This window comes from Hyaena hyaena, unplaced genomic scaffold (assembly GCF_003009895.1).
Source record: "Hyaena hyaena isolate Hyena2069 unplaced genomic scaffold, ASM300989v1 scaffold_783, whole genome shotgun sequence".
Classification (NCBI taxonomy): domain Eukaryota; kingdom Metazoa; phylum Chordata; class Mammalia; order Carnivora; family Hyaenidae; genus Hyaena; species Hyaena hyaena.
Genome location: NW_024081416.1, coordinates 147,303 through 373,133, shown reverse-complemented (window position 1 = coordinate 373,133; position 225,831 = coordinate 147,303). Strand labels below are relative to the sequence as shown.

General features: G+C 52.0%; 15 protein-coding genes, 2 non-coding genes and 2 pseudogenes across 45 annotated transcripts; 10 read left to right on the top strand and 9 right to left on the bottom strand.

Annotated features, from left to right (window-relative positions):
* Positions 1-14,465: 14,465 nt before the first annotated feature.
* On the bottom strand, positions 14,466-19,075 carry SLC27A3 (solute carrier family 27 member 3). The gene is made up of 10 exons (XM_039218981.1): positions 18,404-19,075; positions 17,917-18,126; positions 17,460-17,618; positions 16,768-16,892; positions 16,410-16,604; positions 16,014-16,104; positions 15,701-15,899; positions 15,316-15,413; positions 15,064-15,194; positions 14,466-14,782 (listed from the first exon to the last, which is right to left on the bottom strand). Exons 1-10 carry the CDS (start codon positions 18,993-18,995, stop codon positions 14,606-14,608), a joined length of 1,977 nt encoding a protein of 658 aa, XP_039074912.1. The 5' UTR covers positions 18,996-19,075; the 3' UTR covers positions 14,466-14,605.
* Positions 19,076-19,741: 666 nt separating this feature from the next.
* Positions 19,742-58,514, bottom strand: INTS3 (integrator complex subunit 3). Its single transcript, XM_039218929.1, is given in 30 exon segments — positions 19,742-20,963; positions 21,064-21,220; positions 21,351-21,423; positions 21,534-21,634; positions 21,860-22,027; positions 22,812-22,860; positions 23,176-23,289; positions 23,701-23,776; positions 24,577-24,645; positions 25,634-25,787; positions 27,563-27,682; positions 27,886-27,930; positions 28,708-28,811; positions 29,021-29,075; positions 29,700-29,829; positions 30,088-30,207; positions 30,884-30,990; positions 31,308-31,399; positions 31,792-31,871; positions 32,340-32,427; positions 33,349-33,540; positions 35,029-35,126; positions 36,451-36,580; positions 37,492-37,636; positions 39,956-40,022; positions 41,822-41,906; positions 42,099-42,212; positions 46,977-47,060; positions 48,733-48,816; positions 57,836-58,514. Coding segments are annotated over 30 exon segments (3,123 nt in total). The 5' UTR covers positions 57,980-58,514; the 3' UTR covers positions 19,742-20,885.
* LOC120221541 lies at positions 48,325-48,426 on the bottom strand. Its single transcript, XR_005525826.1, has one exon. It is a non-coding gene; the product is annotated as a U6 spliceosomal RNA (small nuclear RNA).
* Positions 58,515-61,839: 3,325 nt separating the features above from the next.
* Positions 61,840-62,067, top strand: LOC120221494 (annotated as a pseudogene).
* Positions 62,068-77,905: 15,838 nt separating this feature from the next.
* NPR1 (natriuretic peptide receptor 1) lies at positions 77,906-90,019 on the bottom strand. Of its 3 annotated transcripts, none has more exons than XM_039218979.1 (22): positions 89,193-90,019; positions 88,569-88,768; positions 88,075-88,188; positions 87,556-87,691; positions 87,081-87,172; positions 86,221-86,356; positions 85,923-86,007; positions 85,059-85,179; positions 84,450-84,524; positions 84,231-84,308; positions 83,755-83,859; positions 83,458-83,532; positions 83,188-83,344; positions 82,757-82,912; positions 82,403-82,571; positions 81,721-81,867; positions 81,520-81,643; positions 81,305-81,373; positions 80,916-81,090; positions 80,692-80,790; positions 78,956-79,047; positions 77,906-78,786 (listed from the first exon to the last, which is right to left on the bottom strand). In XM_039218979.1, the coding sequence occupies exons 1-22, from the start codon at positions 89,905-89,907 to the stop codon at positions 78,724-78,726; spliced, it is 3,183 nt and encodes a 1,060-aa protein (XP_039074910.1). In that variant the 5' UTR covers positions 89,908-90,019; the 3' UTR covers positions 77,906-78,723. The 3 variants fall into 3 exon arrangements, with proteins under 3 accessions (XP_039074910.1, XP_039074911.1, XP_039074909.1); XM_039218980.1 differs by having other exon boundaries at positions 83,458-83,529; XM_039218978.1 differs by having other exon boundaries at positions 83,458-83,859.
* A 5,964-nt stretch (positions 90,020-95,983) lies between these two features.
* Positions 95,984-96,055, bottom strand: TRNAM-CAU. Its single transcript has one exon. It is a non-coding gene; the product is annotated as a tRNA-Met (tRNA).
* A 234-nt stretch (positions 96,056-96,289) lies between these two features.
* Positions 96,290-103,141, top strand: ILF2 (interleukin enhancer binding factor 2). 2 transcript variants are annotated; one of them, XM_039218898.1, is made up of 15 exons: positions 96,307-96,383; positions 96,679-96,741; positions 96,842-96,901; positions 97,084-97,126; positions 97,559-97,663; positions 98,044-98,121; positions 98,717-98,819; positions 99,408-99,473; positions 100,331-100,447; positions 100,868-100,946; positions 101,447-101,534; positions 101,936-101,997; positions 102,074-102,188; positions 102,396-102,486; positions 102,631-103,141. In XM_039218898.1, the coding sequence occupies exons 1-15, from the start codon at positions 96,379-96,381 to the stop codon at positions 102,789-102,791; spliced, it is 1,236 nt and encodes a 411-aa protein (XP_039074829.1). In that variant the 5' UTR covers positions 96,307-96,378; the 3' UTR covers positions 102,792-103,141. The 2 variants fall into 2 exon arrangements, with proteins under 2 accessions (XP_039074830.1, XP_039074829.1); XM_039218899.1 differs by lacking the exon at positions 96,679-96,741 and having other exon boundaries at positions 96,290-96,383.
* Positions 103,142-103,344: 203 nt separating this feature from the next.
* Positions 103,345-105,341, bottom strand: SNAPIN (SNAP associated protein). 3 transcript variants are annotated; one of them, XM_039218906.1, is made up of 4 exons: positions 105,021-105,335; positions 104,763-104,809; positions 104,414-104,550; positions 103,345-103,900 (listed from the first exon to the last, which is right to left on the bottom strand). In XM_039218906.1, the coding sequence occupies exons 1-4, from the start codon at positions 105,161-105,163 to the stop codon at positions 103,799-103,801; spliced, it is 429 nt and encodes a 142-aa protein (XP_039074837.1). In that variant the 5' UTR covers positions 105,164-105,335; the 3' UTR covers positions 103,345-103,798. The 3 variants fall into 3 exon arrangements, with proteins under 3 accessions (XP_039074837.1, XP_039074838.1, XP_039074839.1); XM_039218907.1 differs by having other exon boundaries at positions 104,414-104,532; positions 105,021-105,331; XM_039218908.1 differs by having other exon boundaries at positions 103,818-103,900; positions 104,418-104,550; positions 105,021-105,341.
* Positions 105,342-111,421: 6,080 nt separating this feature from the next.
* LOC120221490 (chromatin target of PRMT1) lies at positions 111,422-121,173 on the bottom strand. 5 transcript variants are annotated; one of them, XM_039218900.1, is made up of 6 exons: positions 120,879-121,168; positions 120,183-120,264; positions 118,528-118,681; positions 115,257-115,443; positions 114,302-114,439; positions 111,422-112,644 (listed from the first exon to the last, which is right to left on the bottom strand). In XM_039218900.1, the coding sequence occupies exons 2-6, from the start codon at positions 120,245-120,247 to the stop codon at positions 112,439-112,441; spliced, it is 750 nt and encodes a 249-aa protein (XP_039074831.1). In that variant the 5' UTR covers positions 120,248-120,264; positions 120,879-121,168; the 3' UTR covers positions 111,422-112,438. The 5 variants fall into 5 exon arrangements, with proteins under 5 accessions (XP_039074831.1, XP_039074833.1, XP_039074832.1 ...); XM_039218902.1 differs by having other exon boundaries at positions 115,257-115,440; XM_039218901.1 differs by lacking the exon at positions 120,879-121,168 and adding an exon at positions 120,484-120,766.
* A 1,153-nt stretch (positions 121,174-122,326) lies between these two features.
* Positions 122,327-127,092, bottom strand: S100A1 (S100 calcium binding protein A1). Its single transcript, XM_039218909.1, has 4 exons — positions 126,708-127,092; positions 125,858-125,927; positions 123,751-123,903; positions 122,327-122,646 (listed from the first exon to the last, which is right to left on the bottom strand). Exons 3-4 carry the CDS (start codon positions 123,889-123,891, stop codon positions 122,503-122,505), a joined length of 285 nt encoding a protein of 94 aa, XP_039074840.1. The 5' UTR covers positions 123,892-123,903; positions 125,858-125,927; positions 126,708-127,092; the 3' UTR covers positions 122,327-122,502.
* S100A13 (S100 calcium binding protein A13) lies at positions 126,537-134,087 on the top strand. The gene is made up of 3 exons (XM_039218910.1): positions 126,537-126,688; positions 127,278-127,437; positions 133,664-134,087. Exons 2-3 carry the CDS (start codon positions 127,285-127,287, stop codon positions 133,805-133,807), a joined length of 297 nt encoding a protein of 98 aa, XP_039074841.1. The 5' UTR covers positions 126,537-126,688; positions 127,278-127,284; the 3' UTR covers positions 133,808-134,087.
* Positions 134,088-134,242: 155 nt separating this feature from the next.
* Positions 134,243-138,226, top strand: S100A14 (S100 calcium binding protein A14). 5 transcript variants are annotated; one of them, XM_039218892.1, is made up of 5 exons: positions 134,243-135,399; positions 136,205-136,265; positions 136,615-136,721; positions 137,151-137,297; positions 137,433-138,226. In XM_039218892.1, exons 3-5 carry the CDS (start codon positions 136,692-136,694, stop codon positions 137,568-137,570), a joined length of 315 nt encoding a protein of 104 aa, XP_039074823.1. In that variant the 5' UTR covers positions 134,243-135,399; positions 136,205-136,265; positions 136,615-136,691; the 3' UTR covers positions 137,571-138,226. The 5 variants fall into 5 exon arrangements, with proteins under 5 accessions (XP_039074823.1, XP_039074824.1, XP_039074822.1 ...); XM_039218893.1 differs by lacking the exon at positions 136,205-136,265; XM_039218891.1 differs by having other exon boundaries at positions 134,243-136,265; positions 136,619-136,721.
* A 1,113-nt stretch (positions 138,227-139,339) lies between these two features.
* On the top strand, positions 139,340-144,254 carry S100A16 (S100 calcium binding protein A16). 2 transcript variants are annotated; one of them, XM_039218920.1, is made up of 3 exons: positions 139,340-139,455; positions 143,242-143,419; positions 143,649-144,254. In XM_039218920.1, the coding sequence occupies exons 2-3, from the start codon at positions 143,267-143,269 to the stop codon at positions 143,805-143,807; spliced, it is 312 nt and encodes a 103-aa protein (XP_039074851.1). In that variant the 5' UTR covers positions 139,340-139,455; positions 143,242-143,266; the 3' UTR covers positions 143,808-144,254. The 2 variants fall into 2 exon arrangements, with proteins under 2 accessions (XP_039074851.1, XP_039074850.1); XM_039218919.1 differs by lacking the exon at positions 139,340-139,455 and adding an exon at positions 142,604-142,708.
* An 18,171-nt stretch (positions 144,255-162,425) lies between these two features.
* S100A2 (S100 calcium binding protein A2) lies at positions 162,426-169,613 on the top strand. 8 transcript variants are annotated; one of them, XM_039218912.1, is made up of 4 exons: positions 163,793-163,877; positions 164,322-164,411; positions 168,387-168,534; positions 169,373-169,613. In XM_039218912.1, exons 3-4 carry the CDS (start codon positions 168,391-168,393, stop codon positions 169,523-169,525), a joined length of 297 nt encoding a protein of 98 aa, XP_039074843.1. In that variant the 5' UTR covers positions 163,793-163,877; positions 164,322-164,411; positions 168,387-168,390; the 3' UTR covers positions 169,526-169,613. The 8 variants fall into 8 exon arrangements, with proteins under 8 accessions (XP_039074847.1, XP_039074843.1, XP_039074844.1 ...); XM_039218914.1 differs by lacking the exons at positions 163,793-163,877; positions 164,322-164,411 and adding exons at positions 165,398-165,488; positions 166,499-166,587; XM_039218916.1 differs by lacking the exons at positions 163,793-163,877; positions 164,322-164,411 and adding an exon at positions 162,426-162,465.
* A 13,363-nt stretch (positions 169,614-182,976) lies between these two features.
* On the top strand, positions 182,977-184,576 carry S100A3 (S100 calcium binding protein A3). Of its 4 annotated transcripts, none has more exons than XM_039218989.1 (3): positions 182,977-183,014; positions 183,888-184,033; positions 184,314-184,576. In XM_039218989.1, exons 2-3 carry the CDS (start codon positions 183,893-183,895, stop codon positions 184,476-184,478), a joined length of 306 nt encoding a protein of 101 aa, XP_039074920.1. In that variant the 5' UTR covers positions 182,977-183,014; positions 183,888-183,892; the 3' UTR covers positions 184,479-184,576. The 4 variants fall into 4 exon arrangements, with proteins under 4 accessions (XP_039074920.1, XP_039074921.1, XP_039074918.1 ...); XM_039218990.1 differs by lacking the exon at positions 182,977-183,014 and adding an exon at positions 183,033-183,194; XM_039218987.1 differs by lacking the exon at positions 182,977-183,014 and adding an exon at positions 183,033-183,214.
* A 1,292-nt stretch (positions 184,577-185,868) lies between these two features.
* On the top strand, positions 185,869-188,076 carry S100A4 (S100 calcium binding protein A4). The gene is made up of 3 exons (XM_039218951.1): positions 185,869-185,979; positions 186,862-187,017; positions 187,779-188,076. The coding sequence occupies exons 2-3, from the start codon at positions 186,877-186,879 to the stop codon at positions 187,941-187,943; spliced, it is 306 nt and encodes a 101-aa protein (XP_039074882.1). The 5' UTR covers positions 185,869-185,979; positions 186,862-186,876; the 3' UTR covers positions 187,944-188,076.
* Positions 188,077-190,659: 2,583 nt separating this feature from the next.
* S100A5 (S100 calcium binding protein A5) lies at positions 190,660-193,715 on the top strand. Of its 4 annotated transcripts, none has more exons than XM_039218963.1 (3): positions 190,660-190,739; positions 191,875-192,024; positions 193,431-193,715. In XM_039218963.1, the coding sequence occupies exons 2-3, from the start codon at positions 191,887-191,889 to the stop codon at positions 193,572-193,574; spliced, it is 282 nt and encodes a 93-aa protein (XP_039074894.1). In that variant the 5' UTR covers positions 190,660-190,739; positions 191,875-191,886; the 3' UTR covers positions 193,575-193,715. The 4 variants fall into 4 exon arrangements, with proteins under 4 accessions (XP_039074894.1, XP_039074896.1, XP_039074897.1 ...); XM_039218965.1 differs by lacking the exon at positions 190,660-190,739 and adding an exon at positions 190,797-191,040; XM_039218966.1 differs by lacking the exon at positions 190,660-190,739 and adding an exon at positions 190,797-191,047.
* Positions 193,716-194,725: 1,010 nt separating this feature from the next.
* Positions 194,726-195,893, top strand: S100A6 (S100 calcium binding protein A6). Of its 2 annotated transcripts, none has more exons than XM_039218952.1 (3): positions 194,726-194,829; positions 195,193-195,351; positions 195,672-195,893. In XM_039218952.1, the coding sequence occupies exons 2-3, from the start codon at positions 195,214-195,216 to the stop codon at positions 195,804-195,806; spliced, it is 273 nt and encodes a 90-aa protein (XP_039074883.1). In that variant the 5' UTR covers positions 194,726-194,829; positions 195,193-195,213; the 3' UTR covers positions 195,807-195,893. The 2 variants fall into 2 exon arrangements, with proteins under 2 accessions (XP_039074883.1, XP_039074884.1); XM_039218953.1 differs by having other exon boundaries at positions 194,766-194,859.
* A 22,226-nt stretch (positions 195,894-218,119) lies between these two features.
* Positions 218,120-225,831, bottom strand: part of LOC120221521 — a 25,035-nt pseudogene continuing 17,323 nt past the window's right edge.

Below are 225,831 nucleotides of genomic sequence, written 5' to 3'. Positions count from 1 at the left end.
CCCCCCCTCCCCCTCCCCCCTCCGTCAATCCCACATATACTGCGGACCTATCTCGGCCGGCACCCCTCGAATCAAGTCCTTTTACCCCTCCAGGCGGACGCAGGAGAGAACGAAGCCAGAGGGGATGCAGCTTGGGTCGCGTCGGAGGACCGAGCAGGAAAGGGGCGGAGACGACGGTGGACGCGCAGACCGCATGCTCTGAGGTTCGGGAAGGCCCCCTGGTGCCCTCGGGGCGTCCACACGGACCCCGGCCCCTTTCCCGCACTTGCCAGCAGGTGCCCCTCCTCCCGATGTCCCGGAAGCTCTGGGCCTCCGGCCCCAACGTCTGGAAGAAGGCGCTGCCCTCCCGCCCCAGATGCTTGACCAGCAGGGAAGGATAGGCGGGAGGGGCCCCACACAGGTCTCCCTCCAACCCGGGGGGCCCCGACCACCGCCCTTTGCTCGCAGTTCCTCGGTCAGCCCCGGAGCAGGGGCCACAGCAGCCCCCCGCCCCTCCGCCCTGCACTTGAAAACCGGGTCCCCTTCGGAGAAGCGTGGGAAGTGGACACAAAGGCGCCCCCGCCGCCGCAGGGCCTGCTGGTTGCCCTCTGGGGCCCCCTAGTGGGCGCACCAGCCACGGACACCCGCGCCCGGGCCCGGCCTCTGGGCTGCTCTCATTCCCGAAGCCCTGGGCACCCTGTCCCCGCTCCCACACCCATCTCGCTGCGCGGACCGCTCGGTGTCGCCGGCGTCGATGCCACGAAGCGGCAGGTGTCGGCATCTGCCCGCCTCACTCTGGCGACGGGGAGGGCGCTGCCAGGCAGCAGTGTGGCCCTGAGGGTGGCCGAGGTCAGGGGCCCCCAGCACCGTGGCTGGTGCTCCCCCTGGGGGGCGGGGGGCAGCCCAGCTCCCAGCAGATGGAGGGCTCTGGGCCCCCCCCCCCGGATCAGGCACTGGAAGCGCGAAACCCCATCCGGGCTCTGCCTCCAGGATTCCGGGTGCTGGTGGAAGTGGGACAGACCTAGGGCCCAGGACCACCTACCTCAGCACCCACAGAAGCAGCCCGGGGCTGTGCCCCAGCACCCACTCTGCGGGCTCTTCACGGGCAGTGCCCTATCTGTGACTGCGAGAGCCGTGACTCCTGATCTCAGGGTCGTGAGTTCAAGCTGCACATTAGGCAGAAAGCTCACTTAAATAAATATATATCTAGGCGCCTGGGTGGCTGAGTCAGTTAAGCCTAGGACTTAGGCTCAGGTCATGGGCTCAGGGCTGGTGAGCTAGAGCCTCACATCGGACCCTGTGCTCAGAGCCTGGAGCTGCTTCTGATTCTGTGTCTCCCTGTCTCTGTGCCCCTCCCCTGTTCGCTTTCCGTCTCTCAAAAATAAATAAATACATATATACATATGTATATATATCTTTTTTAATGTTTATTTATTTATTTTGAGAGAGAGAGAGAGAGCACAAGTCAGGGAGGGGCAGAGAGAGAGAATCCCAAGCAGGCTGTTTGCACAAAGCCTGACTCAGGGCTTGAACTCATGAAATATTGAGATCGTTACCTGAGCCGAGATCAGGACTCAGATGCCTAACTGACTGAGCCACCTAGTTGTGTTGGTATAAAGACAAATATAATCCATTTTTATATGTTCAATATTATATTCATTAATGTGACATATTCATGATTATGTTCATGGTTTTCTTTCGGCTTTAGAAGAGAACATTGTTGTGGGCTGTGCCCAGCGGGGTCCTGGGCACACAGTGGTCCTGATGGACTCGGCCAGGTGCGGGGCGCCCGGAGTCCCCCACCCGGAGAGGGACACGGGTGGCTCCCGTCACCCGGGGGGGGCAGCGGTGCCCCGGCTCCGGCTCCGAGCCTGCCCTGTGGCCTGCGGCAACAGTGGGAGAGGCCTGGAAGTGGGGGCCTCCTGAGGCCCACCGCCCCCGGCCAGGGAGGGGAGGGAGGCCGGACTTCATGTCGGGGGCCTCCTCGGGGGCAGCACAGGAGGGCCGGGCCAGATGGGGGCCACGGCGATCGATGCTCTCAGCAACCGAGAGGGGCTGCGGCGGCCGCAGTGCTGAGGTCAGGGCCCCGGGCGTGGGCACTGTGCTCCCCCTGCCCCCACCACCCCATCCCCCCGTCTGCCCGCGGAGTCAGCTTCCCGGGACCCCCAGCTCTCCCAGACCCTGGCCCCCAGACAGAAGAAACACACACTCGCACACATTCACAGACACACACGCTTGGACTCAAGGTCCCAACCTCACAGACCACTCCGTGTTCTAGACGCAGGTAGGTTCTATCCCAGGTGCACGGACACAGGTCACATACAGATAGATGTCCCTACAGACTCACAGTCACAGGGGCTCAGAACATGAGCAGAGTCATGCATAGACACCCCCCCAACATATGCATGAGCGGAATCCACATGCATAGACCCCCTGGCCCCACACGCCTGCAAATGTAACGACCCACACGGCTGGGCTGACACTTGCCTGGCGCGGCGCATGGGGGTGGGTGGGCAGGCAGGCCCAGGGGTCAGCCAGTCTCATAGCCTCAGGGACCTGTGCGGGGAAGGCGGGGGGCTCCTGGTCCCTGACTCGCCAAGATCCTCTGCCTGAGAGCCGCTCCGAACCCCTCCCCTGTCCGACCCCCAGCCCCCCTTCCACCAGCAGCCCCAGGACTGGGGCTCAAGTCCCTGTTCCCCAGAGGCCCTCCCTGCACATAACTGTCCTTGCAGCCTGCCCCCCTGCACTGACCCCTGCTGTCCCTCTGCCCCCCCATCACCCCCCCCCCCCTACTGCCTTTCCCGGCCTTGGGGCATCAGTAGGAGCAGTGGGAGGACCATGGCCTCTCCGGCCGCTCGGCAGGCAGCCCTTGTCTTCTGTCTTCAGCCTGGAGTGTGGCCAAAGCTTGGCCTCCCACCGCATCCTGGGAGGCACCTTGTGGGGCCTCTGGCCTTGTTTTGGAAGCCTGGGATCTGGGGGGTCTGGGGAGCCTGAGGTCAGGCCGGGTGGGGGGGTGGGGGCGAGGCTACGGGCTGGAGTCTACTGTCCTTGGTAGATCAGCCCTAGAGCTGAGTCTCTGTTCTTTCGGCCTGGCTCCCTCCCCTCTCCTGTCCACAATGTCCCCTCCTCCCTGGGCCAGGACCTAGACACTGGAGACAATGGGGGTGGGTGGAGGAAAGGGGGCAGAGGCCAATGACAGAAGGGCGAAGTTAGGGATCAAGCCCGCCCCTTTCCCTGGCCTCCAGAATTCCTCTGCCCTTAGACCCACCCCCTTTCTCTCTCTCCAACTTCACTGAATGGCCCTCAAGTTCCAGGAAGTTGGGGCCTCTGCCCCAATAAGCCATCTCTGGGGACCCAATGCCCAAACAGCGGTGTCTAGGAGTCTGATTTGGGGTTCCAGGGAGGGGTGCAAGGCCCCTCGCTTCCGGCAGAGTGCTTCCCAGGTGTTGAGCCAGGGCCAAGCATGGGGGGGCTCGCCCCATTAGTGTGGTCTCGCCCCTGCCCCTTCTGGTCACCGTGTCACTTTCCAAAGCTGTTCTCTCTATTCTTGCTGGAACAAAGGGTTGAGGCCATCAGGGGCCAGGAGGCAGCCAGCCCGGCCTCCACCGCCCGCCCCATTCTAAAGCTATGAGAGGCTCGGGCTCCCTCTCTTTGCCCAGCTGACCATCTAAGCCATGCAAAACGGAGGCTGCCCTTCTGCCAAAGGACTCAGGAAGGGGCTTTGGGACTTGCTGTTTCTACAGGACCTCCCACCCCAAACTGCAGCCTCCCCCCAGAAAGCAGAGTTTCTGGCAGGGTGGGAGAGGGAGAGGGGAGGCTCTGTGAGGGGAGGAGGGAGGGAGAGGGGTGGGGGGTCAGGTTGGGGCAGAACTCAGCCCCAGAAGCTCAGCCAGTCTGGCCCTGGGACCCCTGCCCTCACTGTCTCCCTCCCCTCCGGCATCTGGTGTGGGCCTAGGCTGGTCCCCTCTCCTGCACGAGCCCCCCATCCACAGACTTCAAGGGCCAAGTAACCACGTCTTCCTCCCCTCCTCCCCCTTCTCCTGTCTTTCTGTTTGTCTATCAGGTAATCTCAACACCCAGCGTGGGCCTTGAGCTCACAGCCCTGAGTGGGAGAGTCACAGCTCCGCTGATGAGCGGGCCGGGGGCCCCTCCCCTTCTTCTGTTTAAGAATCCCTTGACTCGGGGGCGCCTGGGTGGCTCAGTCGGTTAAGCGTCCGACTTCGGTTCAGGTCATGGTCTCGTGGTTCGTGGGTTCGAGCCCCGCGTCGGGCTCTGTGCTGACTGCCAGCTTAGAGCCTGGAGCCTGTTTCAGATTCTGTGTCTCCCTCTCTCTCTGACCCTTCCCTGCTCAACCTGTCTCTCTCAGAAATAAATAAAAAACATTAAAAAAAAAAAAAAAAGAATCCCTTGACTCGGGGGCGCCTGGGTGGCTCAGTCGGTTAAGCGTCCGACTTCGGTTCAGGTCATGGTCTCGCGGTTCGTGGGTTCGTGCCCCGCGTCGGGCTCTGTGCTGACTGCCAGCTCAGAGCCTGGAGCCTGTTTCAGAGTCTGTGACTCCCTCTCTCTCTGACCCTCCCCTGCTCATGCTGTCTCTCTCTCAGAAATAAATAAAACATGAAAAAAAAATCGGTTGACTGAGAGGTGATCGCATGCGTGGCTCAGGGGCACAACCCACTCATCTACTTGAACTATTTTCTACCTGAGAAACATACCCATTAACATTCATGCCCTGTCTGCACCCCTTGCCCCAGGCAACCGCCAGTCTACTTTCTGGTTCCTCCTATTCTGGAACCTTCTGGTAAACAGTGATACAGCCTGGTCCTGTGACTCGGGCTGCTTTCGCTCAGCCCAGTGTTTTCCAGGCTCCGGGACGGAGTACTGTGCACCAGCACTGCCCTCCGTTTCCTGGCTGAGCGTGAGTCCAGGGGGGCCCACTGGCCCTGCCTGTCCAGTCCCCGGAGGGCACCGGCGTGTCCCCTGTCTGGCTGCTGTGGACACTCGTGGGCACGTGTCTGTGTGGAGACGTGTTTCCGCTTCTCCTGGGCGCGAACCTAGGGATGGAATTTCGGGGTCATAAAGTGACTCTGCATTTTGAGGAATTGACAAACCACTTTCCAAAGTGGCCGCAGCGCTGCAGCAAGTCACATGGGTCCCAGGCCCCTTTGGGGACCCGAGGGACCCTCCCTCCAACCCCACCGAGGAGGTCGCTTGCCTTCCCGCCCATGTGGGCGACTTCTGCACGGCCGGGCCTGGCGGAGGCTCGGGGCAGCAGCTCCGCCTTCAGGAAGAGCTGGCAGGACCGCCTGGCCCCAAACTGCCTCCTCCTGCCCCTCCCCTGCAGTCGCCCCTGGCCCAACCCTGACGGCCCTTGGCTTTTCTGAGGCAACTTCCCTGGCATGTCCCCTAGCAGGTGGCCCTCCTCCTTCCTCAGGCCTCTCCTCTCAGCCAGGACCTCGGCCTCTCCGGGCCGTAGCCCGGCCTTTATTTCTCAGCCTCCGCGTCTGCGGCCGGTGCAATAGCAGACCCTGAAGAGATCCGTGTCCTGATCCCCGGAACCGATGGATTGGTGAGGTGACGTGGCAAGGGCAAGTTCAGGTTGTAGGCGAAGTGAAAGGACGATCATCTGACCGAAAAGTGACCGATTCTCCTGGATGATGCAGGTGGGCGCCGGTAACTGCCCGGGTCCTGAGGGGCGGGCGGGGCTGGCAGAGGCCCGAGGGCGACGCCTGAGGTCTGAGGGGAGTGAAAGTCGGAGTGATGCCGACCTGATGTGGCTTTGAAGGGCACGGAGAGCCAGAGAACCCCGGGGACTTCCAGGAGCTGGAAAGGACCAGAACAGATCCTCCCCTGGAGCCTCCAGAAGGAACACAGCCCTGGTACCACCTCGACTTTAGCCCAGGAGACCTGTGTGTGACGTCCGTCCTACACAATAAACCTTTGTGGGAATTTGTTTCTTCAGCACAGAGCCCGACGCGGGTCTCGAACCCACGAACCGTGGGATCATGACCTGAGCTGAAGTCGGACGCTCAACCGACTGAGCCACCCAGGTGCCTCCCAAAATTTTATTTTTAAATAGTCTCTACACCCATCATGGGGTTTGCACTCAGGAACCCGAGGTCAAGTCATGTGTTCCGCTGGGCTAGCAGGTGCCCCTTGGTTGTGGTTGTTGTTGTTTTAACATTTATTTATTATTGAGAGACAGAGAGAGACAAAGCGTGAGCTGGGGAGGGGCAGAGAGGGGGGAGACACAGAATCCGAAGCAGCTCCAGGCTCTGTCAGCACAGAGCCCGACGCGGGGCCCGAACTCACAAACCGTGAGATCATGACCCGAGCCGAAGCCGGACTGAGTCACGCAGGTGCCCCTCTGCCACATTTGTTAAGCTGGAGAGAGAAGCAGAGCCAAGCAGCCTTGACAGCCCAAGCCCAGCACTTCCTCAGGCCTGAGGGCCCCTCCGAGACCTCGCTGCCGCTGGCCAGCCCAGCCGCCTTCCCACAGGCCCCAGAGCTGCCCCGGAAAGTGCTGGGCTCCCAGTGCCGTGAGGGGAATGTCCCAACACTGGGAATTCCTTCCAGGGGTCTGTAGGGCCCAGTCCGGCCATTCCCACTACTCCCCGGGGACTCACATCTCCCTGGGCTTCACCAACCACTGGGGCTTCGCAGGCTCTGTTCCCTCTGCTGGACGCATCTCACCTGCTCTTCCTTTTTGCTTTGCTGAAGCGTATTCAACTTTATTTATTTATTTATTTATTTATTTATTTATTTATTTATTTTTTATTTATTTACCGATATATATATTTTTTATAAATGTTTTATTTATTTCTAGGAGAGAGAGAGAGAGAGACAGCGTGTGCAGGGGAGGGTCAGAGAGAGAGGGAGTCACAGACTCTGAAACAGGCTCCAGGCTCTGAGCTGGCAGTCAGCACAGAGCCCGACGCGGGGCTCGAACCCACGAACCGCGAGATCATGACCTAAGCGAAAGTCGGACGCTTAACCGACTAAGCCACCCAGGCGCCCCTCTAGTACAGTTTTTAGAGGGCCTCAGTTCTTTTTTTTAAATTTTTTAATGTTTTATTTATTTCTAGGAGAGAGAGAGAGAGAGACAGCGTGTGCAGGGGAGGGTCAGAGAGAGAGGGAGACACAGACTCTGAAACAGGCTCCAGGCTCTGAGCTGGCAGTCAGCACAGAGCCCGACGCGGGGCTCGAACCCACGAACCGCGAGATCATGACCCGAGCGAAAGTCGGATGCTTAACCAACTACGCCACCCGGGTGCCCCTATTTACCGATATTTCTTGAGAGAGAGAGAGAATGAGCAGGGGAGGGGCAGAGAGAGGGGGAGACACAGAATCCGAAACAGGCTCCAGGCTCTGACCTGTCAGCACAGAGCCCGATGCAGGGGCTCAAACAGACAAACCATGAGATCATGACCTGAGCCGAAGTCGGACTCTCAAACGACCAAGCCACCCAGGTGCGCCTCACCAATAAAGGTAATAATTTCTTTTTTTTAATTTTATTTTTTCAAAGTAAACTCTACCCCAACGTGGAGCTTGGACTCACAGACCTGAGATCGAGAGTCTCATGGTTCTGACCGAGCCAGCCAGTCTGTGAAGGATCTAATGGAAATCACACCACATTCCCAACCCCCTGCCATATATGATGGGTTCTTTGTTTTCCAGTCGAATTATCCATAGTCTGGCTCTGTTTGATTTCTTTGGTGTCATTGACTATATTCCTCTGTAAGTGAATGTTAACCCTAGACGCTGATTAGATTCAGTCTCCACTTTTAGGGAAGAAAGTGAACAGGTGGCGCTGTGTGTGACATACTGCATCTCTTCAGGAGGTTTGCGATGCTTGGTGGTCCCACTTCTAGTGATCCTGAGATTGACTAGGAGCCTCACATGGTGACAAGCTGACCCCCGCCCCCAGTAAATTCCCCAGCAACCTTCTGTCCTGACTCAGTTATTTTGTTGAGAGTTGCAAGATGATTTTCCAATTCTATCATTCCTTCCTCATTTATTTTTTTTTATTTTAGAGAGAGAGTGGAGGAGAGTGTGCGCGCGAGTGGGGGAAGGGCAAGGAGGGAGAGAGATGCTTAAGCAGGCTCCTTGCTTACACACTAACAGTCGCAGCAGCAGCAGGAGGAGGGAGAGGGGCTCTGTCCCAAGACCCCGGCGTTATGGCCTGAGCTGAACTCAAGAGAGTGATGTTCAGTTCGCTGAGCCACCCAGGCGCCCCCCTTTCTCATTTATTAACTGGAAATTCTTTGTAAAGAAGACCTTTCCGTCGCCAACAGTAACAATTTGGTAACTCTGAGATACAATCCACACGGGAAAGAGTCACACAGAATTCTCACGGGACAAATGCCTAGTTAGTTGCCAGTTTTCACAGTGAGTTGTATCCAATGTGTTTCTCTCTCCCTTTATCCACCTCACACCGTTTCCTGTCAGTCTGAAGGGATACATTTTGGATATTCAAGGTTTCAAGTGCATTCAGCCGTCTTTGTGGCATTCAGATTGCCCTGTCATAGACGACGGTGGGAGCTCTGTGCCCTTTGGCTGTTCTCTTGTTCTCTGATACCTTTGCTTCCCAGCACAAGATGCGCCAAGGCCCGTTCTGGGCATTTCCTGCCCCAGCCTGGCCTCCGCCTTTCCCACCAGGAGCCGAGCGCCAGGTCTTGTAGCTGTCGGATTGTGCATTGTCCGTTTTCAGTGACGTTACAAGATTTTTACTTCACTTATTTTATTTTACACTCACATTTTTTCCCTCTTGCTCTGGAAACAGTGAGTCCTAGTATGTGTATTATTATATGATATGCCATAAAATAGTTCTAAATAGTAACACCAATACTACTATTAACTAGTACACTACCACATGAAATGTAACACATCTTTATAACTTTATCCTTAGGAAAAAATTAACTCTTGCAATATTATCCCTGTACAAAAAAATAAACTGTACTTCACCAAAATTTAAAACCTTTGTGTTTTAAAGGACAGTATCAAGGAAGCAAAAAAAAAAAAAAAAAAAAAAAAAAAAAAAAAAAAAAAAAAAAAAAAAAAAAAAAAAAAAAAAAAAAAAAAAAAAAAAAACAATCCACACAATGAGATAAAATATTTGCAAATTGTATATCTGACAGGAAACTTGAGTCCAAAACATATACCAAAACATATCACAATTTATTTACTTATTTAAAAAAAAATTTTAATGTTTTTTAATGTTTTATTCATTTTTAAGAGAGAGAGAGATAGAGACAGCATGAGCAGAGGAGGGCCAGAGACAGAGATACAGAATCCCAAGACAGGCCCCAGGATCTGAGCTAGCTGTCAGCATAGAGCCCAACGCGGGCCTCGAACCCACGAACCGTGAGATCATGACCTGATCCGAAGTTGGACGCTTAACCAACTGAGCCACCAAGGCGCCCCAACACATCACAACTTAAAAAGAAAATAAACAGCTCAGTTATAAAATAAGGAAAGACTTTGAATAGGCATTTCTTGATAGAAAATATACAAACAGTATGCATGTGAAAAGAGGCTCACCAACGACAGCCGTCAGGGAAGTGCAAATCAAAACCACAGTAAGCACATCACACGTATTAGGATTGCTAGAGTCAAAAGACAAAATAATAACAAGCGTTATGAGGAAGGAGAAAAACTGAAACCCTCAGACATCGCTGGTGGGAATGAAAATGGTGCAGCCACTGTGGAAAAGTTTGGGGGTTCCTCACAAAGTGAAACATAGAGTTTCTATGAGACCCAGCAATACCATTCAAAATACACACAAGAGAATTGAAAATACAAGTGCACTCAAAAACTTGTACACAAATGCTTAGTGTTACGCAAATAGCTTAGAAATCGGAGCTGTCCAAATTGCATAAACTGATGAATGGATAAACAAATTGTGTGTGTTTGTGTGTAGCTTATTTATTTTGAGAGAGAGACAGAGAGCACGCATGAATGTGAGCGGGGTTGTGGGCAGAGAGAGAGAGGGAGAGAGAGAATCCCAAGCAGGTTCCACGCTGTCAGCACAGAGCCTGTCTCAGGGCTCAATCTCACGAACCAACAGATCATGACCTCAGCTGGAATCAAGAGTCAGTCACTTAACTGAGCCACTCAGATACTCCTTTTTAAACTGGGAGATTTTTTTTCTTTCCAAGTTTTTATTTAAATTCCAGTTAGTTAACATACAGTGTAATATTAGTTTCAGTTGTAGTTTGAAAAAAATTTTTTTTGAGTTGGTTTATCTATCCATCTATTTATTTATTCATTTATAATCTCTACACCTAACGTGAGGCTCAAGCCCGAGAATAAGAGTTGCATGCTGTGTTGAATGATCCAGTCAGGTGACCCCTAGATGTGGAATTTAGTGATCATCACTTACATATAACACCTGGTGCTCGTCACAAGTGCCCTTCTTAATACTCGTCACCCATCATACATCCAGTAGAATATTAATTGGCCATAAAAAAGGATTAAGTACTGATAGATACCACAATGGCCATGAGCCACAAAAAACTTATGCTAAGTCAAAGTCACCATACACAAAAGGTCACATATTGTTTGATTCCATTCATATGAAATATCCAGAATAGGTAAATCTACAGAGACAGAATGCAGATTGGTGGTTGCGGAGGGTTGAGGGGCAGGTAGTACTAGAAACTGCTTAATGGATGAGGGCTTCCGTTGTGGAATAATGGAAGGGACGGTGGTGCACAGCACCGCGAATGTACTAAATGTCACTGCATTGTTCACTTCAAAATGGCTCATTTTATGTTATGTGAATTTTACCTCAATAAATGATTAAATTATTTAAAAAGTAGTAATGAAGGGTACCTGGGTGGCTCAGTCGGTTAAGCGTCCGCATCCGGCTTTGGCTCAGGTCATGATCCCACAGTTTTGGGTTCAAGCCCCCCTTCCGGCTGCTGTCAGCGTGGAGCCCCCTTCACACCCTCTGCCTCTCTATGCCCCTCCCCTGCTCCAGCTCTGTCTCTCTCAAAAATAAACATTCTTTAAAGGCAATAAAGTATCAATACATGCTACAGCATGGATGAAGTTTGAGCACTTTATGCCAAGTGGAAGAAGCCACATGAAAAAAGGCCACATACTGTGTGAGTGCACTAATATGGTGTCTGAAGAGGCAAATCCAGAGACACAAAGTATTTTCGTGGCTGCAAGGGACCGGGGTGAGAGAAATGGAGAGAGACTGCCAATGAGATTTCTTTCGGGGGTGATGAAAATGTTCTAAATTATCTAAATTATCAGTTATGGCTGCTCAAATTTATGAATATAGTAAAAAACCCTGAACTTCACACTTGAAAAAGGTGAATTTCATGGCATGTGAATTGTATCTTAACTAAAATGTTCTCCTCATAGAGCGCTAACTGCCGGTTACGCGAGGGGAGCGGGAAGGCGGCGCGAAGGGGCGCACCTGCGAGCAGCGGCTGATGCCTGCAAGCGGTGACGCCTGCCTTGTACACCTGAAACTGATGTTACACTCATTGTATAACTAACTGGAATTAAAGCAAAAAAAATGCGGCAGATAATAAAGACAATTTATCTATTAGAAACAACTTCTCCCAGTCCTGCCCCCTGGAGGCCGTAAGATGCGAACTGAAGGTACACTCGCCGTTTCACGCGGAGCGCAGGCGCCACTCTCCGTCCGAAGGCGCGGAGCGCTCGCCCCGCCCACCCGGAAACCCCTCCCACGCGCCGGGCTTGCTCCGCCCCCGTCCGCGCGCGCGCCGCGAGGCCGCGCAGTCGCAGGCAGCCCGCGGCCGGGCGCCCGGAAGTGCCGCGTCCGCGTCCTTCCGGCCACCCTCGGCCGGGTGGTGGGAGGCTGCCCTGCCCCGGGACCTCGGCGCCGACGTTCGCGGGGAGGGGCGCCCCGAAGCCAGCGCCGCCTGGTGAGCCTCCTGCCGGGTGCGCCCCGCTGCCGACGTGGTGCCGGGGTCGCAGGAGTAGGTCTTAGGCCGTCGGGCCTCGCGGTCTGTCAGGACGGCTCGCCTCGCCTCCGTGGACCCCGGGATCCCACGTAGTCTTCCCGCGTCGTGAAATCTTGAGTCTCTTCGGTCACGTGAATGCAGAGTCCATGGTGATCCCGCTGGTTGTACAACCCCAGGGACCGCGGTTTGCCGCCGCCTGGCCAGTGCCGGGCCTGCCTTCGTGGGACCGCGGCCGGGGCCCCGGGCACCTGGGCGCACAGCCGGGCCAGCGCTGGAGCCGGGGCGGGTGCCCAGCTCGGGCCGGAGCCGGGGCTGCACACAGCCGGGGGCGGGGGGGGGCCGGGGCGGGCCGGGGGCGAGCTCACAGCCGGGGCGGGGGTGGGGCCGGGGGCTGCACGCAGCCGGGGCGGGGCCGGGGGGTGGGCTCGCAGCCGGGGCGGGGGTGGAGTCGGGGGGGGAGGCTGTACACAGCAGGGGCAGGGGTGAGGCCGGGGCGGGCTCAAGCCGGGGCGGGGGTGGGGCCGGGGACTGCACCTCCGCCACCGCCGCCTTCCCCTCCTGCAGCTCAGAGAGGGAAATACTGGAGGATTAGCTCAGTTCCTTTTTACACACTTATAATCCCATTTCATTTTATTTTAATGGATTTTTTAAGGAAAACCAAATTCTTTTAAGATTTATTTTCAATTGTGCTAAGTGGGAAACCTCTTTTGGATCTAAAGCGGGGCTTTTCGCAGCTGTCACTTTCTACTACCAGTGATCACCTTTGTACTGAGGCTGCATGTTGAAGACAAATGCCAGCCCTGCTCGCCTGTTGTGAGCCTCGGGGCAGAACTCCCCTCCAGCGGTCTTTGCTAAAGTGCTTTGGCTCGAGAGCATGCACCCCCACTGACATGTGACACTCGGTGTTTGTGGGACTGCAGAGTGAGGGTTGGGGACAGGACTCAGACCGGCTACTGTGCGTTGGCAATATTGCCTGGCTCGTACGTAATTTAAAATTTGCTAGTAGCCACATTTACAAAAGTAAAAATAAAGAAGTTAAATTGATTTTTATAGTTTATTTAACCCAATACATCCAACAGTACTATTTCAACATATAAGCAATATACAATGTAATAAAAATGCGGGTTTTTTTAGTGCTAAGTCTTTGAAACCTGGTGTGTATCTTATAGCTATATCACATCTCAGAGCAGCCTCATTCAAGCCCTCAGTAGACACTTGTGGCTGGCGGCCACCATGTTGGACAGCGCAGATTTAGGCCAAATGAAACAGGGTTGGGGGGGGATGTGTGGGATTCCATGGTGGAGACAGACAGCTGCTTAGCTCATCGTCCTGGAAACGGGCTGAGTTAAGGGTCTTAAAGGGAGTAGCTGCAGGAATGCTCCCCCCCCCCCCGCACACCCGTCAGCCAAAAGACACCCCTGCCCACTCCCCATGCCCCCACCCCAGGCATACACTAACTGTTGCACTTTCTGGGTTGAATTACGGGTGAGTAGAATGAGCTAAATTCGTCGATTATTGGTCGGTGCAAGAAGTCACCCATACCTGAGTGTGCACCTCAATTAGTCTGTTGGTGATGCTGAACTGGGTTTGCTGGTAGAGGGTGGGGGTACATTTTGGAACAGGAATTAGCTGAGGTTGTTGGCGAGGCCCATCCCCTGACCTCTCATGTTAGGAAGAGGAGTTGGAACATGAAAGATAATCGAAGGGAAAGTAGCAGAAAGACCCGAGGACCCACAACTCAAACCAGGGGGCTTTATTTTTTATTTATTTTAAAGTAAATTTTACACACAGTGCAGGGCTTGAACGCACAGCCCCAAGATCAAAAGTTGCATACTCTACCGATACTCGCCTCGACTGGGGCGAGGGGTGGGGGGCTGACAGGTGGGACTTTAGTTCTAGTAGAAGTGCGAGTCCCATCATTTCAAGTTTTTAATCATGAACTTTTTTGATGCTTCATTTGGGGGCCTTTCTCCTTTCGCTTCCCTAAGTGCTCCTGCCGCCGCACGCGCACATGCGCTCCGAGCGCTGCTCCAAGGCTTCCGAGGCTCCTCAGAACCCGAGGGGCCCCAGCTCGGGCCGCTCCTTCTAGGAGCATTCGGCTGAGATGTGACAAAATTAGACACACCTGAGCTAGGGCGCTGAGTGCCCCGCCTTCCCCATCGCTGACTGGCCTTAGCAGAGTGTGAGGGAAGCGAAGTGTCCAGAGCATCCTTTCCCACCAAATCAAACCTGTTTTCCCTGGTTGACTCTTCAGCCCAGCCGCACCTGTGCTGGGGGGGGTTCTCTGCGCACCCCTGCCGTTCGGCTCCCCCCACCCCCAGATGGGAGTGCAGCTGGAAGGCACAGCACGGGCCATCAGCCACCAGGGGCTCTCCGAGGACAAAGATCATGTGGGGTCGCCTGAGAGGAAAACGCCCAGGTCCAGACCCGGAGCTCGGCCCCCCCCCCCCCCCCGGGCAGTCAGGGCAGAGATGTGCGCGCTCTGTGCCAGGGGAAACCGTCAGGGCGAAAAGCAGTTCCACCGACAGGGAAGACGGACGCCACAGATCAGAGGTTGGCCCTGGCGCCATTTATTACAAAACAATGATTACAAACCTGTATAAAGAAAGACCCGGGGGAACTCCGCGCGCCTACGACGCCCCCACCCCACAAAGTCGTTCCCTCAGGCACCTCGGCAGGGAGGGCTCTCAGATGCGAAGGTCCCCAGCCAGGAGGGCACTGTACCGGGCAGGTGTGAGGGGCAGGTAGGCGCCCCCAGCCCGGTCCAGAACGTAGAGGGGGTCAGGCAGCGCACTCGGGTCAAAACCCTCCTTTGTCATCCGAACCTTCTGCTGCTTGAAGGTTTCCGTGGTGGCCAGGGACTCCTGGGAGGGGGTCAGAAGGAACTGAAGGGGGAGGAACTTGGCCTGAATTCCGTCAAGGGGTGGGTCCAGGGAGACGGGGGATGAGGTCAGAGTTTGGGATGGGGGGTGCAGGGAAGAGGAGCACAGCCCGCAGGGGGCACGAAGGAGGGGCCAAGGCGCGCGTGCAGGAAGGAGCTGTTCTCTCCCTCAGGGGCCGTGTTGCACGAGAACCCGCGTGCGGCTTGGGGCCGCGACCGCCGCGGGTGCAGGGCCTGGAGGCTGGAGCAGAAGCGGCCGGTTACCTGGAGCCTTAGGAAGCGAGGCCACGCGTAAGGCGGCAGGTTCTCAGAAACGTGGCAGTAGAGCTGCGCAAGGTCCAGAGAGTGGGGGGGACGCAGAACGAGGGCCGCCATCCCAGCCCGGCCTTCGTGCCCTGGCGGCGTTGGGGGAACGGCCGTCGCCGTGAGTCGCCCTCAGGCTTCACGTTCCCTGTGCCCAGGTAATGCCAGGCAGGGTGGCGGGCTGGCCGCCCCCCGCCCCCCGCGTTCCGGTACCTGGCACAGTGACTCCATAGACGTTCACCTCCTGCAGAAAATCCAGGGACTCCAAGGCCCCCGCGACCTCGGTCGTGGACACGTTCTCCCCTTTCCACCTACAGGAGGGCAGAGCTTCAGAGCCTGGGGGCGGGGCGGGGCCTGGCGGGCGGGGGCGGGCCGGCGTGGGGGCGGGCGGAGGTGGGGCGGGGGCGGGGCCTGGCCGGCGTGGGGGCGGGGCCGGGCGTGGGGGCGGGGCGCGGGCCGGGGCGCGGGCGGTGCCAGACGGTCACAGGGAACGAGCGTTTAGCGGGTCTGAGAGGAGGGCTCGGGGGAGGGGCTGGGTTTGGGGGGCTGCGTCACGGAGGTCAGATGTCCAGGACGGGAGCCAGTCACGGACAGATACCGGAAGGTGTCTCCGGTCCGGTCATGGAAGCGAAGGAAGCCCTGGTCGTCGCAGACCAGCAGGTCTCCAGTGTTGAAGAAAACATCTCCAGGCCGGAAGACGTCCTTCAGCAGCTTCCCCCGGCCCAGCTCGGGCCCCCCAGCGTAGCCCAGGAAGGGGGACTGTGGGCTCACTGGGGCCACCAGCAGCCCGGGCTCACCTGCAGAGTCACTGGGGTCAGGGGGAGCTGTGCACCTCGCCCAGAGCTTCCTGGCCCCTCACCCGCTCTCCGATTCCAACCTTTCGCCAGCCTCACCCCCACCGGAGCACCAACCTGGAGATGCGGCCACACAGTGCCCCCGGGTGTCCCGCATCGGCTCCCCTGTGGTGACATCATAGCGAATCAAAGAGAAAGGGAAGACATGCTGGGGGAAGGGAGCCCCCGGCACCGGGTCATTTCAGTTGCAGGAGCCTCTCCCTGCCAGCCCCGCCCTCCACCCCTCCACCCCTCCACCCCTCCACCCCTCCGCGGGTCTCCAGCTCCTTCCCAGCCCCCTTACCTTGTAGACCCAGGAAGCTCGCCCCACGGCACCCGGCTGTCCCGTGTAGTTGAAAGTCGCAACGTTGCCCTCCGTTAGGCCATACGTCTCCAGCCCCTGCCAGCCCCGCCCTCCACCCCTCCACCCCTCCACCCCTCCGCGGGTCTCCAGCTCCTTCCCAGCCCCCTTACCTTGTAGACCCAGGAAGCTCGCCCCACGGCACCCGGCTGTCCCGTGTAGTTGAAAGTCGCAACGTTGCCCTCCGTTAGGCCATACGTCTCCAGCACCTGCACCGGCCCGAAGCGCCGCACAAAACGCTCCCAGGTGTCCGGGCGCAGCCCGCTGCCCACCACCAGTCGGACCTTATGTCCCCGTTCTGCCTGGCACTGAGATGAGGGGGGATGGGCACCAGGTTCAACAGCAAGATGCCAGCTCCCAAAAGTGAAGCCCCCACATCCCAGGGCCTTCTCCCCACCCTGCCTGCCCTTCTCGTCCTGCCCCGTCTCCCTGCCCTGCGGTGGCAGCTCTGCCCAGGACGTGCCCACGCACCGGGGGCTGGTTGACAAGGTATCGGCATAACTCCCCGATGTACTGGAACACGGTCACCCCGTGCTGCTGGCAGTCGTCCCAGAAATGGCCAGCTGAGAACTTGGACTTGAGCACCACTGTGGCCCCTGCCAGAAGCGGGGAGGGAAGGGGGAAGGAAGGGAGACTGAGGGCTGTGGGGGGAAGACCTGACCCCGTCCCTCCCTTCGCTGCAGTGTCATTCTGACGCCCCCTTCGCGGCTTTCACTGCAGTGTCTGTCATTCTGGGAAGGCCCTGCTGGGACCGTCAACTGCAGGCCGAGGTGGCCCTCTTGCTTTCTCTCCAGTGTCTTAGAGGTTAACGCCCTTTCCCTACTTCCTGTCCCCAAACAGTGCATCGTGTATGCCCGGCCCCCAGGTCCCAACCTTCTTCTCCATTTGCTTCCCCCCAACCCCGGGCTGCCACGCACGCCCTCCGCGCCCGCCCGTGGAGTCTGGAGGCCCCCCCCCAGCTGCGCAGCCTCTAGGCTGAGCGGGTGGCGCTTCTCGCTGTAGCAGGAGTTCTTGGAGAGGAGACCTCGGCCTCCCCCCTCCTCGGGAAGCATCCCCGGGTGAGCGTACCACCGGATGTCCTTAATAAATGTTTGCTAGGAAACAAGTTTGCTGGAGGACTAAAGCGGGTGGGGAGGGTCGAGGCGGGCGTGGGAGAGACTGACCAATGCCCAGGCAGCCCACAATGCCCAACAGGGAGCCAGACATGTGGTAGAGCGGGAGGGCAAGGTAGATGACATCCTCGGGGTGGACGCCGCACAGCTGGTGGAATCCCTGGCACTGCAGGAGCTTCAGGTGGCTAATCCGCGCCGCCTTGGGGAGGCCTGTGGGTGGGAGGGGAGGGCGTGTCGGAGCTCCTGGCCCTGCCTCCCTCTGCCCCTGCTGCGTTTCCGCAGAAAAAGCCAAGGCTGAGGCTGATGCCAAGCTGTCCTGGACATGGCGGGAAGCTCTGGGAGGTGGAGAAGTGAGGAAGAGCGGCAGAAATGAATAGTCTGGTTGGGACCAGCCCTGGTCGGAGGCGGAGGAGCGGCCTAGGAGCGGCGACTACGGCTCCGGCCCCCAGTGCTTTGCCTTCCTCTTAGTTCCGTGGAGGGTGGGGGGAGTCTGGTGTCCAGTGCTCACCCGTGGTGCCAGAGGTGAAGATGTACAGGCACGTGTCCATTACGTTCTGGGGGGCGGACAGGTACCCCGGCACAGGCTCATCGGCTTCAGCCGAGGCCTCGGCCAGCACATCGCGGATTCCGGCAAGACGGGCTCCGGGGCCTGCAGCCCAAAGGCGGAGCCCCATGGCGCTCAGGGCCGGCAGGTCAGGCTCCAGGGACTCCAGGAGCTCTGGACGGGGTGGGAAGAGGTAGCGCGGTGGCCCAGAATGCGTCCCCACCCCACAGCCCACCCGCGCCTCCCCCGCCCCTCCACGCCGCCTCACTCCTCTCGGGGGAGGGCGAAGGGTGCGAGTCTCCCGTCACCGTTCTGGGAAGCGAAGACCTAGCTCCGTCCCCTCGCAAACCCGGACTCAACCCCCCAAGCAAGCACCTTTCCAGCCCCTGTGAGCGGCTCGGCCTCCTCCCGGGCCGCGCCCCGCCCCGCCGGCCCGCAGCCTGGGCCTCACCTGGCGCCAGCACCAGCGCGCGCGCGCCGCAGCTGCGGAGGCAGTGCAGCAGGGGACCCCGGCGCAGGGCGGCGGGCACAAAGGCCGCGCGCAGGCCGGCCTTGGCCAGCCCGAACCAGAGCCACAGGAACTCCGGGCAAGCGGGGAGGAGCAGCGCCACGGTGGCCCCGGGGGCCAGAGGGGCCGCGGCGCCGGCCGCCCCGGCGGCCCGCTCGTCCCCCGCGCCGCCGCCCGGCCCCGCGTCCCAGCCCCGCGCGCGCAAGAAAGCGCGCGCAGCCCGGTTGCTCTGACGCTCGGCCTCCGCGTAGCTAAAGCGCCGCGCGCCGTGAATGAGGAAGATGTGCGCGGGGCGCTGCCGGGCCAGTTGCGCGAGGCGCCAGGCCAGGCTGCAGCCCCCCTCGGGGCCCCTCGGGTCGGCGGCGGCCGCGGCCAGGGCGCGCGCTCGGAGAGCCCGTTTGCAGCGCAGGACGCGCACCGCGAAGGCCAAGTCCGCCGCGAGCCAGCGCAGCCGCGGCCAGACGTGCAGCCTCCGCAGCAGCAGCAGCAGCGGCGGCAGCAGCAGCAGCGGCGGCAGCAGCAGGAGCGCGGCCATGGTGCCCTCGTCCTCCGCTCGGCCCCGCCGCTCCCTTCCGAAAACTAGGGCCGCTCGCTTTTGCGCTGCGGGCTCTCCTTCCCGGGAGCGCGCGTGCGCAGGCACACGCCCCTTTCCCACCCGCTCGCCCCCCTCCCCCGCAAAAGCGCGCAGCCGAGGCCAGGAGAGCGTGGGGGGGCGGCCCCGGGCTCCCCGCCCTCCCCAGCGTCGCGGCCCGCCCTGTGCGCGCTCGCTCCCCGATAGCCGGGAACCCACACCCTCCCGGGACCGGGTTTTCTCCCCCAGGGCGGCTCGGGCATCTGGCCGGCCGGCGGAGTCCCGGCCCGAGGACGCCCCCGGCTCTCCCCAGACACTCCGAGGAACTTGGGCCCCCGGGCCCGACGCGCCCTCCCCCGGCGCCAGCAGCTGCGCCTGGGGAAGGCTGGGGGCCCGGGGGGGGGGGGGGGCCCGCCCTGGAGGGACGACGGCGGAGGCCCCTCCCTTCGGGCGAGGGCGCCAACAACTCGGGGCCGGCGAACGCTTTCCATCCTGGGTTTAACTGGGGAGGAGGAAACGGGAAGGAGAGAGGGGGTGGGGGTGGGGGTGGGAGAGGCCTGAGCAGTGGCTCCGAGGGAGAGGAGACTGGATTCTGTAAAAGACCAATTTGAAGGCGGGGTCTGTCCGCCACCCAGACGTCACTCGTCCCGCCTCAGTCGGCCTCCAGGCCAGCCGAGGGGCTCTCTTCTGCGGGGACGCGAGGGGGGGCGAGCGGGCCGACCGCGGAACACAGAGGGTCCCTTCTCGCTGGGAGCTGAGCACCGCCCCCAGGTGCACGTCGGTCCTCCAGAATCCGAGTTGGGCAGCCTCCCGCTGAAGCAGCCTCCGGTACTGGGTACCGCGTGGACCTACTCGGCGGGACAGGTAACTTCCGCCGAGGAGAGAGGAGCAGGGAGATGGCGCCCGGACAGGTTAGGGCCTGGCCCTCGGCCCTTGTCAGCAGGGAGGCTAGGCAGGTGGGGGCGCTGCAGCCAAAGCCCCCCTCCCTGCAGACAAGGGTGGGCAGGAAGCCGGGGCCTTTCAGGGCCACAAAGGAGGCGCCGGCCCCGTAGGTGGCTCCAGGGTAGGCAGGGGCAGCGAAGGCACAAATGAGGTTCTGGCTTGTTTTATTGTCATTTAAAAACTTTTAAAACGCGATTATCTCTGCCAAAACAAAACAAAACAGAGCCAAGGAGATAGGACTATTTGACGTTCTGCGGCCGAGGCTCCCTCTGGGAGTCCAGGGCTCCGGCCCAGCCTGGAGTGCCGACGCCAGGCCAACACCAGCGTGCAGGCCCGTGGGTGCGGCCTACCCCCCCCCCGCCCCGCGTCCCTGCCCGAGCCGCGGCACCTGCCCCATGTTGCCAGCCGGCAGGTGGACCACGACGTCACTGATGAAATGCCCGCTGCACGCAGGACAGAGGGCAACTAATGAAATGGCCGTTCGGAGCAAGTCAGGGCCTGACGGGTGACGCGGGAAGGGGCATCCGCACCGTCTCCACTCCCATGCCTGGCCTCTCTGGCCAGCAGCCCCAGTAGCCATTTCTCTTCTCTTTGGGAGGCTGGGGAGGGGCAGGGTCGGAGGACCTGCGAGGGCCAGGTTTCCCGCAGCCTCTGGCTTCCGTGGGAGGGGAGTGGGGAGGAGCAGCAGTGTGGTGGGGCCGGGCCTCCCCCGAGAGAGGAGGGGCAGGAGCAGGGGCTGCGGGGCAGCTTCTCAGGCCGAGCCACAGGAGGCAGCGCATCCTCCCCGGCAGGCAGGCGAGCTCTGGGCTGGGGGAGAGAGGGCTCCCCACGGTCTCCCCAGCCCTTATTAACCTCTGATTCACCAAGGAGGGGAGGGCAGTCCAACCAGGGCGGGTCGGGGAACACGGGGCCTCAGTCACTGTCAGACCCCACTGCAGAGGACCCTTTCCGTTTCCGCTTGGTGGGCTTCGGTTTTGTGTCTTCTTCCTCCTGGAAGAGATTTCGGGAGTGGGGGGGGTCACTAGCCTGGGCAGCTGCTGGCCCCACACCCGCTCCCACTGCTGCTCTGCGCGGCGGCGGGGGCGCTCACGGAGGCACTGCTGGAGCCGGACTCCTCCTCGGCGTTGGGCGGCTGGGCGGCGTTCTTGCGACTACGCGGGCTGGACAGAGCTGCTTTCCTCCGGCTCTTGGGCGGCTTGGTGGACGAGTCCTCGTACTCCTCAGCCAGGGAGAAGAGATCGCTGAACCTGAGCGCGAGAAGGCGGAGCCCTGGAGCACACCCCTGCCTGCCTCCTCCGGCCCCTGGAGCCTCACTCCCAGCAGGCGTCCGCCCCGGGGGGCCTCCCACCTTCCCAAGGCCCAAAGCGGGAGCCTTACTTCATCTTGTGCGCCTCGTCACAGCTCGCCTGCACGTGCTGCAGGGCCTGCAGAATCGGGGTCTGGCTAAAAACTAGAGGGAGGAGGGGGGCCGGGGAAGAAGGGGCAGTGAGAGGCGCAGCCGCCCCTCCAGCTCTCGGGGCCGCCCCCACCCGCCCTGGGCCGGGGGTCTGGGATGCGTACAGTTCTGCTTGGTGTTGGTCAGGTTGAGACGAAGGTTGTCTAAGTGCTCCAGGATCTGCTCCAGGGTCAGCTGCGCCAGCTTGCTGCTGGAGCTCCTCAGGCTGCAGGAGGCTCACAGCCCGAGTCTGAGCTCGAGGGGAGGGCTCGAGGAGCGTGGGGACCCCCCCACTCCCACCAGGGGGCAGCCCCTGTGGGGAAGGGTGGAGTAGAGCAGGGGCCAGCCGCAGGGCACTAGGCAAAGAGGGGAAAGGGCCACCCCGGACACCATGCAGCTTTGGGCCACTAGATGTCACCCCCTGACCAGCGGACGAGGGCCCAAGTCCCACCTCTGCCTCTTGCGAGGGAGGCTGTTGTTCTTGATGAGCAGGGACTTGATGTGCTCAGCAAGCAGCTCGTCGTGCTTCATGCACCAGTGCCGCAGGATGCTGGTGGTGAACTGGTCGTCGGGATGGCACGGCCTGCTCAGCACCATCTTCACCATCTCCTCGCTGGGCCTGGGGGCGTGAGGGAGGGCCCTCAGGAACCCCTGCTCTCTCCCACCTACTTATTTCCCAAACCTCAGCCATCGACGCCCCACCCGAGTCTGCAGCTTCCTGCTCTCACACCCTCTCCCTCTTCTCTCTGGGCCCAGGAAAGCTGGTTTCACGGCCGGGACACAGAACCGATTCTTCGGGTTCTGTGGTGGTAGCTGGCACGTGCTGGGGAAGTGGCTCACCGAATCTCCCCCACCTTGCCCAGAACAGTCAGGAAGTGGGGCCAGGGAGGCGCAGTGTCCAGCCCGAGGAGGCGCTGGGGAGGGACTGGCAGGCCACAGCCCCCAACCTGCCCACTTCCCGAAGGACACGCAGCTGTACCGCCTCTGATGTCTCAGGTGAGAGTAAACAAGGTGGAAGGCAGGAAAGAGGTAGGAAGGAGACAATACCCAGCTGCTGGGAAAGCGCCAGCGCTGGAGGGCAGAGGGGCCTCCTCCATGTTAGCCCTGTGGCCTCAGGAGAGGGGGGGTGGGGAGCAGGAAACAGGGATGTCCGGTCCCCACCCCACCCCCTCCTCCCAGGGCAGCTCCTGGTGGGCAGGGGTGCGAAGCTGAGAGGAAGCCAAGCCCGGATCCCAGGGGAGCTGCCTGTTGGTAAATCATGGTGGGGGAAGGGCACAACAGCAGATGTGCACAACAGGAGGGAGTGTGGCCAGCCTCCTGAAGGAGGACAGGAGCCCTTCTCAGGGGGCTTATCTTTTGGAGCACGATCACTGGGAGCTCGACTCCCTGCACGTAGAACTTACTTCTCCCTTCGGAGCTGAAGCAACAGGCAAGACAGGGCCTCTGGGTGCTCTGTAAGGGGTCGGGGGGATGGGCAGGTAGAAGCTGTTGAGAGGGCAGAATTCCGGGGGGAATCCTAGCACGTCTCCCGTCCCCCAATCCACAGCCACTCGAAGCAGCAAGCACGGTCTTCCAGGGGAGGACAACCCGCCGCTGCTCCTGAGCCCCTGCTCCTGCCTGGCGCGGCGTGGCCGGCCTGCAGCACGTCTCCAAAGAGCCGGAGTGGCTGACGGGCACTTCAGCACTCTGCCTCCGGGAGGGGCAGCAGTGGGGCCTCGGCCTTCCCCTGTCCCTCCCCCTATTCTCGCTGCCTGCGACCGTACTCACCTTTGTACTTGAGGTGCTGCAGGATGGGGATGATGGTCTCCAAGGGGATGTTGTGGGCCAGGAAGAGCTGCCACGCACAGTACTGCTCAAAAGTCTCCCAGTCCAGGCTCTGGACTGCAGGGGACAGAGAAGGGGTGCGTTCTCTCTCTCTCTCTCTCTCTCTCACACACACACACACACACACACACACACAGGGCTAATCCACGGACTACACGCACACACAGGGCTAATCCACGGACTACCAGCATCCCAAGCAGGGCTGGTATACAGGTGGGGACAGTGACCGACACTACAGATCCTCTCCCTTTCCACACAAAGGGTTATTTCCGAAGGGTTCGTATCGCTTCTGTATTCCCACAGCCTAAGCAAGAAACAGATCCAGAGACACTGCCCAGGCCCACACCGCATGGCACAGCGGCGGCCTATCCCATTTGCAGCCCCATAGCCAGCTCCGCTATCCCTAGAAAATACCCAGGGATGCCACTCCTTTCTCCCCCAGGTGTCTGAAGGGGTCTGCTCACTTACTGAGTATGTTGAGGACGGAGTCCTTTCGAAACATAACCAGGTTTCCCATCATCACATGGCAGACCAGCTCCTGGAGCTAAGGAGGGGGAGGAAGAAGGCAAAACCCATTGGTTCTAAAAGAGGCAGAGCAGCTAGTATGGAAGGAGGGGCAGGAGGGCGCACAGGGGGAAAAGCCAGAGGAAATGAGAACCTAGTTTAAAGGGCTGGGGAGGAAATGATGGATGCTGGATTTCTGAAGGGTCAAGGGGCTGGTGAAGAGCACCAGGCCTGTTTGGGGGCAAAACAGGTTTTAAAAAAACACAAAAAAAACAAAAACCATTAAAGTGGTTTCCATGCCGTGCCAGCAGAGGGAGAAGCCAACTTGTCTACCCGGCCCAAGTCTGCCAGGTCCCATCCCCGTCCTGTGCCTGAGGAGGGGTGAAGGGCCGTGGGAGGCTCTGCTCTGGGAAAGAAGTATGGGCAGGAGAAAAGCCAAGAAAGAACAGCTTCTCTGTCATAAATGGGGCACAGGAGTGGCCCCGAGGAACAGAAATGGACCCCAGTTCAGTAGGAGAATGCATTAGCAAAGCTGGTCTCCTGGGGGCCCTGTGCACAGTGGAAAGGTCAATGGCCTGATCATTTTCATCCTGAGCCAAGGGGAAGGCCAGTTGAGAGCTAAAACAAAACACCCCATCCACCCACCCACCCACCACCACCACCACCACCTCCTCACTTTCCTTGTGGAACTGGAGGGCCCAGATAACGCAGAGAATGAGCCCAGCCTGCCTCCCAGGGGATCCACTTCCCTTCCAGCCCCCAGGCCTGAGGCCACACAGGCGCAGTGAGGTCCTGGCCCCCCTCAGCCGGCTTTTCCCTTGATGAGAGCTCCTCGTGCACCTGTGCAGAGTCAATAACAGCCACGATCATGTTCAGCAGCTCGCCGCTCCGCAAGGTCTCATCTGGAAACTGGCCAGAAAATGACAGAAGCTGGAGTAGGGGTCCAGGGTGCCCCCTCGGCTTGCACCTCCTAACTCAACCCTCTTCCTTCTGGCACGCTCAGGGGACAGCAGGGCTGGGCAGGCGTGGGGCCCTAACGCAAGTCCCTAAACAAAGATCCGACAGTTGTGAAGCCGGGACTCTAATCTTTCAATAACTGAGATTTGTTCTCTTTGTGTCCACACTGCGAGGAGGGTGTGTGTGTCAGGAAAGGAACTGGGAGCGGTCTAGAGATGGAAGTAGAATCAAGGATTGGATGTGATGGGGAGTGCCGTGCGGCAGCGGTAGCAAAATAAGGCTTTGTGTCTCTGGCAATAAAAGTAAATCCAGTCCATATAAACCCTCAGGCAAAGAAGAGAAGGTGCAGAGTGTTTAGGGTGCATGCGGGGCAGGCAGGTTCTCTTCCTGGGAGGGAGCAGGGGAGGAAACTGCCACATGCTGGGCACGCCCCCGCCCCCGCCCCCACCCCCGCAGGTTCTGGGGAGATCGCAGTTCCTCCTATTATGCTCACACCCTATGCCCTGATGTCCCTGTTCCTGGGGACTTTCACCGAGAGGAGGAAGGGGTGGTGCCTCCTCTGGTGTCCCAGTCCCTAGAGAAGATGGAGAGTGAACAGGGGATGAGAGTCTCCACCACAAAGGCTGTGGTCTTTGGGAGCCACTGGAGAGAAACTGAGGGCGACCATCAGAGGGCAGGAGGGCCTGCAGTGTGTGAGTGTGGATGTGGCCGGGGCCTGTCCTGGGTCCACACGGTCTGGCCAGAGCTAAGAAGCCAAGTGTATAGGTCCAGCCCCCACTCACAGCACAAAGCACAGAATAAAAGACATTTTTTCACTTTTAATGGGGGGGAGGGGTCCACTGAGGCCAGCAGGGGTGGGTAAAGGAGGGTCAGGGCCGTATGCAGTGAGCCCGCCCCGCACAGCCGCCCCCCTCCCTGGCAGTCCAGCACAGACACTGACCTCTGTGTAGATGGAGGGGGTGAGGTGACACAGAAGCCGCACGTCATCCTCCTGACAGGCCTTCATGTCCATCATCAAGCAGGTGTGCAGGTCGCCCAGCTGGGTGGCCTGGGCGAAGGACTCATACAGGTTCATCTTCCCGGCAGCGGCTTTGCTGCAAGACCAGTGAGGCCTGAGCCAGCAGCCCGTCCCCGGGCTTCCGGCTGCCCCCGACGCTCTGGGCTAATCTGTCTCGTGGCCCTCCCCTGCCTTCCTCAGGGCTCCGGACAGGGTGCTGCCCACAATCAACGAAGCTGCCAACTGGTGACAGTCCAACACAGGAGAGGGGCAGGGACACAGGGGACCCCACCGCACATCACACAAGAGACACTCAGGAGAAGGTAAGGCCTGAACATAAAGACTAAAAACCACAGACTTGAGAAAACACAGGAGTAAATCTGCATGATGCCACAAGCCCAAGTGACAGAAGAAAAGGTAAACTGGACTCAATAACATGTAAAACTTCTGTGTCTCAAAGGAGCCATCAAGGGAATGAAAAGACAACCTGCAGAATGAGAAAATATTTGTAAACCAGATGTTTCATAAGGGACTTGTATCCAGAATACTAAAACAAATACAAAACAAAACAAAAACCTTCTTAAAAATCAACAATAGGGGCGCCTGGGTGGCTTAGTTGGTTACGCGTCCGACTTTCGCTTAGGTCATGATCTCGCGGTTCGTGGGTTCGAGCCCCGCGTCGGGCTCTGTGCTGACTGCCAGCTCAGAGCCTGGAGCCTGTTTCAGAGTCTGTGTCTCCCTCTCTCTCTGACCCTCCCCTGCTCACGCTGTCTCTCTCTCTCTCTCTCTCTCCTAGAAATAAATAAAACATAAAAAAAAAAAAAAAAAAAATTTAAATAAAAAAAAAATCAACAATAAAGAGGGGCGCCTGGGTGGCTGAGTTGGTTAAGCAACCGACTTTGGCTCAGACCATGATCTCACGGTTCGTGGGTTCGAGCCCCGCGTCGGGCTCTCTTGGTTGCGCACGCGCTCTTTCTCTCTCTCTCTCTCTCTCTCTCAAAAATAAACATTAAAAAAACAGGAGAGGATCTGAAAAGACATTTCTCCAAAGAAAATATGCAAATAGCCACTAATAAGCACGTGAAAAGATGCTCAACATCATAACCATCAGGAAAACACAAATCAAAACCACCAGGAGACATCACTTCGCACCCATCAGGATGGCTGTAACCAAAAAGCCAGATGACGACTGGCGCCGTTGGGGAGCACCTCAAACACTGGCGCCCTCCCACGCTGCCGGCAGGGAGGTAATACGGCTGCTGTCCGGCAGTTTCTCACAAATTTAAAATGAGAGTTAGTGCTGACCCACAGTTCCACTCTTGGGCACATGTACCGCAGGAAACTGAAAACACATGTCCAGGTAAAAACTTGTATGTGAATGCTCAGAGCAGCTGTATTCACAACAGACAAAAAAGCAGAAACAAACCAATGTCTGCGGATGCGTGAGTGGTGCCGAAGGACAATATCTGGCCACACACAGGAATGAAGTACCAATTCGTGCTACAATGGGGATAAAACTCTAAAACGTTACACTAAGTGAAAAAAGCTGGTCACGAAAAACACACATCGTAGGATTCCATTTATATGAAGTAAACAGAAAAAGTAAATCTATAAAGACAGAGAGCAAATCAGTGGTTAAGAGGGGTGAGGTGAAAGGGACAATGGAAAAGTGACTACTAACTGGGACCCACGGGTTCTCCTGGGGTGGATGAAAATGTTCTAAAGTAGCCAGCAGCAATGGTTTGAACAACTGAAAACCACGGAATTATATACTTTAAAGCTGTTATTTAAAAAACCCAAACACACAGAAGGCCCTGGTGATGACAGCCACGGGCGGGGGAGTCAGCGTACCCAGGGGAGGCTCCTACCCACCTGGCCCTCAGGTAGTACAGCAGGTGGTAGCCGATCTTGGGCTGTTTCTGATACAGCTCAGAGAGAAGGTCCAGAAGCAGAGAGAAGCTGCTGTTGTCCTCTTGCATCTGGCACAGGTTTCTGGACGAGGGAGATGGGAGGAAAGAACAGAGCTCAACGCAGGGCAGACTCTCCTGGGCAGCTTCTGGGGAGGTGTGGGCTGTCTGTGCCCCCTGCACACCCCTTCCTTCTGGAAAGGAGTCCCATGACCCGAGGACAGAGGCATATGCCTGCTGACAGGAGGGAAGATGGAACGGCAGTGCCTCCGACGGCTGGGTCCTTACCTGAATATCAGGTAGAGAGGCTTTCCCACAGACTCCTCCAGGGACCTGCGGGGGGCGGGGGGGGGGACACCGAAGAGCCCACGTGAGTGGGGAAGGTGGGCTGCAGGAAGACGCTATGGAGGCCAGACGCCAGCCTGCTCCTGTCCTAACCAAAGGTAAACTTGCCGGTGCCGCAGAGGCTCGGTCACAATCTAGGTTGTGACTGTCATTGAAAATGTGATTTCCGGGGCACCTGGGTGCCTCAGTCAGTTAAACGTCCGACTTCGGCTCAGGTTGTGATCTCACAGTTCATGGGTTCAAGCCCCACATGGGGCTCGCTGATGACAGCATGGAGCCTGCTTGGGATTTTCTGTCTCCCTCTCTCTGCCCCTCCCCGGCTCGTGCTCTCTCAAATATAAATGAACAGAAGAAGAAAAAAAAAATGAGACTCCTGCTCTTCAGGGAGGATACAGGCAAGGGTCCAATGCCACCTAGAGCAGCAAGGGCTGGGGCCCCTGGGCACAGGGGCAGGGCTCACAGGAAAGGACGCACGTCCACTGCCCAGTACTCCAAATTCAGTAGGCAAAAATAAACCCTTAAATGAATGGGCACACGTTGAGACTAAAAACAAGTGAAGAGAGGGGTGCCTGGCTTACTCAGTTGGTAGAGCATGCAACTCTTGAGCTCAGGTTTTTAAGTTTGAGTCCCACATAGGGGTATAGAGATTACTTGAAAATAAAATTTAAAAACCAGTGAAGAACTATTTCTCTCAAGTCTACAGCAAGATGCCCCCTGGATTGGGGCTCCTGTGGGTGGGTGGAGGGTCAGGGAGAGAAGCCTTACTCTTCAGTGATCTCCTCAGGCAACACCTCCCCTCGAAAGTGAGCTTTGAAGAGCTCCTGCAGGCAGGAAGCAAGGACAGACAGCTGCTCGGAGTCGAAGTCTTCCTGGGAGGGGACACTAGGAGTGGGTTCTCACCACCTGACCCAAGCCTCACTGGCCCCACCACCCGGAGCCACCTCCAGGACCAAGAGGCCCTGCCCGCCAGAGGGGACCCATCTGGGACACGGGAAGGAAGGAGTCAGCCGCTTGGATGGGGAGTCCTATGCGGGGCGGGCTGCGCTGCTTCCTTCTTAAGGGGGATTGTTTCCCTCACCTCCAGGACCTGGTCCACGATTTCCTGCATGACCTCACATTGGGCCTCGGTGTCACTGCAGTGTAGAATGGAGAGGAAATCGCAGGGACATACATGACAGCAGAGGGCAGGACACATACCCAGCAAAGCACATTCACGCACGGACAAAGCAAAGGAGGCCTGGGTGAATCCTGGCTTGGGTGGGGGACGCTTTAGGGCAGAATTTGCTGCTCTCCATGCAGAAGGGAAATCCCCACCATCCTGCTTTGGTGCTGAGAGGCTCTTTTCCTCATAATCTATGAGTTAGGGCACCTGGGTGGCTCAGTCAGTTAAGCACCCAACTTCGGCTCAGGTCATGATCTCACACAATTCGTGAGTTCGAGCCCCGTGTCAGGCTCTGTGCTCACAGCTCGGAGCCTGGAGTCCGCTTTGGATTCTGTGTCTCCTTCTGTCTCTGCCCCTCCCCGGTCCCTGCTCTCTCTCTCTCAAAAGTAAACGTTAAAAAAAATTAAAAATAAATAAAAAAAAGAAACTATGGGGTGAGAAGCAGGTGTTGGGCAATGAGGAACCTCACAATCTAAAGGCAGAAGGCACAGCCCGGAGCTTCCACTGCCTCTCCACGCCCCCAGCACCCCCGCTCGGTACCAGGGAGGAAGCTGGTGCTCGGCCTCCTGAGGCCTAGGACAGGACGCGCACGCACCTCCCCTTCTGGAGCTGGAGCACTTTGTCCCTTAGGGACTCGTCCAATTGGTCAAGATATGGGGTGATATCCACTGGCTCCTCCACAACCGTCTCCTTGATAGGGTGGAAGCGGAATTCTCTCTTCTTTCCTGAAGGGAAAGCAGTCATTTGCCCAGACGCCAGCCACAGGGACAGCCACCGGGTGTGCAGGGGGCCCTCGGCGTCGCCCCTGCGTGTGGGCGCGCCCAGCCTAGGGAGCAGACAAGGGTGGGGCTCTGTGCCCTGGAGTCCCACCTAGTGACCCTGCTACGAAAACTAACTTGGGGGCCCAGGCAACACAGAGGCCGCTCCTGCCACCTGGTCCCCTCAGGGTGACGCCACCCGAGCCCCTTTGATGCCGCACGTACCTCTGCTGCTGAGGTCCTCCTCGTCGTCGCTGAAGGCTGCCTCCGCACTGTCGTAGCAACCCTCGTCCCTGTCTGACATGTGGTTGTCCGTCTCCACGGAAACCGGCTCCTCAAGTTTGACTTGGGAGGAAAGAGACAAGGCACCCGATGGCCTCCTGTGACCTAACATGGCCGACACCCTGGAAAGGGGAGGCTGGGGAGCAGGGGGCTTACAGGCAGCTCATGACCCAAGGGCACCACAGAGCCTGAAGGACACCCTCCTGTCCTCACAACCTCCCACAGGGGCAGGCGGTTCTGCCAGGAGCAAGAAAGGAAGGGAGGTGCCCGCTGTGCTGAGCGCGTGTCATCCAGCAGGTGAGACCAGGGACGGTCCCAAGTGCTCTTCACTTCAAAACCGAGTTGGGAAGCTCTGCTTGGTTTGTCTTACCCCAAAACACAAAAGGGTGCACGTGTGTGTAACCGGGAGCAAGACCCGAGACCCAGCACGACCACCTCGCATCAGGGGCCAGGGGCCGGGAAGGCAGACACACGTCCCAGAAAAGCCTTCCCTGTGGAGGGGAGACTTTTTCATGAGAGAAGAAACAGGTGCTGAGGAGCAAGAGAGGGCAGCACAAGTCAGGTAAGATCAGACTGAAAAAGAACCAGAGAAGACAACACATAAATGCATCAGAAAAGGAAGTGGGGAAGGAAAACCGGAACCAGACAGTCAGAGGTGGAGACCCGCACGGGGGAGACCCCCTACATGGCTAAGAGCCCTGGGTGTCCCACACAGGTGACGGGAGGGAGGGTCCCATACCTTCCACAGGTGGGCTGGGTGAGCTGCAGAACTCAGGGAACTTCTCCCTGAGCATTGCCCGCAGCTCCTTATCCAACTTGGGGTTGTCGAACAGGGGAGCCAGATGCCTGTGGGGGGAACACGAATGAAGGTTCACTTCGCAGCTCCTCACCTCTAATGCGGCGTGCACTTAGGGAGACGGGTCTACGGCTGACCAGCACAGCCGGGCTGCACTCAAAGCCTCGGGATATGACGGCAAGACAGAAATCTCTTTAAGAGTCAAGAGGACATATTCCCAGCCGTCTGCGATGGGGCCAGTACTTTCTATACTAGTCAAGAAAAAAGGGTCTGCAGTGGTCTGACAGTATCTGAATGTGCCTCGCCTAGTGATACAAGAAAAAACAACCCATCCCCCAACCTGCCTACAGGCACATGAAGTTCTTACGCCAAGACCCGTTTCTCCACAATGTGGTTGAGGGAGGAGAAGACACCCTGTCGCACGTGGCCCTCCAAAGGTGGATAGAAATTGGGAATGATCTGGAAGGGAAGAAAGGGAGGGGAGAATGAGCACATGACTTTCCATCCAGAGTGTTCTGTACTAGATCTAAGAGGCTGCTTCAGTTTTGATTAGGAGACACTGGGGAAATATGACTGTAGAAAGGTCTGGAATGATCCTGAGCATTCCAAGCTGCTAAAATGGCTAATTCTTACTAGACCCGGCTGTTCCTCAGAGAGACCAGATTCTATCTTTAAGTCATTATCCCTCAAGTCGAGAAAGCCCATGGAGACATGGCGAGATCCCATGGGAGATGGCGGGAATAGGGGAAGGGTACTGCTCACTAACTTGGGGGCCAGGACCTAGGATTACAGGTGCTCCCACAATGAAGGGCACTGGGAAGACCTAGAAGGTGAAGGGGACACACACTTACGCGGCACATGAAGTCCAGGAGTGTGGCAGTGATGGCTGGGTGTGGCTTCATGGAGTGGTGCATGACCAGGATGGCTGGTTCTGGAGAAGGAGGAATTAAAGGGCCCCCACATCAGGCAGTTTGTTCCCAGTTCCATGAAACAAGGCATCAAAACAGACGAATGGTTCCAGAGAGAGCTGTATCCCTTCTCCCTATTCTCACTGAGCAGACCCAAAAGCAGACAACCCCAAACAGCTCCTAGCTCTCATCTCCCTTGTCCAGCATCTGGCTTAGAGGAGGGTGGTGGTGGGAGAGAAAACGCAGGACTCGGCACAGCTGCCCCACCGGCGTGTGAGCATAAGGCTCTAGGGCAAGAGAAGGGGAGTGCGTGCCTGGCCTCATGAAAGCAGTCTTCCTTCCTCGTCAAGGGTGCCCTCGTGAGGAACAACGGAACTGCTCCCAGATAAGCGGTCTCCCCCAATGCTGCCCTGAGGGTTATGACCACTGTCACCGAGACTAGGCAGCAGCCTGGCAAATGGCGGTGGTGTTACCTGCTCCCAGTCACATACCTATGTTCATAATGCTATCCTTGTCTGGGCTAAAGAACAGCCAGTCATAAAACAAAGCCAGCTTGGCATTGGAGGCAGCGACATTTGACTGGAAGAGAGAGGTGAGAAAAGATGGTTGGTTTCATCACACAGCAACCTTCCCTGCACAAGCCCAAGACAGACTCCAGGGTCCATGTGGCTGCCTGTCTATGAAGAGAATTGAGTTCCGAGTGAGACAGACCACAGCCTCCAGGGGGGAGGGCACCCATGTCTGCGTGTCAGTGAGACTGGCCTCAGTCTCACCAATCAAGCGGCCAGGGACTGGCCTCGGTTCTCGTTCGTCCAGAACACAGCCCTGCTCCTAGAGAAGGAGACTGGGGCCTAGCCAACACAGAACTCAGACTAGGGCTTAGGCTGCCCTTCCTGGGCTCCTGGGGCGCATTCCCGGCTGAAAGCCCCCTAGGAACAGGAGTCAGCACATTCCAAGGACCCAGTCAGCCGGGGGAGGGAACTCTGCTGGAAGAAGTCAGAAGGCAGCAAGAGGCCAGAGAGCAGACAGTTTGGAGTTTCCCCACCTAAGGGACAGAGAGGAAAATGAAACGGCTGAAAGAAACGGCTCCCCTGTGGAGTTTGCACAAGTAACCAAAGCTGATGCCAAAAGGCTGTGAAGTGAGGGTTTAAGACAAGCCCAGAATGTGAGGAAGGAGCCATTCAGAGGAGTAACTACATATGGTTCTGGGAGCTAAAGGTAACGACAGGGAGGCCTCAGAAATCGAGGCTTGGAGGTCAGCAGTGAAAGCAGAGATGAACCTGTCCAACTCCAAACCCAGATGGGAAATACTGAGTGTAGTCAACTCCCAGAGAGACGGACAGAGGCAGGAGGAAGGCTGACATTCAGCGGCAAGAAAGTGAAGGAAGGGTCTGTAGGGGTCAGGAGGTCCAGAGTCACGAAGCCTGGAAATATGGCAAACTCGAGGGACAAGGGCCTTTCACCACCCAAGAGCGTCCACCCCACAGCTCAGCCCCTCACCGTGCACGTTGTCAGGAGCCAGCCGATGATGGCCCATCGGGGCAAGATATCTGAGCTCAGCACTTCATTTGAAGGGTGGACAACCCCACAGATTTAGCGGATGAGGTCACAGCGCAGGGACTGACTGTCTGGGGTTGACAGGTACTGGCGCTGGAACCAATCCTGGTAGCGCTTCTGCTGACCAAACCGCACCTGGAGAAAGGGGGCGCCGGGGGGGCTCAGGAGGGAGGGTGGGGTCTCGGGCTGAGGAGCGGCAGCGCCACTCAACGCTAGGCGACGCCTACCCTCCATCTTCAACTCATTCACTAACTCAAGCTTTCTTCTCAGGCCTCTCCTCCTTTGGGAAGACTCCCTGTTTTAAATCTTCCTTGACTGAAAAAAGTTGCCAAGAACCTTCCTCGCTCACGTCTTGTGCCAGGGGTGCCTTCGTTCCTGCCACCAACCTAATGTCCCAATTACCCCCAACTGTGACTGCAGCCGGGTTTTTGATTCCTTCCTCCTGTTCCGGTCACTGACTGTCCAGTAGTAAGCACTTTTCTTACCCCTTCTTGTTTTCTCAAGCCCCTTGTGGACAGCAAGAAATGTTCCTCAAGAACGAGAGCTGACCCTGACAAAGCTGGCCGAGTGACTGAAGGGTCATTATCCCAGGTACACAGACTCTCCAAACGTTCTTGCAGCAATTCCTTCCCCCGATCAGACTCTAATGTGATTACAAATGGCAACCCTGAGTAAGAGGGGAAATCTGGTTTTCCTCTTCTATTCCCAAAATTCAACCAAACTAGAGAGAGAGCAGAAAGGTTAAAATGAAAGATACATCTAGAACCAACGCCGTTCAATAGAAGTTTCAGTAATGGTGATTACTGAGCATTTAAAGTGTAGCTACCACAACCAAGGTACTGAATCTTTTATTTTACCTAGCTTTAACTAATTTACTTATTAAATTATTTTTAGTAACTTCTACATTCAACATGGGGCTTGAATTCACGACCCTACCTGGAGATCAAAAGACACATGTTCTACCAAATAAGCCAGCCAGGTGTCCCTAGCTTTAACTAATTTAAATGGCAACCCATGGCTAGTGGCTACCATACGGGGTAGCACAGATCTGTCCGGTTCCCCTGGATGACCAGGAAACCAAAAGTAGATGAGGCCAGAGGCTCCCCAACTCCAGACTGGCTGGAGAGGAGCTGTTGCCTGGAAACTCTGTTAAACAAACACAGATTCCTCAGTCAGAGTATCTGGGAGACTGTGATCCCGGAAGATGTATATTTAACACGCTGCTCAACCAATTCTGCTAGAATTCAGCCATGTTTGGAAACCAACAGGCCAGAGCTCTTCCTGAGAATTCACATTCAGCCAGAGGAATGGTGGGTTTCTCAGAATGAACACTTCTCTATACCCTTTTACACACGTTTCACACTTGTAAATTACATAATTTGTGTATAATTTTTGGTTTAGCAACTATTTTAGACAGACTGAAAGCTTCACAAGCACTCTAACCGTACCTCTTTAACTGAACACTGTCTCCCCAGCTCACAGCACCTGCCCCATGCCAGGCAGACCGGGTACCCACTGGACCACCACTCTGCCAGCAGCACTCAGTGGTGACGCGTCTGCAGGACAGAGGGGGAAGCGCAGCCAACCTGCAGCTTCTGCTCCTGCTGCGAGAGATGAGCTCACCCGGGAGGTCATGAAGAGGAGCTTAGTCTCCATGTCGGGGGTTAGACGACACGCCAGGAATTTTCGTGATGTTCTGGACTGAAGAAGCTGCAGGATGCCTGGGCCAGGTGTGTAAGGGAAGAGAAAAGAGAGAACCCTGAGGACCTTCTAGAGGGACAGAAGGCAGGTGGGGAACCTGGGCCAGGTATTTACGGCCAGCGGTCTTGCTCACGGGGAAATTCTGAGACCAGACCAACAGGGGTCAAGCACAGATACAAGTGGGGGCTCAACTCAGCATCTGAATGTTCTGCTCCAACCAACCACCATCCCCAGGACCCAGATATATTACTTCTTTTCTGCTCCTGGTCGTCCAGAGCCCCCCACTCACATTCCAGTTGGCAACATGTGGGAAAGTCAGGGGGAAACATGGGCAACCCTAGCCTCTCTTTCTTCTCCTGATGGTCCCATCTCTGGGTCCTGGGATCAATGTGGTTGTGGTATAGGCACGGGCTCTGGAGTCAGACAGACCTGGATCCAAATCCTGCCTCTGACACTCACTAGCTGTGTGGCCTTGGGCAAATTACTTAATCTCCTTGAACCTCATTTTCTTTATCTGTAAACATGGAAAGTAAAATATCCATCTTACAGCGTTGTCCTGAGAATTAAATGAATTAACACACATGTGCCTAGCACACATAAACACTCAAAACAACTCAACACATGTTCAATGTAAGAGCAAAACAATACAATAGAGGGACTAGGACCTCCCTCTCCTTTCCGGACTCTCCGGGGCCCAGACAACTGTTCCCATGTGTGCACACAGGTACGCACGCGCGCGCGCACACACTCTCTCTCTCTCTCTGTCTCTCTCATGCATGTTGCAGGTGGGCAGGGACCCTGAAAAGGGGAAAGGGTTATCAAAAGGACCTTGTCCAGGGGAGGCACACTAGACTCCCTCCCCTGAACAGAATTTCGGCTTAGCTGGATCTCTGGAATTCAGAGGCAAGACTGCTAGCAGGGAGAAGCGCTCTCTTACAGGGCGAATTCCAGCCCCTCTGCTGACTCAGTCTCACGAGCTGACCTCTGACTCCTCTGCTGGACCCAGTAAGCCTGGAAACTGGTCATCAGCTCACCTCCCAAGCCAAAGAGGAGGAGGGAGCTGGAGGAGGAGGGGGAGGATCATGCTTCTACCTCAGTTTTTCTTGGGAGCAATGGCAGCAGCAGCCTGCCAAGCAGGGGCTGTCTGGGAACCATAAGAATTGCTCTGAACTCGTGCCACCCCCACACCCAGCTATACTGGGCACAGCCTGCCCCGTCCCAAGCTTCCTATTTCTGGCCACCAAGCCTCTCTCCTACCCTCCAGCCTCCGCCCTCTTGACTCACTCAGCACACACACACTGAACTCCCACCTCTCAAGAGCAGGATGCCCTGGCCCTTACTTACCTGTGAACTGGGGACTTAAGGCCTGAGGGTTATGGATAATATCTTTCCAAAGCAGTTCAAATTCTGGTATCCTGGCAACATTCTGAAGTAGTCGTACGAGGTCCCGGCCAATCATCAAACATTCCATGAACTTGATGAGGGGACGGGGGACAGGAGAGAGAATGAAAACACGGATGATTTACCTGCTGCAGGGAGACCAAGGAGCGGCTCGTTCTCGGGAAGGAAGGAAAGAGGGCCGACGGGACCAGAGGGTTTCTTCTGGCACCGAAGGACCAGCTCCCAGCTGCTTGGGGGAGAGAGCTGGAAGCCGGGGACGGACATACGGACGATAGGCTGCTGGAAACTGCTGAAGCCCTGCTGACTTTCACACCAATCTATTCCTTTCTGCCCAGAATGGTCTTGACCCAGGTCGAGAGACCACACTTCCAAAAGGACAGGACCGGCAAGCTTAGCCCCAGACACCTTCCCAGACCCCCTTTGGTCCAACAGAGCCGCCTGTGCTAAGGGAAATGATCTCCATCCGTGCTGTCCAAAAGGGTCACCACCAGCCACATGAGGCTAACGAGCACTTAAAATGTGTGTGGATAATTCAACTAAGGAACTCAACTTTTAAATTTTATTTTGATTAACTTTAAATTGCCACACGTGGGGAGTGGGACTGCATTAAAGATCAGAGCTCTGGGATCGCTCTTGGGAGATCTCACAGTGGACAGTTCATAATCCCACTTGACCACAGCCGTCACCCAGGTGGGTGTGGGAGGTGGCCTAACAGTGGGCAGCTGGTGTCTGTGGTGTGCAAATGCCCATGAAGAGGGCCTGAAAACCCCTAGCGTGCCAGTCTAACAGACAGCATTTCCTGGAGCCAGAGCTGTTCCACATGGATTGCCCACCTTCTCCCTTCCTCGGTTTCAGAATGATGAAAACACACCAGGCCTTGAGCCACCCCCATCTCTCCAAAACGACATCTCTAGCCTAGGTCACCTCAAAAGGTGTACACAGATGTCCACCCTAGGTTCATCTGCCCACTGTCTTCGTCCTCACCCGTTCCCGAAGCAGCGACATGCAAAAGTCCACCTCCTTCTGCCGCAGGGCCTGGAGCTGGGCGGTTCCGTGGTGGTCGACGATGAGGCGGAGGTACGTGTACACAGCCATGGCAATGAGGATGCTGCTCTTCAACACCCATTCCCTGCAGAAGGTGGGGGGACAGCTGGCATCTGCGCGCTGTGTAGACTCGTTCCCCCTCCCGGTTCACGCCCACACTTGCTTCTGGGGCCTCAGAAATGTCCGATGATTGGCACTGGGAGGAGGATCATTGATTCCCTGATGGTTTGCTCATGACCTATCTTGGACTACCAACTGGCTCAGGTAGGGACAACCTCCTACCACTCCACCAGGTGCCCAATGGAGATAAGCGCCGAATGAAAGCAACCTCCCTCTTTCACGTAACTGTTTGGCTTCCAATCAAATACTTGTTCATTGATTTGCTCGTTCAAACATTTACTGAGCACCTGTCATGTATGTGTCAAGCACCATGTGAGGCACTAGGGACAGAGATTAAACTCTAGCTTCTATCCAGCCCAGAGAATGGGGGAAAGAGATTCTTGAAGTGTCCCAAAGCCAGCAGTTCTTACAGTGTGGAAAGAGGACCTCCAGGGGCTAAGACACCTTGGGGACCCTGGAGGTTTCAGGATGCACTGTGTCAGCCCTTGCCATGGTGCCTGCCGTTGGCCACCCGCCATGCTATACAGGGTTCCCTGGCTCTCTGGCCACTCCTCCCACTCCCAGACAGTAATCTGAAATCACGATCTGAAAAGAACATGATTTTGGATGGCAAAGCTTGTTTTCCCAGTAGTTGTTAAATTTCTCTGGGGGAGAAGGTAATGAGTTGTGTGCTCCCTGCTGCTTTAAAAAGGGTAGGGAGACAGTGGGGAGAGAACAAAACTCCAAAGCGGTCTCAAGTGCCAAAACTGGGGAGCCATCTCCCTGAAGCAAGTACTTGTAAGGGCTTTGGTACCCCTGCTGGAAGCCAGGGAACCAGAGAAAGAAATTTAATTAAGCTAACCAGGCAACATCCTGATTCCGGAAAAGTAATCAAGACACCTAATTAAAAGACTCTAGTCTTTTCCTTTCACAGAATGAACACAGAAGCTAAGGACAATGGGGAGGCTCTCCCCGACATGCTACCTGTTAATTCCATGGCCTTAGAGACCCTTAGGAAGGAAGGAGAAGGGGGGATGTGGAAGAAGACTTTGTTTTGTCTGGTTTTTGAGAGAGCAAGCGAGTGAGCAAGCATGCGAGTAGGGAATGGGCAGAGGTAGGAAGAGAATCCCAAGCAGGCTCTGCGCTCTGAGCCCAACACCTAGCTCGATCTCACAACCATGAGATCATGACCAGAGCTGAAATCAAGAGTTGGACACTTGAAACCGACTGTGTCACCCAGGCATCCCAAGAAGATGGTTTTAAACATCTAGGGATTCATTTACACCAAAGGATTTGAGTTTTTATTGGACAGGAGCAGAGGGAGGGCGGTTATCTACCCAAGTGAGGGAACTGCAGCTTTACCACGGAGGAGCAGAAACAAAATGAAAACGACCATCTAGGAAGACTGTGAGCAGGGGGTGAATGCATCTGAGTCCTGGGATGGGGTAATAAAGAGAAGAAGAAAGTGAGACCATCGGACCCAGGACACCAGAAGGCACAGAGACCCTGCAAGAACGTGCTAGGATCTCCGGGGCTGTGCAGTGGCCCCAAGCCAAGTGCCCAAGGCCAAGCCGCAGCAGAGAGTAGAGCCCAGGGCACCAGGTGGCGCCCAGCTCTCTGCTGGGGCCGTGCCCGGAATATGTGTGAATAAGGGAGGAAGTCTGTTCTTCTGAAGCACAGGAAATATGGACATTCGACTACTGTGCTGGCCTCGCAGATAACAGACTCAGAAGACAAGCAACAGGAGACCAAGAGGAGGCCTCCCCCCCAACAAGTTCAAATATGGAACAGCCCTTATAAAATTTCTGGTCCTTTGACGGGAAAGGGAAAGAACTGGCCAGAAGCCCAGTGTATCCCCCTTAGGCCCTCTACCACTGCAGCCCCCCAGGCCTGTGTGCTAACTTGAGCAGAGTTCCCAGGCCCGTTACCTCCTCGTTCCCACCGCTCCGCCTGCCACTTCAAGAGAGCAGGGGTTGTTGGGTGGAGAGCCTCGGAAGGGAGAAAAGGGGTACCTGCCAGGCCTGAGTGGTTGGCTGGCCCCACTCTGCTGAGCTCATTCTCCCATGTCTCCCCCCAAAAGATAAACATTCCAAGGAGGTCTGGATCAAAAATAAACCTTTATCAGATGAAACTAGTTTTTCCTGGGCTCTGAGATATTTTGGCAAAGACCTCTGTCCCACCCCTCATCCCCTGGACCATGCCATGGCCTTGATTCTTCCACTTGCCCTCCCTCCCCCGCCTCACCTTCTCTAACCTTAGGTGTTCTCAGGCCACCCACACCTGTACCCGTCATGGTGGACTCTACCTCTGCTCTGTCAGGATATCCAGGACACTCTCTGCCAACCAGATATTTTTTGCAGTAACATCTCCACCTGATTTCAAAGGGGGAGAAAACAGAACAAGAATGGCTTTGATTAGCAGGTCCACTAATCCAACACAGTTTACCCATCCTGCTTCTCCATCCCTAACTGGAGGTTCTGAGCATTGGAAAATCTTTCTGTTCAGTCACACTTTGAAGTTTCCCTTTTGCCTCCACAGAGAAAAGAAGGGAAAGTTCTAGAATTTTCCAGAAACCAGAGCTGTTACTTTTCCATAGATTGGGGGTTGAAGTGGGATACTCTGACCCTGGAAATGGAATGTCTGGGACACAGACATGAAGAGCCCCTGGTTAGAAAAAAGGGTGACATCTCAAATAGTGCCTGAGATACAGGCAGCCAGTGACAATGGCCATCCAGCATCAGGATGTCCCAAATCCCAAGTCAGGCACATGACAGGCCAAGGGTTTCTTGTTTCCAGGTATCACGGTCTTCTGTGCTTGCTATGGAACTTCCTAGGGCAGAATTACATGTGGCAATGCCAGACCAAAGCCCAAGGATGAGAAGTGGAGACTGGAAAGACCAAACAGGGAAGGAAACACGAGGAGGTAAAAGAGCCAGTACAACACCATGCTTGCTCCTTCCGAGTTTAAAAAGTCCACGTCAGGGTGCCTGAGTAGCTCAGTCAGCTGAGCATCCAACTTCAACTCAGGTCGTGATCTCTCACTTCATGGGTTCAAGCCCCGCGTCAGGCTCTGTGCTGTTAGCTTTGGGCCTGGAGCCTGCTTCAGGTTCTGTGTCTCCCTCTCTCTCTCTGCCCTTCCCTGGCTCACACTCTGTCTCTCTCCGCCTCCCCTGCTCGTGCTCTGTCTCTCTCAAAAATAAACAGTAAAAAGAAAAAAATTAAAAAAAAAAAAGGTCACATATCACACAGGGTAAGGTTTATGCTCATCGAAACAGGAGTACCGGGTTACAGACAATCCTAAAGGGGACGTGAGGAACCAACGGGAACGAGGAGATAGCGGAGCAGGTGATTTTTAAACAAACACGTGATTTGGGGAGAAGAGGCAGCATGGGCAGGCCTCTTGGATATTCAGTGGCTCGGACTGATGTCACTGATGCCAACAAGATAATAAAACCAAAATGTCAGGGTCCCTTCTGTGACACAGTTCTTCCCTCAAACTGGTCCCCAACAGATGCCATAAATATTTGGAAGCAAGAGCTGAAACATGGGAGTGGAGCCAAGGAAGACACTTGGGTTTCTGAAGGCATAATTCATGGGAACAAATGATCTGCCCTCCCCTCTCTTCCCATTCCCTCCAGATCTTTCCTTTTTTTTTTTTTAATGTCTTTATTTTGAGAGACAGAGACAGAGAGCAACCAGGGGAGGGGCAAAGAGAGGGAGACACAGAATCTGAAGCAGCTCCAGGCTCTGAGCCGTCAGCACAGAGCCCAACGCGGGGCTCGAACCCACGAACTGTGAGATCATGACCTGAGCTGAGGTCAGACGCTTAACTGACTGAGCCACCCAGGCGCCCCCTCTCCAGATCCCTCCTTGTCCAACTTGCCATGAAACCCCAGAGTAAGGACTGGCTAAACCAGGCCAACTATTCTACACTGTGCACTGAGTTTGGCAGGAAGGAAAACAAGGCAGGACATACTGCTTCAAGAGACCCCTCCCCCTATGACTTTTCCATTTCTGCCTGCAGCATGTGTGGCCAGAAGAGGCCTGTCTCAGAAGGAAAGAATCCAGGCAACCCAGGAACTGAAACCCCCAGGCCCTTCACTGTCCTCCACAGCCTGCACCCAGCCTCTGGGCTCCTCTCTCTCCTTTGCACTCCTGCCATCCGACTCACCGGCAATCTGCTTCATGAACGTCATGCAGACACCGTCGGCGCCCAGAACCGCACTCTTCACTAGCTCCCGCACCAGCCACACCAACTAAAGGAGAGAGGAGACGGATGAAGGGAAGGGCCTGTAAATCTGAGGAAGGGGTAAATCCGACCATGTTACAGTTTAGGTGTACGAAGGTGGGGCATGTCACCCGATTCCGCTTTCCCTTTCCTCTGAGAGAGAGGGTCCGTCCTCTCTTGTGTCTTCGAGCTGGCTCTCCCTCTCCGTTCCCAGCCTTACCTGAGTGCGGCAGGTATCCTGCAGCTTCAGGTACTTCTCCATAAGTATCTGGTTGATCTTGTTCAGGACAATATTCATGCCGTCACGACTCACCAGAGCCAAGTCCCGGTAACACTGTGAGAAGCAAGGTTGTAAGCAGCTGGTAGACTGAGGACAGGTTCCCCCCTTCACCTTAAATACCGCTCGTGGGATTCAAGTGGCCACTGTGGATGCTTCTGCCCTTCCACCCCAACCCATCCCTGGTGCGGTCACGCAGGGCGGGAAAAAGGCACGGAGCTCCTCTCCGAGAAGGCAGGAAAGCCTCCTGAGAAGAGCTCCTCGTCCCCCCACGTCTCTTCTTAGAAACTGTCCCACTGTTTCCTGCCACAAGCCGGGCAAAACCAGGTGGAGGCCATCTGCTCTTCATCTGCCAGTGAAAGGTCGCTGCAGGATGGGTTTGGTTGAACAGACCAGAAAGGATCTCAAAGAGGGTTTTGGCCTTGCAATGACTCAACCAGATGAAGCAAAGGGCTAGGGGCATTAGGGTAAAGGATCCAGGGACCAGGGCCCCAGAGAGAAAGGGCAGAAACAAACTGAACTTCCGTAACTAAATATTGTTCTTTGCTCTGCCAAGCACTGAACAAGGATGGGTCCTCAGGCGCACCCAGCCCTGGGACAGGGGAGGGAAGGTACACCCGTCTTCGAGTGCGCTTGCTCCCCTTCCCGAGAGCATTCTCACCCTGGCTGCCTGGAGAGCAGATTCCCAGAGGAGGGAGGCCTCAGTAGCCCCCTGAGCTGCAGGCTGTCAGGGTCTCAGCACAAAGGGTAAAATTAGGTGGGTGGCACCCCACCACCTTCAGAAAGCAAGCGGCGTCAACCCCGAGAGCAGTGGTGCTGAGCTAACGTGCGCTGGCAGCGCGCACCAGCTCCGTACCGTGCGTGCGCTGCATCGGAACCCTGTAACCACCCTGTCAAACAGCCACCACCAGTTACTATCTCCGTTCTTACTGATGAAGAAATAGGTACAAGGAAGTAAAGTAATTTGCCCCAGGTCACTGAAGAGACGGAAGAAAAGCCAGAATCAAGTCCAGGCAGTCCCGTTCTAGATTCCATGCTCTTAACACCTCTGCCGGTGCTAGAAATAGCTGCGAGAGGAGGCTACTGGGGAGGGAGGGAAGGAACTAAGGTGGCTGTGAGACAACTGCATCCCTAAGCTCTTTCACCATCAGCGTCCGGAAGGGAAGTGCTCCCCCTGTGCTCCGGCCTCGCTGTGAGGAGCGACTCCTGAGACCTCAGGTACTGTTACTTCCTCCGGCTTCTCCTGACCATAAGTCAAACAACCGATCTGATAAAAACACCAACACTGAGAGATCCCTCATGTGCCACAACTTTGCATACCCAAAGCAGAATTTAATTATCTTCTGTGTCTGAGATCAAAAAGTACAAGCAAACTGGGGGCGGGGGAGGGGGGCGCACCTGGGTGGCTCAGTTAAGCGTCCAACTCTTGATTTTGGCTCAGGTCACGATCTCATGGTTCTTGGGATGGAGCCCCGTGGTGGGCTCTGCACCTCCCTCAGTCTCTGCCCCTCCCCCACCCGTGTGCGTGCGCTCTCTCAAAAATAACCGCTAGAAGTAAAAAACCAAAAAAATACAAGCAAAGGAATAATTAATGGATCCGGGAACCTAGTCAGCTACAGCTAACAGCGTAGGGTGGTCACTTAATTAAAGGTGCTTCAGCCCTGGAGCCTCCCCTGGAGGTGTGACTTACAGGGCGGGCAGGGGGAGGAGGGAGCCGGAGGCAGGGGAAGAGCCACGTCAGGACAAAGACAGAGACCAGACTCACCAGAGAGAAGCCCTGTGTCTGTTCCACAAAGAGCAGAAATGCAGAACGGACCCAGGACGGGGAAGGAGGACAAGTCTCTCAGGAGGCACATGGACAGAGAAGACAGACGATCCCGTCTGCCCGATCCTGTGTGCCACGCGGGCCTTACCAACCACACTGCTGCTGACACATGCAGCCAAGCACCAGGGCACCCCTCCGGATGCTGCCAGTGGCCTCACCAACCCCTGTGCTAGTTTTCTGACTGGCTTTGAAGAGAAGTAGATGTAAAAAAAAAAAAAAAAAAAATTCAGAGGAGAGAAGCAGAGGAAGAAAGGAAAGGTGACAGGAGGCCATGGAGGCAGCGCTTCTGCCCCAGAACCTCCAGGCTGAGCCCAGGCAGCCTCCAACCTACCTTCTTAACCGAGAACTGCCAAGGCCTGGGTCCTTGACTCTGAGGAAACGAAACTGCCAGACCCTCCGACATCACCTTCACCTCCTAACTGCTAGAGCCTGCCCCTCCCCAGCTTCCTCCTCCCCCAGCCCCTGAGCCAGGCCTGCTCCCAGCTGCTCAGTTCAGACATCAAACAGGAAACAGACAAACTCAAAGACTACAAACGTAAGGGCTGCCAGGAGGGCAGACGAAAGTGAAGAAGGTACAACAAAACCCACCCCAGGCATATTCCAAAGCCAGCCTGCTCTGTCCTTAATGGAGCGCTCTTGTTCGGCCGCCCTTGCCACGCCCGCCAAGACGTCCCAGACGGCTGGCCCCGTGTGCGCACCTGCCCGCCACCTGCCAGCGCGGTCTCCTGCTCTTCCAGAACAGGTGTCTAATGTGCTCAAGGCTCAGTTTCTACTACCACCCTCTCCACCACCCCTGACTCCAATCTCTCAGCCTGTGAAGATCCAGAAGCCAAATCTCCAGTCCATCCTGAGGCTTCTGGTCCAGAGACAGAATTAATCCCAAATAAACCCTTAGAAAACATCCCCCTTCTTTTAAGCTGATGCCTAAAACAATGCATCGGAATCAGTCCTCACCAGTAGCTCCTACCTGAAACTTCTTCAGGACAGGAAGATTTCACAAGGTAATCACCCTTTCAGGGAGAAGGACCAAAGTACCTCAGAGACATGCCACACGTTCTTCCCACACTATGACCTGGTTCAAGGTCTCTCAATGAATCACTACCTGCTAGCTCATTTCCCTAAAACCAAGTCTTCTGACCCCCCAGCCCCACCTGCTTTGTCTGAAGAGCCTTGACCCAGGGGCCTGTCAGCCTCAGATGCTCCAGGGAGGGGATTTACTTGGAAACAGCTGGCACGTGACCACAATCCCGGTGCAGCCGTCAGCAACTTGAGACCCAGGGCAGGAGGGGCCTGGGCTCCCCCCGGGGTTGTCCCAGGGCAAAAAAAAGACAAAGTGCTCTAGCTCTTGGCCATGTCTGAATGGCCAAATCCATGACACAATGAGCATTATGATGCAGAGGCCTATGGCCTTTCACTGCCAGGCTAGGCAAAGAGCTAGAAATCCCCCCCACACACCCTGCCCCCATCACTGAGGTTTACTCATTTACCCCAGCAGATTCCCGTCCCACCGGGAACAAACGAAGCCAGCAGACTGGACCAATCTGCACTGAGGTGACCGCACGACATTTAACTGTATTTATAAACGCCCACGTAAACGGAAACAAAACCTTAACCCTCAACCGCTTCGCCCCCATCTCTGCCATAATTTCTTTAAAACAGAGCAGCTAGACTGGGTCATGTTACTGTTTAACACCACCAAATTGGAGACACTCATTTGTCTTCCATGATCTTGATGATAAATCCAGTATGAAAATGAAATGTCAATTTAATTCAACAAGGTTCCAGCCCAGAAATGGCCTGGGACACCAAGGACCTGTGAGTACACGCTGTTCTTCCATGTTACACACACCCTGGACGCTCCTCCCAGCGGCACCAGGGGACGACAAACAGGTCGGGCTGTCCTGCTCACACGCCCTCCCCTGAGTTAATTCAAGCCGCTATGCCAGAGGGCCATGGCACCCTGTCCTTGTCCCTGATGGGGATTTTCTTTGGTACTCCTTGAACAAATGACAATGTCTCTGACCTCTAATTACCTTACAGGAAACCTGGGAGCGGTTTGGCAAGAAGGGACAGAGCCACCAACCTCATATGGCTTTTGAGAAGATTAAATGAGATCCTGTCTGGATCGAGCCCAATATAGTGCTGGCCACAGAGGACGTACGTTCCCCTTGTTCAAGGAAGGGCCAATAAGAATACTGAATGTCCCCACTCCAAGCTCCTGTTGGCGTCACAGTGTTAATGCCAAACACCAGACATATCTTTCTAAACCATGGCCCCAAAGCTCAAAGGACACGGAACTGCTACATGGGGGAAACCTGTAGAGGCAAAAGGCAGAATTTTGCTTTTTTTTTTTTAATGAAAGAATGGAATCCAAAGAGATCGTCCTGTCTAATCCCTCACCCCAAAGAAGGATCCACGTAAAGCATTCCAAATAAAGGAGATTCTTCTGTCTGTGAAGATCCCAGACTAGCTCCCACACAGCACTCATGAAACAGTCTGGCCCCCATGGGCTCCTGGTTCTCCTGGTCACTACGCGACTGCTGCATCAATCATCAGCATGAAGCTGTTAGATCCTACTCACGGCAGTGTTAAGCCTGCGTCCCGTTCAGCTACCAGTGACAGACCCTGCAAACTACAACTCACAAGCTTCCGGGTAAAGACTCTCAATGGACCTGGTTGCACTTGCTCACTTTTCTTCTCCGGATTAAACCCCGACTCTCATAGCCTTGACCATCAATCTACAACGTACAACTCTTCAAATGCTCTTCCATTGCCACAAATGCCTTTTTTTCCCCTTTAGCTTCAAAATCTAGAAAGGATTGGAGTCAGAGAATGACTAATTCACTGGGAGTAAAACGGGAGCTGGAAGCGTACCTGGAGAACAAGGTGACCCAGCTCCAGCCAACAGGACTGGCACTATGTCAGCTAACCATAAGTTCCACCACATCCCCAGATTCTATGAGGAGAGCCCGTGAGCTCAGAGCAGGGAGACTTACCTTCTGGGCTTGGGCAGGTTCAGTGAGGACAAGGGTGAAGAGGCCCAGGCAGATTTCCTCATGCTGGGGGGGGCCTTTGCACACCTGGGATATGAGGAAGGAAAATAGCTGGTTGTCACTCACAGGACAAAAGTTCCTGAACACAGTTTCTCCCAGAAAACTCGGATAACCTGCAAAGGAGAATCAACTCTTCTATCTGATGATTTCCTTCTCCTAAAAGTGATGAAGCATCTATTTCAGGAGAGAGGCAGAAGGAAAGGACAGACCCTTATTGCTTTCTTCAAGAGTTAACGCAGGCCAGCATTTAAAATGGGAACAAAGGGGCGCCTGGCTGGCTCAGTCAGTGGAGTATGCAACACTTGGTCCTGGGGTTGTAGGTTCAAGCTCCATGTTGGGTGGAGAGGTAACTGAAAAAAAAAATCTTTCGGGGGCGCCTGGGTGGCTCAGTCAGTTGAGATCCGGTTTCCACTCAGGTCATGGTTCATGAGTTTAATCCCCATGGCAAGCCCTGTGCTGACAGCTCAGAGCCTGGAGCCTACTCTGAATTCTGTGTCTCCTTCTCTCTCTGCCCCTCCCCAGCTCACACTGTCTGTCTGTCTCTCAAAAATAAACATTTTTAGGGGCGCCTGGGTGGCTTAGTCGGTTAAGCGTCCGACTTTCGCTTAGGTCATGATCTCGCGGTTCGTGGGTTCGAGCCCCGCGTCGGGCTCTGTGCTGACTGCCAGCTCAGAGCCTGGAGCCTGTTTCTGATTCTGTGTCTCCCTCTCTCTCTGACCCTCCCCTGCTCACGCTGTCTCTCTCTCTCTCCTAGAAATAAATAAAACATTAAAAAAATAAAATAAAATAAAATAAACATTTTTAAAAATTTAATAATAAAAGATTTCAAAAACTAATAAATAAAATGGAAAAAAATCCTACTCTATACTCTATCATCTTTACCAGACCTTAACAGCCTCCAGGAGGGAAGGAGGCAGCTGCAAAGTCAGTCGGGGAGTAATAGGCATACCTATCAAGTCAAGACCTTGGGCAGATCGTTGAACCTCTGGTATTTATAAGGAGAAAACTTAATAAAAATAATATACTATTGGGGTGCCTGGGTGGCTCAGTCAGTTAAGCGTCCGACTTCAGCTCAGGTCATGATCTCACGGTTCATGGGTTCAAGCTCTGCGTCGGGCTCTGTGCTGACGGCCAGCTCAGAGCCTGGAGCCTGTTTCTGATTCTGTGTCTCCCTCTCTCTCTGACCCTCCCCTGCTCACGCTGTCTCTCTCTCTCTCAAAAATAAATAAAAAACATTAAAAAAATAATATACTACTAATAAAAAGGAAATACTAAGCACCCACTATGTGCCAGGAATTACTTTAAGATCTTTACGTGTCATCCTTGCGCAGGGGCCATGCTAATCTTCTCTGTATCATTCCAATTTTAGGATATGTGCTGCCGAAGCGAGCACTACTTTAAGATCATTACATATACTATTTAAAATGCTTTCAACTTCACAGATTAGGAAATGTAAAGGATCAAATATGAGAATGATTTGCAAAGACAAAAAGTCACTACAGAACTAGGAGTTATTTTTAAAAGCTATTTAAAGACACCTAAGTTCCAAGAGACATATCCCCAGGGTGAGACCGAGAAGAGAGGAGCTGAGACATTCATTTTGGTCCCTCATTCCCAGGTGCGAAGTGCTTCTATCTTCTGGATCATGTCTCTGAATGTCCGAAGCAGTGGAAACAGCTGGGGGAGAGCACATACTCACGTGGGCATTGAGGGCATCGTTGGCCTCCCTCTCGGACACACCAGTAGTCATCGATGTCACAATGCCCATACATCTCTCCAGCCTCTGTGAAGGGGTGAGAGAAAGTTCAGAGTGTCATACCACCACCTGCAAAGTATTTCTGGCCCCAACGAGTTTTCAAGAAATGTAAACCTCATCATACCTCTAGATCTAACTACCAGTTTACAAGTAAAGCTACACAGGGTATAATCAGCAGAATCCGGAGTGTAGAAATGATGACAGTAATCTGGTTCTTTAACACAGAAACTGCAAGGGAAAAAAGCAGGGAGGGAGAAACCCATGTACTAAAAGAGACTTAAGACTGTAGCCCATTGAGAGGTACCTGGCTGGCTCAGTCAGCATGTGACTCTTGATCCTCACTGGGTATCTTAAAAAACAGGGGCACCTGGATGGCTCAGTCGGTTGAGCATCCACCTTCGGCTTGGGTCATAATCTTGGAGTTCGTGGGTTCAAGCCCCACGTCGGTCTCTGTGTTGACAGCTAGCTCGGAGCCTGGAGCCTGCTTCCGATTCTGTGTCTCCCTCTCTCTCTGACCCTCCCTTGCTCATGCGTGCTCTCTCACTCTCAGAAATGAATAAAAACACTAAAAAATTGGGGCGCCTGGGTGGCTTAGTCGGTTGAGCGTCCGACTTTCGCTTAGGTCATGATCTCGCGGTTCGTGGGTTCGAGCCCCGCGTCGGGCTCTGTGCTGACTGCCAGCTCAGAGCCTGGAGCCTGTTTCAGATTCTGTGTCTCCCTCTCTCTCTGACCCTCCCCTGCTCATGCTGTCTCTCTCTCTCTCAGAAATGAATAAAAACACTAAAAAATTGGGGCGCCTGGGTGGCTTAGTCGGTTGAGCGTCCGACTTTCGCTTAGGTCATGATCTCGCGGTTCGTGGGTTCGAGCCCCGCGTCGGGCTCTGTGCTGACTGCCAGCTCAGAGCCTGGAGCCTATTTCAGAGTCTGTGTCTCCCTCTCTCTCTCTGACCCTCCCCTGCTCATGCTGTCTCTCTCTCTCTCTCTCTCTCCTAGAAATAAAATATTAAAAAAAAAAAAACACTAAAAAATTAAAAAAAAAAATTCTAGCCCATTGAATAAAATAAGAATCCTCTAATAGATATGCACATAATAAACAGAAGAAAAGGGACGGCTCTTCCGTACGGCAGAGTGCCAGCTGATAAACGCAGATGGAATGACTGAGTCAGGCAAATATCATCAACGGCTCCTAAAACCAGAGATGAAACTTGGGCAAGACAATATTTACTTGGGTTCAAAAATACCTGACAACAAAAGGAAAATAGTAACTGCAGGAAATTCTGGAAGATACTACCTTAACAAAGTGATCAAAGCTAACATCCCCAGTAAGGACACACTGACCCGACACCGCATGCCCCAACAGGGTGCATGGAAAAGGCTAGAACAGCACCCGTACAGTTTTCTGTCCCAAAATGAATTCTCTCAATCAAATCACAAAGAAATTTCAGACAACCCAGTTTGAGAGATATCTTACAAAATAACTGACCTGTCAAAAAGCATTTAAGGTCATGAAAGACAAAGACAGACTAAGAATTCTGCTTCAGATTGAAGAATTAGAGAGGGCACCTAAATGCCACTTGTGTGTGTCCTGGATTGCTATAATGGACATTGTTGGACAACTGGGAAAGTCAGAGTATGTTCTAGAACAGTAACATATCGACATTAAATGTTCTGATCTTGACAACAGAGCAATGGTTATGTAACTGAAGATCTTTGTTCTTAGGAAATACACAATGAAGTATTTAAACCCTAAGTGGTGTCATGGCTGCAATTTACTCTCAAAAGGTTAAAACAGTAATAGATACACAGACAGATGTTAATAACCACTGAATAACCTGGATGAAGAGTACACGGGAATTCTATGTATTATAATATTTCTCTAAGCTCTAAATTTTAAAATAAAAAACTTAAAAAATTAAAGAAAAACGGACCTGAGTGTTTCAGTTGGTTAAACGACCAACTGCTGATTTTGGTTCAGGTCATATCTCACAGTTCATGGGCTAGACTCCCACATTGGGCTCTGTGCTGACAGCATAGAACCTGCTTAGGATTCTTTCACTCTCTCCCTCCCCCCCCATCAAAATAAACAAACAAACTTGGGACACACACTCCGTTGAGTGTGTGCCCCAACTCTCGGCTTAGGTCATGATCTCAAGGTATCACGAACCCGAGCCCCACCCACATCAGGCTCTGTGCTGACAGTGCCGAGCTGACTTGGGATCCTCTCTCTTTCTGCCCCTCCCCTACTCATGCTGTCTCTGTCTCTCTCAAAATAAATAAACATTTAAAAAATTAAACTTAAAAATTAAACATATCAAGCAAGGGGCACCTGGGTGGTTCAGTCGGTTAAGCGTCTGACTTCAGTTCAGGTCATGATCTCATGGTTTGTGGGTTTGAGCTCCGCATCGGGCTCTGTGCTAAGAGCTTGGAGCCTGGAGCTGCTTCAGATTCTGTGTCTCCCTCTCTCTCTGACCCTCCCCTGCTCACACTGTCTCTCTCTCAGAAATAAATTTAAAAATTTTTAAAAAGATTAAAAAAACAAACATATCAATCAAATGTAACATGTGGTCCTTGTTGGGAATACTGACTTGAACATACCAATTAGAAAAAGAAGTTATGAGTCAACCAATTTGAACAATGAATGTTTTATTACATTAAAAAATTACTATTAACATTTTTAGGTGTGACACTGAGGCTATATTAAAAAAAAAAAAAACACCTTCCCTCACAGACATACACTGAAGTATCTACAGATGTAATGATTTATCTTGGATTTGTTTCAAAATAATCCAGAGATGGGGGAGATAAAACAAGATTACCAGGGACTGATAAGTATGGAAGCAGCAATGGCTCCAGGGGAAGTATTCTATTCTACTTTTTAAAGTCTGAAATGTCTCCCCAAAAAGTTAAAAACACTTTATTATTTTTATTTTTTTAAATCTTTTTAACATCTGTTTAATTTTGGGAGAGAGAGAGAGATAGACCATGAGCGGGAGAGGGGCAGAGAGAGACAGAGACACAGAGACACAGAATCCAAAGCAGGCTCCAGGCTCTGAGCTGTCAGCCCAGAGCCTGACAGAGGGCTCGAACCCTCGAACCATGAGATCATGACCTGAACCAAAGTCGGACGTTTAACCAACTGAGCCATCCAGGTGCCCCAAAACAAATTTTAAGAAATGAGTGTGAGGAAAGAAAAGGACTAATGGAGAAAAGGCCAAGCTGCCTGAGCCTCTGGTCAAACAAAGGTGGGGGCAGCTGCATCAAAGTCCACCCAAGAGCCACTCTAGTTTCAAAGGCCAAATCTAACATGGTACGGGCTTGACATTATAAGACCTTAGTCACTGCTTCCTATTCCAAAGAAGCATTTAATACTAAATATTGAGAAGATATTGATAAACATATCTCATATTAAATCAGTGAAACACAGGGGCGCCTGGGTGGCTCAGTCGGTTGAGCGTCTGACTTCAGCTCAGGTCATGATCTCACAACGCGTGGGTTTGAGCCCCGCGTCAGGCTCTGTGCTGACAGCTAACTCAGAGGCTGGAGCCTGCTTCAGATTCTGTATCTCCCTCTCTCTGACCCTCCCCTGCTCACGCTGTCTCTTTCTCTCCCTCTCAGAAATAAACATTTAAAAAAAAAAATCAGTGAAACACATCTCATATTAAATCAGTGAGCCTCTCCATTAATACCACCTAACTTACTTCCTTAGTTTTTTAAAACTTTATCTTGAGGAGCACCTGGTGGCTCAGTCGGTTAAGTGTCCAACGTAGGCTCAGGTCATGATCTCGAGGTTCATGGGTTTGAGCCCTGTGTCCAGCCCTGTGCTGACAGCTAAGAGCCTGCTTCAGATTCTATGTCTCCCTCTCTCTCTGCCCCTCCCCCACTCATGCCGTGTTGTCTCTCTCTCTCTCTCTAATATATATAAACATTAAAAAAATAAAAAACAAAGAAACCTTTTATCTTGAGGACTAACCCAAAAACTATTTAAGGAAAACCAATTCCCCATGATGGTGATGCTGGCAAAATGGACAAAGGCAGGCAACTGACTTCCCCCTGATCCCAGAGGTCATTAGAAAACATCTTGCGGGCAGTGCTGTGAGGACCCCATGAATAAGGACAATGGGAAAGAGGTGTAGGAATGAAAGATAATCATGTGTCTCCCTTGACCAACATCCTAAATTTGCCTCCATGCATCCCTGACTAAAAGCATACAGACTGGCACAGAGCAGAACTGTGTTAAGGCAAGGAGCTCCCACAGCCACAAAACTTCAACCTAAATTAGGCCTAAGGCCACTCAGATCTGAAGGTATGGCAACTTCACTGCCCATCAGGTCTGACTAGCCTCCAAATTAGGTCAGATCAGCAGGCTCAGCCTTAACAGACAGCACCTATGTACCTGTGAAAAGGAGCCGTGAGATCACATGAAAACTGAGCTGTGAGATCACATGCCAGCCCGGCTGTGAGATCCATCGTTACTCAGTCCAGCTTCCACATGATAAAGAGAAGGAAGGAAAAACATCAGGTGGGATTTTCCCTTTTTAAATCATATCCCTCTGTAACTCAAGACAGTTATCAATGACTGGAGAATCAGTTCCTCCAGCTGCTAAAGCCTGTGTACCCTGCCCAGGTCAACAAGCGGCTGCACAGCACCCTAAAATTCCAGATGTTACTTCCTACTCAAAGGAAGAAGACCTGCTGAATCAACAGCGCTGCGAGAGAAGTCAAACAGCATCTAGCTAACGAGCAAACGAATAAGCATGGTAGGGAAGGAACCCCCTCACCACCTGCCAGCCTTAAGCTAATCTTGGCTGAGTTCCTTAGCTTCTCTAAACCCTGGTTTTTTATCCGAAAAATAGAAAAAGCCCTGTATCACAAGGTTGCTCTGAGGATCACACAAGACAACATATGTGAAGACACCTAGCACACAGCCTCGGTTAAAGTATAATCTTCCATCTGTGAAAAAGCTGAACAACTACACAACTACGTCTAAGAGGACTAGACCACGTCCATATCTCCTGCTACTACTTCTAAGGGCAGGTACTTAAAGATTCCTGAAAACTGAAGGGTGCCTCAGGGGGCTGACCCTTGATTTTGGATCAGGCCATGACATCATGGTTCTGCAGACTGAGCCCTGTGTCAGCACAGAGCCAGCTTGGGATTCTCTCTCTCTCCCTCTCTTTCAAAATAAACAAGCAATAAAAAACAAAACAAAACAAAACACCACTGCTGAAAACTGAGCCCTCCTACTATAGGACATGGGTAAGTCCCTAACAAGGCTGTACAGGGTCCTCTCCTAACCACCCTCTGTAAACTTGGGCCTTCTAGGAGAGAAGAGTAAAGGGTAGAGGAGGCTGGAGGAGGCCTGACTGATGGGCCCAGCACCAGGACCCTCATGCAAAGCTGGATACACAGCCCTATGGGCTGGCCGAGTTTCTGGCTATGATGTAACCACAGAGACCTTGGACAGAACCAGGTTTCTCTAGGCCCCTCCCTGATATTCTAAGCTCCACTCAGAGGCTTGAGTCAGTGCTATGGGTCACTGCCCGGTCAAGAACAAAAGTGGCCTCTTGGAATAGGGAGGCCCAGCTAAGGATGTAGGAAGTGAGAGAGTCCAGAATCTGGATGCATGGATAAAAGCAATGAGGAAAGAAATGTGGGGCCCAGGCCTTCCCAGGCAACAGAAATATAAAAGATGCTGCTCTTCCCCAAACTACAGAAATTACTTCGTACAACAGAGATGGGAGAATTACTTACAAATCACTGGGAGTGACAGAAGGATGACATCCCCTCAAAGACGGCCACAGAAGTCAGATCCCTACCGTCAAGTAGCAGCACCCTGTCACCCCAGTCTCCAAAGGTCCCCGGGAAAGACGGAATCATACACGCGGCCGCCAACAACTGCTGGCAGCGTGGCTATTCCGAGCAAGCCCCCATGGTGGCACCTGATTGCTGAGTGAGTACCTACCATCTCGAGGAGCTTCTGAAATGATGTTTCTAGCACTAAAACGGCCTGACCGTATTCTCCACAACAGCAGCGGCAGATGGAGTGGGGCCGGAGGGGAGGGCCACCCCCCTGTGTACACCTGAAGCTTGAGACTGAAGTCAGAGAGATTCCTCTAACCTCCCTGTTTCCCTTCCCCCCAGAAAGGTGGACATACAGTCTGGTCAAAAAAGTATATATTGAATACCGCTCTCTCTTATGGCAAGTCTGTGGCCCTGAGAGACCAAATTCCACTGCCTTCAGGAAAAGAAAATATGGTCCAACCTACCATATCCCCGAGGGCCCACGTTAATAAAGAGTTACTGAGTAACCTGGGTTCCAAGTAGTCTACAGCCAAGAGTCACTCCTAAGTGAAATGAGGGTTTTAGGAGAAAAAACGAGATGACTCAAAGCCAGTTCCCTGGAGATTCTTCATAGACAGGGTTATGAATTGTTCCCTGGAGACAACCTGCAAGGGATGCATCCCCACCTAACGCAACCCAAAGGCCTGTCCGCTGCTAAGAGGGAGTCCCGGCTTGTCTGACCTACAGCCCCTGCTCCCAGCCTGACTTCAAAGGAGACCGGGTCCTTCCTGGCGAGGGATGACGAGGGGCTACATGTCCTAAACGCCTCCAAATTTTGGCACTATTTTTATCTCCTTCCCCAAATTGGGATGGGATGGGCAAGAATTTCCCCTTCCAAGAGAGGAACAGAGCCAAAGAGAAGAAAGGAGACAGCAATGTTCCCTTGGGGAAGAGTCCTAGCTCCTGCCTGGGACGCCCTTCAGCAGCATTTCAATCTCCTGGACTCTGGAGGCCGCTCCCCATCACACGCCAGCCTCTTCACCGCCTTCACCAGGCTTTTGTGAATTTGTTGTTCTTGTTTTTCACCTTGCTGCGGGTGTGCTATCTCGGTCTTCAGATGATAAACTGTGTAAGGTACGTATAGGACTCCCTCAGCCTGTTCTATCAGAATCGGCACACAGGGGACATATACAGTAAGGAAACTACCTCTGTGTTCCTGGGAGACAGGTGGGCCTGAGACGGAAAACCAGCACACCCAACAGAGCCCAGTCCCTCACCACCAGAGATCCGTGGGGAGGCCCAGAGGAAGAAGCCAGTAAGTCTTGCCCTTGGAAACCCTCTTATCTAGTGAGAACCACACACGTGGGTTAAAAACAGTGGTAAGGCTCGATGGAAAATTCAAATGTAAAGGGCAAAGGCCAAAAAAGGAAAAGGGGGAGCCAAGCCCTGCTGGGAAACATCTACACCACAAAGGATAGGAGGAGGAGGAGAGACCCTCCCCTCCCTCCCCCTTCTCTCTGGAAACAGTTGAAAGTTCACTCTCCGTCCAAAACAGCAGAAATAAATAAATAAATACGTGCGTACTTCCTCTCTTTTACGGCCCCCTCCTGCCACATCACCGAGCCTACAGCAAACGCATCACTGTGCAGAACACGACGCTGCACTACTCTCAAGTACAGACTGGCAGAGGCAGGACGAGCCCTCTGGCAATCAGGGCTGGGAAAAAACAGATTTTCATCCTTGAGGTCCTTTCCCCTCCACCCAAACTGCTGGGGGAATCAAAGGCAGTCACCTCTTCTCCTCCGACAGGTCTAGAGCTGCAGTGCCTCAACACAGATCTCAATACTCTGACAATGACTGGCTATTTCTAAAAAAGTGGATAATTCAAAGTGCCAGACAACCCTAAAGTCATTTCTGTTTTGAGACTGCGTTATTCTTGGAAGCACCGTTTATGTTCCTAATTATATCTACCTTAGCTCAGAAAAGCGAGGGCAGAAAAGTTTGATTGATCTAAATGCACTCAGAATCATGGGGGAGAAGCACCATGGGAAATCAGCCTGCGTGCAGACACGGGCTGATGAGAGCCCGTTATATCCAGCCACCTGGATGTGCAAAGTTCATTTTTGCGTGTATGTTCTCCCATTTTGTACCTAAACCAACATTTTTTTTTCAGATCTAAACTATGAATTCCACTTATCTGCCCGCTCACCCTCTAGTATCTGATCAAGGGCAGTGACAAACTTTGAAGCAGGGAACTGGCCACTGCAGCCCCAGGCCCTGCTGACACACTCATCCTACCCGTGGACGGCCCCCGGGCTGAGCGTACGGGGTCTTACACAAAGTGCACAGCACACACGTCTCAGTTCTGGGTCTCGTTCTCCTAAGCACGTCTCCACCTATCAGTGGAAAGGGATACGTGATGAACTCTGGGTTGTCAGGGACAAGGCAAGGGGAACAAGGGGTAGGGGGGGTAGCTGGTAGTCTCGAATCCCCATTCAGGTCCACAGCGTCACCGCACCGTACCCTCTTTCTCAGCACCCTCGTATGCTTGCTATCTGGTCCTGTTCTGTTTTTTTTTTTTAAGATTTTATTTTTAAGTCATGTCTACACCCAACATGAGGCTCCAACTCACCACCCAGAGATCAGGAGCCTCATCCTACACCATCTGAGCCAGCTAGCCGCCCCAATCTGGCTCTAAAGGACAGTCTCCTAAGTCCCATGCACCCCCTCATTGCACTGCTGTAGCTGATGGTTCCTAACTCAACATTACTCTCTATTCCTTAGGTCTGCCCTCATTCTAAATGCCTGGTTAACGTCACCCTCAAGTGTGTCTACATTAAGCATTACCTAACAGGAGGCTCCAAAGCCTGCTGCAAACTCCTAGCAGCCCCCAAACACCTACACACACACACACACACATTACTTCCTACTCAATATATGGCTTACGTCGGAAGCAGGGTAAACATTAAGAATAACTGTGGTCTGTGCGTGGAAAGGAACGTCAAAATTAAACTCGGTAGATCAGGATGGCTTTTCCCTTCCTCAACACCCCCCACCCATTTTCATCCTAGCGACTGCTGTTGCTATGACTACCTGTCCAGGAAGCTGGCCCACGCTCCCTCCTTCGGGAGCAGGAACTCTGGAGCAGCGTTTGTGCAGCCTTAGAAAACCCCTGAAGGCCTCCTCCCCGACCCCCCACCCCGTATGCGCTCCAGCACCCCTCCTCAACCCAGTTTCTTAACTCCCTTCCCCACCCCCACACCTACCTCCTCTAACTCATCCTTGGCATCCAAACTGGTTGAAAGTAGCAGCCTCCCCCCTCCTGGGGCTCCTGCTCCCGCTCCTCCTCCACCTCCCGCTGCTCCCGAAGCAGCTGCTGCTGCTGCCCCCTTTCCCTTCGGGATCTCCATGGCTGCTGCCCGGAGACGGGAGGAGGCCAGGGGGTGGACGGGACGCAAGTCCTAAAGACGAGGAAACCTGGGTTGCCAGGGCCTGGGGGCGGGAGGGGAGTGCGGCAGGGGAGGGAAGGGCCCCTGTCCTGTCCACCCCGGCCTCCTCTCCCAAAGGCCGCTCCTGCGGAGGCGGCCGGCGCTCTGGGTGCGGCCTCCCGGGCGGCAGCGCCGGGGAGGGGTCTGCACCCACGGAAGGGCTGGAAAGGGAGCCCTGACTTCCGACCCTAAGAGAAACAGGGCAAACCCTAAGTTCCTGCCTCAGGAGGTGGGGGAGAACGGAGTGCTGCCCCTGCAGTAGGGGTAGGAAACCTTCCTGGCTGGTGCCCCAAGGGTGGCGGAGGGAGGCTTCTTGGGATCCGGCCCCCAGGGGGGAGGGGGAGGCAGTGCGCGCTATAGGAGGACACGCAGGACCAGCTTCTCCCCACACCACACGGAGGAGGCCATGGTGGAAGGGCGGGGGGCGGGGAGGCTGAGGGCGGCGGCGGCTGCGGCGGCGGCGGCTCGCGGAGACCGGAAGTGAGGGGCAGCGGCCCAGACCTCGGCCAATCCCGGCTTCCGCGGTGGCGCAGGGTCTCGCAGGAGCTGGTCGACGACTGCCGGCCCGGCTGCCAATGGCAGTGAGACTGACCTGATGGACAACCAGAGCGACCAATCGCCTCCTAGGTTTCCCTCGTAGAGGTGGGAGCGGGGGGGTCGGACGGGACGACTTCCCGGAGGTGGGTGGGCGAGCGAAGCCAGCCGATCAGGAAGGGGTAGCTGCGTCTGCGCGCGCTGCCGGGCGTGCCGTGACGCGCGTGCGCGGCGCCGGCCCCGGCCCTCCTGGCCCGGGCTCCGGCGGCGCGGGCGTGCGCCGGGCCCGCCGCGGTCCCCGCGGGGCGCGCGAAGCCCGGGGTCGGGCGCGCGCCGGCCGAGCGGGGCGCTCACCCCGAAGCAGAGCCAAAGCTGACGTTGTCAGGGTGCGCCGGGCCGCCCCGAGGCGTCTGCGCCCTCGAGTGCCGTCGCTCCCCAGAGGCTGCGGAACAAGCGCCCGGCGCGCGTCAGCAGGCCCGCGCCGGCCCCGCCGACGTGGCTGAGGGACGGGAGCGGCTTCGTGTCCGTCCTGAGGTGCGCGGTCCGGGTCGCCGGGGGCTGTGCTACCCGGTTCCGCCCTGCGCCCCAGCAGCCTTTCCTGTTTCCCCAGGAACGCATTAGCGGTGCCTTCCCGACCCACACGGGAAAACCCATACTCCGCTGGTCGTGCTCTCTACAGTGTAGACAGGGTTACCTTTGAGAGGAAATTACCTTTAAAATTTTTTTTACTTCCTGGGGCGCCTGGGTGGCTCAGGTCACGATCTCGCGGTCCGTTAGTTCGAGCCCGGGCCCCGCGTCGGGCTCTGTGCTGACAGCTCGGAGCCTGGAGCTGCTTCGGATTCTGTGTCTCCCTCCGTCTCTGCTCCACCCCCGCTCATGCTGTGTCTCTCTCGCAATTATTCTCGAAAATGAATAAACGTTAAAAAATTTTTTAATTTTATTTCTTTATTTTGGGAGAGAGAATCCACCTGGAACTTGGCATCATGACATGAGGCCATGACCTCAGATGAGATCAAGAGTCCAAGGCTTAACTGAGTGAGACCTCCAGGTGCCACAACTTTTTTTTCAATGTTTTATTTCCGAGAGAGAGAGAAACAGCGTGAGCCGGGGAGGGTCAGAGAGAGAGAGGGAGGGAGATACAGAATCTGAAGCAGCTCCAGGCTCTAAGCTGTCAGCACGGAGCCCGACGCGGGGCTCGGCTCGAACCCACGAACTGCGAGGTCATGACCTGAGCCGAAGTCGGATGCTTAACCGACTGAGCCACCCAGGCGCCCCGCGCCCCAACTTTTTAAACTGAAAATCATTGTACAGATTAGCTATTGATGTGGAAAACAAATGCAGAGGGAAATGGCAGAATTAAATTTCCTCATAACCTGCGGCCCATTGACCACTACTTGAGGCAGGCAGAGTAAAAAGTTTCTTCAGGACTCCCTACTCTCTTAATGCTAATACTATGCTAGAGCGAAAACCTTAGCTTGACAATAGCTAGGCCTCCAATAATCTGTCATCTTTAGCATATGAAAATCCTTTTGGGAACTCCCTCTTGACTTTACCTCCCCCAAATCCATAGTATAAAAGCAGTCACTCTTCACACCCCAGTGCAGTTCTTCCTGCCCTGAGCTTTAATAAAATCACTTTTTCGCACCAAAGCCGTCTAAGAATTCTTTCTTGTCAGTCGATTCCAGTCCCCATCATCACCCCAAAACTTCATCAGTTATCACTACAGGGGATCCTATTAATTTCTATACTTGCTAGGGCTTAACATTTTAACCCTAAACACACTTGTGTTGAAATGATGTGGGTCATCCCTTGAGTTGGCTCTCATCCATTCCTTTACTGTATATATTACTGTAAGACGTCGGGAAGTTATTTTGACTTTCTGTAAATTATCCTATCTGTAAAATATAGAAGCAGACTACCTCATCTCTGAATACACTTCCAGCTCAGGAAGTCTAGTTCTATTTGCGAATGCTTTGGATTCCTTCTAGGTGCAAAGCACTGACTGCATTCTCCACTGAAGAAGTCATTACCGTAACATTACTATGGGTCACTGGAAACACGAAGGTAGATTAGGCAAAAAAAGAGAAGCTAGGTTTAAAACACTATGTTCACGCTTCTCTTTGTATGTGGGTTTTTAAAAGCGGGAACTAGGGAAATAGACACCCTATTTCCCTGACATTCCCTATATTTGTAAATACGGAGACTATCTCTGGAAGTATACACAAAACCTCTGTAATATTTGTTGTCTTTCTGTAGGAGACTGGCTGCCTGGGAGACAGAGTGGGAGTGAAACATTTTACTGTATGTCCTTTGGTGTTTTTTATTTATTTATTTTTTTAAATATTTTTATTTATTTCTAGGAGAGAGACAGAGAGAGACAGCTGAGCAGGGGAGGGTCAGAGAGAGAGGGAGTCACAGACTGAAACAGGCTCCAGGCTCTGAGCTGGCAATCAGCACAGAGCCTGACGCGGGGCTCGAACCCACGAACCGCGAGATCATGGCCTAAGCGAAAGTCGGACGCTTAACCGACTAAGCCACCCAGGCGCCCCCTTTGGTGTTTTTTAAATTAAGCACCAAATAAATGTAGTGCTTCTTTAAAAGCACCATGCTGGGGTGACTGGGTGGCTCAGTCGGTTAAGCATCTGACTTCGGCTCAGGTCATGATCTCACCATTGGTGGGTTTGAGCCCTGCGTCAAGCTCTGAGCTGGCTGTCAGCACAGCCTGTTTCAGATTCTGTGTCTCCCTCTCTCTCTAACCGCCCCCCACCCTTGCTCACATTGTCTCTCTCTCTCTCTCACAGAAATAAATTTTAAAAATTTAAAAATAAAGAAATAAATAAAAGCCCTGTACTTAGGGATGCCTGGCTGGCTCTGTCAGAAGAACATGCAACTCATGATCTTTGGGTTTTGAGTTCCAGCCACATGCTGGGTGTGTGGCGATTACTTAAAATTATAATCTTTAACAAAAAATTAAAATACCTTACTTAAAAAATATTTTGGAATTTTTCTTATTAAAAATTTTTTAATAGTTTATTTATTTTTGAGACAGAACATGAGCGGGGGAGGGGCAGAGAGAGAGGGAGACACAGAATCTGAAACAGGCTCCAGGCTCTGAGCTGCCAGCACAGAAGCCGACGTGGGGCTTGAACCCACAAACCGTAAGATCATGACCTGAGCTGAAGTTGGATACTTAGCTGACTGAGCCACCCAGGTGCCCCTGGAATCTTTGAGCTCACTGAGTAGTCACCATGAGCAAAGCTCACACTCTGGAGTTGAAAATATTTATGGACAATAAATTATTTAAATTAGATGGTGGCAGATATGTCCAAGGAATACTCTAGGGGTTTGAGCTCTTTATGAATCTTGTAAGAGATGAATGTGTGGAGATGGCAACTAGTAGGCAACAGAACAATACTTGAATGGTGGTAATTTGAGGAAATAGTATCATCATGTTAGAAGCCTTGAAACAAGTATAAACAGTGGATGTGTTCACGAGAAGAAATGAACTGCTTCTACAAGACCCATCTCTCCATAGAACCTGTTTTACTACAATATAAAAATCAGGTCGTGTGCATTTTCATATTGAACTTTTTTGTGAAATAAGCTTTTGTAATAGTCAAAAATATATTTTGGGGGGGTGTCTGGCTGGCTCAGTCAATGGAGCATATGATTCTTGATCCCAGGGTCCTAAACTCAAACCCACATTGGATGGAAAGATGACTTAAAATCTCGGGCACCTGGTGGCTCATTTGGTTGAGCGTCAGACTCTTCATTTTAGCTCAGGTCATGATGAGAGACCATAAGGCAAGCTGAGGGCCAAGCACAAGCTAGCACACTACCCGCCCCCCCTGCCCCGTGGTGGGATCTGTGTGATATTCCTCAGGCGCTCCTGCTGCCCAAGAACAAAGGAAAGGAAAGAAAACAAATGGCTAACTGTAGAGATCACACTCACTGAGTCTCCATCAGTTCACAAATATCTTAGTAAATTACAAGCAAAAGGCAATCCCATCAATGGCCTAAAATCCTGGAACTCCCTGTCTTAATATTAATGCTATGCTAGAAGAAAAAACAGCCTTAGCTTGACAATAGCTAGGCCTCCAATAATCTGTGATCTTTAGCATATGAAAATCCTTTTAGGAACTCCCTCTTGACTTTATCTCTTCCTCTCCCACCAATTCCATAAAACAGTCCCCACCCCCACACTTAGAGTACAGTTCTTTCTGCCCAAGGGTTCTGTCCTCAAGCTTTAATAAAATCACGTTTTTGCACCAAAGACAGTCTTCAAGAATTCTTTCTTGGCTGTCAGATCCAACCCCCCCCATCACCCCAAAACCTCATCAATGATTCCACTGTTCGTGAGTTCAGTTTGTGAGTTCGAGCCCCACAACGGGCTCTGAGTTGCTGGAGTTTTTAAGGCTGTTTTTAACTAAAAAAAAAAAATCACATGCTCTACTGACTGAGCCAGCTAGGGTCCCTTTGCTTTTTTCTTTTCTTTTTTTTTTTTTAATGTTTTATTTTATATTTTAGAGAGGGAGAGTGAGCAGGGGAGGGGCAGAGAGCCAGAGACAGAATCCGAAGCAGGCTCTAGGCTCTGAGCTGTCAGCACAGAGCTCAACACAGGGCTCAAACCCCTGAACTGTGAGATTGTGACCTGAGGCTAGGTCGGAGGCTTAACTGACTAAGCCACCCAAGCACCCCTGCTTTTTGCTTTTAAAAATTAATATATCCCGGACAATTTTTCCAAATCAAAACATGGATTTAATGGCCTCGTAAAATTCTTCTTTTCCTCTGTAAAGAACTTTAGCTCTTCCCTGATCCTGTCCCCACCTAGTTGATTTCCAGAGCAAAGGACCTTCCACCTGTCAAAATCCACTCTGCCTAGAAGGCAACTGATGCTACAAATAGCCAGTTTTGTTGGGGGCGGGGGGGGGGGGGACTAAACTTACCATTAATAAGACTCAAATAATTAGGCCTTAGATCCATGTAAACAATAAAAGACTCACAATGCTGCAGAAAGTTCCTCCATCAATGAAGAAACAACCCAATGTCCAATGATCCCGAGTGTGTTTGGAGTTGTGTCCATGAAGGGATCCTTACCTTAGGCAAGATGATGACTTAAAGAAAGGACTTGAGCGAGGGGTGCCCGGCCAGCTTAGCTGGAAGAGCATGAGACTCTTGATCTCTGGGTTGTGAGTCTGAGTCCCATGTTGGGTGTAGGGATTACTTTAAAAAAGGAGGGGAGACTAGGGTGAAGACTAGGAAGGCATGCTTGTGAAATCACAGAAATCATAAGACTGAGACTCCTGACTAATAGACTGGATTAACAGGTGGCATTGAATAGGTTCTTGCTGAGATGAAGGAATGAACTAAATATGATCAGGTTTTGGAATGGTGGTGGGGTTCGGAGCCCACAGCCAAGAAATAATTCATTAAAGCCCGGGGACAGGACCTTGGGCAGGAAGATCAGCTCTGGGGGGTGTGAAGAATGGCTGGTTATATACCATGAACTTGAAGGAGATAAAGTCAAAAGGGAAGTTTCCAAAAGGATTTTCAAGTGCTAAAGAAAGATCGTGGAGGCCTAGCTTTTGTCAAGCTACGGTTGTTTTTCCCTCTAGCAAAGTATTAACATGAAGACAGTAGAGAGTTCCTGGAGAAACACTCTGTATTTGCCTCAAGTATTTGTAAATGGGCTGCAGGTTATAAGGAAATATAATTTTACCTGCCATTTTCTTCTGCCTTTGTTCCCCACATCCCTGTGGAGGGGAGGGGGAGGTGCGGGGTCGGGAAGCTGAGTCTGTAGGTTTCTGGAGATTAGGTTATCGATAAGATTGCCTTTTTCTTATAATTTACTAAGATATTTGTAAACTGATGGAGACGCTACCCGTTTAACCATTTGTTTTCTGTCCATTCCTTTCCCTTGGGTAGCCAGGAGAGCCTGATGAATGTCACACGTGTCCTCGACAGTGTGTGTGGGGGTAATGCTAGCTTGTGCTTGGCCCTCACCTTGCCTTATGGTCACTCATCATATATAACAATAAGATATTTAATAATGATAAATGTGCTTATTTATATGCCTATCTAGAAAGTATTTAAAGCAAACAGGCTTTATCTAGAAAGTATTTAAAGCATACAGGGATAGGGGCACCCGGCTGGCTCAGTCCTTAGAAAATGCAACTCTTGATCTTGGGGTCCTTGAGTTTGAACCCCACATTAGGGATAGAGTTTAAAAAAAAAAAAAAAAGCAGGGGCATGTGGGTGGCTCAGTTGGTTAAGTGTCGTACTCTTGATTTCCATTCAGGTCATAATCCCAGGGAATGAAATTGAGCCCCATGTAGGCTCTGTGCTGAACATGGAGCCTACTAAGATTCTTAAGCCCCACCCCGCTCCTCTCTCTCTACAATAATAATAATAAATATAATGATAATAACAATAGTAAAAAGCAAACAGGGATAAATATGAATTCCTGAAATTAATTAAAAAATTGTTTAACTTTTATTTATTTATTAGCGGGGGGGGGGGGGAGTGGAGACACAGAGAGGGAGAGAGAGAATCCCAAGCAGGCTCTGTACTGTCAGTGCAGATCTCACAAATCAACCTACCTCACAAACCATGAGACCATGACCCAAGCCAAAATCAAGAGTCAGACACTTAACCAACTGAGCCACCCCCTGAAGTTAATTTTTAAAAAGTTGTGAAGTTGATAGGCAATGATTTCTTAAATAGATATAAAATCATAATGGAATGATAGAATTGACTTCATTAAAATTAAGAATTGTCCATTAAAAAACCATTAAGGGTAAAAAACAAGCCATAGACTAGGAGAAAATATTTGTAATGCATATATCTGACAAAAGACAAATGCGTCTAGGGGCGCCTGGGTGGCTTAGTCGGTTAAGCATCCGACTTTTGCTTAGGTCATGATCTCGCGGTTCGTGGGTTCGAGCCCCGCGTCAGGCTCTGTGCTGACTGCCAGCTCAGAGCCTGGAGCCTTCTTCAGATTCTGTGTCTCCCTCTCTCTGACCCTCCCCTGCTCATGCTGTCTCTCTCTCCCTCTCTCTCCTAGAAATAAATAAAACATTTAAAAAAAAAAAAAAGACAAATGCATCTATCAGAAAATAAATGTATATCTAGCATCAGACAGATATAGATACGTAAAAGACAACTCATTTGATAAAATTGACAAAAGACTTGAGGTGGCATTTCACAGAAGATGATATCCACATGGTTAATAAACATGAAAAGGCTGCCAACATTATCAATTATTAGGGCAATTAAAACTATAATGAGATACTGGAAATTCTAGAGCAATTAAAAAGAAAGTGAAATAAAAGGCATCCATATTGGAAAAGAAGTTATATTTATTCATAGGTGACATGATCCTATATACAGAAAACTGCAAAGAATCTGCAAGAAAGCTCCTAGAGCTAGTCAGAGGATTCAGCAAAGTTTTAGGGTACAAGATCAACACACAAAACCCTGCTGTGTTTCTGTAACCAGCAATGAACAATATGAAAAGGAGATTAAGAAGGCAATTCTGGGGGGCGCCTGGGTGGCTTAGTCGGTTAAGCGTCCGACTTTCGCTTTGGTCATGATCTCGCGGTTCGTGGGTTCGAGCCCCGCGTCGGGCTCTGTGCTGACTGCCAGCTCAGAGCCTGGAGCCTGTTTCAGTCTGTGACTCCCTCTCTCTCTGACCCTCCCCTGCTCACGCTGTCTCTCTCTCTCTCCTAGAAATAAATAAAAAAACATTAAAAAAAAAAAAAGAAGGCAATTCTGGAATTTCTGAGTTGGTGCACATGCGGAGATTTGGGAGAGTGACTGGTCTGAAGAGGGCAGGGAAGCTGCATGCCCTTTCCCCATACCTAGCCCTATGTAACTCTTCCATCTGATTGTTCCTAAATTACATCCTTTTATAATCAACCAGTGATCTAGGGTAGTCCAAAATAGCAGTTTAGGAGGATCCTGAACTCACCTCCTATGGACACAATGAATCTACAACTACATATGGAACAATTCCCTCTGAAAAAGACATGAAAATTAGCTGAACAGCTCCTTCACAACAAACAATAAAAGGACCACATGAAAGCAGTTAGAAAGACCCCTAGGAAAGACAAACTAATGGCTGCAATTGGGTCTATAAACAGATCTTACTTGCAAGACAGGACCGTGAACAAACCAAGAGCAAGGAACCTCTTTTCTTCACCTTTTTATAGTTAGGTACAATGCTGTGCCTAATTAAAAGTAAAAGCAAAAGATGAATGAATGAATAAAATATAATAAAAATAAGTAGCTGTGGAATTCAAATGAGGGAACAAATGGTGATTCCATTTATAATATCACATAGGGATTCCTGAGTGGCTCAGTCAGTTAAGTGTCTGATTTCAGCTCAGGTCATGATCTCACAGTTTGTGGGTTTGAGCCCTGCATTGGGCTCTGTGCTGACAGCTAGCTCAGAGCCTGAAGCCTGTTTCAGATTCTGTGTCTCCCTCTCTCTCTGTCCCTCCCCTGCTCATGCTTCTCTCTCTCTCTCTCTCAGAAATTTAAAAAAAAAAAATTAAAAAATTATAATATCATCTAAAAGAATAAAATACCTAGGAATAAATTAAAATGAGGTGAAAGTCCTATACACTGAAAACTACAAATTATTGCTGAGAGGAATTAAAGAAGACTGAACAAATGAAAGGCATCCCATGTTCATGGACAGGAAGACTTAATATAATTAAGATGCAAGTAAAATGAAAAGTGAGCAGTCCACAGATTTGATACAATCCAATCAAAATTCCAATACCCTTGGGCTCCTGGCTGGCTCAGTGGGAAGAGCATAGGACTCTTGATCCCAGGGTGGTGAGTTCTAGCCCCATGTTAGGGGTAGAGATTACTAAAAATAAATAAATACTTTCAGGCTTCCCTCCAGCAGGCAGCAGCACTCTGTCTCACTTTTTCTTATTTCCCCCACTTTCCCCTTCCTTTGTTTCCTTCCCCCCACCTTCACTGTTTCCCCTTGGAGGTGATTCCCTGGGCAGAGGTGAGTGCCTCTCACCCCTACCTCCCAGTCACCCCTCCCTGCAGCCTCAGGTCAGGGGCCTCATGGAGCTAATTTGCTGACTCACCCATCCACCATACCCCTGCATCCAGCTGGATTGCCAAGCACACACCTTCAGCCTGGATCCCCTCTTCTCCCTCTAAAGTCAGTCCAGTCCCCTTCCTGCATGGTGTGCTGAAGACAGTGGGGTGCTAAAGGCCCTGGACCACCCCAGGTCACCGCTGTGAGGCCAATATTTGGGCAGCAGAGGGTGAGGGGGAGTGGGGAGGAGGAAGAGGAAGGAGGGGAAGGCAGAAGGGGTAACTCCATCAAGCTGGGAGGCAGGCAGAATCAAAGGATATCATGAAGTTTCCAGGGCTATTCGGAAACCAGAGATTGTCAAAAGGAAGAAAAAAAGAAAGGCAGAGATTGTCACTCTTGCTGGAAAAGGCAATTTCTAGGGAAGCCCAAGCGTAGGAGGTGAGCGTGCTGAAGAAAATGCCTATGATTCAGAATAATTCTCTTCTTTTCTTCCTTTATTTTTTAAAGTTTATTTATTTATCTTGAGAAAGAGAGAGCGCAGAGGAGGGCAGAGAAAAAAAAGACAGAGAGAGAATCCCAAGCGAGCGCCAAGCCTCCAACGCAGAGTCTGACGCAGGGCTGGAACCCACAAACTTGTGAGATCGTGACCTGAGCCCAAATCAAGAGTCAGAAGCTCAACTGACTGAGCCCCCGAGGTGGCTGGATGCCTGGCAGTCCTTATCAAGCAAGTCCTTCACTGTGTGATCAGCTTCTACAATTCAAGGGGCGCATGCTTGCTCTGGCCATGGTTAGTTTGGAAATGGAAACACTCATTCTTGACTGACTTCCTCTTACACCTGAACTGCTTCAGAAATTACTGATGGATGGCTCCCAGTTGATCCACTGTTGGGAGATTGTGACACACCACCTTTCCACTTTCTACTCTGCAGTCTTCCCTGTTTCCTGGCTTCCTTAAAATCCCTTTATGTCTAGCATGCCCTCGAGCACACCCTGGTGACCTGGGACAAAGGAGTATTTGGGGTACATCCCGGTCTGTCCTGGGCCCAGGTTTAGATTTCTCCAAGGACAACAACAAACCAGAAGTGTCAGCCAGAGTCTCCCATCAGCTCCCAGCTGTCAGGGGCACAAGCAAACCTCTACTAAATGCACAATAAAGGAAATGGAAGGGGTGACTTTTTTTTTTTTTTTTTTAAAGAGCGATAGAGAGCAGGGCACTGGGTGGCTCATTTGGTTGAGCATCCAACTTTGGGTCACTTTGGATCCTCTGTCCCCCCTCACCCTGCCCTTTGCCCACTTGCACACAAGCTCTCTCTCTCTCTCAAAAATAAATAAACACTAAAAAAAAGCTGAAGTCGGACACTCAACTGACCAAGCCACCCAGGCACCCCAATAAATTAACATTTTAAAATAATTTAAAGAGGGGCGCCTGGGTGGCTTAGTCGGTTAAGCGTCCGACTTTCGCTTAGGTCATGATCTCGCGGTTTGTGGGTTCGAGCCCCGCGTCGGGCTCTGTGCTGACTGCCAGCTCAGAGCCTGGAGCCTGCTTCAGTCTGTGACTCCCTCTCTCTCTGACCCTCCGCTGCTCACGCTGTTTCTCTCTCCTAGAAATAAATAAAAATATAAAAAAAAATAAAATAAAATAAAATAAAATAATTTAAAGAAAGGGAAGACTTGCAGGAAACTTAAATGCACATCACTAAGTGAAAGATGCCATCTAAAAAGGCTCCACACTGGATGATTCCAACTTTATGACATTCTGGAAAAGGCAAAACTGGAGAGAATGAAAAGATCAGTGATTGCAAGGGGTTGGGAGACAGGGTAGAGGTAGGAATAGGCAAAACAGAGAGGATTTTTAAAGCAGTAAAGACTGTATGACATTATCATGATAGAGACATGTCATTATACATTTGTCCAAACCCATAGAAGACACAATGGCAAGATGAGCAGTATTGTAAACTATGGACTTTGTGTGGTTGTGATGTCAGTGTAGGCTTGTCAACTGTAATAAATGTACCGCTCTGATGGAGGGTGTTGATAATGGGGGGTTCCATGTAAACGTGGGGGCAGAGGGTATGTGGAAATCTCTGTACCTTCCCCTTCCTCTCACTTTTGCTAGGAGCCTTAAATTGCTCTAAAAAAGTATTGTTCTTTTTTTTTTTTTAAGGTTATTTATTTATTTTGAGAGAGCTAGAGAGAGCATGAGTAGGGGAGGGGCAGAAAGCGAGAGAGAGAGACAGAGAGACAGAGACAGAGACAGAGACAGAGAGAATCCTAAGTAGGCCTGGTGCTGACAGCACAGAGCCCTACATGGGCCTCGATCTCACAACTGTGAGATCATGACCCGAGCTCGAATCAAAAGTTGGACGCTCAACCGACTGAACCCCCTAGGCACCCCATTCTTTTAAAAAAATTTAAGACTTTAAAAAAAAAAATAAAAAAAAATTAAAAAAAATTTAAGACTTTTTTTTTAAGGGGAGCCTGGGTGGCTCAGTCAGTTAAGCATCTGACTCTTGATTTTGACTCAGGTCACAATCCCAGGGTTGAGAGACTGAGGCCCATGTTGGGCTCTGAGTTGAATATGGAACTTCCTTGGGATTTTCTCTCTCCCTCTCCCTCTGTTCCTTCCCTGAAAGTGCACATGTGCTCTCTCTCTTTCTCTCTCTCTTAAAATAAACTTAAAATGAATAAATTTAAAAAGGACAAATGAAACTAAACTGTGACACCACTTTTCATCTGTCAAGTTGACAAAATTCCCAAAGTTTGAAAACAGTTGCCAAAGTTCTAGGGAATTAGTGACACTCATGCATTCCTGGTGGGTGTGCAAGATGGTAACTCTCCTGTGGGGGCAAGTGGACTGCATATAGAAACTATAACGCATGTACCCTTTGGCTCAGCAACCCCACTTGCAGGGGTCTATCTTTAGGTATACCACCTAGACTGTGATATAGATCTGAGATTACACATTAGGTATGAGATTAACACGCTAACACTGTATGTAATAGCAAAAAATTGAAAACACATAAGTATCTATCAATTCAGTTAATAGATTATGATATACCCATACAGTTAATATTATACAGTTACAGAAAGAATATGGAGGCTCTTTCCAAACTGATATGGAAATAATTCCAAGATATATTATTAAGTGAGCTAAACAAGTGCTACCTTTTGTGTAAGAAAGGGGAAAATGTAGGGGTGCCTGACTGCTCAGTCAGTAGAGCATATGACTCTTGATCTTGTGGCTGTGGGTTTGAGCCACACATTGAGTATAGAGATTTTTCTTTTTTTATTACAAAATTTTTTAATGTTTATTTATTTTTGAGAGAGAGTGTGTGCAAGCAGGGGAAGGGCAGAGAAAGAAGGACACACAGAATCTGAAGCAGGCTCCAGGCTCTGACCTCTCAGCACAGAGCCCAGTGTGGGGCTTGAACCTATGAACCATGAAATCATGACCTGAGCTGAAGTCAGATGCTTAATCGACTGAGCCACCCAGGCGCCCCTGGGTATAGAGATTTCTTTTTTTTTCTTTCTTTTTTTTTTTTTTTTTTTACAAATAGTTTATTGTCAAATTAGTTTCCATATAGAGATTTCTTAAAAATAAAATCTTAAGATCTGAGCTGCAATCAAGAGTCTGATGCTTAAGTGACAGCCACTTAGGTGTCCCTATTTTGTTTTTATTATTATTTTTTCTGCCCTAGAGAAAGAGATACTTATTCTGCTCTGTAAACACCTAAACTGGTTTATTTTATTTATTCTTTTAAGTTTATTTTTATTTATTTTTGAGGGAGGAGGCAGAGAGGGAGAGAGAGAATCCCAAGCAGGCTCTGCACTATGAGTGCAAAGCCCAATATGGGACTTGATCTCGGGAACCATGAGATCACGACCTGAACTTAAATCAAGAGTCAGACGCTTAACTGACTGAGACACCCAGATGCACCTAATTTAAAAGTTTTTAAGTAATTTCTATGCCCAATGTGGGACTCAAGCTTATAACTCTGAGATCCAGAGTCACATGATTTACCGACTGAGTTAGCTGGGCATCCCAAGACCACCTTTTTTCTACTCTGACCCCTCTGCAAACTTCCCTTTCTGTTGTCTAGTCCTGCAGCAGCCACAGGAATTTTGGTGCTCTAGCTAGGGTCATGTTCAGTTGCAAGTGCATTTCATTTGAGGTCAGTGGGATGTATTTATGCAGCTCACTGCCAACCATCCCGCTGCCAGAACAGCTTACAGGAATACGCTCATGTTGGCTACGCAGACACATCCAGCGTTATGACAGGCACTGGGTCAGAGACTGTGAACACATCCAAAATTCTGAGCCCTGGAAGCATGTAGTTGGTAGAGAAATAAGGTTTGAAATACACAGAGCCCAAAACTAGTTTACAGAAAATCCTTCCAACCATCAGGTTTGTGGAATTGCAAAGGGAGGATTTGACTTTCAGTGAAGCCCTCTCCTGTCAGGATATCCTCAGTTATGTGACATATGTAATCATGCAATTGTTTTTTGATGAAAATTGTGCAAAATATAATTTATTAATTAAAACTCCTAGTGTAGGGCATAAACCTATATCAGTGCTACAAATAGCAAGTTTGTGTTTGAAGTTGCGTGCTTTATACATCCCACTTATTGGTAACAACAACAAAAAAATTCACTTAAGTTTGCTATAGGAAAGACAATTATTTTTCTATTCCTTCCAAAGAAAATGATATTGCAAACTCATTGTCATATGAAAAGGTAATCAAAGAATATGCAATAAGGAAAGCAGGAAGTAACACAGACAAGTTAATTCATAAAGATACTATTATTCATAAGGCTCTGATATATTTGGATCTTTGCCAGTTTTTTGACATTTGTAATTTGTTGTCATTTATTTTCACATTCTATTTATTTCATACTTAATTTTGTATTTTTAATTTTTTAGAAGTAATCTCTACCCCCCAACGTGAGGTAATGCATATCAAACTCATGACCCCAAGATCAAGAATTGCACACTCCTCTGACTGAGCCAGCCAGGTGCCCCCATATTCTTAAGGCCAAGCTCATTTTGAACTTCAGTCCCCTCAAAACCTGGACCCACCCTAGGTGGAAGCCAGCTGGAGAGGGATGTTGAGGAGGTAGTAACTCTGTCCAGTTGTGTTTTTATTTTTTATTTTTATTTTTAGAGAGAGAGTGAGTGTGTAATCAGGGGAGGGGGCAGAGGGAGAGAGAGAAAGAGAGAGAGAAAGAGAGAAAGAAAGAGAGAACCCCAAGCAGACTCCACACTCATCTTGAAGCATGACTTGGGACTTGATCCCATGACTCTGGGATCATGGCCTGAGCTGAAACCAAGAGTTAGACATTCATGGGCACCTGGGTGGCTCAGTTGGTTACACATCTGACTTCAGCTCAGGTCATGATCTCATGGTTTGTGGGCTTGAGCCCTACATTGGGCTCTGTGTTGACAGCTCAGATCCTGGAGCCTGTTTCAGATTCTGTCTCCTCTCTCTGCTCCTCCCTCACTTGCACTCTGTCTCTCTCTCCAAAAATAAACATTAAAAAAAAGAGTTGGACATTTCAGCTGACTGAGCCATCCAGTGGTGTTTTTAAGTAGAAATACTGTGCTTTGTGTGACATAACCCTCTTCTCCATTTCCTATATGAAATTTTTAGTAAAATGGGTATTTTTCACTTTAAAACTTTACACAAAACAGAGTGAGAGAGATTTGGGCTAACAGCAGCAATGTGTGAAAGACTGCAGGTGGGAGGGGTTGTGTGTGTGGCCAGTTACCTGCCTTCTGCGCTCAGGGACTGCACCTGAATGGTGCTGCTCCAGACGGAGAGACAGGTTGTCAAAGGGACATTGACAAATTAGGGTGAACCCATAGAAGCTCATCCAGAATGTTAGAGTCAGATCTTGGAGAAGTCTCTAAAGAAAACTAGTGGAGTTATGTTGCTGAGACTCCAGCATGGGTGGGTGGGCCGCTGTTGTGCGAGGACCCCTGGAAGAGGTGAGAGGCAGACCGCCTTTTCGATAAATGTAAGAGAGTTTATATTAAATTCCTCTATCAAACAACTTAAAATTCACATTGAAATGATATTCATCAAAATGATGACTCCTTCAGTGGCAGAATGTTAGGTGATTTTTGTTGTTGTTGTTATTTATTTATTTTGAGAGACAGAGAGACCTGGTGGAGGAGGGGCAGAGCGCGAGAGAGAATTCGAAGCAGGTTCTATGCCGCCAACACAGAGCCTGAGGCGGGGCTCAACCTCACAAACCGTGATATCATGACCTGAGCTGCGATCAAGAGTCCAATGCTTAACTGACTGCGCCACCCAGGCATGTCTTAGTGATTTTAATTTCTTCTCTGTACTTCTTTGTGTAAATGTGTGTCACTTCTAGTAAACAAGCTTTTCTTAAGTCTCTATTAGATATACCCCATCTCCAAAGTCCCAGTTCAGTTACCTGAAAACTTCCACCATTGCTGCTTCTCTCAGCTACCACACAGGTGGATTTAGTTCATCCTGAACCTCACAATTTGTATAAATAAAAACTCAGCTCTGAGCTTAGGAAAGCAGAGGACTCCCCAGTCCCACAAGATGTGCCTTCCTGATATGGCAGTTGAAGGGCCAAACCCTTTGTCCATTAAAAAAAAAAAAAGTTTCCTTCAAAAGAAATTCTGACAATTGAAATATCTCCATATTCTTATTTCAGTAAGATTATTCTGACAGTTGTGCAAAAATAGAATGGTCTTAGTTCCAAGTCCCTGAAAGTTTTATAATAGAACATGAAAGAAAACCCAGATATTGTAAGGATGTTGGCCCAAGATCGGAGGTTGGACCACATAGCCTTTACTTTTTCTTCTAACCCTCACATTTGTAGATCTCAGTAGGACCTCTCATCAAGGGGCCTAATTATGTCCTGCATTTCACTTCCAAATCCTCTCCGGACACCACAGACCCCTTACATCCTAGCACTATGGTTCACACGATGTAGACTCCGCATAACACTAGCAAACACTTAACTGGTTTCTATCGCCTGCCAGTCAGTGTTCTAAGCATGTAACGGGAGGAATTGACTCGTAATCCTCAAAGCAGCCCACGTGAGGTGGGTCTTCTAATCTTTCCATGTTGAGGATCTTGCCTGAGGTCCCATGGATTACGAGGGGCAGAGCTGGGATTTGAACCCAGGCAGGCTGTCTCTAGAGGGAGCCTCTCAACCAACATCACGCGGCATCTCACTTGATAGAGGTTTGAAGTTGCTCCAGTTCTGAATCCTGAGATCTATGTGGCCTTTTGGCTTGGTTCTGGCTGGCTGGGACAGGGAGGCGGACCTGTGGTTGGACACATCAGCAGCAGGGAGTGCCACATACAGTCCATGTTTGAAAGCCAAACGCAGGGGCGCCTCTGTGGCTCAATGGGGTGAGCGTCCGACTTCAGCTCAGATGGTGATCTCAGGGTTCATGAGATCACGCCCTGAGTCGGGCTCTGTGCTGACAGTGCAGAGGCTGTTTCAGAGCCTCTGTCCCTTGCTCTCTACTCCTCCCCTCCCAAAAATAAATAAACATTAAAAAAAAAAAACACCCACTAGGGGCGCCTGGGTGGCTTAGTTGGTTGAGCGTCCGACTTTCGCTTAGGTCATGATCTCACAGTTCGTGGGTTCGAGCCCCGCGTCGGGCTCTGTGCTGACTGCCAGCTCAGAGCCTGGAGCCTGTTTCAGTCTGTGACTCCCTCTCTCTCTGACCCTCCCCTGCTCACGCTCTCTCTCTCTCTCTCTCCTAGAAATAAATACAAATATTAAAAAAAAAACCCACAAAACCCTAAAAAAAAAAAAAAAAGTCAAAGGCAGAGAGTAATAGTGGGATAGTTGCATCAAACCCAGAATGGGAGTCAGAGTGATTGACAGGAACTCAGGAATTTTTGCTGTGGGAAGGTGTTTTTATTTTTATTTTTTACAAATAGTTTATTGTCAAATTAGTTTCCACATAACACCCAGTGCTCATCCCCACAAGTGCCCTCCTCCATGCCCATCCCCCTCCCCCCCACATCCATCGGTCCTCAGTTTTTGGTCGGAAGGTGTTTAAAAAAAAATTTTTTTTTTGAGAGTGTGCTTGAGTGCACACACGAGCGGGGGGAGGGTCAGAGAGAGAGAGAGAGAGAGAGAGAGAGAGAGAGACTCTCAAGCAGCCTCCACGCTTGCCGAGCTTGACCCAGGGCTGGATCCCAAGTCCCTCGGATCTTGACCTGAGACAAAATCAGGAGTCCCACAATCAACCGATTGAGCCACCCAGGGCCCCTGGGAAGTCTTAAAGGGCAACCAGCCCACCCACTCCTTGGTGCAACGTGCTGTCGTGACAGGGAACTGGGTGGTGGGGCTTCTTCCTGCCTGGGCCATCTGACTAAACCCTGGGTTTGCACTACGAGTCAAGCGGGTTCCTGACTCCACCTCCCCGCTTCCGTAGCCTCATTCTCCCCCTCCTGGCCCCTGCCTTGCGCAACACCGGATTCATCAGCATCCCAACCCTCCGTTCTCGCTGGCAAACACCTCGCGTGGAATCTTGCTTTTGTTCCAACTCAAATGAGATTAAACCTCCGTGGACAGAATTAGGTATTTTTTATGGTTATTTTTATATTCTTACAACTCCTACATTTACTTAAATAATGACTTAAAAAAAAAAGACTTTCAGGTTGCAAACCTGGCCTCCGCTGCTAATTAGACTCCAGAGATCTGTCCGGAAAGGTATAAATCGTGAAAAATAATTACTGCTGAAAGTATTGCTATGACAAATGCATTGACCAAACTCTGACACAGAAGAGAGGGGGTGGAGAGAAGCGTCTTTGCGGGCTCCGCTCGGGCTGGGGCTCCCTCCTGCCGCACAGCGGGCGGGCCCCCCACCCCCCACCCCTTCCCAGGCGTCACGTGGCCGCTGAGCTCACGCGCGTGCGAGCCTTTGTCACCCGCCTGGCGCCGCGGAGCCAACGGTGACGGCTGTTTTCTCCCTTAACGCACTCGGGGGAACGCCTGCAGCCCCCACCCCTGCGGGCCGGCTCCGCGGGGCAGCCCAGGAAACCGCCCCTCCTGCGGGCGGAGGTCCGGCGCCTTGAGGACCCTCCCCTCGGCAATGGCTTTCCCAGGTCTTCCGGCGGCAGGGCCTTCCTCCGCAAGGAAATCTCCTCGGTCGCAGGGAAAGTTCTCGAGCTGCAGGAGGCACCGGCGGTCTGGACCCCTCCCCACGCCCCCCCTCCCCCGGCTGCCGCAGCCCCCTCCCCTCGAGCGCCCGCGGTGGAGCCAGGCTGCCCCGGAAGGATCTGACCGGCCACTTCCTGCAATTGTGTCTCTGGACAGAGTCCTCGGGCGTCCAGCGTTCCCAGTCCCCCCTCCGGAGCCCGGGTCTCCCACGTCCCCGCCCCCACCCCTGCTCGCCGCCCGCGGCCTCCCCTCCGTCCCCTCCCGGCCCCGCCGCTGGGGTCGGGGTGGGGGGGAGCCGGGCGCGCGTGGCTACCGGCCGTGCGGGCGCGGGGCGCGGGGACGCCGAGAACGCGCCCGGACGCACGGCGGGCGGGGGGCGCGGAACCGCGAGAGGCGTCGCCGCCGCGGGGGGAGGACGAGGGCCTCGGGGCGCCGCCGCCTGAGCTCGGCCCGCCCGCCCTCCGGGTCCCGCGGGCGTGGGCTCCGGGAAGAGGCTCGGGGAGCCCGGGGGCGGGGCCTGTCTGCGCCTGATGGATGGCCCCGGAGAAATGTCTGGCACGTTCCTTCCCGGCGGGGGAGGGGAAGCTGCAGCCGCCTCTCCCCCGCATTCGTTCGCATTCCCGCCCGCCTGTCCGGAAGGGCTGGGGGTGGGCGGCTGGAGCAGGGCCAGGGAGACTCGTTTTGCACACTATCACTCACATTTGTCTACACTGGTGTGGGGGTGGAGGGGCAGGTGGACAGTCCCCAAATCTCAGTTGAGGTCGGAGAGGGTCCATCCCGGCGCCCAGGCCTCTCCCTCGAGCCCCCACGCTCGCCGCACACTGGGTCGTGAGCCGTCCCCACCTGCTGTGGCCCCGCGGCCCTGTCGGGATGGATGGGGCCCGAACAGGCCTCGGGGACTGGACGGGGGTGTCGAGGGCGGGGGGCAATGAGGGAAAACTGCCGGCGTCTTTCCACGAACCGAGGCAGTGGCACCGAATGAGGCCCCGTACTCTTCATTCCCACACGCTGGCAGTAAAAAATGAAAAATGAAAAAGCCAGTTTCTCTTAAGGCTGTCCTCGATAAGACAGTAAAAATTTATAAACATGTGATTGGTTTATTATTTAAATGAGTTAATAAGGACTTGTTTTCATTTCTAATATAGTATATATGGATGGATTGAATCCACATAAAACCTCTTTGGAGCCCTCAGTAATTCTTAAGGGTGTAAACAGGTCCTTAGACCAAAAGTGTCAGCACTGCTGGGGTAATTTACAGGCTGGCATGAAGATACCAGTCCCCAGCCCAGGAAGCATCTTATGCGGAGCAGAGGGCGGGAGCATGGTATGTTTTCTGGCCACCCACTGGCTGCCCTTCCAGAGACATTCACTGGAATAAAGATGTTAATGGTCTCTGCTCATAGGAGAAACAAGGCATGCCGCTCCCCCCTCCACTGTGCACGGTACCCAATGCTGGGGAGGGTGTGGGGGGGGTGTTTGTGGCCCACGTGGGCTGGACCTAGATGTGGACTCCCCTCACCCCCTAGATTCACCTATAGTCCCTTTTCCTGTTACCTCTAAGGTGGCTCTTCCCCGTCCCCATAGAAGTCACAGTGTCTCAAGGTGGAGTCCACCCCCTGGCCTGGCTCGAGTCCGGGTGGAGAGTGGGTACACTTGTCTGTGTGTGCCACTGGGTATGACCGTGTGCTTTGGTCCAGTCCCACGAACTCCCAGGTTCTCCCCGACACCACTCCTCCATCAGAGGTCACGTCTGGTGTCTCCACTGGGGTTAGCAAGCTTGGGTTGGTCAAACAACTACTCCGATCCTTTGGCAGTGGGGCTGCTGTGAGTGAAGCCGGGACCTGGCCCCTCTCTGTTACCTCTGGCGCAGGGAAGGGGGCGTGGAAGGCCAAGGTGGGGGGCAGTTCAGCCTCGAGTGCTACCACTCCGCTCCCCCAGGAGCCAGTAGGTCCTCACTTTGCCTTTGCCCTGGAGGGAGAGAGAAGAGGAGGTAGGGATAGGGAGTCGTACACTGACCCACCTTCCCAAATCAGAGGCAAGGCTTCGGGATGGGAGTGGGGTTGGCTGCTTGAGAAGGGGTGAGGGGAGCCACCCTCTGGTCCACAAGGGATGGCGAGGGTAGGGCCTTTCTCTCTACCTTCATTTCTACGTCCCCTCGAAGCTCGAGCTCGAAACCACCGAACTCTTCCAGGACAGCCTTGGTCTCAGAAGACAAGTGGATCTTCAGGGCTGGGAAGGACAGGGAGGGTGAGGGAAGGTGGGGGATGGAAGAAATGGCGGGGAGATTGGCACCTGCAGCTCGCCCTCTGGTCGTTCTTAGGAAGCTTCCTCCTTCAGAGCCCCAGGCCCACGTGGTGTCTGGCGTACTGGCCTTTCCCTTAGAATTCGAGAGCTGTGCTGTCCAACACCGTAGCCGCTAGTCACTGGGGGCTATTTAAATTTAAACTAGGGGCGCCTGGGTGGCTCAGTCAGTTAAGCGTCCGACTTCGGCTCAGGTCATGCTCTCACAGTTCGTGGGTTCGACCCCGCGTTGGGCTCTGTGCTGGCAGCTCAGAGCCTGGAGCCTGTTTCGGATTCTGTGTCTCCCTCTCTCTCTGACCCTCCCCTGCTCACGCTGCCTCTCTCTCTCTCTCAGAAATAAAACATTAAAATTTTTTTAAATAAAAAAATGAAACTAATTAAAACTAAATACAGTTAAAAATCCAGTGCTTCATTTGCACAAGCACATTTCAAGTGATCGATAGGGTCCCGTGACAGAGACTGCTGGGATGGACAACACGAATTATAGAAAGAAAATCCTAGGAGATAGCATTCCAAAGTGTCATCAGGCTCCAGACGGACAGTGTAGCATGGCGATCAGCGGCTCAGAGTTTGGGTCCTGTTCTGTCTAGTGAATCCCAGGTGGGACAGTTGCTTGGAGAAATAATATAACTCTCTGTGCCTCATTTTCTTAGTCTGTAAAATTCTGATGGAGACAGTATCCATCTCAAGGCCTCCTCATGAGGATCAAACAAACTGCCAACCAGGTACTTCAGCCGAGTCGGCCACGCAGGAAGCACTCTGCAAGTGCTTGTAATACTCACGCTCATTTTGTGGCTGAGGGAACTGAGGCCTGGGGGGCAGGCATCTGCCCAAACTGCTGGGGTCAGAGCCAGGCTCTAACTCCTGACCTGGTACCTGCCCCCCCCCCCCCGGCTAAACTCACTCCCAGCACTCCTGGGGGCTGCGTCAGAGCGGCCTCGTTTTTGTTGTTGAAACATTTCTGAGAATGTGCTCCTTGAAGACTGGACCTTAGTGAGAGGCTTTCCCCTGCTCTCACTGCCCCAGACGCAGTCACCAGGGAGCGCCTGCTGAGTACAGAAGTAGCCCTTCTCCCGGGAGACCGCCCCCCCCCCCAGCTGATTACCCGTCTGGGTGATCTTCGTACCCCAGAGCCTGGCGCTCAGTAGTTATTCAGCGCCTGTTTCCTGAATTGAATTGTGCTGGACGCAGCAGGAGCGTGCTGTGTCAGGTACTAGGTACCTGCTGCGCGCCCAGGCCTGTGCTGGGGTCCCAGGGGCCTGGGGCAGGTGTCCTTTTAGAGATAAACAGTTGAAGCTCAGAAAAGCTGAAGGACAGTTGTGTCTTAGTCATGTCATATGGCCTTCGTTCGGAACTCTTCTAAGGTACACATTTTATCCTCTTACAGATGAGGAAAACCGAGGCTCAGGAGGCGTGACAAATTGACCCACAGCTGTGTGGGCCGCGAGCAGAGATTCACACCCAGCCCTCTGCCACACGCAAGAGCCAGCGGAGGGGCCCTGTGGGTGGGGTGAGCCGCCTGCCACTGACGCGCTGAAGCCTGTCAGGCCCTCCCGCCAGCAGCCGCCTTACCTTCCCCATTAGACTCCATCCTGGAGGCGGTGTTGACTGTATCTCCGAAGAGGCAGTAGCGGGGCATCTTCAGCCCGACCACGCCTGCGCACACGGGTCCTGGCGGGGTGGAGGCAACGTGGGGAGGGGCGTTCAAGGGGTGGGATCTGAAGCCCCGGGGAGTCCGTGTGTGTGTGTGTGTGTGTGTGTGTGTGTGTGTGTGTCTGTCTGTCTGTCTCCCTCACCTGTGTGGATGCCGATTCGCAAGCGCAGCTCCTCCTGCGGCCGGTGGCGGATGCGGAAGGAGCGTACCGCGTCCAGCAGCGCCAGGGCCATGCGGGCCACCTCGCGGGCGTGCAGCAGCCCATTCCGCACCGGGAGCCCGGACACGACCATGTAGGCGTCGCCAATGGTCTCCACCTGCCGGGCCGCCAGAGGATGCAGGACCCAAGCGCTGGAAATTTCTCTTCCCCGCGCCACCCCCACACGGGTTCGGTGACCCCATCCGTTGCGTCCTTTCCCTGCCTGTCCCTGGGTCTTCTCTCCTGAGGCTCTGTCATTCTGCCCTTCACCTTTCTCTGACCCTGTCCATCACCATCTTTCTGTCCCTCTCCATCCCTGTTCCCACCCTCACCTTGTACACATCGAAGTTGTCTATGACGGCATCAAAGCACGTGTACAGGTCATTGAGCAGGGTCACCACCTGCAAGGGAAGAGAAGCCAAGACGGGTGTGGAGTAAGGGCTCAAGTGGGAACAGCGAAGGCAGGCCCGAAGGCAGGCCTGATGCGACGGAAAGGCTGGCCAAGCACGCGCGCCCGGCCCCCACCCGCGGTCACGCCCGCACTGACCTGCATGGGTGTGCTCTCTGCCGACAGGGCCGTGAAGCCCACGATGTCGCTGAAGTAGATGGTGACACTGTCAAAGGCCTCAGCCTGGACCGTCTCCCCCCGCTTGAGCTGCTCGGCCACTGAGCTGTGGGGGCGGGGCAGGGTCAGTGCAGGCAGTGGGGCCGGGACGCGAGGCCGAGGGCCGGCGCGCGGGGCACTCACTGGGGCAGGATCTGGCAGAGCAGGGCCTCGGCCTTGCGCTTCTCCTCCAGGTAGGCCTGGGTCCTGTCCTCCACCAGCCCCTCCAGGTTGTTGGCGTACTGCTCCATGCGGGACAGCAGGTTGTCCAGGATGTTGCTGCTGTGCTCCCTGAGGCCCGGAAGCGGTGAGGGGCCGTGAGAGAGCCGCTGGAGCGGCCCCCCCCACGCTCACCCAACCCAGGCTGCATGTCAGCCCGGTGTGGGGTCCCTGGAGTGGCCAGGCCTGGGGAGCATGGCATGGGGTGGGGGCGGGGGGGGACAGGGAAAGGGCAGGAGGAAAGTTCCATTCGTCTCCGAGACCCCAGAGCCAGGGAGCTGCAGTGAAACTGGCTACTTCCTGCGCCTTTGTTGAACAGAAACAAGTTAGAAGGAGGTGGACAGGGATCAGTCAGGACCGAGTGTGGGCACACGGGCTGGCAGAGGGGTGTGCGGGAATCGGTGGGGCACAGAGCAACAGACAGCCCCCGAGGCTGGGTGGGAGGCCAGGGGTGTGTGCTCCCCTCTGCTCTGCACCCCTGAGGAGGAGGGCCCGGTGCGCCAGAGTGGGCTCCCTTGCCACTGCTGGGAAAAGACTTAAGTGTGGGGCACAGGGTGGCTGTTGGGGGCGGGGGCGGGGGGCTGAGAGATGCACGAACACCAGCAACCTGTTGAACTTGCGCAGCATCAGGCGAATCTGCTGGAAGGGCGGCCGCTCCTGGGGCTCCTCGGCCCAGCACCGCTGCATCAGCTGGCCCAGCCCCTCCAGGTGACTCTGCAGGGCCAGGGAGGGCCGGAAGGGGGGCTGCTCGCCCCGACTCACACGCTCCACGATCTCTGTGGTGGGGCAAGAGGCACTGAGGGCCGCGGCCAGCCCAGGGCTAGTGAGACACAGTGGGGAGGTCCAGGCCAGGCCAGGGCGCTGGGGCAGGCAGCCACGGAACATTTCAGGAGGCAGGTATGGTGGTGTTTCCAGGGTCCCTCACCCTGTGGCAGGGCTAGGGGACACGTGGGTCTCTCACCTTTGGGGCTGAGGTCTAAACCCTCCACGTGGAATACCCCGCTCCTCAGGGCAATCTCTTGAAGGATGATCCCAAAGCTGTACACATCACCCGCCTGGGAGCCCCGGGCAGGCGGCGAGGCCATTCGCAGGAGCTCCGGGGCCGTCCACAGCTTTTCTGCAGGTCAGAGGGCGGGAGTCACCAGGCCAAGGGCCCTAAGCCAAGGGGTGGGGGGAAACAAGGCCCTGGAGGACATGGCTGGTCAATCGGCAGCCGTCACACGGAGTGCTACGGAAGCCACAGCCTCGGGCCACTGTGTTGGGCTCTCCTCTCCACTGGCAAATGAACCCAACCAGGAATCCAGAAAGGCATGCCAAGCCCTTCAGAGGCCAGGCATCCTTCGGGCTGTGCTTGGAGTGGGGCAGGTCTTGGGGACCAGAGTGGGGGCTCACTGGCATAGAGGATGTGGCCTTGCTCTGGTTCTGGGTCCCTGAAGCTCTCCAGCCCAAAGTCGGTGATCTTGAGCACGAAGCGCCCGTCCACCACACAGTTGGAGGACTTGAGGTTGCCGTGAGAGCAAATGGCCCCGTTGTGCAGGAACAGCATGCCCTGGCGGTTTGGGGAGGCAGAGGTCTTGGTGTGAGTGAGACCCACAGTCAGGGCCAGGGCAGAAGTACGGCTGGCCGCTGCCCCACGCATCCCCTGGGGGATCCCGGCCCCACCTTGACGATGTCATTGGTAAGAGAGTACCGGAACATCCAGTCCAAGGTGATGCTCTCGTTCTCCAGAATGTCCTGCTGGGCGACAAGAGTCAGACAGGCACCCAGCAGACCCCAGGAGGTATGCAGGGGCCGAGTCACACAAACCGGCACAAAAAGACAAAAACTTGGATTTGCTCTCGTGCCCCCCTTTACAGACGGGGCAGATAAAGTCAGAAAGGAGTTTGCCGGGGGCCATATGGCAGTAGGCAACAGAACCAGGGCGAGGCCCATGTCCCCTGACCCCGCGGGTCCCCTCACCTGCAAGCTCCCACGGGGACAGTACTCTGTGAGGATACAGATGTTGGGGGGGTCAGTGCAGGCACCCACAAACCTGGTCAGGTGTTCGTTCTGCACGTCCCGCATCTGCAGGTGGAAGGAGCATCAGGAGCCTGGCAGAGACCTCCCTCCTCACCAAGTGGCCCTCCCACCCCCAGGGGCCCTAGTGTCCTCAGTGCCTGTTCACTCCCTGCGGACACCCCGGGACTCTGGCGACTCCCTCCGCAGCTCCTGCTCCCCACTCACTCTGCCTCCTAATCCCGCACCCACCAGGGGCATCGAGTGCAGCCCCTCAAGGAACCCCCTCCAGGCTTCCTCTGCTAGTCTCTTCTCCCCTCTGGGACTCTCTTCCTCCAATATGCAGGGTCCATCCCTTTCGTAGGGTACCCCAGAGTCCCCCCACCTCCTGTGTCCCCGGGGACCTCCCCTAGGCCACTGCCTCACTCGCCCGACGTTACATGCTTCAGTTCAAACAGCACTTTTCGAGTCAGCTCGATGCGCTTACGATTCACACGCTTCACAGCCACGAGGTTGCCCTGGACAAGGAATGGAGGTTGTCACTGTGAGATGGCCCAGTGGTGGTGATGCCAATTGCTGGCCCCGGGACCCACCCCGAGCCGGAGGACTGCAGCGCTGCCCGCCCCGAGGACCCACACTCTTCCTTTCCCCTGGCCCACCTTATAGTACGCCGTCTTGGCAAACACCTGGAACTGGCCCTCTGTGGTCAGCAGGGAGCCGTAATTGGAGCCTCTCTGGAGGGACAGAGCAGGAGGGACGGGCAGCCCGGGAGCCCCGCCACCAGCTCGGCTCTCTGTCCTGACGGCCTGAGCTCCGCGCCCTCCTGCTTCTCATTCCACATTAGGAGATCCTTTCCTCATTTTTAAATGTTTTCAATGTATATTTTTGAGAGAGAGAGAGAGAGAGAGAATCCCAAGCAGGCTCTGCATTGTCAGCACATAGCCCGACGTGGGGCACGAACCGTGAGATCATGACCTGAGCCGAAATCAGGAGTCAGCCGCTTAACTGACTGCGCCACTCAGGCGCCCCTGTTTTATTTTTTTAAATGTATTTTCACATCCACTATGTTTGATCTTTGAAAGCCTCTGGTGCAGGAAGCTCTGCGCACGTGACCATCACCTGAGGTAGTCTCTGAGGGGAACAGGACTTGTCCAAGGTCACACAGCAAGCAGAGGCAAGGCTGGGATTAGAACCTGGCTGCCCGCCCTGCCCAGCAGGCACTGCCCGGCCCCGGCTCCCCTCTGTCCGCCCCCACAAGTGCTTCTCACCCCGCTGAGGGTCAGCCGGCTGCCTGCGCTCCGGAGGTGCCTGTCCAGGCTGCTGGGCTGCACATCCTCCCAGCGGACCCGCCACAGCTCTGAGGCCAGTTCCTTCTCCAGCTGCATCTTCCTGGGGCATGAAACCTCCATGGGACCCATGTCTGAACCCCGGACCCCGGCCTCAGAGCCCAGGGCCACTGTGTGTGCTCAGAGACGGCCAGGGGCATCAGCCCGGCGGCCGACAGCCGGGCCGGGCCGGGAGGTGTGGCCCAAGCTTTGCCTGCCTCGTGGGGACCTTGGGCAGTCAGTTCATGTCTCTGAGTCTCATGTCCTCATGTCCAAATGTCCTGATTTGGGGATGGGCGACCTCGACATTTATTTCAAAGCATTGTTATATGCACAAAAAGAAATATTGGGCGTGGAGGTGCCTGCTCACCCAGCCTGGACTTTCCTGTCTCCCTCCTCCGGTGCCTGTTAATGTCTGCATTTCACGCCAGCCTCCTGCTGGGAGGTGGCGGGGGGGGGGGGGGGGGGGGGGGGGGGGGGGGGGTCGACCTCCCCTCTCCAGTCTGTGCTCGGCACCCTTGCTCAGCTCACTGGGCCCAGTCCCACAGGGGTTGAACCCTTGTTCCCCGTCAGGTCTGCATGAGCAGGAAGGGAGGGCGGACCAGCCCACAGGCCAGAACTCATGCGCCTGTGATGCCAGGCTGCTCTGCCCTTCTCAGATCTCCCAGACCCTTCGGGCCCCTGTACCCTCCTCCCTGTCTCCCCTGGCCTTCCTCCTGTCCCGCCCCCGCCCCCAGGGCCCCGCCACCTCGCCTGCTAGGTCTCCAGGCCCCCCGGCCTCACTCCCCACCCTCTTCCAAGTCTCACCTGTATATGAAGAAGGAGATGGTCAGGATGCTGAGCAGGGAGAGGCTGCCCACCAAAGCCAGCACTTCCAGGGTGGAAAAGTGGTCTGCGGAGGAGTCCAAGTGGTAGCAAGAGAGATTTTGGTTAAGAGGGCACGAGGAGGAACCTTCTGACAGTCAGTCAGTGGACTAGGAAGGTGGATGGAGGGAGGTAAAGGCAGAAGGCTCTCCAGAAAACCCTGTGTGGGAGAGGAGCACCCGTCTGACTCCTGCAGCAGGAGCGTCTCCAGCTGGAGGCCCGGAAGGCAAGAGGCAGTCACCTTGGTTGCACGCTGGGTCCTCGTTGTCAAAGCCACACTTGGGGATATCAGGAGGTGGGTGGCCCAGGGGCCAGTTCAGTTCGTGCCCTGGCACGGCCACCAGCTCTCGAGAGGTCCCGTTGTAGTTCAGAACCACCTACAGGAGGGCGGGAGTGGTAGGCGGGCAAGGCCTGGGGTGACGCCTCCCGTCCAGGGAACTGAGCTGCCTCCCACCTGCCCGGTCTCTGCTCCCCCGGCCTCTGCTCCCCAGGCCTGTGTCTGGGCTGTGAACAGTTTACCAAGCCCCTCATACCCCGGTCATCAGAGTGGGAAGGGCTGAAAACTACTCAAGGGCTTTGTAAAGAAAACTCCATGTCGCACCCCTACTCAGCATCAGGGAGTTTATAATTTTGGGCTGAAGCACATCGGAAACAGGAAAAGACAGTGTTCTCAGTCCACATTCCCAGACCTAATCCATGTATCCCTCCTCCAGGAAGTCTTCCCCGAATGATCTGCTCCTTAGCGTTTGTGGCCTCAATTCCTTCCTGTTCCTGACTGAATTTAAAGAGCCGTGTGTGCCCCCCCCTCCCCCTCATGAGCCTCTCTCTGCTGGGAGAGGGGTCTGCCTGTCTTAGGAGATGTGGGACTTCCTGAAGGTAGGGCTGTGCCCCCTCCTCAGACATGGGGTTCCTCAAGGGGAGTGCCTGTGAGTCCCTGTCATTCTGGTTGCTCCCCTAGACCAGAGCTGGGTCTCTTCTATCCAGGGCTCTCCAAAGGTGAGCAAGCACGGTAGGGTGACTACGGAGCCAGGGCCACGGGGGAAGGGGGGGGGGCAAGACATCATTCCCAGATGGCACTGTCTTGTGGGGGTACAATCTTACCTGGAAAGTGCCAGTCTCAGGATGCATATCCCAGAGAGAGAAGTCTGTCTCCCGATCGCCATTGCCATCCATCTTCCAGTAGCCTGTCACCCCTGGGGCACGAAGGAACATGGCTGTTTTGAGAAAGTGGGAGTTCGGGAGGGTACCCACCACCCACCCCTACCTGATCTCCATCCCTTGATCTCCTTTGCCTTCCCTTCCAAACACATCATAGGATACGTATTACATACAATAACAATAACGAGAGGGACATACATTTCAGCAGAAGGAATGAGTGAAGTTGGGCACTTAGGAGGACTTCCTGCTGGAGGTGGGGATGGGGAAGGAGGCCCGCGGGGAGCTGTGGAGCTTCCTTACAGGAGAGGGAAGGGCTGGCGTGGGTAGGTGACCCCTGAGCCGCAGGCCAGAGGCTTCCCGTGGCCTCCTGCTCGGGGCGCCCCTAGCTGGACTCTCCCTGCCGCCTCCAGCCCCTGACCTTGGAAGCTTCGGTTCCACATCCGCTGAGTGACAGCCTCGCCATCAGTGAAAGTTCCCCCACGTGCCAGAGTCTCCGTCACCGCCTGGACGTAGAGCAGAAGCCCATCGTGGAAGGATGCTGGGATGGTGTTCACCTGCAGAGGAAGCGGGGTTGGCGGGGCAGGGGTGCGATGGGCGGAGGGCGCGGGGGGTGTGTGTGTGCGAGGGGCGTGGGCGCGAGGGGAGGGCCGTGGGGAAAGGGTTGGGGGCAACACCCCTGCGGACAGAGATGTGGCTATTTGTGAGACGCCTCCACACAGGCCTCTGCCTGGGACCCTGCTCGCAGACAGCAGGACGCTGGTGGGGACCTGACTTCCAGAGGCTGGACAGCTTGTCCGTGTCCCTCCAGTTGTCAGGAGAAGGTGGGAGCGGTGGGGAGGGGAGGGGAGGCCTGGGAATATGCAGGTGGCTGAGAGAACAGGCTGGACACCAGCAGGACCGAGGCGTCCGTGCTGGAGGGTCCCTGGACCCCTCCTACCAGGCCGTCCTCCAGGGTGAAGTTGAACTGCTCCTGGGCCAAGTGCTTTAGCTGCTGCAGGAATTCCAAGTACTCGGGATTGTCCGGCTCTTTATACGTAATGATTTTGGCGGCCTGAGGAGGGTCAGCCGAGAGGGGAGAGCTGGGAGACCACGCAGGCCTCCCCCCCCGCCCCCCCCCCCGTGCATCTCAGCTTAGCTCAAGGTGCAAGTGGACCCACTCGGTGCCACGTGTGAGGTGCTCCCTGCTCCAGTGCGACCACTTCCCAAGTCCTGTTAGTCTGTGGGGCTGGGACCCTCTCCCGCCGGAAGACCATCCGGCCGTCTTTGTGGCCCCCCAGCTCTGAAGCCTCCTGGCCCCTCCTGCCCTCCCTCACCAACCCCCGAGCAGTCAAGGACCCCTTTTCTGGAGCCCTTCGACCCCGAGGCAGCCAGCGCCCGGAGCTATGTGCCACCAGCACAGAGCCCCGCGGCCTGGGCTCCGCCGGGACTCACCTGGAAGGCGCGGCGGGCGCGCGCGTCCTGCCCGTCCCCTCTCTCCCAGGGCCTGGGGGGCGCGCGGCCGCGGGCACCGCGCAGGCTGAGTCCGAACAGGTCCAGGTGGAAGAACACATACTCCTCGCCCCCCAGGCCCGCTTCCAGGGCCAACAGCATCAGGGTTCTGAAGGCGTCCGGGGAGCTGCATATGTAGATAACTGGGGGGCGGGGGTGGTCAGAGAGACGAGAGGGAAGCCCGACCCGGAGAGCGCGACACGGACTCCGGACCGGGCTCGGCCCCGCGGGGGGGGGGGGGGGGGGGGGGGGGGGGGGGGGGGGGGGGGGGGGGGGGGCAGGGGAGGGGAAGGAGCAGACTCCGGAGAGTCGGAATCGCGGAGCCAAAGGTGGAGAAGGTGGGGTCAGCTCGGGAGGGAGGGGGGAGGCGGGCCGGCCGCAGGGGAGAGGGCGTGTGGGAGGGAAGATGGGGGGGGAGAGGCTGCTGGGAGCTGACCAAACACGGAGGGGGAAAGCAGAGGTGGGCGCTAAGCCGGGGGCCGACGGGCTGTGCCCCCCACCCCCGTGGCCCGGGGGAGGCGGTGGGAAGCCGGTGGCGGAGCCCGCAGGGGAGGGCCGCCCCCTCACCTCGGCCTTTGCGCCTCACGGTCCGCAGCAGCAGGGAGTAGTGGTGGAGGTCGCCCTCGGCGAACTCCAGGTGGTCCACCTTGATGTCGAGGCGCTCGCGCAGGCGCACGTACAGCCCCTCGACCACGAAGAAGCAGGGCTGGTCGTCGCCGGGCCGGTAGGCGTAGAGCACCAGCGCCTGGCGCCCCCAGCCCAGCCGTCGGTGCAGCGCCGCCACGAAGTCGCCCAGCTTGGCGTGGCTGGGCCCCGCGCGGGTGGTCAGCGCGTACTCGTCCTTGGCCCCGAAGCCCAGCGCCGGCGCGCCGGCCGTCAGCAGCGGCACCCGCCAGTGCGCCGTGAAGCGCCCCACCGGGGCCGCGGCGTACACGCAGCCGGGGCCCAGGAACACCGCGGGGCTGTGCTCCCACTTGAGGTCCACGGCGGCCAGCGGCGCGGCGGTGTCGGAGCAGACGCCCAGCGCGTTCTCGCTGCTGCCCAGCACCGTGCGCACCGTCCAGCCGGGCAGCCAGTCGGGCCGCGCCCTCACCCGGGCCAGGGCCAGCTCCACGGCCGGCCCCACGCGCGCCCACGACCACGGGTACGAGGTGTTGGCCAGCGGCAGCACCACGGCCACCGTCAGGTTTCCCGCGTGGCCGCCGGGGAGCAGCAGCAGCAGCAGCAGCAGCGGCGGCGGCAGGAGCAGGCGGGCGCCCGCGGGGCGCCCGGGGCGCAGCATGACCTCAGCGGGCAGCGCGGCGCGCGGGCGCTCCCACCAGGGCCTCCTGGGCCCCCTCCGGCTCAGCGGCCGGTCGCGGGCACCGGGCGCGCCCACCGCGGGGCACGCTGCCCGTCCGGCTGCGGCGTGAGGGGCGCCTGGGGGGCGCCGCGGGGCAGGTGGGCGCGAGCCGCGGGGCGCCGTGGCCTGGAGGACGCGCGTGGGGGAGCGCGCCGGTGCCCGTGTGTTAGAAGGCGCTGGAGCGCTCGGGGGAGGGGGTGGGGGGGGGCGCGGGCGAGGGAAGGGGAGCCGAGGGTGTGCGTGCGCGCCTGAGCGCTGCCCGGGGAAGGTGCCCGCGGGGGCGTCCGGCCGGCTCAAGTCCCCGGCTGTCCGGGGGGGACAGGGGAGGACCGGAGCCAGGCTCCGAGCCCTTCCTCCCGCCGCTTCCCCTCCCAGACTCGGCGACTGGATCTTTAACCCCTTCGTCCCCGCCCCGAAGTCGCGGACCTGTCCGCGCCCAGCCCGCGCGCTTTCCCCGAAGACCCTCAGCGCCTTCCTCCCTCGAGAGCCGCGGCGCGGAAGGGGCTCGCTCGCCGGGGTCGCGAGCAGGCCCGAAGAGCATCTGGTGTGGGGGCAGCCGGGGCCCTTTTGCGCCCCCCACCCCCGCCTCCTCCCTCCCTCCCTGGTTCCGTTTGGGGAAGAGAGCTGTGCTGGTTTGGGATCTTGGCAAGAAAAGGTGTGAGTGTGCGAGTCTGGGGGTGGGCGGGAGGGTGGCGGGTTTCTGGAAAGGGCGTTAAAGCAGGTGAGCCCAGGTCCCCATGACCCAGTCCACCGAGGACCGTCCCCTCCCCCCAGCTTCCAGATTGAGCGGGTTAGTGCAGAAAAGGGACCCAGAGGAAGGGCAGAGTTAACCTTTTAGTTCCCAAAAGGCTGTAGGAAGGGGGAGCAGAGCGCGCGGTGGCTGGGGTGGGGAGAAGGAAGAAGTGACTCGGGGCCGCTCCCGGAATGTGAGTGTGGGTTCGCGGCGGCGGCGGCGGGAGACGGTGTTGGAAGTGACCCGGAGGGGACGCCCGCGGAGGCGAGGGTTTGGGGGCCCCGGCCGCCGGGCGCGTTCTCCGCGCCGCGGAGTCGGTGTGCCCTCTCGCGGCCAGCCTGAGCCACCGACGCCGCGGCGCCGCCGCCCTTGCGGCGCCGGACCCTCCAGCCATCCGTGCGCCTGTGCCGAGTCCGCGCCTGGGGGGCGCTCGGCTTGGGACCAACTGCAGTAATGTGACCTGAGCGACTGCTGCAACAGAGGGACGGATAAGTTGCTAGAGCCCCAGATGAGGACTTAAGCTTGCTTTGGGGCCAGGAAAATCTCCAAAGAAATAATTCATCAAGGATGGAATGATGAGCAAGGGATTCTGCGCAGAGAGCAGTATATTCCCTATATCTGGCATTTTTGGAGAATTTTCGGACCATTTTTTTCTGATGGTCTTAGAGCGAACGGCAGCCCACGGACCAACTTCAGGAGGCAGGATGTTTTGTTCCGCTTGCATTCTCTCTATAGTTGACGTAATTGCCTACACTTAAAAATCAGCAGATGGGGTGCACCGGACTGACTCGCTCGGTAGAGCGGTACTCTTGATCTGAGTGTCCTGAGTTCAAGCCCCATGTTGGACACAGAGCTTTATTTAAAAAAAAAATCCAACCAAAAAATCGGCAGATGGCATTTCTCACTTGTCCTGAAAATACCAGAGAGTTGGCAATAGGTAAGTCCTGCATCCCTTCTTTGAGATGCTAGTCCATGATCGTTCCTCCCCACTCCCTTCACTCATTTACATTACCAGCCTGGCTGCTGTAGGAGTTCATGTTTTCAATCCTGGTGCATAATGTAAAGTGTGTGCATTTAGGAATGACTGAGGAGAGGCAAGAAAGGGGAGCAGAGGGCAGGTCATGAAAGCTTTTGCTTAATAGGCATAATGTGTTTGTCCTTTATGGGGTGCTCCAGAGCCTACAGAGGTAGATTGGAGACTGGGAAACTGTTTTTGGGGGTGGAGTGGGGACTTTTTTTTTTTTTTTTAAAGTAGGCTTCATGCCCAGTGTAGAGCCCAATGCAGGCTTGAAGTCATGACCTGAAATCAAGAGTCAGATGCTTAGAGCCTCTCTAAGGCTTAGAGATGCTAAGGCTTCTAAGACGCTTAGAGCCTCTCTCCCTGGGTGGGGGTAGAGGAGGAACTTAAAAAAACAAAACAAAACAGTTTTATTGAGGTATAATTGATATGGCATAAACTGGACATATTTAATATATACAGTTGATGAATTTGGACATGTATATACCTGTGAAACCATCACAATATCAAGGTAAAAATACCCATCACCTCCAAATGTTTCGCTGTGTTCTTGTGTGTGTGTGTGTGTGTGTGTGTGTGTATGTGAAGAACACATGAGATCCACCCTCTTAAAAACCTAAAATAGGGGCGCCTGGGTGGCTTAGTCGGTTGAGCGTCGGACTTTCGCTTAGGTCATGATCTTGCGGTTCGTGGGTTTGAGCCCCGCGTCAGGCTCTGTGCTGACTGCCAGCTCAGAGCCTGGAGCCTGCTTCAGTCTGTGACTCCTTCCCTCTCTGGCCCTCCCCTGCTCACGCTGTGTCTCTCTCTCTCTCTCTCCTAGAAATAAATAAAACATTTAAAAAAAAAAAAAAACCTAAAATAGGGGCGCCTGGGTGGTTCAGTCTGTTGAGCGACCCACTTCGGCTCAGAATCTCACATTTCGTAGGTTCAATCCCCGCGTCGGGCTCTGTGCTAACAGCTAGCTCAGAGCCTGGAGCCTACTTCCGATTCTGTATCTCCCTCTCTCTCTGACCCTCCCCTGCTCATGCTGTCTCTCTCTCTCAGAAATAAATAAAACAAGGGGTGCCTGGGTGGCTTAGTCGGTTAAGCGTCCGACTTTCACTTAGGTCATGATCTCACGGTTCGTGGGTTCGAGCCCCGCATCGGGCTCTGTGCTGACTGCCAGCTCAGAGCCTGGAGCCTGTTTCAGAGTCTGTCTCCCTCTCTCTCTGACCCTCCCCTGCTCACGCTGTCTCTCTCTCTCTCCTAGAAATAAATAAAACATTAAAAAAAAAAAAAAGAAATAAATAAAACATAAAAAAAAAACCCTAAAATAATGCCCCCTTTATTTTTTAAAGTAAACTAATCCCAACGTGGGGCTCAAATTCATGTCCCCAAGAGGAAGAGTCGCATGTACTACCATGAGCCAGCCAGGCATCCCTCTTAATGACTTTTTAAGCGGATAATATAGTATGTTGACTGTAGAGAATTGTTTTATAAGTAGAATCAATTGGGCTTCAGTATACAAATAACTGAAGTTTAGGTGATATTCATCTATTTGCTGAGGAGCTATAGAAGCAGGTATTTGAGGGGTGATGACAATTTTATTATATGTGCTACCTAAGCAAGCACACGGGAGTGATGATAACCATTTTAGTTTATTAGGTATGAGGTGCTTGTAGTCCCCAAGTGGAGGTGTCCAGTGGGGCCATTGAATTAGTGGAGTGGAGCTCAGGAGAAATGACTATGCTCAAAACTGAATTTAGTAATTAGAGCCCCTCTTTCAACAATGGTGGATTAAACAGATACCCGATCCCTGAGCTGAAGACAACTAAAAATTTTGGATGAAATTCTTTAAAAACTCAAAACACTAATAAAACAGTGAAGAAATATTGGTGTTGAGGGCATGAAAGACAGGAAATCTAAGAGGTAAGACAATGATAAGACTGATTTTGTCCTGCAGTCATTTGCTGATTGGAACTGCTAACGGAAAATGGGTTGTGTGGGGGCAAGTGAGACAAAAATTGTAGTCCAAACGTCCCTGATGGTGAGAAACCTGGCAAACCACCTTCCTATTTTGGGTAAAAATCCTGAAAGCTGCAGTCCTTGGGGGAAATCTTGGACTTGGGTAAACCAGAAGTAGATAGAAAATGCACACCCATGATATTAAAAAAACAAAATTAAGAATTAATCAATGCGTTTAACAGACTTGACTGAGAGGCAAGTAATGCATTGGAAGAAAGAACAGAGAAACCACCCACAATGAAGCACAGATTAAACAGAAATGAGAAACATAAAAGAGTGTTAGAAAGAAAGGATACTGTGAAAAAATCTGACACATCTTTATTTGGAGCCCCGGAAGCAGGGAAAAAACAGGGTAGAAGCAATATTTGAAGAAACTATGGTGGAGAAACTTAAAATATAGATGGAATACACTGAGCCACAGATTCAAGAAGTTCAACAGACCTCAAGTAAGATTAAAAACACCCATATTGGGACACATCAGGGTGAAATAGTGGGAAATTAAATGAAAGGCTAAATGTTTAAAATAGGAAAGGGTGACTGGGAGGCTCAGTGGGTTAAGCATCCAGCTCTTGGTTTCAGCTCAGGTCATGATCTCTCAGTTTGTAAATTCAAGTCCCACATCAGACTCTACACCAGCAACCTGCTTGGTCTTTCTCCCTCTCTGCCTTTCCCTTGCTCATCTGCTCTGTTTCTCTCTCTTCAAATAAATAAATAAATAAATAAATAAATAAATAAACTTAAAATTTTTTTAAATAAAATAGGAAAAAAGAAGACTGATTACCTTGAAAAGAGCAACCATTAGGTCGGCAATTTCTTCCCCCACAGCAAAAATGGAAGCCAAAGATAGTAAAATAATATCGTAAATGTGCTGAAAGAAAATAATCTCCAAGCTAGAGTTCCCTATGCGGAGAACACGTCCTTCAGAAACAGAGGTGAAAGGGGTACCTGGCTGGCTCAGTCTGTGGGGCCATGGGACGCTTGATCAGGTGTTGGGGGTAGGTGTCCTGAATTTGAGACCCAGGTGGGGGGTAGAGCTTACTTAAAAAAATAAAGAAGAAACATATACAGAAATTAAATTCTGTACACATGTATACTTACCAACAGAAACAGATACGTCTGGCCACACAGATCTTGCACAGAAACGTTCGTAGCAGCTTTATTCATAATGGCTCCAAAGTGGAAACCACCAAAACGTGTTCCTGTGGGGAGCCAGGTGGAGGACGGCTCCGCCGAGAAGGGGTGTACTTGCTCAGCGGAACGCTACTCATAAATAAAAATAAAACACTGCTGATAAACGCAAAAACGTGGAGGATCTTGAAACGTGTCAAGCAAGAGCAACTAGTTTAGAAGAAAAATAACTACATCAGTACGAGTCCGTGGATATGAAGTTCAAGGACAGACAAGCCTAATCCACGCTCACAGGAACAGGAAACCGCGATTCTCTCCAGCGGCGGGATAACGGGGTGAGAGAACTTTCTGAGGCGATAAAAATGTTCTTTATCTTAACCTGGGGGACGGTTGCGTGGACGGAATACATTACTCAAAACTAACCTAGAGGAAAGCTTGAAATCTGTGCATTTAGCCGCCGCAAACTATGCATCAGTAAAGTAACAGAACTGCACAACGGCACGTAACGCTGCGCGGAGTGATGGTGGTAAATGTAATTACACGATCCCTGCACTTTTAACGAGGAAGGTAAAAAGTACTGCGTAAAACCAGACCTTGCTAAATCAAGGCTGTGTGTTGTAATTTTTAGAGTAACCGCCAAGAGTGCGTAAGTTCCAACCGGCGCAGGCGGGGAGGAAGCCGGCGGCGACCAGGGCAAGAGAAGCCGCAACTCGCGGAGCGACGCGGGCAGCGCAGGGCGCGGCGGCCGCGGGGACTGCGCCTGCGCGGGGGCGCGCGGGCCGCGGCCGGAGTGAGGGCGGGGCTCCTCCCTTCGCTTCCCCCGCCCGCCTTTCCTGAGCCCTCTTTCCGAGGCTGCCTCGGTTTCACTTCGAGTCCCTCTGGTTCCGTCAGTACATCCCCTCTTCTCAAATCCGCTTCCCCCCGTAAGTTACCAGCCTTCGGTGGACTCCACCCGGGCGTGGTGTGGCCCGAAGTCCTTCCTTTACCGTTTCACTTGCTGATGGCACAAACGGGTTCTAACGGCTGCACTTTGAGGAAGGAAAACGTAACAAAAGGGCAAGTATAATACAGGTACTGAAGAAGTTTGAACTACGAATAGTGTGCGGGAGAAAAGAAAAGGAGAAAACCACCTGTAGCAGAGGATGGTTTCGATCCATCGACCTCTGGGTTATGGGCCCAGCACGCTTCCGCTGCGCCACTCTGCTACGCCCGGGCGCTTTCCTTCTGGAACTCTATAGAAAGGTTTCTCCTTGTTTCTTCACACCGCGCCACCTACCGTCTAGTTACAAAAGTAGGCGCTACTGGCAAGTCTGTTCTTATTGGCTAATTTCTGACGCAGCAGGCGTTTTTTATTGGTCTGTAGGCCGGTCGGCCAAAGTAAACCAATAGGCATGAGCGGCGGGGTGCGGCGCGGGCCAATCGGCGCGGAATTTGTTGGGACGCGCCGGCCGGCCGCGTCTCAGGTCGTCCGCTTCTCCGCGGAGAGGGGCGGTTGGCGTGGACTCCATTGTTCGGGCTCGAGGGCGCCATGAGGTGAGGGTTTGGGGGTGCTCTGCGAAAGCTCAGGGTGCTGCCCCGGAAAATTTGGGAGGGTGGGCCGGGGCGCCCGACGGGACCGCGCGTCCGGGGGTGCCTGAAGCCCGAGAGCGCCCGGCCGTGGCGGTGGCGGTGGTCGGGGGCCGCGGAGGCGTGGGACCCGGCGCGCCACGTCCGGGGAGTGGAGGGTGTGTGGGTAAAGGTTCCGCTGCGTCGGCGGTAAAGGGGCAGCCGCCTTAGTCCCTGGAATTCCGGGGGCCGTGTCCCGGGGATTATAGGGTGTTTCTCGCAGGGACCCGCTGTTGGAGCCCGGTGTTGTTCGCTGTGGGTTGGGATTGAGTCGTCCAGTGAGGAGGTGAGGTGGGGTGAGGCCGGGCGCTCGGAGCCAGAGGCGCAAGCGGGAGTTCGAGCGGCCTCCTTCGGTGGGGTCACCAGTGAAATCTCTGCCCTTGCAGGGGTGACCGAGGCCGTGGCCGTGGCGGGCGCTTCGGTTCCAGAGGAGGCCCCGGAGGAGGGTGAGTGCCGGTTCCTAGCACCCCCGCACGGCCTGGCCCGCGCTTCCGTCCTCGCGGCTGCAGGCTGGAGGGCACTGGGTTTCCCCGCTTTCTGAGGTTCGGCTCTCAGGCACCCCGATGAGGGAGTGCGGCCCCGCTTGACTTCATGTGATGTATGATCTGGATTGTTGTTCTTATTTTAGGTTCAGGCCCTTTGTGCCGCATATTCCATTTGATTTCTATTTGGTGAGTACCTTGGCTCCTGTTCACCGTAGACAGGGCCGTGGAGTGTGGCCACTATTCACTTGTTCCTGAACCCAGCATCTGGTGGTGAAGTCAAGTAGTGGTTGGATAAGAGAAAGTGAATGGAGCGGCGTGTTGCATTCCTTACAAGACAGCGAGAGCTCCGCGAGAGTTCCCTGGCTACTGTTGACAATAACAGGATTGTAGTCTTTGTTGTAAATAAAGATCTCTGGTTCTATCTGCTCTTGGAAAAGCAGTGAGAGCTGAGATTATGGCCAGTCCGTGTAGCGGGTATCCTTGTGTGGAATATCTCATGGAGTAAAAAGAAGTGTAGAATTTTCTATTTTCAGTTTTTTTTCTGTTGTGGCAACAGAGAAAACGATCTCCCCTATGTATTGTTTTTGGTAAATGTTATGTGGTTTCTTAATGCTTTAGTGTGAAATGGCCTTTCCCCGGGTCAAGCCGGCACCGGATGAAACTTCCTTCAGCGAGGCCTTGCTGAAGAGGAATCAGGACCTTGCTCCTAATTCTGCTGAACAGGTATATTCTTTTGGCTTTCCTCCTCAGGTTTCTCTAAGAAAGCCAGAGAAGTGAATAACTGCTGGTGTTAACAGAGCCGAAACTTTACAGAGGGTTTAATTGTTCGCCGCATTTCTCATTGTGGGTAGAGGGAGAGTGCCAGGTGGATTATATAAACAGATTACAATATGCTTTCATATTTTCATTGGGGACTCTGTCTTTGGGTCAAAAAGTTATTTTCCTGGCATAGTCAAGGCCAGAAGGGTCAGAGTGTTTTCAGAGCCCTCTGTAGGTATTAATTCAGCTTGTATGTAGAAGGGATTAGGGGAAAATACTCAAACTCTGAAAAATTGCCTATAATTTTTCACTTTAGGGCATTTTTATTTCCTGATGTTTTTTAGGCCTCCATCCTTTCCTTGGTGACGAAAATAAATAATGTGATTGACAATTTGATTGTGGCTCCAGGGACATTTGAAGTGGTGAGTTTTTAGTGATTTAGTCATAGAAGAGGGCAGCCTTGGTTGTGTGGAAGTTTTCTTGATTCCTGTCTCTTAATTCTTCAGTTGTTTCTTCTGCAAAGCCAGGTCTAAAATGGAAAGGAGGGGCGCCTGGGTGGCTCAGTTGGTTAAGTGTCCGACTTCGGCTCAGGTCATGATCTCACGGTCTAAGCCCCACATCGCGCTCTGTGCTGACAGCTCAGAGCCTGGAGCCTGCTTCACATTCTGTATCTCCCTCTCTCTCTGACCCTCCCCTGCTCACACGGTCTCTCTCTCTCTCTCTCTCTCTCTCTCTCTCTCTCTCTCTCTCAAATAAATAAAACATTAAAAAAAAAATGTTTACTAAAAAAGTAAATAAAATGGAAAGGATAGCGGAATTCCTCTGTAGTGGTGACCTTGGGGATAAAACTTGCACTGTGCTATCAGCTACCCATAATGTATCAGGCTTTTCATGTGGTGGTTTTGGGATCTCATTTGACCTCTGCTACTTCTAAATCTGGGTAATAATTGTGTTGTCATTGATTTCTGAGAGGAATTAGACCATCTTTCACTTCTGCATCCCCCCCTCTTCCAACAGCAAATTGAAGAAGTCCGACAGGTGGGATCATATAAAAAGGGAACAATGACGACAGGACACAACGTGGCTGACCTGGTGGTAATCCTAAAGATTCTGCCAACGTGTGAGTGCACCTCTTTCTGGCATTTGAGGTATAGGGATCTTTAAAGCCCAGATCTCTTGCAAGAAAGGTTGTTTGGGAAACAAATGGAGAATTAATTTATTTAATGTGTGTTGGGGTGATACGGGACAAAGTCTGGATTGTGTGTCTGAAAGAATGTATGTCTGAAGGGCAGTATTTCTCAACTAGGGGTGGTTTTGTCCCCCATGGGACATTTGGAAGTGTCTGGAGACATCTGGGGCTACTGGCATCAAAGGAGTCGGGGTCGGGGACGCTGCTGACCCTGCAGTGCACAGGGTGCGCCGTGCTGCCCAGCCCCCAACAGAGTCATCCAACCTCAGATGGCATTAGTGCCACTGACGGGAAAGTCCACTCTGAAAGGATGTGGGCATAGGAAGTGTCCTATTCCCTGAGACTTCCTGTTTCTCTGTTCAAGTGTTAGCTTCCCTTGTAAAAGAGTTTATTCTGTTGCTTGCTGTTGCTCCAGCCTTACACATGGGGCAGAAATCAGAGTGTGGGATGGCATAGAGATGTACAGAAAGTCTATGTAAATAATTACAGTGTTCATGGTCTCCTTTTTTCTCAATCTAGTGGAAGCTGTTGCTGCCCTGGGGAACAAAGTTGTGGAAAGCCTTAGAGCACAAGATCCTTCTGAAGGTTTGCGTTTGTTGCTGGTCATGTATTTAGTGGTCATCAGGAGCCGGGTCTATAATTAACAAGTACATTAAAAAAAATTTTTTTATAATGTTTATTCATTTTTGAAGGAGAGAGAGAGACATTGCGAGCAGGGGAGGAACAGAGAGAGGGGGAGACAGAATCCGAAGCAGGCTCCAGGCTCTGTGCTTGGAGCACAGAGCCTGATGTGGGTCTCAGACTCACAAGCTGTGATATCACGACCTGAGCTGAAGCCAGACACCCAACTGGCTGAGCCACCCAGGTGCCCACAAGTACATTTTTAACAAAGGTCAGGCTAGAAGGGAGAATGAATGCAGTTTTTTTGTTGTTGATTTTTTGAGGGGTGGGACAGAGAGAAAGGGAGCCACAGGATCCAAAGCAAGCTCTGCACTGACAGCAGAGAACTTGAACTCCTGAACGGCAAGATCTTTACCTCAGCTAAAGCTGGTGCTCGACTGACTGAGCCACCCATTCTGAGCCAGGCGCCTCTTGAATGCAGAGTTTTAAGTTGGGGAAGTTTTTGCAGTGATTTCCAATTTCTAGTGTTCAAAATCCAGTTGATCTCTGTTAACTTTAATTTTTTTCTAAAGTTTATATACTTATTTAAGTAATCTCTGCACCCAGTGTGGGGGTCAGACTCATGCCCCAGAGATCAAGAGTCTCATGCTCTTCCAACTGAGTCAGCCAGGTGCCCCATCTCTTACTTTTAAAACTATTTTGAATCCTCATTCTGGACCCCTGCTGTTTTTAGAAACCTGTCTGTTCTCCTACTTCAACTCTGTTTTTACCTCTGGTCATCTAAGGGAGATGGGGGGTTACAGCTTTTGATTTTCTTTCAGTTTTGACCATGCTGACCAATGAAACTGGCTTTGAGATTAGTTCCTCTGATGCTACAGTGAAGATTCTCATTACAACAGTGCCACCAAATCTCCGAAAACTGGACCCAGAACTCCATTGTTAGTCCTTTTTTTCTATTTCTGGGATATTGGGGGGTGGGGGAAATTCAAAATCCGGTATAAGGTTACTGTTGAGTTTTTACCTTGTTGATATTCCACATAAAACCTTCCGGACCTAAGGTGACCCCCAAACTTCGCTATCTCCCTCTGTAATTTAGAGAGAGTTTTCCTAGCTTGCTAGTGAAATTGTCAGACTGGATGGCCAAGAAAGCAACTGGATTGGAGGACAATATTTGTGGAGCGGATAGGCTCTTGGAGAAAGTTGTGGACCTTGCACGCTTACAGATTTGGTATAGGGGAGGAATAGTGATTTCTGGACATGATCAGAGGAACATGGGGTGTTAAGAAATTACAAGGAGGCTGAATTGCTTGCTTAGTAACAGGAGTGTTTCACCGTGGCCTGTTCTGCTGGTCTTGTAGTGGATATCAAGGTGTTGCAGAGTGCCTTAGCAGCCATCAGACACGCCCGCTGGTTTGAAGAAAATGCTTCTCAGTCCACGTGAGTTCCTCGCTATTTGAGTTTAAATAATTTAATTATTCTAATTACACGGAGTAGCAGGATACCCCCATACTTCCTCTCTTAGAAGTTTTTTGGCTATGTTTTGTCAGGACCTTTTTTTTTTTTTTTTTTTTTAAATACACCTTAGGTAAGCAAGTTAATATTTTTTCATTTAATGTTCATTAGTTTTTGGGAGAACGTGCGAGTGAGTGGGGGAGAGGCAGAGAGAGAGGGAGACACAGAATTTGAAGCAGGCTCTAGGCTCTGAGCTGTCAGCAAAGAGCATGATGTGGGGTGTGAACCCATGAACTGTGAACAGATCATGACCTGAGCTGAAGTTGGACACTTTACCGAATGAGCCACCCAGGTGCCCCTAAGTAAGCAAATTTAGATTGAGAGAAACAGAATGTCTGGTTTTGGAAATAACAACAGCTCTGTACCTCAGCGATAGAAGTACATGATGTTACTACTTTTAATCTCTGGGTTCCTCTTACTGTCAGAGTTAAAGTTCTCATCAGACTGCTGAAGGACCTGAGAATTCGTTTTCCTGGCTTTGAGCCCCTCACTCCCTGGATCCTTGACTTACTGGTAAGTACAGAAGAGCAACTGAAGTCCCTTACCATCCCTATTTAACAGTAGTTACTCTGAAACCTACCAGGATCTGAAATTTGGTGAAGCTGAAAATAAATCTCATGGTGGACAAGCAATCCAGTAAATACATGGTGTTTATTACTTCATTGGGTTTTTGGAGTATTCAGTTGAATGAGTGATTATTGCTCATATTCCTTTCTGTTACTGATGTCATGTCAGTACTGGGATCAACGGGAAGAAATCAGTGGACGAGCAGCCAGTTCAGGATTGCTTCTTGAATATGAACATTTTAGTTAGACCTTAATTTAGTAACCAGTTTTCTGTGTGATGGTTTGAGGTTTCAGTTTGGCCAGAATTGCCAAGTTTATGGCACACCTACCAGGTTGGTTATTTTCCAGGGGCACTATGCTGTGATGAACAATCCTACCAGACAGCCTTTGGCCCTAAACGTGGCATACAGGTATAGCACGTTTCTTTGGGGTTTGGGCTGGATGTAAGCCGTGTTTTGTGTTTTTTAATGATCCTGTGTGCTTCAGGCGTTGCTTACAGATCCTGGCCGCAGGACTGTTCCTTCCAGGGTCAGTGGGGATCACAGACCCCTGTGAGAGTGGCAACTTCAGGGTACACACAGTCATGACTCTGGAACAGCAGGTATGGGACACCCTACTCTTGCATAGTCCAGGTCCGAAGGCAAAGGGAATGTGGTCTTTAGGAGTCAGGGATTTGGGAGTTCTCACAAACTTCGGTCTTGAAATTAAAGTTGTCTTCATCTGTTTTCGTGAGGATATTCATGAAAGAATATTTTCAGATAAGTTACTGTGACTCAGCTTTCTAGTTTATCCTCACTTTGCTCTCCAGGACATGGTGTGCTACACAGCTCAGACTCTGGTCCGAATCCTCTCACATGGTGGTTTTCGGAAGATTCTTGGCCAGGAGGGGGACGCCAGCTGTGAGTGGTCACTGTGGGTCAGGGGATCTTTATGGTACTCTGCTCTCCAAGGCTCTGTACTACTCAGATGTCTTACTATTTCCTCTGTGTAGATTATGACTTGTATGCTGGGTTACTTGCCTGAAGTCCTGTTTTCTGTTTTAGATCTTGCTTCTGAAATCTCTACCTGGGATGGAGTGATAGTGACACCTTCAGAAAAGGCTTATGAGAAGCCACCAGAGAAGAAGGAAGGAGAAGAGGAGGAGGAGAATACAGAAGAACCACCTCAAGGAGAGGAAGAGGAAAGCATGGAGACTCAGGAGTGACCTTCCTTTCTATTTTCACCCCCTTGTCCAAGGTGAAGACTGGAGCCTAAGCTAACTGCTCCTGGGATTTACGTGGTGGCATTTCTGAGGGAAAGGGGAGACCGGAAGGAAAGGAAACTAGAAAAGTGTCATTCCACTGGGTTCCGGTTAGCTTAATAGCCTGAAGTCTCCCATTTATGACCTATGCCACCATCTGCAGTGACGCAGGAGACCAGCTGTTCTTCCTAAGACTTCAGAGTCCCTAGGTCCTGGAAGCCTCTCCAACAGTACATTGTTGAAATATTGTGAACTGTTAGTGTCTGGATTTTTTTTTTCCCCTAAGAAAAATGATTAAAGTACTTTCTCTGAGGGTTCTTGGTCTTGTTTTTCTTGGCATCTGGGAACCTTCTTTGCTTTCTGTACTTTTCAATGAAAGTGAGTCTTTTCATTGTAAGCACTAGATCACAGTTTGAAGCTGTATCTGAATTAAAGTTTCTACAAAGACTCTTGGAACCTTTCCATATACCAAAGTAAACTAGAACACTGTTTATGCATTTATTGAATCAAATGGCTCTAGCAATACTGCTACTATATTCAAGCCCAGTGCAATCAACAGAAGAGGGTTGACAGTCATTACGAGACTTCGCCTACCCTCTTGAAATCCTCAGTGTAAACAAAGGAAAACAGGTCACAGGTAGAGGACATGCAACAGAGGAAGCCCCTCATTAACTCGGCTTGAAGGTACAGGAGCTGGGCCTGGAGTATGTAGGTTTAAGAAAAAAAGTAGAGTCCAGCCCATTCTTGGAAGCAAGAGTCATAATAAATCCTTTGGGATCAAGAGTCCTGCTGTACACCGGTTTCTTTGGGCCCCCATATAAATGGGTGAGACTTAAGTGCTTCAGACAAAAACAACTGGGCTGCCTGTTTGATGTCCCAAGGTCTACAGGGCGTCCTGGAGGAAACCAGGCAGCTGGGGAATAGTACTTGTGCTATTACGGGGCCAGCCATGCGCTCCATCTTCTGCCCGGTTACTTGCTTGGGGAACCAGGAGGGTAAACTCCTGAATCCAGCATTGCTCTCCTGCGGGCCGTCTCCTTGGCAACACTGTGGTTTAGTCGCCTCAGCCGTTCCTACAAGGCAGGATTGGGAATTATAAATGCTCCATGAAAGACTTTAGAACACGCTGTCGGGGCGCTTGGATGGCTCAGTCGGGTAAGTGCCCGACTTCAGCTCAGGTCTCATCTCCTGGTTCGTGGGTTTGAGCCCCCGTGCCGGCAGCTAGCTCAGAGCCTGGAGCTGCTTCGGATTCTGTATCTCTCTGACCCTCCCCTGCTCATGCTGCCTCTCTCAGAAATAAATAAAACGTTAAAAAGAAAAAAAAAAAAAACCCAAACACCGTGTCAGCTACCTGCGGAAAATACCGCGGGGCTTGCTCCGTCTTGATGTAAGTCCGCTGCAGTATGGAAGAACATAAAAGAGGGCAGCTGGCTAGGAGTACGGAGAATGAGGAGATCTATTATGGCTGACACTGGTTGACAACTCTCTTTCCCCACGACTAAAATTAGTGACTCATAGTCACCCCTTGAAAAGGAGAATGCCCTGAGCACTTCTAAAGGATCCCTGTTAGCAGGGAACTCCTTTACCTGCGCATTCTGCAGAATGTTGTTGACCAAGACAACTCGTCGCCGGGCATTAAGCAGCTTCTTGACATAGGGGTCGAGATCCAGGGCCACTTTCTGATCCTCATTGATTCGGCACAGCTCTGGGGGATGGAAGTAAGCTACAAACTAACACCTAATGGCTCCTCGTTCTTGGGGAAGGCAGGCTGGTAAGTGGGATGAAGACGCGCCTGCACCCACATGGGCCGATCACTAGAAACTTAGGGAGGCAGGAGTCATTGGCGCCCTGATGTCCTGGAAGCACACGACACAAACCCACCCAGAGGTGGGCTAGACACGAGCTGCAGGATCGCGGGAACGCAGGGATGCTTACCAGTAGCCAGGTTGTCAATTTGCTCCCGAAGCTCTACCTGGCTCTCTCTGCAAAGAGTTATGTGGCCTTCGCAGTCACTTAAACAGGACTCGAAAAGCCGATTCCCCCAAGAGGTTCTCAAGCTCTGAGCGAAGCCACTTCGGCCCGCTGCCTCCCCCGCCCCGCCCCTTCCGGGCCTGGCCCCGCCCCTTCCTGGCACCTCCCCCGCCCCCCCAGCCAAACCGAGAGGAGGCCCCGCCCCACCCTTCCCTCTCGGACCTGACGGCGTGGACGTGAGAGTCCAGCTGCTGCACAGCAGGTCGCAGGAACTCGAGGAGCCCCTCGGCGAAGAGGTCGCGGCCTGCGGGACCCGCCACTGGGGTCCCTGCCCCGGACACAGCGGCAGAACCAGCCCCAGCCATCACGAGCAGCCCTTCCGCCGAGGACGTGCCGCGCGGGCCGCCGGGAACTGGAGCCGAGCTGAAGCGCGCCGCCAGGGGGCGCCCGGCAGAGCTGTGGGCGGGACCCAGCCCGGGAGCTTCTGGGAAACCGAGTCTCCTCCACTGCTAGCGGTTAGGCCGAGCGGCAGGTCCTTGGAGGCCTCAGGGGGGTGCTGTTGCGGAGTGGGTCTCCAGACTTCGGGGGGCTGGGAGGAGCCATTTTGGGGGCGCAAAGGTGGAAAGTAAATGCTCATCTTCTCAGTTGTGCATAGCCCTTTCCTGTTAACTTGGTGAGAAAACCAGATTGTATTCCTAGTATAGGTTCATATTTTTAAATTTGAGTTTTTTTTTTTAAGGGCACTGCAGTATGTATAAAACTGTAGGAATGGGGCGCCTGCCTGGCTCTATCGGGCTTCGTGCTGACAGCATGGAGCCTGCTTGGGATCCTCTCTCTCTGCCCCTTCCCTGCTCACTCTCTTAAATAAACATTTAAAAAAAACCCAAAACTTCATAGAACATTATCAAATCTTAAAGAGAATAAAGCCACCCCCCCCTTTTAAAAGTTATTTATTTATTTTGAGAATGAATCCCAAGCAGGCCCCACAGTGTCAGCAAAGAGCTTGACCTGGGATTGAACTCAACAGTGAGGTTATGACCATAGTCGAAATCAAGAGTCCCATGCTTAACCAACTGAACCACCCTGCTGCCTGGGAAAGGGAATGAAGTTGTGGCGCATCTATCAGAGGGTAGATGAGCCTCAGAGACATGACGCTGGGAAAATTAAGCCAGAAATGAGGCCGCATACTCTCAGGTTATTACAGAAAGTCCCCAGAGCAGTCCAATTCATGGACATAAAATGTGGTTTCTTCTCTATCAACACAGTGTTGCAGGAGCCAGAAGGAAAGGTGAATGAGGAGTTACCGATTCATGGGTACAGTCTCGGTACGGGATAATAAAAAAGTTCTAAAGAAGAGTAATGATGATGACACATTAGTGTGAACTTATTTAATGCCACTGACATGTACACTTAAAAATGGTGAAAGTGAGGGCTTCTGGGTGCCTCTGTGTGTCTTGACTTCAGCTTAGGTCACGATTTCATGGTTCGTGAGACCGAACTCCAACTCGGGCTCTGCGTGGACAGTGCAGAGCCTACTTGGGATTCTTGCCTTTCTCTCTCTCTCTCCCCCTTCCCCACTCGCTCTCTCAAAAAACCATGGTGAAAGTCGTAAATTTTATGTGTATTTTGCCACAGTAAAGCAAAATTTAAAATCTACACGTGTTTTCATATGAAGAAAAAGAATTTTAATGTTTATTTTTGGCAGAGAGGCAGAGTGCGAGCAGGGGAGGAGCGGAGAGAGAGGGAGACACAGAGTCTGAGCAGGCTCCAGGCTCTGGGGTGTCAGCACAGAGCCCGACGTGGGGCTCAAGCTCACAAATTATGAGAGCATGACCTGAGCTGAAGTCGGACACTTGACACCGACTGAGCCACCCGGGCACCTGTATTTTTTTTCTTCCCTCAAAAAGTTTTCTTAGTTTTGTTGTGTTTTTCATGGCTTTCCAGAAAGTTTAAATGTCTTGTTGAATTCTCAACTTGAGGCCCAGTCTCTTAAGCTCGCGGTCCTGTGGGCTGCAGGTGAGGTGAGTGCCGAAGTGCTCTTGGACAGCAAAGGAGTCCCCAGACATGAAGGGCACCAGAATGTTCAGCCTTGGGCTTCCTCCTCAGGAACCAGAGAGAAGGTGTTTAAGTCGCTGCGGGAGAGTGGTGGTCCGCAGCTGGAAACCTGAGGCCCCAAGTGTGATCCCTTGAACACTTTTTGTTGTTTGTTTATTGTCTTTGTTTCCCTGTATCTTTCCCTCTAGTGATTAGAGCTGAACGTCTCACGAGAGGCACTGACTCACGGGAGGAACTAGGGTACTCGCCGCCGGCCTCCCTCGCAGGCCTTGCGAGGAGGAAAGCCCGGAGGGAGGAGGAGGTGAGGAAAGAGGGCCGAGCCCTTGAGGCCTGCCCTGGAGAGGGAGAGACAGAGAGAACAGGGGCTGGCCAGGGCTGGGCAGGGAGGTTGGTGGCTCAGTTTCTATGCAAGAAGCCCCCATGTTAGGCCGCAGTCCCTTCAGCTACATTTTTGAAGTAGGGTTGTGAAATTTGGAAAACAGAAGGATGAAAAAGCCCTGCCTGGGACACTAAGTAAATTTGAATTTCAGATAAAAAACAAACAATTTTTGAGTGCAGTTATTTTATCTGGTAATCCTACTTCAAAGGCTGGTTCTCGGAGAAAAGTCACTCAGTGTTTTGTTTTTATGCTTTCCTCGCCTCCAGTTAGCACGTCTGTCCCCTGCGGGCTCCGCCACAGCCTCCTGCTGATCTTGCCTGGAGTCTCACTCCTGCAGCTCAGTCCGCACCCTGCTCCGAGACAAATGCTGAAAGGGACTTTGTTGTATTCATTCCTTCATTTTCTTAAGAAAACAATTTTTTTTAACATTTATTCATTTTTGAGAGACAGAACATGAGTGGGAGAGGGGCAGAGAGAGAGAGAAGGAGACCCAGAATCCGAAGCAGGCTCCAGGCTCTAAGCTGTCAGCACAGAGCCTGACAGGGGACTCAAACCCACGGACAATGAGCTCATGATCTGAGTTGAAGTTGGACGCTTCACCAACTGAGCCACCCAGGCGCCCCTCATTTATTCATTTTCAAAGTGATTTCTGCCCCCAGTGTGGGGTTTGAACTCACCACCCCGAGATCAAGAGTCACAGGCTCTACTGACTGAGCCAGCCAGGCGCCCCTGAAAGGGACTTTAGAATCCATCTTTCTCCCGTTTCTTGGACATGTCCGATGAGGTTTTGGGGGTGATAGTGGGGTTTGTGGGGTCTGGAGCCAACAGTCAAGAAAGAATTCTTGAAGATGTCTTTGGTGCAAAAAGCTGATTGTATTAAAGCCCGGGGACAGGACCTGCGGGCGGGAAGAGCTGCCGTGGGGCCATGAAGAGACACACTAGTTATACACTCTGGAGCTGGGGGAGGTAAAGTCCAGGGGAAGTTTCCAGTGAGATTTTCACGTGCTAAACAAGATTCACAGGATGCTGAAGGCCTAGTTATTGTCAAGCTAAGGTTGTTTTCCTTCTGGCAGAGCATTAGCATTCAGACAGTAGGGAGTCCTGGGGAAACGTTTTACTCTGCCTGGCTCAAGTAGTGGTCAATGGGCTGCAGGTTATTAGGAAATTTAATTAAAAAAAATTTTTTTTTAATGTTTATTTGTTTTTGAGAGAGAGCCAAAGCACGAGCAATGGAGGGGTATAGAGAGAGGGAGACACAGACTCCAAAGCGGCCCTAGGCTCTGAGCAGTCAGCGCAGAGCCCAATGTGGGGCTCGAACCAATGAACTGTGAGATCATGACCTGAGCCAACCGACTGAGCCACCCAGACACCCCTAGGAAATTTAATTTTATCTGCCATTTCCTTTTGCCTTTATTTCCATACATCAAAATCTGTAAGGGAGACCAGGCAAGGGTCTGTTGAAAAGAAAACCCAGGCCCAAGATGGGGTTACTTTTGTCAGGCCAAGTCACCAAACCTGGGCTTCATACATAACCTAATTGCAGTTTCAGCTTCCCCTAGAAATGTAGTCTTAACTGGTCAGTCGGGAATTTTCTGGTCAGCCCCCAAAGGGCAATCTGTCACGAGGTCCCTCTCCCTCCTACAAAGGAGGGTGAGGTAATCTGCAGAAGACACCCTCTGGCCTCCCTCGGGGGGAGTTTCTTTGGGTCAGCCAACAGAGCGAGGAGATGGGGGAAAACTAGAAAGATAAAGACCTGCCCCTGTGGCCTTCTCACGCTCCTCAGTGCCTCGGAGGCCAGGGCCCCACCTTCAGCTTATGAGCCCTTTGTAACCAGCAGCAGTCCTGGAGTCTAACCGGAGCCTGGTCTGGCCAGGGAACCCTCTCATGGGGCATGTGGGGACGGCAGTCTTCCAGAAGCAGCAGGTGGGGAAAAAAAGCTGGAACCTTTTGGGGCCTCACGGGGGATGGATGGGACAGCCCACGGGGGGAGGAACAGGGATGCACAGGCCAGGCCCTCGCCCCAGGTCCCGGCCTCTCTGGGCCCCACTTAACTTGCTGGTCTGGGCACAGCTCTGCTGCTCGGGGCTGTGTACTGGCTGGAGCTACCTGATGAGGCCCCAGGAAGCCCGTAAGGGCCGGGGGCGGGGGGGGGGGGACAGGGCAGGTGCTACAGTTTGGGCTCCTGGAGGCTGGAGCCCTGTCCTCAGCCAGACCCTCTTGCCTGGAAGCCTGGCTCCTTCTAGAGCACGGGGCCATGGGGAGCGGCCGGCAGTGCTGCCACTGGTTTCAGACCAGGTCATGGGACAGCTGCACGGTGCCGCTGCCGGGGGTGGGGCGTGGGGACAGGGAGCCGCAGATGCCCTGCTTCCCGTCAGGTCCTCGCTCAGGCCAACAGACTACCCTCTCCTGCCGACACCCAGATGTTAGACAGCGAGGAAAGTGTCGAGATTGTGGGCTTTGCCCCAGATTCAGGCCGCTCCAGGTGCTGCACAAGCCCAGTAGCTCTGACCGTCTCCCAGCCCCCACCCTTGCTCCCTCGAACCCATCTACACCTCCCACCAGCATCGTGTAAGTCACCCCCCAATCCACGCAGCTGCCCAAGCTCTTTATTGACGAGACTATGGGCTGCCTGATCTCAGCGGTGTCTCCCAACCCACCTCGGAGGCCCACCGTACACACACGAGTGCCACACACTCTTAGGCCTCTGTACCTTTGTATTGTTCCCTGTACTTGGAATATTCTTCCCCCTTCTAACAAACCACACTTTTCTGGTGTCCACTGGGGGAGTCCTTGGTAGATGGGTGGCCGGATGAGGAGCGGGGCCGAACCTCTTTGTCCCTCTACCCTGGACGCTCACCTCTCACCTGGGACTGAGGGTCGCACAAGTGGGCACGGGGCTGAGGAGACGCTGGGAACCACGTGAGCAGCAGGGAGGCCTCGAGGGCCCGAGCCCAGCAGAGTTCCTTTTGCCCACTGCTGGGCACGAGCTCCTTCATGAGGTGGGAGGACCCTCAGAGCGGTGCCCGGTACCAGGACGCCTCAGGCGGGGCCAGGGCACTTGCACAGGGAAGGCTCACACAGATGCTGGTCTTAGCTCACTGCACCGCAAGCTGGGCCAGTGCAAGGCTTGAGTGTAGAGGACATGGGGCAGGTCCTGACAGCCACCTGTCGGGGGCAGTCAGCAGGGTCGTAGGGCTGAAAGGGCCCTGGGAGGGTGGGGGGTCCCAAACACCAGATTAACATCCTGAGGGTTTAAGTGGCAGGTCAACAAAAAAGGCTGGGGAATAATCCCAGAGAGAGAGGCCACCTAGCGTTGTGTGGAGTGGAAGGAACCCACTCACCCGAGTTCCCTTGCCTCCTTCCCTAAGGTGTCCTAGAGGCGTGGGAGGCGTCCGTTGTAACCAGTGGATGTGTTTGCAAAGGGTACCCTGCCCACCACCAACCAGCACCTCCCTCACAGAAGCCCCGAGCTGACCAGAGGCCGGGCTCCACCTGAGGGGCTACAACTGGCCTCGCACACGTAAAGTGCTTTCTAGCCGTTCCAATGGCAGGTTAGGAACACCTGTCCGAGCTAAAGACCTCCAGCCTCACAGTGCATTCTTTGACACGAAGGGACTATAGTACACTCAGGAGCCGCACCCGGTGGGATTTTGTAAGCGTGCTTCTGTTCTCTTACACCGCATGGCTTTCTCATGCTAACACTTCTGTAGGACTAATGAAACCCCTTCCTTCACAACCCAGAGGCTAAGAAGCCCAAGTCATACAGACAGGACTCAAGTCCAGGCTGTCTTGACCAAAATTTCCTTCCCAGCTTGCCACACACATAACCTCCCCCGTTTTGGGAGCCAGGCACCTCAATGGCAGCAGGTTTGGTAGGAGGTGGCTAGGTTCTTCTTTCCCAAGAGGACAGAGTCTTGCCAAAGGTCATTATGCTGGACCTTCTTCTGGGCCAGAAAGGCTAGTATATTATGTTGTCTGGTTAATCATTTTTTTCTGTAAGGCTTACTCAGAGGGCAAAATCTTTACTTTCTGCCCCAAAGTCCTATCAGTATCTGCCCCCCATCTTGATTTTAAGACAACTGTGAAGAAAAGGACTCAAGTCCACAGGGGGGCGGTGGTGGTGGTGAGAATATTGGTATAGTGGCCACAGCATTTCAAAGAGCCCAACAAAAGAAGTAGTAATCCTGGCTAGATTTGAGAACAATTTCTTGTTATGATGAACCAGAAATACAAGATCCACTGAAAACTGCAACAGTTGACAAAATATAGTTGAACTTAATTAAACCTTCAAGGGAAATTAAAGAGAGGGTCAAACAAAGCCACTGAACGGAGAAGCCCAAGACTAGTTTGGGATAAACTTAAGGATAACAGCCTTTCAGCGTGGGTACCTTCTGAGGCCTCCCAGAAGGGATCTGCCAGCATTTGATCCCCTTTTCTGAAGCACCTATCAAATCCTCTCCATTGCAGGTGTAAGCCAACCCAGAAGTATCTCTTTGGACGTGACACAAACCTGAGAGGAAAGTTTATACACCTAATTCCAGGGCAGAAAGGGCACACACCCAACCCAGCACGCTTGTTAAATGCTGTCAATGCCCACAGAAGTAACTTTAATCAAAATCAGAGGTGCTACCATGTGTAACCTACGTGGCCCTGTGGCTATGTCGGTGCTCCTAATTAACTCCAATAAAATATAAATGTGGTAGAATGCATTTTTGAGCTCCAGATTTTCTAAACACTTTTAAGAGGCTATTTAAAGATGTAGAACAGAATTGTTTTTCAGAAACCTGGGTATTAGGAACACTGATGGGCTCTTTCTAGGGCTTTTTTATGGGAACACGGAGATGAAATGTTAGAACGTCAGAGCACAGGACAGGTGAAGGGAGGCAGAGGAGGGAAGAGAGTGTTCTAGCCACAAGGCCACCACATTTATGTTCAAAGAGAAGTCAGAGTGATGGGGATGGAGGAACAACCCAAACAGAACCAAACAAAATCCAAGTCAGAGGAAAAAAGGGTTTCATACAACACAGTATCAAAAAAAGTAAAAGGAACACACTGAAATGCACAAACTGGTGGCAAGTAAGTCCACGGCCTATTGTGATAGGTCCTTCCAGCATCAATCAGGTATCTTCTCCATCTGTTATCTCAAGGCTATTTACAGATGTGGTGACTTTTGAACAAGAGTCTCTCCCAGGAGGGCGGGCAGGTTTCAATCATTGGTTTCTGGATCTGTCTGTGCCATATAGGCATCCAACTCGGCATCCAGGTGTCCTTTTGTTTTCGACATGTATGCATCCAACTGGTTGTCCAGCTGCTCCTTGGTCAGCACAGGGCGAGTGAGGGCACCTCTCCCTCGTCCACGGCCTCGGCCTCGGCCTCCAAAGCCCCCTCTTCCCCGACCTATCATACCCCGACCTGGCCCAAGGGGAAAAAAAGAAAACAAGTTACAAGTAGGTTTAATGGGTGGTATGGCAAATGCCCCTTAGAGCAGCGGGGCCTAGCTGAGCAAGGCTGAAAGGGCAGGGCAAAGAGGAGAAATCTGGAAAAACAGGAAACACATTGGGCAGAAAGCAACACATGGAAAGCACACATAATGAATCCCTGTTTACATGCTCATCTCTAAAGGCTATTTAAAGACTTTTTATTCTATCGACAAAGGTAAAATAACTGACAAAAAAATCTTAATCTCTCCTAAAACAAAGAAATTCTCTAAAGTTTGAGACCTACTAGAAATTAATTAAAATACATTATAGATAATCCCATTTAGTAAAGCAGGGAAGAAGTAACAAGGGCACAGAGAAATGGGGGTGTAAGGCTAGACAATTTTTAAGGTAAGCCTTATGGGAGAGCTTTCTGGAAAATTAGCTCATCTCTCCTCAAACTTATTAAGACTAATGAGCTGACCCCGTATCAGGAGACTGAGGAGTTATTCTGACCTAGGAACAATGTGAGAAGATGAGGAAAAATATTCAGAATAGTCCCAATCACTTCTATCTCAGATTCTAGCTGCCTCTAACAATTATGGTTATCTGAGAGGTGGTTTCAATCCACTTAACAAAACATATGCAGCTTTCTGAAAAGCTACTTTAGACTCCCCCACACTTGATGTCTCTCTCAGAAACCAGGTCAAGATAATTTAAAAACATGCTATTTCATCCTGAAACCCAAACTAATTTATACTTCACTCAGTGAGCCAAACATTAACAGGAGAGAAGAAAGTAAGCCCTTGGCTATCAAATTTCCTTTCCTGTTAGTTATTATCCTTTGGCAACTTCAAGGTCATAAATAATGGAAGACCCACCACACACTATAAAGGGACCGCAGCAGATATACACAGGGTCTACAGGAATAGATTTGTTCTCACCCTAGAAAGGTGTTGTTGAGAGTTTTCCACTAAACTCTAAATCAGAAAACTCCCACGGGGTTTGGATTAACAACAGCAACACCATTAAATGCTTTTCCAATCTGGGTCATGAGGTCACAATTCAAGTATCACTAAGTCTCAAAGGTAAGATTATCAACAAGAGTCAGTTAACTGACATGGTACCTTCTTGGTTTCTACCTTGATCAAAAAAAGGCATCTCGATTTCCCATAGACACAAACTTTACCTTGAATTTACTTGGCTTCAACATCAATACTCAGCTCCAATCTCACCATCCTTTTTAACGCTTTCATTTTTGTACATCTCCCTCTTCTTTATTCTTAGTCTCAAAGTGGGGTTTTGAGCTATGGGATGGGGTGTGTGGTGGCGGGGCAAGGACAGAGAAGGGTAAAACCTCAAACTGACCACCTTGTCATTTTTTTTAACAATACAATTTAAATTTGCAAGAACCTGGAAAAAGACTGCATATGATCTGGCTCGGACATGTACCTGACTGGTTCTTAGACAACCCATGACAGACTTTGGCACTACCAGCATGTGAATTTAGAAAATAAGCCAGTTTCAAAAAAACAAAACAAGACAAACAAATAAGCCTGCCTATGACTTGAAGCTGTGCAGAAAAGTGCCTCTGAGTTTTGAAGGGAGAGAAGTAAGGGGAAGCTATTCTCTGAAGTTGGTAGCTGACTAACCTCTACCACCGATTCCGCCACGACCCATAGCTCCACGCCCTAGGCCCCCTCTCCCAGGACCTCCACGACCTCGAACACCACCTCTTCTTAAGCCCATTCGGGGAGCTACGGCTCGTCCACCTCGGAGCAGGTTTTGACCTTGGAGAGGAGGCATACAATGTATATGCAGGTAAATCCAAGAGAGACAAAGTAGACTCTAACCAAAGGAAGGCGGTGAGGGTTAAATGAGAGTTAATTCAGTTAATTTTTAGGTTGGGGGGAGGGGCAAGCTGCACACCAAGTGTGAACAGATCAAGCTGCTCTTTATTCAATCAATTCAAAGTCTGACCACAAACCCATTTTTGGAAGAAGCTGGGAGTTAAGTTAATTAGTAAGTACATATAATAAATATCTACTGAATAATCAGACAAGTGTCTAGCATTCAGGTAGATTTAAAAATCAATGATATGGCTCCTGCTCTCAATACATTCTCACAAGGGACAAGAACAACATAGGGAACAGTGTAACGTGCCCAAAACATAACATGTAGCTAAGTGCTATGGGGTGACTTATCCTCTCTTCTTCCAAATAGAACAGTGTGTTTCACTAGTACTGGGAACAGAGATGGTTAGTTAAGATACAGGCCAAGAGACCAAAAATTTCTTAGATTTAACTTATTTCTAGAACTTGAATGTGCTTTTGATTCAAGCAGCAGCAGGGTGTTTCAAAATGGAATGGAGATGACATGAATTACCTGTTGTTACGCAGGTCATAGCCTCTCACCATTGCACATTATCAGAAAAGGAATGGTATCGATAAAAGACATGCAGCACTATTAAAAATACGTGATTTCAAAAGTTATTAATTATATTAATACAAATTCAGGCTTAAAGATGTTAAACAAATGTGTCCATAAGCAGCCCAAGAGAAAAGGGAAGGGGTAGGGCCCGACAACGTTCAAGTACACAGCACTGACCTCGGAGCGACATCCCGCCCCTCAGCAGGGTTCTGGTGGCACGTCCCCCTCGAAGTCCTCCTCTGGGCAAGCCTCTCTGGATTATGGGCAGGCCTCGTCCGCCGATTGCTCCCCTGGCCAGGGTCCCTATGGGTCGGCCTAACCGTGCCTGGATGTTACTCTTACCCAGGCGCTGCTTTAAGCTCTTCTGGAAGAAAAGGTGTTGGGGGATTGAGATCAAAAAAGCATTCCGATGGGATTCGGCAACTCGAAGTGCAGAGAAAAAGAAGCAGTGAGATGGCTGTGTGCAGGGAGATAAACTTGCCGTAGGCGTCACATAAAGAACCTAATGCAGAAACTAGCCTTTGCCTCAGAACGTGATAGAAAAGAAGCAGAATTCTGATCCAGAGCCTTTACAAAAGTTTGAGTATGGTCCCATGAAATTGGCATCAACACAAATTACCTCACTAGTTTGGCTACAAAAGCCAGACACCACTACATGAAACTTTAAGTTTTAAGAAAGAACTCTTGTATTTCAAATCCTGGATTCTGTTTTTGAACCACAGGTTGACAACGATATGACTGGATTCATACTTGCCCAAGGACTACCACTGTCTTCAAAGGCTTACTCAAACACCAAATGAAGTTCATCACACTCTGGGAAAAATTTAAATTACAAGTTCATCTGAATTCTTGTCACTTAAAAACAAGATTTGATCTTTCAGTCAAAGAGGCCAGTGTGTTCCATTTTTCCTCTGAGTTATCTATCTCCAGACGATCCATTTTTACCTTAAGATGTAAATAAACACAAAAAAGTCAAACCTTTCCTTACATTTCTTAAACAGCCATTAATTCCATGTCTACCCTTGCAAACAGCTCCATTAGGCCAATACAATAACCTTTAATTCCAAATAAACATGTAACTCAACTGTATCTCCAGAGAGCTAGCCAAACTTTCATTGGAATTAAGACAGGGACGTTATAATCACAAAACTCAGGGCCATGTTTGAGGACCTAGAGATTTTCAATAATCTATCCCTCAAAGAGAAACTAAAGACCACATCTCAGGAAGTTAAATATCCTTCAAAGGAAAAGGTAACTGTGTAACCTTGAACACATCCAAAGCCCCAGCAAATCTGTTTCCCCATAAAACCATTAGCCAGTAGGAATGAAAATAAATTCTGTCCTCTTGCTTCACCCATAAATGACTACCAATGATTTTTTGTTTTTGCAACCAAATGCTATGTGTTATGAGTTTTCTAGCACAATATAATAAACTAATCAAAGGGACAGTTTCTGAACAGTATGCACTTAGGCATAAATGACATTATAAGAGCCTGTCGTGTCACCCTGACAGCACACAATTAGGATGTCAGGACTTCATTCTCCAAATCTCTTATATTCAGTGATACTGAATATATTCCCCCCAAAATCTGTACTTTAGTGGGGAATGCACAGTGCTTAGAAGTCCTCCCTTCTTAGTCCTTAGCTGCCAGCAACACTGGTGTCTACAACAAATGGAAAGCTTAAGGATGTCAACTACACCACCTAGTTTTCACTCTAGAGCTGTGCTGTATGCTAAGGTGGCCACTAGCCACATGTGGCTATTTCAGTTGCAAGTAAATAAAAATTTAAAAGCTCCCCAGTCACATTAGCCACATTCTGAGTGCTCAATAGTCACACACGGCTAGAGACTACCATACTGGAGAGGAGATAAAGAATATTTCCAGGGGCGCCTGGGTGGCTTAGTCGGTTGGGCGTCCGACTTTCGCTTGGGTCATGATATCACGGTTCGTGGGTTTGAGCCCCGTGTCAGGCTCTGTGCTGACTGCCAGCTCGGAGCCTGGAGCCTATTTCAGAGTCTGTGACTCCCTCTCTCTCTGACCCTCCCCTGCTCACACTGTCTCTCTCTCTCTCCCCTAGAAATAAATAAAACATTAAAAAAAAAAAAAAAGAATATTTCCATCACTGTGTAAAGTTCTATTCGACAGCTCTGCTCCAGAAGCCGCTTTGTGCACAGCCTACATTTAAAGCTTCTTCTTGGGGCAACCAGGTGGCTCAGTCAGTTGAGCGACTGACTTGATTTTGGCTCAGGTCATGATCTCGCAGACTCTGCGCAGAGCCTGCTTAAGAGCTCTTTCCCTCTGCTGCCTTTCTCCCCTGTCCATGCACACTCTCTTTAAACACACACACACACACACACACACACACACACACCCCAAACAAAACAAAACACCAAAAAACAAAAACTTCTTGAAAGGTCTTTTGGAATGATCTGTCAGAGGCTTATCGTCAGCAATTTATAATACCTACTCTTGGAAAATGGTGGGGCCTTTTTATGGCTTTCCTAAGTCAGGGACAAAATATAGGAAATCCAAGGCTTAAGGTAGCTGAAGCAGAAGGCCTTGTTTATTTTTGGTCAGTGAGCCCAACAGTTCAGGGTGGGGGTGGGGGTGGGAGGGTGTTATATTTAACTGCTGAATTTATGCACAGCCATGCAGTGCTACCAGTTAAAGTCCTTACAGTTGCATGGCATCGCCCTCCAGACGCCCAGCCACAGCTTGGACATATCCTTCCACAGCCACTGTCCGGACTCGCATATAAAGTCTATGAATAATAAAGAGCAGGTTTTATTTCAGATCTGAACAGAATTATCTCTTACCGGAAATTTGAAAGAGAACCCACTAATTCTTTAATTACTCCGTGCTCTCACTATTTACTGACAAAACTTTAGGTGCTGTGGAGATGAAGGCCATCCTATTCTTTCTATATTTTAGCACTGAAAATCTCTGACTAAGGCTGTTCAGATTTCCTGTGCTAGGAGAAATAGAATAAAGTTATCTTCGTAATTTGTAACTCATTTAACAGGGAATAAAGGATTTTCTGAGATCATGTAAAACAAACCAAAATTTCTTTCTTTCATTTCTTGGCTTCAAACAAAAGACATTTATTCTCTCACAGTTCTGGAGACTAGAAAACCCAAAATTTCTTTGTGGTAAAATCCAGCAAATCTACTTTAAGGCCAAAGGATCAGAAAAAAAGAAATTAAAACTCATTGATAACACAGAAACAGGCCATACTGATGGCAAACTACCTAAAAGAGAAAGACAACAAGAAGTTACTTATTGGTACCTGCTACAATGGGAATTCTCTGAATTTCTCTTTCCTCCAGAGAAGTTTCTGCTTTTGCCCTGAGCCACCTTGTAATCATCCATCACATCCTGACAGCCTCAGTGGACTGTCTGACAGAGATCACCAGCTGCTTCTGGAGCATTAAGACCCATCCTCTCACCTGCTTAAGTTTTAATGCTGCCTGGACAGAGGGTCTATTCTCCATCTGCTGGGCCAGTCTTCTGTTTCTGGCACTGGCTAGCTGCTGTTGTTGCTGCATCGAAGCCCGAATATTCACTGGCATCGGCTGTTTGTTCTTCAGCATATTAGTAAAGCTTCAAGGTCGAACAAAATGGATGTTTAAATAAAAGCTTTATTACAAAACATTTACTGGCATTTTCATGGCTTGCTAGACCAGGAGCTCCAGATCCCACGAACTTTTAAGTAAAGTGGTACACTTAGATCAAGGTTGATGTGGGTTCTTTAAAGACTCCTCTGCTTCCACAAACTTGCAAGAATCAGAAACTTAGAAATGCAGCTAAGTGCAGCACATTCAATCAGAAGTGATAACAAGGGCTCAGGTAACGGCTTTTAGAGAGGTCGAAGATATGAAAAACACGCAATAAGCAGATATGATGACAACAAAAGACAGAAAATGTGGTTTCAGAGACAAACAAAGAAAGCCAAAATCTTGGGGGAGCCTGAAGATGCACTGTCAGGGCAAATATAAGGAAGGACTTGAGGACCTCACAGACCACAGAAATAGCACATCCATGTAAGTCACAGCAGTGTATCATATTTTCGTATTTTTTCACCTAATAACATGTAAATATGGAGAAATCAGTGTAACATAACCTAAGATATAAGAAGCACATATGCTCTGGAAAAGGCAAAAATAAACATCAATTAAATCTTTTAGTGGTCTCACATCAACTTAATAAAATCAGCTTCGGCTCAGGTCATGAGCTCACGGTTTGTGGGTTCGAGCGCTGCATTGGGCTCTGTGCTGACAGCTCAGAGCCTTCAGATTGTGTCTCCCTTTCTCTCTGGTCCTCCCCCACTTGCACTCTGTGTCTCTCCCTTTCAAAAATAAACAAACATTAAAAAATTTTTTTAAAAAATAAACTCATTTGTCAAAGGCAGTAAATAAAGAGCTCTCAGAGATGTACCTTAACTTGTCTTAGGCTCAAATGATTACTTTTCCTGATTCCAAGTGAGTATTTCTGAGAAAATCAAGATTAATTTAGTCACTGAACAGCTTGTGAAGACACTTCTATTATTCCTGTCAAAGTAAGTTTAATAGAACAAAAAAGAACACTTAACTGTAAAAGAATCTAACACAAAAACAAATTAAAAGCAGTATCGAAAGAAAGAGAAATGGAGCAAAGCACGTGCCTCTTACAAGGCCCAAGAATGACATTCGAGGGCCTTCGGACATTCCACAGCTTGCTACCTGCCTCTTACAGACCAGACGCAACACGGCCGGCCTCGGACTGGGCAGCAAGCCTAGTGCAGCCAAGGTACCATGCTACCGAGCTGCAACCACCCCTGTATCGATGTAAAAAATATGAAAAGAGGGAGGGTGTGAGGAGTCTTTTTAAAATACATCCCACCAGATAAATATTTGAGACAGCTTAACATAAAAATCTACTGATAAGGGGTTTTGAAACAACCGCCCAATTTGTTTTGTGTACCACATAAGATGAAACTAAACACAGAGGTCTGTAGCCTTCTGTTGGTATTTAGTTTAAAACTGGTTTTTGTGCATTGGACCCCAGGGCCAATTTAAGTAATGTTTTCTTATGAACGCGCTGAAGTTGCTGTTGGCTGCCTCACCGCTCATTTAGAGACATCTTGGTGGTGCTTTTTAGCACAACTTTCGGCGCTGACTGTGCAGCCATCTTCAAATCCCGAGAATCTACAAAGGACAATGGGCAGAATGAGCAAGTCAGAAAAGGGACCACCTCGTATCTACAAGCATCAAGGGTTTCCCAACAGCAAATGAAAAGATAAGGCCTGTATCAACGGCCATGGAAGAATCCACCGAAACGCATTTTGGGTGTTGCTTAAGTCGACACCACGGTTACCGCGAACTGCGAAATTTCGAGGCCACCGGACAGAAACTATCTTCCCAGACCTTCAAGATGGCAGACGCACACCGGGCTAGCCGAGCCGAGAGGGGCTACGTGAATCCGGGGCGGTCCTTCTCAACCTCGGCCGCGGGGCGCTGCGAACCCTCCCACGCAAAGCCCGATCTCCCGCGGCCAGGTCCGCGGCCCCGGCTAGGCGCTTCTCGCGGGCGGCCGCCGCCGAGAACCAGGACGCAGGGACACGGCGCAGGCAAACCCGTTTGGAAACGGGCTTTCGACTCCCCACTCCGGAAGGAGCCTTCGCTAGCGCCCGGCGGAGGCAGCACGGAAGGTGTCCCGAACCGGCATCCGCCCGCGGCCGCCTCGACGCTCCAACGCCCCCTCACGGCCCAGCCAGGCCCCGCCCCCCGGCCACCCGGGCCGCCCCGCCGCGGAAACGCACCGAAGGAAACGGACGCCAGTGCGCCTCCCGGGGCTGCCACCACGGCTGCGGCGCGCGGGCCGGGGGCCGGCCGAACCTGAGTTGACCTGGTGGGCGGATGGTTAGAGGTGTAAGCGGTCGGTTGCTAGGTTATCTCGTTGTAGCCAGGCGGCTGTCTGGTCGGCCGGCCCGCCTGCTCGCCCGGCCTGCCCTTTCCTGCCTTGCGTCTGTGCCGCCACAGCCGCCGCCGCCGCCGCCTCCCGCTCGGTGCCCGAAACAAAATGGCCGCCACGCCCAGAGCCGAGTGGGTCCGGCTAAAATGGCGTCGACGCAATTACGTCGGACGCCGGATCCGCGCACAGCCAGGGGGCGAGAAGGTTAGCGCTACGCCTGCGTGCGGATGGGGGCGGAGCCCTAGGGAGAAGGCGGGCCCTTAGCCAAGGCGGTGTCCGAGGAGTTTTCTGCTCCGCCCACCGAGGGGCGTGGCCCGTGGTTGCTGGCAGGGCTTGTCGCGGCGTCACGCCCCGGCCGCGCGGCTGGGTTGCGGCCCTCTGACGGCGCTTCGGCCTCCGGGCCGCGGCGGTCGTGCTTCCCCGCGGCGCTCCGGCCCTGGCCGAGGCGGACCCTGTAAAACCGTTCAGTGGGATCTGCACCATCTCCCGCCCTGTTGGGGGCCTGCCGCGAGCCGCAGAGCGGGGGGCCACCAGTGCCTGGAGCACCTGTTTCTTTCTAACGGTCGTCGGTCCTCACGGGGGTGTCCGCGTCGGGCTCCGCTCCCGCGCCCTCCCCACCTGCCAGTCATCTGCATTTTGATGCAGACCTGCCTGCACGGAAATTTTCTTATGCTCAGACACATAATAAAAAATACCCAGATGTTTGGGGCACCTGGGTGGCTCAGTGGTTTCCCACTCTTGATACCAGCTCAGGTCATGATCCCGTGGCCGCGTGGTCCCGCCGGCGGCCGGCTCCCGGCTCGGGGTTCTCTCGCTCTCCGCCCCTCTCCCCAGATGGCCGCGCGCTCTCAGGTGTTTGAAGAATGAGTGAATGAACACGCCTTCAACCCTCTTCCACATACGCGCCTCAGGATGCTTTCGTTTTCATTCCTAGCATTTCCTGCGTGTGTTTAGTGGTCTGGCATCTTGATCTACGCGAGGGTTAGGTCGTGTTTGTTTGGTTCACTACTACGTCCCCGGTGCCTACACAGTGTCTAGTTCATGGTAGGTCCACGGTAGATATTCTTTGCAGATTGAAGGGAAATTCTTCCGGCTGAGAAGCCAGAAAGTCTCCTGTGTCTGCAGCTGGAACCCTGAATGCCTGCCTTCCTAGGCCTCGAGCATTCCTCAGCTAGGAAGATGTACTGTTTCTTGATCTCTCTCCGAATAAGATCCCTTCCCAAATAAGGTGAATTGCGAGTGAGGGACCTTGACTTTCTTACTCACTTCCAGACCGCAAAGGAGACACACAGCCGCTGGCGAGAGAAGAGCCTTTAATGAAAGAGGAGGTGCAGGCCTGGCCCGCTCCTGTCGCGCCCTTGGTGGAGGATGGTCGAGGGCAGGAGAACAGGGAGGGCGCATTGGGGTCAGGGGGAGCAGGGGGAAGGGGCAGGTGCGGCAGGGGAAGGGCGCTGCCCACTGGGGCTGTCTGCTCAGCTGTTCTCCCAGAAGAAGTTGTTACAGGCCACTGTGAGGGCAGCCACCAGCACCACGTACTCCTGGAAGTCCACCTCCCCATCTCCATTCTCGTCGAGCTCTTTCATCACCTTGTCCACAGCGTCTGCATCCTTCTGGGCCTGTGGAGGGCGAGCCGGAGAGTAGATACATAGGGAAGTGACTAGTACTGAATCAGGGGCAAGAGGGGAGGTTGATTGGGAAGAAGGAGGCAGAGATGAACAAGAGGAAGAAAAACATCTCGTTATAGGATTCCTCTGACTCACTCTTCAAAACTAACACTTGTGGCCTCCTGTTGCCTACAGAATAAGCCCCTTAATGAGGCAGAGTAATAACAACAACATCAATTACCATAGGTGGGGTGCCTAGGATGCAACGAGCTTTACAAGCATTGTCTAATTTAATTCTAACACAAATAGTATGAGGCAGGTTTCATTATTCTCATACTAGAGAGAAGACACAAATTAACAGTTGGTGGTTAAAGAATGTTCCCAAGTCACACAGCCAGCAGCTGCCAGAGTCAGAATTGGAACCCAGGCCTGATAAAACCTCAAAGCTGGCACACTTTCTACTGGCTTCTTTAGTATATAAGCCCCTGTTAGCACCTGCCGCCTACTTTTCTGCATCCTTCACTCTGGTCAGAACTACTGAGTGTGCTCCATATTCTTCTTTCTTCCATGCTTTTGTCATGCAGATACCTCCTAAAATGTCTACATTTGCCCTAATAATATTCCAACAGAAACCCGTGGCTCAAGGACCACCTCTTTGGAGGAGCCCACTTCTGTCAGGTTACTAGTTCCCATAATCCTTTGTGGCAATTCTGTTAAAGCTCCGAGTACTTCCTGAGTGGTTGTCCCAAGACTTCATGGGGAGGGGATTTCATTGCCTCATGTCAGCGGACTGGGGCCTCTTTTGGTCCCCCATCTATGCTCACTCCTGAGCATTTCACTTCCCGGTGTTCATGGTTTACTGTCACGTGTCAGTCTTTCCCGTCTAGACTGTGAGTCTTCTTATTGATGCATCTGCACAGGTCTTAGCACTTCACAGGTGATTAATAAATTAGTGTTTGGGTTTTTTTTGTCTTGAGCCAGGAGGGGTAGGGAAGCATGGAAAAACTCAGGAAAGAGGTCTGGGAGAGGAAGGAGACGACTGGGCTGCATTGGGAAGATGGAAGGGAGGTGTCCCTCCGCCCCTCACCCGCTCCACCTGTACCCCACTCTGCTCACGTCCAGGAAGCCAGAGAGCTCAGTCTGCAGCAGTTCTTTTAGCTCCTTCTTGCTCAACTTGTACTTGTCTCCCTCCTTGCCCGAGTGGGCATGGAACACATTGATGAGCGTCTCCATCGCGGTCTCCAACTCCGAGCCCATTGTGCAGCTCACCTACCCACACCCGCCATGGGAGGAAGTTAGGGATCATGCTTCAGGCTATCTGGGGTCAGGGTGAGGGGAGCCCTCAGCCTGGCCCTGGTCCCACAGCTGAAATAGCCATGAGATCAGCGCCACACCACAGTTTATCTCTCACCGAGATTTTATGATGTGGGAACCTAACAGGCCTAAATCCGGACTTGCTCTCTGTGTCCCTCAGTCCGTATCCCGGCCAGAGGCAGTCAGTGTTTGGGGCGTGAAGGCAGAGCGGCCGTGGCTAGCTCTAGAGGCCCGCAGTGGACTCTGTAGTGGCTCCTGGCTGCCTGGGCAGACACTGAGGAGGGTGGCGCGGGCAGGCGGGGATGGTCACAGGGCCCTGCCAAGCTGCCTCTGGCTCTATTTTTACCCTGCTGTGTGCCTGCTTAGCACAGCCAAGCTCTGCTGTTGAGGGTGGTGGGCTGTGCCCCCCTCCACAGCCTTGACTCTCTGCCCATGCCTAGCAAGGAGTCAGTCTGGAGCTCTCAGTCAGTCTGAAGGAGAGAGTGTAGCCAGAGGGGCTGGCCCAAGGCTTCACGGGGAAGGGGATCTAACTGCCTCTGAGTTTCCTGTCAGCAGACGGGGGCCTCTTTCGGGCCTTCGACTCTGCTCTCTCCTGAACATGTCACTTTAGCTTCCCTGGGGTGCATCTCCGTGATCTCTAGTTGGGTTTCTCTTCCTTCTCTGCAGACTCAGGCCTCCCGTTGGGTGATGGTAGGAAGGGAGGAAGGGGTGTGGAAGCCTTTCCCCAGAGCCGGGGTCCCCGGCAGGGAGAGAGGACGCCTCTGCGGCCTTGTCCCAGCCATGGCCTACTCCTACCCCACGCCCAGCCTGGATGCGGTGAGGACAGTGGCAGCTGGCTGAGTGGGGCTGCTGGATGCTGGGGGAGGTAGAAGGCTGAGCGCGTCCTCTGGATTCAAGGGGCTCGAGACAGGAAGAGAAAAATGGAGGGGTTTGTGCAGGAGAGGGGCCAACCCGGGAGGCCTCTTTCTTTTGGCCTTAGGATGGTCAGCCCCTCCACAGCCTCAGGGGGCAGCTCAGGTGTCCCAGCTCAGGTGTCCTTACCCTTCCTCAGTCCTAAGGGGCTGAACAATGGGCCCTGATCGAATGACATTCCAACTTTACAATGGGGACCTTGTGAGTGTCACCTGAACTCGGCATGAGAAGCAGTTGTCACAGAGACACAGGGGAGAGATGGAACCCAAGCCGGGCTGGCGGAGGGGATAGGGTGCGTGTGGGGGGGGACTGTCCGTGGCTCGGTTATGGACCCATCCAGGATGGGCACTCGGAGGTTGCCTGGAGCCCTCGAGGAGGCTGGGATGTTATGCAGGGGCCATCTGGAGAGGACTTCAGCAGGGAGCGGGGAGACAGCAAAACAAAGGGAAAGACTTGAAGGAAAGAGGAGTCTGGGAGTCTGGGCCAAGGGAGGAGGAGGAGAGAGAGGAGGTCATGTGAAAGGAGAGTTGGGAGTGGGTCCCGCACCCTAATGCCCTCTCCTCCTGACACCCCACGGCCCATGCTCTCCTACCCCCACACTTCTCTGGGACCTAAGCTTTTGGCAAGGCTGGGTGGGGGTGGGGGCAGAAATCGCAGTCCCATTTGCTTTCTGAGCCTCCTGGAAGCAAAGTGGGAGCCGAGTCCCCTCCCCAGCATCTGGGAGATCCAGGGAGCCTTGGGAGAGCACTCAGGGCGCTGCGGTAGGAGGGCTTCATCTCTTGGAAGCTTCCTCGTTCCCTGAGGAACACCACCGACCTCTCTCTGAACTTGGCTGGCTTCCCTGTAGTACTCTCCGAACCCTGTCTCCCCCAAATCCCAAACTGCTGTCACCCGAACTCCTCCCACACCCTCAGTGCACCCCAATGCTGTTGTCCCCAGACTTCTGGAGCTCTGCTGAAGTCCCCTTCCCCTAGGCTGGCCGCAGCAGGGTACTCACCGTCAGCCTGGACCTGAGGTGGGAGCAGGTTCTGGACAGACAGACGAGTCTGCAGATGTGGCCACCAGAGCTGTGTGGGGAGACCTGTCTCCAGTCCTGCCCCCCGCGGCCCCCCTCCCCGTCAGCTCCACCCCTTCACAGAGACCCAGCTGGGGCGAGCCGCCAGGAGCGGACAGAGGCGCCCTCTGTCTCCTGGGCTGGAACAGGCCGCCCTGTGTCCTCTTCTCCAGCCTCGAGCGCCTCCCCCGACTGCTGGGCCCCCGGGAGGTGGGCAAGGGCCTGGGAGGGGCACCGAGAGGCCTCTGCCACTCCGTGCAGCACGGGCAGCAAAGGGGAGGACCCAGCTGAGGGGTCTCAGTGAGGGGACCTCCCGGTGGATCATTTAATGCTGGGCGTCTCCCGGAGTGCTGGCTGGGAGACTTCAGTCCGGGGCCTCCTCTACCGAGGTCTCTGCCGGACCCCCAGCCCTCAGCCCAGGTCCTCCCGTCCGTGGGAGCCTCTTGGGGGTCTGGGGCTGCAGGGTCCTTTTCAGGATCCCCTCCGGAGGGGCTCTCTGTGGTGTCTCTCAGCTCCAGAGTGGAAGGGGGGGGCGGGGAAGGCGGTGGGACGGCAGGGCTCCCCGCGTGCGCGCGTGGGCCAGGTGGGCGGGGGACCGCGGCACCCCGGCACCCGCCGCCCCCGAGTGCAGGGGGCCGGTGTTGGGAGGCGGGCCTGGGCGGTCTCCTCCCTCCGGGATCCGGGCAGTAGCCAGACACCTCCGGGCTGGGCTGGGGCTCTGCCGCCTCCTGCCCGGCGGCCCCGGCGCGCACCCCCGCCCACCTCCTTGCCGCGGTGAGTCCAGTGTCCTCACCCGGGGGGGGGGGGGGCGGGCGCCTCTCCGTCGCGGGGCTCGCGGGCCCCTCCCCGAGCCAGCTCGGACCGGGGTGCGGGAGGGTTTGGGGGCGCCAGGAGGCCGTCCTCGCTGGGGAGGGCGGCGGGCTCGGCCCTGCGCCCCCTGCGCCCGCCTGCCCGGCGGGGTCTCCGCGGCCTGACCTTAGGCTGACCGCCGGCCGACCGCAGCCGGGCGTGCTCCCGACCGCGGCTTTTTGCCCGGGCCGTGTGGGCGGGCCGGGTCCCTGCACAAACAAGCTTTGGAGACGGACGGCCTCGTGACCCCTGGGGTGAACCTCCAAGAGAGCGCCCTGGGGACCAAAGTGCCTCCTCGCAGACAGAGGGGTCTCCGGATCCACCCGGCTCCAACCTGGAGAGGACGGAGTTTCTGGAAGCACACACCCCTTCCTCCACCCACTTTGAGCTGTTTCCTGGCCCCCTCCCCCAGGCTCCATCCCTGTCCCCTCCGCCCTTCCCGGGGAAGTCTCCCTGCGGGCTGGGGCAGGCTGGCCTACTCTGGCTCTCCCTTTGTCTGCCTCCCGCCCTACAGGGTCCTGATGGCGGCGGAGCCACTGACCGAGCTGGAGGCAGCCATCGAGACAGTGGTCACTACCTTTTTCACCTTTGCAGCGCAGGAGGGCCGCAGGGGCAGCCTCAGCATCAATGAGTTTAAGGAACTGGTCACTCAGCTGTTGCCCCACTTGCTCAAGGTAGGTGGGGGTCTCTGGGCCTGAGACTCTGGAAGACAGTGGCTGCCAGACCGTGTATGTGAGGTGGGCTAGGTGATATTTCTGGACACGATCGTGTGACCTCAGGTACTTGGTGGACAAGGGTGTGGGTGACTACGTGTGTAAAGGATTCTGGTGTGTGTGTGTAACTAGGTAACGCTGTGTCAGTGTGAGTGCAAGTCTGTTATTTGGGCTTTGTGTTCCCATCAGACAATGCTGTTGGGCTCTTGGGTCTGCTCTGTGCCTCTCTGGTCTCATTTACCCAACATAGGAGTGGACCCAGAGGTGGCTTCCGGGAGACTGACAAACCATCAGAGCTGGAAGGAGGCCAAGACAAAACAGTCCAAACTCCTAACTTCGCTCAGGTGGAAATTGAGGCTCAGCTGTAGAAAGGGGTTTGTCAACAATAAAAACACAGTCAAATTCATGCAGAGATAGAATCTCAGAGTAGGAGAGACCTGTAAGTCGTCCATGACTGCTCCTCTCCCGCTCTGGGAATCCGCTCAATAATGTGCCTGGTAAGGTCATTCCTTCTCTCCTACTCACTGGAGAGAATTTAAATTTCATCCACTCTGAGTTGCCCAATCATCCCAGCCTGTTAACAGTTTGTTTCATCCTTTCTGAGAATTCACAGGCACATAACAGTGTGTGAATATGGATTTAAAAAAAAACACCCCAAAACACAAGCAAATCTTGGAAACTCAGTCCATCATCTGCAAAATCCCCTACATTCTTAAGAGACTTCTCGGCCCTTCCCTTTCTCTTCTCTCAGGAAACCTGAGACTCACGGAAGGCCGAGTGTTCCCTGGAGCCTTGTCAAATAGTGACTGGTTTTTCCTCGAACCCAGCTGCCCCTGGGCCTGCTTCCAGATCTTAGTTTCTTCTCCCTGAGACGCGCAGCTCCTCCCCCCCACCCTTCCTGCACCCTTACAGCTCTTCAGTTCCTGCCTTGCTCTTTGTTCTTCCCATCGCTGCACAGACAGTTCACCCAACACCTGGACCTTCCAGCGACGTCAACCCCTTGCTTCCTGCTTCTGAGCAGCTCACTCCTCTGTCGTTGCTTCAGATCTTGTCTTTACCAGAATGGTGCCCCACCTCCACAGGCTCCTCTCCGAGCGCCAGAGCACCACCTCCTGCTGTCCCAGTTCTGTCCCTCCGCTCCAGCATTTCCTGGGCCCCAACGGGACCTAGTCCTGCGCCCTTGTTCCCCGTGCCCGTCATGTCCTCAGTCCCTCCTCGTTCAGCTGGGCTGTAAGGCTCAGCATGGAAATCCGTCCCTCAGTCACGTCCCATCCTCGATTCTGTTCCTCTCCGTCCTGGTTGTTTGGCAGAATCACAACCCAGGTTAAGTCCAATATATCATCTCCATTAACTTGATGGTCACATCTACCATTCTTTCTCAGATCCAAAAGAAAGCGAAAATTTCCGTTCTCAGAGGGAAAAAACAGTCAGTCAATCCACCAGTCTACCTGTTCTTCTGTGTCTGCACTTGTGTAGCTGAATCTGGCTGGAGAAAGGTGCTGCCACGTTACTTGTCAGGCTTTGTCGTTTTTATTTTCTTAAAAGAAACTTTTTTTAAACATTTATTTATTATTATTGAGAAACAGAGAGACATAGCATGAACAGGGGAGGGACAGAGAGAAGGGGAGACACAGAATCCGAAGCAGACTCCAGGCTCTGAGCTGTCAGCACAGAGCCCGACGCGGGGCCCGAACCCACAAACTGCAAGATCAAGACCTGAGCTGAAGTCAGACGCTTAACCGACTGAGCCACCCAGGCGCCCCTGTCATTTTTATTAATATTATTTTAAAAATTAAAATTGTTTTAATGTTTATTTTTGAGAGAGAGAGACAGAGTGAGAGACAGAGACAGAGCACGAGTGGGACAGGGCAGAGAGAGGGAGACACAGAATCTGAAGTGGGCTCCAGGCTCTGAGCTGTCAGCACAGGGCCCGACACGGGGCTCGAACTCACAAACTGCAAGATCATGACCTGAGCTGAAGTCAGATGCTCAACTGAGTGAACCACCCAGGCGCCCCTATTCATATTATTTTTTAAATGGAAGTATAGTTGATACAGAATGTTGACTCATCTCTTTTGAAATCTATGACCATGAACTCCAAGGGGACCCTTGGCACAGCCTGCCAATTCTGCTACATTTCCCCTGTCGGTTCATTTACCAGCTCTTTCAGATGCTAATTTCACAACTTCTCCTCCCTCCTCAAACTCCAGTCCCTCTTTCCACATTCTCCATCTCACTGAGAAATGTTCTCAGAGAAAACAACGGCAATCAGGAAACTTCTGTACACTGTGCCCTGAGTCTACCAAAGGTCAGCAGATACCTTGCCTCCCTTCCTGCTCCCAGAAGCACCTGTGTCTGCCCCTGAGGCCAGCCCTCCTCTGTTGCCCGACCCCACTCCTTCTCACCGCCTAAAATCTCTACCCTTTTGGGGCGCCTGGGTGCCTTAGTCAGTTGGGCGTCCGACTTTCGCTTAGGTCGTGGTCTCGCGGTTCATGGGTTCGGGCCCCGTGTCGGGCTCTGTGCTGGCTGCAGGCGCGGAGCCTGGAGCCCATTTCAGAGTCTGTGTTTCCCTCTCTCTCTGACCCTCCCCTGCTCACGCTGTCTCTCTCTTCCTCTCTCTCCTAGTAATAGATAAAAATATTAAAAAAATAAATAAATAAAATCTCTACCCTTTCAGTTCCTCCTCCTCTCTCTTGCACCATCAATTCTTCCTCTCTATTAGATTGTTGTGATCAGTTTTCCAATATATTGTAATATCTCCCATCTTAAAAAAAAAACAAACACCCTTTCTTGACTCTGTAACCCCCTCCAGCTATGCCTTCTATCTCTGCAAAACTCAAAATTCTTATTTGCTCTCCTGGCCCTGAATGCTCATCCCTCAGGCATTTGCCAAGCTTATTCTTCACTGAACTCAGATTTCTTCTCAAATGGCAAATCCCCACCATGGCCTTCCTTCACCTCTGAGGGCAAAGATCGCCTACCTTGTGCTCTATTCCTTTAACCTCTTTTATTTTCTTCCAGAATACACCTATCACAACCTGACTTCCATCACATACTTATATTTCCCAAGAATGTACGTCCCATGAAGGAAAGGAATCTGCTTACTATTTTATCTCCAGCACTTAGAGCAGTGCCTGACTTCTAGTAGGTGCTCAGCAAAATATTGAGTGAAATTGTTGGGGCGCCTGGGTGGCTTAGTCGGTTAAGCGTCCGACTTTCGCTTGGGTCATGATCTCACGGTTCGTGGGTTCAAGCCCCGCGTCGGGCTCTGTGCTGACTGCCAGCTCAGAGCCTGGAGCCTGTTTCAGTCTGTGACTCCCTCTCTCTCTGACCCTCCCCTGCTCACGCTGTCTCTCTCTCTCTCTCCTAGAAATAAAAAAAAAAAAAAAAAAAAAATGTTAAAAAAAAAAAAAAAAAAAAAAAAGAAATTGTAAAAAAGTGTTTAAAAAATTAAGAATTTGGGGCACCTGAGTGGCTTAGTCAGTTAGCCGCCAGCCGACTTCGGCTCAGGTCCTGATCTCGAAGTTTGTGAGTTCGAGCTTCTCGTTGGGCTCTGTGCTGGCAGCTCAGAGCCTGGAGCTGCTTCGGCTTCTGTGTCTCCTTCTCTCTCTGCCCCTCCCCCTCTCATACTCTGTCCTTCTCAAAAATAAATAAACATTAAAAAAAAAGTAAGAATTTTTGTTGAGTGAGTAAATGAATAAATGCATCTTACCTACAGTTCTACAAATACCTTTTAAAATGTAACAGTGCATAAAGGATATTTCCATTTGAAGAAAATGATGCACTCTCCATAATGGTATGTAGGTTAACACAAATTTGTGTAGCTAATTTTCTACCGATGGACATTTCTTGTGTCCATTTTTTCCCTTTTGCAAACATCCTTGTTTATATATCTTTACAAATATCTATACAGGGTAACCGTCTGTCAGTAGAAATACTAGGTCAAAAGGCATGTTTGTTTTTCATTTTTATAGATATTGCCTGTTTGCCTTCCGGCAGGGTTCTTATCAGGCTTCAAGGCCACCAGTGCATGCGAATGCCCGTTTCGCCACGTCCTTGCCTAAATTGTGTCTTGTCAGACTTTTAATTTTTGCTAAACTGTGAAGATGATGGCTTGTTCTGACTTACACTTTTTAAACTATGAGTGAAATGGAATATTAAGTACCATTTTTGACGGACACATATAATCCTTTTTCTATGAATTGCTTGTTTGTTTCTTTTATTAAGTAGATTTTCTTTTTCTAAATTCATTTATTTGTTTGTTTGTTTATTAATGCTTATTTATTTTTGAGAGAGAGAGAGACAGAGTGCAAGCATGGGAGGTGCAGAGAGGAAGGGAGACAGATAATCTAAAGCAGGCTTTGTGCTGACAGCAGAGAGCCCGACATAGGGCTTGAACTCATGAGCAATGAGATCATGACCTGAGCCAAAGATGGACACTCAACTGACTGAACCACCCAGGTGCCCCTCTGATAGTTTTTTAAAAAGGGGGAAGAAATAGAAAGTAGTGGATAAAAGCACAAGCTTTAAGTCAGACAATCTAGGTTCAAATGCAGATTCTAGCTTGTCATCCTTGGTTATTTAATCTTTCTGAGCCTTAATTTCTTTTTTTTTTTTAAAAATTTTTATTTTAATGTTTAATTATTTTTGAGAGTGAGAGAGAGACAGAGCATCAGCAGGGGAGGGGCAGAGAGAGAGGGAAACACAGAATCAAGAGCAGGCTCCTGGCTCTGAGCTGTCAGCACAGAGCGCTACATGAGGCTTGAATCCACAAACTCTAAGATCATGATCCAAGTTGAAGTCAGACACTTAATTGACTGAGCCACTTAGGCGTCCCATGAACCTTAATTTCTTATCTGTGAAATGGACTCATAGTAATACCTTCCTCATTGCATTGGTCTTGCTTTATTTGGTCAGTATTTATTGAGCACCTCCTATGTCCTGCCCTGATTCTGTCTTAGGCTTTGGGTTACAATGGCGAACAAGATGAACAAGGTCCCTTTCATTCTAGCAGATCATGAAGATTAAATGGAGTAAGGCATATAATGCGTTTAGCATAAGGCTTGGGACAGTCAGCACTATTATTAAGTGGTTACAATTGTTGAAATGTTAGCTGTTATCACTCTTTTGGTTTTTTCTAGGTATGCAATTATATAATTGCTAATATAATAGAAGGTGAATTTTCCTCTTCTTTCCTAATACTTATACCTTTTATTCCTTTCTCTTGATTAATTGTATATTTTTTCCCCTCCCAATGTAATGTTACCCTGGGCATCTTTGCCTTCCACTGGCAATGCTTATAGTATTTTACAATTAAGCATGAGTGTGGCTTTTTAAAGGGTCTTTCTTAGCTTTTCTGTGAATGAGCTTTAGCTTCGTGCTTCTGTAGATTTGGCAAGTCTTCTCTGCCTTCATTCACATGTTGATTCAGATGTTGAGTATTGGGCTCTGCCTGTGGCGCCCTTCTCTAGTTTGACATTGATCCATTGTTCAACAGCTGTTTTGGTTGTGATTGTTCATCTAGCAACAGATCCTTCTATCATGGGTCCAGTTTACAGCACCTTTCGATTTCACAGGCTTGTCATGAGAGACTTTGTCAAGGACCCTGTAGAAAACCAGATACCCCGTGTCTCTGCCATTCCCCTGATCCACCAGGCTAATAACCAAAGTGGAAAGAAGGAGACTGCGTTAGGGTTATACAAATGCGTGGGTTAGGGCTGTGGATTCTCTAGCTTTCTGTGAAGGAAGAAGGTGGCCTGAGAAGGCTCTGAGGATGGTCAGGGTGGGTCCATGCCTGCACGGGTTCCCTGAGCGCCCTGGAGCACATGCCAAGTGTGCTGGAGCCCATCTGACCCGTAAGCAAGAGTTCACTGTGCGCACCTCTTCCCCGCTCTGTGCTCAGTGACTCCATGGTTGCCACAGTCAGCCACGGTGGGAGGGTTTACACGCCAGCAGACACTACAAGTCAGGTCCCCTACCTCCCTCTGCTGCTGCCCTTGTAGCCTACGCAGTTTGGAGAGGTTAGTAACCGGCAGGCACCGTGGCAACGCTGTTCTGGGGCCGCAGCCTCGCCCTGAACGTGGAGGCAGGTCCCATATGAAGAAAGGGACATCAGCAGTTGGGTCCTCTCTCCCTGTCTCAAGAACTCTCTTTTCTAACCCCACCTTTTCTGCTGATGTCGCCTCAGGATGTGGACTCTTTAGATGAGAAGATGAAGAGCTTGGATGTGAATCAGGACTCCGAGATCAAATTCAACGAGTACTGGAGACTGATAGGGGAGCTGGCCAAGGAGATCCGGAAGGAGAAGGCCCTGGAGATCCGGAAGAAGTAAAGCCCCTGGCCAGGATAGGGCCGGGCTGGCCAGGCAAAACCCCCTCCCCCATATAGCTTCCTCCTTGAAACACAGGTGTTTCTTGTTCCCACCCTACCCTGCTTTCTTCTCTTGAGAGTACGGGCTTTGAGAGCTTCCCTGGACTTGAGAGTGGGTCCAAACATTTTGAGCTCTTTAAGGACCAGGAATGTTACTCATCTTTGAACATCATTCTGCAGCATTGAACACTGGGTCTTGTATTGATTACTAGGGAGGTGCTCAGTAAATAAATGGCTGATGAGGGGTGCCTGCGTGGCTTGGTCAGTTGAGCATCTGACCCTTGACTTCGGCTCAGGTGGTGATGCTATGGTTCGTGTATTTGAGCCCCGCGTCAGGGTCTTTGCTGACAGTGTGGAGTCTGCTCGGGATTCTCTTTCTTCCTGTCTCCCTCTTTCCCTTCCTCAAAATAAATAAATAAAATAGATAAATGGTTGATGAATGAGTATATGAAAGGAAGAGAACAGATCTCTGGGGCAGGTGAAGTGACTCTTATTCCACAGGCGCCTCCTGGAGCCCAGGGGCATGGTCTCTGCTCACACCTTTCTCATACCTGGGGTTTGTGTCACTGGACGATAATGGCAGCAGTGAACTTGTGTTGAGGGCTTGCTATGTGCCAGGCACAGTACTAAACACTTTTCCTTCGGTATCCTGGTTGATTCTCACAGCCTTTTGAGGGAAGGTACTATTTTTAAGTTCTGTATTAAAGATGAGGAAACAGGTTTTAGAGACATTCACAAAGACAAGAGTAGGTGGAACTGGGTTGAAATTCCAGAGCCTCTGTGATGAACTGGGATCCTCTCTGGATGGGCAGTGTGGGAACACTCGGCCTTCTTCTCCTTCCTCCTTCATAGCAGGGGTGAAGCAGAAGAATGGACATAAGATTCTGGTATGAAGACTGTGCGATGGGTTCCCCTCTCCCCACCCTTCTTGGCTTGAAGGGCTTGTGGTCTGCACTGCCCGCCACCAGAGGGGGCAGGGGTGGGGCAGCCCAGTGGGCGCTGCCTCCCCGCAGCTGTCACTGCGGTGCCTGGTGTCCATCTGGGGCAGCCATTACTCCAGAGGAACATTGAGGCTGAGACAACCTCCCCACCACACACCAACGAACGTTCCCAGATTGAGACCTTCCATCTAAGTGCCCTCAGACTGAGAGACCTCTGAGGAAGCCCCAGCCTGGGATTCCTTGAGGCACCATTTGGCCGAGACATTCCAGAGTGGATCTCACGGGGGCTTCCTCCAAACCAGAGACCCTAGGAGAGACTCTTGACGAGAGACTCCTCAGAGGGACCCCAGGTTGAGTCACTCCTGGAGAAGCCCTCAGATTGGGAGACCCTCAGAGAGGTCCTCAGAGCAACACAGAGTGAGACACTCTTGGGAGGGCCTTTTCATGGAAGGACACTTCTAGATGCACTCGACTGAGGCCAGAAGTACAGCGGGGCCCGAGGAGGAGACGCAAGGGGCCGTGTTGGGAGGCACACTTCAGCTTCCGGGCCCGCCTCATCCTTGCCTTTACCTGCACTGACTCCCCTGCCGCTCTCCCTTCCCTGTCCCGGCAGGTGAGGGGCCCCTTGGGTTGTGCAGAGGCTTCCTGGGATGTCCTCCACACTGGACTGGAGGAGTTGGGATCGGGAAGGCATGGGGTTCTGGGGGAGGGAGGAGCAGGCAGCCCAACCAGTTTGGAGAGGTTGTTAACAGCCAGGTAATCCGCTTGGGCCTCACACGTGGCTGTGCACGCTGGCAGAGGGGAGCCCCAGGGGGGTCAGGGCCGCACTCGGTGAGGCCCCTCTGCCTGGCTGCCCTACTCCGGCTCCTTCCTCACCTGTTGACCGTGGGGACTGCAGGCTCGAGTGTCACCACCCAAACTGGCCCTGGTGCGAGCAGTATGAGTGTGTGTGTGTGTGTGTGTGTGTAAAAGAGAGAGAGACATCAAAGTACAGAGAGGTCCCTGGGGACCTCTCTCAGCTCACATGTCCCTCACTCCCTGTGGACCACAGCCCTGTGTTATCAGCCTCTGCTTCTCCTTCGTTCCTGGTATTGATTCAAAGCCCCTCCACTCCCCTGCCCTGCAATTCCTCCGGGACTTTCCTCCCAGGCTCGCCCCCACAGTGTCGCCAAGGCCCCCTTCTGCCCTCCCAACCTCCCCTTCCCCTTCCCTTGCCTTGATTCTGCTTGCTGGTCTGGGGCCAGGGCCCCCAGCCCCATCCCTCCAGGGTTCCCTCCGGTGGCACAGTGGGCAGGCTCTCAGAACTCTGGCCAATAGAGGGTGGGGCCCACACTGCTGGCCTACAGCCCAGGCTGCTGCAATAACAGGGGTGGCTTAGGGATGAGGCCCAGCCCCCTGCCTTCCCTCCCTGCCCCCAGGTATAAGAGCTGAGCTCAGGTGAGCTGACTCCCAACATCCGGTCCCAGCAGCTGCTAGCAGGTAAGGAGACCCAGGGCTTTTCACCCAAATGGCTGCCCCTGTCCAGAGGACACACTTAGCTTATTCTGCCCTGGCCTGCCCGGAGAAGGGCAGGGGGCCAGGGCCCGGATGCTGGTGTGTGTGTGTGTGTGTGTGTGTGTGTAGCAGAGGTGAATGGTGGGAAGAAGTGGGGAGATTGATCTAAAGTGAGACCCAAGGGGTTCCCTCTGGATGGGGAGCCTGGGGTCTGTGATCTTAGCTCCTGGATCCTTCACAGGGACCAAGCCTCGTGTGGAGTTGGCTCTGACCCCCTGAGCGAGGCACCAAATACTGAGGGTACAGCCTGGCCTCAGTCTTCCTCTTTCTCTAGGTAGATCATGAGCCATCGGCTCCTCTGAGGCTGCTGTAGGACGACACGGCTCTCACCAGGACAAGACACGAGTCACCATGGGGCAGTGTCGGTCAGCCAATGCTGAGGTGGGCCCATCCATGCCTGGCCTTTCTGTTCCCACACTCCACGCCTCCGCCCTGTGGGTCTGCGTCCTCGGTCACGGCTGCCCCTCGCCTTGGTCTTGCCCTGCACTCTAGACCTTGCTCGAGAGACCCAGACTCCTCTCTTGTGCCCACACGGAGCGATGCACACGGAGCCCTCCTGGGAAGAGAGTGTGCTGCGCGCTGGGACCTGCCCTGCGTGGGGGCTGGGGGGGACAGGGAGGAGGCCTTGCCCAACTTGTGGCTCAGGCTGGGCAGGGGCCAGTGGGGGAAGGGGCTTGGATGCTGGGCGTGGGTGGGAGCCTCTTGCCTTCCAGCTGTCTTCTGCCCTATTGGCCGTGGGGGCCTCGGGGAGGTAGGGTGTCCTAGGGTGGTTGGAGCTTTCCTGACATGCGTGATGCCCCCCGCCCTCAGGATGCCCAGGAATTCAGTGACGTGGAGAGGGCCATTGAGACCCTCATCAAGAACTTCCACCAGTACTCTGTGGAGGGTGGCAAGGAGTCGCTGACCCCTTCCGAGCTACAGGACCTGGTCACCCAGCAGCTGCCCCACCTCATGCCGGTACTGAGGGAGTGGGCCCCACCCCAGGCAGCGCCCTGACTTCCCAGGCCAGGTCTCCAAGGCCCCACCCCCGCTGCCACGGCCCCTGGGCGGGAGGTGCTGCCTTGCTGACGGTGGTGTCTTCTGTCCCCTCAGAGCAACTGTGGCCTGGAAGAGAAAATCGCCAACTTGGGCAGCTGTAATGACTCCAAACTGGAGTTTGGGAGTTTCTGGGAGCTGATTGGAGAAGCAGCCAGGAGTGTGAAGCTGGAGAGCCCTGTCCGAGGGAGCTGAGAACCTTCTTCTGGAATTCTTGGGGGGATGTTGGGGAAAGGGGACCTTAGAGACCATGGGCCTAGAAACTCCTCTCCTCCACCACACGGTTCCACAGTCTGCACCTGCCTCCCCTCTGCAAGGTTCAAGCCCTTAGTGATCCTTCTCAGGGGTCTCTGTGTACTTCTGGACACAGAGTTCACACTCTGTGAACTCCTGGGAGCTCCGTGGGACTAATGGGCCCAGGAGTCCCCACCAGCGGGAGGCTCGGGGGCAGGCTGGGCCCAGGGGCGGGTGTGACAAGATGCTGGAGGGCTAAGGGTGGGCTAAGGCCACGTGATCTGGTGTGGGGAAGGGCAGAGAGGAGGCGGGCTACTGGGTCTGATATGAAGAGGAGGGCTGGGAATGGGGCTGTATATTTGGTACTAACAAGGGTCTCTGGGAGCCTACCCTTCCTAATCTCTTCTCCAACCCAAACAGAAACTGTCTGTCCAGTGTCTGGCTCTGCCCCAGCCTCCTCCCAGGACCCTGTCCCTGGGCTAGGGGAGGGGAAGAGAGAAAGCAGGCTGGGGGAGAGGCCGAGGAGGGTGTCACTTTGGGAGAGGGCCCGCTGGGTGCCTGGGCATTTAAAGAATGATGGTTGTTTTGTATCACGTGATTAATAAAAAAAATGGAAAAAGCGACTGATGTCATCTTGACTGGATACCTCCCTCCCTCGGGCCACGGATGAGGGACGGGCGAGGGGCGGGTGGGCGAACGGCAGAGTCCTTGGTGGCCAGGACATGTGGGGTTGCAGTGGCTTCAGTGGGAGTGAATGGGGACTCACTTTTCCCCATGGATTTGGGGGGAGGATGGGCACCAGGCCCCAAGCCTGGAGGCCTGGTCCTCTCTGAAGCACAGGCTCTTCTTTGCCAAGGGGCTGGCCCTCTGCCAGGAGAGGAGGACATGTGTGCTCACCTGGGGAAAGGGTTACGACCAGGTGTACTAGAGCCTGGGGGACTCGCCTGGTTCTGAGAAACAGGCTGATGGGCCTGGGTTTGAACGCAGCCCTGCCACTCCTTATCTCTGGAGCACTGGGCATGCTCTCAGAGTATCAGTTTGCTCATCTGTCAAATGGGGATTACCGTCTCTCACAGATTTGTTAGGAGGATAATGGACACATCACGGGAAGTACTCAGCATAGAGCTTGACACAGAGTGAGTGCCCCCAGCTGGAGCCACCCTTGTCGGAGTGGATGGGTGGGTCCCCTCTACTTTCAGCTATCGTCTCCACAAGTTGACTAGCCAGTTTCCTTGGGTGTCCTGGGGAAGGGCTGGAGGGTGTTTCTGGAAGAATCCTCTGCTGCACATGGCAGGTCCTAGGAGTGGGCATCAGCTCATGGTGGTCTGAACGTACCAAAGCCCAGGGGCCAGGCTCTGTGGCTGCCTTCCGACTGGGCCCACAGAAACGAGGCTCTGCTCTTGAGACCCTCGCTGGCCAGGAGGTTTCTGTGCTCAGCCAGGCTGGCCTGGAATACTAACTGCACTGCCGGAAACTGGGCTCCCAGTGACCCAGGTGAGCAGGGCAGGTGACACCCCTTTCTCTCTCCACTGACGGGGCTCTGCGCAGGCCCTGCAGGGCGAGCGGGGTGAGGTTGTGGGGCTGCCAGCTTCCACCACTCCCTCTGGGGTGGGGGCGGAGGGGCGTTAAAAAAGGTGTGTATCCCTTTAACAAGGGCCCAACCCCAGGGCCAAGTCAGAGGGAGCTCAGTCGCTACCTCCCCACTGAGCCAGCTCCCAGGCACAGCCCGAGTGGGACAGAGTCTGGGAGCGGGAGGGAGCGGGGAGGAGTCCTGGCCCAGCTGAGTGGGGAGCTGCCTGGCAGTGCCCGAGAGCCCTGCTGGAGAGGCCGCAGTCCCAGGAAGCAGGTGAGCACCGCAGGCCGGTCCTGGGAGGCCTGGGGCTGCCAGAGAGGCCCTGCAGGCGTGGGGGGCCTGGGGAGGGGGCGGTGAGGAGGGCCTGGGGAGGGGGCGGTGAGGAGGGCCTGGGGAGGGGGGCCCTGCTAGAGACTGGGCAGGAAGGGTCCGTTAATCTTTAACTTTCCCGCAGGCTGGTTTGGGAAGGGAGACTTCTGTGGGGTTGGGAGTTGGAGAGGCCTTCAGAGGGGTGGCCGGGCGGCAGGACCCCCCTCCCCAACCCAGCTGCTGCCTGGGCTCTTCTCCAGGGCCTGGGCCGCAGGGCAGAGAGCTCAGGAGCTCTGTCGCAGCTGCTCCGACCCTCCTTTAACAGAAAAAGGGCAAACGCATGTTTGTTGTGGGGGAGAGTTGGGGGCTGGTCAGACCTGGACACTGCCTCGCGGGTGCCTCGCGGGCGTCTCTGGGATCTGTGCCTGGGAGAGGTGATGGGGTCCATGAGGAACCGGGAAGGGCCCAGGGAGCCCAGGAGGCAGGCGCGGGGCGGGGTGCGGCTCGTTTCCACTTCAGGACCCAGGCAGGTTGTGGCTTGACTGGCTTTGCCTGGCAGGGCCACCTGCGCCAGTTGCGGCCGCGTGTGCCCAGCCTTGTGGGGACAGGGGTGAGGGCAGGGGTGCTTCGGGGTGGGGGGAGCCCCGGAGGTGTGGGCCAGTGGGACTCAGCCTTCTTCACGGCTGGTGAAGAGTGGTGTGGCTGTTGGTGAGGCCAGGGCTGGTGGTGTGTGTGAGTGTCCACACCTCAGGCCAAGCCTGGCTAGAAAATGCTCCAGAAGTGGGTGGGTGTGAAGAGGGCTCTGTGTGAAATCCACGCAGTGAGTTCTGTGAGGCTGGGGAGGGTGAGGCAGGGCCACTTGTGTGAGACATCAGTTTGAAATAGCCCTGCAAACAGGGTGACAGGTTATGGGCCCAGTTTGGATGCCACCTTCCCTGCAGACTGAGGACGGTTGGGGCCAGTGAGTGGATTAAGGGAGTGAATGAGTGAGTGAGCGAGAAAACCAGTTAGGTGAATGAACGAGTCGGTGAATGAACGATTCAGTGAATGAATAAGGAAACGAATGATGAGTGAGGGAACGAGTTTGAGGTCGATGGAGGGGACACAGAGAAGGCCAAATGTGTGCTTGAGGGCAGGCCAGGCTCCAGAGAGGACGGAGACCCAAGTTCAGAGATGTCTCCCAACACCTGGAATCGGCCCGGGCCTCCAGCAGAGCGTGTGTGGTGGGAAGAGAAGGCGGACTGGGGGGCTGTGCTGGCTGTTCAGGGCTCCAGACTGAAGGCACTGGGCGTGGGGCAGGGGGCTGCAGGGGCCAAGACCCAGGGGCAAGGGTCGGAGCCAGGGAGGCTCTGGGAGAAGTCAGCAAGCTGGGCCGAGGTGGGCGGGTGGGGGCGGGGCCTCTCGGTTGCTCCAGGGTGAGTCAGCCAAGGAAGGGACCAGGAAGGCGCTAGGGGAGGGCTGGGGGCCCCAGGCGAGAGCGCCCTTTGGAGGACAAGTGGTCCCCCCACTCCCACTTTAGGGACGGCTCCAATATGCGCGCCCACCTCCGCTTCCAGCTCTCGGGCCGGCCCGCCTCCCGCCAGCCCTTCCCCGGCCAGCCCCTCCTAGAGACGCCAGGCTGAGGCAGGCGGGAGGAGCAGATGCCTTGGGTGGGTGTGGTGGCAGAGCCTGCCACCTGGCCCCCAGGGGAGGGAGGGAGGGGAGGCTGATGACACCCGACTAGCTCCGTCTGACATCTTTCCTTCAGAAAAAGCTGTGGAAAAGCACTTATCCAGACGGTTATCTCCCCGAGGGTGGGGGGCGGGAGGTGGACTGGTGGGGGCGGGGGAGGCAGGCAGCTCCCTGCCCTGGGTGCTCAGCGGCCCGGTAAGGGCTGGGACGGGGTATCCAGGGAGGGCAGGAGGGGGCTGCCTGGAGAGAAACAAGACTCCAAGAAGACTCGTGGTGAGGAGGGTGGGGGGGCAAGGGGGGGGCATTTTTCTCTTTCCTCTTCCGGACTATTTCCCACAGGGTTGCTCCCTTAGGGAACAAGGACTGGGTTGGGTTAGGGTGGGGGGGGTCTCTGAACCCCTCTTCCCGCTCCCAGAGCTTGGTTGGCAGTAGGCTTGGCGGAGTCCTTGCTGAAGAGGGTGCAGCTTTGGGGATGCCCAAGAATGCGGGCCCTGGGCCTTAAGCACTCGCCACTTCAGGGCAGCAGAGAAGTTTCATGCATTGACACTTTCCTTCCTCACTTCTCACTTGTGAGTATTAGGGTGTTTGTGGAAACATCGAGCCTCACAGTCACGCACTTAATGAACAAAGAGCACAGGGGGCGAATGTGGCTTCCTGCTGACCTGCTCCATACTTCACCCTTCCAGACCAGAGTGGTGAGGCGGGCGAGGCCGGGAGAGAAGGGCAGGTGCCCCGCTGGAGATGTCCCTGCCCGCTCGTCTCTCTCCACCCTTCTTCCTTCCCACATTAGGGCCTAGTCCCTCCAGGTCACACCTTTCCTTCAGAAAGAGCCTCGTAAAAGAAATAGGTAAAAGGAATAGCGTAGAGGGTGGTCGGGGTCATCACATACCTGGCGCCAGGGCTGGAAGGAGGTGGAATGTTTATAGAACATCTGTGTTGAGTAAGCCGTTGGACCAGGCAGTGCAGGCGAGGGGAGGTGCAGAAATTAAGAGCAGGGGCTTGTGTACCTAAGACTGTAAGAAAATGGTCCCAAAGCCAATGAGTCGTGCCCTTTGGTTCAGAACACACAATGGTTACATGGAAGAAACACTGCCCTTGCCCCACAGAATGTCTATCTTCTGGGGACACCAGACCCCAGAAGAGACAGCAGCCACTGCCGTCATGGGCCCCGTGCACGTGGGCCGGGAGTCTGGGAGCCGGGCAGCAGGGTGCTCAGGGCAGGCGGGGGCCGTGGCAAGGCCTGGATGTCAGCTGCGTCCACCTTCCCTTGCCAGGACCGAAGGGGCAGGGAGGCTGTAGCTCATCCTGGGCTTGGGGGCGGGAGGGGAGGCTCAGTTCTCCGGGGTTCACTTGGGGGGGCTCTGGGCATGGGCGGCGACTCACAGAATAGACCCGCCTGCTCCCCTCATATCCTGTTATTCAGAAGGCTGCATCCGCCTGGACTGTGAGTGCCTTTTGTCCTGGGGTGAGGGGGTGACGTGTGTGGCCTCTGACTGGCTGCAGCTCTGTCTCCAGCTGGCGCAGAACCAGCCTCACTCCTCTTTAGGTAATGGGGTGGAGGGTCTTGGGGTCCTGCTAGGTATTTAGGGGTGGGTCTGAGGGAGGGCGGGCCAGCAGGGTGTGGCGGGCGCAGAAGGCCTGGCTCCGCGGGGGAGGGCCTAGGTCCCTGCCACCTGCCTCCTTGCCTGGGGCAGGGGGTGGGTGTGGGGGGGGTACGTGGCTGCTGGCCCCCCCTGCCCCGTGGCTCATCCTGGCAGTTTCAAGCTGTGCTTGCTCTCCGGGCAGGGGCCCGGGGTGGGTCAGCTGTGGAGACAGCAGACACGTGGGCCCCCCTCTGCCCCCTTCCCACCGGAGCTCCTGCTCTCACCCCGGCTCTGACAGGCCCAGGGCCTGCGGCTGGGGCGGCGCCCAGAGAACCTGCCGGGGCGGTCGGGCTGCTGAGCACCTGCGTTCGAGCAGCCACTCTGTTCTGGCTCCAGGCTTACCCTGGTGCCGCCTTTCCCCTGAGGACCTGCCCGCCTGGAGGCCAAGGGGTTTGGCCTGAGGGGTCTCCTCACCTGCCTTCTTCACGCCGCCCAGGCCCCGCGAGGCGTGAGGCAGTGAGATGGCGGACAGCTACACGGAGCTGGAGAAGGCCGTCGTGGTGCTGGTGGAGAACTTCTACAAATACGTGTCTAAACACAGCCTGGTCAAGAACAAGATCAGCAAGAGCAGCTTCCGGAAGATGCTTCAGAAAGAGCTTAACCACATGCTGACGGTGAGGCCCCCCCTCACGTAAGGGCCCTGCCCGCCCCCAGCCTCCCAAGCCTGTGTCCTCGCCCGGCACCCTTCCCCACCGTGGCCTTCGTCCGTTCCGAGTGACCCCCGAACCGGGGCCCCACCACCGCCCAGGCCCTGGTCCTCTTCGGGTGCCCAGGCCTGACCAGGGAGGTCCCGGGACTCGAGGGCTGCCGCCCTCCTCCCCGCTGACCCCCGTTTGTCTCCAGGATACGGGTAACCGGAAGGCTGCTGACAAGCTCATCCAGAACCTGGACGCCAACCACGACGGGCGCATCAGCTTCGACGAGTACTGGACCTTGATAGGCGGCATCACCGGCCCCATCGCCAACCTCGTCCGCCAGCAGGAGCAGCAGAGCGGCAGCTAGGCCCCCCCGCCCCCCCCCCCCACACCCTGGCGCTCTTCCCAGGCTCCCCGCGGCCGCCCCGTCCTCACTCCTCCCTGCACACCTCCTGCCGGACAGGGCAAGGGCCCCTCTGCGAGTGTCGTGGTCTGGGGGTGTCTCCCAAAGGGCCTTAGTCCCTGGAGCCAGCAGGCCCCGGGGGCCCCTCTGTGCGGCTTCATCGCTGGTTGGGTCCCCACGAGTCCCCTGCTCAGTCCACACCCCTCGGCGTCTGGGGCCCTGCCCGACTCTGGCCCCTCCTGAGCTCCGCAGCAGAGGCCTCGCCTCTTTCTCTCAGCCCGTTTGCCGGGTAGAGAAGCTGTCCAGGGACTGTGGGTCAGGGAACAGTTGGGCAGGGCTGCCCCCCACCCCCCTGCTGGTCACCACTGAAGTGATGGTAATAAAGGCTGGATTTGGAGTCCGTACCCTTCACCCCACCGCTCTGTGACACTCATTGCAACCTTTCCATCCCGTGGAACCTCCTCATTCCTTGGTGGTCTTTGCCCTGGAGCCCTGAGGTAAGGAGGGGTCTCACCAAGAGACCCCAAGGGCAGAGAGAGCGCCCGGACCCCCCGCCTACCCCCAGCGGCTGTCAGCCCTGGGCCAGCGGCGACCTTCCTCTCCCGTCCCGAAGCCCTGTGTCGCCACCTCTGGGCCCGCATCCCTGCCACTCGGACTCGTATTCCACCTCCAGGCACCCAGTGGGTCCCATTAGGCCTCTGTGCTTCCACCAGAGAGAGGCTGTGGCCCTCGGCGCCGCCACCAACAGGTTTCCCAACACCCGGGAAGCTTGTGGGGCGGGAAGCGGGCACGGAGGGCGAGGCCAGAGCCGGGCTGCGGGGGCGAAAGGGAGAGACGGCCTGTTGCTGCTGGAGGGGGCAGCTCTTGCCCTGGGTGAGCCCCCCAGGGCATCTTGACCCCAGTAATTATAAAGGGCAAGAGTGCCCCTCTGTGTTGGCTGTGGTTGCTTCATTCATTCATTCATTCATTCATTCAGAACATAGTATCTTGTATGTGCCAGACATGGGAGACACTGCAATAGAGACAGGAGCATCAGATGTGTTTCCTGATTTTACACGACTTTGAGTTTAGAGGGAAGGAGAACAAATAAACACACGATCACACTAACAAATGGGTAATTACAGATGGGGGTAACTTCTGGGGGATCACGCTTGTGGTAATTTTGAACAAAGAAATATGGCTTAGCCTGGGGTGGGGAGCACCCTTGTGGAAGCCATGCTTGAGCTGAGATGTGCAAGATGAGCAGGACAGACAAAGGGCAGAACTGAGGGGAGAAGGGCTCCCCAGACAGAGGGACCATCACATACAAAGGCCCTGTGGCAGGAAGGAGCATGATGGGCCTGAGTTTCTGAGGGAAAGTGAGCCAAACAGACAGAGATACAAAGCAAGGCTGGAGAGGTGTACAGGACTTGGGGAGCATGTTAACGATTGGTAGCCATTGAATGGTTTTTTTTTTTTTAGCAATGTGAGTGTGAGTGTGTGTGTGTGTGTGTGTGTGTGTGTGTGTGCGCGTGCGCTTGTGCATGTGATGTGATTGGAGTTGCATTTTGAATTATTTCAGTCTGCAATATGGAAAAGATTAAGAGAGAAGGGTAGGGAGACCAATGAGGAGGTGATTTTTAACAAATAATAGCAAATAATAGCTAATTTTTACCAAGTACTTATTCTATACCAGGCCCTGTTCTGAGTATTTGCATGTGTTAACTCCCTAATCCCCACAGCCCAGTGCAGTAAGCACTTGTTTTCTCTGTTTAGTAGCCGAGGAAGCCAAGGCACAGAGAAAGGACCTAACTTGCTGGAGACCCTGGAGGAGTGAGCAGGGCACCCAGGCATTGATTCCAGGCTGCTGCTCTCAACTACACCTGTCTTCTGAACGAGGGTGGCGACAGTGGAGACTCATTCGTGAGGTCAACGTGGCCTTACTGGGTGCTCCCTGCAGGCCAGGCGCTCCTCTGTCTCTGCTCCCAGGGGGTCTGTAGTCTCCCTGGCTCGACAGACACCAGCAGCAAGCAAGCAGGAAGCCACTGGTGCAGAAACACAGGGGGATAGTGAGCTCCCGCGGGTGCCCAGGAGCTTGTCGAGGGCAGGAGCCCAGGGAGAAGAGAAGTCCTGTCTAAAGGGCAGCTCAAGCTTCAGATGTCGGAGGACACACCCCTGCTGGCCTCCCTGCCCCCCGCCCCCCCACTTCTCAGGACAGAAGTGAGGAGGGTCCCAGGTCCCGTCTCTGTGTCACGCCCACATCTAGTTTGTCCTCATTCTGTGCCACTTCTACCTTCAAAAAGCATCCAGAACATTCGTGTCTCTCCCTTGACTGCTGACACATCCATTGGAGTCCCGTCATCTCTTGCTTCAATTTTTGGAATAGGTTTCCGATTATTTCCCAGCGTCGCCTCCTGTCCCTGTATTTTATTTTTTTAAAAGTTTTTATTTATTTATTTTTGAGAGAGAGAGAGAGAGAGAGAGACAGACAGGCAGAGAGAGCATGAGCAGGGGAGGGACAGAGAGAGAGGCGGACAGAGGATCTGAAGCAGGCTCTGTGCTGACAGCAGCGAGCTTGACGCGAGACTGGACCCCACGACCTGCGCGATCATGACCTGAGCCAAAGTCAGACGCTTAACCCACTGAGCCCCCAGGCGCCCCCTCCCCGCCCCTGTAGAGGGACATATACAGCAGTCTCCCTTTTCTGTGACTTTGCTTTCCTCAGTGTCAGTTACCTGTCATCAACCAGTGCTCAGAAGGTGTGAGGTCAGAAGGTCAGAGTAACCTCACGGCGGGTCCCGGGTCCACGCCGCCACCCGCCTCCTCAGGTCATCACATTCATCTCTTATTGAACCTGGTTCGTGACTTCGACTTTATCCTGGGTTACGCACGTGTGGGAACAAACAGCATGTGCAGTGTTGGGCACTACAAGCAGTGTCAGGTTTCGGCCATGCCCTGGGGACCTTGAAACATTCCCCATGGTGGGGGCAGGGGGTGACGACTATATTACATACTCATATACTCATACAGCAGCCAGAGTGATTCTTTCCTTTTTTTTTTTTAATGTTTATTTTTGAGAGACAGAGAGAGACAGAGTGTGAGTGAGGGAGGAATAGAGGGAGAGGGAGACACAGGATCTGAAGCAGGTTCCAAGCTCCGAGCTGTCAGCACAGAGCCCGGCGCAGGGCTTGAACTCACGGAACCGTGAGATCGTGACCTGAGTCAGATGCTTCTGGGTCACCCAGGCGCCCAGTGATTCTTGCCAAATGTAAATCAGATCGTGTCCCTCCTTTGCCAGGAGCTCCCCATTTCCCTGATTGAAAGTGAAAGTCTTTCCAGGGCTGTGAGTGCCCCGCCCCCTCACTCTTCCCCAAGATCCACGTCTCCTCCTTGAGGCCTTTGCTGAAGGTGGCTGTTCCTGCGAGCCTCCCGTGGCCACTTTCCTTAAAATTGAACCTCCCCAACGGCGCTTCCTCCCTCCGGCTTCATTGCTCAGCATCGCACCTGTAACTTCTGAAATACTGTGCATTTCGCTCACTGTTGGCGGGCTTTCCTCGAGGCAAGCTCCCAGAGGGAGGGTCGCCTCGCTGCTCCCGTCCCCCGGGGCGTCCTCTCGCAGCACGGGCCAGAGACGGCTGTCCGCCCCCGCGGGGCCGGCACTCTCCCCGCCCTTCCCTCCAGCGCCCCACCGACGCGGTCCGGCGGCCGGCGCACCCCCTCCCGTCTCCCTCCGCTGCCTCGCCGCGTCCGCTCCGCGCGCGAGTTCTGCCAGTTCTGCCTCAGACGTCAGCCCCGAACGGCGCACGTTTTCCCCTCTGAGGCTCCTGCCAGCGTGTGCGACCCCCCTGCCCCAGCCCGCACGGGGTCTCCTGTTCCCGGCTTGCCCTGCCGCAACCTTTTCTTATTTTTTTTAATTAAATTTAAAAAAAAATGTTTACTTCTGTTAGAGAGAGAGAGAGAGAGAGAGACAGACAGACAGAGACAGAGACAGAGACAGAGTGCGGGCAGGGGAGGGCAGAGGCGGAGGGAGACACAGAACCCCAAGCAGGCTCCAGGCTCTGAGCTGTCGGCGCTGAGCCCTCAGCCTCTTTCTAGAAACAACTGCTTGGCTCATCTTGTCTCCTTTTTTTTTTTTTTTTAAAGTTTATTTATTTATTTTGAGAGAGAATCCCAAGCAGGCCCCGTGTTCGCTCCCTGCCCTGTTAGCGCGGAGCCCCACACCGGGCTCCGTCTCAGGGTGGCGAGGTCCTGACCTGAGCCGGAATCGGAGTCAGACGCTTAGCTGGCTGAGGCCCCCGGGACCCCCTGCTTCTCTTTAAGAATGTCCATGACCCGCTTCCTGCAGGAGGAGGAGGAGGCTCGGTGGTCCTTGCCCCTCAGAGCTGAAGAACGGGTCTCTCTCCCGGACAACAGAGGGAGCAAAGCGCCAGTTTGCTGAGCGGAAGTACGAAGCTCTCGGGACTGAGAGGGGCCCCGGCCGGGTAGCCGCCAGGGTTTCTGTCCCTGACTTTTCATTGGACCTTATCGGAGAGTTTGTGATTCCGGGCAGGTCTGGAATAGTTTATCATTTCCCCCCACTCCCCACCACTGGGTTCCGGGTCAGCCTCCCTCTTGCAGCAGCAGCCTCCCTGCCTCCCCTCATCTCCCCCTGCCTAAGCTTAACGCTTTCCCCATCAGCAGTAGCAGCAATAACAAAAAATTGAGCAATGCGGCAAAATAATTGATGCCACAAAGTAATCGCTATCCCACTGCCCGGAAGTAGGCACTAACATTGGATGAACACCACATGTATCTCTTGCAGTATAGACAACTAGAAAGACTGAGAGATAGACTTACAGGAAAAGGTCACAAAAATGGACCATAATATATGTTATCTATAATAAAAAGTATAATTTAAGTTTTACTTGCATATAACAAAAGAGGAAAATGTCAAACGGAGAATAAACGAATTACTAAACGAACTTCAGGTAAATATTTTTCATTATGAGAAACATTAATTTGTAAAAGATTCTAGAGATTATAAAACAACTCCTAACCACATTTTCATCATAGATAACATCTTTGAACTGTGCTGCAAAGATGAGGAAAATAGTACATTTACACTTCCCTTCTCCCTGTCCCCATCTACCAATTTCTGATGGTTCTATTAGTTAATTTTAAAATGTCGACGTTTCTGGCATTCAGATTCTGTTCTGTAACCATGATCTCCAAGGCAATGTGAGTCTTAGCTCCAAGAATCCAGTGTTCACAGACCGAGTTTTCAGCCTGGCTTCTTCATTCCTGCAGCCTTTATCTGATTCATTTGGTTTGTGGGATTTCAAAGGGCTCTGGGCTTCTGTGTTCCCAGAGTCCGGGAGCTGCCTGACAGCAGAGGCCTCGGGCCGCACATTTCTCTCTGAGCTCCACTGTCTGCTGCCCTTACGAGGCTCAGGGGAGAATCTCAGGCTAGCACGGTTTTCCTACCTTATATGCGGCTTGCTTTTTCTTCATGGATGCTCTCTCTTTTTCTTTTCCTACTATTTTAATGATGAAATATTTCAAATGTATAGAAAAGTATAGAAAATAGCACAATATCTACCTATAAGCTTTGTTGAATTTGACCACTTAAAAAATATTTGCTTTACTGCTTTGGATTCCGTGCCCCTCCCCTGCTCACACTTTCTCTCTCAAAAATAAATAAACATTAAAGAAATTAAAAATGTTCGCTTTAGATCACTTAAAATAAAACAAAACTTACAGATCTAATTAAAGCCTCCATGTGCAGCCTTATATTGCCTGGCCCCTTGACGGCCACATCTACCATCTTGAATTGTGCGTTTATGATTCCCTCAGTTTGCAAAAAAATAATTTTGATCACATATGTACATATTCCTAAGCAATATATTATTTAGTATTGTATGTTTTTGCTTTTCACATGATATCATAATGTACAGCTTCTTCTGCAAATTCTTTTTTTCTTTTCTTCTTTAGTTTTTCTTAAGTAGGCTCCACATCCAATGTGGGGCTCGCACTAACAACCCCAAGTTCAAGAGTTGTGTGCTCTACTGAGTGAACCAGCCAGGTGCTCCTGAAAATTCTTTTTTTAAAAAAAGTTTTTAAATGTTTATTTATTTTTGAAAGAGAGAGAGAGAGAGAGAGAGAGAGAGAGAATGCAAGTGGAACAGGGGCAGAGATAGAGGGAGACACGGAATCCGAAGCAGAATCCAAAGCAGGGCTTGAGCCCACAGACCGAGAAATCATGACTTGAGCTGAAGTCAGATGCTTAACTGGCTGAGCCACCCAGCTGCCTCTGAAAATTCTTTTCTTGCTTAAATTAAGAGATTTATCCATGTTGATGGAGTTCATTCATTTTCACTATTGTGTTATATATCAGTGCTTGAAAATGCTGTAATTTATTTGTCCACACACCTGTTGACATTAGGACTGTTTTAGTTTTTTTCTCTTTCTTTTAAAATGATTTCATTATCTGTTAATTAGAAACTTTGATAAGAGCAAGAAATCGTGATTATAATTAGCATCCATATAATAATGATTCTTTGGAATTTATTGAGGTTTAATAAATTCCTCAATTTATTAAATTGTGTCCTAGAGCATATTCAATATTATACGAGCTACATGTGTTAGAAAAGGATGTGTATTTTCTCTTTGTCGGGTGAAGAAGTCTAAATTTGCCAATAATTTGAATTTATCGATAAGACTATTCAGCTATTTTATATCTCTGCTTATTTTTATCTCCTCGATTAATCAGTTTCTGAGAAGAGTGTGTTAAAATCTCTAACCATAATTTATCTGTTTATTTTTTCCAAATGGTTTGTTAGTTGTTGTTTTTTATATTTTGAGGCTATATTATCGGTGCTTTTATTTTTATTTTTTTTTAATGTTTTATTTATTTCTAGGAGAGAGAGAGAGAGAGACAGCGTGAGCAGGGGAGGGTCAGAGAGAGAGGGAGTCACAGACTGAAACAGGCTCCAGGCTCTGAGCTGGCAGTCAGCACAGATCCCGACGCGGGGCTCGAACCCACGAACTGCGAGATCATGACCTAAGCGAAAGTCGGACGCTTAACCGACTAAGCCACCCAGGCGCCCCTATCGGTGCTTTTATATTTATGATATTTGTATTTTACTGTATTATGTTTCTCTTTGTCTCTTTTTTTCATCTTTTTTTCTTTTTTAAAAACACATTTATTCAGCGTCATGATCAGACTATTACATTTAGCAATCAATAGCATGGGTGCAAAAAAAATCTGCATTAAAACCCTTTGTTGGAATGCTTTCCACTTTCCAAAGAACAGAAAACTAAAATAACCTGTTGTACAATTAGTCACAAGTACAGTCCTGGAGCTTTTTGCCCGCACACAGGAGTGTGGTCCGCAACACGCCTTCCCGGAGCCGCTGGTCTGGCCTCCGCCATGCTCAGCTGGGCCCACAGATCTGCTGTGAGCTGCGGCTTCCCCATCACATCCCTGGCTCTCCTCTCCTGTGAAGCTCTGTCCCGGCAGTAATTAAAGTAGCTACTGCTGCTGCTGGAACTGCCATTGCCACTTTGCTTTCGTGGTTGGGTGAAGTATTGGCCTCCACTGCGACAGGGGCTGGAGCTTCTGCTTCCAAAATCTCCTCCTTTCATGGGTCCAAAATTTGAAGATTGATTGCTGTAATTGCCAAAACCATTATAGCTTCCACCACCTCCAAAACTGCTCTGTCATTACCAAATCTGCTATAGCCATCCCCCCGCCACCCTATCTACCACCACGTTGACTCCCACCAAAGCCACCTCACCCTCTGAAGTTTCCTCCACCACCAAAGTTGTCATTCCCACCAAAAGCACCTCCACGACCACCACCGGAGTTTCCAGAACCGCTCTGACCTCTGGCTGGAGGAAGCACCAGCCATCTCCTGCTTAGACAGGCCTCTCCTTACTTCACAGCTGTGGCCACTCACAGCATGGTGTTTCTGAATGACAATCTTGTCTACAGAGTCATGGTCATCAAATGTTACAAAAGCATAGCCTCTTTTTTTTTTTTTTTTTTTTTCCTTGCTGCTGCCTCAGTCATGATTTCAATCACTTCAGTTTTCCCATATTGTTCAAAATAACCTCGTAGAGGGATGCCTGGGCGGCTCAGTCAGTTGAGAGTCTGACTGTTGATTTTGGCTCAGGTCATGATCTCATGGTTCATGAGTTCCAGCCCCAAATCAGGGTCTGCACTGCCAGGAGTGTGCTTTGAATTCTCTCTGCCCCTCCCTTGCTCTCTCTCTCTCTCTCTCTCTCTCTCTCTCAAAAATACATAAATAAACTTAAAAAAATAATAATCTCTTGGATGATGTTCTTTAGTATCTTTTTAATGCCACTGATAAAAATCTTTTTCACCATTAAGTGGGCACCAGGGTCTTAGAGAATCTTCTCTCAAGACAGCCCTCCTTCCACAACTCTTCCCTCCACCTCGCGTGGCCTTGCGTTCATGGCTGCATCCACCTCCTCTACACGGATGCGGCGAAGCCAAAGCTTCTCGAGCACTCGGTATTTGGATCTTATTACCACGCAGTCCGTGAGCGTTCCCCATTGCTCAGAATGGCTCCTCAGACTCTCATCCATTGTCTCAAAGCTCCACGCCCGATGCAAAGCTTTCGCAGCTGTCCAGGCTCTTGGGGAGACTCTGACTTAGACAGGACAGCGGCGGGAGGGGAGACTGTAATGGTGCTTACTTGGTGGCGTCCATGGGCAGAAAGGTCATTTTTTTCATCTTGAAATCTCCTCCATCAAATATCAAAATGACTTCCCTGATATTTCTTATGTTTCATATTTGCCTGGTATATTTCTTCCTATTCTTTTAAGTATTTTTTATTTTAAATTTAACTTTACTTTTACGTTTGTTTGTTTTTGAGAGAGAGAGACAGAGCGTGAGTGGGATAGGGGCAGGGAGAGAGGGAGACACAGATCCAAAGCAGGCTCCAGGCTCTGAGATGTTAGCACAGAGCCTGATGTGCGGCTCGAACTCACAAACTGTGAGATCATGACCTGAGCTGAAGTCGGACGCTTAACCTACTGAGCCACCCCAGCACCCTGTCTTATTTTAATATTTTTTTAAAAAAATTTTTAACGTTTATTTATTTTTGAGAGACAGAGTGTGAGCAGGAGAGGTGCAGAGAGAGAAGGAGACACAGAATCGGAAGCAAGTTCCAGGCTCTGAGCTGTCAGCACAGAGCCCGAAGCAGGGCTAGAAGCCACGAACTGTAAGATCATGACCTGAGCCGAAGTCAGATGCCTAACCAACTGAGCCCCCTAGGTGCTCCTTATTTTATTATTTTTAAGTAGGCTCCATGCTGGGCATGGGGCCTAATGTGGGGCTTGAACTTACAATCCTGAGATCTATACCTGAGCTGAGATCAATAGTCAGACATTTGACCAACCGAGCCACCCAGGTGCCCCTTATTTTAAACATTAAAGGGGCGCCTTGGTGGCTCAGTCGGTTGAGCATCGACTTCGGCTCAGGTCATGATCTCACGGTTTGTGAGTTTGAGCCCCGCGTCGGGCTCTGTGCTGATGAACAGCTAAGAGCCTGGAGCCTGCTTCAGATTCTCTGCCCCTCCCCTGCTCATGCTCTGACTCTCTCAGTCTCTCAAAGATAAATAAATGTTCAAATAATTTAAAAAATACATACATTTATTTATTTTGGGGAGAGCTCAAGCTGGAGAGAAGCAGAAGGAGGGACAGAGGATCTGAAGTGAGCATTGTGCTGACGGGCTGACAGCAGCGAGCCCAGTGCGGGCCTGGCACTGAGGGTCCGCGAGATCAGACCTGAGCCTGAATCAGACACTCAACCCACTGAGCCAGCCAGGTGTCCCTATTTTAAACATCTTTAAAAGCTTTTTTGTTTTAAGTGTTTCTCTTATATGCAACATAAGGTGAAAAATGTTCTGGGAATGTTCCCTGATCTAGGAATCTTTGCCTTTTAAGACGTATGTTTATTTTATTCATCCTTATATTAGGACTTGTTCTGCCATTTTATTTAAATTTTCCTTACACTATTTCCTTTCCACTGCTTGTTTTCCCCTTGCTATTCACTGGATAGAGCTAACTTTCTCCTTATAGGTTTTTGTTTTGTTTTTTTTTTACCATTTTATTTTTGAGAGAGAGAGAGAGAGACCATGAGCAGGGGAGGGTCAGAGAGAGGGAGACACAGAATCTGAAGCAGCTCCAGGCTCTGAGCTGTCAGCACAGAGCCCGACGCGAGGCTCGAACCCACGAACCGTGAGATCGTGACCTGAGCCGAAGTCGGACGCTTAAGCGACTGAGCCCCCCAGGCGCCCCTCTGAATTATTTCCAAGTGTGCCTTTCATTTGATGATACTTCCCTTAGCAGGAAAATTACTTCCATTCCCTTAGTCTCACCCTTTCCTCCGTCCTATCTCATCGTGCCGCCAGCTCCTAATATTTGGTTAGTTAGTTCTGCTTTGGTGTCGGCCTCCAAGCCGAAGGCCGGCTGTTGCTCCTTCACGTGCTGCTCCTCGGGCTGGTGACACACCCTGCGCCAGGGCCCCTTTGACCGTCTGCCCAGCAGCCTCCACTCTCCCACCAGACACTCTTCTCTCTCCCTTGCCTCCCCCTGGGACCTTTTCAGATGATCCGTTTAGCCAGTTTGACTCTGCATATCTCAGGCATCATCCTGATTTGTTTCTCTTGGGTTTATTTCTCTCCTTATTTGACTGCCTTCTCTCAGTGTGGTTTTAATGTAGGTCCCTGTGTCGCAGACCCGCTGAGGCCTAGAAACCAGGCTGAGGCCTCCTGTATCTGAGGATTTTTTTTAGTGACAGAGGAGGACGTTAGTATTCCATAGGCATTTTTAAAAATGTTTATTTATTTATTTAGAGAGAGAGAGAGTGTGCAAGCTGGGGAGTGGTAGAGAGAGAGAACCCCAAGCAGGCCCCACGTCGTCAGTGCAGAGCCCAGTGCAGGGCTCAGATGCACGAACCGTGAGATCATGACCTGAGCAGAAATCAAGAGTCGGACACTTAACTGACGGAGCTGTCCAGGCATCCCGAGGATATTTTTATTATATTTGTGTGACTCTGACTAAGCAAGATTTCTTTCAGTAAAACGTTTGCTAGTTTGTCTTCTTGTGTCTACTGTTTCTACTGAGAAGCCTGATGTCAGCGTGATGCCTGGCCCTGCGCATGGCGTTTGGAGGCGTCCAGAATGGTCTCTGGCTCTGACGGTCTTCCCTCCCGTGTGATGGGTCTGGGCGTGTTTCCCCTCAGCTACCCAGCTGCACGCTCTGAGCCCTTTCAGTGCGAAATTCTCAAAGATGCTGCCACCACAGCTTCTCCACCATTTTCTCCTCTCTCCCATCCCCCATCTCTTTGGGGAACCCCATCCTGACACCAGCGTACTATTCTCTCTATCATTTGGCTCCTTTTATTTTTTTTTTTAATGTTTTATTTATTTCTAGGAGAGAGAGAGAGAGAGAGAGACAGCGTGAGCAGGGGAGGGTCAGAGAGAGAGGGAGTCACAGACTGAAACAGGCTCCAGGCTCTGAGCTGGCAGTCAGCACAGAGCCCGATGCGGGGCCCGAACCCACGAACTGCGAGGTCATGACCTAAGCGAAAGTCGGATGCTTAACCGACTAAGCCACCCAGGCACCCCTTTAAAATGACTTCTTTCTTTATTTCTTAGATTTACTTTTAAGTAATCTTTACACCGAATGTGGGGCTCGAACTCATAACCCTGAGGTTGAGGTCACAAGCCCCATCAGCTCAGTCAGCGCCCCAACTTGCTTTTGTAGTTTCTATCACCAACGTTCTTTTATTTTTATTTTTAAAAAAAGTTTATTTCTTTATTTTTGAGAGAGAGAGAGTGAGCATGAGCAACGAGGGGCAGAGAGAGAGGGAGACGCAGAATCTGAAGTAGCTCCAGGCTCCGAGCTGTCAGCACAGAGCCCGATGTGAGGCTTGGACCCACCAACCGTGAGATCATGACCTGAGCCGAAGTCAGTTGATGCTTAACTGACCGAGCCCCGCAGGCGCCCCTAATAAGAGTGCTTTAAAGCATTTACTGTTCCTTCATTTACTGTTAAGAGTGAAATTGCACTAGGTTTTTTTTTTTTTTTTTTAATATTTTTAATTTATTTCCAGGAGAGAGAGAGAGACAGCGTGAGCAGGGGAGGGTCAGAGAGAGAGGGAGACACAGACTCTGAAATTGGCTCCAGGCTCTGAGCTGGCAGTCAGCACAGAGCCCGACGCGGGGGCTCGAACCCACGAACCGCGAGATTGTGACCTAAGTGAAAGTCGGATGCTTAACCAATAAGCCACCCAGGCGCCCCTGCACTAGGTTTTTGATAGGTGCTCCTGTTGGCTGAAATATTTCTATTTCTAGATTACCAAGAGTTTTTATTGTGAATGGACATTGAATTTACTGTAGTATCTAACAAGATAATCATATGGTTTTAATTTTTAATCTGTTGACTTACATCAATATATATATATTTATAAATTTTTAGTGTTTATTTATTTATTGCTTTTGAATGAGAGAGAGACAGTGTGAGTGTGGGGGGGGGGTGAAGAGAGAGGGAGACAAAGAATCTGAAGCAGCTCCAGGCTTTGAGCCATCCACACAGAGCCCGATGTGGGGCTCAAACTCATGAACTGTGAGATCATGCCCTGAGCTGAAGTCGGATGCTCAACCGACTGAGCCACCCAGGTGCCCCAGGATGTACTTTTTTTTTTTAAAGTTTAATGCCAGATTCCATTTGCTAATATTTGATTTTTCATCTTTAAGCGTAATTGAGATGGCCTTCCAATCTTCCTTTCTTATATGGCACGTTTCTGGTATCTGGTGTCTAGTACATAGATTTGGTCACGTATAACAGATACCAAAAATACCAGTGGCTTGAAGAATGGGGAAGTTTATTTCTTTGTCATGTGCTGCCTGGAGGTTGGTGGTCTAGGGCTGGTTTGGTGGTTCTGCTGGGCTGTCCCTAGTTAGTATGGTCAGAATTGCTCATCTGTTTTCTAAGCAGTAGCATGAAAGGATGGCATGTTCTTTGCCATTAAGGGCATGAATCAGAAGTTGCATACATCTGCGGTCTTCTTCTCTTGGCCAGAGCAGAGTCATGGGCTATACCTAGCTGCGGGAGGGCGTGGCCTTTGTTTGAATTTCAAAGCAAGAAAGCAAGGGCTCCCTAGCTCTGGGAAGCAAGGGGGGAGCGCGTAGTAGGACAACTAGCAGTCTTTACCACAGAGCTTCTTCACACCGGGCAGCATGTCCTCTTCTTCTGTTCTGGAAATGTAAGTCTGTGTGAATCTTTTTCCTCTTGATTATTTGATAAGCTTACCCATAAAAAATCATCTTTGTTTTATTTTTAATTTTTATCTTTGTTTTTTAGATTTATACTGATCAATTTCTCTCATTCTTTTTTTTTTTTTTTTTTATGAGCAGGGGAGGGTCAGAGAGAGAGGAAGATACAGAATCTGAAACCGGCTCCAGGCTCTGAGCCGTCAGCACAGAGTCTGACATGGGGTCGAACCCACGAACCACAAGATCATGACCTGAGCCGAAGTTGGACGCTTAACCGACTGAGCCACCCAGGCGTCCCTGATCAATTTATTTAATGGTTATAGATCTTCAGATTTTTTTTCTCTTAGTGTTGATAAATTACACACACACACATTTTCTTGCAGAGCTGTGCATTTTATGTAATTTTTGAAATTTCGATCTCAGCTTTATCTAGGGGAATTGGTTAGTCTGGTTCAAGGATGTGATCCTTTAAGTCCATTTTCCTTTCTTTCCCTAAGTGCCCTAAGGCCATTACCAGTTTAGCACCACTTTTTATGTTAATTTCTCGCTTTGGGATTTTCTGTACCATTCTGTTCCTATAAACTAAAATCCCAAATTTGCACGACAGCAGGCCCATGGTTAACACTTCTGTAGGAAAATCAGTGCTCCCATGTAGAGCCCAGATCAAGAAATACAAGCTTCTTTGTAATCTCATTTTGCTGGTGGGAGATTTTCTTTCAGGCCATTTTTTCACTTAGGGAGTAGTCTTCTAAGGCTCTTTGCTTCATGTAGGGGACTTTCCATTTCCCAGCTACTTGAAGATATAAAAATTCATCTTTTCTCAGTAGATACTTAAGAACTGGGGTTCTTCGTTTTCTGAGACCAGAAACCACGCCTTTCCAGGGACAGCTGTGGTGTGAGTTCATATGTACTTGGTTTTTCATTCTTTTGCTTTGGGCCTCCAAGGATTGCCTTTACTTTATTGTGAGCTTAGCTTTTTAAAAAGTGTGACTGTCATGTTTTGACTAGATAGAAATGGAAGTAAGTCTAAGTCCTTTTTTTAAACACAATAACTTTAGTATATGTCTTGGTTTTGATAATTCAGGGTCATTTTTTCTCTTGGAATATGGTATGCTCATTAGATCTAGAGTCAAAATTTATTTTAGATTATTTTGTTCTATTTGCTTTGCTGTCTTTAGGGTTACCAGTCCTATGTTGGTTAGACTTTGAGTTTGCCACATCTCTCCTCTCCAAAACGACATTTTCATTCTTGTGCTTTCCAGTCCCCATTTCTGATTTTCTTAAACCTATTCATTATGCTCCTGATTTTGTTTCCCATTGTGTTTATTTATTTATTTTTTTAAAATGTTTTATTTATTTCTAGGAGAGAGAGAGAGAGAGAGAGAGCGTGAGCAGGGGAGGGCCAGAGAGAGAGGGAGTCACAGACTGAAACAGGCTCCAGGCTCTGAGCTGGCAGTCAGCACAGGGCCCGATGCGGGGCTCGAACCCAGGAACCGTGAGATCATGACCTAAGTGAAAGTCGGACGCCTAACCGACTAAGCCACCCAGGCGCCCCATGTATCTCTTTTTAAAACTTATTTTTAGAAAGGACGTTGTGTTAGATGAATTTTCTTTATAAAGATGATCCTTTCTGGGGTGCCTGGCTGGCTCAGTAGGCGGGTCACGTGACTCTTGATCTCAGGGTGGTGAGTTTAAACCCTATGCTAAGTGTAGAGATTACTTAAAAATAAAATCTTAAAAAAAAAAAAAAAAAGAAGCCTTGGGGCACCTGGATGACGCAGTCAGTTGAGTGTTCAACTTTGGCTCAGTTCACCCTAACCTTAACCCCGTATGGGCCTCTGTGGAGCCGGGAACCTGCTTCAGATTCTGTGTCTCCCTCTCTCTCTGCCCCTTCCTGACTTGCACGTGTGTGCGAGCACTCTCTCTCTCTCTGTCAAAAATAAACATTACAAAAAAAAAGATTCTTTCAGGTAATTATTTACTTTGAACGGAGCCAGTTATCACCTGGAGGTGGTGTGCTGTAGGGGAGGTGGGGGTGTAGTGTCTCGGGTGTGCAGAGGGGCATATCTCCTCTCAGTTTTTGGAGAGAGGGAGGTTTGGGAGATAGGGTCATGTCACAGTAACACTTGGTGGCAGGTGGTGTGACATTCTCTGCCTCTTGTTCTGCTCCGCCCGGTTCATCCTTGACCAGGAGGCCATGTGACAAAGCGGTGGGAACGTCATACGAGCATAGTGTCTTCTGAAGCTACCCCTTCCCTGCTGTGTCCTGTCGAACAAGGCCTCCAAGGGAGCCTCTCCTCAGCCTGTTCTCAGCCTCAGTGTCACTGCTTCAAGCAAAGGGACATTGGCTATCCCTGTAAGGGGGCGTTCTATCCAAGGGCTCTGCTTTCGTGGAATGCCCTTGCTTAGACCCATACATAAGTACACTTGGCAGGTGGTCTTCAGGACGTGCAGCTTGCAGCCGTACAAGTTTCATTAAACATGGTCTTTCCTTCCCTTTACATTTTGTTTTGTTTGGCTGTTCTTAGTGAGGCTCCGAAGTGGGGAAATTGAAAACACCTCTACTTTGTCATCCTTCTTTGAGAGTTCCCCAGAATCTCCTCTTTTACTTTATTTTAATTAAATAATTAATTAGTTAAGTTTTAAAAGTTTATTTATTTTTGAAAGAGAGAGAGAGAGTGAATGGGGCAGAGGATCTAAGGCAGCCGCTGCACTGACAGCCAGATGCAGGTCTCGGACCCACAAGCTGTGAGATCACTGCCTGAGTCAAAGTCAGACACTCAAGCGACTGAACCACCCAGACTCCTGGGAATCATTATTTTTAAAAAATTGTTGTTATTATTATTTTTTAAGTAGGCGCTGTGCCCAGTGTGGGGATTGAACTCATGACCCTGAGATCAAGAGTCACATCATGCTCTACCACAACCAGCCAGGTACACTCATCCCCCAGAATCATCTTTAAGATGTAAATTAGATTATGCCATTCTTTTTTTTTAATGTTTGTTTATTTTTGAGAGAGAGAGAGAGAGAGATGAATTGTGAGTGAGCAGGGGAGGGGCAGAGAGAGAGGGAGACACAGAATCCGAAATAGGCTCCAGGCTCTGAGCTAGCTGTCAGCACAGAGCCCAATGTGGGGCTCAAACCCATGAACTGTGAGATCATGACCTGAGCCAAAGCTGGACATTTAACTGACTGAGCCACCCAGGTGCCCCTGGAAAGTCATTTTTTATCACTTCACTTAGTGATGATCTTGTTCTAAGGGATTAATTCTTCTTCATTCTTACAACGGCATGGCAAATCCAAACATTCCAGAAGTCAGTTCAGTTTCTTCCCAGGAGGAAAGTCTCATTGAGAATCCAAATGCAAGCCAGAGGCTGGTTGGTGAACGGAGAGGCAGGGTAACTGCAGATGGATGGTCTTCATGGGTTGTGTGAACAAGGGGGCATGCCGGTGTGAGTGGCTGCCCTTAGGAGGGGAATCCATTTCCTCGTCTATGAAACACAGTGTAGGGAGGCATTGAACTAGATTGGCCAGGTTGTCACAGTTTCCACCGTTTTTGCAGCTGGACCTGTGTGTTTTGTCAATTATAACGGGAAAAGTATGATAATTTCAAAGCTAGGCGAAAGAATCAAGCAAATGAACAGATTTTTCTCAATTTTAAGATTTACTTTACTATTATTATTATTTTAAAGTTTATTTACTTACTTTGAGAGAGGGCCAGAGAGTGAGTGGGGAGGGGCAGAGAGACAGGGTGAGAGAGAATCCCAAGCAGAGGTTAGGTCAGTGTGGATCCCGATGTGGGGCTCAAATCCATGACCCTGGGATCATGACCTGAGCTGAAATCAAGAGCTAGACACTTAACTAAGTCACCCAGGTGCCCTAATTTACTTTATTATTTTTTCCTAAACTGTTAACATCTGATATTAGCAGATGACCAAATGAAGTTTCAAAGGACAAATACATAAAACAAGGAAAACAGGGATAAATTATTGTTCTTTAAAAAAAATTTTTAATGTTTATTCATTTTTGAGAGACAGAGAGACAGAACATGAGCAGGGGAGGGGCAGAAAGAGAGAGAGAGGGAGACACAGAATCAGAAGCAGGCACCAGGCTCTGAGCTGTTAGCACGGAGCCTGACGTGGGGCTCGATCCAATTTTAGTATATGTGCTGCCGAAGCGAGCACTGACGTGGGGCTCGAATTCATGAACCACGAGATCGTGACCTGAGCCTAAGTTGGATGCTCAACCAACTGAGCCATGCAGGCACCCCTAAATTATTGCCCTTATGTTTTAGGGAATGTATAGACTTTGATTGTACTTTCATGTTGTTGAGACGTCAGACAACCCCATCTTGGCAATGACTGTGGTTCTAACTCTAGGTCATGATTTCCTCTACTGCTATATCTGAAACACTCATTGAGTACTCACTGTATGTTCTATATGTGTCATCGCATTCGATCTGTGAGGGGTGTGATAGCATCCTCACAATACAGGAGAGGAAACTGATGTTTAGAGGGAGGTTAAGGACAGTCTGTAAGGTCAAATGGCTAGTGTAGTGACTGTGGTAACTTGCACCCTTCTTCTGGTGAGAGTTCCTTGACTACAGAGCTGGGAACCTGACCCACACTGGCCCGTCATAGCACCCTGACTCCCTGGACACTGGGATTGGGTCATGGCTAAGTGTGTGAACCAAGCAGGGCCCATCAGGGCTCTTCCTGGGATGGGCCCTGGGCTTACAAGGCGGGGACAGGCTGTGGCCACATTCCTTGCTCCTGCCGTGGTAAGAATAAAGCCAACATGCAAAGAGATGAACAGTGATGAGAGAAGGATGGATGGGTGGATGGCGTTGGGTCCCCTGTTCTAGCCCCAAGGCTGTGGTTCATGGATCCTCTGAATTATCTCAGTGACATCACCAGTTATGTAACACAGTATATTCTCGTTTTTGCTTCATTGAGCTTGCATTGAGCTGCTGTCTTTTACAGCTGGAAGACTGACTGATAGAATGATAACGTGGTGAGGTCAAGGTGAAAACCCAGAGTCCAGCGTCTTCTCTGCTGCCACCATTTCCTAGCATTACACACTGATCTCTTAAAACGTCTCTCTTTTAACCACATCCTCGCGAGCAACACTCTATAATTTTTAAAATCACTGTTCACCTTCCTGAGTCAGCGTTCTTTTTTTGGAACTGCCTTGTTCCCTTTCTGAGATTTGAGAAGTTCCTGGGTTTATCAGAACACGTGTTTCACGTTGGGTGTTTCCGGGAATATTGTTAATCTTTCCGCTTTCTGCTGATTCCTGCCGGCACCAGTCTTACCAAGTGACGTCTTCCATCCTCAGAACCGCCGTTCTGGCAAACGGTAGAACTCTGCCAGCCCAGGCCTGGGTGCTTGCCGGGAGCAGCTGGCCTCCAGGCTGGGCGAGGCCGTGAGGGAGCTGCAGGCAGGGCTGGGAGGGGGTGAAGAGTGTCTGGCTCCTGAGTCAGACACCAGACCTCAGGAGCCACAGGCCTCTGTACACGGACTCTGTACAGAGCTGTGGGGAGGGGAGGCCGGTCCCCAAACCCGAGGCCCAGCAGTGCAGGCGGCTGTCCGCTTTCTTCACGAGGAGGACGTGGATGCTGGTGGAGGTTGTTTGTTCCTGGCCAGAGGCCCTGAGGAGTGGGCCTAGTTAATGGCGTGTTCCTCTCCTGCTTCCTGAACCGACCTTCCCCGCCTTATCACAGAGCAGATGCCCAGCGGCACTGCCCCGGGGGCTGGGCTCCCCAGGGAGGTGAGGAGGCTGCAGGCGGCTGGTTGAGAAAGCTGGAGCAGCCTTGGCCCGGCCCGACTCTCACTTCTTCCTTGTTGATGGGGGGGGGGGGGAACGGAGGGCTCCTCCCTGCTGGAAGCCCCTCTGGGGAGTGGGGAGGTAGATTGTCTCTTCCCCAAAGCACTGGCCTGGGCCAGGAGGAGGCATCTGGTGACAGTGGACAGAGTTGGGTGGGTACAATGGTAGCAAGTTGGCTTCTAGGAGGTTCGGGGTGGGGATGGACCCCCGTCTGGAAATGTGGTATTGAAGGGAAGGAGGACAATGGCAACGGGGGACAGCACTGGCCACTCGCCAGACATCTGCTTTGCATCAGACACTGGGGACCCTGGGAATGAACGCTACTCATTCTACTGCTCAGCAGCCCAGGCTAGTGGGGAGACATAAAGAAACAGTCTCATAAAAGTTGCTGTTACGGGGAAGGGGGCTGGAAGACATTAGGAAGAACCCCTAAAACCTGTGTGTGCATGCGCTCTTGCACGTGGGCAGGCTGGGGAGCAGATTCGGGTGCTGCACAGAGGAGGTGATCTTTGAGTTGAGCACCGGGGGAGATTAGGAAGTCGACAGGGTACAAACCAAGAGAATGAATGGCTGAGGTAAGAGCCCTGAGGCACGGGAGCCCGTGGCCTGTACATCAGCGCTGTACAGCGATGCCCTGGAAGGCGTGTCATGCTTGGTGACCTTCTCCTCAGAGTTATAAGACATCACTATGGTTTCACCTGAGGAGTGACATGCCCAGATTTGAATGCAAGAAGATCAGCCTGGCAGAGCTGGGAAGGGGTCAGAGTGGGGGCAGGGGCAGGGCGGGAGGGCAGTTCCGCTGCGGCTACCGCCGCGCAGGAGCGCAGGGACGCGGCAGCAGCTCAGGCAGTGTGACTGACACGAGTGACACTGAGAAGGCAGGTGGCCTGACCACCACCTGGAGGGCAGTGCGGAGGAAGCAGGAGGCTAGGAGGGCAGCCAGGTTTGTGGCAAAGAGGGGTCCTAAGGGAGGTGCGAGGTCCGGGGAAGGTTTCTTTTAAGCTTGCTTAAAATAGAGGCCGAGTGCAATTGGAGGCAAGAGGAAGAGGGGGTGGTTGGGGGTGCCAGACCGGAGCCGGTGCAGGACAGGGGCCCCTGGGCTCTGTGAGGCTGAGAAGTGAGCCCATGAGGCCGGGGGTGGGTGTGGGGAGAGGAGGGCAGAGAGACCGAGGGTGGTCTGAATTGGAAGGCTAGAGCTCTCAGGATTCTTAATGACTGGGGATTATAGAGGAAGTACCATGGTGATGACCTGTGTTTATGCCATATCTTGTTAATTGTGTGAACTTGGGCAAACTTCCCTGAGCCTCCATTTCCTTTGCTGTAAAGTGGGGTGAGATTGTACCAACTTCCTGGGATTGTGGTGTAAATTAAATGGACTACTACACAGAGATCGCCTTGCGCACCTTGCTCCATAAGGTCAGCCCTCACCCCTGCAGCACTGGAAAAGCAGGAGCTCATTGCATGATGGTGTCATCAGGTAAGCAGGGGGTAGTTACACAAATGATTCAATGCAGTTTGCTATGAGAAAATATTTCAAAGCATATTTTGGGGGATAGAGGAATGTTAGGGATGTTTGTGGTGAAACGGTGGAGGCTCCAAGTCGCGGTGGGCCTGGTGGGGGTCTGGTGGCGGGCCCATGGCCCCACAGCCGACCCTGCAGCCATTTCTCTTTCTGCCAAACTGCCCTGGGGAAAGGGGTGTGTGGGCAGAGCTGGGCAGTGTCCAGCCCGTCACTTAAGGCTCCCATGTCAGAAGTCCGCCTGCTCACTAGGGACTGTCCAGGAAACACCTTCTAAGTCAGGCAGGTGTGAGGGTGTGGGCGTGGGAAGGCTCCTTGGAGGTGAGTCAGCACTGCCTCCTCCTGGGTGAATCAGGGGCAGGGCAGGTCCAGGGCTGGGGAGCGGGTGGGATGAAAGGCTGGGCGAGGAGCGGGGAGGGACCAACCTGCAATGACAGGTCTCAACCACCAGGGGGCAGGAGCCAGGAGGGGAAAGCCAGCCACCCCGGGCGGGTCGCCTGCGGCTGCGTGGCCGCGAGGACCGGGACCCTGGGTCCAGCATCTGAGGCTGAGACGTGCAGAGTCACTGCCAGGGACGTGCCCACGGCCCGGTGGTGCCCACGGCCCGGCTGTGCCCACGGCCCGGTGGCGCCCGGCTTCTCCGCCTTCCGGAAGGCGTGTGGACCGGGGTTGGACGCTGGGGCCGTTCTGTTCCACCTTTCCGTTCCGCTGACAGGGGAGGGAGTCGCTCAGGTGACACTGAGTTGGTGCAAATTGATGGCCAGGCTCAGAAACACAGCCGCTTCCAGGCCCCGTCCCGTCCCGCCGGGGGCGAGCCGGCTGCCCCTCAGGGGCTGTGGCTCCCGGGTCTGCAGGGTGTGGGTTTGGAGCAGAAACGGATGCCGTGTTGGGAGGAGAGAACGTCCCTTGACTCCTACCCCCCCCCCCCCTTCAGTAACCCGGACTCGGGTTGGGTGTGGACGGTGTGGGCGAGACCCTTCGTCCTGCCCGGGAGCTCACCGCGTGGGCCGAGGGCGGGAGCGGGCAAGCTCTCCGGTGACTCACCCGCGCCGCTCGGTGCGCGGACGAAGGGCTGGTTGTGGGGCTCAGAGCGGGCTGGGCCCGGTGCCTCCGCGAAGCAGGTGGCATCCAGCCAGACTTTGGAGGGTAGTTGGGGCTTCACCAGAAAGAGATGTGGGGGCAGGGGAGGCGGTGACGGGCAGGCGGGTGGGGGCACCTCGCTGCCAGGCCTTGTGAAGGCGCCGCGGGCACCACTGCCACACCTGAGCCCTACGTGAGCCGTTGCCTCCGCTGGGCCTTCCGCTCAGGGTGAAGAGTGTTCAATCTCGGGCTCTGCGTGAAGCGGGGCCGTAGGGTCCGGCGGGGAGGAGCAGCAGCATGAGGGGCCCAAGTGCCTCGGAAAGGAGGGGCCGCTGGCTGGCTGTGCGGACCCGGGGGCTCCGAGGCCTGGCCGCCCGGGCCCCAGGGTGACCCCGGGAGGAAGGCACCCTGGCTTCCCTCTGGCCCCTTGGTCCCAGCCCCTCTGTGGCGTGCGACTCAGAGCTCCAGGCTGGGCCGCACACAGGGCCTCCGCGGCAGCGCCCTCTCCTCTCGGGCTGGGCTGGGGTTTCCGCCTGCGGCCCCGGCCTCCCGGGAGCAGGCTGGTGCCGCTGAGTCACCGCCTGGGCATCTGGGGCTGCAAGGGCGGGTGAGTCACCTAGGACCAGGGGCGCTGGGGGAGGGGAAGGAGGCTTCGGGACATCTGGAGGGGGGAGGGGAGCTGGGCCGGCAGGAAGGGTGGTGCCCAGACGGGTGGGGGCGGAGGGGGGCGTGGGAGTGGGCAGCAAGAACGGGCTCTTCCCGGAGAGCCGCTCCCCTGGGCTGGGCCCTGCCCGGCCTCGCAGTGTTTGCCTCTCTCTGGGTGTGGGGAGGAGTCTGTAGGGACGGGGGGGCGGGGAGGAGGGGGGAGGGCAAGGCCCTGGCCCGCCGCACGCCCCTCCTCACTCACGCGCCCTCCAAGCTGGAGAAGGGCGCCAAGACTCCCCTTCTCCCTTTCAAACCCGCAGGGGCTTCCTCACTGTGCACACAGTGCACACAGTCTCCCTGCCTCCCTGCCTCCTTCCGGAAGCCTTCCGCCCAAAGGGGGCCTTTCAAGGTGTGTTCAGGCCATGCTTCCCTCATTACCTCAGCAAGAATTGTGCTGCCAGCTCTGAAGTTCCCCCTGGTCCGTAAAGTCAGCTCGGACACACGCACGTGTGCATGCATGCACGCGCGCGCGCGCGCACACACACACACACACACACACACACACCAGGTCTGGGAAGTCCCTGGGTGCCTGTAGCCTCTGACTCACACATGAGCTGTGACTCGCAGGCATGTGTCAGAAGAGCAAGGCTGGCATGAATCTCTAGGCCCACAAACAGGGGCTACACGCCCCTCCCCGGGGTCCTGGCGGCCCCTTCCCCATGAGCCTCCCTGCCCCCTCTGTGGCCTAGAAGGGGCCTCGTCTTCTGACTGGCAGGCTGGCATGAAGCTGGCAGTCTCTGGGAGGGAGGGGGCCAGTCGGGAGTGGGTGGGGGGTGGCGGGAGGCCAGGCTTTGGCGGGGATCAGGTTAGGACAGGTTGGGGGCCAGTGAGGCGGGCATATAAACCCCACTGTGGGCACCTGGCCCTCAGCTTTCCTTCCAGAGCCTCTCTGCCATCTGGTCTGGTGAGTGTGTCTGTCCTGCTGAGGGCTGGTTGGGGGGCCCCCCACGTCTCCACCTTGTTCCTTTGTCTTAATCTTTGTCTCCGTAGCTGTTTTTCTCATTCTGGGTCTCTCCCTGTGGGCGACCTTCTGTGAAGTGTCTGATTAAGGACTCTTTCCAGGTTCTCTGTGAGGTCTCATTTAGGGGTTACTCTGCGGCCTTCTCTGGGGTCTCACAGTTTAGGCATCTCAGTCTGGAGACCCTTCCTTCTCAGGGGCCTAGGCCTAGGAATATGACGTGTGTGTGTGGGTGCTTTAATGAGAGTCTTGAATTTGTTGTTTGGTTTTTTGTTTTTGCAAAGTCCTGGATTCTAGCAAGACTAAGGGACAAGAGCCAGGATCTCAAGTGCGTGGGCTGCCTGGCTCCCTGCCCTGAGGAGCTTCGTAGCTCTGCCCTCTGCTCTTTCCCATTTCCTCTGCCTTGAGAGCTGGCAGGATGGGCCTAGGCCTGTCCTTGCCCCTGACACCAGCTACTGCGTCCTCACCCCAGGATCCACACCCCCACACCCTCACCCCAGCCTCCTGGGGCTGCTCAGAGCATCCTCAGAGGCAGAGCCTTGGAAAAGATGACCTCTCAGTTCTGTCCTTGTGACCTCGGGCACAGGACATATAATTTATTTAATTCCAGTCCCAATAGGACCCTTCCTGGATCCATGTCTGATAGAGACAGCACCCCCCCCCCATCCCTACCCTCTGAGAGTCCCTTGTCCAGTGGAGGAAGTCTCGCTCCCCCCGCCTTAGGAGTCCCTTGTCTCCGGGTGGGGAGTGGGGGACCGGGAATGGTTCCTCAGGGAAGCTTATACCCTGGGTTGCAGCCATGGCTACTGCTGGAGCCCAGGGGGCCCCCACTCCCTGGCCCCTGGAGACACCACCTCCCCAGTGCTGGCCTGTGGAAGGGGCTCCTTGGAGAAGACCCCAAGTGGGACTCTGGCCACCTTGCCATTTCCCTTTCCACAGACAGAGTGGGGAGCCTGCCCTCAGGTGCGTGCCGCAAGTGTGACCTCGGGACACATGGGGTCCTGGCCTTGGTGACTTCCAAACACAGGGGAAGGGTTAGCATCTGTCCACAGTAGGCCCTGTCCAGGAAGGCACTGTCTCGGGGGGGGATGCGGAGAGGGATTTGGAGAGGCAGTTTAGGGCACAAAGGCAGGTAGGTCTTTCTGACTGGGCTGAAGGGTCTCCATCGCCTGCCATCCCTATGGCCCCAGATCCATGATGTCCAGTCCCCTGGAGCAGGCGCTGGCTGTGATGGTCGCCACCTTCCACAAGTACTCAGGCCAAGAGGGTGACAAGTTCAAGCTGAGTAAGGGGGAGATGAAGGCACTTCTGCAACAGGAGCTGCCCAGCTTTGTTGGGGTGAGTGGGGCTGGCTGGTGGGAGGGTCCTGGTGTGGGCACGCGGGGGTGCCTGCTGATGCAAACACAGGGCACAGCCTCACAGAGGGGGTGAGGCCCAAGTGTGAGTGCCCTGTCACTGCTGTCCCCGAGGCTGTGCAGAGAATGGATGTGCGTGCTGTCCGGGCCCTCAGCGTCCATCTGTCCAGTCCCCTCACTGAGTTGAGCAAACCAGAGCCCAGAGAGGGGAAATGACTGGCCCAAGAGCACACAGCTCTCTCGCTCTTAGTTCCCATATTACGTTCCAAACTAAGAAGGTGTAATAGGGACAGAAAAGCCCAGCTAACACATGTACCCTGGGACATTTTGCAGAAAAATGCAGTCAGCTTTCGCTTGGCCCCTCACCTGTCCCATAGTGACGTCTGGATAATTACAGTCAGGTCTCAGGCTTGGAACATGTGATTCATGTTCTTTTTTTCCTTTAAAATTTGTTTTTGGTTAAACTTTTCTAATTTTGTTTCATTTTCACTGGTATTGAAAAGTTTGCCTTTTCTGAATTCAGAAATTTTTAGTTTCTTCATCAGCAAAATGGGGTTGCAGCCATGGCTACTGCCGCCTACCTCTCGGGGCTCAGGAAGTCCCGGTGTGCTCCTCAGCCCCAGCAGTGAGAGCGGAGACCTTCCCCAGTGGACGTCTACCTGTCCTCACTCACAGGGCCCCTTTGCAGCTCCCAGGGGCTCCCTGCTTGCACTTACCTGCTGCCCAGTGCAGGGCGGGGACTGGGCTCTGGCCAGCAAGTGTGAGTTTGGTGTGGGGGTGGGTGCAGAGCAGCCTGCTGAGGCGTCTCCTCTTGCTTTCAGGACAAGGTGGATGAGGACGGCCTGAAGAAGCTGATGGGCGACCTGGATGAGAACAGTGACCAGCAGGTGGACTTCCAGGAGTACGCCGTTTTCCTGGCCCTCGTCACTGTCATGTGCAATGACTTCTTCCAGGGCTCCCCAGGCCGGCCCTGAAGCAGAGCTCTCACTCTGCCGTTGGCCTGCTGGACCCATGAGGACTCTGCTTACCCCTTTTGTACTCAATAAACTTTTCTGTTGATCAGATTTCAGTGGCTCTGTGGTGCCCTATACCCTGGATGGCTCAGCTGGGGTGCTGGAAAACGAGGGCCTCCTTAGATCCCACCCGCTCTGGACCCTGACCCTTCTGGAAATCTCACCAAGGCCAGAGCTGTGCCTTATGTTCCAGACGTTGGGATTGCAAACACTGGTAAAAATTGGAGATAGTTTGCTAATTTTTCCCCCCAAATGAAGATATTAAAAGGGGCAAATACCATCTACCTTCACTGTCATTTCATGAAAAGAAAATTCCAACAAAGAAGGAAGGATATAATCTCAGGACAAAGGACAGGCCTTGACATTTGATATTGTGAGCAATCAGTTGTACTGGTTTAAGTTAGTCTCACCCACCTAGCAGACTTTGCACTGAGGACTTCTGTCAGGTTGCAGGCTGCAGGCAGTGGCCCTGTTTTAGCAAAGCTGTATTTCTTTTAATATCTGCTCTTAGATTGGCTCTAGTTTGAGTTTATTCTGCTTCTGTTTGTCTCTACTGAAAACTACCAGGTGCTACTTCATGTCAACATCCTGGTTCTTTTCTGCCATTTTCCCTAAACTTGTAGCAAGCTTGCGGTCTCTGCACACTATGGTGCATTCAGGCGACAGCCTGACCAAGTGCTTTGCCACCTGCTAACAAGGTGACTTTTCAGCGAGCAAAGGTGAGGTCCTCATATTTTATTCTTTCCTTTCTTCAACTAATTACACATGTTAGGTTCTCTTTCTCTCTCTCTTTTTAGTGGATCCCATTTCTAGTTACCAAATTCTCTACCAGTTACGACTGTATTCAGTTGTGAGGCGTAGGAAATCCGACTAACAATGGCATAAAGAAATTGTTATTTAAGTACCTTATAAAATGAGTCTGAGATACAAAATTCACATTTGGTTTGATGACTCAGAGATGCTGTTCTGGTTCCCTATTGCTGCATTACATACCACCAATACCCGGTAAATTAAAACAGATTTATGATCTCTCAAGGTTCTATAAGTAGACTGTAATCTGTTGATGGGGTTCTCATTTGGGATCTCTCATGCAGCTGCAGACAGATGTTGGGGCTGGAGTCATCAGAAATTTCAGATTAATTCTGTTTCCAAGGTAGCTCACTCAGGCATTTGGTGCCACGTGTTGGCTGGGAGTTCAGCTGGAATGCCTACCTGTGACTTCTCTATGTAGCTCAGGCTTCTCAGAAACACGGCAGTGAGGTTCTGAGAGGAAGTATCCCTAAAGTGAGCAGCCCAAGAGGCCCCAGTAGGGGCTATGAGGCTTTTTACGATTTATCTCAGAAATCCAAGAACATCACTTCTGCTGCAGTCTATTGATTAAGTAAGTCATTAGGCTGGTCCAGATTCAAGAAGAGAACTAGGCTCCATCTTTTCACGTGAGGAGCAGTAGCATGAAGCGGACAGTGGCCATCTCTGGAGACTGTATACCATAGTCTGACTTCTAGCAACCATGTGCAAAATGCAGTCCCCTCATTCCCAAGACCCACAGAGTCTCATCTCATTAAGGCATCAGTGTGAGGCCCACGGTCTTGCGATCCATGTCAGATCTGAATCTGGATGTCATCCCTGCAGTGCACCTCAGCAAGAGTGGTTCTCTTTGACTTGAAGATCTATGAACAGATTAAATGCACAAAGGTGAGACAAGTAATTAATACTCCTACTCAAAAGGGGTGGTTGGTGGTAGATTGAAGGCACAAAAACACCATTGGTCAATAGCAATTCTGAAATTGAGTCAGACACATGCCACCAGATTCCTGACTAATGTCCAGTTCTACTTCCTATAAGTGGCTCTTCTTGGGTCCACTCTCTAGGCTCTTAGTTTCAATTGCTTTAACTCTTTACTTTCCGTACACAATGTCTATGTTTGTAGCTTAGTGGCTTTCTCAGCTGCCTTCTGCCCAAAGCAACTGGATGACTCAAAGCTTCTTTTGTTTGAATTGTCTCTGTCCCTTTCAGTCCAAGATTAGGTAATTCCTTTAAACATGTTGTGGACTTGGGGCACCTGGGTGGCTCAGTCAGGTAAGCCTCTGACTTTGGTTCAGGTCATGATCTCACAGTTCATGGGTTCGAGCACCTGATGGGGCTCTGTGCTGACAGCTTAGAGCCTGGAGCCTGCTTCAGATTCTGTCTCCCACTCTCTTTGTCCGCCCCCCCCCCCCGACTCATGCTTGGTCTCTCTCTCTCTCTCTCTCTCTCTCTCTCAAAAATAAATTAAAAAAACACTTAAAAGAAAAAAAAGAAAAAATGTTGTGGTCTTCCTGCGTATCAACTTACAATTCACTTAATTAGACAAAAGCCACACTTAACAAATCTCTGAGATTGGTGCCTCCCTACCCTACACTGAGGAACAGGGAGCTGGGAGAAAGGCCCTCTTGTCTGAAAGGGTCTAAGAGGCACACTTCTTATTTATTTTAATTTAGTTTAATTTAATTTAATTTAAAATATAATTTATTGTCAAGTTAGCTTACATACAGTGTATTCAGTTTGCTTTTAGCTTCTGGAGTAAATTCCCATGATTCATTGCTTACATACAACACCCAGTGCTCATCCCAACAAGCGCCCTCCTCAATGCCCATCACCCATTTTTCTCTCTCCCTTGTACCCCTCCACCAACCTCAGTTTGTTCTCTGTATTTAAGAGTCTCTTATGGTTTGCCTCCCTCTCTGTTTGAAACTATTTTTTCCCCTGCGCATGGTCTTTTGTTAAGTCTCTCAAGTTCCACATATGAGTGAAAACATATGACAGCTGTCTTTCTCTGCCTGACTTATCTCACTTAGCATAATGCCCTCCAGTTCCATCCGTGTTGTTGCAAATGACAAGATTTAATTCTTTCTCATTAAAGCGGTTGTATATATAAACCACATCTTTATCCATTCATCAGCTGATGGATATTTAGGTTCTTTCCATAATATGGCTCTTGCTGAGAGTGCTGCTATAAACACTGGGGGTACCTGTGCCCCTAGGCATCAGCACTCCTGTAACGTTCGGATAAATTCCTCGTACTGCTATTGCTGGGTCATAGGGGAGTTCTATTTTTAATTTTTTGAGGAACCTTCACACTATTTTCCAGACCTGCTGTACCAGTTTGCATTCCCACCAACAGTGCAAGAGGCTTCCCATTTCTCCACATCTTCGCTAGTATCTTTTTTCCCCTGAGTAGTTTTAGCCATTCTGACTGGTGTGAGGTGGTATCTCAATGTGGTTTTGATTTGTAATTTCCCTATGATGAGCCATATTGAGCATCTTTTCATGTGTCTGTTGGCCATTTGGAGGTCTTCTTTGGAAAAGTGTCTCTTCATGTCTTCTGCCCCTTTCTTCACTGGGTTATTAATTAATTTATTGTTGTTTGTTTTTAGTTTGGTAAGTTCTTTATAGATTTTGGATACTAACCCTTTATCTGATATGTCATTTGCAAATATCATCTCCCATTCCTTCTGTTGCCTTTTAGTTTTGTTGATTATTTCCTCTGTTGTGCAGAAATTTTTATCTTGATGAGGTCCCACTAGTTAATTTTTACTTTTATTTCCCTTGCCTTCAGAGATATGTCAAGTAAGAAGGTCCTGCAGCTGAGGTCAAAGAGGTTGTTGCCTGTTTTCTCCTCTAGGGTTTTGATAGTTTCCTGTCTCACATTTAGTTCTTTGATCATTTTGAGCTTATTTTTGTGTATGGTGTAAGAAAGTGGTCTAGTTTTATTTTTCTGCATCTTGCTTTCCAGTTCTCCCAGCACCATTTGCTGAAGAGACTGTCTTTTTTCCATTGGATACTCTTTCCTGCTTTGTCCAAAGATTAGTTGACCATACATTTGTGGGTCCAATCCTGGATTCCCTATTCTATTCCATTAGTCTATGTGTCTGTTTTTGTGCCAATACCATTCTGTCTTGATGATGACAGCTTTGTAGTAGAGGCTAAAGTCCAGGATTGTGATGCCTCCTGCTTTGGCTTTCTTTTTCAACATTATTTTCACTATTTGGGGTCTTTTGTGCTTTCATACAAATTTTAGGATTGTTCCAGTTCTGAGAAGAATGCTGGTGCAATTTTGATCGGAATTGCTTTGGACAGTATTGATATTTAAAAAAAATTTTTAAGTGATTTTATTTATTTCTGAGAGGGAGGGAGAGAGAGAGAGAGAGAGAGAGAGAAAGAGAGAGAGAGAGAGTAAGCAGGGGAGGGTCAGAGAGAGAGGGAGATACAGAATCTGAAACAGGCTCCAGGCTCTGAGCTGTCAACACAGAGCCCGACGCGAGGCTCGAACTCACAAACTGTGAGATCGTGACCTGAACCGAAGCTGGATGCTTAACCGACTGAGTCACCAGGCGCCCCAGTATTGACATTTTAACAATATTTGTTCTTCTAATCCATGAGCATAGAATGTTTTCCCATTGCTTTGTGTCTTCTTCGATTTCTTTCATAAGTTTTCGATGGTTTTCAGCATATAGATCTTTTACATCTTTGGTCAGGTTTTTCATAGGTATTTTATGGTTCTTGGTGCAATAGTAAATGGGATAGATTTCTTGATTTCTCTTTCTGTTGCTTCATTATTGGTGTGTAGACATGCAACCGATTTCTGTACATTGATTTTGTATCCTGTGACTTTACTGAATTCATGTATCAGTTCCAGCAGTTTTTTGGTGGAGTCTTTTGGGTTTTCCATGTAGAGTATCATGTCATCTGTGAAAAGTGAAAGTTTGATTTCTTCTTTGCCAATTTGGATGCCGTTTATTTCCTTTTGTTGTCTGATGGCTGAGGCTAGGACTTCCAGCACTATGTTTAACAGCAGTGGTGAGAGTGGACATCCCTGTCGTGTTCCTGATCTCAGCGGGGAAGCTCTCACATTTTCCCCATTGAGGATGATATTAGCTGTGGAGTTTTCATATATGGCTTTTATAATGTTAAGGTGTGTTCCTTCTATCCCAACTTTCTTGAGGGTTTTTATTAAGAAAGAGTGCTGGGGTCACCTGGATGGCTCAGTCGGTTAAGTGTCCGACTTCGGCTCAGGTCATGATCATACGGTTCGTGGGTTCGAGCCCCGTGTCAGGCTCTGTGCTGACAGCTAGCTCAGAACCTGGAGCTACCTCAGAATCTGTATCTCCCTCTCTCTCTGACCCTCCCCTGCTCACACTGTTTCTCGCTCGCTCTCTCTCAGAAATAAATAAAAACATTTTTAAAAAAAGAAAGAAAGAATGCTGTATTTTTGTCAAATGCTGTTTCTGCGTCTATTGACAGGATCATACTGCAGGGTTTCTTTTATTGATGTGATGTGTCACATTGATTGGTTTGTGAGTCTTGAACCAGCCCTGCAGCCCAGGAATGAATCTCACTTGATCATGGTGAATACTTCTTTTAATATGCTGTTGAATTCAATATGCTAGTATTTTGTTGAGAATTTTTGCATCCATGTTCATCAGGGATATTGGCCTATAATTTTCCTTTTTAGTGGGGTCTCTGGTTTGGGAATCCAGGTAATGTTGGCTTCATAGAATGAGTCCAGAAGTTTTCCTTCCATTTCTATTTTTTTTTTGGAACAGCTTGAGAATAGATATTAACTCTGGTTTAAATGTCTTAGAATTCCCTTGGGAAGCCATCTGGCCCCGGACTCTTATTTGTTGGGAGATTTTTGATAGCCAATTCAATTTCTTCGCTGGCTATGGTCTGTTCAAATTTTCTATTTCTTCCCATTTGAGTTTTGGTAGTGTGTGGGTGTCTAGGGATTTGTCCATTTCTTCCAGGTTGTCCAGTTTGTTGGCATATAATTTTTCACAGTGCTCTCTGATAATTGTTTGTATTTCTGTGGTACTGGTTGTGATCTCTCCCCTTCATTTGCGATTTTATCTATTTGGGTTCTCTTTTTTTTTTCTTTTTGAGAAGTCTGGCTTCTTTTTTTCTTCTTTCAGAAACCAGCTCTTAGATTCATTGATCTGTTCTACTGTATTTTGTTTTGTTTTGTTTTATTCTATATTGTTTATTTCAGCTCCAATCTTCATTTCTCTTCTTCTGTTGGTTTTGGGGTTTATTTGCTGCTCTGCTTCTAGTTCCTTTAGGTGCGAGGTTAGGTTTTATATTAGGGATTTTTCTTGTTTCTTGAGATAGGCCTGGATCACAATGTATTTTCCTCTTAGGACTGCCTTTGTTGCATCTCAAAGGGTTTGGACTGTTGTGTTTTCATTTTCATTTGCTTCCATATATTTTTAAATTTCTTCTTTAATTGCTGCTTGACCCGTTCATTCTTTAGTAGGATGTTCCTTAACTTCCATGCATTTGGAGGCTTTCCAAATTTTTTCTTGTGGTTAATTTCAGGTTTCATAGTGTTGTGATCTGAAAATATGCATGGTATGATCTCAATTCTTTTCTATTTATTGAGGGCTGTTTTGTGACTCAGTATGTGATCTATCTTGGAGAATGTTCCATGTGCCCTAGAAAAGAATGTGTATTCTGCTCTTTTGGATGAAAAGTTAAGAGGCACAGTTCTAAAATTATTAGAAGCCAACTTGTTTATCTGAGATTTATGAGACTTGCCCTTAAGTCTTTTGAAGTCTACTTTGACTTCAGATTTTCCCTGAATCTCTTTTTATTGTCAAGGCCCTGTCTTTGACTTTGTCCTGAAGCCATTTATTACTTGGAGAGCCATTTGCTGGCTGTAAAGATTGTTCTGGGTCCTCTATATTTCCTTTAAAAAACTGAGTCTTTTAGTTCCTCTCTGTCTTCTCGTATCATATTTTATCATGGGCATCCAGAAGAAGCAGGCACTTATAGCATTCTGTCCAAACATCTTAGCTAAAGCCATGAGTTCATTAGGTGCTCTTTCTGTTTTCCATATTACCATAGACAGTAATGTTCCCAGACATTCCACTGCTACATAATAGGGGTCACCTTTTCTTCAGCCTTCAGTAACATTTTCTCACTGTCCTTCCAATTATAACTATTAACCTCCCGGAGGTCCGTGTAGCTTTCAGTCATTGCCTGGTCCCAAAGCCACATGCTTCATGTTTTTTGTAATAGCAGCATCTCACTCTTTCAGATCTTTGATGAAAGATTCAAGGAACCAGCTCATGCTTACTTTCTACACTTTTTGTACCAATTCCTCTATCACTACACTTAGGTTTCCATGTGGTCTGCATCCCAAGATACATTAATGGACAGTTAGACCAGATATTTTGTCATTTCATAACAAGGGTCCTGGCTTTCCAGCCTGCATGTATTGGGTTATCATACCTCTCTGTCTTCTGTCTTCTGTCAACTTAGCCAATTCCACATTTTAGATTCTTATACTTTAGGACTCCACTTTCAGATGTAAAATTCTCTATCCATTTGGAATTTATTCAGCTATGAATTGCAGGTAGCCTGACTAATAATTGCGACTTTAACTGTCTTACATAACAGGAAGTCGGTGTGGGCAGCTCAGGGTGGGTTCAGAGGTACCAAGTGTCTTTTCATTTTTATTTTTCTGCTCTGTAACCTATAGGGTATGTGCTTTTCCTGTCAGGCAGGCTGCTTCATGATCACAAGATGGCTGCTATAGCTCCAGGTTCCACTGTCTGTTACAGTCTGGGGGATAGAGGGAGGGCAAGATGCAGAAAGCTTCCCCTGAGACTTTGCTTTTTTATTATGCAAGAAGTACTCACTCCAGGGATTTCCGCTTACATCTCTTTGGCCTTAACAATGTAATATGGTGTAATATGGCTGGTCCTGGCTGCAATCAAGTAGCTTTAGCTGGATATGTTGATATTTTGAAAGAAAAAAATAGCTTTTTATTTTTTACTTAAAAATTTTTTTTAATGTTTTATTCATTTCTGAGAGAGACAGCGTGAGCAGGGGAGGGTCAGAGAGAGAGAGGGAGACACAGAATCTGAAACGGGCTCCAGGCTCTGAGCTAGCTGTCAGCACAGAGCCCCATGTGGGGCTCGAACCCACGAACTGTGAGATCATGACCTGAGCTGAAGTTGGACGCCTAACCAACTGAGCCACCCAGGCACCCCTATGTTTTATTTTTAAAGTGGGATTCATGCCCAGCATGGAGCCCAGTGCAGGGTTAAACTCATGACCCTGAGATCAAGACCTGAGCTGAGGTCCAGAGTTGGATATTTAACCAACTGAGCCACCCAGGTTTTAATAATAAGGAAAGAAGGTTTGGAAATTAGATTACTTCCTTTCTTACTTTTCTTACTTCCGTGGGAAAGTCAGATGCTTGGCTGCCACTTACAAGGAGCTCAGACTATAGCCCCAGAGACAGAAAGGAACCAAGCGAGAGGGTATGGGGACACCCTGCTCATTCTCACTCTTCTGCTTGACTGTGTGTCCGGGTCCAGCGAGGGAGGCTGGGCAGGCTCAGCAACAAGAAGAGAGAAGCCGGCCTTCTAATGTCTTGCAGGAGAGGGCCCAGGATGGCAAGTGACACTCCCAAAGCAGCTCTCTCAGCCCCTGCCGTTAGACTTTGTCCACCAAGGAGGAAGCAGGGAGGGAGCGGTGCCTGCGCTTCCTGGAGGCTGCCCTCCAGCCAGGCTCTCTGTGGGCTGTTGAGCGCTGTCCCCTTGAGTCCTCATAACAGTTGGAAGAGGCTGAATAAGCAGCAGTTTTGGGACTTGATCTCCATCTGTAAGAAAGGCCTCGCCTCTATGGGATACAGGATACTGGGGCCAAGGGCCTTCCTCCCCTTCTTTTGTCCACGTCCAACGCCTCAGACTTTGTGTGAAGGCAAGGGGACTTGAGTGCTGTGAGAAGTAAGTGAAATGATTCGTTTTCAGAAATACCAAGTAAAAACTGTGCTGTCTACTTAACAATAGGTTTACAACCTATTGGAAATATGTATGACAGCCCCCCTCCCCAAATAATAGAGTCCCAAACCCCTAGACACCTCACTCCCTGGTTCTTCCTCCCCATCTCCAATTCCCGGGCTTTGCAATCAGCATGCACCAAGGGACCGAAGTCTCTGTGTCACCTTAAGGAATGCATATTTGTTCCAATCAGACTACTTTTTGCCTTACGTGGGCATAGATGACTTCTGGGGAAGGCTGTAACCTCTGCAGTACTCAGCCAATGAGGAGCCAGTGGAGTGACTTACAAACTAGGAGATAAATTGTCTGCTGTAACTGCCCCCAGTGTGCCCGTCCGTCAGACGCCCACTCTTGCAGGGGCATTGGTTACAGCCTCACTCCATTGCGCTCAGAGTCTCATGGTCCCTCCTTTCATTGGGTCAGTGGGCTTATTTCTCACAGGTGAGCAGAGTCCAGACCTGCTTGGTCTCTTGATCCTGAATCAAGGGGAAACCTGGCTCACTTGGTCTGACTGCTCACGATGGATCCCGGCTTCTGCTGGGACTCAGTTCCCCATTCTTGGACTGTTTTGGCTGGTGGAGACTGGCCTCAGCTGGCTGAGCACTAAATGGGGCTAATTTCTTTTGCTTCTGAGCATTTGACAAACTAACAATCACCAGACTTACCTAGCTGGTCCCCACAATCCTCCCCCAAAGTCTCTGCTGAGGCAAGGGGCAGGCGGGCCCAGGAAACTGTCGAAGGTCTGTTGGGACAAGGACAGGTTACTTTCCACCTCCTCCGGGAGCCGCAGCCGGAAGGGGAGCCTCACCTCCTCCTGGGGGCTGCTGTCGCCCGCGCCTGTGCTCTTGTGGGTCTACCCTTGGCAGCCTATTGACCCTCCACAAAAGAGATACTGAAGTCAAAGGTGGCTTCTGAGACAGGGGAATGACTGGAATAGGGCTCCCCATGCTCCTAGCTTCAGGTCACATAATCTCTCCACCAACTCACTGCTCCCATCTGGAAAATGGGCACAACTGGCATTGACTTGGCCATCAAAAGGGGTGGCAGGTCTAAGCCCCACAGGCTCCCCTTGGTCTCAGTTCAAACCTTCTCTCCAGGAAAGGTGCTTCTGGCTCCAGCCCCAGTAATCGAACACCCCTCCTCGCCTCCCCACAGGTGGCTTAGATGATGAGAAATAACTCGCGTCAGCGCATTGGCTCCTTGGGCTCAGGGACTGGGGGGGCTCACCTTGCCCCTTGGGCCCAGGTCCCTTTAATGTCCAGATGCTCTAGGACACTTGATTTTATCCTCCCCCTCCCCCTCCCCAGGTAAAGAACGAGACACTGGTCTTCAGAGGGCAACACAGCTTCCCAGGAGCCTTTCAAAGGCTGTGGTGATGACTATGGGGGCAGTGGAGGGAGGAGGGGAGAAGGGGGGGAGGGGGAGAGGGGGAGGAGAGGGAGGAGAGGAGAGGGGGAGGGGAGGGGGAGGGGCAGTGCTGTAGGAAGCCCTTCCAGGTTAGATGGCCTCTGCTCCCACCCTCGCGCACAGGCGGGGCAAGACCCTCACCTTCCAGGTGTGGTGCCAGGTGCCCGGCAGGCTCCACCCCTGCATCAGGGAGTTCTGATGAGGACGCAGCACAGAGAGTCAAGTGGACAGTGGAGGCTGGGGAGGAGGGTGGCCCTTACCTGGCCTCTGAGGGGCAGTGAGTGAGAGGTGCATTGGGAGCCAGTGCAGAGGGAGGATTCAGGGTAGCTGCTGGGAAGGACTTCCACCAGGAAGGCCGATCCCATCACTGGGCAGCTTGACTCCTGCCCTGTGTTGGAGCAGAAGTTGCACAAAATGACCTGGGGAGGGGGGCCTCGCTCCGTCCTTTCCTGCTGCCTCTGCTGCAGGGTGTCAGGGGGCTGGAAGCTGTAACGGCGGGTGACACACAGGGGTCTTCCAAACCCTTTTGGAGGGAAAGACTTTAAGGCCCAAACAAGGCAAAGGACAAGTTCGAGGCCACGGCGAAGAGCTTGCAGTGAAGCTCCAGCCCCAAAGTGCCTGTCTCGGGCCAACAGGCGCAGCCTCCCTCCAGAAAGGGGCAAGGGCTGAGGACGCCCCCACGGTGCCAGCCTGCACCCCTCCTTCCCTCGGCACCGATAGCACCCGCCTGGCCTGTGTTTATTTGCTGCCCCGTGTCCCCCATTTGGTGGCCATGTCCTCAGAGCCAGGACGAATCTGTCTTGTTCATGACAAACCCACAGCGCCTCAGACAGCTGCCTTTAAACACTTACCTGGATAATGACTGGCTCTTCGGCTGCCCCTTATTAGTTATGGGGCCTCAGGCAAGTTCCCTACCTCTCGGGTAACATTTATGCTCTTACTATGTGCCAGGCACTATTTATCTGCCAGTGTTGTGTGTATTAACTCATATAAGCCCCACAGGAATCCCATGAAGTAGTCACCATTATTACCCTTGATCCTCAACACATGAGGGAAGTGGGGCCCAGGGTGGGGGCGTGACCCTGCTTCAGCTCAGCCAGCAGAGCTGGGTGTCACAGGCTGGAGTCAGTGCGTGGCCTAGAACTGGACTAAATGCTGGTACCCACTTCTGTCCCCCCCCATCCCGTTCCTCGTAACCTTGCCTATAAAACAGGGCTAATCACAGCTCTCCCTTTCCTCCCCTCCCCTGCAAGCTCCCTCCCCTGCAGGGGCTGAGTCCTCCAGGAGATGATGCCCAGGCTGGGTCTGGGTGCTGGATGCCCCTGCTGAGGACAAGGTATCGTGAGCTCTATCCACAAGCCATAGGGCTTCTTTCGAGGCCTGGGTGTGCTCTCCTCTCCCCACCTCCCCCTTCCCACCCTCTTCTGAGTGTTGGGCTCTCCTGCTGTGAAACAGGGAGGGGTCTCTCAGACTGAGGGCACGCATGAGGGCATAACGAAGTGATGTGGTTTGTGCCTGCTCCAGCTAAAAATAACAAAAAAGCTGGACAGAATTAAAAAAGCAAACAAACACGTTTCAAAGCGAAGAAGAGCTCACCGGGCAGTAAGAGAAAGCCGAGTCCAAGAGGTGAGCAGGGCGCCGGGTCCCCTCATGCCCTGAGAGCACTGGCCAACCTGAGCCAAGATGACCTTTGGTTTCATGGTCTGTGAAGCCCAGGGTTCACTGAGGTGGGGAGACACAGGGGCGGCCTCCATGACGCCGGGACCCCAAAGGGCTCCACGCTCCGGCTAAGAGCCAGAGGAAACCCAGCCCCTTCCCATCGGACCCTCACAGAACGGAGGGCAGGACACCGACCTTGGGGACGTACACGGGGGACCCTGCAGTGCCTGTAGTGCTCAGGGTGGGGTGCGGGTCGCAGAGAGGTCGGAGGCGTGGCTGTGGAAGGGGCTCTGGGAGTGCTTGCCCTGCTCCCCTTCCTCCAGGCACCCTGCAGATAGATGGTCCGACACCAGGGAGACCAGTGCACAGCTCAGAGTGACCAAGGACCACCGACCCGGAGGGCCAGGCAGGCAGGGTGTCTCAGGCCTCAGGGTCCTCACCTGTAGGTGGGGCGTGCTGAGCAGGTGCTCTCCAAGACCCCCTTTGGCACAAGGGCTCTCTAGGGGTGAGGCAATGTGCGCCCACTTTGCATTCTTCTAGGGTGCTTCTAGGGTGGCTTTTCAGAGTGAAGACGTGGGGGCGCCTATGAGGGGTGAGCCTGTCACCTCCAAGGGGCGCTGGAAGATCAGGGGCGGGCGCTGTGCCCAGTTCCCAACTCTGGGGACAGGCAATGAGGGGGTGGTGTCTGTGGCCAAGACTGGGCCTTTGATGTGTGCATGGATGGGGGGGGTGCAGGTAATAAGGGCCGCCAGGGAAGGAGGCAGGGGAGCCCCTGGGGCATCCTCAGCTTGACCTACTTGGGCCCCCATAATTGCTTCCTTCCCTCCTCGGGAGGGTACAAATAGGGATGTCCTGTCTCGGGCCTCCTGCAGCTGAAACACCAACACAGGGGTGAGTGCCAGATGCTTGCGTCCTGCCCTGCACTGGGTGTCGGGCAGCTCGGGCCGGTCTCCCGGCCCCCGGGGTCTGGGTCTGGGGGCAGAGTGATGAGCACAGCAGGGACCAGAGAGGTGAGGGCAGTCAGATACAGTGAGCTAGGGGTTCTCTGTACCCTCAGGGTTGCACAGAGCTGAGGTCTGCAGGGGTGGGGGTGGTGGGCTAAAAGCACTGCTGTTGGCTGCCCCCTCCACCGCCTTCCTGCTGAGCCTGAGACCAGCCAGGGCTACGCGGGGAAGAGGATTCCCTCCAGTCTCCAGGCACCCACCTCCCGAAAAAGTAAGCGTGGTGTGTCAGCCAGGCTGGCAGGAGCCCAGAGGGGCCGCTGAGCACCTCCGAGGTTGCTTATTCCCTGGGTTTGTGGCCCTTTCCTCTGCTGAGAACCCAGACAGCCCGCTCCGACCCAGGGCTGTCACAGAGACCCAGCCCCTAGCCAGGCTGGCTTCTCACTCCATAGGGCCCAGCAGAGGGGAGTCAGGGAGGAGCCCCGGCCCCAGGCGGGCCTGCTGCCGACTCCTGCGGGGGGAGGGTTAGCAGGGAGGCCCAGGGCTCCCGCGGGAAGAGCGCTGCCTTCCTGGCTGCCTCAGGGTTTCCCCAGGCTGGAAGCAGCCTCCCAGAAGGTGATGGGATTGGGGGAAGGTGGTCAGTTCCTGGGAAGGCTGCCCTTCTAACAGAGCGAGGTGTTTTGTGCGGAGCCTTCGGTCTCCAGACCCCCAGGGAGCGGGGAGCGAGCTTCAGGTAGTGCAAGTCACAGACTGGTGAATGCCTGAGCTGGCTCTCCCCGCACACCATCTGGTCAGGTCCCCGAGTAGCCTGAGAGGTGGGATTAACTTCACTTTACAGATGAGGCCCCTGACACCCCGCAGTGTAAATGGCTCATCTGGCGTTGTGTGGCTGGTTAGATGCGGGGAGGCGGGGATCCCGGGTTTTCCTTTGGGTGCAGCTTCCCTGCTTTCAAGGGAGGGGTGGTGGGTGAGGGAGGTGGTGGTGAGGGGGTGGGGGTTCCTCTAGACCTGACCCTCCCTGAGAATGCCTGGCTTCTCCAAGGGCCTGAGGAAGGGGGCACAGGGCAAGGGTCTCTTCATGCGATTTCCTATGGAAGGAGCTGGGATCCTTTAGGCCAGGGGGCTGTATCTCGTGGGTGGTTGGGGCCGAGCCCTTCCTGGGTGTCAGGGATGACAATAGGTCGAGAACTGGGGGGTCCTCAGGGATCTCCAGTATGGGGGTGCAGTTGGGGGATGGGGCGTTCTCCCTGAGGGTTCTGCAGTGACGTTAGGGCAAGGAGATCTCTGCCAGGAGAATAACAGTGGGGGCAGTGGGGCGGGGGGCTCAGAAGGGGCTGGAGTGGTGAGGGAGGGTTGCTCAGCGGAGGTGGAACTTGTGGGGCCAGAAGCTGAGGGGAGATGAAGACAGGTCGGGGAGCAGCCCCGGGGAAACACACAGGCAGAGGTGCCCTGGGCCTCTGGGGTGAGTCAGCCCTTGTTCTCTGACAGTGAGGATGGCCACACCTCTGGAGCAGGCATTGGCTGCTGTCATGTGCACCTTCCAGAAATACGCAGAAATCTCAGGGGACAAGCACCGGCTCTGCCAGGCAGAGCTCAAGGAGCTGCTACAGAAGGAGCTGCCCACCTGGACCCCGGTGAGCCCCCGGGGGGCCAGGCTGCCTGGACCCTGCAGAGGCAGCTCTGGGGGACACAGGCAGGCTGTGGGCCCTGTGCCCTCATCTGTGATGCGGGAAGCCTTTGCAGGGCTGCTGGGGGACTGAGTCCCAGCACTGTGGAGAGTTCCCGACACATAGTAGGCACTCAGCCGCAAACAGGGGCGTCTGGGAAGGCGGGTTCAGGGGAGGTGTGGGAGCACCAAGGAAGGGAGCAGGGGCGGGTGGCACGCTCCCTCCTCAACCCGCCCCCCCTGCACAGGTGGGGCTCCGGGAGTGTGACTACAGTGCATTCATGAGTGTCCTGGACACCAACAAAGACTGTGAAGTGGATTTCGTGGAATACGTGCGCTCCCTCGCCTGCCTCTGCACCTTCTGCCACGACTACTTCAAGGACGGTGCCCCTGTGACCCCCTGCTCCCAGTAGGCTCTGCCCCCGAGGCCAGGGGCTGTCCCCCCCCCCCCCCCCCCCCCCCCCCCGTCCTGCACCCCATTCCACCCTGAATAAAGTGCTGGTGTCACGTGGTCTGGTTTGCTTCTTCTGAGAGGACAGCGGGGCCTGGGGACCGAGCCTTCCCTCTTCTCTGGTCTGGGGGCAGGGCCAGCCTGCCAGAAGCCTGCTCTCCAGCTCTGGCAGGAGGGGCGTCAGTACAAGGACAGCGTCCAGGGGCTTGGGGGGTCTCTTTCTCCATCTCTCTCTGGGGCCTTGGAAGAAGAAGCTCCCTTGGGCTGTGAAGGAGGACGCCAGGGCAGCCGGGGGAAGGAGCCCAGACCTCAGCCAGGCTGCTCTGAGGAGGAGGGTAGGGGTGGGGCCTAGGGTGGGGCGGGCTTTTCCGGCCTGGCTGTGGGAGCCCAGAGAGCAGAACTGATAGGATTAGGGTGCTTGAGGCCTGACTAGGGTATTGCTCTTGGCCAGGGGGGTGTGCCCTGCATTGGAGGGGGAAGGGCACAACCTGAGACAGACCCCAGCCCTGATGCCGTAGCCACTTGAAGGTTGATCTGGGTTCACACCCCACTCTGAGAAGGTGGCCCCGTTCCCTGCTTTCCGTTTCCTGCGATTGCTCCTCCGACTTTCCACGCATCCTGCATTCTTCATCCTAATAGCATTCCAGCTCCAGAAGCCCTTTCCCAACACCCCCCTCCCCAGCCTCTCTGGGTACCTGCAGCCCATCCCTGAGCCCCACACTAGCTCCCACTCCATCACCGCCTCACCCAGGACCTTTATCCACTGACATGCCTGGGGTGGTCCCAGCAGCAACTTTGGGTGCTGGTCTGTTCCTCCTCCAGACCCCCAGGCCCTGCTCTGGGCCTCACTCAGCAGGGCAGAGAGCCTTTTGGAGAGGGGCCAAGGGCAGCCAGCACTGTACTGCAGCCCCCAGCCTGGAGTCCCCTCCTCAGGTCCTGGGCAGCCACGTTGCGAGGGCAAATTTTGTTTAAGATTTTCTTTTATTTTCTTAAGCAGGCTCCACCCCAACGTGGGGATCACACTCACAACCCTGAGCTCAAGAGCTGCCTGTTCTACCAACTGAGCCAGGCAGACGCATTTTCCCTCACCTCCCCCGTAAGCACCCCCTTTTCTAGCCGTCCAGTGGGACCGCCCAGTGGGACCGCTTCCTCCTGGCCCCCCACACCCACGGCACAGACTTCCTCTAGCTCCTGAAAATTCAGGTTGTGCTGTGCCACTGGGGGTGCCCACCCTCCCAAGAGCCCTGCCTGTGTGGGCTCCCTATTGTCCAGGGCGCCGACCCGGGGCAGGGAGCCGGTGTCCAGCGGGGCTGGTGGAGGGGCCACCGGAGGACTGTCTCTCACTCTTCCCCAACCCCTGCCATGGGCAGGGCCTGGCCAGGGTATAAATAGGACAGACCGCTGGGCTCTCCCCACTCTGCCTCCCTGCTCACCCTCTCTTCTCGTCTCCTCCTCTCAGCCTGGTGAGTCGTGGTCTCTGGACTAGCACACAAGGGTGTCAGGCCCGGGGCGGGGGGGAAGGGGGGCAGGCTGGGCAGAAGGAGTGCTTGGTGGGGGCCAGGTGTGCCGAGATTCCGATGTGGAGGCCCTCGGGTGTGCGTGTGCGTGCGTGTGCGTGTGTGCACCTGCGTGCGTGCACGTGCGAGAGGGGAGAAACCACAAAAAAAGAAGTGCAGGTGGCTAGATTTGACCGGGCTGAGCAGCAGTGCTGAGATGCTGGGTTTTGCACATGCTGCTGCTGTAGTATGTGATGGTGTGTGTGTGACACGTGCGTGTGCACGTTGGCTTGTGTTTGCTGGTTGCACAAGCCTGTGTGTGCACGCTCGAGTGTGGGGAGCCAAGTGAAGGCAACTGTGGCCGTTTGTCTGGTTGTGTCCTCTGAGCTTCTGCCCTGCACCCAGCAGCCCAGCCAGAGGGAGCTTGCCGCCCCACCCCTCCCCTGCATCCCTGCCTCCGCCACCTCACCCCACCCCTCCCTACTCTAGGGCTAGGCTGCTGGGTTTTTCCGCTGCAGGCCCCTGGGCAGGCCTCCAGCAGCCCCAGGGTGTGGCTGCTGTGGTCACGGGAGGCCTGAGCTAGGGGTGGAGCCCTTGGTGAGGCCCAGCCCGAGGGAGGCTGGGGAATTTGCTCCCTGAAGCACACATTTCCCACTGTGCATCTTCCCCACCAGGAGCTGAGCCCCTCCCCTCTCCCCCCACCGTCCTGGGGTCCTCCTCTTGTGGGAGCGGAGTGTCATCGAGTGCTCCCTGAGGGATGCGAGTGGGCTGAGACATTCTGATGTTCTGAATACAAAGCTGAGGGTGGGGATGGGGAAGATAAGGGTGTCTCTGGGACCCTGTCCTCAGATCCCGACTCCCACCATGGCGTGCCCCCTGGAGAAGGCTCTGGATGTGATGGTGTCCACCTTCCACAAATACTCGGGCAAGGAGGGCGACAAGTTCAAGCTCAACAAGTCAGAGCTAAAGGAGCTGCTGACCCGGGAGCTGCCCAGCTTCTTAGGGGTGAGTGGCTACTGCCTGGGAGTGTGCCTGGTGTGCCCCTGCGCCTCGGAGAAGGGGCAAGGCCTGGGGCGGGGGCTGTGGCCGCAGCAGGCATCTGTCACTGCTGCGGGAAGCTGGGGCACAGAGCTTGCCCTGGCGGCCTGGCTGGAAACAGCGCGCATCCACCACTCGTTTCCTAGAGCCCAGCAGGAACGAGGCTGGCAACGAACAGGTGAGTTCAGGCCAGACTCTGCCTGGTGCTTTGCACACTTAACTGAAGGGAAATGCAAGCCCAGAGAGGCTAAATAACTTCCTGAGGCTGTCAGAGTGCAAAGCTGAGACCCACGAGTCAGGACTGTGCTGAGTGTGGAGCCTGGTTGTGATTCTCTCTCTCTCTCTCTCTCTCTCTCTCTCTCTGCCCTTCCCCAGCTCGTGGGAGGAGAAGCCGAGGAAGGGCAGAGGGAGAGAGAGAATCACAAAATAAACAAATAAACATTGTACATTACTTTTGAGACTATCGTCTGACTGGATTCTTGAAACAACCTTGCGGAAGACATCGTGGTCCCCTTCTCCAGCTGCGCCCCGATACTCAGGCTTCCTCACCCCTCCCTCGGTTGACCTTCTGCGGCCCCCGCTTGGCCCCTGAGAGCCCGAAGCGGGAGCCCCAGGGCAGGCCTCCGGGGAGTGGCTGCACTCCTGAGCTCCCATCCGGAGATGGAAGCCCGGTGTAGACTGGCTCCATCCCAGGCTTTGTGGTTCTACCTGTAGCCTCTTCCTTGCAGAAAAGGACGGACGATGCGGCCTTTCAGAGGCTGATGAGCAACCTGGACAGCAACAAGGACAGCGAGGTGGACTTCCAGGAGTACTGTGTCTTCCTGTCCTGCGTTGCCATGATGTGCAACGAGTTCTTCGAAGGTTTCCCGGATAAGCAGCCCCGGAAGAAGTGAATGCCTGTCATGCGGGTGGGGGGCCTGCCAGCTGGGGTCTCACCGGTTGGCAGTGGCCACAGGGCCTTACCTTGGCACCAGCAGGTGTGTGCACGATGTGGACAAGTTCAATAAAGATTCTTGGAAGCTTTGAGGCTGATGGTCTGAGACTCTGGCTATGAGGTGGGGGCTGAGGGGTGTGTGGGGTGGGGAGCCCTGGGTGTCGGCAGCCATTCTGTGGAGAGCTGACTAGTGAAGGAAGGAAGGGGTGATTGGAAGGGCGATCACGTGCTTGCACGCATGATGGAGCTGACTGAGGGGCCGAAGGCGGGGAAGCGAACCCTACAAGGCATGGAACATCCAGCTGAGGGGTCTTAGCCAGCACACGGGCCCCTCCCACCCCAGGCTTGCCTCTGGAGGGACTGGAGGTCACATCTGCTCCCGGCTGAGGTCTGGGATGGAGTCTGGGCATGCCCGGGTGGGAGGGGTGGGGAGCCCTGAATCAGGAGGCCCCTCCCCTGCCAGGCCCTTCCGCCCTTGGGGTGGGGAGGCCACACCACTGCAGCAGGCTCAGAATATCACCCTCTCAACCTCTGTTCCTGCCCCCACAACCTGGGATGAGGGCTGTTATCGCTTAGCATTCTGGTCCTTCCGAGAAGGATGAAGGACCTCAAAGGGGCGAGGGGAGGGAGGAAGTGAGGGGGCTGGGGGAGGTGGCCATAATTTTGGAGATGGAACTCCGGACACGTAATCTGATAAATGAAGTTGGAATTTTCCTTCCCCCAGAAAATGTCAGTCATGATGTTACTTCCCTTCAGATTAAAGGCTGGTGGGTGGGGCACCTGGGTGGCTCAGTCGGTTTAGTGCCTTACGGTTGGTGGGTTCGAGCCCCGCGTCGGGCTCTGTGCTGACAGACAGCTCAGAGCCTGGAGCCTGTTTCAGATTCTCTGTCTCCCTCTCTCTCTGACCCTCCCCTGCTCACGCTGTCTCTCTCCCTCTCTCTCAGAAATAAGTAAAACATTAAAAAAAAAAAAAAGTCTGGTGGGTAACTGAAGCCACACTGGTGGCCAGCCTGGGTGGTCTGGGGCCTCTAAGAAGGAGGGGGTAAAGTTGTGTCCAGCAGGGGGGGATTTTGGCTCCCCCGACCGAAATTTCAAGCTTTCTCCTTTTCTTCTCGTTACACTGTGTTTTCCTCTCGAGCGTCAGAGGAATGGGGCAGGTGACTCAGATGTTCCCCGAGTGTGACTGCAGAGGCCTGGGTAGGATTTTGGTCCAGGAAAATGCCTGCCTCCTCCCCTTCTGTCTCCCTCTGGCTGCCTTATGCCCTCCCTGGAGCCTGCTTCTGCATCACTCAGTTTCGGAAACTCCGGTTGCTCAGCGACCAGTCCCTGCTGCCTCTCCAGCCCGGCCAGCTGGGGGTGGGGCACGGTGGGGCGGCGAGGGACTCCCAGGCAGGCCAGGGTGGGGCTGCGGCACCCACAGGTGCGAGCCCCTAACTTGGCTCTGCTCTGACATGTGAACTGCTGGGAGAACAATGTCTCTCCCGAGATGCAGGCAGCTCCCCCTGACTCTTGCCCCAATCATTCCTGCACCCTGAACCCGCTTCCTCAATCCACAGACTCTGCCCCCTCACTGGGCCCTACCTCTCCCTGGGTCCCTTCCTCCTCCCTGATTCCCAGGCTTCCATTCCAAGTCTTTGACCATTCTTTCCCACGAACATGAGTGAGGTTTAGAAGAAATCATTCATTTAAAAGCCGTTTAAAAACTTTAGGCTCCTTGGGGCGCCTGGGTGGCTCAGTCGGTTGGGCATCCGACTTTGGCTCAGGTCATGATCTCACGGTTCGTGGGTTCGAGCCCCACGTCGGGCTCTGTGCTGACAGCTTAGAGCCTGGAGCCTGTTTCAGTCTGTGACTCCCTCTCTCTCTGACCCTCCCCTGCTCACACTCTCTCTCTCTCTCTCTCTCTCTCAGAAATAAATAAAAATAAAAAAAAAATAAAAAGAAAGAAAGAAATAAAACACTAAAACAAAACCAAAAAAACCCCTTAGGTTCCAGGGTGCCTGGGTGGCTCAGTCGATTAAGCGTCCAGCTTCTCAGGGCATGATCTTGCAGTTTGTGAGTTCGAGCCCCACATTGGGCTCTGTGCTGACAGCTCGGAGCCTGCAGTCTGCTTCAGATTCTGTGTGTGTATCTCTCTCTCTCTCTCTGTCTCTCTGTCTCTCTCTCTCAGCCCTTCCCCTACTCACTCTCTGTCTCTCTCTCTCTCAAACATAAATAAACATTAAAAAAAAACCCAAGACCTTAGGCTCCAGACTCACTAATGACCTTGACCACACCCTTGGCAGGAAACATTTTCCCTTCCAATTTCCATCTCAAGGTGTATCTGCTCTGCTCCTGGTGTGGATGGGAGGGCCCCAATGTGGAGAGTGACCTAGGGCACGAGGAGATACCCTGTGTTTGGCTCATGCTTCCTGGGTCTTTTTTCCAGGGCATTTGGTTTCTCTTCCACCGTGTCGTCCCCTCAGATTGTGAGTGCTGATTTGTGGTTGGGGAAACAAAGTTTCTGGGACTGAAGGTGTGTGTGCCATGATGAACTCAACGTGCCCCCCTCCCCTCTGCTTGGAAACAAGGAAGGTGAGGTTGGCAGAGGGTGGGTTCCTCCCCAGCCCCACCCCAAGAGGCTCTGACCTGGGCCTTCTTAGGTCCCTGCCCTTCTCATTGGCTCCTTCCCTCCCCTGGGGACCAGAGCAAGGGAATAAAGGCAGGGAGCCGTGGCAGGGAGCCTGCTTCTGCACGTTGTCTGCTCTTTCCTTCCCTGGTGAGTCCTTCCTTCTCACCTCCTTGCTCATCTATACGGTGGGGCAAGCTGGGTATTGAGGCCAGAGGGTGACAGGCTGTGGTGACCACCAGCAAGAAGGCCCAGCCTGATGAGTGGGCATGTGCTCAGGAGGGAAGGTGGAGCCTGGAATGGTGGCCGTCAGAGTTTCTGGAGAAGTGGCTCTGGACATGGAGGTGTGATCAGAACCATCTGGGATGCTGCTGCAGAGGCCCAGAGGCCCTTCCCTCCCCTGTGGCCCTGGAGTCTCCTGCAGCTGGGGAGAGGCTGAGTTTTTGGGGTGGTAAGAGGTGAATGGTAGATCCAGTTCAAGAATCACAGGGTGGGCTTTGGGCTGAAGATGAAGCCAGATGCTTCTTCCTTCTTGCTCTGGACGCCACACAGATTTACCTGGAGCCCCCAGGTCCCTTGGGTGTTGTTGGGCCCATTCAAACCCAGCCTCTGGATCCAGCTTTCAGAGTGATCCTGGAGGTTCCAACAGGCCCCCCCCCCCCCCCCCCCCACCCCTGCTGCCAGTCTGTGTGTGCAGTTCTCAGGGCCAGAGGCTGGAGACCAGCTGGACAAGTCCAATGCCCCCCCCCCCCCCGCCCCCGGTTTCCTGGGGAGACTTTATCTCCCGGCTTCAGCCCCAGCCCCCTCCAAGCCCCGGACCCCCTCTTTGCCCTGCCCTCCGCTTCTACAGTGGGACGCTCCCCGCCATCAGGTGATCCGGGCAGCCAGGCCAAGGAGGGCGATTAGGGCGAGGGCTGCCTCTGGCTAACAAGTGCTGCGCTGGGCCCTGGACCCTTCTCGACCCTGTCATCTGCCTCCAGCTGGTCTTTTGGGGAAGTCCTCTTGTCATCTGTCCCTAGAGCCCTCTTCCGGCATCTTCTAAGCAGGAGAACGTGCAGGCTTCCTTGGGGGCTGGTGAGTCTCATGGCCCCGGCTCTTCCAAGTTTGCCTTGGGTCTGACAACCTGTCCTGGCACATTTGGGTTCACTTGCTGGTAGATTTCTGTCTTATCCAGGGTTCCAGTTTCTGGTCCTTTAGAGAAAGCCTGGGGGCTGGGCTGGGCTGGGGAAGCAGAAGGTCTGGCTTCCTGAGGATGGTGATGCTCCTCTCCCCCGTCACCCTCCAGAGCCACACACTGATGGAGACACCTCTTGAGAAGGCCCTGACCACTATGGTCACCACTTTCCACAAATATTCGGGGAGAGAAGGCAGCAAACTGACCCTGAGCAGGAGGGAACTAAAGGAGCTGATCAAGAAGGAGCTGTGTCTTGGAGAGGTAGGTGACTGTCACCCCCACCCCAAAGCCCAAGTGCTCCCTGAGCACCCGCTGGGGGAGAAGGAAAAAAGGGGAAGCACTAGGTCACTGTCAAGGGCTCCCCTCCTGTGATATGGGAAGCCCAAGCTGCGGCTCACACACCTGCCCTCCAAGTGCTCGAGTCTCAGCTGGGAGCAGGATGGCCAAAGGGAACAGTCAGAGACCTGAGGCAGAGGGTGGACATCCTGGGCCAACAGAGGCAAGCACTCTATGCTGGAAGATGAGTCGTGTTTCACTGGGAAGGAGGAAGGGCGGTGTCCAGAGGATGGACTGCAGCCTGTATGAAGGTCTAGAAGTCAGAGAGCCTTCTGGGTTGAGGCCAGGCCCATGCAGCCATGGAAGAGCCTTTGTGAGGGATCGTGGGGAGTGAGGCGCCAGGGTGTCCAGCTTGAGCTGGGCTCAGCTCAAGGCCAGGGCCTCCACCTGATTGTCCTGGGTGCCTGTGCATCCCGGGCTCTCGCTGGCACGGACACGGGGACAGAAGGGGTCATTCTGCTAGTCTGTGAACACAAGGCTGGAAGGAGACAGATTGCTTCTTGCCACATGGAGAAGGTGGGAGGTAGCTGACCAGGGTGGGCGGGGCGGGAAGGCCTATGAGGAAATTATTATATTATTTTTACAGTTAAAAACAATAGAGGTTCAGAAACATTATCCAGCTTGTCTGAGGACGCTAGTGACAGGCGAGTCCTCCCTTTTTCCTTGAAAATCCAGTGTGGGGTCCTTTCTGGTTGCATCCTGAACTTTGGTGGGCCTCCCCAGAGAGACTGAGTGTGTGGCCCTTTGGGCCGTGACTGGAGCAGGTGTGGGTATCACTAAGCCTGCCCTCTCCTTTCCTGCCAGAGCGTCTGCATCCTGGAGTTAATGAGGGCAACGGAATGGGCGTGGGTCCCTCAGGGGTTAATTACAGGGCGACAGAGGCCCTGGGGAAGGCCTGACTTTAACAGGAGCCCAGACTGGGGACAAGGATCTCGTCACAGGGAGGCTGCTTCCATCGCCATTTGTCCTGACCTCTGTCTCCTGTGGGAAAGTGGGAGCTGAAGGCAGTGAAGAGGGGAGGGCAGAGTGTGTCTGTGTTTTCTTCCTGTGTCACCTGAGGGCCCGTCTCCACCCTCTTGGTGGAACAGGGCTGGATGAGCAGGGGGCCAGACAGAGTGTGGCTGAGCCTGTCCACACGGCTGGGCTGCAGGCTCTCCCCGCAAGGGAAGGCTGGGGCGGCCCTGGGGGTGGAGATGTTCAGAGTGCTGCTGACCCCGCTGGGGATCACCCTGAGGCTGCCCCGAGGGGGGGGGAGCGGGGAGGGGGTGCTGCAGTGGTGAGGCGGGGCCAGGCAGGGTGGCTGACCTATCCCTCCCTCTGGGCTCCTGAAGAAGATGAAGGAGAGCAGCATTGATGACCTGATGAAGAGCCTGGACAAGAACAGTGACCAGGAGATCGACTTCAAGGAGTACTCAGCACTCCTGAGCACTCTGTGCATGGCCTACAATGACTTCTTCCTGGAGGACAGCATATGACCGGGCTCCGCCCGCTGCCCCTGGCCTTTGCAGTTCCTCTCACAGACCCTCTCTGGCCCTTGCTCTCTTCTCCGTTTGGGACAGGCCCTGCTTCAGCCTTCCCTTCCAGCAGGGGAAATAAAGCTGTTTGATTCCAGGCTGGTTTTGAAGATATCCTGTCCACCTCGGCCGGGGGGGTGTGGGGCAAGGCAGAGCCTCTCCTCCAGGGGGCTGACGGCCTCTGGACTTAGGGTCCTGGGCTCCCACCCCGCTTCCTGCCCTTCTTCAGTGGGGATGTCACTGAGTTTACTGAACTTAGTTTTGTGCTTCCAGAAAATGCGGAAGTTGGGCCAGGCTTTCACTCGCCTCCCTGAGAAAGCTAAGGGAAGTGCTTTGAGAGAGAACACTCGGGGGAGGGGGAGCAGGGAGGCTGGGGTGTGGCTCCTGAGGGCAGTGGTGGACAAGCCAGTCTGAGGCCGCAGGAGGCCACCCTGACAACACCCCACCCCAGCCCCCTTTCTGTCTCTCCCATTTCCCTCTCAGCAGCAAGCTCCCCCCCCCCCAATTATCTGTGGGGCCAGTGCTTTCTGCCTTCCCGGCTTCCCCTTATGAAAGTCCCTTCTCAGGAGAGGATCTGGAAAACCTTTCCACTGGAGCGTAAATAACTAAGGCAAGGGCCAGTGTGCACACTAGCGGGCAAGGCACTGCAGGCAGAATTCCGGGCGGGGTGCGGGGGTGCGGGGGTGCGGGCTGGTGAGGGAGGGGGCGGGGGGAAGAAGGGTTGTGAGGGCGGTGGTGGGAACTTTCGCTGAGGGATGGGTGCTGTAGATGCCGGTTAAATCATACCCTACAGGCCACTGCCGGCCCCTCCCTCCGCCATCTAGGGTTGGCCCTGCACACCCTCTGGGGACCCCCGCCCCCTGCCCCGGGGGGCTCGTTGTCCCTGGCTGGCGGCGGCCTTCCCCAAGATCCCCGTTCTTCCACCGGCTCTTCCGGCCCCAGAACCCGGAACAGCCCCGGGCAGGAGGCGCGGGAGGCTGGGGGACACCCCCCCCACCAGGTGTGTGGTGTAGACGCCCGACGCCCAGCGGACCTCGGTGGGAGGGCAAGGTGGGGTGGAGGCGGGACGGACCTGGGGGCGGGGCGGAGGGCGGGGCGGGGTTGGGGCCCGGGGCCCGGAGGGTGGGCTCTGGCCGGCCCGGCCTCCGCTCCCCAGCCGCTAAAAGGCGCGCTGGACGCCGCCCCGCAGGTCCCTCGACGCTCTCCCAGCCGCGCGGTGAGTCCTCGCGGGGCCGCCCGCCCTGGGGTGAGTCCGCCGGGCCGGCGGGCAGCTCCCCCGCGTGCGCCCCGGGCTGCGGGAGGGTGCGCCCCGGGAGCGCCAGCGCCGCGGGTGTGCAGCACCCCCTCCCCATAGTCCCCAACTCCTGGAGCCCCCGGAGGACGGCTCTCAGCTGGGGTCCCGTTTGCCCCTTGACCACCTCTCCCCCGGGACTGAGGTCCGCCTCCCCCGCCCTCGAGCCCTAGGCGGACCCCTGACTCCAGGGAGGTTGGGGCACAGCGGTCTGAGGCAGGATGGCGGGGACCCAGCTCTGGGGTATGTGGGTGGTGGGAAGGACCTGACCACCCTCTCGGCCCCCAGCTCCGAGCCCAGCGCCCAGCCATGGCGTGCCCCCTGGACCAGGCCATCGGCCTCCTTGTGGCCATCTTCCACAAGTACTCGGGCAGGGATGGCGACAAGAACACCCTGAGCAAGAAGGAGCTGAAGGAGCTGATCCAGAAAGAGCTCACCATTGGCCCGGTGAGTGGGTCTCCCCCAGGGCCCTCCTCCCTCCCCTTTAGAAGCAGGGTTAGGAGAAGGGGAGGTGCGTGGGACTCAGGCGTCCGCGTCCTGGAGCCCAAGTCACATGTGACACTGGGACCATGGGTCATCCCCCCTCCCCTGGCGGGGCTGGGGGAGACTGGCCTGGTGCCCCCTGCGTGAGGTGCAGGAGAGAAGTAACACCAAGTGAGCCCAGGGTGGACAAGCCAGCAGGAGCCACTTGTATGAGGGAGGGGCGAAGGGAGAGAACCGGGGGTCTCATCGCCATTGAGTCTGGATTTCCCGTTCTAACGTGTTAGAAGCTGCAGGATGCTGAGATTGCAAAGCTGATGGTCGACCTTGACCGGAACAAGGACCAGGAGGTGAACTTCCAGGAATATGTCACCTTCCTGGCGGCCTTCGCCTTGATCTACAATGATGCCCTCAAGGGCTGAAAATAAATCAGGAAGGGGGAGACACCCTCTGTCGGGCCTGTCTAAGTGCAGTGGTGGGTAACTGTTCAATAAATATCTTCCTTGGTCAAGTCGGCCTCTGTGTCCTTGCTTCCTTCTCTGTCGGTGCCGCATCAGCCATCATAGAGTTTGCTCACGGTCACCCCTGGGAGTGGCTCAGATGTCCCGTGCCTGGGACCACCCTCACAAGGCTGCTACTGGCTCACTAGCTCATAAGGTGCCTTTACGTCAGTTAGAAAAGGGTCTCACTCAGGACGAAGGCATCTTAAGGAAGACTCAAGTGGTGCCCAGTAGAGGCGGTTCTGGGATGGGAGTGCGGAAGGGAATGGTGCCCGAGCCGGGCTGTGCTAGGTCCAGAGGCGGGCAGAGGTAGCCTGGTCCGGTCCCCGGCGGCAGAGACCTGTTTTGCTCCGGAGTGTGCTGAGAGGAGAAGGGCCATGGGGTCGGGCCGGTCCACCTCGTCACCGCAGTGAGGTGGAGCAGAGGGAGAGGGCCCGGCCGGCCCAGAGCTTGGCTGGAGAGTGTTCTGAGGCCCCGGAGGACGCTGTATGGCTGAGTCCACAGCAGCTGCCCATGGCCCAGCTGGAGCTGGGGGGCCTACTTTAGGAGTCTGTCCTTGTATGTATTTGGGTACAGGGTCTTTTGCGTTGGGGGTGGTGATCTGAGGAGCATGCACCCGCAGAGACATGAGAACCAGGGGTGCTCACGAAGGGGGCAGGGCGGGGGTCCCTGGGGCTGGGGCCACCTGCAGCTTCAAGCCTTTCAGTGAGTACTGAGCGGGCCCACCCCTGCAGCCTCAGCAGAATGACTCACGCAGCCACCGTTATTTCACGGAGCCCGGCCTGGCTCTCAGCCCCCGTCAGGGAGGGCGGCTAGCTGAGCGACTGAGTCCGTTGTTCGCATCTGTGAGTTCAGGGGTGGGGTAGGGGTGAGCTGTCTGTCACTGCTCTTGCCTCTCCTGGGCTAGTCAGAGCCAGGCACGCGCCTCTGTTGCGGGCACCCCAGGCGGAGACCACGTTCCCCTGCCTTCCCTGGGGGCCCGACTTGGTAGCGCGTCTTCCTTCTCCGCGGGGCGGCGGACCCGTCCGGAAAGGGCTAGCAGCCCCTCTTCCGTCGTCCCCTGCCGGGGGCGGGGGGCGATCCCGGGCCCCCCCGAGCTCCCAGCGCCGGGTGGGCGCCGCCGCGTCCGCGCCTTGCTTGAACAGATCGGCTCCCTCTGGAAAAGCGCCTTCTCGCGGCCAGCGGCCGGCGACGTGGGGCGCGGAGCCTGCGCCCCCGTGTGGGCAGAGAGCAGGCTGCTGCGGGCCAGGGGGCCGCGGGGAGCCCTGGGCAGGGCGCGGGGCGGGGCCCGCAGCTCTGGGCCGCAGGGCGCCTTCTCCGGAGGACGGAGACGGGACTCGGCCGCGCTGGGAATGTCAGCGGGGGGCCTTTTGGCTCCAGCAACTGATTCCCACATAGAGCCCTTCAACTTTGCCCAAGACAAACCTGCGTAGTCCGTGAAAGAAAGGCGACGAATAGAATTTGAACCCGCACCTCCTCTTCCTCTTTTTCGGAGGCGGGAAGACTCGGTGCAAAGAGGGCGGCGGAGCTGTCTCAGCGGGTGAGGCCCCCAGCGTGGGGAGGAGCTGCTCAGGCCAGGCTCAGCCCCGCATTTCTGGGGAGCCCTGGTGGCTGGAGGGTGCACAGGCCACCTGCTAAGTAAACGGGCATACGTCCCCCGGCGTCTGCTTCTCTACAGTAATGGAGAGAATGGGAACGCGGATTTAAAAAATAAAACAAACCCCAAATAAATAGCAAAACTTTTTGTTTGCTTTGAGAGTGTGTGTGTGTGTGTGTTTATATATATATATATATATATTTTAAGATTTCATTTGTAAGTAATCTCTACCCCCAATGTGGGGCTTGAACTCACAGCCCTGAGATTAGGAATCTCAGGCTTTACCCACTGAACCAGCTAGGCACCTGAGGGTATGATTTTAAAGGTCTTTAGGGGCTCCTGGGTGGCTCAGTCAGTTAAGTGCCTCAGCTCTGGTCATGATCTCATGGTTCGTGGTTTCCAGCCCTGCATTGGGCTCTGTGCTGACAGCTCAGAGCCTGAAGCCTGCTTCAGATTCTGTGTCTTCATCTTTCTCTGCTCATGCTCTGCCTGTCTCTCTCAAAAATAAGTAAACATTTTTAAAAAAAAATTTTGGGGGTGGTGGTAGGAGGAAGCAGCCTTTCTAAAGGAATCTGGTGGGTGCAGACATCAAAATATGGAATTAGGGGTGGAGAGGTGCATGGACTGGTCATTTTATCGTGTTTGCCTTTAATTGATGTACAGTTGAAGTAAGCCCTGTGTGCTCACTCTGTGGAGTAGGGGTCTGGGCTTAGAGGAGAGGGAGAAGGTCAGATGTGAGCCGGGGGCTTCCTCATACTCTGTCCCTTTGCTGAGGCTGATCTGGGAAGTCCAGTTCACCTGCGGGTGGGACGGTGGGAACGGCTCTGACCCCAGTCCCCTGTCTGAGGCTCTTTCCTCCCTGGAAGTCCCCGCCCCCCCTCAAGTCATCCTGACACCCGGAAGCTGAAACAGCAGCGCAGCCCATTTTGTAAGCTGGGACGGCTTTACAAAAAAGAGAGTGTAGAACTGAGTCACAGGATGTAGCTCTGTTCTCTGCCAAGCAAATCTGAAATTGTTACAAATAACGCTGCTTGACATTTGTGTAGCACTTTTATTTTTATAAGACACTTTCATATTCATTGTCTTTTGTGATCCTCAAAAGATTTGTGTGTAGTATGTATTGTTAGCCCCGTTTAATCAGTGAAAAGACTAAGTTACAGGGAATTAAGAGCCTCTACCTCGGTGTGCAATCCGAGCTGGGCAGTCCCTAGTGTGCATCTTATCATGACATAGTTTGGCCATTTCTGTTTCATCTTTTTCTTTTACATCTTTTAATTACATATTGAGTATACAAAATGATTTATGGACACATCTAAGAAATAAGAATCACGAATTTAAGAAATGAACATTACTGGGGCACCTGGGTGTCTCAGTCGGTTAAGCGTCCGACTTTGGCTCAGGTCATGATCTTACAGTTTGTGGGTTCGAGGCCTGCGTCGGGCTCTGTGCTGACAGCTAGCTCAGAGCCTGGAGCCTGTTTCAGATTCTGTGTCCTTCTCTCTCTGACCCTCCCCTGCTCAGTGTGTCTCTCTCTCCGAAGTAAATAAAACATTAGGAAAAAAAAAAGTTACCTTCACTTTTCAACCCACTGGATAGCCTTCCCCATCTCATCTCCTTCCCTTCCAGTGGAACCACCATCTGGTCGTTGTGTTTATTATTTCTTCTTTCTTTAGTAAGTTTTGCTACTAGGGCACCTGGGTGGCTCAGTCAGTTGAGCATCTGACTCTTGATTTCCGCTCAGGTCATGATCTCAAGATTCATGGGATCAAGTCCCAAGTCGGGAGCCTGCTTGGGGTTCTCTCTCTCGCTTTCTCTATGTGCCTATCCCTGCTCTCTTGTGTGTGTGTGTGTGTGTGTGTGTGAGAGAGAGAGAGAGAGAGAGAGAGAGAGACAGAGACAGAGAGACAGAGAGAGACAGAGAGAGAGAGGGATTGCACATGCCCAAAACAAACATTAAACAAGAGAAATGTTTAAAAAGTATATTTTGCTACTAATGTTTTCATCTTCTGTTTCAGAAAAATGTATTAAAAATTCCATCTGTTCACCACCCTGTAATGCCCATTGTATAGTACATGTAGGAGAGTTTGTTTCTGAGCTCTCTTTTCTGTTCCATTGATTGATCTACTTTTTTTTTTTTGCTAATGCCACTCCATCTTTTAAAAAAAATTTTATATTTCAATAGTAAAACTTGATATTGGTAAGGCGAATCTTCCACCTTGCTCTTCATTGTCAGGGATATCTCTGCTCTTCTTGGCCTTCTAATTTTAATTATTTCTTTCTTTATGGATTCTATTCCTTCTGTCTTTATTTTCCCAAAGGAAACAGTTCTCAATCTTCTATTCCATTAAAAATCTGCCATGTGCAATTGTGTCATCCCTGATGGTCTTCCCTGCAGATGACACAAATGGCCTCACAGTGGTCCAGTCAACTGGACAGCGTTCAGGAGCATGTGATGCCACGGGTCACTCTCTTTTGCACATGATACATTACTGGGTTGGTTTGCAACACACTACAGGCTCTGGTGTTCTTGGTCCTCTACTTTGTTATTATTTTTTTCCCCCCTCTCCTCTCCCTGTCTCTTCCCCTCTACTTTAAAATATACACTTTAGAGTGATCTTGTTAAGTCCCACAGAACAACTTGTTGGGGTTTTGTTTGACATCACATAGATTCTGTGGATCAGCTTGTGGAGAATGTTGAATCTTCCAATCCATGAACATGGTTTACCTCTCTATTTGTTTAGGTCTTTAACGTCTTTGAATAGCATGTGATCATTCTCACTAATACACACTTAATTGTACAATTTGTTGACAGTGTTGCAAATGGCATGGTTAAAAAAATTTTTTTTTGTTATTGGTATAGAAATGTAATTGAGTTTTACATACTTAAATATTTTAAATTTTGTACAAAATATAACAAAACTTACCATTTTAACTATTTTAAGTGTACAGTTTTACAGTGTTAAGTGTGTTCACATTGTTGGGCAACAGATCTCCAGATCTCTTTCATCCTGCAGAACTGAAATTCCACATCCAGTAAACAAAAACTCCTCATTTTCTACCCCTCACCTGGTCCCTGGCTCCAGCATGCTACTTTCTGTTTCTATGAATTTGACTGCTTCAGATATCTCATGTAAGTGGAGTCATACAGTATTGTACTTTTTGGTGACTGCCTTATTTCACTTAACATAATGTCTTTAAGGTTCATTCATATTATAGCATGTGACAAGATTTCCTTCCTTTTTGTGATTGAGTTTTGTGTTGATTTTATATTCAGAAACTTTGCTAAACTCTCTTATTATTTATACTAATTTAGAATCTTTTGGGTTTTCTTTAGAGCCAATTATTTCAATCTGCAAATCAAAGTTTTCCTTTTTCTTTCATAATACATATTTTGTTTATTTTTCTTGCCTATTGGTCTGGCAAGGACCTCTTGTGTTTTGTTAGTACCTTGTTAAATAGCAGTGTCAGTGGGCACTCCTGTTTTGTTTCTAATCTTAAAAGAAATACTTTCAAATGCTACACCATTAAATGTGATATTTACTGTAGGTTTTTTTTTTTTTTAAAGAAACCTTAATCAGAAATTAGAAATAAAGAAGTTCTCTTTATTCTGTTTTCTGAGTTTTCATTTAAAATCATGAATTGCTATTTTTAAAATCCTTTTTCTGCATATATTAAGAGATTGTTGAATTTTTTCTTTTATCTGTTAATGAATTATATAATGTTGCGAACGAAATGACACAAAGACAGGACACACACAAAGGACAGACACAGACACAACTCCCGGAGGAACAATTCTATGCAAGCCCCTCTTGCGGTTTATTTTATACCCCGGTAACTGGATACAAACCGAAATTTACAAAATGCATTCTTTTACAAAACAAGGGCAAGTAGCCAAACACATTCCAAGGACAGCGGGGAGCAAAGGGAGGAAGCGACCACAACATGTTTCCTGAGAGGCCTGCTCACAATTCCAGCCTCCTCCTTACTTCTAAGGAGGGCATGTTCCCTCGTTTGCGAGGGGACCATTAGCCTTGGATATTGTGTGCAGGCCTCCTGGCAGAGCATCCTGTTTGCAGGCATGCTTTGCCCAGGCAGGGAGCCCCGTGTGCAGGCACATCCCCGCGTCCCTAACCACGCTTTCTTGTGGTCACTGTCGGGCTCCCACATATAATTTTATTTTCTTTTTAAAATAATGTGTATTTTTAAATGTTTATTTTTTGGGAGAGAGGGGCAGAGAGAAAGGAGAGGCAGAATCCAAAGCAGGTTCTGCAGAGCTAGCCTTAGGGCTTGATCCCATGAACCGTAAGATCATGAATTGAGCCAAAATCAAGAGTCAGGCACTTAACCGACCAAGCCAGCCAAGTATCCCTATAACTACCTTCTATCATTAAACCAAATTTATGTTTCTTAAATAAACCCATCTTAGTCATGACAGATCAGTTTTTATATGTTGCTGGATGTGATTTGCTACCATTGTATTTCAGATTTTTATTCTTGAGTAAGATTGGTTTGTAATTTTCCTTTCTTGTATCATCCTTGCAGGTTTGGATATAAAGGTTATACTGGCCTCATAACGAACGGGGGAAGCTTTCTACCCTCATTTTTTTTTTTTTAACTTTTATTTATTTAAGTGATCTCTGCATCTAACATGGGGCTCCAACTCACGACTCCGAGATCAAGAGTTGTGTGCTCCTCCAACGAAGCCAGCCAGCCACCACTTTCTCCCTCCATTTCCAAACTGAGGCATATTGTGTAGAAACCTGAAATTTGCTCCTTGAATGGTTTTCATAAATCTCATTGGTAAAATTTGGCAGGAGTATTCTTTGTCATAAGAGTTTAAACTACTGATGCCATTTTAAATGGTTCTTGAGTCATTCAGTTTTTCTATTCCTCCTTGTGCCACTTTGGTGAGATCTTTCTCTAGGAATTTATACATTTCGTCTATATTTTAAAATTTATTGATAGAGGGGCGCCTGAGTAGCTCCGAGTGTCTGACTTCTGCTCAGGTCGTGATCTCGTGGTTCCTGAGTTCAAGCTGTCAGCCTCTCACTACAGAGCCCGCTTCAGACCCTCAGCCCCCTCCCTCTGTCTCTCTCCTACGTGTGCTCTCCATAACCCCCAAATAATAAATACATATAAAGTTATTCATTATATACTCTTATTATCTGTATACTGGAAGCTTTGGAGCTATGAAATCTCCTCTTTTGGTTCCTATTGTTAATTTTATTTTTAAAATTCTGTCTTTTCTAATATATGACTTTAGGCTGTACACTTTTTCTAAGAACTGTTTTGGCCACACCTCAAAGTATGTATATTGTTGTATCATTGTATATAAATTTCATTGTGATTTCCTATCTTTTAATGAATAATTTTTAAGTCTATATTTTTATTTAAATATTTAAAAGTCTATAATTTTCAAACATGGATTTTAAAGATAAATATCCGTTAGTTATTAATTTTTAGCTTATTTACATTGAGTCCCATAACAGGGGGTTTATGACATCAATCCTATGAAATATGTTGAGATGTCTTCTCTATCATGTAGTCAATTGCATAAAAGTGTAGGGGCGTCAGAAGAATGTGTATTCTGTAGTTTTCTATTTCCTTTTTTCTTATGGAGGTTTTTGTCTGCTTGTTCTCTCAATTACTGAAAAAAGTATGTTAAAATATCTCTCCAAGGCTGTGAGTTTATTAATTTCTTATTGTAATTCTGTTAATATCTGCTTTATATATTTTGAAGCTATTATTAAATGCAAACAAGTTCAGAGATATTATATCTTTGGGGGATTTTTGTATTGATATGTGATTTTTTTTATCTCTAATAATGCTCTTTAAATTTTTTTTAAGTTCATTTACTTATTTTTTGAGAGAGAGAGACTCAGAGAGCATGAGTGGGAGAGGGGTAGAGAGAGAGGGAGAGTGAGAATCCCAAGCAGGCTCCGTGCTATCAGGCCCACGTGGGGCTCAGACTCAAGAACTGTGAGATCATGACCTGACCTGAAACCAAGAGTTGTACACTCAATTGACCGAGACATTCAGGAACCCCTCTAATAATGCTCTTTACATATTCCATTTTATATCAATTAGCTTTTATTTGGTTAATATTTGCATGGCATATCTTTTTTCATTCTGCTATTATCAACCTAGTGTCCTTTTGCTTTGGATTTGTCTTTTATAAATAGCACATAGAGATTTAAAATTCTGATCAGATGATCTTTCTTAATTGGAACATTGAATTCATCCAGAAGTATTGAAATTACTAATGTATTTGTTATTTCTACAATCTCATTTTATGCTATTTTCCCATCTTTTCTGTTTCTTTTTCTAATCATAATTGATTGAAGTAAGTTTTCACTCATTTCATATTTTTCCCTAATTGGTATGTAACTCTGGAATCTATTCTATTCCTGCTATTTCAGTGGTTACCTTGGATATATTCACACACATATTGGATTCATTAGTATAAAGTCTTCAGCAATTTTTCCTTCTCTTGAATGAATAAGGACCTCAAAATACCTAATTCTGATCACCCCTTCAGAGTTTATTCATCTCTGTCAGGTTTTCTCTTTTTGGTTTCACAAATCACCATCATTATTATTTTATGCAGTAAATATATATTTCTATTTAGCCACTCATTTTACTACTGATTTGTTCAATTTTCCTTATGTCTGAAACTCATCTTTAAACATTTTCTTACCTTTTCATGGCAAATTCTCTTAGGTTTTATTTTTCCTTATTTTGTACTTGTTCTTGGAAGATAATTTTGGTGGGTTGAGTTTTCTCTCTGCTCATTTATTTTTTTTTTTATAATTTTTTTTTTTAATGTTTTATTTCTAGGAGAGAGAGAGACAGCGTGAGCAGGGGAGGGTCAGAGAGAGAGGGAGTCACAGACTGAAACAGGCTCCAGGCTCTGAGCTGGCAGTCAGCACAGAGCCCGACGCGGGGCTCGAACCCACGAACCGCGAGATCATGACCTGAGCGAAAGTCGGACGCTCAACCGACTAAGCCACCCGGGCGCCCCTCTCTGCTCATTTATTATCTGCTTTCTTTTTTGTTTATTTTTGTTTTTGAGAAATCAGCTGTTAAATTTTTACTCCTTTATACTAATTCCTCTTTTTGTTCTACAGCTTTTAAGATCTTGTCTTTGTCTTTGTTTTTCCACAGTTTCATTATTATGTCTCTAGAATTGGATTTATTTGTATCTAACCTGTTTGGGATTCATTAGTTGGAGTTCATTCGGTTGCTTTGAATCTGTGGATTGGTGTTTCTCCTCAGTTTTTTGTTTTAAGTTTATTTATTTATTTTGAGAGACAGAGAGCAGGGGAGGGGCAGAGAAAGAAGGAAAGAGAATCCCAAGCAGGCTCTGAGCTGTCAGCACAGAGCCCAGCATGGGGTTCTACCCCACAAAACCATGAGATCATGACCTGAGCCGAAACTAAGAGGCAGGTTGCTTAACCACCTGAGCCACCAGTTGGCCCATCTCCTCAATTTTGGAGAATTCTCATCCGTTGTTTCTGTAAATATTCCCTTGGCTTTATTATCACTTCTTTTCACCTCCTTTCTTTTCTTTCTGGAATTCTGCGTGTTAAGAGCTTTTCATTCTTTCTTCCCTGTCTCTTGACCTCTTTTCCAGATTTTCCATCTGTCTGTCTTTCTGTACTACATTCTGGGTAACTGCTTCTATAGTTCACTAATTGTCTCTGCAACTGTCTCTTTTTTGTAGTTAAACTCATTTGAGTTTAAATGCTTAATTATTGTATTTTATTTTAATTTATGTTTTATTTCATGTCTATATTCAGTTCTTCAGATATACTTGGTATTTTTATAGTCTCTTGCTCTTATAGTCTATCAGGTCACTTTATCATTAAACATATTACATATATATATATTTTAATATTTTTTATTTATTTCTAGGGGAGAGAGAGACACAGCGGGAGCAGGGGAGGGTCAGAGAGAGAGGGAGATACAGACTCTGAAATTGGCTCCAGGCTCTGAGCTGGCAGTCAGCTCAGAGCCCGACGCAGGGCTCGAACCCACGAAACGCGAGATCATGACCTAAGTGAAAGTCGGACGCTTAACCGACTAAGCCACCCAGGCACCCCTAAACATACTACATATATTTATTTTATGTTCTGTGGTTAGTGTTTCAATATTGGAGTCTTTTGGGGGCAAATTTTGATCTCTGTTTTCTTCTGGCTCCTGTTCATGGTGCCTGATTTCTTGTGTGTTTTGCGATATATATATTAAATATATATATTTAATTTTTTAATATATTTTAAATGTTTATTTATTTGAGAGAGAGACACACAGAGTGTGATCAGGAGAGGGACAAAAAGAGAGAGGGAGACATAGAATCAGAAGAATCAGGCTCCAGGCTTTGAGCTGTCAGCACAGAGCTCGACTCGGGACATGAACTAATGAACTGTGAGATCATGACCTGAGCTGGAGTCAGATGCTTAACTGAGTCACCCAGGTGCCCCATTGTGGGCTCCATGCCTAGTGTGGAGCACAATGCAGGGCTTGGACTCACGACCCCAAGATCAAGACCTGAGCTGAGATCAAGATTTGGATGCTCAAAGGGGCGCCTGGGTGGCTTAGTCGGTTAAGCGTCCGACTTTCGCTTAGGTCATGATCTCGCGGTTCGTGGGTTCGGGCCCCGCGTCGGGCTCTGTGCTGACTGTCAGCTCAGAGCCTGGAGCCTGTTTCAGTCTGTGACTCCCTCTCTCTCTGACCCTCCCCTGCTCACGCCGTCTCTCTCTCTCTCCTAGAAATAAATAAAACATTAAAAAAAAAAACTTAAAAAAATTTAAAAAAAAAATTTGGATGCTCAAAGGACTAAGCTACCTAGGCCCTCCTGTTTGTGATTTTTGACTGTCAGCTTATATTTCTGGAAATTTTTATCTGTGGACATATTTCAGGTGTCTAGGTTGAATTGAAGAAGGGTTCTTCTACAGCACATTTGCATTCATTTCCACCAAGTGCCTTAAGGTACTCTCTGCTGAGGCCATTTTAAACAAAAATATTAATTTGGAGGTTTTTTTTTTCCCCCATCACTCTGTGGTATGAATTTTGGATGCATACTCAAATGATAATTGATTTATTGTTTGAATATTGGGAGTATTGTTTCTCTCCACTCAGCACCCACATTCAAAGAAGGCAAATCTCCTTGAGTGTCCAGATGTGAACACTTATCTCCATTTCACCTTCACTGTATAGGTGAGGCTTTTAAACTCTCAGCTTTAGGCAGGTTTGGGATGGTTCCCCACTAAACTGCCTTCTGGAAGGCCATGAGAATAGAAGATAAATTTCACTAAGAATGGCAAATGCCCTTAAGGCAAAAGCTAGCATCAAAGCTCTTCTCATTTTTATGGGTTCTTATTTTTTTTAATTGTTATTTTTTAAGTTTATTTATTTATTTTGAGAGAGAGAAGAGAGGGTAAGAGGGAAGGAGCAGAGAGAGAGAGAGAGAGAGAGAGAGAGGATCCCAAGCAGGCTCCTCACTGTCAGTGCAGAGCCCCTCACGGAGAACCATGAGATCATGACCTGAGCCAAAATCAAGAGTCAGATGCTTAACCCACTTAACTGCTGAGCCACCCAGCAATCCTATTTTTATTTAGATTTTGTTTCTGAATATTTCTTACTAAATTGTTTGTCCACTGATATACTTTAAAAGGGTTTTCTTATTTTATGCAACATTTTGACTAGTTTCTGGTTGGCCAGAGTAACTCTTCTGCCAATGTTTATTTTTTCATTCAACAAGGATGTATTGAGAGTACCCTCTGTGTGCTAAGAATGATTTTACTGCCTCAGCTGCAGAGATGGACGAGTTCCACTCTCTGTCCTAAGGGAGTTCCCTACCCCAGCAGTTCAGAGGAAGTTATCTCAATTTACTTGGATACTTGTTTTTAATGGATGGATTTCATATCTACAATAAGATATATTATAAAAATACAGAACCCAGCTGCTAGCCCAGGAGTGAGGCTGTGATCTGAAGATCGGTGCTAGATGGGATATTAGAAACAGTCTAGTACAGGGGCGCCTGGGTAGCTTAGTCGGTTAAGCATCCGACTTTCACTTAGGTCATGATCTCGCGGTTCGTGGGTGCGGGCCCCGCGTCGGGCTCTGTGCTGACTGCCAGCTCAGAGCCTGGAGACTATTTCAGTCTGTGACTCTCTCTGTGACCCTCCCCTGCTCACGCTGTCTCTCTCTCTCTCATAAAAATAAAAAAAAAAAAAAAAATTAAAAAAAAAAAAAAGAAACAGTCTAGTACAGCACGTTAAAGTTTGTTACCTGGAGGTACCCCTGTGGGACTGCTGAGAACAGTCATGTAATTTATGTCCTGCCCAAAAAGGCCCAGACACGGGAGCCAGTGGGTCTTGAAATTCAGCCTGTGCTGAGCTTTCCAAGGTACCACCCTGTGTCTGGCTGTATCTGGAGGTTGAGACACTTCTCACTGGAACAAGGGCAGCATCTAGATTAGCAGACCTAGGGACATACATGTAGCCTAGGGAGTAAGGGGTACTTCCTTGTGGTCAGGGCTCTGGAGCCTACGCCAGTTTCATTATCCTTCCCAGAACATTCTCACCTTTCCTCATCTATGAATGGTGTCTTCCTTTTTTTTTTTAATGAATATAATTTATTGTCAAATTGGCTTACATACAACACCCAGTGCTCATCCCAAAAGTGCCCCCTTCAATGCCCACCACCCATTTTCCCCTCTCCTCCACCCCCCCCATCCACCTTGGGGGGTTGGAAAATAACCTCAGGTTATTTTCTGTATTTAAGAGTCTCTTGTGGTTTGCCGAAGTGGTGTCTTCCTAGACATTAATTTAAAAATACCCACATAAGGTTTTTGATGCTTTAAAAAATAAGACACAACCATAATATGGTCCCCTCCTCCCTTTAGTTCTGCAGAGGAAGTGCCAGAATTTCAAAAGGGAAGCTACTTGAAGCTTCGGGGATACAGTCAGAGAGGGCCGGGCAGGTGCCAGCCTCTGTGTGAGCCCTACTCACGGGGTGGAGGTGGCGTGCGGCCTGACACTCTGGCCTGGCAGGAGCTGCAGCTCTGAGCTGCCTGGACGAGAAGGAGGTGCCAGCCCTCTGGACGTTTTGTCCTTTGAGGCTTTGGGTTTCTTTTCTAACTTGTTGACTAAATGCCTCTTTTTATACATTTGTCTTTCATAAGAAAATATTCCCTCCCATATTATATCAATACAAATTTGAAAAATATTTCAAAATGAAAAGGAAAAACAGTCATCTGAAATACTATCTTCATGAAATAACCATGGGTTTGGTTACATGTTTTTATGCATCTCTTTTTAGATATATGATTTTATGGGCACCCAGCTGGCTCAGTTGGGGGAGCATGCGACTCTTCATCTTGGGGTCATGAGTTCGAGTCCCATATTGGGCATGGAGCCTACTTAAAAAGTAGATATATAATTTTATACATATGGGATCACATAATAAATGCTGATTTATTGATTATACTTTGAAATTTTGTGTTTTTACTTTTACTTTTTTACTGTGGTAAAAAAAATGCATAACATAAAATTTACCATCTTCACCATTTTTAAATGTACAGTTTAGTTGTGTCAAGTCCATTCACATTGCCCTGCAACCAGTCTCCAGAGCTGTTATCTTATAATACGGAAACTCTATTTCTTCTAAACACTAACTTACCATCCCTCCCCCAGTTCCCATCAACTGCCCTTCTACTTTCTATCTCTATGGATTTGACTCCTCTAGGGGCCTCATGCAAGTGAAATCATGCAGTATGTATCTTTTTACAGCTGACTTATATTTCTCATCATAATGTCCTCAAGGTTCATGCATGTTTTAGTATGTGTCAGAATTTCCTCCCCTTTTAAGGCAGTGATATTTTTTAAATGCGTTGTTTTTACTTTGTTTTTTTTTTCTCTCATTTTCCCCCTTTAACAATGCCCCCAAACAAGATTTTGGTATTAGTTTCAGTGTGCACAGTAGCTGGGTTTCCCCACCATCAAGAGGTTCTCCGTGGCTGGTGGGAAGTCCTGCAGTTCCATTCAGTCTGACACTGTGCACCTGGAGACAGCTTCAGGCCCCACAGGCTGGGGGCCCAGTCCCACAGGACAGCACCCCACCCCCCACCCCCCATCCATCAATCATAAGGTCGGGTTGTCACTTGTGCTTCAGACTGGCTGTAAATCAAAGATTCTCATGACCCCCTCTTTGGGTCCAAATAATTTGCTAGGGCAGCTCAGAGAACTCAGGAAACCCACTTACTCACTAAATTACCAATTTATTACCAAAGATATTAAAGGATAAGACTTAATAGCCAGATGTAGACACACATAGGGCAAGTCCTAAACAAAGGAAACTCTGTCCTCATGGAGTTTGGGAGCCTAGCATGGTGGTGTGTGGATGTGTGCTGATGCCCACCTGGATGCTCTCTGAACCCCATCCATTGGGTTTTTATGGAGACTCCATTACATGGGCACACTTGGTTAAGTCATTGGCTTCAGTGATAGATTCAACCTCCAGCCCTCCCCCACACCCCTGGAAATAAGGGGATTCTTGGTTGGTTCCTCTGGCAACCAGCCTCCATCCTTAGATGCTTTCCTAAAGTCACCTTATTCACATAAGCCCACCTGTGGGGAAAAGCACTGGTTATGGATAGTAAGACACCTTCTTTATGGCTCTGAAGCATTTTTCAGGAATTGAAGACAAGAGATGAAATATTAAAACAAAAGATGCTTCCATTGCTCTTCTTACTCAGGAAATTCCAATGTTATTGGGAGTTCTGAGCCAGAAACTGGACAAAGTCTAAGTATAAATGAGAAATATACTTTGGTCATCTGAATAACCAAAAATACATATTTCTTATTTCACAATATCATACTCTTTTTCTCTTTCAGTGTTGGGTTTTTAATATTTATCTTTATTGATTTTATCCCAAATGTACACATGAGGTATTGCAGACAGAGACAAGATTTCTTATTAACGACCTTAAATTAAGTAAATAACCAGTGTGTCAGGGGTGCCTTGGCTCAGCTGTTACCCTGGGCCAGGCCATATTCAAGGACCAGACATCCCAAGGCTAGAACAAGGAAAAATGATTTTTCTTTAGTTATAAAGGATATTTAAAAAGAGAGAACAGGCCCAAATGGAGTCACTTGTGCTAAGACCCAATCAGTAAATGAAGACTTAACACCCAACCCAACTGCAGTCTCAGCCTTTCTCAGGAAGGTGAACTTTAGCCAGTCAATCTGGAATTATCCAGCCAGCATTAGTGAGGTAATCGCTGATAGACCCTGCCTTTCCCCCATAAGAAGGTGATCTTGATTGAAACAATCCCCCCGTTTTGCTAGAAATGTTCTCTTCTTCTGCCTTCTTCTGTCTATAAAAGCCTTTGATTTTGTACAGCTCTTTGGAGCTCCTATCTGTTGGATGCGATTTGTGAATCGTTGAATAAAACCAACAAGATCTTTAAAATTTACTTTGTTGTTTGGGGCGCTTGGGTGGCTCAGTCGGTTAAGCGTCTGACTTCGGCTCAGGTCATGATCTCACGGTTCATGGATTGGAGCCCCACGTTGGGCTTTGTGCTGACAACTAGCTCAGAGTCTGGAGTCTTTTTTGGATTCTGTGTCTCCCTCTCTCTGACCTTCTCCTGTTCACACTGTCTCTCTCTTTCAGAAATAAATAAAACATTAAAAAACGTTTAAAAGAATTTTACTATGTTGAATTTTGTTTTTTAATAAGGGGAAGAGGTCCGTTGTCCTCTTTTCTTTTCTGAAAGAATCTCCTTGAAAGTATCATAGGCCTGAGCCCTAGCGACTCTCTTTGAAATGTGAATAAAATTTATCCAGGAAGCAAACATTGCTGGTAGTCTCCAGGGTTTAGGGCTCAGAGATGTCTCTAAATTCTGCATCTTCATCTCTTTTGAAGTATAAATGCCTAGCATGATAGTCTGCCAGTCTCCCAGGCACCTTGGGCATAACTTAAGGACCTACTCCAGATGGTAAGCACCCTCTCTTGGGAGATGAGAGAAATTTTATTATTATTTCTTGGATCAGAGCACTTAACTACACTAATGGCTACAAATATAATCCTCAAAGTATGTGAAAAGTCTAGGGAGGTAGGGGTTTTACTGCACCACTGAGCAGTGTCTTGCAGTTTTATTTTCCCAAACTCAAACAACCAGTGTTCATGACCTGAAATGCATTTTTCTGTAGTTCTTTTTATGTGCTTTATGCTTTAGGTGTATGGCTACATGTAAGATACAACATAGATGTTTTTGTACAATGTAATTCAATTATAAAAATGGGATCATGAAAGTTATTTCTCTCATTTTATTTTTTTCTCCATTTAGCCATATATCATGGAAATGCCTTCAAGTCAAGCTGGCAGGGATCTAAATCCTTGTTTTTAATGGCTAAATCTGTGTTTTAATGCTTCGCGGCAGGGGGAAGAGATAAGCAACAGAGAAACTTTAGTGAGCCCAGGGTCATTCGCAGTGCGACGTCCAAGGAGCTCTTTCCCCCATCCTCTGAGAGCCCAACTTCCCTGTCCCTGTCCTCCCAGAGTCCATGGGGAAGAAGGGAGGTGGCCAGAGTCACAGCTGTTGGACGGCTTTCTCCTGCCTTCAAGCTCAATACACAGCTTTCGGACAGAGACGGTTCCAGAGGGCTGTACCCCCCACCCCGCCGCAGGAGCGTCTTTCCCTCTTCCGGAAGTCCCGCCTCCGGAAGCTGCCCTGTGCCTGCCTGCGGCTCCCCTTCCGTGGTGCTCCAGGCTAAGGGAGCTTCCCCAAGCCAGGCTTTGCCGGCTGTGGCAGGGCTGGGGGTGGGGGTGGGGGTACGAATTCTAGGCCCAGGAATGGAGGGGTCCTTCTCTTCAGCTTCTAGTGGCTGTGACTGATTTCCTTCCGGGTTACTCGGAAGTGGGGTTGCTGATGACTCCCACCGGCCCTAGGCACTTCTGCCTCTGGGACTCTTTTCTCCACAGAAACTATTAAACATTATTATTTTGTGATGGTGTTAGCATAAAGACAAATGTAAACCAAGATGGATTCATTATTATATATTCATTACTATTATATTAAAATTTCTTGTGTGTTTTGAAAGAAATGAAAATGAATACATTTTCAGCAACTTTGGCATGGTGCTTCCTGAGCCTAATGGGTGCTCCCCGTATAGAGACCAGCACTTCACTTTGGGAATATTTTCTCTCTTTCTTTTTTTTAAATATATTTTAAATTTTATTTCTGAGAGAGAGAGAGAGAGAGAGAGAGAGACAACGTGAGCAGGGGAGGGGCAGAGAGAGGGAGACAGAATCTGAAACAAGCTCCAGGCTCCGAGCTGTCAGCACAGAGTCTGACGCGGGGCTCAAACCCACGAACCGTGAGATCATGACCTGAGTGGAAGTTGGACGCTTAACTGACTGAGCCTCCCAGGCGCCCCAGGAATTTTCTTCTCAAGAAAAAAACAGCTTAGTTTTTTCTTTAAAACACACACACACACACACACACACACACACACACACACAGAGCTTTATTGAGGAATTGGAATTAGGATCTCATAGAGATGCCTGCACGCTCATGTTCACTGAAGCATTACAATAGCCAAGATATGAAAACAATCCAAGTGACCATAAGTGGATGATGAATGGATAAAGAAGATGTGGTGCATAGATACACATGGACTATTACTCAGTGGTGAGAAAGAAGGAAAGCCTACTATTTGCAACAACTTGGATGGACGTTAAGGGCATTATGCTAAGTGAAATGTCAGAAAGAGAAAGACAAATACTGTATGATATCACTTACATACAGAATCTGAAAAAGTCAAAGTCAGAGGAACAGGGTAGAGTGGTGTTTACCAGGAGTTTGGGAGTGGGAGAAACGGGGAGACGTTGGTCAAAGAGCACAAACTTGTAGTTACGATTAACAGGTTCTGGGTATCTAATGTGCAGTATGGCCATTATAGCTAATACTGTATCATGTACAGTGTCATTTTAAAGTATACAATCCCTGGTATTTTGGGGGGGGGTTAGAACAACAGACATTTATTTTGCAGGCCAGAGGTCTTAAATCAGGTGTTGGCAGGGCCACATTCCCTCCAGAGGCTCCAGAGGAGAATTGGTTCTTTGTCTCTTTCAGAGTCTGGTGGCTTATTGCTTGGCTAGAGGCTGCCTGCTCCAGGCTCTGCCTTGGGTCACACTGCCTCCTCTTCTGTCTGTATCAAATCTCTCCCTGTCTCACTCCCTCCACCTCCCTTAAAAATTTGTAGTAAAATTCATGCAACATAAAATCAACAATCTCAACTATTTTTAAGCGTTCAGTTAAGTGATATTAAGCACATTCACATCGTCATGCAGCAAATCACTATCCATCTCCACAGTTCTTTTCATTTCTCTTTTTAAATCACTACTTTTTGAAAATGCATACTTATTTATTTTGAGAGGGAGAACACAAGTTGAGGAGGGACAGAGAAAGAGGGAGAGAGAGAGAATCCCAAGCAGATTTCATGCTGTTAGCACAGAGCACGACGTGGGGCTCGATCTCACAAACTGTGAGATCATGACCTCAGCCAAAATCAAGAGTCAGATGCTTAACTGACTGAGCCTCCCAGGAGCCTCAACAATTCTTTTCATCTTATAAAACTGAAACTCTGTCCCCATTAAACACTAACTCCCCATTCCCCTCTCCCCTAGCTCCTGGCAGCCACCATCTACTTTCTGTCTCTGTGAATTTGACTCCTCTAGGGACTTCATGTAAGTGGCATCGTATAGTTTTTGTCTTTTTGTGACTAGGCTATTTCACTCAGCATAATGTTCTCAAAGTTAAACCATTTGCCAGAATTTCCTTCTTTTTAAGTCTAAACAATATTCCATTATGTGAATACGCCACATTTTGCTTATCCATTCATACTTGGATGGACACTGAGGTTGCTTCCACATTCTGGATATGGTGAATGGTGCTGCTGTGAACATGGGTATATGAATATCTCTTTGAGCCTCTGCTTTCAATTCTTTATTCTCTCAGGTGCAGCAGTGGCAGCTCCTCTCCACTGTCCCACTAGATGTCGGGAGTGCCCTTGGGGTGTACAGTACAGTTGTCCCAGGGGTGCCATGGAAAGCTGTTCTCCTGGTGTGTGTGTGTGTGTGTGTGTGTGTGTGTGTGTGTGTGTGTCAGGGTGATGACTCTCACCGGCCAGGTCTTGCTCACTGGGTCGTCAGCTGGTGGGGTGCTTGGGGCAGAGAAAGAAGTTTCTATTCACAGGAAGATTTGAACAGGGACCAGTTGGGACCTTGAATGACAATAGGGTGAAGATTGAATGGCCAGCTGGTCAGGGGCTGTGTCCCACCCCATCCCCCGGGCACTGGCCAAGGTCTTTTGCTTGGTTCCTGCTCTCAGCCGCGTCACCCAGTGCCAGCTGGGCAATGCCCGCTGACCCCCTGTAGTGCTCCTCCACGTCGCCCACGCTGCAGCCTGCTTTCCTTCTCTGTCCTGTCCTGGTGTCCCAGGCTCCCTTCTGTCACTTTCACCCACACTAGAGGCTCAGTTATAACTGTACCTTAAGTTCACAGCAACACGAAACCAAGTTGAGTCAGAAGGGCTCAGTCTTAGTGATTGATGGGAGTAAAATGTCAATACCTGTATTTTGGTGTTTCTTTCACACATCATTAAATATGGAAATGAATACCTGTATTCTCTGTGAAAATTTTCAGGATTTAAAACATTAAAAAACCTGGAATTATGTAATATATTAAATATATTTTAAAAAATTAGAAACATGCAACAAAACATTGAATGAAACAGAAAAACTTCAAACACAAACATTAAACATGCATTATTATTCTAATCTAAATTAGTTGTTAACATTAGTAAAATATCAGACAAAAAGTAAATTAAATGTTATACAAAAATAAAGAAAATGTAACTTTGAAAATGAAGGTAAAATGATATTTTAAAGAAAGTGTCATCTTCATCAATAGTGCTGTCCTTGGGATGTGAATGTATGTTTTTCGTACAGTTTTCCAGCTGCTGAAAACACGGATTTTACACTGAGATCAATGTGGAGATGGCTGACACCATCTGCAAATAATCCCATTTCTTGTTTGATAAGTGATATGCTTTTGAATGTTTTTGAGGGCAGGAAGTCTTTATTGCTAATCGTATATAGTTTTGGTATTAAAGAATATCAATTTGCTTCATTTTCCTTAATTCATTTGTAGATAGGGGTTACAACATGGAGAAACTAGTATCAATTTTGGTGCTGAAATGTCCATCCATCACAGCTCAGAGATAAGAATAAATCTTGAGGGAGGGATTTTGCTCTGTTGGTTGGCATTTTCTTTCTTTTTTTGCAGATTATGAAGGTGTAGAAGGATATTTCCCAAAAGAGTAAGTCTTTGATTTGAAATTTTGTTATCACCTATAATTCTTAGGTACATCTCTATATGTAAATGATTAAAATTTCAGATTAAAAAAATACTGAAGTAATATTGCTATACCAATAAAAAATGCTAATATTCTGATACCTAAAAATTACACAAGGGGCACCTGGGTGGCTCAGTCAAACGTCTGGCTTCAGCTCAGGTCATGATCTCATGATTCGTGAGTTTGAGCCTCGCGTCGGGCTGAGCTGACAGCTCGGAGCCTGGAGCCTACTTCATGTTCTGTATCTCGCTTTCTCTCTGACCCTCCCCTGCTCACGCTGTCTTTCTCTCTCAGAAATAAATAAAAACATTAAAAATTAAAAGAAAACATTAAAAATATATTAAAAATTACACAATATGCCAGAATACTGAAATAGGGAAAACAGGCTTGTAATCACTTACCCTTTAAAACAAGCAAACAATCACATTCCTGACCAAGCAGGATGCCTCCCCGTGGCTCTCAGTCTCTCAGGAGAAGGAAGACGATGTTCCATGTTCACAGTCTGCCCTGGTGAAACCAACTCCAGAAATGGGTCAAAATTCCTTAATGCAATTCCCTAAAAATAAAAAAGCATTTGTTTTCTTACCAAATCTTCCTACAAATGTATAATTATCATTTTCGTGACAACATGCAGCTCTTTCCTGCTGATGCCCCTTAATTTTATTTTATTAAATTTTTTTTAATGTTTTATTTACTTCTGAGAGAGAGAGAGACAGAGAGACAGCTGTGAGCAGGGAAGGGTCAGAGAGAGAGGGAGACACAGAATCTGAAGACAGGCTCCTGTATCTGAGCTGTCAGCACAGAGCCCAACTCGGGGCTCAAACTCATGAACTGTGAAATCATGACCCGAGCTGAAATCTGATGCTTAACTAACTGAGCCACCCAGGTACCCCTGATGTCCCTTAATTTTAGACATTTAGATCTTTTCTGGGTGCTCTTTCCTCCAACCAGTTACAGATTATGTGGGGTGAATATATTCATAAATACAGTGTTTACTTGGGAGTTAGTCTCGAGAGTGTGAATCATTACCAGAAAAAGTTCTGTAGCTCAAGCCCAGCTCTGGCTTGTTATTTTATGTTCTGAGAAGGGTATCCTTCACACTCAGAGCCATGGTGTTAGTTTAGAAACACACAAATGTATGATCCAAAACTGATGTCGAAATTACTGAGTTTGGTAAGTAGAACTTCTCCAAGAAACTGAGAAAAGCCTTTAAAAAAAATCTGTGTATGTGTCTGCATATGCACATGTGCCTGTGTTTCCCCATTCCTCATCCCGGGTTTTAGGGGAAAATGCTCCTCCCTTTTAGTGCTCCCATCTGATGTCAGAACGCAGGGTTGGAAACGATGGAGCCCAAGGGATCAGGCTGCACCTGGGCCTGGAACCTGGATCCCTTTCTGCCACGTGGGAGGAGACTCTGACCAGCCTGCTGACTGTCCCATCGCTGGTCCTCTGGCTCCCCCTGCTGACCATTCACTGACCACTCAGCGCGGTCGACCGATGAGAGTGGCTGAGGTGGCGGGATTGCCCTGGGTTTGCCCGTGAGAACCTGATGGCCAGATGTTTGGACACTGGCTGGCCGGAGCAGAAGCCAGACCCTTCCTCTTCTCTTTAGAGCCATGCCGCACAGCCCTAGTGACGGGCAGCCCCACAGTGTAAGGAAAAAGTTGAATTAGACTTCTTCCACATTGCTGTTAAATTGTCTTTCTGCCAAATGCAGCTGGTTCCATAGCTTAAAATCTTATCCTGGCCTCTTCTGCTATGGATCGAATGCTGGCCCCTCCCCCCAATTCATATATTGAAGCCCTAATCCCCAGGGTGATGGTATTCAGAGGTGGGGGCTTTCGGGGGGTGATCAGGTTTGGATGGGGTCGTGAGAATGGAGCCCCTGTGATGGGGTTGGTGCCCTTCAAGGACACGCTCTGCCGGGAGAACTGAGAGCCGCTCACCTGCATGGCACTTGCGCTGGTCTTCTGGTCTTGCCGTGTCCATTCCACAGTTTGCTCGTGGAATCCCTTGTTTCCTGCAAGCCCACCCCAGGTGCAAATGTCACCTCCTTTGTGATATCTCAGACCCCAGGCACGGAGCTCCCACACCCCTCCATCCCGGCCCTTATCACACGGCAGGGTGACAGCCTGCCCCCCTTGCTTCCCTCCCGTCTCCTGATACCCACTGTGAGCTACCTGGATGGAGCAAGGGACCATATCATCCCACGTTTAGTTAGTACAGGGCCGGCACATAGTAGGTGTTTGACAAGCCTTTGTCGAAGGGATGAACACGCTTCCACACTGTGGAGTGTCGCAGGCTAAAGGGCTGGGCCAGTACCTGCGGAAGGGGTTTCATGCAGGACTCCCAACCCCACCAGTCATCATTTTAGGGATACGGTCAGGGCTCATTCTTGCTGCCAAGGGGCTGGTGGGATAACACAGCTCTGGGTGGGCACAGACCTGGAATGCCACTGTCACGTGAGCTCCAGCCCGGCAGGAGGAACCCTGGAGGGCGTGTCCCTGGTGCCCAGCACCGCACTCGGCCTAACGCAGGCTCCTGCTAACCCTAACCAGCTTACTGAGTGCACAGACTTCGTGAGGTGCAAATGGACATAAATGTGTTCTCCCCAAATGTTCTCCGATAACCCCCTTTTGGCCACCATTCTTCTCTACTCCGGAATGAAATCCTGCCGGTCCCACAGCCTTTCTAGTCACCCAGGTTTCAAACTTCAGATGAGAAGAGCCCCAGTCAGGCCGTCCCCAGCCCCCCCCCACCCCCTCCTCTTGGGGAAGTGGTGGTGGGAGGGGCCTGAGGGCAGCCTCTTCACCTTCCTTCCTTCCTGTGCTCAGGGGACCCAGTTCTCCCTTCCCCTCTTCCCAGTGTGTTTACAGACTGGCCTTGGAGTCCTGGTTGGGTGGTGGGGGTTTTTCTGGGCTCCCTTGCCTCCTTCGGTGGATCACTGGCAACTCCCTACCCATCAGCACTGCCCCTGACTTCCAACAGAAGTTTCCACATAGACTCCTGGCCTGGGCCAGCCTGCGTGGGGTCCACATGTGGCTGCCCAGCCAGTAAGGGGAGCCTGCTGTGCAGACCCTTCTCCTCATCTGCTTGGGGCTGGAAGCCTTACTCCTGCAGAATGTAGGTGCGAGTCAGGGGTCGTTTCCTGCATGCTCCAGTTCCACGGAACACAGCCCGCCCTCTCAGTGGTTCTCACTGGTGTTAGGATAGAGGGGAAGAGCCTGCCCAGCCCCCAACACCCCAGTTTACTCCTCTCTCTGAGCCTTTCCTACCTTTGAGGTGAGGGATGAATCATGTCACCGAACTTTGTGTTTGATTCACCTCCTCCTGAGAAGGTCGTCAAGAGCCTTTCTTCAAAATGTGTAGAAACAGGGGTGCCTGGGTGGCTCAGTCGGTTAAGCGTCAGACTTCAGCTCAGGTTATGATCTCACGGTTCGTGGGTTCGTGCCCCGCGTCAGGCTCTGTGCTGACAGCTTAGAGCCTGGAGCTTGTCTTTGGATTCTGAATCTCCCTCTCTCTCTGATCCTCCCCTGCTCATGCTGCTCATGTTTAAAAAACATTAAAAAATTTAAAAAAATGTGTAGAAACATAATACCCTTTGTGCTCAGCTTTGGGGTAACAGTCCAGCGGGAGCCCGTGGGCTAGCTCTCTCTGAGCACCCTGTTAGTTTAGGCTGTGGGATGAACACATGCATGGCTGGGTTTACACGCTGAATGACAGGCCTGCCACCAGGGGTATGAGGCTGTGCAGTGGAGGCCAGCCCAGGGGGCCCAGCTCGGGGTCCACAAAACAGACCTGGACTCGAACCCCGGCTCTCTCATTGTCTTTCACAATTGTCTCAACTCTAAAATAAGGACCATTGTGGAGCCTACCATTCAGGGGTGAGACGGACCAGGGCTGCTTCCGGGGAGACTCGGAAGGAACCCTAGTAGAGTAATTCGTGTTGGTGTCTCAGTTCCTCAGAGGTGGGGCAGCTGTGCCAGGGGGTGGGAGTAAGGTCAGGAGCTCGGGCTTCTTGGTTTGGCCAGAAGCATCAGGAGGAGGATGGGTGGGAGGCGGGACTCCGGGTGAGGGACTCAGCGTAGGGGAAGCCAGTTTCTGCCGCTGGGTGGGTGGCTGTCGGAGGAGAGAGTCAGAGACAAGTCCCTGTCGAGTGTGCTCCACCCGTCCTGGAGGTTGCACACTCAGTCTGAGGGGACAGCTGGCACTGTTGGCTTTTACGTTTGTGTGCGAGAGCAAGGGAGCGAGAGAGTGAGCAACTAGCCATGGGCCCCAGCCTCTGGAGAGTGGCCCTGGTGGGTCCTGTGGGCAGGGCAGGGGGTCCTGTGTCCTCTGAGCTCTAGTCCCAGTTCTTCCGGCCCCCATTCCTCCCCACGGGGTCAGCCTCTCTTCTTTGGCTGACCTGCACAGCGACCTGGGCCTCGGCCTAGGCAGCTGACTCACATTCTTTTGGTTTTCTTGCAAAAGTTTCTGCACCCCGCCCCCCACCTCCCCCAACAGCCGGGTCTTGGAAATGGAAACTCACTTCATGGAGCTGGTGAAGGAAGCCAGCTGCACAAAGCTGGCGAGTCTAACTGGACCAGATGTCTGATGTGAAAGGGCTCAGTAAGTTCAGAAGGCCCTGTGAGGGGCCATGGAGGCCAGCCGGCCCCTGGTGTCACTACTGCATTCATTTCCATCCACATAGGTCTGACCTAAAAATTAAAAAAAAAAATTGTAAACATTTTTATTTATTGTTGAGAGACAGACAGACCATGAACAGGGGAGAGGCAGAGAGAGGGGGAGACACTGAAGGAGGCTCCAGGCTCAGAGCTGTCAGCACAGAGCCTGAGGTGGTGCTCGAACTCACAAACTGTGAGATCATGACCTGAGCCGAAGTCGGACGCTCAACCGACTAACTCACCCAGGCGCCCCTGTCTCTTCCTCTCTTGACTGTTTCGTTCCTCACCCCTTGGGGGAACTTTACTTCCCCGTCTCCACCCCGTTCTGGTGGTGCTCCCAATTCTGCTGCCTCACTCTTACTTGTCCCAGCACGGGCAGGCATGTGACTGCGGGCCTGGCTGGCCCGTCGGCACTGCTCTCTGGTGCCGATGGCCCTGGCCAGCCTGCTGTGCTCCGTCTCTCCTGGCCTTGTAACAGAGGAGGCACCTGATAGATGGTGGCCGACTGGCCATCCTGACCTGGCTGCAGTGTGGCTCCGCGTAGGTGAGCGATGTAGCAAGATGGGGCTCATAGCTGAGAAGAAATTGTAGCTGGACACTGGAGGTTTAGCTCCAGGTGATGTGGTTTCCTAAAGGCAGGTTCTGAAACCATGTCAGGTAACTGACGGGTTTGAGAACATGAGGGAGAATTGGAAAAACTATTCAGGGGACGCCCTCCAAACTGACATCCTTTGGAATGTTGTGTGGAAGTGGACTTCTCTGGGTCTTTTGCTGTAACTATAAACTTTGCGTAAGCGAAGTGTCAGAACCCTCTTTTCTCCAAGCCTCAAACCCAGCTCTTGTGGATGAGGTCACTCTGACCTCAAAGACTGCTAAAGGTGGTCATGTGAGCTAAACTGGGCCAATCAGGATTCTTTCCTGGGGGAAAGATGCTGGGGGCTGCCACATGTGGATAATGAAAGCCTGAAAGCCAGGAATCATCTGCCTCCGCATGGAGGGCACCCTCCTAAGGTTAGGGAGAATGAGTTCTTCCAAAAAAGAAGTAAGGAATGGGGGGTTCCATCATCCATCCAGAAAACAGGTGGTGTTATTTGAGCCTTGGAATTTCCTGTGTTCTCCAGTGACGTGAGCTCTTTTTTTTGCTGAAGGGACAGTTTGGTGAGTTTTGTTCTTTCCAGCCCAGGGTCCTGACTGAGACACCCCCTCGGGGTCCTGACTGAGGCACCCCCTCAGGGGGCAGGCGCTGTATTCACATTCTATCACAACAACTCACACCCTCAGTGGTTCCTCTCCCCTCTCCCCACACTGTCTCCCTCCCCTCTGACCCTACAACTGGGGATAACTATGAGATTATTTTTGTATGAATGTCCTCTTCACCTATTTGGCTTTGTAAGTGACTCTGTGAGGGAGGTGGGCTTGGCAGGACAGGTGATCCCTACTCTACAGGTGGGGAGACAGGAACTCAGGGAGGTGCCTTGGTATGTCCATGGCTCAGGGCTGGGGGCGGTGTCAAGACACAAACCCCAGCATGCAGGTGCTGGCTCTGGGATGGGATGGCATGGTAGGGGGAGGGATATAGACCCGAAAAAAAACAGCTAATCTCCTTGAGACGTAGTTTCTTCAGATGAACAATAAGAACACATTACCCATCCCTCAAAGCTACCACGAGAGTGAAAAGAGGGTTTCCGGTGGAAATGGCATCTGGCCTGCAGCCCCTGGCACTGCCGCAGTCTCACGGGATGGCTCCCAATGGTAGGGAGAAAGACCACGTCTCCATACTAACCAGCGCCACAGACCACAGACACCAAATACAAGGACGGAGTAAATCCGGCAGCACTCTGCCTTTCCGTTTTCTCTTAGGAGCTTTTTCAGCCTGTGAAAATGTGGGAAAACACTGGTATCTGAGCAGCGGTGCTCCAATTCAAGCATGTTGCAGAATCACCTGAAGGGTTTGTGAAAACACAGATCACAGAGCCCACTCCCCAAGCTTCTGACACACTCAGGTAGGGCCGCGAATTTGCCTTTCTGGCAAGTTCCCAGGCTCTGCTGGTGTTGCCGTTCTGAGGATTGCGTTTTGAGAACTTTTGTCCTTGAGGGTCTGCTCCTGTCAAGTTCCAGAGACGGGGATGACATTTTGTGTTCTTCCCTACACTGGGCCTCACAGTAGAATCCTGGGCCCTCCCACAAACCAGGCCACTGGACCAGAGTCACTGGTTAGTGCAGAACCAGAAAAACACAGGGGTCACAATTTTGGTACTTGCATTTTAAAAAAAAATGCTTATTTATTTTTGAGAGAGAGCAGACAAGCACATGCCAGCAGGGGAGGGACAGAGAGAGGAACACAGAGAATCCCAATCTCATGCTGTCAGGGCAGAGCCTGCTGCAGGGTCCGAACTATGATCCGTGAGACCCTGACCTGAGCCTAAATCAAGAGTTGGATGCTTAGCCAACTGAGCCACACAGGTGCCCCTGGTACTTGCATTTTAAAAAGCTGGGGAGAGATGAAAAGTAATAAAGATGTGGAAGCATATATAATCCTTCTGTAAGCAGCACTCCCTTCCCCTGCCAGGGAGCCCACGTGGGATGATAGGGGTGCAGTTGCAGAGAGAACTAAGCTCACAGAATAAGCTCTAGCCCTGAGATGGCCCCTCTCAGAGCTGAGCAGGGCCAGCACCCCTCTGGCCCAGCAGGAGGGTGACATTGAGCCTGGAGACTTGGCTTAGCCTCTGATCCCACCCACCTCATGTGAAAGCCCCATCCTGCAATGGCTCCCACGGCTGGCTGGTGGGGGCCTAGACGTGGAGATGGGTTGTGGTGTTTAGAAGGAGTAGCCCTCTCCCCTTCCCTCAATGGGCAAGGAGGGAGGCTTCTTGTTACTCAGGGTTATCATCAACCAGGCAAGTCTCTTTCCGAGTTTACTTTATTTCTATATGTGCTTGTGATCCTGTCTTTCTATCTGAGGCAGCAGGACCCTAAAGTACTCCGTGGTCTCCCCAATATTTCAATATCTCATAAGAGAATGCAGCTACCAATGAGCCGTAGGATAGGAAGAAGGTGTAAGAGAGAAGAAAGAGGAGCCTGAAAGTGTTCCAAGGCATTAGGGCTGTAACAAGAATAGCAGCTGCCACGAGTATCTATTAAGGTTGTAGGATGTCATCCAGGGAGGGCCTGGGCCATCAGCACAGTTGAGGCAGGTATGAGAAGACATGAAAAACAACAAATAAACAACAATAATCTCAAATTTTCTCTACAGCTGTAGCATCTACCACGTGGATTGGCTTTTTATATCATTAAACAAAGTAAATAACACTAATATTCAAATATCTTCATGTGCTTGGGTGGTTCAGTGGGTTAAGTGTCCAAATCTTGATTTCTTTTTTTTTTTTTTTTTAATGTTTTTATTTCTAGGAGAGAGAGAGAGAGACAGCGTGAGCAGGGGAGGGTCAGAGAGAGAGGGAATCACAGATTCTGAAACAGGCTCCAGGCTCTGAGCTGGCAGTCAGCACAGAGCCCGACATGGGGCTTGAACCCACAAACTGCGAGATCATGACCCAAGCGAAAGTCGGACGCTTAACCGACTAAGCCACCCAGGCGCCCCCCAAATCTTGATTTCTGCTCAGGTCATAAGCTCATGGTTGGTGAGTTTGAGCCTCTAGTAGGGCTCTGCACTGAGAGCTCAGGGCTTGCTTGGGATTCTCTCTCTCTCTCTCTCTGCTCCTCTCCTGCTCGTGCTGTCTCTCTGTTTCTCAAAATAAAAATACAAACAAACTAACTAAAAAAAAGGAGAAAAAAACCACCCTCAAATATCTTCACTGAACACAAATAAATTAGAGGGTGAAATTATTGAAATTACAAAAAAAATTGGGTTATATAGAAAGGTCACAACACTTTCATATCATTAACAGAGGGGAAAAATTTAAAAACACAATTATTCCAAGTACTATGGATTAAGTATCAAGCACAGATTAAGATGAAGTGAATCTGAAGCTGTAATCATAAAAAAAGTTATTTTCTTGCTCTTTTTTTCTTTTTCTCCACTTGATTTTGAACAGGAACATGAAACCCCAGACACCTGCAACTTCACACCTGTCAGGCGCCAGTCATTATGCTAATCTGTTTATAAACATCATACTTAATCCTTGCAATTTACTATTGTCCTGTTTTTTGCACGGGAGGAAAGGGAGTTAGGGAAGGTTAATAAACAGCAAGAACGTGCTGGGAGCCGGCCTGATCCCGCACCTGGACTCCACCTCTGCCCTGCGTGGTCAACACTGCGGCACCAGTGCTTATTTACAACACAAAGAAAGAAAAGCTTCCCGAGCTGAACAATGTACGAGATCATGTAGACGCCTGCAGGGTGGCCCGACCTCGCGGAGGGCCCCTCCGCCCAGGCCCTGGGCGCCACAGGCCCTGGGCGCGGGCGCAGCCTTCCTGCCCAGGACGGGGGGCAGCCGGGACGGGGACGCGGAGGTGCGGGCGCGGGGAGGCTGGCGCCCCTGGGGCCGGGGTTGGGGTCCCGCCTCCCGAAGCCCTACAACTTTGGAGACACCGGAGAGGAAGAGGGCACAGAAGCGGATCAGGAAGAAAGGCGAAATCAGGAGACGCAGGGAAGCGGTGTCGGCCTCCCCGCCTGGGTCTCCCGTAGGGGCCGCTTCCAGGAGCCCCGGGTCCCTCCAGGGCCCGACGTGCCAGGCGCTGCAGTGTCTCCCACGGCCCTGGGTTCAGAGCAGGGAGCGAGCAGAGGTGGTAGACTTTTACAGCAGAAATAAGGAACGAAAAGAGAAGCCGGACCAAGACGAGAGAGCACACAGATCAAAACTAGGACCCTTGAGGAAGAGGTGCATATACAAGAATTTAGCTCAGAGGAGGCTCGCTTGGGAGTGCACCAGGTTGGGATCGCAGGTTATGCAGAAGGAATGGGTCCTGGAAGGTGCTGAGCTTCCTAATAATGGTTACATGAATCTCAAGTTCTTCTAGGAGCAGATGAAAGAAAAAAAGACAGGAAAGGAAGAAAAAAGAAGGGCCCAGGACAGGGACAGTTTCTTAGTTTTTCTTTCTTTCTTTCTTTCTTTCTTTCTTTCTTTCTTTCTTTCTTTCTTTCTTTCTCTCTCTCTTTCTCTCTTTCTCTCTTTCTCTCTTTCTCTCTTTTTTTAAATTTTTAATGTTTTTTATTTATTTCTGAGAGAGAGAGAGCGAGAGAGTGTGAGCAGGGGAGGGTCAGATAGAGGGGGAGACAGAGAATCCGAAACAGGCTCCAGGCTCTGA

What these genes read in the sequence shown, in the direction of transcription:
- SLC27A3 (XM_039218981.1), bottom strand. Translation starts at nt 18,995, where the DNA reads ATGGCCGCGCTCCTGCTGCTGCCGCCGCTGCTGCTGCTGCCGCCGCTG. An exon ending in CTTCACCTCTGGCACCACGG is followed by an intron (nt 17,619 to 17,916) that starts GTGAGCACTGGA and finishes TCCCACCCACAG; the next exon opens with GCCTCCCCAAGGCGGCGCGG. An exon ending in CTGTGTGGCCGCATCTCCAG is followed by an intron (nt 15,900 to 16,013) that starts GTTGGTGCTCCG and finishes GTGACTCTGCAG; the next exon opens with GTGAGCCCGGGCTGCTGGTG.
- NPR1 (XM_039218978.1), bottom strand. Translation starts at nt 89,907, where the DNA reads ATGCTGCGCCCCGGGCGCCCCGCGGGCGCCCGCCTGCTCCTGCCGCCG. An exon ending in ATCTCCTTCTTCATATACAG is followed by an intron (nt 85,180 to 85,922) that starts GTGAGACTTGGA and finishes TTCATGCCCCAG; the next exon opens with GAAGATGCAGCTGGAGAAGG. An exon ending in TTTAGACCTCAGCCCCAAAG is followed by an intron (nt 82,572 to 82,756) that starts GTGAGAGACCCA and finishes GCCCCACCACAG; the next exon opens with AGATCGTGGAGCGTGTGAGT.
- ILF2 (XM_039218898.1), top strand. An exon ending in CTCCTAATTCTGCTGAACAG is followed by an intron (nt 97,664 to 98,043) that starts GTATATTCTTTT and finishes GATGTTTTTTAG; the next exon opens with GCCTCCATCCTTTCCTTGGT. An exon ending in CCTGGATCCTTGACTTACTG is followed by an intron (nt 101,535 to 101,935) that starts GTAAGTACAGAA and finishes GTTATTTTCCAG; the next exon opens with GGGCACTATGCTGTGATGAA.
- SNAPIN (XM_039218906.1), bottom strand. Translation starts at nt 105,163, where the DNA reads ATGGCTGGGGCTGGTTCTGCCGCTGTGTCCGGGGCAGGGACCCCAGTG. An exon ending in TCTCACGTCCACGCCGTCAG is followed by an intron (nt 104,810 to 105,020) that starts GTCCGAGAGGGA and finishes AACTCTTTGCAG; the next exon opens with AGAGAGCCAGGTAGAGCTTC. An exon ending in AATTGACAACCTGGCTACTG is followed by an intron (nt 104,551 to 104,762) that starts GTAAGCATCCCT and finishes GTTAGTTTGTAG; the next exon opens with CTTACTTCCATCCCCCAGAG.
- LOC120221490 (XM_039218900.1), bottom strand. Translation starts at nt 120,247, where the DNA reads ATGGCTGCACAGTCAGCGCCGAAAGTTGTGCTAAAAAGCACCACCAAG. An exon ending in GGGCGGGATGTCGCTCCGAG is followed by an intron (nt 114,440 to 115,256) that starts GTCAGTGCTGTG and finishes CTCCTCTCCAAG; the next exon opens with GTCAAAACCTGCTCCGAGGT. An exon ending in TGGCGGAATCGGTGGTAGAG is followed by an intron (nt 112,645 to 114,301) that starts GTTAGTCAGCTA and finishes CCCTTGGGCCAG; the next exon opens with GTCGGGGTATGATAGGTCGG.
- S100A1 (XM_039218909.1), bottom strand. Translation starts at nt 123,891, where the DNA reads ATGGGCTCGGAGTTGGAGACCGCGATGGAGACGCTCATCAATGTGTTC. An exon ending in AGCTCTCTGGCTTCCTGGAC is followed by an intron (nt 122,647 to 123,750) that starts GTGAGCAGAGTG and finishes CGCCCTCCACAG; the next exon opens with GCCCAGAAGGATGCAGACGC.
- S100A13 (XM_039218910.1), top strand. Translation starts at nt 127,285, where the DNA reads ATGGCGGCGGAGCCACTGACCGAGCTGGAGGCAGCCATCGAGACAGTG. An exon ending in TGTTGCCCCACTTGCTCAAG is followed by an intron (nt 127,438 to 133,663) that starts GTAGGTGGGGGT and finishes ATGTCGCCTCAG; the next exon opens with GATGTGGACTCTTTAGATGA.
- S100A14 (XM_039218893.1), top strand. Translation starts at nt 136,692, where the DNA reads ATGGGGCAGTGTCGGTCAGCCAATGCTGAG. An exon ending in GTCGGTCAGCCAATGCTGAG is followed by an intron (nt 136,722 to 137,150) that starts GTGGGCCCATCC and finishes CCCCGCCCTCAG; the next exon opens with GATGCCCAGGAATTCAGTGA. An exon ending in AGCTGCCCCACCTCATGCCG is followed by an intron (nt 137,298 to 137,432) that starts GTACTGAGGGAG and finishes CTGTCCCCTCAG; the next exon opens with AGCAACTGTGGCCTGGAAGA.
- S100A16 (XM_039218920.1), top strand. Translation starts at nt 143,267, where the DNA reads ATGGCGGACAGCTACACGGAGCTGGAGAAGGCCGTCGTGGTGCTGGTG. An exon ending in AGCTTAACCACATGCTGACG is followed by an intron (nt 143,420 to 143,648) that starts GTGAGGCCCCCC and finishes GTTTGTCTCCAG; the next exon opens with GATACGGGTAACCGGAAGGC.
- S100A2 (XM_039218916.1), top strand. Translation starts at nt 168,391, where the DNA reads ATGATGTCCAGTCCCCTGGAGCAGGCGCTGGCTGTGATGGTCGCCACC. An exon ending in AGCTGCCCAGCTTTGTTGGG is followed by an intron (nt 168,535 to 169,372) that starts GTGAGTGGGGCT and finishes TCTTGCTTTCAG; the next exon opens with GACAAGGTGGATGAGGACGG.
- S100A3 (XM_039218987.1), top strand. Translation starts at nt 183,157, where the DNA reads ATGCCTGAGCTGGCTCTCCCCGCACACCATCTGGTCAGGTCCCCGAGT. An exon ending in GTCCCCGAGTAGCCTGAGAG is followed by an intron (nt 183,215 to 183,887) that starts GTGGGATTAACT and finishes GTTCTCTGACAG; the next exon opens with TGAGGATGGCCACACCTCTG. An exon ending in AGCTGCCCACCTGGACCCCG is followed by an intron (nt 184,034 to 184,313) that starts GTGAGCCCCCGG and finishes CCCCCTGCACAG; the next exon opens with GTGGGGCTCCGGGAGTGTGA.
- S100A4 (XM_039218951.1), top strand. Translation starts at nt 186,877, where the DNA reads ATGGCGTGCCCCCTGGAGAAGGCTCTGGATGTGATGGTGTCCACCTTC. An exon ending in AGCTGCCCAGCTTCTTAGGG is followed by an intron (nt 187,018 to 187,778) that starts GTGAGTGGCTAC and finishes TCTTCCTTGCAG; the next exon opens with AAAAGGACGGACGATGCGGC.
- S100A5 (XM_039218963.1), top strand. Translation starts at nt 191,887, where the DNA reads ATGGAGACACCTCTTGAGAAGGCCCTGACCACTATGGTCACCACTTTC. An exon ending in AGGAGCTGTGTCTTGGAGAG is followed by an intron (nt 192,025 to 193,430) that starts GTAGGTGACTGT and finishes GGGCTCCTGAAG; the next exon opens with AAGATGAAGGAGAGCAGCAT.
- S100A6 (XM_039218952.1), top strand. Translation starts at nt 195,214, where the DNA reads ATGGCGTGCCCCCTGGACCAGGCCATCGGCCTCCTTGTGGCCATCTTC. An exon ending in AAGAGCTCACCATTGGCCCG is followed by an intron (nt 195,352 to 195,671) that starts GTGAGTGGGTCT and finishes CTAACGTGTTAG; the next exon opens with AAGCTGCAGGATGCTGAGAT.